The sequence below is a fragment of the Puma concolor genome, chromosome B3, assembly GCF_028749965.1.
Source record: "Puma concolor isolate L17-30 chromosome B3, mPumCon1.1.hap2, whole genome shotgun sequence".
In the NCBI taxonomy this organism is placed as follows: domain Eukaryota; kingdom Metazoa; phylum Chordata; class Mammalia; order Carnivora; family Felidae; genus Puma; species Puma concolor.
In genome coordinates this window covers 116,655,944-116,940,814 of record NC_141672.1, presented here as the reverse complement: position 1 = coordinate 116,940,814, position 284,871 = coordinate 116,655,944, and the positions used below count along the sequence as shown (strand labels likewise).

General features: G+C 42.6%; 3 protein-coding genes and 1 pseudogene across 4 annotated transcripts; 2 read left to right on the top strand and 2 right to left on the bottom strand.

Moving 5' to 3' along the window:
• Positions 1-19,360: 19,360 nt before the first annotated feature.
• On the bottom strand, positions 19,361-47,433 carry CD276 (CD276 molecule). 2 transcript variants are annotated; one of them, XM_086711184.1, is made up of 10 exons: positions 47,262-47,433; positions 33,729-33,867; positions 30,620-30,958; positions 30,101-30,415; positions 29,148-29,486; positions 28,645-28,941; positions 25,434-25,568; positions 24,485-24,526; positions 22,996-23,031; positions 19,361-20,887 (listed from the first exon to the last, which is right to left on the bottom strand). In XM_086711184.1, the coding sequence occupies exons 2-10, from the start codon at positions 33,811-33,813 to the stop codon at positions 20,865-20,867; spliced, it is 1,611 nt and encodes a 536-aa protein (XP_086567310.1). In that variant the 5' UTR covers positions 33,814-33,867; positions 47,262-47,433; the 3' UTR covers positions 19,361-20,864. The 2 variants fall into 2 exon arrangements, with proteins under 2 accessions (XP_086567310.1, XP_086567309.1); XM_086711183.1 differs by lacking the exon at positions 47,262-47,433 and adding an exon at positions 46,999-47,191.
• Positions 47,434-67,003: 19,570 nt separating this feature from the next.
• On the top strand, positions 67,004-67,542 carry LOC112855525 (zinc finger matrin-type protein 5 pseudogene; annotated as a pseudogene).
• Positions 67,543-91,630: 24,088 nt separating this feature from the next.
• NPTN (neuroplastin) lies at positions 91,631-166,187 on the top strand. The gene is made up of 10 exons (XM_086708552.1): positions 91,631-91,762; positions 92,106-92,505; positions 130,196-130,543; positions 135,414-135,585; positions 139,200-139,294; positions 151,487-151,620; positions 156,507-156,780; positions 163,683-163,704; positions 164,535-164,609; positions 165,159-166,187. Exons 1-9 carry the CDS (start codon positions 91,631-91,633, stop codon positions 164,593-164,595), a joined length of 1,638 nt encoding a protein of 545 aa, XP_086564678.1. The 3' UTR covers positions 164,596-164,609; positions 165,159-166,187.
• Positions 166,181-274,240, bottom strand: REC114 (REC114 meiotic recombination protein). Its single transcript, XM_025918484.2, has 6 exons — positions 274,081-274,240; positions 250,361-250,450; positions 182,972-183,055; positions 174,811-175,023; positions 169,247-169,336; positions 166,181-166,450 (listed from the first exon to the last, which is right to left on the bottom strand). The coding sequence occupies exons 1-6, from the start codon at positions 274,237-274,239 to the stop codon at positions 166,286-166,288; spliced, it is 801 nt and encodes a 266-aa protein (XP_025774269.1). The 5' UTR covers position 274,240; the 3' UTR covers positions 166,181-166,285.
• Between the last annotated feature and the right edge of the window lie 10,631 nt (positions 274,241-284,871).

Here is a 284,871-nt window from a genome sequence, read left to right as displayed (position 1 = left end):
GCCACTCCGATGCTAAGTGTGTTTTATAGTATTATCTCATGTAATCTTCGCAACAACCTCATGTGATAGGAACTGTTCCTTAGCCCCATTTTTCAGATGAAAAGGCTGAGGTTCAGGGATGTTAAGTCACTGGCCCGAGGTCACAGAGCCCGTGCCGCCCTGCCTCCCATGAGCGTGTGGTTCCCAGGCTATACCTGGCTTTGCTCTCTAGCAGCCGTGTGACCTTGGGCGAGCCCATTTGCCTCTCTGAGCCTCTCTACCTCATCTACAAAATGGGTCTAATAATCTTCACCTACCTCACCGGCTGCTGTGGGGCCTCAACAAGATGGGAAATGTGAAAGTCCTTGGGAAGCGCCATGGCACTGGATAGGCACTGTGGTCAGTGTGACCCCAAACTGGATTCCAGCGTTTTCCAAGGATGAGGAGCTTTGAGGGGGGTGTGGGAAAGAAGTCACAGTCACGGGAGCTGTCCGTGGGTCACTGCTCTGCTTCGTCCTCCACATCAGCACGATACACCGCCGTGCGCTCAGAACAGGGAGGTGTCGGGAGCGTCACTGTAAGGACATCAGTCCTCGTTGGGGGGGGGGGGGGGGCGGTCTGCTGCACGTTTCCATTAAAGCAGATTTACAGCCCACCGGGACCCATTGGAAGGGTCTCTGCTCCTCACAGGGGTACCTAGGAGGGCCTGACCAGCAGCCGGGTAGTACCATTGTCTCTGCCCGAGGGGAGACAGAGAGATTGTGCAGGCCACCTGGAGCGGAGGCCAGGGATGCTATCTGGACGGCCCATCCTGATACGGGCCGGGTCGAGGATGTGTGGGCTGCAGTGTGGGGATCGTGGACTGAGGTCAGAGTCCTAAAGAGCTAGCCACGGTGCGGCCTCCGGGGTGGAAATCCGGGGGTAAGGTGGGCCGTGCTACGTCTGCCCCGGGCCAGGCCTGAGAGCCAGGGGTCTGAGCCCTTCTGTCTCCGACAGTGCGGTGATAGGACGTGGCTGGGAGCACGAATGCCAGGGGCTGCCCTGAGGAAGGGGCCCGCTGGGTTCTGCCCTATGTGACCAGGAGGAGGGGGGGCAGTGAGGGAGTGCCCGGCACCCCTAGCTCTGAGGGGAGACATTCACTTCTTTTTATATATATATATGAAACCAACTTTATTGAGGTGTAATTTATCAGCTTTTTTGAGGTACCATAGCTATATATCCTTAACGTGTACAATTGGATGAATTTGAATGTACGTACACACCCGTGGACCCATTACCATAACCAAGGTGGTGAACATATTTATCACGGCAGAGTTTTTTTTTTTTTTAGTTTAAATCCAAGTTTGTTAACATATAGTGTAGTAATGATTTCAGGAATAGCGTTTAGTGGCTCATCGCTTCCATATAACACCCAGTGCTCATCCCAACCAGTGCCCTCCTGAATGCCCCACGCCCCTTTGGCCCGTCCCCCCACCCAACACCCCGCCAGCAACCTTCAGTTAGTTCTCTGTATTTAAGAGGGAAGACATCCATTTCTACCTCCTAGACTTGTCCTGCCTCTCCAATGGCAAGATTGTTTCTAGACTTACAGCCTCTCATCTTTACAACAGTCAGGGGAAAGAAACCTACAGAATGGTCCCCATTTCACTGAGGAAGAAACTGAGGCCCAGAGCCAGAGATCTCTGAGAGAGCCCTGGGTAAGGCTCTGTCCTCTCCCGGCAGTCCCCCCACACACACCCACTCTGGCTCTGTGGTCACATGTGGTCATGGCTGACATCTGTCGGCTGTTCCCTGGTCCACCACCTGGGTACTTGCCTCAAATGAGCCAAAGGGGCCAGCGGGTCCTGGAAGAGGGAAATGGGTATAGGTTCTGGACCAAAAAAGTAATGGACTCCTCTCGTAATTACACCACACCCAGTGTGGGCCTCCCTGACAGTGGCGCGGGATGCCCGTGGCTTGCTTACGACCTGAAACGCAGAGTGTGGCCACGCAGGGAAGGAGCTGGGGCCATCAGAGCTGTTGAACCATGGAATGCACCACTGCTGAGTAGTGAGCTCCCTGTCCCTCAGGCAGACACAGTCATCCCTGAGACCTTCCTCCAGACCTGCCTGCGCCTCCACAGACAGCCCCTCACTGCCCTTCACCCCCACCTCCAAACCTCTGCCAGGTCCTGGGTATCCTCACCCACCCTATCAGATCCTCCTGTTTCCAGAAAATCATTTCACTGACCAGCTACTGCGTGCTCAGGCTTGTGCTGAACCTTGCTGGGGCAGAGGGGGAGGGAGGTGGGCACTTGTGGCAGAGAGAGGTCATAACGTAATAAACAGCTCACGTTCACTGAGCATGTACTATGCACCGGGCAGTGTCCTAAGCATACACCTCCTCTCATTTATTCCCCACAGCAAATACGAGATCAGCAATTTTAGTCATGCCTGTTTTCCAGGTGAGGACAATGAGGCTCTGAGAAGCTAACTCGCCGAAGGGCACGGGGTGAGTCATGGCACCAGGATTTGACCCCAAATTCAATGAGCTGGCACTCAAACATCTGCTGTAGCCAAAATCGGTGGTGGAGCCATGGTCTCGTCTCTGAGGGTGAGGGAGGGGCCGGGGGTCTGAGAGTCAGGTGGCCCGGTGGGGATGGGGAGGTGTTGAGAGCAGGAAACCTGTGCACGACATCCAGTCTTTGGAGAGCTTGGCGATTGTTGACGCAAATGCCGTGGCCCTTGACAGAGCTTGGCACCCAATGGATTATGAGTCCGATAAATGTTTGTTCATTGAGTGAATGAGCCCCATTTGCAGAGGGGGCATCCACGTGGCTTCGTTCAATCAACTTTTATTGTAGACCTCGTGTGTGTCAGGTCTCACGCTGCTTATGCACGGTCACACCCGGCTCCCCTGTGAGGATCTGGTCTGGTATGGCTGGGGACTGGACAAAGTCAAAAAGGAAGGGAGGGAAATTTCCGTGCTGAGAATCCAGAGGCGACACTGGGTCCAGACTCTGGTCCCCGGGAGAGGAGCCAGGTGCTGAGGCAGGAGAACAGCTTGATGAGGAGACCACTCTTAAGGAGGTGGGCACATGGCAGTGTCCCTGGTGTCTGAGAATCAAGAGGCACCACTGTCTCCATTTTAAAGGCAATGGACAGATGATCTAGTCTGCACAAGTGATCTGATGGGACCACGGGCAGAAAGGACAGAAAATGATTCAGAGACCCAAGCGCCACCCCCCACCCTTGGAGGCAGAGCGAGGCCAAGTTGATAGAGGGGGAAATTGTGGGGAAGAAGCTGGGGTTTCAAGGCAGCCCCAGCCTTACCCGCCTCCCCCTCCTGAGTTCCCTTCCTCCCTGCCAACCCCTCCCTCTCCCATTGTCCAGCTGTGACTTGTGTAAGAAAACTGACGGTTATTGACTACCTCGTATACGCCAGGCACTATGCCGCCTCTTTGAACTAACGGTAAATGACAGGTTTAGTAATGCCCAGCACATAATAAGTTGCTCCATAATTATTTATCGAATAAATGAACGAAACGCAATCTTCATTTTATAGGTGAGGGTGCTAATGAATGAACAAGGAACGTGTTCCGAGTTGCACGGTCAAAAATTGGTGGAGCCGGGGATTTGACGTGGCTAGTATTATTTGCACGATATAAGAGCTACTGTTCACAGAGTATCTACCACGTGGTGTGCTAAACACCGTAAATTATCTCCCCTGCTCCATCGACAACACCCCTCCAGGTAACTGGAACTATCACCAGTTTACAAATGAGAAAACTGAGACCCAGAGAGGTATAGTATCCTGTCCCAGATAACCAGCTCCTAAGTACAGAAACGAGATGTGGATGGAGACGTCACACTTCCCCCGTGCTTCGGGGGGCCTGGAACCCCTGCAGGTTGAGACATTGCCAGAGCACAGATTCCCCCCCACCCCACCCCGCCCGGCACAACTCACCAGTGCTCACCAGAGCTCAGGCCCCGCCTCCTTCCGCTCAGCCCCCTCAGGCTTCTGGGAGCAGGAGGCAGGACTCCTAGAACTACCCCCACTTCCCTGTGGGTCTGGGGCACTGCCCCAGCAGAAAACAGCCCCAGGTCTAGAGTAACCTTTCCTCTTCTCATCTCTCCAGCAGAGCCTGGAAGACGAGACCCTCAGCCCTTTCTGGTCTGGGCTGAACTGGCATTTGTTAGGGGCTGGAGTATGTAGGAAAGGCTTCTGGGAGGAGGAGGGACTTGAAATGGAATGCATTTGCAATGGAGTAGAACTTGGGCAGCTGGAAGAGGGGGCAAGGGGCATTTGGGGCCGGGGAACTTTGCAAAGATGGCTGGGCGGTCATTCAGTGGACAGCAGAAAGAGGCCTCGCTACAGCACAGGGTACCAACCCTGGCACCATTTCAGAAAGATGGGAGCATCTGCTCAGAGCCACTGCATCCTCTGGACTGTGGGATAAGGAATCCGGCTTTCCCGTCTAGTCTGAGACTGGGAGAATAGATTTAAGAGAGCTGGGTAATGCATTACCCAGTAGAGGCTATCGTGATAGGGACCCACTTTAATGCACAGATAAGAACAGCACATGATTAGCGCATTGGTGAGTAAAATAGATATGCTAAAGCCCTTGAAAGTCATTGTGCCTTAACAGGTTAAACATCCCTCCTGCAGTGCATTTTCATTAAACCTTCCTCTCCCATCAGGACAGGGGTTGGGACACTGGGGCCACATTTGCTCCCTTCTACATGAACTAGCCGAGATCCTGATGAGACCTGACTCTGCCCACCTGCCTGCCCTGAAAACCAACTACACAGAGGAACATAGCCGCTGTCAACACCTACCTCTCCCGCTTTACCTATCCCCAGCCATGCCAACCAAGGAGACAGAGGTGGGTGACCTCAGGCCAATGCTGTCCACGCCCAGGCACAAAGCCTGACCGGATCTGACTCCCTGCCAGGAACACTCAAGCTCACACACCTGCCTGAGGCTCTCAGTTCCCCATTCAGGCTGCTCTCTCTCCTATCACTGCTGGAACGGGCAGAGGGCAGGAGCTCCCCGCCATGGGCAACCACACGGTGGTGGGACCCAGCAGGGCACGCTTCCTGTCACCTGCCATCTTAGAAGTGCCACGGAACTCCAGTCTCCAGGAACCAACTCACCTACCGTTTACTCTGCCCCACCTATCCTCCACCCTCAAGAAGGCAACACAGGGCAGGGATCACTACAGGCCACAGCGTGTAGAGGAACAGTGGCAAAAGGCCTGGGGACCCTGATTTTTGTGGGGATTCTCTATGGTCAGCAGTAGGGCCTTCCTAGGAGACTTCTGTAGGGATGGAGAATTTTCCCTGATCCAAGCAGTATACTGATTGTGGGAAGGGTTCCAAAGGAGGTTGTAATGCTATGTCTACTTTGGAGACGTAGCGAAGGGAAGAAGTTCACTGGTGGCCCGGGAGTGCAAGGGACAGAACAGAACTCTGGCACCTGCTCACAGATAGCATTCTGCTCATAGTACCATCTCCCTCCGCTTGGCCCCCAAGACTGACCACTTCCTCCGGGGACAATGTTGGGAGCAGGTGTATTTGCCCCAGAGACCCAGGGTAACAGTAGAGAGTTACCAAGAGACAAGAGAGGATGAGTCCCAGGCGAAGATGTTTGGGTACAGCCTGTGATTCCAGAGGCATGGGGCAGGGTGGAGGGGGAGGGGGGGGGGACAGAAGGTGCCTAGGAGAGGAGCCAGGAGCATGAGCTGAGAGATCAGCCTGGTGAGGAGACGGCTTTAGGACAAGGCCCGGGGGTACCCAGCCTGATACTCCTTCCCCAAGCGGTTCACTGCAGTGCCCCCAGTGCCCAAGAATGGGGCGTCATGCCTCTCAGCATTGACTTCACCCCAAATCTGGTGTAGGCAAGAGGAGGAGTCTTTCAGGGTGAGCCCTAGCCACGGAATACATTCTTGCCCACTCAGCAAATGGGTTCCTACCTTTCCCAAAAGGAAAGCCCCGTTCAGGCCCTTCCCTCTGGCTTCCTCATAGAAGGGTTTCTTGGGCTCAGGCTTTGGCGGGGAGCCGATCAGGGAAGCTGCAAGAGGTCCTCCTGCCCCAGAGGGAGCACTCTGAGAACTTCTCTAGCCCAGAGATCCCCGCCTCCAGCCAGTTTTCCTGGGCATCTCTCTTCCTCTCATGCAGAGGTTGCACATTGGTGGCCTGCACACCTGTTTTGCTCCCCACACGTTTTGTTTCGTTTTAAGTGGATTTTACATAAAAATCAGATTTCAGTTTTTTGGGGGAGAAAAATCCCCTCAATTTCGCCATTAAAAAATTGTCTTAAAAAAAGATCTGACATGGGGCGTCTGGGTGGCTCAGTCGGTTGAGCGTCCGACTTCGGCTCGGGTCATGATCTCGCGGTCTGTGGGTTCGAGCCCCGCATCGGGCTCTGTGCTGACAGCTCGGAGCCTGGAGCCTGTTTCAGATTCTGTGTCTCCCTCTTTCTCTGACCCTCCCCTGTTCATGCTCTCTCTGTCTCAAAAATAAATAAGTGTTAAAAAAAAAAAAAAAAGATCTGACAGTATTGGGCTGGTATCCCACATGGAAACAGCAGAAACGGAGCAGCCAGGACCCCCTCCAGGTGGGACGGGCGCTCACCAGTCCCCACAGAACCCCACCTCCGGGCTACCTCCCCTGGAGGCCCTCAGTCATTTGCCTTGGTCCCTTTAGGTATGCAAGTCTGATAACCCTGCTTGCTCCCACCTGCCCTCAGTTCCTTTTTTTTTTTTTTTTTTTTTTTAGTGTTTATTTATTTGTTTATTTATTTACTTAGAGCGAGAGAGAGCACACACAGGGAAAGGCAGAGAGAGAAGGTGAAACAAAATCCCACACAGGCCCGTACTGTCCAACAAGGGGCTCGATCTCCCGAACACTGAGATCATGACCTGAGCCAAAATCAAGAATAGGGCGCTCAACCGACTGAGCCCCCCGGGCGCCCCGATTTCATACTTCTTAATAAAGGAATCTTCAAATCGAATAGGTCTTGTAGCTGTTCCATCAATCCACTTGGAGCACCAGTTGCAAAGCTGCCCTACTCTGACTTGCAGCTTCCTGCCACCTCTGTGCCTCGCCGGTGGGCACCAGTGAGGGCTGGGCTGGGCTGGGCTGGGCTTGCCCTGCTTACCTGGTCTCCTCAGACCGCTTCTCACTAAGACCCCACCTGGGTGTGGCTGTGGCAGGGCCTGGGGTCTGAGCTCTCTCCGAGAGGCCCAGCAGAGGACACCCACTCCAGGTCGTCCCTCTGTGCTCCCCCAGCCCCACCCCTCCCCGGTTATCAGGGAGCTACGGGTTTGTAATGAGAGCTTCCTCCCTTATGGAAAAAGCAGCTTAGTGTTCTTAAAACTCACTTTGCTCTCTTCCCCCACCCCTTTCTGCTCCTTTTCCTCCTCGGTTCATCAGGTACAAAGCGAGCATTGTCCAGTCATCCTGCATGAGGAAGCTGACACTTCTCCACTTTTTAAAGACGTGAGCTTGAGGCCACAGACACAGCAATAGAGAACATCTGTATTGAATGAACCGTCCTCTCATCGGAGTGCCCCAGTGACCAGTGGCATGCCTAGGATAATTGGACGAGATAAGGACTCAGCGGCTGGACAGGCTTAGTCTACACTCGGAGTTAGGGCTCAGGAAAAGGCCAAGAATAGGACTCAGTCTAGTGTAAAGGTAGGGTTTAGTCTATGATCAGAGGCCAGGGTCAGGGTGTGACCAGGGTCAGGACTCAGTTTGTGATCAGGGTCCAGGGTCAGAATGTTACCAGGGTCCCAGGTCAGTGTGTGACTAGGGCCAGGGCTCAGTGTGTGACCAGAGTTGGGACTCAGTACATGACCAGGTCAGGACTCAGTCTGTTCTCTCTGACTCAGCTCCCCAATCTCTAGTATAAGCCACTCTTTACATACAAAATGCAAAATAGCTTGTCACCGTCCTGCTTTAAAAGCTCTTTTGAGGGGCACCTGAGTGGCTCAGTCTGTTAAGCATCTGACTCTTGATTTCGGCTCGGGTCATGATCTCACGGTTTGTGAGATCAAGTTCAACGTCGGGCTATGCACTGACAGTAAGGAGTCTGCTTGGGATTCTCTCTCTGCCTCTCTCCCCACCCCTACCCCGCTTGCATGTGCGTGCACACACGTGTGCGCTCTCTCTCTCTCTCTCTCTCTCTCTCTCAAAATAAATAAATAAATAAACTTTAAAAAAATTGTAAAGGGGTGCCTGGGTGGCTCAGTTGGTTAAGTGTCCAACTTCAGGTCATGATCTCACAGTTCGTGGCTTTGAGCCTCGCGTCGGGCTCACTTCTGTCAGTGTGGAGCCCATTTCGGATCCTCTGTCTCCCTCTCTCTCTGCCCCTCCCTCTCCCTCTCTTTCTCTCTCAAAACTAAATAAACATTTTTTTTAAATTAAAATAAAGTAAAAGCTCTTATGAAAAGAAGGAGGAAGAGAAAGAAAAGAAAGAAGAAAACTTCAGTGGTTCCTTGGTGGCCTTTAGGACTATAACGAGCATTACCCGGACTCAGCCGGTCTCAGCTTCCATTCAAGGCAACGAGCTGCTTTCAAGGCAACGAAACAGGCTTCAAGTGCCTGTTTCCCTCATGCCTTTGTGCTTTTCGGGACCGTTTCCCTCATGGACTGACCCCGCTTCTCCTCGGTCCTGTATAGCAGTTAGAACTCAGGCTCTGCAGTCAAGCAAAGCTGGGTTCAGACCCTGCCTTTGGCGCTTGCTTGCTGTGGGACTTTGGGCAAATAGCTTAGCTGCATGGGATTACAGAGGACAGTTAAACAACACCCGTGCGTGGGCCGGGGTGAGGCTTTCAGAGTACGCCCACAGACAGGTTTTAAGGCATATTACTCATTGTAATCATCCATTATTCCCCGCTGGCTGACATGTTTGATCAACACTCAGCATCCCATTCCTGCCCCCTCCTCGTGGCCTTGCTGGCCGTCTGTGACTGGAAAGCTAAAAACGACACTTCCCAGGCCCCCTTGCAGCTGAGACTCTGTGTGTGAGCTAGATTCCAGCAATTAGAGGCACTTTGGCAAGACTCGGAAGGCAGATTTGGAGGCTGTCGATGGCTGCTCTGGGCTGTTTTCGGCCAGCAGCCCAGTTGTGGAAACGCAGGAGCATTTCAGCATTGAATCTTCAAAGTCAAGGGTGCGGAAAGGCAGCAGCACGATCTCTGATCCCTGGGCCTGGTTATGGCAGCACCGAACCCACTGATTCCAATGATTCCTTCCCCCCTCCCCCTATTCTTTTGTCACCATAACTGATGACCACAATTTAGAGGCTTAACACAACACAGATTTACTCTCTAATGGCTTTGGAGGTTGGAAGTCCAAAATCAATCTCACTGAGCTAAACTCAAGGGCAGCAGTCCTGTGTTCCTTCTGGAGGCCCTAGTGGAGAATCCATTTCCTTGCCTTTTCCAATTTCTAGAGGCTATTTGCATTCCTTGGCTTATGGCCCCTTCTTCTGTCTTCAAGTCAGTTTCTGCTTTTGTCATCCCATCTCCTTTTTTGTTTTCTCCCTCTTCTGATTCTGCTTCCTGCCTCCTTATAAGAATCTTGTGATTATATTGGGCTCTCCTGGATAATCCAGGGTGCCCTTTCCATCTCAAGATTCTTCACTTAATAACAATCGGCAAGTCTCCCTTGTCATATAAAATAACATTCACAGCTTCCGGGAACCTGGTGGGATATTCAGCCCACCGCAATGCCTTTCTGACCGTGTCCCAGCTGGTTAGTTCTGTGGTGTTCTGGGAGGCATTCTTGGAGACCCAGCCTCAAGCCTGCTCCTTCAGCCCTTCCAACAATTTCGTAAACACCCAGGACCCTGCATTCAACCTCTTTCTGCTTAAAATCCAGTGCCTCTGTTTCCTGCACCCAACCATGACTAAAATTCCAAGTAACCTCCAAGGCTCAGTTCAAATGTCACCATCTTTGGGGAGCCTTCCCCAATTCTTCCAGGACTTCTTCCTCCTTCCTCTGGACCCCACAGCTCTTCCTACTTCAAGTTTGTATAAATGTTATCTCCCCTAGTGAATCATGGCCACTCCATCCAACCATAGCCTGGGATCTCACATAAAGGAAGGCTGCGCACAGAAATGAACCAGAAGCCACTGGCTGAGAGCCACTTCCTGAGCATCAGCCTTGGATGCGGATAGAGGCAGGCCTGCCCTGGGAAGGACAGGGATCAGCCAGGGTGGGGCCAGGCTGCCTGGACAGCCAGCAACGCAAGGGGGAAAGCCAGGGATGGGAACACGATCTCAACCCCACAAGCCCGTGAGGCTCAGAGGAAAAGCAAAAGGTATTTTCAGATATCGAAGAAGCAAATCGGTAGGTGGACACATGTGAAGCAGTACATTCTTCAGCTCAGAGCTGCTGCCCAGTCTGGGCCTTTGTGGCCCTGAGTCCAGAAATGCAGAAATGATGACATGGGACAGGAGGATAAGGCCTTGATACCCAGAAGAGTGTGGAGGGTCAAATCGAGGAAAGATACCAGTGAGCAGAGGACCCGTCTCCCTTCACTGGGGTGCAGAAGAAGCAACAGGCCAAATGATGTCCCCAGTCCACGGCAGGCCCTGACTCTACCTTGCCTGGGACGGGACAAGCAGTCTGTCCCCAGAAGCCAAAAGGGGACATCCGTGCCTGGGTGTAAATGGAGCAAGAAAATGGTCCTTAAAGTATCAAATCAAATTCTGTGTGCCAGCACAGATGAGGTAAGTATGACGATAGGGCAAGGGAGGAGGAACCACCACCTGCCAGAAAGCCACTTCCACTGGCAGGCAAGAACTAAAGAGCCTGAGCTGGAAAACCCAAAGTTTCTGCCCTGCGTGCGGCTGTTGTGTGCTGTGACATCGGGCAGCGCCTTCCCCTGCCCCCGCAGGGTCATGCATATCTATAGTGGGAGCTGTAGACTCTGTGCTGAAGGACTCTGTGAACAAGGAAAACCAGAAAGAGCTGTGCCAGGCAAGGGGTCAGGAAGGGCAGAGGGGTGGGAGATGCAGGCCCTGGGCCACGGCAGGAAAGAGGCTCCGGCCGGGCAGGGAGGCCTGGAAGGCCTGAGGTGTCGCTAATGAGGTCCCGACAGACGGAGCTGGGCGTGAGTGAGCTTAAGGAACCAGCCCTCCTCCATCCCGGCACTCAGCACACTTCAAATTAATAATTAAAATGCTTCCTGTCAGATTCCAGCCTGACACATAATTAGAGCAGCTCCAGGCTTTAGGCGATGGTGATGAAAACAGTTCTTGTTAGAAAGAGACTTTTCCGGGCATGAACAGGATAAGGATAGAACCCTTCTCTTCAAATTTCTCCATCAGGGCCTCCCCTCCATTCCAGACAGATATGGACAGAGGCTTTCCTTTTAGCTTGAGGACAGGTGGGGGCGTGGGGAGGGGCAATCCGTGTCTCCATCTGGCCCAGGGATTTGTACAAGAAGGTGAGCAGGTGGGGGCTCCTTGGGGTTTCGAAGGCCGGTCAGACAAATCTGGAGGCCAGCTGCCGAATCCCATCCCCAACATGAACACACAAAGTGTTGATATCATATCTTTTCCCCACAGGGCTGCTGGGAAGTCGCTGAGCTCAGCTACTTACTATTCAGGGGCCAAGGCGCCCCTGGCCCCACCCCACCAGCCCATGGCATCCATCATTTCCTTCTAGAGCACAGCCTTCCCCCACTCCTACCAACAAAGTGGGGCATAGAACCAAGAGTGCTAGCTTGTGGGCCAGCAAAGTGGGGCATAGAATCAAGAGTGCTAGCTTGTGGGCTTCTCAGACCCCCACGAGCAGAGGTCAGAGGTGCTGTCCGTGGTTCCAGAGAAACTCAGTTTTCAGGCTCCTCTCTTGTCAGTTCTCCCAAGAGCCTCTGCCAGTCTCCTCCCTCCCTTGAACCATGCCCCCAGGTGCCAGATGCCAGTCCCTGTGCCCTGTGAAACTGTCACAGCTCCACACCTGCCACCAGGCCAGGCCCCCCAAGAGAGGGAAGGGATCCCACTGCTTAGCTCATTGAAGGAGAACCCTTTACCTTGATGGGCCTGCCCTCGGGAGTTTGGGACTTGGAGCTCATGCCAAAGCTACCTATGAGCAAAAGAAAATCATTTTAAAGCAATGTTGTGCTACTTCATTGACGTTGCCTTCATAAATATTTCAAAGGTGTTTATTAGGAAAACTACAGGAGTGGAGAGGAGGCTGCTGAGGCCCGGCTGCTGAGAGATGCCCCGAAAGGTCTCAGCTACCACTGCCACCACCACCAGTGAAACATGTACTCCTTCTGAGGGGCTGGCCTGTGGGGGCTGCAAAGAGAAGGCCACTCTGTTGGGCAGCCGACCCCTTGCAGCAGGCAGCTGCTCAGAAACCATGCTCCTATCCTCAGATTGAACCCCATAGGGCTATATAACAGAGTCCTACGGACACAGCACTGAGCTGGGGGCAGGGGCCTCCTGGGTTTTCCTCTGAGCTTTGCTGCTAGTTGCTGGGCAATTGCTCCCCTCCTCTGAGCTCAACAGTACAATGGACAAAGGCTGAGGGTCCCTTCCTGGGCAGGCTGACATACCCAGATTGTGGATGCTGTCCTTTGCTCTCCTCCCCCAACACCCCCACCCCACCCTCGCCAGCCAAGGCCGAGTCGGACCAGGAGCGGCGGGGCCAGAGCAGGTGCACAGGGCCAGACTACCCCCCTTCCCCGGAGCAAGTCTCGGCTTGCCTCACCCCCCTCCAGGGGGCAGGGTCTGGGGAGGGGGTAAGAATGGTATCTACCTGCTACCCCACCATCCCTCTCGTGGGGGTGGACAGGAATGGAGGCACCATGGCTGCCTCCGATGCAACTCTCTCCTCAGAAAGAGCTTCTTTCTCTTCCCCAGGCCAAAGCCAACAAGCCAATTAAACCCCGAGAAAGCAGGATCGATCGGCAGGCCAAAGGATTACATTGATCCACAATACTGGTACCCAGGGGGCCGTGGCTGCTTCTCCCTTGCACCTGGGGCTCCTTCAACTGCCATCTTCCGCTGAGCAATGAGCAATCCTCCCCGCCCCTGTCTCCATCCTCCCCCACCCCACCCCCACCCTGTCTGACTGTCTGTCCCTTCTCTTTTGGTCTCAAGTCATAACTGTCTCCTTTATCGGCACTGAGCCTAATGCCATCGGCGCCGACTTCTCCTTTCACACTGTGTAAGTGCAGGTGAGGTGGCCCCGTGACGCCCCTGTCCTTTGGGTGATCTGTCCCCATCTCAGTCAACCAGGGAAGGAGGGTGTTCCTCTCCACCCCATTTTACAGATATAACCTACAAGGACACAGAGCATTTAGTACCCAGCTCCCCAAGGGTTAGCCGGTAGTGTTTTCTACACAGAACATGGGAGTGGGCGAAGGGAGCTTAGGGAACCTTCTCTGGTAAATAAAAAAAAAAAAAAAAAAAAAGAAAGAAAGAAGAAAATGACTTGCAATTACCATATCAATTGTTTCTGGGTAAATAGGTACTTCTAAGAGATTTTTAAAATAGATTATTCCCTTAAATAGGTTAAGCACCCTTTGGCAGCCTCATTTACATTACTCATTTGCTGGGAAATTCTTTTTTCAGGGACAGTGCAGAAGTAAACTTCAGCCTCAGTCCTTTCCCTTCGGAGACCGGATTAAGGTGGTCTGGGCGCTTCCTGGCCTGCAAAGCACAGGGTCTGCTCTGTGCCCAGGGCTGGGTGGGGGAATCCAGACCTGCTCTGGGGAGGAGGTAAACTCCCAGAGAATGGTGAAGGAGCCAGTGAAACACTGAGGTGCCGTCAGAGATGGGGAGGTGGGGGAGATCTGCATAGGAGGGAGGGGAGAGAGGGCAGATCCCCTGGGAATGGGGGCAGGGAGTGGGGATCTTGAGCAAACGCTCGTAAATAGGATTGAATGTGGTGCATGCAACTTCTGGCACTCTATCAATCATCTCTGTCCCCTTCTCCCTCATCACCCATCACCCATTCTGTCTTCCACACAGAGCAGAACGCACTCACTCCTCTCTCAGCACTGCAGAGGCCATTCCACAAATGCCCTGGGTCTGGAATCCCTGGCTGCCAGCATTCTCTTGTGCTGACCCAGATCCTCCCAGCTGCAGCGGGCCGGCGGACACCCAGAAGGGCAGCATGGATAGAGACGCCAAGGAAATCAGCACCCCAGCCATGTCACCCAGGCCCTTAGCATGGTCACCCAAGGAGGCTGAGCCCCATCTTGCCACCGGGGCCCCTTCGGGTTCCTGGAAGGTTCTCTGAAGGTGCCATCAGTGAGCACATGGACTTCAAAGCAATTACGCAAGCTATAGGGGAAAAAAAAAATCGTGCATTCATTCATTAGCAGCAAATTACACTTGATTATCTTAGCGAATAAGGCAAAATGTCAGGTCAGCGACTGGCAGAGACGCATGTTGGTCCTTCCTCCAGCACCCTAAGAATGGGGGTCACATTCTGCAGGAACCATTTTGGAGAGAATACCTAAAAATGAGAGCAGGAAAGGAGCAGAGTAGGGTGCAGACCAGGCCCCCCCGGAGAGCCCAATGGCCCAGGGAATTAGGGGACCAGGTAGGCAAACTCGGGAAGGACTGGAGGCCAGACACCCCACAAGAGGGTGGTGGGGGGCAGTGGTAGAGGAAGGATGTTAGATCTGGCTGGTCTGCAGTATAGCGGAGGCTTGGGATATCCTGGTGCAGAAGCAAGTCTGAGACATGAAGGGAAGGAAGCTGGAAGGGTACGAGGCTGCTTCCTTGAGCCTGGCACAGGCGCGCAGGGAGCGGGACAGATGGTCCTTCCCTCTGTGGAGAACGCGGTGCTCAAGGGAGGGAGGGAGCCAGAACCAGCCACGTGGCTGTGCACATCTGGAGGCCTGGGGGCGACCAGAGATGGGGGGTGGGGGGGAGAAAGGGAGGCAGTGGGAGGAGGAGAGGGGAGGGGCCCTGTTTCCTACACTGAAGGGTCTGAGCCATCATCCATGGCACCCCATCCTCCCTCATCCCCCCTCTCCCCCCAGAGCCTGGGTGCCTGGTCTGAGAGCAAGAACTCAGGATTCCTCCTCTCCCCTGGGCCCCACAACACAGGGCCCCCTTTCTTCATGCACATAGGAGCACAGATTCCCTCAACCTTCTTTGCACCTGTATTTTCTGCACCTCCTGTAGTGAGAAAAAATGCCCCATGGTCAGATACAGTGATCACTGAGAACAGTTGGCTTGTGTCAGGTGCCTTGTCTCAAAGGTCTCTGCCCTGGATTGTCCCTCTGAGCCCTGTTTTGCATTAACTTGTACGCTAGGCTAGAGCCTCTGGGTCACACATATCAAATATTTAGCAATGATCTCAACCAGTGGCATCAGAACTTCTAGGAATGGAGCCAAGGCAGCAGTCTCTTAAGTGATTCTAATGGGCAGCCAGGGTTCAGAACTACTGGACTAATGCAATCTGGAGTTGTATCACCAGGAGCATAGTGCTCAGGATCAAGGAGGTGAGAGAACGATCTATTATGAGCTGAAACATTATCAGGCCAGGGCCTCACTCTGAAAGGACAATGATGAAACATGGCCAGGGGAGGGCAGTGGGGGTGGAGAAATCATACCCGCCAAGGAAAGTTGAGGAGAAGAGGACGTTTTGCTGCTCAGACACTGGGGAAAGGCTGGGAACAAAGGTCGGAGACCCTCTGTCTCTGACGGCTGGGATGTATCTACCCCATGAGATCCTGTGTTTTTTGTGTTCTGATGAGCACCATCTCATTAGTGGCGAAATAGTCACCATAACTACCTGGAGGTAGAGGAGCCAAACGGCAGGTTATGAACATTCTCAGACACAAAGTGCAAAAGACTTAACTTGCCCTGAGGCATCCGCATCCGGTGAAGTGTTGATAAATACCCCCCTGTCCATTACCCAGGTGTTCTGGGTACAGGAGGTAGGAGGCAGCCTAGCCCGAGCACACACTCAGACCTCCACGCTGCTCCCACCCCATTCAGCAGGAGGCAGACACACTCACTTCCAGAACTGGAGTCCCAGAACCATGAAGACAGAGGCAGCGGGCTGCCACAAGGCAGATGCTGAAGGGGAAGGCGGTTGGTCCAAAGTGGGTTGGGGAGCAAGAGATGACCACAGACCCCCCACCTACTCCTGGGCGGGGCTCCATCCCTGAGGTTCCTTTAAGCCCATCTGGGAATTCCCAGCACCCTTCCTGCCCTATCTAGAATCCATTCTGCTAGTGGCCCTGAGTGCTCTTTGCCTGCTTATTCTTGCTGCCACAGGGACTGGTGGAACAGGCTGTCAAAACAATCAGCAACTATACCAACATTGAAAAGGCACAGGCCTGTGTCCCTGAGATCTCACTCCCCAGAAGTGCTCCCATACTACAGAAACCCAAGCACAAGTTTGTAGTATTTGTATCCAAACTACAGGAATGGGCAAAATATATTCTAGAACAGCAGTACTATGAGATACTTACGTACCCATTCAAAAAGAACGAGGGATGTCTTTGCAAGAAGCTAGACACAAAATAGTACGTGCTGTAGGATTCTATTCACATGAGGTTCAAGGACAAGCGAAATCAACCCATGGTGAAAGCAGCCCGAATAGCTGCAGTTGGGGCCATTGAGTGGGAAGGGGCACAAGGTAACTTTCTAGATTCTGAAAGTGTTTTATATCTGGATCTGGGTACCTTACCTGGGTAAATGTGGAAAAATCCATGGGGCCATACATTGAGGACCAGCATCTTTTAAACACTAGACGCACGTAACACCTCAATATAGAAAGTAAAGAAAAAGAAGAACTGTGTGGGAAAATGGGAATGAAAACAGAAAACACATAGCAGGACAATCCAGACGCTTTCGGTTGTAGAGAAGTGTTAGCCTAGGGAAAAGTCTAGAAGGATAGCAAGCTCTTAATAATGCTTCCCTCTGAGTGGGGGGACTGGAGGTGAAGACAACTCTACATTTCGTTTTTAAATAAGGAAATTTAACCAAGTAAATCTGAAGATCTCATTGGCTTTCTTAAATGATTTGGGCCCTCTAACCAATAGAGGGAAGCTCCCCGGAGTTGTACAAAATGGGGGGGTTTTTACAGGAGGGTGGGGCAAGGAAGTTTTTGGGAAAAGGATGTTCCAGGCAAGGCTGCTTTCCCCCACCCCAGTGCAGCACATTACTTCACGGCTCCTTTGGTTCCTGCTTCCCTGGGAAACCCCTGCCCTTGGAGGCCTGGGATTCTGCTACTTGGGGCAGACTTTGGCTTCATGTCTCAGTTTAAGACTTGGGCTTGGGGCCCCTGGGTGGCGCAGTCGGTTAAGCGTCCGACTTCAGCCAGGTCACGATCTCGCGGTCCGTGAGTTCGAGCCCCACGCCAGGCTCTGGGCTGATGGCTCGGAGCCTGGAGCCTGTTTCCGATTCTGTGTCTCCCTCTCTCTCTGCCCCTCCCCCATTCATGCTCTGTCTCTCTCTGTCCCAAAAATAAAAATAAAAACGTTGAAAAAAAAATTAAAAAAAAAAAAAGACTTGGGCTTTGCAGGAGGACCTGTGGACACTGCCCAGTTCGGAAGCTGCCAGGGTCTCTGCTCATTGGCCTGCATACTCAACGACGGCCTCCTGGGACAAGCCACGTCAGGTCCTCCCCGTGAACAGACCCCTGGAAGGCATGGCTCCTGCCTGTGAGCAGAAGCAGAATGCTCTGAAAGGGGAGACAATCAGGTAGAGAAAGGCAGGATGACTCAGGCCCCCCCCAGCCATGCTATTTTCACCGCCTACCCGGTCTCCTCTGAGTGATCAGATCCACTAAGTGGTCTTCACAGCCATGGTTACAAATGCTCCTGGAGGTGAATTCCGGTCACACCTCGAGCCAGGCAAATGAACCCTTGCTCTGTCCCCTCTTTAATATGGATGTGACACCTGCAGGCTACAGCTTGTCGCACTGTGAAAATCATTTCTCCATTAAAATGCAGAAGTTGGAGCTTTGCCCAGGAAGGCAGCTAAAAATACTGCTCTCTGGGGGCACTTGTCACACGGGACTTGGTGGCCACCTTCCTCACCCCTCAGCCCCCAGCAACGCCCCACCCCTGTTGGCTCCCTCCTGCAAGCACTTGATCCAGTGTCTGAGGCTTATCCTGCCCCTGTCAGAAAGGAAAAGCACTGGTTACCATGCCTATTTCACAGATGGGCAAACTGAGGTCACTGTGCCCCGTCTGCAAAATCGCCTAGGGAGTGAGAGCCTGCAGCCCTGGCCGCGGGGGAAGGAAAATAACCCCTCACATGCACCCAGCGCTTTATAGTGTGCCGTGTCTTCTCACCTGCTGTCTTGTCCTACTCTCAGAGAGATCCCATGAAACAACTACCATCGTCCCCGCCTTGCAGGTAGCATTTAGCCTAGTGAGGTGAGCAACACGTTTGAGGATGCAGGGGGTAATAAGGGGCAAAGGCAGAGCCCCGGTATGAGTCTTTTGATTCTAAAACATACCTGAGAACCAGCAGTGGGAGGTGCTCACCTCAAACGAGGTGACCGGTCTCAATGCTGGGGCCTCGGACTTTATAATAGGTGCCCTGGTTGGTGAAGAATGCCACATGCATTTCAGGGGAGGGCTCAGCACCCTACTTCATAGATAAGGAAATTGAGGTTCAGAGGTATGAAGGTCTTTGTCACAAGTCAGTAGTAGAGCTGGGAACAGAAGTCAAGTCCTGACCTCCAGCCCAGCTTCCTCCGGCTGCCCCAGGGGCTGTGGAGCTCTAAGAATGACTGGCTGGCCAGGTGCTCAGACCCTGTCACCCAGTGGCAGATGGGCACAGTACACCCTGCAGGGTCCCACATCCCAAAGGAACCCGGTCCTCTGGAAACCTGTTTGCTGCCTCTCTTCTCAGGCTTTGGAGGTGGAAGATGGAGAAATCCTCGGGCCTATTTTTCATACAAGAAAAGTAAGGTCCAGAGAAGGTAAATTTCCTGCTCAGAGTCACAGGGCAGAAGGAGGTCCCGGACCTGGATCTCTGATTCAAGTCTGGTGCCCATTCCACGGGGTCAGCCAACAACAGCAGGCAGAGCTCCTTCCCTGGCATCAGCTTCTTACCACATTTCAGCTTCCACATCTGTAAAATGGGGGCACTAGAAGTGGCCCTTAAGAAGCCCAAGAGCTGAGTCTTTGGAGACAAAGAAATTAGGTGATGCTTCCAGAAGTGGGAGGCGTCCCATACACTGACCGAAAGCTTGGTTTTCTGGACAGCAAATTTCACTTTACCAAGAAGGAAACTGAGGCCAGGGAGGGGCTGCATGGCCACAGAGATCCAGCGGTTTAAGGACGGTGAGAGGGAGGAGATACAGGCATCCCACTCTGGCCTCAAATGTCCGGGAGGGAATCCTTCCTGCCAAGTACTGTGCCCAACCTGCTTCCACACACTTCTCGGAGAAAAAGCTTTCTACAAAGCCATTTATTTTTCCCAAAATACACCCCCAGTTAACAAAATTCCTCAGAGTCCCACATTTAAATTAGACATGCCACCTCTTCCGTTCCTGGGGAAGGAAGAAATGTCAGCGGGAGGACATCAGAAGTTTTCCGGAGGCTGGAGGCCAGCAAAGGACAAGCCAGGAGATGTCTTCCCAGCCCCAGAATAGCACCGTGGTTGGGGCGGGGGGGGTGGGGGGGGGGAGAGGGGAAGAGCTGTGTCCCTGTGGCCCTCCTGCCCCATCCCCAGGCTTCACTTAGGCTTCTGCTCTTCGGGGTCCAGAGTGCCATGGCCACCTGCCCACCTGCTCACGCCTGGAAAGACTTTGGAAACCATCAGATTCTCAGGTCTAGCAAGAGGCTCTGCCCCTCTCTCCAGGTTTCTGCCCGCAGCCCCTGCTCTGGGTAAGGATTAGGGAGGGGGTGGGAGTGAGGTATCCAGGAAGCTGTGGGCACAGAAAAGGGGTACAGTAGAGAGCAGGGCAGGAGCCCCCGCACAAGCCGCAGGCTGTAGCAGGCGGTTGCAGGTTTCCTGACAGTTCCCAGCTGAAGGGCAAGCTCCTTAGAGAAGGGGCTTGTCCTCTCACGCTGGGTCCCAGGTACCTAACACAGTGCTGACACCCCACGGATGCTCAGTGACTGTTACTAGAATGGATGAACAAAAGGAAAGGAGCGGAAAACAGCGGGATAGAAGCTGACCCCCAGGGGGCCCACGCGGACACCCGGAGACCCAGTGTGACCAGCACATGCTTCCCGTGGAGGGGGAGCTCACGGGGCACAGCCCACGGCACCACGGAAGAGACTGGGCTAAGGGAGGTCCGAACGTGTCCCAGCACGTGACCCAGCACATGCGCCTGTGTGCCTCCACAGGCCCGGGGGAAGGGCGCTGTCTTCAGTCAGCGAGGGAGGGAAAGGCCGACGCTGGGGCCAGAGGAGGGGCGGGCAGGAGGGGAGCCGCCTCTGGACTCGAGGAGATGCTGAAGGCTCAGGGTCCCTGTCCGAGCAGACGGGCTTACAGGAGGGTGGAAGAAAAGGCTGAGAAATGATAACTAGTATATCAGGGCCCCTGGAGAACCAAGGCCGGGGGTGACTGTGTATCCTGTCTTTGGAGAAAGGAGGCAGAGCATCAGTCTGAATACTGAGTCCTTTGGAGACATAAAGGCAGCCAGATGGTCCGCGCGGCATATCCGTTGGAGAAATAAGGTGGCGGGGTGGTCTCTGTGTCATGTCCATAAGAAATAGGACAGTAGGATGATTTACGTATCATGTCACTGGAGAAATAAGGCAGCAGGATGACTTGGGAGTCACGTCCATCGGAGAAATAAGGCTGCAGGGTGGTCTCTCTGTCCTTTGGAGAGTGAGCAGGACCTGCCAGAGTGGGAGGCATCTGTCGGAGGCAGGGCTCACCCCGAGGCCCCAGTGCAGCCAGAGGTGGGAGCCCCCAGGCAGGGGCTGCAGCCCCCTGGTGCTCGCCGTCAGGCTATTTCTTGTCCATCATCTACATTTCACGATGGAAAGAAAAAGCAGGGGAAAAGGCATTAAATGCAGGAGTTCTGCTCTCGGGCCAGGCACACGGTCACACACTTTTGGGTGCGGAATGTGTCTGGCGGTGGCCACCGCAGTCTGACTAGCAGCTCCCTGTGTTACGCACTGCCCTGGAGGCCCAGACCGACCCCAACACGGGAGCTGAGCATCAGACGGACCATGAAGTGCCTGAAGGAGGCTGCCTAATCTTCCCCAGTCCACCCGCCCCACACCCTTCCCATCCACTGTCCCCTCTCCCTGGCACACGTGTCCCCTCCCACCACCACCTCCCTTTCTCTCCCCCTCCGTCATACCCTCCCCTCCACTAGCAAGAAATCCTTCCCAGCTCCCCCTCCCACACGGAGCTCCCCAAAAGCAGTGCTGTGGGGAACCTCCCTCCCTCTGGCTCTTGTCTCTACATGGGGGGCACCCAGTGGACTCACACCCTTGGCCTCGCCCCACTCCCCGACCTGAATGGGGAGCTTAGAAGGAGGACCAGGGCATGTGTGACCCTTCCGCTCCCACCCTTTGGGCTCCGTGTGTCCCAGGGAAGTAGTCTTCCCTTCCGGATACTGCCTCTGGGTTCACCCAGCGTGATCAGAGACTGGGGGGCCAGGCTGCCACACTCAGAGCAGGGCCGGGCCATTCTGCAGCTCTCTTCCGGAACAAGGCTGACATTTTCATCTCCAACTGCTCGATCCTTCTATGCCTCATTTGGTTCAGAACAACAGAGAGGCAGATCACTTATCTCCATCCTTCTGTACCTCAGCACAGGCCTCCATTACTGCCATGGAACATTCTACAGCATTTAAAAGATTTGCTTGACAGAGCACTTCTGCATTTGTCACCCTGTCTAATCCTATCACAACCATCTGTAAGTGAGGGGCTCATTCTGCAGATGAGGAAACTTCCTGGAAGGTCAGAGGCGGAGACTAGACCCAAGGTCTCCCCTCCCAACCCAGGGGCATCTACCTTCTGCACAAGGCTGCCTTCCTAAACACCTCTTACTGCCTTTCGTGCAAGTCTGAGTCTATGGCCCTCGTGTACATGTATTTTGTGCAGGTTTCGGAGGGCCCCATTGCCCCCTGCCTCTGGAAGTTTCCAGGGCCTATGTCCTTCCCCTCTCCCCTAAATGCAGGGGTGAGCCTCCAGGAGCTCAGTGGAAGTTTATTTCCTGACAGGGACACCAAGGAACCCTTAAGAAGATTTAAGTTTCCTTTAACTGTTAGCAGCCAACTTGGACTTTTAGGCGGAAGCCATTCAGATCTACAGCGATACTGCACCAAGGAACGTTCTGTTCACAAGACACACACACACAGATACACGGGTATCTCCACACAAACACACGTACTCAGATGTCGCTGTTGGTTACTTTCAGTAAGGATGAATCTCAAACTTACTTCTAACCAACCCATTCTCGATGTAACCGCTGATGCCGTATAATATGAATAACGATGATTGTTAACATTGATTAACCACCTACCATGTAACAGGAACATGGCTGCCTGGCTGAAAACCGTATTTCCTAGCCTCTCTTGCGCTAGGTAGGCGTCGTGTGACTAGGCTCTGATCGATGGATGTGAACCGGAGTAACAGGAGCTATTTCTAGTCAAGCCCTAGGGAAAAAACCTTCCTCCCTTTCCTCTTTCCCCTTCCGGAGGGGAGGGGCGCGGGGCCACAGGAGCTGGAGCAGCCTCGGAACCGGGGTGGAAACTCCGCGCAGAAGGAGGCAGACACCAATAAATGCAACCTGGCTCCAGGACATCAGTGGCCTTACGGTCACCTAATGCTTAGACTGTTACAGGAGAGAGAAATAAATTCGTGTCGTTGTGATGCCTCTGTCATATCTGCAACCTATTAGAGCAGCCAGGACCTCGGTTACTCTGCCTGCTGCCGTTGCACCAGCGGGGAGTCAAGGCTGCTCCCCCAGGGAGGGAGCCTCAGGTCACCAGGTGGTGAAAAGGTGATCACCACCCCCACCACCAACCCTCCCTCCTGGGGGAGGGAGGACCCTCCCCCAGCCTCCTACACACAGATGTGCAAACACACAGACGCATGTTCTCAAGCACCACGTGTCTTTACCTTCTTTGCTTTCCGAGTGTTTCAGAGGCCGCAGGGCTGCAAAAAAGGAAGGGGCACATGGTGAGGGGGAACCACGGGAAGGGGAGGGGGACGGGGTCCCGCAAGAGGGATGAGAGCCGGGGAAGAAGGCGGGCCTGGATGACTGGGAGAAGCTGGGAGGATGAGGGCCACATCCCAGCACCAGGGGAGGGTCTTAGGCCACTGTCCCGAGCCCTGGCTCTGCTCTGTAGCCTGTCACTCCTGTCTGGGCCTCCGTTTTCTCCATCTATACAATGGGAACAGCTACCCTGCCCTCCAGTGAGCTGGAGACGTGGAAGGACACCGAGTTTGCCCTGCAAATAAGGGCCAAGTAAGAAGCTACAGGAGGCTGCAGACGATCCCAGGTGGGCCTGGGGTCATGCAGACCTGACACTGAACAAATCTCTAGGCCACCCTCTTCTCCCCACCCCTCCCTCTCTCAACTACATCTGCCTCTGAGCAAGAAAAATGAGGCCTGATCCCAGGGCTGTCTCCACACCAAAGGCAGAAAATTAATTGGCATAATTTGCGGCAGTCCCCAGGTGTCCGTCTCCTGCTCTTCCTTCCTCGGGAGTGGGGAGGGGACCGGTGTCAACTGGCACCAGCCCAAATGATTCAGCGGGAACCTGCCTCTCCCAGCCAGGAGCCCCAGAAGGGAGGGCGGTGAGGCCTGCAGGGGCCACGAAACACCAGTGCCTGGGCACCGGCCCCAAGCTGGGCTCCAGGTCTGTGTCCCCAAAGCCCCATCCCCTTTGCAGACCACCTGTGTATCTGGTCACTTGAAAGAGCTTCAGAACAGCCCTCTGGTGCCATCAAGGCAGCGTCGGGATAACACTTTACAGATGGGAAACTGAAGCCCAGAGCAGCAAAGCACCTTGCCTGAAGTCGCACAGCCTCTAACCAGAATGGGACTGTCTTAAACTGTTTGCCGACTAACACGACTCCAAGATATCAAGAGCACTTACCAGGTAGCAGGTATGGCACTAGGCCCTTTACATACGTTATCTCATTTAATTATCCCACACAACCTATGAAGGGAGGCAGTCATTAGGAGGAAACCAAGACTCAGAGATGGAGAAACGGAGGCCCGGAGAAGCAAAGTGACTTGCTCAAGGCCACTCAGCCTACAGGCTGGAGCTGGAACTTCAACCCAGGATGCCCTTCTCTTGAGTCCTCACTCTGCTGCTAGGAAGCCACCAGACCCCACGGCGCAGGGTCACTCAGAGGGGACCTGGCCCTGGTAGAAAGGCAAGGCAGGCAGGAAAGATGCAGCAGCCCCTGGGAGGGAGTCTAGGGAAATCCAGATCCAGGCCTGACGCTAAGCAAAGACCAGACTCACCTGGGTAGGAGGCCACAGTCCACGAGACACTTCATCAAACCTCAAGTGAATGTGGCTCCTCCAGGTCCTAGAGTCCTCATCCTGTCCCTGTGTCCTCTCAGCCAATAAGGCCAGCTCTAAGCTCAGACTCACCTGTTTTGGATCCTTCTCCATCCCCGTCCTGGTCCTCGGCACCTGGAAGACAAGGACTCAGCGAACAAGAGACCTTCGCCACCCACTGTCACTACTGCACTTCCCCATCTGAGAGCGCCCACCACTCACCCAGCCAAGCACCTTCCTCTCACCCCTCCACCCACCCAGCCACCCACCCCATCACTCCCCCATCTGCTCACTCGCCAAGCCCGTCCACCACCAGCCTCCAACATAAGCACCACCCACCTGTCTGTCCCTCCTCCTCCACATCTGCACCCTCCCTCCCAATGCCCAGCCAGCTCCCACCTCTCACCGTCTACGTTCACGGTCGCCCCTGGAAGCCTGTGCGTACCCACGTGCCACCAGCCGGCACCAAAACCCCACTCACCGGTGTGTGCTCACCTCCCACCATGCACCCGAGTGGTCATACTTACCGGCCAAGCTCAAACCACCTATCTACCAATGCCAACTCACCACCTGCCGGTCACCAAAGTCAACCCACACTGACCCCAGCCTAGCTAACGGCAGCTGCTTCAGACTCTGCCTGCCAGGAGGGGGACACACCCTCGCACAGTGAGACCCGAAGCCATGCAGCATTCACGCACGTGTCACTAAACTTTCACGCTCTACACCCACACCGCCACTCGCAGACACGCTCATATGACCTCCACCCTCACCATCGCACTTGAGCCCCACAAGTCCCCACCACTCTCTTCCAGTCCCACTCACACCCACGCTCAGCCTGCCGTATTCCCACCCTGAGAGGCAGGCTTGCACCTGTTCACACACACAAGCCATATTCAGCCTCAAGGTCGCACGCGTGCAGTCCAACCCCATGGGCACACTCATGCTCATTCTGTCACTAGGAAGCAACCGGCTTGTTGATGTCACAGACACACCCACATGCCCAAAGACATGTGTGTGCATGCACACACTCTCTCTCGCTCACCTGCATTCTCCTCCTCACAGCTCTGCTTGATCTTTCTCCAGCACACGAAGGCCAGGGCCACCAGCAGGGCAACAAGGCAGACAGAGAGCCCCACGGTCACCCACAGGGCCTCGGGAGGGAATGTCATGGGCTGCCCTGGGAGGGGAAGTGGGGAGAATGGGAAGAGACGGTCATGCCCAGCACCCATGGCCCTGAGCACAGCACACCCCGGGGCCACAAGGTATGAAGGGAGCTCCCACCCTTGCTGGGCTCCAGCACTATGAAGAGACCTCATTTCAGTCCCCACGCCCCTTCCCCACACACTGAGACACATCCAAACCCTGACACAGCCATGGCTGGTGTGCAAATGCTTCAACCCCGGCAGGGTTGAAGAGTCTGAAGTTGATGATGCTCTAGAACCTTCTACGGCTCCCCACTGACACTTGAATAATGCTTCAACCTTCTGGAGGACCTCTATCACGTGGCTACCGCTTACCCTCCCCCAGCCTTCCTTTCCAATTCCACTCCAGGAACCTCTGCTCCAGCCGAGCTGGTGTCCTGACCATTCTCTGCACAGACAACTGGTTCCTTCCAGCCTCCACACCACTGCTGTCAGGTTCCCCTACCTTAAAAAGTGCTGCCAAACTCTCACCTAGTTTAGGATTCCCCTCCTCAGGAGGCCCTCCCTGACTGTTCCAACCCCACCTGGTGATACGCCCCATCCTACAGATCAGGAGTCGGCAAATCACGGTCTGCCAGCCAGATCTGGCCTGTGGTCTGTGTTTGTACAGGCTGTGGGCTAATAATAGTTTTTATATTTGCAAAGGGTTACAAAAAAAGAAACAGGAGGCGCAGAAGGGGAAGGAAAAGCAGCAGCAGCAGCAGCAACAGAGACTGTACGTGGCCCACAAAGCCTAAAATATTTACTATCCAGCCCTTTACAGAAAGTGTTGGGGGAGCCCTGCACATAGATGGGGGTGGGAACTGAGGGTGCCCAGTGAGGGTTCTGGGTTTACCCAAGAGGAGGAGACTTGCCAGGGGAATGTTTCTGGGAAGCGTGGGGGCCCTCCTGTGAGCTATCTCGCAGCAGAGGGAAGGGCTTGAGGCGCCCGCACCTGGGTCAGCCCCAGCAGCTGTTCTGAGCATGCCAGCCATCCGCCCAGGCCCTGGGCCCGTGCTGGGTCCTGGGCAGAAGCCTTGGGGACATCAAATCTAACAAAAGACAGAGCTGCTTTCCTCTGGTCTCTGGAGACCCGGAGCGCCCAGGGCATCGGCAGTCTTGGGGGGCCAGCTGGTTCTGCAGAAGTCACCGTCGTTGCAAAGAGCCGTGCCAGGAGGACCTTCAGCGAGCAGAGGCCCTGGCAGGGACACAGGCATGTGCAGATGTTCCCTTTGGCCGGCATGGCTGGCAGAGCTGACACTCAGGACATTGCAAGCAAAGGGACACATCACCCAGGAGAGCAGGAGAGGGCAGCAGCTGACATGCAGGGCCAGGAAGGCTAGTCCACGAAGCCTGGGAAGGAAACCCCTGGGGATCCTCAGCGGGGCTCCTGTAGCAAAGGAGGGCACAGAGCCACAGAAATACCAAGGAGGGGGGAGGACCCCTTTCTACGTTCACCCCCTGACTGGTGTCAGTGCCTAGAACACAGGTCAGACATGCCCTCACTCAAACCGTAAATAGCAGGGCTCAGACCTGGGTGTTGAGGTTCCATTTCCAGTGCTTGCTCCATAAAGCCCCCTCCATGCACAGCACATTCGACTTCACTAACCTCCAGCAGGTGTGGGAGAGACCAGGCTGGAGGACTGACAGCCTGAATCCCAGAATGTTTTACAAGGCACAAAGCTGCCTGAAGTGAATTACAGGCCAAGGGCTCCAAAGTAGGCCAGACCTGCTCTTACAAAACCAGGAGGCTGGGTGGTGGGGAGAAGAGAAAATTAGGCTGAGAGGCTAAAGGTTGGATTCTGGTCCTGGCTCATCTGCTCACCGAAGGATGCTGGAGTCAAGGGCCACAGACCCCATGGATGAGTTTAGAGGGGCCATGCACCCTCTAAACGTCAATGCAAACTATTGTGTTTATCATGTATCCAATTTTCAAAGAGGTGCCTGGCCCCCCCAAATAGAGCCACTTTGCCGGTCTGTAGACTTGGGAAAGTTCTCTCTCCTCGCTGGGCTTTGGTTTCCTCATCTCTGAAATAAAAGCACTCTCAATGTTACCTACTAAAGTTTAAAATAAAGGTTTTTTTCCCCCTCCTAGGTGGGCTAAGCATTCTCCCTACAGTTCCACTTACACCCATAGACTCTTTCTGCACAGCGTGGCAAATATCCAGTTCAACCCAGTGTGCCAATTATCACAAAGCCCACCAATCCTTCAAGACCCTCTCAACTCCTGCCTGTCCCTGGAGACCTCTCCTGACTGCTCCAGCCCATTCTGACTCCTGACTCCTTTCTCAGAAAGCTTCACTTTCTCCGTTGACCTCACTCTACCCGGTATTTCTTATCCTCTCTGGAAACACACCAGGCAAGGGAAAGTCATGGGAAGGGAAAAGAGGACAACTAGACAGACAGAACCTGCTATCCTGACACCAGAGTATGTGGGGAGGCCCCCCCTTCACACCCCGAGACACAAGGAGCACCCACTGATGTGGACACTACAGGAAGGGAGGGTGTTTGGGCTCGGACCCCAAACAAAACCCCAACCAGATAGAGGGAATCCCCAAGAGGGCGGCATCAATCTGGTGTTTGACCACATGGGGGCAGCAGAGATTTCCGCCCCACCCACAACTGCTGCCTGGGTTGAGAGCTCCCGTGTGCATGAGCTGCCACGGATGGGGTGTGGGGGACTGACCACCTGGACAGGCCCAGGTGTCCCTCAGGGCCTCAGATCACAGCAACACCTTCCCATCGCCCTGCCTCACTATGCCTTGTGTCTGCTCTGGGGCTCCCACTCACACCTCCAGATTCCAGGCAGCTACGCCCTCCCCCGTGTAAGAAGCACAAGTACCACCTAAGGCGTTCTTAGGAGGGCGAATATTACAAATGGCTTTTATCAGCTCGTTAAAGAAAGTCCCCTAAGGACTTCTTGGTGAAGAATTTGAGACAGCTGAAATGTACGAGAATGTTTTTAAAAAGGCTTCTGACCACCCAAACCTACCTAAATTGCAGCTCTCAATCTAGAAAAAAAGGCAGCGCCTTCCTCCGTCCTCCCCATCTGTTCATCTGCCCACTACCTACCTGTGATGGTGACGGAGCCATGAGCGTCCTGCTGCAGCACAGGGTTGCGCACCAGGCAGCTGTAGGTGCCATTGGCGCCCAGCACCACCCTCAGGACACTCCGCACGTCGAATAAGCCCTGCTCATTGGCCATCTGCGACGTGGTCACGTTGCCGGTCAGGGGCGCACCCTGCCCGTCCTGCCAGAACACCTCGGCCTCCGGATAGCCCCGGTAGCTGGAGCACGTGATGGTCACCATGTCCCCGGGCCGCAGGTCCTTGTTGGGCTCCAGGGTCATGCTGGGCTTCGAGTAAGGAGCTGGAGTGGGGCAGAGGGTAGAGCGCAGAGGTCGAGGTAAGGCAAGGATGGGGGTGGGGGTCCGCGGTGCAGGATAGGGCACCTGGAGGAACAGGGGTCATTAATGGGGCTTGAGTTATGCATGGGGTTCGTGATGGCACAAGAGGTAAGGGGCGGCGGGAAGTGAGGCGTGCATCCAGGGGAGGGCGCCCCCTCCCGGCGCTCACCCGCCACCTGCAGGCTGACTGCAGCGCTGCCGAAGTCCCGGATGCTCACAAAGCAGGTGAAGCTGCCCTCATCAGCTACCCGCACTCGCTGCAGCCTCAGGGACGCGTTGCCCTGCGCCAGCAGGTCGGGGAAGAGCGCGGTGCGGTTGGCATAGGCGCTGCCCTGGTCCCGGCCCTCGGAGAAGCTGTGCACCAGCTGTTTGGTGTCCGTCAGCTGCCAGATGAGGTTGAGCTGCGCCAGGCTGAAGCCGGGCTCGGGTGAGAAGGAGCAGCGCAGGGTGGCATCGGTGCCCACCAGGGCCACCACGGGGTCTTCGGGGACCTGGACCTCCACGGCGCCTGGGGGCGAGGTTGGGTAGGCGGTAAGGAGGGGCGGGGACAAGCCGGGGTACCAGCCCACAGCCTCACAGATCTCCTCCTCTATTAACTCCCAGTTCCTGGTCCATCTTCCCAGTTTCTTTCCAGACCCAAAAGCAGATTGAGTTTCCAGATTCCCAGACGTGGAGTCACCCTAATCTTATGACAAGAATCACAGCAGCTTGGCCTTGTCCTGATAATGCCTGTCCCCGGGGGCCAGTCCTAGGGCAGCATCCAACCCTAGCACAACCCCCCTCCCCTGAGATGGATCCGTTTCCCTCTCTTATCCGTACGCTCTCTGCTGAGATCTGAATGCTTCTCCATCCTTTCCAGAGGTTTCCTGAGCCTTGGAGTCAGGAAACCCGGAGAGCGGTAGAAGGCCTGTGGTCGTTGTCCTCACCCCCCACCACCAACGTGAGTTTCCCCACCTCCCCATCCTGTTTATCTTTCCTGTTATCATTACAAGAATGCCGCTGTTCTGGGAGACTGAAGACAGGGAGCGAGATTCAAATCCTGCAGCCCCTGCTGATAGGACCCAAACATCCCGCCCTCACTGGAGATTTAAGCAAACGAAACCCAAAACCAAAACCAAAAACCTGTGGGGCTTCTCTGGGGCGTGATGGTGACGGAGCCATGAGCGTCCTGCTGCAGCACAGGGTTGCGCACCAGGCAACTGTAGGTGCCATTGGCGCCCAGCACCACCCTCAGGACACTCCGCACGTCGAATAAGCCCTGCTCATTGGCCATCTGCGACGTGGTCACGTTGCCGGTCAGGGGCGCACCCTGCCCGTCCTGCCAGAACACCTCGGCCTCCGGATAGCCCCGGTAGCTGGAGCACGTGATGGTCACCATGTCCCCGGGCCGCAGGTCCTTGTTGGGCTCCAGGGTCATGCTGGGCTTCGAGTAAGGAGCTGGAGTGGGGCAGAAGGTAGAGGGCAGAGGTAGGTAAGGCAAGGATGGGGGTGGGGGTCCGCGGTGCAGGATAGGGCACCTGGAGGAACAGGGGTCATTAATGGGGCTTGAGTTATGCATGGGGTTCGTGATGGCACAAGAGGTAAGGGGCGGCGGGAAGTGAGGCGTGCATCCAGGGGAGGGCGCCCCCTCCCGGCGCTCACCCGCCACCTGCAGGCTGACTGCAGCGCTGCCGAAGTCCCGGATGCTCACAAAGCAGGTGAAGCTGCCCTCATCAGCTACCCGCACTCGCTGCAGCCTCAGGGACGCGTTGCCCTGCGCCAGCAGGTCGGGGAAGAGCGCGGTGCGGTTGGCATAGGCGCTGCCCTGGTCCCGGCCCTCGGAGAAGCTGTGCACCAGCTGTTTGGTGTCCGTCAGCTGCCAGATGAGGTTGAGCTGCGCCAGGCTGAAGCCGGGCTCGGGTGAGAAGGAGCAGCGCAGGGTGGCATCGGTGCCCACCAGGGCCACCACGGGGTCTTCGGGGACCTGGACCTCCAGTGCGCCTGGGGGCAGTGAGGAAAGGTGTGGACACTGGGAGCCTCCCTAGCTCTCCTGCAGCTTCCATGTTAACCCCAGGCCGGTCCAACCCTCCTTTAAGGCCTGAGACCCAAAGTAACTTTATTATCTGTGGTCCCCATTCAGTCAGCAAGACTATATAGTAAGCACCTACTATTTGTCAAACATAAGGGTTAGAAATGCAACAGAGAAGAAGACCAAGGTCACACCCTTACAGAGCTTACCTTTTAATGGGAGAGAGGGTCAAACTAAGACAAGTTCTCATTAGCCTGGGATTAGGAGTAGGAAAGCCGCAGGTCCTTGTTGCGCTCCTTGTTGGCTCATCCATACCCCGAAGGATTAGAGGTGGTAGCTTTTCAAAAATTTGACAGGTACTTTATACCTGTCTGAGCTAGCCGCATTTTCTCATAAGTATATATTATCTTTATTAATCAGAAAGGAGAGTGTATATCAAATGTTAATAGTGGTTTTCTCTCGGGCACCTGGGTGGCTCAGTCGGTTGAGTGTCTGACTTCAGCTCAGGTCATGATCTCGAGGTTTGTGGGTTCGAGCCCTGCCTTGGGCTCCGTGCTGACAGCTTGGAGCCTGGAGCCTGCTTCAGATTCTGAGTCTCCTTCTCTCTCCGCCCCTCCCCCACTTGTGCTTTGTCTCTCTCTGTCTCTCAAAAATAAATGTAAAGAAAAATTTTTAAATTTTTTTTTTCAACGTTTTATTTATTTGGGACAGAGAGAGACAGAGCATGAACGGGGGAGGGGCAGAGAGAGAGGGAGACACAGAATCAGAAACAGGCTCCAAGCTCTGAGCCATCAGCCCAGAGCCTGACGCGGGGCTCGAACTCACGGACCGTGAGATCGTGACCTGGCTGAAGTCGGACGCTTAACCGACTGCGCCACCCAGGCGCCCCAAGAAAAATTTTTAAGTAGTGGTTTTCTCTGGATGAGAAAGGATAACAAGTACTTTTTCATTGTTTTTTTTTTTTCCTAAAAAAACATGATTAGCTTTTATACTGGAAAGAAAGAATGCCCATACCTTTCGAGGTGGTGGTGAGTCACATTCTCACTAAAAGGATATTAAGTTGAGATTTAAAGGGAATGAAAAAGAGCTTGATATACAAAAAGCTAGTGTCAGGGCGCCTGGGTGACTCGGTCAATTGGGCATCCGACCCTTGAAGTCGGCTCAGGTCATGATCTCACGGTTCGTGGGTTCAAGCCCCAAGTCTGGCTCTGGGCTCACAGTGTGGAGCCTGCTTGGGATCTTCTGTTTCCCTCTCTCTCTGTCCTTCCCCTGCGCATGACCTCTCTCTCTCTCCCTCTCTCTCAAAAATAAATACATGAACATTTAAAAAAAAAAAAAAAAGAGCTATTGTAAGTGTGTTCCAGCCAGACAGAACAGTGGGTACGGAGGCTCTGAGGCAAGATTCAGCTCCCTATGTGAAAATATCAGGTAGCTGTCCGGTGTGGCAGGAGAGTCTGGATGGGAGAGCTTTGTAAGACCAGTAAAGAATTTAGGTTTGCTACATGTAATGGGAAGTCACGGGGTGGCAGGGAAGGTGTTAATCAGCATAATCTGGCTATAATAATGCTTACAACTCACTCTGGCTCCTCTGTCGAGAACGGACTATTTCAGTGGTCCTTGTAAGACGGACACCAGCGAAGCAGGCACGCTCAAAAAGTGTGAGGATCAAGGAGTCATGCCCCAAGGCTGACTGGGATATAGCACCCATTAAAGGTTTCTTGCATTTAGAAAAATAACACTTTACGGTTAGTATTTTTATTGCGAATTATACACAGGGCGAGGGGATCATAATCTTTGTAGTGTGTAGAGACCTCTCAAGGTCTTAACCTGGCCCTGGATCTCTTGCTGCAATCCCAGCCCCAGGCCAGCTCTCCAACTGGTGTCCCGTGGAAGGGGCATTTGGGGATGAAACCTGAGGAATCACCCAGATAAAGCTCTTTCTCTAAAGAAATCAGAGCAGCCGGGACCACAGAGTTGTTTCCTCTTTATGACCAGCAGGTGGCACGAGACACTCAGCTTTGTCTTCCCCTATGGCGGAAGGAGGCAGTCTCTCCCTGTGCCAGAGGCTAAGGATTTCAAATCTGAGGATGTGGTTATTAAAAGTAATGCCATTGTTGAATGCTGACTCTGTGCCAAGAGCCGTGTGGGAAGATTTACATCATTTATTCAACGTGGTGACTGAGCACCTACCGTGTGGCTGCACCAATCCCGGCCCTGGGGATAGACTTTGCTCTTTGAGCAGAGCAGGCAATAAGCAGGTAAACCTATAACATGTCAGGTGGAGGAAAAGGCTGGGAAGAAGCATGCCGCAGTTGAGGACAGGGAGAGATGATGTGCTATTTCACACAAGGTAGCCAAGAAAGCTTTGCAGAGGAGGTGACATAGGAGCAAAGACCTGAACAAAATAAAGGATCAAGTCGTGCAAATGTCTGGGGACAGAAAATTCCAGCCAGAGGGAACAGTACATGCAAAGGCCCTCAGGAGGGAACAAACACACACTGCGTGCTCAAGAAACACGTTAGTGCTCACATCACCGGTTTACAGAAAAGGAGACAGGCCAACAAATGCAAAGTAAGTTGCCCATTGAATCCCAGGGATGGAAAGGCGTGTGGCCAGGGCACAGGGGAGATTGGGAGGACGTTCGCCAAAACCCTCCCCATCCCTGCTAGACAGAGGCTTAGAAGAAGCCCTGGTGGGTGTGGGCACCCTCCCCCCATCCGGTCCCCACTCTGCTCCCCTCACCTGTGACGCAGACCCACAGCACTGCCAGGGCTGTGGCCAAACGCACACGCACACCCACACCCGCGCTGGCCCAGCGACACAGCATCTTCCTGAGAGGCAGCTGACAGCTGGGCTCTCCGTAGTGGAAGGCTGCCCCTGCCTGCGAGGAAGAGGAAGTGAGGTCTTTGTCTCCAACCAACGGTCCTCCCCCAGGCCCTCCCTCACCTCACGCCCCCTGGACCTGGAAGCTCCTGGAAGGCTTCGATTGCCCATTGGCAGGTCCTCCCTCCACACCCTACAAGGCTCCCCACTTGAGGGATTTTTTGAGAGATGCTGGCAAGAGGGCACTCACTGAGTCACTGGGGAGGCTAGACCAGGGTACATGGGGGCAGCTGGGACCCACCGTTTCAGAACTAAGATGTTGGTATGAACTATCAGGAAGACAGGCAAGGTGGCAAGTAGAGGCAAGGCTGGCCGGCCCAGGGCAAGAATGTGCACAAATCAGTTTGGCTCAGTTTGGCTCTAGACAACAGCTGGTGGGGAGAGTAAGGGCTGAGGCTGGAGCCAGACATAGAGATAAGCTGAAAGTTCTGAAATTTATCCTGAAGGCAACTGGGAGCCACGGAAGGTTCTGGAACAGGAGAAAGGATATGGTCAGAGCTGTGCTCCATAAAAATGACGCTGATAGCATGTACAGGATAAATGAGAAGAGATAAAGCAGGTCTGGGTGAAAACAACAGCAGTGGAGGACGTGGGGAGAGAGGAAGGGAGCCGGAAGGGAGCCGTCAGAGCGGCCACAGTTTTGAGCCCGGTGAGCAGGCGAGACGGTCGCTGAGACAGAACATGGAGGCATCCGCTGTATGGTGTGTGAAGTTAGCAATGTTTGTGCAGAAACTTCAGGGGAGAGTTCTAGGAGGCAGCTGGTGTAAGCACAGGGGGCCCAAGAGAGAGCATATTTGCTAGTTTGGCGCTCTTTACTGAGTTACTGAGACCAATCGGAAATGGAAGAGGCCAGGCCTGGGGTGGACCCCAGAGGCTGAAGTCAGGACTGAGTGCGAGGTATGTGTGTGGTCACAGGTGAGTCCTGAGCCAGAGACGCCCAGACCTCCCTGGGCCCAGCCGTGCTCCCAATCCTGGCTGCCCCCCACGGTGTCTGACTTGGGCAGGCCGTACCCACCTCTACCCTGTCCCATAGCTGCTGCCTGATTGTTCATGCCACGTCCTATGGAGCCACATAACGAGTGTGGATTCGGTCTATCCAACACTGTTCAACAGGAACACAAACGATTTCACATTCTCACGACCACCCAGGGAGAGGGGGGAGTTGACTCGGTCCCATTTTGCAAGAGAAAAAAATAAATAAATAAAGCCCATACAAGTGAGGGGACTTTGTTAGTGTGATATAATTTGCCAGTGAGCACAGATGAGGAGGGTCCGGGTGCCCAGCCTCCTGCCACACCTTTCTGCCTCTCCCAAGGAGCAAATCTCACCCACAGCTGTCAGCATCATGCGGTCACAAGGGACCTGGCCTCAGGCCTTCCAGTCCCAGCCAAGCACCTCCCCCCCCCACCCTTCCCCCCCAACACACACCAGGCAGCTGGGCTGAGGGAGTCCCTCAGCCAAACCGGGTGCATCCTGCCCCCCCCCCCCCCACCCCAGCTGTCCACAGCGGGGAAGCCCTGAGCAGCCACTTCCTTCCCAGACACTTCCGGTCCAAACCTGGCAGCCTCAAAGCCTCGCCGCCTGCTGAGTCAGCAGCCTTCTCGCTCATTCATAAAGGCACCCTTGGCGGGCACCACATCCTGCTGACAAGGGCAACCACTGGCCACAGGAAAAGCTAGCAGGCAGCGGCCTCCCGCACTGCTCCCCACCCCCACCCCCAAGGAAGAACCAGGGACTAAGGATTAAGAAGCTTCCAGATGCCAAGGCTCCCTTCCTCTCTTTTACCCCCAGACAAAACCAAGGCCTATCTGTTCTTCCCAGGCCAGCTCCCTCTCTGTTTATGCCTGCCACTCCCACCCTGACTCATGGGGTCAGCACTCCTCTGACCCACCTGTGCCCTTCCTCACTGGCCCTGCTATCTCTGCTCTGCCCCCACCAACCTCATTGTCTACGACGTCTGCTCTCAGGACCTAAGACAGGAATCTGCTCACATCCTTGCCCATGCTCAAGAACCTTTCATGGCTCCCCACTTACCACTGAAATAAAGCCACTTTGCTCTGCCTGGCACTCAACACCTTTCTTATGAAGTCTCCAGACATTAAGCCAGGGTCTCTTGGGAATGCCTGCCATTCCTGGGTAGGGGAGGTCAGGGAGCACCTCTTTCCTAATCAGACCTATCAGAGCTCTCCAAGGGCCAAGCTGTCCTTCACTCCAGAGGGAGAATGAGAGGCTTTCCAGGGGTGGGCATTGGGCTTGCCCACCTTGATTACCTGCCTAGATTCTGAGCCCAGGGAAGTTCCCACCCTCATGGTTTACCCTCGGGAAAAGCCTGACGACAGTCTAAAACCAAGATGACCTGAGAATTCCACAGCACCAAGAGCCTCCTACCCCAACAGCTGGGCCCCTAGGGGCTGAGGGCCTGAGGGAGAAATGCATCTCTGAGACAAGGTGCCACACAGGGAATGGGGGCTTGGCCTGGGAACAGAAAGCCAATCACCGCCCATTGGGAGAGACGGCTGCCCCTGTATCAGAGCCTCATGGAGACGCACAGATCGCATGCTGCATTTGCACAGCCCTGCCCACCTTCTCTACAAAGGGGAATTCTCATCCCCTGGCAGGACGGGCCCTGGAGTCAGCATGCGCCACCCCTCCCCATGAGTCACCAGCCAGCCCTCCCTCCTCCTCTTCCTTGATCCCAGTCTCAGCCCAGTGTGGGAACTCCAAGGAGCCCTGCCAGGAAAGAACACAGAGTGCCTTGGCTTTCCCGGAGAAGCAGGACTGAGGGGACCAGCCCACCCTTGGCCTGACAGTACAGCAAGTTCATCCAACCCCAGCAGAGGTGTGGCCACAGGGAATCTCCCAAGAGAGGACCCAAGATATGTCCCCATTAAGCCAAAACCAAAAACAAGATACCCCGAACCTAGGGATGCTCAAGAGGAACTCCTTGCCCCCACTATGACCACCCCATACTCTCTTAACCCCCTGCCTCCTCCCAATCTCTGCAGGGGCCACTTGGACAATGCTTCCCACCAAGAGGGCAAGAAGAGTCAAACCGCATAACTAGTGTCAATCTGTGCTAACCAGCATAGCACAGAGGCAGAGCGTCTGAAAACAGCAGTTTAGCACCTGGATCAAGCTATGCCTGAAGCACACCTAGACTGCCCAGATACTTGAGTCATTCTTTTTTTTTTTTTTTTTTTCACTCAAGCTACTTTCAGCTAAGTTTTTATTGTCTGCATTTGAAGGACTCCTTGAATATACATTCATTTGTATATTCAGTAGTGCATTTAACCACTCACTGAGTACCTGGTAGGCAGGCCTACCAGATCTGGGGACAGAGAGATGACTAAGCTGTGTCTGTCCTCAAGGAGCCTGCATTCCAATAGGGAAGTGCATGTAAATCACTGCACTTCAATATAGTATATTATTTAAGACACTGTAAGAACTACTTGGAAGCACCTCAGAGACATAATAACCCTAAAGGTGAGTCCTGAAAAATGACGAGCAGCCCCGCAGGTAGACAGGCTGGGAAGGGTAGCTCCTCCCCAGCCCCAAGTGACCTGTCCTCCTGGCACTGCCTATGTGCCCAGATCCCTTTGAAATAGTAGGAAATGGGTTCCAAGTTCGGCGTTCTGCTCTCAGCTCTGACACTGCTGTGCAGTTTTTAACAGATGACTTCCCTTGTCTAAATTCAGTATTCCTATGTATAAAAGAGATGCTTTGCTGGCACCGCCTGGGGGGCTCAGTTGGCAGAGCATCCAATTCTTGACTTCAGCTCAGGTCATGATCTCGCGGTTCGTGGGATTGAGCCCCATGTCGGGCTCTGCGAGGACAGCACAGAGCCTGCTTGGGATTCTCTCTCCCTCTCTCTATGCCCCTTACCACATGCATACCCTCTCTCTTCTCTCTCTCTCTTAAAAGGAATAAATAACCTTAAAAACAAAGTACGACAAATGCTTTGCTGGACCCTCGTGGAACTTGATCAGTACGTTAAACTTGCATGTACCGTATCCTTGAGGTATAGCCAGTTTAGTTAACTACCACGCAGGTCACATTGAAATGTACAAAATGACTGCAGTGGAAACCACCAGTTTCCCCCTATACCACTCTCCTTCTCTGTAGAATTTTGAATTAGGCACATGGCCACTCAGCTAAAGACTACAGAGCCCAGCCTGCCTTGCAGGGGAAACGTGTGTCCGTGTGACCATCTTCCGGCTAACAGGGTAAGAGAGGAACTGATGTGTGCAACGTCTGGGTCATACCCTTAAACAGGGGGCGCATACCCTCTCTTTTCTCCTCCCCTTTCCCACTAGCTGAAACAGCTGGGGTGGCCATCTGAGGCCACGCTGCCAAAGGCAACGCTCTGGAGGCTTCAGAACAGCAAGACGCAAGGCCCCCTGAGGGGCTGCAGTATCAGCCCTGGACATACCCGGACTGTCACATGGGTGAGAATAAGCATCTACTCTAGCGTCACTGTTATTTTGGGTCTTTCTTAACAGCATCTGAAGTGACTAATTTAAGGAGCCATCCCTCCCCTCCTTTCCATCCTTCTCTCCCAGCTCTTCCCACCCCATGAAAATTGCCACTGCTCAGAGCAGCAAAAGGAAACCACGTCTAAAATAGGTGTTTCAAAATACGAACTGGACACTGTGTCATTTCAGTCACTTAATGATGCCTGGGCCCAGCTCAGGAGATATTTCAAGGGTAGATGTGACCTGGCTTGGGGATTGTTTGTATGGGAAGGAGGGGCTGAAAGAGGCAAGGACATCCTGAAGGCTTGAACAAATGGGCACATGTGCGTACCCATCGTAAGATGGGGAGACCTGGAAATGAAGCATGTTTAAGAGGAAGCTTCCCACTGGGCTTGAGCTACAGGTCATCCGTGCCAAATGTCACATGGACTCCTGGACACACAGAGCTGGAACTCAGAACAGGACAGGGAGATACCCACGCGCTCATAGGGATGGGAGCCAAAGTTGGGATCGTTGAAGAAGATTTTGGAAAGAGAACAGGTCCCCCAACAAATTCTGGAGAAACTGCAGAAGTTAATGGTCAGGTATCAGAACAGGGAACCTCTCTCTGGCCACCCTCATGACCCATTTGCCCCCTCCAGTGATGGGCACCCACTACCTCCCAAAGAAGTCCGCTGGTTTGGGGGCAGCTGTCACTGGTAGAAAGCTCTGCCCTATCCTGAGCCCAAATCTGTCTCCCATACAGTCCTCCTTTGACCTTGTAGAACAAGTCTGCCTCCTCCCTGCAAGTTTTAGATCTTCTTCTCCCTTGACGAGCTCACACTGGGCAGCCATGCAATATTATTCACCAAGATGACCCAAAATAACAGAGGCCAAGTTGTGGCCAATGACCGGAAGCCATTTAGTCACATTGCTGCTGATTCTCATCTCTGCCATCCTCTTCTGACGGACTTGGGGAAGGGGTGGAACTTTATGGGATGTTTCATTCGGGTTCCCGTTACCTTTCAGCCAGCTAAGCTGAGTCCATCACTCCAACTGCCACGATCTTCTCTTTCAAATTGTGGCAAAATGTAAGGAACGTGAGGTTTACCAGTCTGACCATTTTGAATGTACAGTTCGGTGGTGTGAAATACAGTCACAGTGTTGTGTAACCATCGTGATCTTTTCAAGTACTGTTTTGACAGTTCCTGGTACGCAGAAAGCAATCGATAATTTTTTGGTGGATGAGAACAAGAAAAATGAACGTCACCCCCCCCCCCCAAAATTGCTCTCTTCTCCGTGCTTTTTTCCTCGTGTCATCAAGGTCCTCAGGAAGAGGACAGGAACAGGAAGACCCCGCAGCACTAGGTTCTGTCCCTGGATCAACGTCCATCCGCTATTCAGGGCTCTGAGATTAGGAGTCTTCCTACCCAGCTGCCCATCACATGTCCTATCCGCAAGGTGTCACTACTTCTGGCAAAGGACCGGTCAAATGCGGAGAACCAGGAAAAAAAAAAAAAAAGGCTCATTTGAAGAAGATGTACTCCTCTTCAAGTGCTCGATTAATGACTGGTTCCAGGATTTTGTCAGGGGTGAAGGACACGATCACCAATCTGTTGTTCCCATAATTGGCCTTCTCTCCCCTAAAACTGGCCATCTGCTCATCTCAGGCGTCCTGGCATTCACTTCTCCATTCATGCAACAAACATGAAGAAGTACTATGGGGGTGGAGGGTCCAGCAGTTCCCTGGAGGGGTGGGGAGGTTCCGAGGAGGAGACATTTCAGCAGTCTGGCAGCTTGAGCAAAGAGTGGGCCCCCACAGCACCCTCTGAGAAGACAGGGGCTCTGAGGAATGGCTGCCAGGAGATGGGGCAGGGGAGGTGGTCGGGGGGTGGTTAAGGATTGATTCTGTACGCTGTGGGAAACCGTAGAAGGCTATGACCCCCACCCCCTCTGTCTACTCCAGTTGTCCTGAAATCTCCCGGACAGCTACTCAGCTACCTTATCTCCAAGTTCACTCAGCACCAGGTCGGACAATCACAGGGGCCAGAAGATAAATCCATGTGAAGCAGATTATCACCTCCCCACCTGGCCTGAACACCTTCTTCACAGCTTCTGCAACTTCCTTCTTTGACAAAGAAACAAAATAGATACTGAGCAGACCTTCTCTGCCTTCAGTAGTCAGTCTTGATACTCTTTGTCACTTTCCTCCGCATCCTTCATTCTAGAGTGCTTCTCTCTTGTTCTACACTGGCTCCTTCTAATAACAAGGCTCCCCTGTCCTGCAGGAAACCTAGTCCATGTGGTGCTGGTGGGACTGACCCCCAGGGTGGGGCCTCAGCGGGTGTCCAGAACGGACTCATTGGAGAACCCTCAGTGATTGGCTCTGGAACAGGCCTATGAGCCAAACCACACCCCATCAGACTTCCCAGAGCTGTTCTGCTGGAGCTAGTGGAAAAGACTCTCTGTAAAGGTCCAGATAGTAAATATTTTAGGCTTTGCAGGCCATCTGATATCTGTCACAACTACTCAACTCTGCCATTGTACAGGGAAACAGTCATAGACAATGTATATATGAATGAGCAGAGCTGTGTTCCAACGGAACTTTATTTATGGACACCCAGATTTGAATTGCATGTAATTTTCATGAATCACATGATTTTTTTTTTTTCAACCATGACAAATGTAAAAACCATTCTTAGCTGTGGGCTATACAAAACAAGCAGCAGAAGATTTGGCCCACGGGCTGCAGTTTGTAGGAACTGGATTACAGATCCACTAGCTCCAGTCTCAAAGACGCCCAGCTAGCAGCAAAAATGGGAAACAGTGGGGAACTGGTACATTAATTATGGTGCATCTACGTAAGGGAATAGCACACAGCTTTTGAAAAGAATGTGTACTGATAAGGAAATAATTCCACGGCATATATCATGTCAATAAGGTATACTGTCAACTGTGTGATCTCATTTCTATATTAACAAATGGTCCCATGGTCGTCTCTCTCTGTGTCAATATCACCTATGTTTCAGTACAGGTCCTTCCTTCTCCAGCACTGAACCTCCTGGGGTTGGCTCCTAGGCCTTCTCCTCAAATCTCTCTACTATTTTTTCCTAGATGACTTCATCCACTCCCGTGGCTTTAAATATCATTTATATGCTGGCAACTTCCAGATTTTCTTCTCCAAGCCCACACCTCTCTCTCTGAGCTCCAACTGTCCCCTCAACATCTCTGTGCCAGTGACTCACCTTTAACCTGTCCCTCTTCAAACTGTTGATGTACCCCTCAAACCTGTTCCTCCCCAGCTCTTCCCACATGGGAAAGGCACCACTCTCCACTCTCTGCTCAAGCCAGAAACCTGAGTTTCTCTCACCTCGACAATCCATCACCAAGAACAACCATTCCTAACCCCAAAATATATTTTAGGGGTCGGCAAACTATGGCCTGAGCACCAGATCCAGCCCACTGCCTGGTTGGTCAGCTCACCAGTTAAGAAAGGGTTTACTTTCTTACGTGGTTGGAAATCAAAAGAATATCTCATGAGACACGGAAATCACACAAAATTCAAATTCCAGCGTCTGTAAATAAAGTTTCATTGGAACATAGCCACATTTCATTTACGTATTGTCTGTGGCTGCTTTTGCACTACAAACAGCAGAACAGAGTAGTTGCAATAGTCACAAAGCCTAAAATATTTACTTTCTGGCCCTTTGCAGAAAAAAAGTCTGCTGACTTTTCTGATAGTTTCACTCCTGTTTCTCTCCACCTGTGCGGTTCTCTCTGGTCTGCCAAGTCGTCATCATCTCTTGCCTGGATGACCACAAAAGCTTTTTCACTGGTCCCTCTACTTTCTCTCTCGTCTCCCCACCCAGTTGTATATTCCAGTCTTGACTCTGCACAGCAAACAGAATAACTGCTATAAAAACATAAATTGCATCAGGCCAACACGTTCAATATTTAATCAGCTCCTCCATGGCCCACAGAACCCTACCCGGTCCGGCCTTGCTCACCTCCCCAGCCTCACCTCCTCCCACCTGCCCCTCGCCACAGTGGCCTCTTCTACGCCCTATAACATGCATGACATAGGTAACATCTCTATCCTGAGAGTCACCTTGGCAGAAAAGCCAGGCAGAGATCTGCCACTCCAAGGAAATCCCTGTTACTCACTGCACAGCTTTCTTTTCCTCATGTCATACTAGAACCTCCCTGAGAAGAAACAGCATCTGCTCTATTGACTATTGTATCCTTAATTCTAGCAAAGTCCCGGCACATAATGAGTGCTCAGTGCCTTGTTGAATAAATGAAGGAGTGCGTGTGTGTTTAGATAGATAGTAAGAGATGGATGTTTGTATGTGGGAAAAGGGTCTGGAAGTGTGACAGTGAACCCAACTCCGGGGCATGGGAATGAGGGTAAGCGTCTATGTGCACTTCTTGATATACTTCTGTAACTTTGACAATGAGCATGTAATTCCTTTGCAATTAACAAAAAGAAAACAGCAACTTCAAAGATTTCTATAGATTTTAGACCAGGTTCCATCACTCACTTGCTAGGCTCCCTAGGGCAAACCCATGTCTCTCCAGGTCTTTATCTCCTCAGTCCTCAAAGGAAGGTCCCACCACCATCCCGTGCTATAAGCTTGATCACAGGTTGGGCTGCTGTAGTCAGAAGAGACTTCATGGAAGAAGTGAGCCCTGGTGTTTAAGGAGATGCCTCTGGAGTCAGAGATACAGGTTTAAATCCAGACTCCACTTCCTAGTCATGAGACTTTCAGAAGACATCCTCTCTGAGGCTCATTTATAAAATAAAGATTATAAATTACCTTCTAGGATGATTATAGGACAGCCTGCGAATGGCCCCCCTGTTGACCTTCCCTTTTCCTGATAACCTGAGTCAGTTTGGGCCTTTTGTGTTGTTAAATGGAATCGTGAGGCCACCTTGTCTGCCCCAGGATACAGTTTGGGCTTAGGAGCAGGCAGCTCCCGGTTCAAATTCTGACTCAAAAGTTTTGCTAAACACATGATCAAGTATAAATGACTTAACCTCTTTGAGACTTGGTTCCACATCTCTAAAACAGGAGTCACAATCCCTACCCCACAAGGGCTGCTATGAGAATAAAATAAGACAATATACAGAAAGGACTTGGGAAAGCACCCAGCACCTACAAACAGCAGTAATAATTGTTATTGCTGTCACGATTATTGCCATAGGCATAAGGATAAGGCCTCCTGGACCCCCCGCACTGAGCATCACCCCCGCTCCCCAGCCAGGAGCTCTCTGTTGGATTATACATCAGGTCCCTGAGACCATTACTCCTTCTATGACCCCCTTTCCACCAAGAATCCCACCTGCACCCCAGCTCCAAAGCAGCAGACTCACAATCTGGTCCCATCTCTGTGGCTCATCCCTAGCGGTTCTCTCCCCCTTCCTCCTCCCAAATACAAGATCGCAGCACCAAGCATCATGGGCTCCAGCCCCTACTGCCCCTGCTGCTACCATATCCCCCAGTACAGGGCACAAACTCCAGTATCCCCTGAGGGAAGGCCCAGTCCCTGGGAGGCCATGTTGACTTTAGGGCAACCTGGGAGCCCAGAGATAGTATTTCTTCCTACTCCCGGGATCCCAATAAAAAATGCTTCTCATTCCCCACTCCTAGTGGGTTTCCCTCTGATACTCTCCCTATGCCTCAGGAAGGTCAGATGCCCAAAGGAATTAGGGGCGTGGACGAGGCATCCGTTCTCTGGACCACAAAGAGAATGAGAGGGAGAGTGGGAGCAGCTGGCAGGGAACACGAGTCAGAACTGGAGAGTGGAGGAAGGGCTCTGGAGGCACGAGAGTGCTGAGGACTAGGCCTCTGGAGAAGCAAGCACTCTCAGCAATGGCCCCGGCTAGGATACCCAGGTCAGGCCTGCTCTCTCCCCAGCCTCCCGAATGAGTCCCCTCTGCCTTGCCGTCGGGACCTTTAGCACGTCTTGCCAGACTCCAGAAGCAGGGGTAAAGCCTTTCCCTGCCTCCAGAGTGGCAGAAAGAACCTGTTCTAGGGACAGACAGCATTGCAGCTCCAGCATTTGCTAGCTGTGTGTCCTTGGACATGTGACTTCCCCTCTCTGGGCCTTGGCTTGCCCATGTATACAATACAGCTAATGATACCCTACTCCACAGGACTGATGTGATTCAATGAGATGATATCTACTAAACATCCAGAACAAACCTCCCCCCACCCCAAACCTGAAAACTCCATGTTCCTATCTGGAACTTCATACTGCAGGGGTGGCAAAACCAGGATGCGGCAGCCAAGGGTTGCATAAAAGCACATGTGCCCTCTCCCAAATGTTTGATCCGCTTGAGACCAAAGGAAATTTCTCAAGGATCACATCCACCAGTTCCCACCCTCTTATTTGCCCTAAGCCCAGACTATGCTTCCCCATTTGCTAGTGAACCTTCCTGTCACTCCTGGCCTGGGGTGTGGAAAAAAGCAATGAGAAGTGGACACCTCCACCCAGAGGATAAGCTCATGGGCAGTGACATCATCCTGCCTGCCCTTCTTCCCCCTCCCTTGACCCCATGACTCAGGTCCACAGCCTCAGGTCCCATGTGGTCATAATCCTGGAGGCTGCTTGGATTTGGATCATTTTCTTCACATTTAAAACCCCACACGTCCAACCAAGAACCAGCCAGCAGCAGGCCAGAGACTTGTTCTATAACACTGTCTAAGAATCTCCTTGGGTGCTGTGGAATCACAGCTCTATGATCACCCTGACAATCGGACCCCAAACGGTACTGCCCACCTCACTGTCAAGGCCAAATCCTGCCCCAAAGAATGAAGATTTATAACTCCAGACAAGACAAGACTACAGGTGAAGGGTGGAGGAATTCTCCCAGGAAGGCTTCGAAGTCACCCTCACCAGAGTAAGGACACAGCCTCCTCAGAAGGGACAACATTTCCATAAATGTCCTTTCCACAAACATTCAAGCACCCAACCTGGCTGTCAGGCATCGGAGCATCTCCAACATTCAGCCAACCTGCCTCCATTGGGTACCTGGTCAGACTGCAGAGGGCCAGGAACAGGACAGAAAAACAGGTCCCCAAATCCCAGCACTCATGCCCACCATCAGGCTTGCATTAACACAGGCTTCTCACCTCTAACAAGCCAAGCCCCCCAATGGTCTGAGTTCTTGCAGCACAGGAGTCTGGAGTAAATTGGAACGCTCACTGAAGGCAAGCAGGAGAAACCACTACTGATGTCACTGAAGAGAGGAAGAACTCCAAACATCAGTCATGGGACCAATAAAAGCATTGCTGAGGCCACTTGGTGCAAAGCTCACTCCTTCAAAAGTCCCCTTGCCCTACAACCCCTTAGCTCAAAAACCCACGTTCACAGCCCTGACCCAAAGTCAAGAAGAAAAATTTCACTGATGCCAGACGTGTCCTAATGTCAGACTATGATGTATGTAATATGAGACAGAAAGGGTTCCGTGCGCTCGATAGTTAAACATAAGTGTTAGTGCTAAAGCTTGAGAACTCCAGATATCAGAGAAATATACTCACCCCAAAATATTCCCATCCCCAAATGAGCTGGAAATATGAGCCATCGCTCATAGCCTACAGCCCCAGAGCCCTCCACCCCTCCCTGCCACTCAGATGGGCCCAACCCATCAGACAAGTTTCAACTACAATTTCAAGTTCAGACTTTAATTTCCCTCAGCCCCCAAAACTACAAGGAAGGCTGCACAGCATCAGATTTCCTAGGGATTTCTGGGAGGCCAGAGGGAATGAGAGGAAGTCAAACTAAATGAATAACTCTCTTAAAGACAGTACAGCTTCATTACGTTCTAATACAGAAGCTAACTTCTAAAGACGTGCGTGTAAAAAAGGACCTGGGGCCTTAATTTAATGATGAAATTGACTCATTACAATTATCCACATCCAATTTGAAGGTAAATAGCTTTTCTCAATTAAGTCAAACAAACCCTTTCCCTCTTCCCCCAATGTTTTCTGCTTTACTATTTTGCCTAACGTTTTCTTTCCCTCAGCGATAGATCCATCCATATCTGAGTCATCTGTCACGCATTTCTCATTAGGGAAGGTCTGGCTTAGAAATAAATCCCCTTTTCTGGCGGTTCACTGCCTTAGGCCACCAAACCTGCCAACTCCCTCCCTAAACAGCAACCGAGGGCCTTGGAATCTCCTTGGGAGATTCAACCCCCTCTCCTCTAGTGTGTCCCCACCCCGGTCCCCACCTTCCCGCCACCGAGTTCCCCAGCTCCTCTCCGCCCCACCTCACCCACCATCTCCTGGACACTTCCCGAGCCCAAATTGCCCGCCCCATCCCTGCTCCCTCGTGTTCGCCTCCCACCCCAACACCTATTCAACCTTTCACCCTGGTCAGCTGTCCCTACCGGTTCTCGGAATCTGTCCCCCTTGCTCCCGCTGCTGCCCGTGAAAGTCCTCTACTCGGTCCTTCAGGGCCAAGCAGAGTGGGGCTCCCTTCTCCACCCCTCCCCTCCCCGGCAGCTCTCCCTCCTCGGGGATGGGACTCGGTGTTTTTTTCTACAGGCCCGGGAGACCCCGCTTCCCTCCTAACTCCGGCTGGCTTCCCTGAGCCTTCCAGAATCAACACAGTGACAGATCTGTCCCCACGCCCCTGCACGCCCAGGGCCTCCGGTAATCACAAGCACCCACCAGCCTCCTCCAGGGCCTCCCGGGTGAGGGCAGGTCCCTCAGTGCCCCAGCCCCCTCGGCGGCGAGGTTGGGGCGGGGTTGGATTCCGGCGGCCCCCGCGCGTCGGGGGCCCAGAGCCGGGCTGCGCCGCGGACCCGAGGAGATGGCCGGGTGCGGGCGCCCGGCGAGGGAGGGCACGGCACGCGGTTCGGCGGCCCCGCACCGCTCGGCCGCAGACAAAGGCCGCCCCCGCCCGCACGGGCCCGCGCCACGCAAGCACTCACCGCGCCGCGCCGGCTCTCGGGACGCGGGGACGCGGGGACGCGGGGTGCGGGGGGGGGGGGGGGACGCGGGAACGCGGCAGAGCGCTGTCGAGTATCCTCCGCCGCGAGGCCGGGCCGGAGCTCGGGGTCGGGGGCGGCCCCGCGAGGCCGAGGGGCGGGGCGGGCTGGAGGAAGCCGCGGGCCCGGAAAGGCAGCCCGGGTGTGCCCCAGAGGCGGGATTGGCCCCGCGGCGGCGGGCCGGCAGAGGCCTGAGCCCTGAGCCCGCCCGCTGGGCAGGGCATCGGCCCGGACCCCGCCCCAGACCCCAGTCCTTACCCTGGAGTCCGGCCAGGGGGCGCTGGTTTGATCGTGCCCATCCCCCCGCCCTGTTCCCACACTCCCAAGATCCAACGTGTACTTTCTGCGAGAGGGGACAGGTGACTGCCCGCTGACTACCCCCACCCTCCAGACTGCTGGCGGCAGAGCCAGAACCCGGATCCCGCTGGCCGACCCCAGCCCCGTGTTCTCCCTATGCCCCGGGTTGGTACTGCGGCCTGGAAAGGGTTAACTCGACTGCGAGGAATTAAGAGCTGCAGGGAGCTCTCTATAAATACAGTGTCGTGGGCGCCTGAGCCAACCGCAGGGTAATTTCCACTGGGCTGGTTTTCCTCTTTTCCTCCCTCCCACCCACAGCCACCCGACCAGCCCTGCCCCCAGCCCCAGGCCAGGCTCCAACAGGGGGAGCAGCTCTGACACCCCCACCCCCAACACTTTGCCTGGGCTCTGTCCTTACAGGACCCAGCTCCAGCGTGGGAGGAGATTGGGGGGGGGGAGGGGGGTCAGGCCCTTGCCTTGGCGCATCCTGTCCCTGCACCTGTTCTCTGACCTGTTCTTCATCAGTTACAGACGGTAACACCTACAGTGTAGCCAGGTTTCTTTGGGCCAGAGTCTAGTCTACTAGCTTTCCTTGCTGGGCCTCTTTAGATCCTCACAGCAGCCCCACCAGGGGTAGATAATATCATCCCCGTTTTACAGATGAGAAACCTGAGGCTGGATGAAAGGACTCTAAACTTGTGCTTTCGCCAGGCCCACCATCAAGTGGCAGCAGCAAAAGGGGAAAGGGCTCAGGAAATATAAATGAATACATACGTGTCTCTGTGTGTCAGCCAGTGTTTTAAGTTCATTTACCATTTTATCTCATTTACTCTTCACGACTCAGTGAGGTGCATACCGCCATTATTATCGTCATTGTTACAAATAAAGAAATTAAGACACAAACAGATTAATAACTTACTAGAGGATAAGACTGTTAAGTGGAAAAACAGGATTTGTCTCCTTAAGTTTAAGTGCTGAATGCAAACTTAATTCTGTGTGTGTGTGTGTCTGTGTGTGTGTGTCAGTGGTGCATAGATATGTGTGTTTGTGAGCAATTCTGTATTGGAGTCTATGTGCACTTGTGTTTCTTAATATAAACTTGATAGCCAGTGTGTCTGTGTAACTGCTTCTAGGAATGCCGGCAGAGAGCAGGCATTCAAGACCTGGCCATCTGGTCCAGGGTCCTTGGAGGTCATCAGCCTCCCCGCCAACCCATGCTGCTCCCCCTGCCCTGTCAGGGCATGTCCAGCCTGGGCCTGGCCTCGTAGATATCAGGATGAGCAGCCCCCACCAAGCCCCACAATTTGGGGAGAAACATCCAAGGAACAGGTGTTGTCCCTAGGCTGAGAGCCAGGATCCCTGCAGCAGGACCCTGGAGGTGGCATTTGAACGAATCTAGAAGGTACTCTCCTTCCCTCTACCAAGATTCAACCCTGTGCCTTGTGCCCTGCAGGGGCGACACAGGTCCTGTCCCAGAGAACTCATAATTTGCAGACATATGACTCAGCCATGATGGACAGTGAAGGAATAGCACAGGGCAATTTATATTGGCATGGAACAGGGGGGAGACTTTTACCTTAATTGTTTGAGAGTTCAGGTCAAATGGGAAGGAAATGAGTATTGCCTCTCATTACTGGAAGCAGTGGCTTGAGAGGATGCTGATCCCCCTGAAAGGGTAAACAGCTAGGGCAGGGAATAGACAGAGTGTCTGCAGGACAGGCTCAGCTGAGACTCAGACACCTGGCCTTGACACAAACAGCCAGAGTGACCATCCCAGTGTACAGCAATCTCCTCAGTGCAGAGAGAATGTTTATTCTATGCCTACTCAAAAATACATCATTTCCCAGACTCCCTTGCAGCTAGGAGTAGCCACGTGACCCATTGCGGCCAATGAGATGGAAGTGAAACTCACTGGTTGGGGCTTGGGGAAAAACTTGTTAAAGGAACAGGCTTCTACTATGGAAAACAGCATGGTGGTTCCTCAAGAAACTAAAAATAGAATCACTGTGGGATCCAACAATCTCACTTCTGGGTATAAACCCAAAAGAATTGAAAGCAAGGTCTCGAAGAGATATTTGTATAACCATAGCAGCATTATTCACAATAACCAGAAAGTAGAAACAACTCAAGTTGTTTGAGTGGATAAATGAATAAATGAGTGGATAAATAAAATGTGGCAATATGTATAATGGAAAATTATTCAGCCTTGGCAAGGAAGGAAATTCTGATACACACCACAATGTGGATGAACCTTGAGGGCATTATACTAAGCCAACTAAGCCAGTCACAAGAAGACAGGGGCACCGGGGTGGCTCCGTCAGCTAAGCTTCAGACTTTGGCTCAGGTAAACATCTCACAGTTTGTGGTTCAAGCCCCCCTTTGGGCTCTGTGCTGACAGCTCAGAGCCTGGAACCTGCTTTGGATTCTCTCTCTCTCTCTCTCTCTCTCTCTCTCTCTCTCTCTCTCTCCCTCTCTCTCTCTCTCTCTCTCTCTCTCTGCCCCTCCACTGTTTGTGTTCTCTCTCTTTCAAAAATAAATAAACAAAAAAGACAAATACTGTATGATTCCACTTACATGAAATACCCACCCAATGTAGTCAAATTCATAGAGACAGAGAGTAGAAGGGTGGCTGCCAAGAGCTGGGGGAGGAGGGGATGGGGAGTTACTGTTTAGTGAATACAGAGTTTCAGTTTTACAAGATGAAAAGAGTTCTGGAGATTAGTTGCACAATAATGTGAATGTACATTACACTACTGAACTGTGCACTTAGAAATGGTTAAGATGATAAGTTTTCTCTCCTGTATATTTTACCACAATTAAATATATATATTTTAAGTTTATTTTGAGAGAGAGAGCACGCATGTGCACAGGGGAGAAGCAGAGAGAGAGAGAGAGAGAGAGAGAGAGAGAGAGAGAGAGGAGAAAGAGAAGCCCAAGCAGGGCTCTTCACCGTCAACACAGAGCCTGACTCAGGGCTCCCTCTCATGAACCGTGAGGTCATGACCTAAGCCTAAATCAAGAGTTGAACACTTAACTGACTCGACTGAACCACCCAGGTGCCCTACAATTAATTTTTTTAATGTTTATTTATTAGAGATAGTGCGCGCGCCCATGAGTAGGGGAGGGGCAGAGAGAGAGAGGGAGAGAGAATCCCAAGTACATTCTGCACTATCAGCACACAGCCCGACGTAGGGCTCAAACCCATGAACCATGAGATCATGACATGAGCCTAAATCAAGACTGGGATGCCGAACCGACTGAGCCACACAGGCGCCCCCAACAATTAAGTATTTTAAAAAATAATAAAAAGGAGCAAGCTCAGCTGGCATGTGCGTCTGCCTTTTGCCTTGTGTTCTTCTTTTTCTTTGTGCCTAAAGTGCAGACACAAAACCATTTGTAAAGCAGCCATCTTGCAACTATGAGGACAAGAGCTAAGGGTGGCTGAGGAGAAAGCCAGAAAAAGTCTGGTTCCTGAAGGCATTGTGGAGCTGTCACCCCAGGCTGGATTGCCTCCAGCCTTTGGCCTGCCCCCATTGCTCATTCAGGATTGACGAGAGCGATGAATGGTGACCCTCAACAGTCCTGTCCTCCCCAGGCTTTCTGTAAGGACCATCATTCTGGTGAAGGGATGGGGTGATCTGACCCTCTTCTTACTTTCCTCAGAACAGAAATTCTGAGCTGCTGGTAAAATTCAGAGACAACTTCCTTTTGCCTCCTTTAACGTACAAAGGGACAAGAATTTTCCTCGTCTATTTCAATCCACTTTTAAATCAAGCAAACTGGATTCCTTAACCCAGCATTAATTAAGGTAGGGGCTTTTTGGCTCCTTGGAGCAGCCTAGCAGCCCATCTTTCAGAAAGCAGCTCAGGGACATTGGCACGCCTCACCTAAGAACAATACCCAGAACTATTCATTTCCATAAGAAAGAAAAATCCAGTCTAGGCAATGCTGGGGACTGAGGGCCCCATTGGGGCATTTTTTCAAAGTTCTCTGTGAAGCTTACCAGTATCTTGGCCTTGGCCTCCCCCTGCTCAGGCTGCACATTACCTCCAGAATTGTTTGCATTTTCAGGCCTCACGTCCCTGATGTTTTGGCAAAGGCTACCACCCTACCCAGCCCCACCCACTCATTTAGGGCTGAAAGGGCTGCCATCTGGAGCCAGCCAGCCAGCCAGCCAGCCCAGACTGTCTAAGGCAACCAGGTTTCCCCTAAATGACTGGATCCAGTATCGGGTTGAAGATGGTCACAGCTCTCCTGCTTTCTGCTCTCTTATTCCTGGCTCTTGAGTGTTGGAGTAGATTTCAGGTGTCTAGATCCAAATACTTCCAGCTGGAAGCATCTGGCCGGCAAAATAACAGGAGCAGCCTGCAAAAAGCATGGAACTGATCCTTCAAGATTATCCGCCCCCCCCCCCATCCAACATACACACCGCAAGATAACAGCACATCTTCTAACCAAGCTTGTGTAAGCAGCTTGTGCCCCCATCTGACCCGCGGTCCCCTCTTCTTTCCTGATCACCATCTCCAGTGTTTGTCCTCCTCCCCTAACCCTGGTGGAGCCATTCAGCCTCCTCCCCCTCTCCTCTTCCTTCTCCATCCCAGGCTTACAGCGCTCCCATTACCAGGAAACCATCTTGGAGCCTGTCCTGCTGCTGGAGGGTCGGGGAGGTTCTCTGAACGGCAGGGCTGGAATGGAGTTAAGAAACAAAGCAACGAGAGTAAAAGGGCACTGTGGTGCCAGGAGACGTTTTCCGTAACATTTGGGAGTTGTGTTTGTTGTTTTTTTTTTTTTTTTCTTCTGCAGGTTTTTTGTTTGTTTGTCTTTGTTTTTGAGAGAGAAAGAGAGAGAGAGAGCAGGGGAGGGGCAGAGAGAGAGAGGGAGAGAGAGAGTCCCAAGCAGGTTCTGCGCTGTCAGCACAGAGCCCCCATGTGACGTGCGGCTCAAACTCACGAACTGCAAGGGCATGACCTGAGCCCGAGCCAAGAGTTGGTTGCTCAACCGACTGAGCCACCCAGGCGCCCCCATCTGCCGGCTTTTCATGCCAATCCCTCATTTCTGAGGCAGGACGGCAGTCAAACCCAGCCCCTTTCTCTTGCTGGCTTCTCCCTCTCATCTGGAGATACGTGTTATGTGATGGAAGTGGCCCCTCTTGGACCATGCCTCGGCTGTGGCTGGGTGGCCACTCAGGTCACTGATCCTGGGGAAAAGCCCAGTCCGAGGCAAGCAGGCTGTATGAGCTGCAGTGTCCCCAGTCAGCCCTCAGACAGCGTCCCTCCCACCCAGCTTCTGCCACCAGAAGTGGGCTCTCTCCCCCTGGCCCAGTCCCCAAGGACACTCAACTTCATCAGATGTGGGGATGATTTCTTATTGGCCTAACTGCTTTTTCCACTTTTGTGGTTAGCAGTTGTTAATGAATACAATCTTGCGATTGTTTTCTTAAAACAGGATTTTCAGCACAATAACATATTTGGCATCTCTTCTTTCCTCGTTTCCCACGATGAGATCATCACAAATATAACTTCTAAAGAAATCTCTACAACCAGACTTTCAGAGGAAACCCGACACCTCCACAGACAAACCCATGCTGGGCCTTGGCTTTCCAAACCGGGCCTTTAGCCGCAGCACTGACTTTATCCACTCGGGAAGATGCGTGGCCACCTCTGAGGAATGACCCCAACCACCCCTGGGGGGGTCTCCACTCACCCTAGAAACTCCCTGGTCAGCCCTTCACCATTCTGTTGGGGGCAGCATTGCTGTCAAAATGTGGTCTCACTTTATCATCCTTCACACCCTCCGTGCCTCCGTAAATACTCGCACAGCTCAGTTCCCTCAGTGTCCCTCAGGGAAAAGGAGACTATCAGAGGTAGGCCTCTCAAGCTGGACAAATCCACTTAACTTCCCTCTGTCCTTCAAGAAGCACGTGCCCAGCTGCCCCGTGTTCTCTGCATGGCCCACGTAATTTCGATGAGACTTCCTCAAGGCCGGACCCCAGCTCATTCCCCTCCAGGCTCCTCAGCCAGGCTCCCCTCCCTTCTCATGTTGTAGTTGAAAGAAAGCTTGAACTCTGGAGCGAATGCCTTAACCCAGGCTAGGAGGAACAGGGTGCGGACGGGACAGTAGGCTGGAAACCAGGACACCAGGGCCCCCCTCCCAGCCCTGCTGAGGACTGTGACCAGGCTAAATGGGTTAGCTGTTCTGGGTCTCTGCCTCGTTTTCCTCTGAAAGGGTCTTGCCCAGTCCCCTCCAGGGTGTGCCGAGTCACCTGATCGTTTCTCACTGAGAGCACCTGAAGGATGTCCCCCGGGGACCCTGAAACCGGCAGGACTGATGAGACAGGCTAGCACTTGTCCAAGCCGTCTGCAAAGTCAGGAAGGGACTCACAGATGGCCTCCAGCTTCACCACGCTTTTGCAAGTTCTCCCCACTGTGGTTGACAACCGCGCTTGCTACACTGAGCCCCCTCCTGGTGATACGTCAAAATGCACGCGAAGGGGCATCCATCCTCCCTCCACCCTGGGTCTCCAAGGATGCTCCTCGATGCCAGCTTTGGGGTTGGAGGAGGAAGTGGGAGGGCTGGGGAGGAGGAAGCAGTGTGGGCTGGGGCTGTGAAGGTTGGGCAAGGGTACCAGGAGGAGATGGGCTTCTAGACGACTTTGAAGAATGGGAAGAATTTGACAAGTGAATAACACCAGGGGCTGTCCGGGTCTGGCACTGGTCTCCCACTGCACAGGGTGGGAAGACCCTGATCTGACTACCCCAGGGGTGTGCCTCATGGATCTGAGACCAAGAAAGGGGTCAGGTGGTGGAGGCAGAAGGGGAAAGCCACCCTTGAGGACAGCAGAGCTAGAAGAGGAGAAAGAACAACTGGGCCCACGTGCTCTGCCTGCCCCTGGTGCTGTGGGTGAGACTGGGTGCTCTACGGAGGCCGGCCCCCTCGTGTGTCCTCTCACCTACTTGAGGACATTACTCCAGCCACCCTCCCTCTCTCTTGCATCATCCGTCTTTTCACTCTCTCCCCTGATTTATTCACTCTCTTTCTTGAAGAACTTCTACTTCTTGAACATTCCCGTCCCTTGCTTTTCATCTCCCTTCACTGGTTGCTCCTTCTAATATCCTGGGCTGGGTCGTTCTCTTCCCCTTGACCCCTTCGTGATGGGGAACACCAGGACTTAGTACCCAGAACTCTTTTCTTCGGCTCTATGCCCACTCCCTTCATCCTCTCATCTTCCAATCGCTTTAAATATTATCTATGCGATGGTAACTCTCAAATTTAAATCCCTAGCTTGGAATGTGCCCTTGAATTCTGTGTATCTGTCTGCCTTCTCAACATCTCCACTTGTCTCCAATCAAGCTTATAATTTCTACTCACCCCCACCCTTCATTATGGAAATAAAATAAAATACCACCCCCCCCCCCCAAAAAAAAAAAACACCTTTTCTCCTGCAGCCTTCCCCATCTCAGGTAATGACAACTCTGTTCTTCCAGTAGCTCAGGCCAAAAGTCTTGCAGCCATCCTTGATTTTTCTTCCTTGCAAATCCCATACTGGCAATCCTACCGTATCTACTTTCGAAATACATTCAGAACCAGATGACCCCTTCCCATCTCTGCTGCTACCACCCTGGTGCAAGCCATCTTTGTCACGTGCAATAGCATCCTACTCGGTCTCTTTGCTTCCTGTTCTGTCTGTGGTTTACTTTCTACACAACAGCTAGATGGTCCTTTCAGATATGGGTAAATTTTGATTCCTCCCAGATTTCTCCAAGGTACGAGCTGAGTCCTTATGTTGGCTCACAAAGTCCTACGTGACCTGACCCTCTGCTCTTCGTATGATCCCATCTGCCACTCTCCGCCTTGCTTCCTCTCCATGCTCCCTTCCTTGTTGTTCTTTGAATACACCAGGCACATTTGCCTCAGGGCCTCTGCATTTGCTATTCCCCCTGACTGGGACACTCTTCCTCCAGGTGTCCATACAGCAACTTCCTTTACTTTTTTCCATATCTCTGTTCAGATGGTACCTTAACATGGCAGGCTTCCCTGACCACCCTATATAAAGTAATAGGCACCTAGCCCCCATCCCCAGTCATCTCCAACTCTTTTATTCTGCCTGATTTTCCCCCTTAAAACCTATTAACCTTCTGACTATGTTACTCGCTTATGCATTTATTTTCTGTATCCCTCCATGGAATATAATTTCCGTAAGAATCAGGACTTTCTTTTGTTCATGCTGTATATTCCACCTAGAATACTGCCTGGCACATAGTAGGTATTCAATCAAAGTCTGCCGAATAAGTGGATGGGTGAACGGAAGGACCAGTAGTTGAAGAGCACACAGATGAAATAAGGTTGCAGTGCTTTTTTTCAAGATATGAGAGACCTGAGCTTATGTGCTCATGGTAAGGTACCAAGAAAGAAAGAAGACAAGTTGCACAGGGAGAAGGGGTATGATATATGGTACATAAAGATTTCTGAGAAAGCAGAAAGGGACAGGATTCAGAGCCTGGGGGGAGGCATCCCTTCCTGGGGCTGGAGGGAAGGAGGCGACAATGGAGTAATAAGGATGAGAGATGGGAAATCAATGTGGCCCTCAGTTTTCTCCCACAGAACAGTTGCTGAGTGCTTGAGTGGCACAGGAAGCTGGGGGCATGGTGGTCGGGGCGAGAGCGTGTGGAATAACAAACTGAAATTTCCCACAGGCTCACAGTGCTTAGGACACAAAGTCCTGCTAGAGAAAGGGGGAGGTTGTCAAATATACAGCTCTCTCTTATGATATTTGCCAAATTTTGAAGCTGTGTTGGTTGGAGGCTAAAGAGCTAAGTTCAAACCTCTGAAAGGCATCAAGGAATTTCCCACGGTGTCTTATAGCCAAAGAGGTAGAAACTAACCAAACTATATCGTGATTGTCCCCTTACCTTATCTGCCTAATGAAATAAGGGTAAAACCTCTTGGGGGAAAATATCATCTTCTTCAGCTTCAATTCATGTATATACAATCTCCAGTGGACAATAAAGAATTATAAGGCATGTGAAAAGGCAGGAAAATGTGATCACACATCCTCAGGACAAAAAATAATAATAGGAGAAAAGATGTTCAGCGTCGCTCCTTATCAGGGAAATACAAATCAAAACCACACTCAGATATCACCTCACGCCAGTCAGAGTGGCCAAAATGAACAAATCAGGAGACTATAGATGCTGGAGAGGATGTGGAGAAACGGGAACCCTCTTGCACTGTTGGTGGGAATGCAAATTGGTGCAGCCGCTCTGGAAAGCAGTGTGGAGGTTCCTCAGAAAATTAAAAATAGACCTACCCTATGACCCAGCAATAGCACTGTTAGGAATTTATCCAAGGGACACAGGAGTACTGATGCATAGGGGCACTTGTACCCCAATGTTCATAGCAGCACTCTCAACAATAGCCAAATTATGGAAAGAGCCTAAATGTCCATCAACTGATGAATGGATAAAGAAATTGTGGTTTATATACACAATGGAGTACTACGTGGCAATGAGAAAAAATGAAATATGGCCTTTTGTAGCAACGTGGATGGAACTGGAGAGTGTGATGCTAAGTGAAATAAGCCATACAGAGAAAGACAGATACCATATGGTTTCACTCTTATGTGGATCCTGAGAAACTTAAGAGAAACCCATGGGGGAAGGGAACAAAAAAAAAAAAAAAAAAAAAGAGGTTAGAGTGGGAGAGAGCCAAAGCATAAGAGACTGTTGAGAACTGAGAACAAACTAAGGGTTGATGGGGGGTGGGAGGGAGGTGAGGGTGGGTGATGGGTACTGAGGAGGGCACCTTTTGGGATGAGCACTGGGTGTTGTATGGAAACCAATTTGACAATAAATTTCATATATAAAAAAAAAAAAATAAATAAAACTTCCATGACCCAAAAAAAAAAAAATAATAATAATAATAATAGGAGAAGATCTACAGATGACCCGGATTTTGTGGTTAGCAGACAAGAAACTTTTATTTTATTTTAATTTTATTTTATTTTATTTTATTTTATTTTATTTTATTTTATTTTATTTTATTTTATTTTATTTCATTTTATTTTATTTTATAGATAAGACATTTTAAATAACCATTACAAATATGTCAAAGAGGAAAATGGAAAGTTTGAAAAAAAATTGTTAAAAAAGAATACTTTCAATGGAGAATTGTAACCTATAAAAATATCAAGTGGACTTTCTGAAACTACAAAATATAATATCTGTAATTACAAATTCACTGGTTGGGTTTAACAGCAATAGACAGGTGTAGTGAACTCAAATATCAATATAAATTATCCAAACTGAAGCCCACAGAGAATGAAAAGAACAGAGCACAAGAGACATGTGGGACACAATCAAAAGCTCAAACATATGTGCAATTAGAATCTTAAAGGATAGAGAGAATGAAACAGAAGTAAAATTCAGGGGATGCCTGGGTGGGTCAGTCGGTTGAGCTTCCAACTCCTGATTTTGGCTCAGGTCATGATCCCAGGGTTGTGGGATTGAGCCCATGTCGGGCTCTGCACTGAGTGTGGAGCCTGCTTAAGATTCTCTTTTCCTTTCTCTGCTCCTCTCCTTTGCTCACGCTCTCTCTTTCACTAAACAAAGTTTTAAAAAAAAAGAAGTAAATTGGAAGATAGAAAGATCAAGAACTTTCCAAAACTGACAAAGGATATCAATGTACAGATTTAAGACACTTGTTGAAACCCAAGTAGAATAAATACCAAAAAAAAAAAAAAAAAAAAAAAAAAAAAGCCACATCTAAGCACTTAATGGTCAAATAGCTGAAAAGCAAAGCAAAGTAGCAAATCTTAAAAGCATCCAGAGAATGAAGCAACAGTAAGATTTGATAATTTTGCACCAAAACTATAGAAACTAGAAGGAAATGGAATGACAAGTTTAAGGGGCTAAAAGAAAAAAAAATACTGGAACCACAAAAGACCCCAAACAGCCAAAGCAATCCTAAAAAAGAAAAACAAAACTGGAGGCATCATGATTCCAGACTTCAAGCTATACTACAAAGCTGTAGTCATCAAGACAGTATGGTACTGGCACAAAAACAGACACATAGATCAATGGAACAGAATAGAAAATCCAGGACCCACAACTATACGGTCAACTAATCTTTGACAAAGCAGGAAAGAATATCCGATGGAGAAAAGATAGTCTCTTCAACAAATGGTGTTGGGAAAACCGGACAGAGACATGCAGAAGAATGAAAGTGGATCACTTTCTTACACCATACACAAAAATAAATTCAAAATGGATGAAAGACCTAAATGTGAGACAGGAAGCCATCAGAATCATAGAGAACACAGGCAGCAATCTCTTTGACCTTGGCCAGAGCAACTTCTTTTTTTTCAACATTTTTTTTTTTTTTTTTTTTTTTTTGGGACAGAGAGAGACAGAGCATGAACGGGCGAGGGGCAGCGAGAGAGGGAGACACAGAATGGGAAACAGGCTCCAGGCTCCGAGCCATCAGCCCCGAGCCTGACGCGGGGCTCGAACTCACGGACCGCGAGATCGTGACCTGGCTGAAGTCGGACGCTTAACCGACTGCGCCACCCAGGCGCCCCCAGAGCAACTTCTTACTAGACATGTCGCTGAAGGCAAGGGAAATGAAAACAAACATAAACTATTGGGACTTCATCAAGATAAAAAGCTTCTGCACAGCGAAGGAAACAATCAACAAAATGAAAAGGTAGCCTATAGAATGGGAGAGGATATGTGTAAACAACATATCTGATAAAGGGGATATCCAAACTCTATAAAGAACTTATCAAACTTGGGGCACCTGGGTGGCTCAGCTGGGTAAGCACCCAACTTCAGTTCAGGTCATGATCTTGCAGTCTGTGAGTTCGAGCCCCACATCGGGCTCTGTGCTGATGGCTCAGAGCCTGGAGCCTGCTTCCGATTCTGTGTCTTCCTCTCTCTCCCCCTCCTCCACTCATTCTCTCTCTCTCTCTCTCTCTCTCTCTCTCTCTCAAAAATAAATAAACATTAAAAGAATAAATTAGAAACATAACATTGATTCTGAAATTTATAGGGAAGACTAGTTCACAGATAATTAAGACAACTTTGAAGAAGAGCAAAGATTTTTCCTAATACATATTAACACAGTCTACAAAGCCATAGTACTAAAAATAACGTAGAACCAGAATTGAAACAAACAAGTAGGTCAATGGAACAAAAATAGATGTCATGAATTTGAAATTGGTGAAGATGGAATCATAAGTCAGAGGAGAAATAATGAATTTTATAGTTGATAATATTGAGAATATTGGCTTATTTTAAGGATTCAAATAAATTAGTTTTACATAACTCTTTAAAGAAGGGAACTCTAGATGCATTAAAAATCTAAATGTGGAAAGTATAAGATAGACATAATAGAAGAAAGTATATGATCACATCTTGTGACCTTATTTGTTCCATCAAATATTTCTGGTTTTCCTCCCAGATGCATGGTAGAATTACATTTTCCCGTTTCCTTAAAGTTAGGCATGGCCATTGTAGCTTGGTCAGTAGATGAAATTTCAGTGGAAGTGACAAGTATTGCTTCTAAGCAGAAGCTTAAGAATCATTGTGCAGTTTACCATATTTTCTTTCCCTTTGGCCTGATGACAAGCAATGTTAGAGATGGTAGTCACTCCATTAGCCTGCGTCTCTGAGTGGCTGTGATAAGTGGAGCCCCTGTTGACTTGCAGTGACCCAGAAATACTCCTTCGTGGTTTCAAGCCATTAAGATTTTGTGGTTGTCCATCACCAAGCTTAATTTAATCTATCCTATCTGATATAGAAAGGGGGTTCCACCATAACAACATAATCTAAAATATGTGGCGATGGCTTAGTACTGGTCACCGGGTGGCAAGGAACCTGTGAGCAGATGTTGGAGAGATAGCATTTTATGTTATGTAGTGGCAGAATATTGGATAAAACTGTCGTCTGCAATAACTTGGAAGGTAGGTCTTATACCTAATAAACTTTTAACCCTAGAGGGAAGGAAGAGAGTAGTGAGCATTAGTTTCTGTTGACTACATTGGAAATAAGCAGAAAGTTATTGGCACATTTCCAAGCAGGAATGGAAGGAGATTGAGAGGGACCAGAAAATTGGGGTCTTGCACAGTTGGAAGAGATAACTGTTTCTCAACTCTCACAAGTAAAAGGAAAAAATGCTAAGGGCTTGGAAGGACAAGGGTGATTAAAATCTCAGCCTCTTGGGGCGCCTGGGTGGCGCAGACGGTTAAGCGTCCGACTTCAGCCAGGTCACGATCTCGCGGTCCGTGAGTTCGAGCCCCGCGTCAGGCTCTGGGCTGATGGCTCAGAGCCTGGAGCCTGTTTCCGATTCTGTGTCTCCCTCTCTCTCTGCCCCTCCCCCGTTCATGCTCTGTCTCTCTCTGTCCCAAAAATAAATAAAACGTTGAAAAAAAAAAATCTCAGCCTCTTGATGGATCATGTCAAGTCTGTAACTGTTTTATCCATCGATAAAAACCTTTGAATGGATAAAGATGTCTCAGGGCGAGGGTTCAAGTAAAGGTGAGGTATCAGTAATTCCTTTAAATTTGACCAAATGGCTCTAAGAGACTAAACGTGCAGTTCTTCCACAACAGCCTGATAAACTCAATACCTTACCAGGCAATTACGTAAAAAGGAAAGGGTGGGGAATAGGGTGAGAAAGGAACCTAGCAAATCCAAGAAGTACATCTAGAAAATGGCTGTGGATGAGCTCTGTCACACAGAATCAATTAGAATAAAATAAATAAGAAGGCTACTAAGGTTTTAGGAAGCATTGTATGGCCAAAGAAATTACGAGCATAAATGTTCTGACTCTTTAAGCCTTAAAATGATGCTAGAGCCCCCACCATCAGTGGGCAGGAAATGTGCTAATGTCTATGTTAGATTAGGCCAAAGAGGATGGTGGGAAAAAAAGAAACTTCCACAAGGTACAGCCAAGGGTTATGGAGAACAAAGGACAGAGAAGCTACTCCCAGAGCAGGGAATTGGGGCTGAAGCAAGGAACATATGCATTCCTGGGATACAGAGTGTGGATGACTGGGTGGAATGTGAAAGAAACCAGAATACGCACCCCAAAATATGCCACTTTGGCATAAGGAATGTTTTGAGCTGAAGGCAATTGAGAAAAAGCAAATACAAGAAAATCTCCCTGTCCTTCTCCTATTTGCTTAAAAGTAGGACATAAGTTTTCCCTCTCTACCAGAAAAAATGAAAGTTAATCACCAGAGGTAACTTTAGACCCTATGAGCCTGGAATCTACATATGAACTTTACGAACTAGCCCCCATTAGTTTCCCATATATTTGCCTTCCCCCATTTGTCACCCTTGGAAGCCTAAAAATGTGTGGGGTGTTTTTGGTCCCATCATTTGTCTACAAATGCATTGTTCTTTGTTGAAGATGCTACATAAACCTGCATTGTAAGCCACCTCTTTGACTCTTTGACTTATTTTCCTGAGTTTCTCCCATGTGTATATGAAATATAAGTGTTAATAACCTTTTCTTTATTTTTCTCTTGTTAATCTGTCTTTTGTTATAGGGCCCCCCAGAGGGTAGAAAGAAAAAAATTTTCCTTCCCTCCAGATGTTTAGACAACTGCCTTAGGTAGGGAGGGAGTGTAGTTTTTATGAGTGGAAACAAACAAGTTGAATACTTTTTTTGACCAGAAGGACAGACCAGTGTTGTCATTAGGGACGTTCACTAAATATTTCCAGTCCTCCTCCTTCCAGACACATAGTACGCTTGTACTTTACCATACCCTTAAAGTTCAACATGGCCCTGTCACTAGCTACGGCAATGAAATGTAAGTAGAAATAAAGTGTGTCATTGCCAAATGGCAGCTCCAGAGTCAATACACGATTAACCAAGTTTTCTTTTCCTCTGGGATAATGATTGGCAATCTCTAAGATTATGGCTGCTCCACCATCCTGGGTCCCCTAGTGGCTGAGGACTAGAACCTCTCCGACCACTAACGAGAACAAGAAATAAACATTTCTTCTTATAAGCCAACAGTGTTTTGGGTTGTCTGCTAGAACAGCATAATCTAGTATATCTTGGCTAATATAACAGGTAATTTGCAGAAGGGGAAATCCAAATTGTTAACATGTAAATAGGAATAGATGCTCAAGAAATACACATTAAAGCAGCAATGAAATACTACTTCATGTCTATCAGATGGGCAAAAATTAGAAAGTAGAGGAATAGCAAATGTTGTTGAAATATATGGGGAAATAGAGATCCCTACCAAGTGCTTGTGGGAGTAGAGAGTTGGAGGTAACTGAGGTATCCAACACCAGAGAATAAATAAATGAATGCAGTGGAGGATTATAATGGAATATCAGGATGAATTCTGAAGCATTAACTTGATGTTTATAGGACATCACAGGTACATATTTAAAACACAACATTGAAGGGGCGCCTGGGTGGCTCAGTCGGTTAAGCGGCCGACTTCGGCTCAGGTCATGATCTCACAGTCCGTGAGTTCGAGCCCCGCGTCGGGCTCTGTGCTGACAGCTCAGAGCCTGGAGCCTGTTTCAGATTCTGTGTCTCCCTCTCTCTGACCCTCCCCCGTTCATGCTCTGTCTCTCTCTGTCTCAAAAATAAATAAATGTTAAAAAAAAAATTTTAAAACACAACATTGAAGAAAAGAAAACAAATCTCTTAGTACCATTTGTATCAGTTAAAAATGCAAACACGCATCGAGCAAAAATACATGCATCCTGTAAGAAAGGAGTTGAGATGGTGTGTGATGATGAAAAAAACAGTGATAGCAACAATGACGATGGAACAATGTACTAATGATAACTGATCACTATAAATTGAGGATTAATACCACCTAATGCACCAGAGGTCCACAAAAGCAAAGATCAATTAATGAAGATGGGCAGATGTCATTCATCTGATGGAGAAAGCAGAGTAGAGAAATCCACATCCTAAACAAACAAAAGTAGCAGAAATCTGAAACATAAGCTGGAGATGAGTTTTCTCAGAGCTTCAAGGAGTCAGCAAGGGCAGAGAGCACAAGTGGACCGTGGAGTAACTAATTAAAGGTCTGTCCTGGATCATCTGAGCTCCTCTGTCTATTTAGAGCAGCTGGCTGCAGCATTTGGCCCCAGGATAGACCCATGATTACCACTCTCTAATCAAATTGGAGAACCTGCCTAGTCAATTCTTGAGACCAGAGAATCAAATTAGGTCCGAGATAATTCTGTACGTTCACAATATACATGGAGGAAAAGAAGAAAGAAAATAAGGGAATGCAGCCCCCACCCATGATTGAAATGAAACACTCACCTCTAGATTAAAGCCTTCCATCTTGTTTTAACAACTGTGGTAGCTTATCTGACTGTTCTCAACCTAGAACCTTCTATCAATCCTGCAGTTAAGGAGTGAGCCCAGTTGTGGAAATGGAACTTCAATTGTTAAGATAATAAATATGAGCTATATATCAACATAGCCTTGCATTTTAAAAATGTAAATGGACAATTAAGAATCACTAGACATTAGGAAAACCAACAGCATGGAAGAGAAGAACTAAGAGGAACAAATAGGACATTCAACCCTGGAGGAAACAAAGTTAATTCAGGAAACAGAACATAAAAAAAAGTTTTTTAAGTGAATTCGAGTCCCTGCAGTTAATCAAAAGCAAACTGCATCTATAAGAATATGCTCTTATGGGGGCACCTAGGTGGCTTAATTGGTTAAGCATCTGACTCTTGATTTCAGATCAGGTCATGATCTCATGGTCATGAAATTAAGCCCTGCATTGGGCTCTGCGTGCTGAGCACGGAACCTGCTTAGGATTCTCTCTCTCCGCCCCCCCCCCCCTCCTCCCTTGCTCACACTCTCGCTCTCTCTCTCAAAATAAATAAATAAACATTTTTTTAAAAAAGAATATGCTCCTATGAATAGAAGAACAAAAGGAAATATTGACATTTATAAAGCCAATTGCTAAATAAGATTTAAAATTAAATATTAGAGGTCAATAATGTCTTTGGGCATGACTGAAGACCAATTCAAGGTGTGAATGATAAAGTCAAGGGCCTCTCTCAGGATGAAGACCATAAAAATAGAGATGCAGAATATTAGGGGGAAAAAAAGATATGGAAGGTAGATCTAGAACAATGTTGTCTAATAGAACTTTTTGTGATGATAAAAGTGTTCATTCTGTGCTGTCCAATATGATAGCCATCAGCCACATGATTATTGATTGACAAGTGGAAATGTGTCTAATTCCACTGAAGAATTGAATTTTTAGTTTATTTAATTTTAATCAATTAAAGTTTAAATTTAAATAGTCACGGGGTGTCTGGGTGCCTCAATCAATTAAGCATGCAACTTTGGCTCAGGTCATGATTTCACGGCTAGCGAGTTTGAGCTCTGCAATGGACTCTGTGCTGACAGCTCAGAGCCTGGAGCCTGTTCAGATTTTGTGTCTCCCTCTCTCTCTCTGCCCCTCCCCTGCTCACACCCTGTCTCTGTCTCTCTCTCAAAATTAAATAACATTAAAACAAAAAATAAATTAAAAAAAATTAGTGACTGGGTGACTCAGTCAGTTAAGCCTCCAACTTCAGCTCAGGTCCTGATCTCACAGTTTGTGAATTCAAGCCCCACATTGGGCTCTGTGCTGACAGCTCAGAGCCTGGAATCTGCTTTAGGTTCTGCGTCTCCCTCTCTCTCTGCCCTCCCCCTGCTCATACTTTGTCTCTCTTTCTCTCTCTCTCTTTCTCTCTCTCTCTCTCTCTCTCTCTGTCTCAAAAATAAATAAACATTAAATAATTAAATTTAAATAGTCCCCTGTGGCTTGTGGCTATCATATTGGACAGCACAAATAGAGAGGATCCACTGTATGCTTCCTAGGAATTCAGGAGAGACAGAAAAATAAATCCAGTCAATAAAAAATAGAAAAACTCATACAACTGAACAAAAACTAACAACCCACTTCAAAAATGGGCAAAAGACTTGAAAAGAACTTTCTGCAAAGATAATAAACAAATGGCCAATAAGCACAGGAAAAGACTTTCAATATCATTAGCCATTAGGGAAATGCAAATAAAAACACAGTGAGATACTTCTTCACAACCATTAGGATGGCTACAGTTAAAAACAAATAAACACACAAGCCCAGAAAATAACTGGTATTAGCGAGGATGTGGAGAAATTGGAACCCTTGTGCATTGCTGATAGGAATTCAAAATGGAACACCTGCTATAGAAAATGGTTTGTCAGTTTCTCAAAAGTTAAACAAAAATTACCTGATGGTTCAGGAATTCCACTTCTAGGTACATACCCAAAAGAATTGAAAGCAAGGACCGAAATAAATTCTCGCACATTAATCTTCATAGCAGCATTATTGACAATAGCCAAAAGGTAGAAATAATCCAAATACCCATCGACAGATGAATGGAAAACAAAATGTGGTGTACACATATAATGGAATACTATTCAGTCTTTAAAAAGAATGAAATTCTGATACAACATGTATGAACCTTGAAAACATTATGCTAAGTGAAAAAAAAAAACAGACACGAAAGGACAACTATTGTATGCTCCCACTTATATGCAGTACCCAGTAGAGGCAAATTCATAGAGACAGAAAGTAGCTTAGAGGTTAGCAGAGGCTTGGGAGTAGGAAGGAATGAGAAGTTACTATTTAATGGGCATTATGAAAATTAATAAAGGGAAACCACTAAAATGGAATCGGAAGGCTGGTAGGGGGAGCTCTCATGTCCTACCATTCATCATCAATTACAAATCCAAGAGGAAGAAATGGACTTTGCATCTCCGTACTCCTTTACTATCCAGGCAGGAGGGAAAAGGCTACCCTCCTCTCCCCCTAGCAACAGCCCAGCCAATGAGAGACAATTACTACTCAGCCAATGAGAAGCCACTATGCTTCCAAATCCTGGTTTACTTCACTGGACTTTTTGTTTATAACACCCCTCCCAACTTCTCCCTTTCCTCTATAAAAGAGCAGTTTCTCGCCTTTGTTCTCCAGACTTACCTATGGTTTTTGCTGTAGCTTGCGGGTCCCAGATTGCAAGTCTCTGCTATTCCGGAATAGACCCATTTTCGCTGGTCAAATGAACTGGCAGTTTTATTTTTAAGGTTAACTAACAGTACAGTTTATGTTCAGGATGGTGAAAAATTCCAGAAATAGATGGTGGTGATGGTTGCACAACATTGAATATTCTTAAATGCCACTGAATTGCATACTTAAAAATGGTTAAAATGGAAAATTTTACATTATGCATATTTTACCACAAGAGAACGCTTTAATAGAAAAACCGCAAATAAGGAAAAGAAAGGGGTTGAAATGAAAGCTAAAGAAGGTGGAAGGCACAGAAGGAGGAGGAGCTTAGAGCCCTTGGGCCCTGCAGAGCCAGGCCCCAGCAGCACCCGGCATAGGTGGCCATGGGGAAGCATTACTTCTGTGACTACGGCAACCACTCCTCCCAGGACAAGCTCCACACCCACAAGAAACACCTGAATGGGCTGCAGCCCCTCAAAGCCAAGAATGTCTGGTATGAGCTGTTCTAAGATGCGTCTGCCATCTTGTTAGATGAACAGAAGAAGCGGCCCCGCGGGAAGTTTCTACTGACAGGCCAGTGTGACTTTGGCTCCAAATGCAGATTTCCCCACACGTCACAGACAGACCCGCAGGGGCAGAGTATCCAGGTGGAGAAAGAGAGGTGGGCCAGGAAGTGGCCACTAAATGTCCTCAAGCTCCCTGAGGGCCGTCTAGAAGACTGGTTGGAAAAGAGCCAATCGGCTGAGCTCAGCCCCAAGCAGCAAGGACGAACCCATGAGAACCACCGTCTTCCACTATCCTGGAGGCTAGCCACCAGTCCAAGAGCTGTCTGCATTCCTGTGGGCAGCCCCACCCAGGGGGTGGTCCCTGAAGCCCAGAGTCCACTGAGACTGAGGGCTCCCTCCCCACCTGCCTCCCTCTTGTCAGCTTCTGGGTTAGTCACAATAAAGAGAAGGGCTTGTTCTGGGGACACCAAGGCCCCCTCCTGCTGCACCCCATGGAGCCTCTGAAACCATCAGCTTGGCTTGGCCTGACTGAGCCCCCACAGTCTCCCTACCAGGTGTAGCCCTGGTCCTAGCTCTGTTCCAGGCAGCTTCCCCCTCCCTCCCTCATGGGACATCTTGAGAAGATGGGTGAGAAAACTTTCTTCTGGATGTTTATAAAGAAAGTTTGTCAAGAAAAAGAAAGGAAAGAAAGAAAGAAAGAAAGAAAGAAAGAAAGAAAGAAAGAAAGAAAGAAAGAAAGAAAGAAAGAAAGAAAGAAAGAAAGAAAAAGAGATGAAGGAAGGAAGGAAGGAAGGAAGGAAGGAAGGAAGGAAGGAAAGGAAAGGAAAGGTGATTGTAGGGGTAATAAGAAATTAATAGATCCAATTTCTCATGAATAAATTTAAAAGAGTGGGTAAGATTCCCTAGTAAATACATATAGTACCAAAACTGGCTCAAGAAGAAAAGAAAAACTGGACAAATAGATAATAGTGAAAAAGAAGTCAAAGAGAGGTGCCTGGGTGGCTCAGTCGGTTGAGTGTCCAACTTCGGCTCAGGTCATCATCTTGCAGTTTATGAGTTCGGGCCCCTCGTTGGGCTCCATGCTGACAGCTCGGAGCCTGCAGCCTGCTTCGAGTTCTGTGTCTCCCTCTCTCTCTGTCCCTCCCCTGCTCATACTCTCTGTCTCTCAAAAATAAATAAATGTTAAAAAAAAAAAAAAGAAGTCAAAGAGCTACCTTCCCTTCTGTTGCCTTGCCTTTCCCCTCCAAATCCCAGGCCTGTAGGTTTATGTATGCAAGTACCTTAGAATTATCTGAGTACATTTTAAAATACATATATAGATTTCCTGGCTTCCCAGACTCAATGAACTAGAGTCTCCAAAGTTTGCCCTGACAATCTATTTTTTCCATTAAGATTTTGTTTTCAAATGTTATATATGGTGGTTGTGGAAAAAAAAAAAATCCAACAATAAAGACGTGCATAAAATAAAAATGAAGTCCCCCCATTTCTCTCCCACTCCTTCTGAGTTAACAAATGTTATCAATTTATGTATATTATTTCATATTTTTCTTGTATTGGTACAAAAATTAATGGAATCTATAAGGGGCGCCTGGGTGGCTCAGTCAGTTAAGTGTCCAACTTTGGCTTGGGTCATGATCTCACAGTTCATGGGTTTGAGCCCCGTGTCGGGCTCTGTGCTGACAGCTCAGAGCCTGGAGCCTTCTTCAGATTCTGTGTCTCCCTCTTTCTCTACCCCTCCCCGGCTCGCACTCTGTCTCTCTCTCTCTCAAAAATAAATAGTAAACATTAAAAAAGTTTTTTTTTTTTAAATATAGTCACAGTATATGCAGTAGTCCTTGGACCAATGTTTGGGTGAATTTAAATTAGCCCAAAGCGTGGGAAAACCTGGAATGTCAGCCAACCATTCTTTAAAACTACTGTAGCCCTGAACCCAAAACCAAGAAAGATCACATGGAGAAAAGAACAACTATCAGAACAACCTCATTTATGAACACAGATGGAAAATTAGAAATAAAATACTAGCAAAGATTGTGGTTAAGCACACACATCTGACTATTCTTTCTCCTAAAACTCCATTAACGTGATAGAGTAAAATAACCTAATACAGCAAAGAGAATGATGATGGACCATCACCAAGCAAGAGACTTCCTAAGCTTTCTGGAAAACAGTAAGTAGAGAGAATTGATGGATGAGACATGGAGTGAGCCCACTGTCCAGAATAAGTGAAGAAAGGGGCCTTTAGCTGAGGAGGGAGCTGGAATGCCCAGCAGAGCCCAAGAGTTGGTAGGGGAGGACAGTAGAGATACAAGGAGATCTAAAAGGAAGCTAAGTGGAAGTCTTTCTATAAACAACTTCCCAAGAGGCCATTCCTTGGACCATCCCGCCCCTGCTATCAGCACTCAGGCAGAGCTCACCAGAGAGGGTCAACCACAGAGAACAAAGGTTGCCAGGTGGGTAATAATCTCAGAATAGGTCTTCTCCTTTAAAAAAAAAAAAAGTTTATTTTGAGAGAGCGAGAGAGAGAGAGAGAGAGAGAGAGAGAGGGAAAGAGAGAGAGAGAGAATGTGCAGGGGGAAGGGGAAGGGAGAAAATCCCAAGCAGGCTCTGCACTGTCAACACAGAGCCCTACATGGGGCTCAAACTCAAGAACCATGAGATGATGACCTGAGCCAAATTCAAGAGTCCAGATGCTTAACCAACTGAACCACTCAGGTGCCCTAAGATTTTCTCCTTTTGAGGCGTCTCTTCCTTTCCCTCCCTCTAATTCTAAAAGTCAGCTCCAAGCCCTGTCTTGGCATAATAACAAACCTCTGGAGCCTCTGATCAGCTTTTCCCTTCAGAGAGATACTGAATGAGGAAACAGATCTAGACTTATACAGTACACAGGAAACCCATACCAGCTACACAGAAATACCAACATGGTTTTTCTCTCTTAAATATAGAAAAGCAAATATAGATCACCGCACACACAAATAGAAGAAAAAGATCAGGATTTTTAAAATCTGGCCTAAAAGGAATAAGGAATTCAGAAAACAGAAAACCTTTAAAAACTACCCATTCAGAGAGATTTTTAAAAGATAATATATCCATAAAAGAATTACAGATTGCTCTGATAACAATCACAGAATAAGAAATTGCTCTTAGAATTTTAAATATAATCGCTGAGGTTAGAAATATAATAGAAGAATTGGCGTATAAAGAAAATATCTTAGGACACAGAACAAAAAGCAAAAGGCCTGGGAAATATGAGAGAAAAAGGTAAGACAAAGAAAATTGATCCAGAAAGTCAAACATTCAGAAAGGGAGGAAAAAAACATGGAGGGTCAGAATTTATCCCAAGTAGTGAACAGACAGTAGTTTTCTAACTGAAAGATTCCAGCAAGTATTAAACATAATAAATGGAAAAGACCCACACCTCAACATACCCTTATAAATTTTGGAACACCAAAAATAAGTGCCGTTTCCAAAACTTCCAAAGAAAAACCCTTTTATTGAAGTATAGTTATCATACATGTTATGTCAATTTCAAGCACACGATATAATGACTAAATAGTTCTACACATCACTCAGTGTTCATCACAATAAGTGTAGTCACCTTCTGTCACCAACGTCATTACCATTGTTATTTGACTATTTTCTCTATGCTGTATTTTCATCTCTGTGACTTATTTATTTTGTAACAGGAAGTTTGTACCTCTTAATCCCCTTTTTGTACTGCACCCAACCTCTCACTCACCTCTTCAACAATTTATTCTCTGTATTTAGGAGTCTGGGGGTTTTTGTCCCTTTGTTCCTTCATTCTGTTTCTTAATTTCATATATGAATGAAACCATATGGTATTTGTTTTTCTCTGCTGACTTATTTCACTTAGCATAATACCCTTTAGGTCCAACCATGTTGCAAATGGCAAGATCTCTTTTTTTTATGGCTGAGTAATATTCCATTGTGTATATATACCACATCTGCTTTATCCGTTCATCTGTTGATGGACACTTGGGCTGCTTCCATATCTTGGCTATTGTAAATAATGTTGCAATGATGTGAGAGTGCATATATCCTTTTCAAATTACTATTTTAGTTTTCTTTGGGTAAATCATCAGTAGTGGAATTACTGAATCATATGGTATTTTTATTTTTCTCTTTTTGAAGAAACTCCATACTGTTTTCCATAGTTGTTGCACCAGTGTTCATTCCCACCAAGAGTGCACAAGGTTTCCTTTTTTCCACATCTACACCAACACTTGTTATTTCTTGGTTTCTTTTGGATCCTAGCCATACTGACAGGTGTAAGGTGATATCTTATTGTGGTTTTGATTCACATTCCCCTGATGATTAGAGATGTTGAGTATCTTTGCATTTGTCTGTTGGCCACCTGTATGTCTTCTTTGGAAAAAAATGCCCATTTTTAATCAGATTATTATTATTATTATTATTATTATTATTTGTTGTTGTTGTTGTTGAGTTGTGTAAGTTCTTTATATATTTTGGATACTAACCCCTTTCAGATACATCATTTGCAAATATCTTCTCCCATTCAGTAGGCTGCTTTTTTGTTTTGTTGATCATTTCCTTTGCTGTGCAAAAGCTTTTTATTTTAGTGTAGTCCTAATAGTTTAATTTTGCTTTTTTTCCCTTGCCTGAGGAGACATATCTAGCAAAATGTTTCTATGGCTGATGTCAAAGAAATTACTGCCTGTGTTTTCTTCTGGGAATTTTACAGTTTCAGGTCTCACATGTAGGTGCTTAATCTATTTTGAGTTTATTTTGTATATGGTGTAAAAAAGTGGTCCAGTTTCATTCTTTTCTTTTTTTTCTTTAAAAAAAAATTTTTTTTAATGTTTATTTTTATTTTTGAGACAGGGAGAGACAGCATGAACAGGGGAGGGTCAGAGAGAGAGGGAGACACAAAATCTGAAACAGGCTCCAGGCTCTGAGCTATCAGCACAGAGCCTGACGCGGGGCTTGAACTCGCGGACCACGAGATCATGACCTGAGCCGAAGTCGGATGCTTAACCGACTGAGGCACCCAGGCGCCCCAAGTTTTTTTTTAATTTTTTTTTAATGTTTATTTTTATTTTTGAGACAGGGAGAGACAGCACAGTTTCATTCTTTTCATGTAGCTGTCCAGTTTCCCAACACCATTTATTGAAGAGACTATCTTTTTCCCATTGCATATTCTTGTCTCCTTTGTCGTAGATGAATTGACTATAAAAGAGTGGGTGTATTTCTGGGTTCTCCATTCTGTTCCATTAATACCTATGTGTTTATTTTTGTGCCAGCACCATACTGTTTTGATTATGATACCTTTGTAGTATATCTTTAAAATCTGGGAGTGTGATACTTTCAGCTTTGTTCTTCATTCTCAAGATTACTTTGGGGTCTTTTAATTGTTTTATTTCTGTGAAAAATGCTGTTGGTATTTTGTTAGGGATCACATTAAATCTGTAGATTGCTTTGTGTAATATGGACATATTTGACAATATTAAAATTTTGACAATATTAATTCTTCTAATCCATGAGCATGGAATATCTTCTATTTGTGTCTTTGATTTCTTTCATCAGTGTTTTATAGTTTTCAGGTTTTTCACCCCTTTGGTTAAATTTATTCCTAGGTATTTTATTCTCCTTGATGCACTCATAAATTAGATTTTTTAAATTATTTATTTATCTAATTTAATTTATTTATTTGAGAGAGAGAGAGAGAGCACGCAAGCAGGGGAGAGGGAATAGGCTCCACACTCAGCATGGATCCCACAACCCTGGGATCATGACCCAAGCCAAAATCAAGAGTCAGATGCTCAACCAACTGAGCTACCCGGGTACCCCAGGATTTTTTTCTTAGTTTCTCTTTCTGCTACTTTATTATTAGTATATAGAGGTATATTAATTTTTTATGCTGTGACTTTTTTTTAATCAGTTCTAACAGTTTTTTGATGGAGTCTTTAGGGTTTTGTCTACATAGTATCTATATTTAGTATATTATCTATGTATAGTGTCATGTCATCTGCAATAGTGGGAGTTTTACCTCTTCCTTATCAATTTGAATGTCTTTTATTTCTTTTTCTTATCTGATTGCTGTGGCTAGGGCTTCCAGTACTATGTTGAATAAAAGTGATGAGAATGGACATCCTTGTCTTTTTCCTGATCTTAGAGAAAAAGCTCAGTTTTTTATTACTGGGTATGATGTTAGCTGTGGGCTTTTCATATTTCGCCTTTAATAGGTTGCAGTATATCCCTTCAAAACCCAATTTGTTGAGAGTTTTTATCATGAATGGACATTGTACTTTGTCAAATGCTTTTTCTGCATCTATTGAAATGATCTTTGTCCTTTCTCTTGTTAATATGATGTATCACATGGATTGATTTGTGAATGTTGAATCACCCTTGTATCTCTGGAATAAATCCACTTGATGGTGGCAAATGACTTTTTTAAACTGTATTGTTGAATTCAGTTTGCTAATATTTTGTTGAGGAATTTTGTATCTATGTTCATCAGAGATATTGGTCTGTAGTTATCTTTTTCTGTAGTGTCTTTGTCTGATTTTGGTATCAGAGTAATGCTGGTAAGTAAGGCCTCATAGAACAAATTTGGACCACAATTTTCCACCTGCCTGCAAGATGTTCACTTCAGACCTAAAGGCAATTTAGGACCACTGCTTTCCTTCCTTTTCTATTTTTTTTTTTTTTTTGGAATAGTTTGAGAAGAATAGGTATTATCCCTCTTTAAATGTTTGGTAGAATTCACTTGTGAATCCATCTGGTCCTGGACTTTTGTTGGGAGTTTTTTAAAAATTACTGATTCAATTTCATTATTAGGAATTAATCTGCTCAAATTTTCTATTTCTTCCTGATTAACTTTTTGTAGTTTATATGTTTCTGGGTATTTATCCATTTCTTCTAAGTTGTCCAACTTGTTGGTATGTAATTTTTCATAATATTCTCATAATCTTTTGTATTTCCATGGTATCAGTTGTTATTTACCCTCCTTCATTTATGATTTTATTTATTTGCATCCTCTAATTTTTATTTATTTATTTATTTATTTATTTATTTATTTATTGATTGATTGATTGATGTGTTTATTTTTGAAGGAGAGAGAGACAGAGCATGAGCAGGGAATGGGCAGAGAAAGAAGGAGACAGAATCTGAAGTAGGCTTCAGGCTCTGAGCTGTCAGCACAGAGCCCGACACAGGGCTCAAACCCATGAGCTGTGAGATTCTGACCTGAACCAAAGTCGGATGCTTAACTGATTGAGCCACTCAGGCACCCCTCGAATCCTCTATTTTTTTTCCTTGATGAGTCTGTCTAAAGATTTATCAATTTTGGTGATCTCTTCAAAGAACCTGGTTCTTTGAAAGAAAGAACCTGGTTTTAGTAGTCCTTTCTTGTTTTAGCTTCTGTTGCATTTATTTTTCTCTAATCTTTATTATTTCCTTTCTTCTATGGGCTTTGAATTTTATTTTTTCTTCATTTTCTTGTTCCTTAAGGAGTAAGGTCAGGTTGTTTATTTGAGATTTTTCTTTTTTCTTGAGGCACACTTGTGTTGCTATAAACTTCCCTCTTAGAACTGCTTTTACTGCATCCCAAAGATTTTGGACCATTGTGTTTTTTTGTTTTTGTTTTTGTTTTTAATTTTTTTTAATGTTTTTTAATTTATTTTTGAGACAGAGAGAGACAGAGCATGAACGGGGGAGGGTCAGAGAGAGAGGGAGACATAGAATCTGAAGCAGGCTCCAGGCTCTGAGCTGTCAGCACAGAGACCGACGCAGGGCTCAAACTCACGACCGTGAGATCATGACCTGAGCCGAAGTCAGACGCTCAATCGACTGAGCCACCCAGGTGCCCCATGGACCATTGTGTTTTTAATTTTCATTTGTCTCATGTATTTTTTAATTTCCTCTGTGATTTTTTTGGATAACCCATTCATTGTTTAGTAACCTGTTATTTAGCCTCAATGTATTTGTATTCTTTCTAGATTTTTTATTGTGATTGATTTCTAATTCTGTACATTGTGATTAGAAAAGATGCATGATATGACTTCAATATTCTTGAAATTTATTGATATTTATTTATTTTATTTGTGTGTGTATGTGTGTGTGTGTGTGTGGCCTAACATGTGATCTACTCTGGAGAATGTTCCATGTGCATTTGAAAAGAATATGTACTCCTCTGGTTATTGGAAGGAATGTTGTATATATATCTGTTAGGCCCATCTTGTCTCTATCCATTGTTGCAAGTAGGGTGTTAAATTTCCTATTATTACTGTATTATTTATTGTGTTGTTAACTTCTTTTAAGTCTTTTAATAGTTGCTTTATGTATTTAAGTACTCCCATGTTGAGTGCATAGATATTTACAATTGTTACATCCTTTGGATTATTACCTTAGTGTTATAGAGTGTCCTTGTTTCTTGCTATAATTTTTGCTTAAAGTGTACCTTATCTGATATAGTATTTCTTTTTTTTTTTAATGTTTATTTATTTTTGAGACAGAGAGAGACAAAGCATGAACGGGGGAGGGTCAGAGAGAGAGGAAGACACAGAATCCGAAACAGGCTCCAGGCTCTGAGCTGTCAGCACAGAGCCTGCCGCGGGGCTCCAACTCAGGGACTGCGAGATCATGACCTGAGCCGAAGTCGGATGCTCAACCGAGTGAGACACCCAGGCGCACCTCTGATATAGTATTTCTATCCCAGCTTTCTTTTTCTTCTATTTGTATGTTAAATGTTTTTCCATCCCTTCACTTTCAATATGCATGCCTTCAGGTCTGAAGTGAGCCTCTTATAGGCTGTATATGGATGGGTCTTGCTTTTTTATCCATTCAGTCACCCTATGGTTTTTTGATTGAAGCATTTAGTCCATTTGCATTTAAGAAATTATTGATTGGCATATACTTATTGCCATTTTGTTATTTGTTTTACAGTTCTTTCTTCTTCTGTTGTTCTCTTCCATTGTGGTTTGATGGCTTTCTATATTGTTATGCTTGTATTCCTTTCTTTGTGTGTGTGTATATCTATTACAGGTTTTTGATTCATACATTAAGTTCATATATAACAGCTTATGCTTATAGCCATCTAGTTGATGGTCACTTAAGGTTGAACATATTCTAAAGGCACTAGATTTTACTCCCCCCCACCACGTTTTATCTGTCTGATGTCATATTTTACATCCTTTTATTTTGTGAATCACTTGACTGATTTTTGTCAATGCAATTGATTTTACTGCTTTTGTGTTTTAACCTCCATACTGTTTTTTTGTTTGTTTGTTTGTATTTAAAATTTTTTATTTTAAAGAAAGAGAGAGAAAGAGAGTGTGTGAGCAGGGGAGAGGGGCAGAGAGAGAGATAGAGAGAACCTCAAGCAGGCTCCATTCTCAGTACGGAGCCCAACATGGGACTCGATCCCATGACCCAGGGATCATAACCTGAGCTGAAATCAAGAGTTGGACTCTCAACTGACTGAGCCACCCAGGTGCCGCTCCATACTGGTTTTATTATATGTTTGCATTTACCTGTGACATTTTTTTCCTTTCATAATTTCCTTACTTCTAGTTATGGCTTCCCCCCCCCCCCCCCCCACTCAAAGAATTCCTTTCAATGTTTCTTACAAGACTAGTTTACTAGTGGGGCACCTGGGTGGCTCAGTCGGTCAGGGGTCCGACTTTGGCTCAGGTCATAATTTCTCAGTTCAGGAGTTCAAGCCCCATGTCGGGCTCTGTGCCGACAGCTCAGAGCCTGGAGACTGCTTTGGATTCTGTGTCTCCCTCTCTCTCTCTGTCCCTCCCTCCCTGACTTGAGCTGTCTCTTTGTGTCAGAAATAAACATTAAAAAAAACCAACAAACTAGTTTGGTAGTGATAAACTCCTCTAACTTTTGTTTGTCTGGGAAACTCTTTATCTCTCCTATTCTAAATGATAACCTTGCCAGATAGAGTATTCTGCTTTTCTTTCTATCTTTTTTTTTTTTTTCTGGTTTTTCCTTTCAGCACTTTGAATATATCATGCCATTCCCTTCTGGCCTGCAAAATTTCTGCTGAAAAAAACAGCGGATAGCCTCTTATGGGGTTTTCCTTGTATGTAACTCTTTTCCTGCTTTTAAAATTCTCTTTTTTTTCACTACTTTTTGCCATTTGAATTATTGTATGACTTAATGTGGACCTCTTTGGGTTAATTTTGGTGGGAGCTCGCTGTACTTCCTGGATCTGGATGTCTGTTTCTTTTCCCAGATTAGAGAATTTTTTCAGTTGTTATTTCTTCAAACAAATTTTATGCCCCCTTTTCTCTCTGTTCTTCCTCTGGTATCCCTATAATGTGAATGCTATTGTGCTTGATAATGTTGCTGAGTTCTCTCTCTCTCTCTCTTTTTTTTTTTTTTTAATGTTTACTTATTTTTGAGACAGACAGAGACAGAGCATGAACGGGGGAGGGTCAGAGAGAGAGAGGGAGACACAGAATCCGAAACAGGCTCTAGGCTCTGAGCTGTCAGCACAGAGCCCGATGCAGGGTTTAAACTCACGAACCGCGAGATCATGACCTGAGCCGAAGTCGGACACTCAACCGACTGAGCCACCCAGGCGCCCCATGTTGCTGAGTTCTTGTAACCTATTCTTACTTCTTATTATTATTTTCCAAAGATTTTTTTTTTAATTTTTTTTTTTCAACATTTATTTATTTTTGGGACAGAGAGAGACAGAGCATGAACGGGGGAGGGGCAGAGAGAGAGGGAGACACAGAATCGGAAACAGGCTCCAGACTCTGAGCCATCAGCCCAGAGCCTGACGCGGGGCTCGAACTCACGGAGCGCGAGATCGTGACCTGGCTGAAGTCGGACGCTTAACCGACTGCGCCACCCAGGCGCCCCCAAAGATTTTTTTTTAAAAAAAGCCACTTACATTGGTGGAAAGTCAAGTTAATAGTGGACTTTGCATCAGTAACATTACACTCTAAAAGAAAATGAAGCGACGTTTCAATAGTTCTGAGGGAAAATTATTTTCAAGTTAGAACTGTATACTCACTCATACTGTGGAACTATCAGTCAAGTATGAAAACAAAATAAAGACATTTTAGATATGTAAAGACTAAGAACATTAACCTCGTATATACTTTTTAGGAGGTAGAATCTTGAGGATATAATGAAATAAAATGCAGGTAAAAACCATGGAAGAGGAAGATGTTGGATTCTTGATGTATTTTCTAAAAATACAACTAATGGCAGCTTAAATAAATATGGGGTTTTTTTCCACATAAAAAGTCTGGCGGGAGCATTTAATGGCTGCTTTAGGAGCTCCTGGGTGTCATTAGGTTCTACACTCCTTCTTTTTCAGTTCTACCAACTCTGACATTTGATCTTCATCTTCCCTGTAACAAGATGGCTGCAGTAACTCCAAACATCACATCTCCATTCCCATGGAGAAGAAGGAAGAAGCAAATGTAAAAGCCAAATCTATTCCCATCAAAAATATTTTCCTGAGGACCCACTCAGAAATTTTCATTTATATCTCATTAGCTAGAATTAAATGGATCATATGGCCAGCCACCCCTAGCTGAAAAAGAACCTAAAGAGAAAAAGCATTTTTTTTTTTAGGCTGGCTTAGAAAAGCATTTTTAAGGTATATTCCCCTTCCTTTCCTAAAGAAAAAAAAAAAGTGAGGTTCTCATACTAATAAAAAAAAAAAGGAGAAAAATTATTGGGCAGTCAGCCAACAATGCTTACCACATAAAACATAATTTTGGCTCTATAAAGCAAGAAGGGCTTAAGCAGTAAGGAAAAAGAAAATCCAGATGTAGTGATTCCAGAATTAGTTGATTCATTAACTCTGTGACACCACCTGGAGGCTAGATTCTTTTCGTATCTCTGCTCTGCCATTTCTTAGTGTTGGCTTCAGCTTCAAGCTGATAGCAAGATGGCTGTCACAATTTCAGTGTGAAATCTACATATGGCACGTCCAGAGGAAGAAAAAAGACTGTTTTCTGTATTTTTTCCCCTCAAAGAAACAAGAAAATCTTTCCCAGAAGCCCCTTCGCTAATTTATCCTCGTGTCTTATTAGCCACAATTGAGTCACATTTCTGAGCCAATCACTAGCAAAGTGAATGGGATCATCATTGTTGACCTAGACTAATCATCTCAGTGGAATGTGAATTGAGGAATCAAGCAGTGTTCACTACAATGCTTCCTATTGTGCTCACCAGGGGAAAGAAGTCTTACTAAGACCACATTGTTACAGATCTAGAAGCCAATCATTTCATATTAGGATAACATACCAGAAGGATCCAACAAGAATGTCTTTCAGAGGAAGCATAGAATAGATTTCAAGCAAAAGTAGTAGGAAAGAATCTGAAAGAGCTTAGTGGTATGGTCATATGAGTTTTCTCAACAACAGAGGAAGATAATTAGAAATTCTAGGGAAGAACGTGTACAAAAAAAGTCATCATTCAAATGGGAAGCAAAAGAGAACCCATTTGACCTGGGTCTCTTTCAAGTATCACAGGTTCATATCAGTGATCTTGTAAAGAAGGAAATGTAAGTTGATCACACAGCACAGGACTGCAATCACTGAAAGAAGGGAAACAAACGTGTGAGTCCTAAAATTGCCCCAGCTCGGGGCACCTGGGTGGCTCTGTGGGTTAACTGTCTGACTTTAGCTCAGGTCATGATCTCAGGGTTTATGAGTTCAAGCCCCACATCAGCCTTCACAGAGACCGCTTGAGATTCTTTTTCTTTCTCAAAATTTCTCAAACAGAATCAGTCTATCTAAGTTGAGGAGACAGAGATTGGAATTTGGAGAGACAGGTGGCTAGAATTTGTGAGGCACCATCTTGGAAGGGAGGCAGCTACACACACAGAAAGCTCTGGAGATCTGCAGAAGGATCCTAGAGACGAATCTTTGGCTGAATGATGATCTGAACATGTTTGTGGTGAAACTCCAGGAGGCTGGGGAAGGAACCACTAGAAAGCAGTAGGTCAAACAATTCCTGGAACTCATACTCAGTTGGGACTGGTTTTTGTCCCCAACAGCCAGAGTGAAGAGACTTTGTAATATATGGGACATCCTAAGAAGGGGGAACCCCAATACAGGGCCTAATTAAACCAAGAGATGTTGCTCTCATGTCATAACAACATGGAAAAGCAAGCCTCAAAATGATCAAACTGATCCACAATAACTTAACTGGATGCCAAAACAAAGCCCCACACTCTTTAAAGAAATACAGCAAGATGCGACATAAAACGAGGTAAATTTTACCATGTAGAGCATGCATAAAAAACCACCAGGCATGTATATAAGCAAGGAAAATATGGCACATAGCTAAGTGAAAAACTGATCAACAGAAACAAACCCAGAAGCAACAGAGTAGCTATTTTATATACACCCAAAATTGAAAGGAAAACATAAAAATAATGAGGAGACAAATTAAAGATATAAAAAGGCCCAAATGGAATTTTTAAAGATAAAAAACAATGATCTGAGGTGAAATTTATATAGGATTGGATTCAGAGCAGATTAAACCCTGCAGTGAAATAGAGACCAGTGAATGTAAAGACATGGCAAACAAAAACTCCAAAATGAAGCACACAGAGGAAAAAAAAAAAAGACTGAAAAAATTAGCAGAACTTAGTGATCCTATGAGATACTTAAAAAAAAATTTTTTTTAATGTTTATTTATTTTTGAGACAGAGAGAGACAGAGCATGAACGGGGGAGGGTCAGAGAGAGGGAGACACAGAATCTGAAACAGGCTCCAGGCTCTGAGCCATCAGCACAGAGCCCGACGTGGGGCTCGAACTCACGGACTGCGAGAACATGAGCTGAGCCGAAGTCGGCCGCTTAACCGACTGAGCCACCCAGGCGCCCCCCAAAAAAATTTTTTTTAACGTTTATTCATTTTTGAGAGACAGAATAGAGCGTGAGTGGGGGAGGGTCAGAGAGAGAGGGAGACACAGAATCCCAATCAGGCTCCAGGCTCCGAGCTGTCAGCACAGAGCCTGACTGGGGGCTCCAACCCACCGACCCCAGATGATGACCTGAGCCTAAGTCAGACACTCAACTGACTGAGCCACCCAGGCACTGACCCCACCCATGAGACACTTTTACGTGATTTAAAATAAGTATTATCTGAGTTGCAGAAGAGGAGGAGGACAGAAACATATTAGAAGAAATAATAGCTAAAAGTTTTCCAAATCCAATGAAATTCAATGAAAGTTATAAATCTACAGATCCAAGAAGCTCAATGAAGTCCAAGTAGATGAAACAGAAAGCAAAAAACTTCAAAATATATTATAATCAAATTTCTGGAAACACAGTGATAAAGAGAAAAATTTAATAGCTGCCAGAAAAAAAAAAAAGACACATGTGTTCAAAGGAACAAAGGCAAGAACTACAGTAGACCTCTGACCAGAAACTATGCAAACCAGAAGATATGCAATGGGATCTTTGAAGAATTGGGGGGAAAAATCATCTGTCAACTTGGAATTCTTTTTTTTTTTTAATGTTTATTTATTTTTGAGCGAGAGAGAGACAGAGAGAGAGGGAGCTCGTGTAAGCGGAGGAGGATCAGAGAGAGAGGGAGACACAGAATCCTAAGGAGACTCCAGGCTCTGAGCTGTCAGCACAGAGCCTGACGTGGGGCTCAAACTCCTGAACTGTGAGATCATGACCTGAGCTGAAGTCAGATGCTTAACTGACTGAGCCACTCAGATGCCCCTGGCTGGGTTTTAATCTATTTTATTACTATTTGTTTTCTATTTGACCCATTTTTTCCTTGTTAATTTTTTATCTTTCTTGCCTTCTTTTGGACTAATTGAATATATTTTAAGATTCCATTTTATTTTCACCATTTCTTATTAATTCTATCTCTTTTAGTTTTTACAAGTTGCTCTACTAAATCTTTAATGGATCACAGTTTTCCTCCAAACAATATTATATCACTTCATACAAAGTGTCAGAACCTTAAAACAGTATACTCTCCTTTCCCCACTCATGCCTTTTTTTTATTGTCATACATTTTACATTCTACATAATAAACCTCATAATACATTGCTATTATTTTTGTTTTAAAAAGTCAATTATCTTTCAAAATATTTTAAAATGAGGGGCACCTTGGTGCCTCAGTTGGTTAAGCCTCCAACTTCAGCTCAGGTCATGTTCTCGCCATTTGTGAGTTCAAGCCACATGTCGGGCTCTGTGCTGACAGCTCAGAGCCTGGAGCCTGCTTTAGATTCTGTGTCTCCCTCTCTCTCCACCCCTCCCTTGCTTGCACTCTGTCTCTCTCAAAAAATAAACATTAAAAAATAATTTTAATATTTTTAAATGAGGAAAAGTCTTTTATATTTACTTACATATTTATTCTTTCCAAATAACTTTCTCTATCTTATTTTTTTTTCTATCTTAAGTCTTAGAATAAATTTAAAGTAGTTGAGGCATTGTGATTTGGGGAAGGCTAGACATACAGATCAATGAAACAAAAGAAAGTCCAAAGATAGACCATACATATGTGGACAACTGATTCATAACAAAGGTGCCAAGGGAATTCAATGGGGTAGGACAGTATTTTCAACAAATGGTACTAAAAAAAAAAAAAAGATCTTGATCTTTACTTCATACTATATGGAAAAATTAACTCTGAATGGATCATAGACATAAATGTGAAAGCTGAAACTTAAGGCTTCCAGAATAAAATATAGGAGAAAATCTCTGTGACTTGGGGTAGGCAAAGATTTCTTAGATAGGGCACACGAACGTAAATGTTAAAAGAAAGCATTGATAAATAGATTTGATCATAATCAAAACTTCTTCTTTCAAAAGACACTACTTTGGAAATGAAAAAGCAGGGCACAGAATGGAAGAAAATATTTGTAAAACATATTTGGTATTTATATTTAGAATATATAAAAAATCTTACAACTCAATAGTGAGACAAACAGCCCAAATAAAATTGGGCAAAAGATGTTCATAGACATTTCACCAAAGAAGATACATGGATTGCCAATAAGTTCATAAAAAGATACCATTAATCATTAGAGAAATCCAAATTAAAATCACAATGGTATGCCTATTAGAATGACTAAAATTTAAAAAACTGACCTTGCCAAGGGTTGGTGTGGGAGAACTCAAAGCCTCAAACACTGCCAGGAATGTAATGGCATAACCCCCTTTGGAAAACAGTTTGGCAGTTTCTTAAAAGTTAATCGTACGCTACCATTTGATTCAGTCATTCCACACCTAGGTATTTACCTGAGAGAAATGAAAGCATGTGTCCGCACAAAGTCTTGTACAAGATTGCTCATGCAGCTTTATTTGTGACAGGCATTACCTAGAAACAACCCAAAGATCCATCAACAGGTGAATGGATAAAACAATTGTGACATATCCATGCAATGAAACACTCCTCACAGTAAAACAGATTAAACTATTGACACACACAGCGTGAACGAACCTGAAAGAAGCTGTCAAAGGTAATACATGTTATATGATTCCATTTATATAAAACTCTAGAAGAAGCAAACTTATAGTGACAGAGAGCAGATCGGTGGTTGCCCGGGGGTAGCTGGGGAGAAGTGGGGGGAGGGACTATAAAGGAAAAAGTGGAAACTTCTGGGAGTGAAATGAATGGTGATGATTTCACAGGTATATAAATATGTCGAAACTTATCAGACTGCACCCTTTAAATATGTGCAGTTCATTGTCTATTAATTATACCTCAATAAAACTGTTGATGACACTTATTGATTCTCTCCTTTGTGCTATTAACTGTGCCAGAACCCAAAGTAATGTCCCTCCTTGAGGAGCTCATAGTGAAGAGGGAACATTGCCCTTTCTTCCTTTCCTTTCCTTTCCTTTCCTTCCTTCCTTCCTTCCTTCCTTCCTTCCTTCCTTCCTTCCTTCCTTCCTTCCCTCCTTTCTTCCTTCCTTCCTTCCTTCCTTCCTTCCTTCCTTCCTTCCTTCCTTCCTTCCTTCCTTCCTTCCTTCCTTCCTTCTTCTTTCTTTCTTTCTTTCTTTCTTTCTTTCTTTCTTTCTTTCTTTCTTTCTTTCTTTCTTTCTTTCTTTCTTTCTTTCTTTCTTTCTTTCTTTCTTTCTTTCTTTCATCAGCTTCATCCTCCCTCTGCAGATTGGCTTCCTGAAAATGGCAGGACTCCTGGCCACTGACACCTCAGTTCTCACATCTCATAGCTTATATCCCTGAGCAGAGAGAGACTGGCCGGCTTTCCTAAATTATAATCCATAAATTTCCTAGGGCTTCTGGGTAGCCTGTCTGGAGTCTTGCCTCCTCCTTTGAATCAAACAGGGAAAAAGGGTCTTGCAAGAATGGAATGGTCCCATTAGACCCACGTGGATCAGAGCATTTCTCAGGAAAAAAAAAAGACACTGCAGTACAGCTTTAATCAGTCATTAACATGTAAACAACAGAAATGAGTTTCCCATCTGTGGGAAGATCAGGGACCTGGAGAACATCTTGAGCATTCTGGCACTAGCCACAGTTAGCAGAGTGCATCCCTTTAAAAACCAGAACCTGTTAACCCTCTTTAAAACCCCACATGGGCCAACTGGACTGATTTCTTTCTTTTTTTTTTTTTTTTTTTTTTGCCAGAAAATTATTTTCCTATGGACCTTCACAGATGAAAGTTATCATGTCAGGCTTATGGCTCTGTCAACTAAAGGAGGAAATACTTCTCTGCTGTGCCCTGTTTAGAGACAGGTCTCAAAGTGTGGTTTGCAAACCAAGAGCATTGGCATTACCTAGAAGCTTGTTAGAAATGCAAATTTTCAGCCTCCACCCCTACTGAATCAGAATTTCTAGGGGTAAATGTCACGAGGAAAACGGCTATTTTGAGTTTCATTTTATGGTATGACAACCCTGCTCACGACGAGTCTGGACATTTCGATAAGGAACCAAGGTTAGGATTTCCACCACAAGCTCCTGCTTTGCTCTTCCAGAGGCATCTTTTACACTAACCACACAGAGTGCGGCCTGCAAAAAGTTAGTGACCTCCACCCCAACCACCTTATAAATAATAGGGGTTTGCTGCCCTTCTCTCTTTTATTTTGCACGCTCCTGACTGAGACGGAGGACTGGCTCATTGCACACCTCCTCACCCCCATTTCTGGGATCTGTAAGTAATAAATCGTGTGACTTTATTTTCTTTGTGTGAGTGTATTAAAGTAGTGCCTTCAATCAAAATGACCCTTGGAGTTTTCACTTCCCCAAAGTGGGAGCCCAGCTGCTCAGGGTGGCTTGTGCCTCCTAATTCAGCAGATCATAATCTGTAGATTCTTAATTTAATACACCAGCTACAGGTCCCCCAATACAGTGGGGCCAATAAATCTGTTTTTGAACAGCCTTCTTTGTCATTCTGCTATGTGCCTAATTTTTTTAAAAAGATTGAATTTGAGCACTTGTTCTCAATTTTAGCTGCACATTGGAATCACCTTGGGAGTCTTAAAAATACACTGATGCTTGGGTCCTTCCTCCAGAGAGTCTGGTTTAATTGTTGTGGTCTAGGGATTGGGAATTTTTAAAGTTCCCAGGTGACCTAAAGTGCCTCCAAATTTGAGAAGCCGTGCATTACAGCACATTAGAATGCATTACATGGCCACACATGCTGGGCCCCACCCCAAATCAAACAAGCCTGAATCTCTGGGGCTGGGACTGGATATTAGCAAGTATATATCTATACATAGGCGTTGGGGTTTCTCCAGGCTCCTGTGATGATTCTAATGTGTGGTCAGGGCAGAGAACTACCTCATTATTGTAACACTCCTAACCTCCTGTTACTTGCTTTTCCCCATGGGCTCAGGAGTGAGTTTTCTGGTGGGTAAGCGTGGGAGAAGGATGTGAGCAAGCCTGGGACCTGCCACCCCCAGAGAGGTGTTTGTCTGTATCTCCATGGTGCCCCATGTTTTCCAGTGGCAGTGGGAGAATTGTGATTTTTTTCACATTGCTGGTGTCTCTGCCTGGATAGTCTGCCAAATTTAGGGGCAAAGTTTTAACAGGTGTGTTAGCAGGCTAATCCACGTTCTCCAACGTCACTTTGGAGATAAATATCCCCCTTATATAGGTGATGTTGGAGAATGTGGATTAGCCTGCTAGCCAAATAAGCTTGTTAACATTTTGCCCTGAATTAGGCCAAAGTTTTTTTTTTTTTTTTTTTTTGAGAGTGAGAGAGAAACACAGAGAGAGAGAGCGAGGGTGGGCAACCGAGCAAGGGGCAGAGAGAGAGGGAGAGAGAGAGTCCTACAAGGGTCAGAGGGAGAGAGAGAAAGAGGGAGGGAGAGGGAGAGAAGCGGGCCTCACTCAAGGCAGAGCTTGTGTTCACCCGGGATGGGGCTTGAGCTCAGCTGATTCAGGCTCCTGCTCACCTGAAGCAGGGCTCCAGCTCACCCGATGTGGGACTCCAACTCACGAACTGTGAGATCATGACCTGAGCTGAAGTCAGATGCTTAACTGACCGAGCCACTTAGGTGCTCTTGGCCGACTTAATCCAGTCAACATTTGACTCCTATGTCTTTCAATTGTTTCCAAATTTGAGCAGGAATTAAAAGAAGGTTCTGTATTGATTAGTCCCTAGAACCCCATCTGTAACACCAGGGAGAGCCTAACTTGGCTGTTGAGTTGCCCTGCCCCATCAGAGTGGAGATGGTACCCAAGGTACTTTCTGAAGAAATCATGGGCACACCAAACTCCTCACCAGGAGATGAGCCAATCTTATTCTAACCTCAGCAGATCTTGCCCAAAGACCTTGCTTTGTCATCAGAAAAGACTCAGGCTGTCTGAAGAGGGTCATTTTAGGAGACTGAGATTGTCTTTCTCAGGCTAGTGACTCAGCCACCCTAAGCACATTCCTTTTGGAGTACAAAGGACTTGGGTTCAGATTCTATTTGGTTTTATTACTTGCTAGCTGGGGACCTTGAACAAGATATTCTCCTTTTTGAGACTCAGTTATCTTGTGTATGAAATAGAGTTTTGATAACCAAGTGAAATAATGAGATAATGAATGTGAAAATGCTTTGTAATCTGTGAAAAGCTGTGAAATATAAGAGGTTGTTACAATGAGCTCATATTCTAGATGGGGAGATTAGATGTGGAGAGATGTATTAAATGAACCCATCATGTAAGACTTGATAAGAGTTTTCAATGGTAGAGATACCTTATAGGTTTCTGGAGGAGGGAAAATTGAGGGGTGGTCATCCAGCCTTGGAAATAACTAGAGTCTCCTTGTGCTGAGGGAAGACTGGACCCACCACACTGATCTCTGCCCTCTGTGCTTCATTCACTTTCCCCTTAGGGACAGCATACAAGGGCCTTAGGGGAGGACTCCTGCCCATTCATGTTCTAACCCAAGGAACAAATGGCCCTTCCCTTAATTCCCTGCAGCACAGTTGAGCCTGGAGAGGACAGCTAAACACTCTCTATGGAGAGATTTACTTTACTTCCAACCAAAGAGGCTCTGGACTAGGTTTTGTTAAAGGAGCCAAAATCTCAAATCCTTCACATGGTCCTCAAGGCCTTGCTGATCTGACCCCAGTGCCCTTCCTTCAACTTCAGCCTCTTTTTACACACCCTCCCCCCTTGCTCTCTGAGTTCCGGGCACACTGGGCTTCTCTCTAGCCCTTGCTCCCTCCCACTTGGGACCCTTCACACTTGGAAGTTACACCCACTTGGAACACACTTCTGCCTATGCTTGTCCCCTATATACCTGGTTAACTCTTTTTTTAAAAATTTTTCATGTTTATTTATTTTTGAGGGGGGGGCATGTGTGAGCAGGGGAGGGGCAGAGAGGGGGGGCACAGAATATGAAGCAGGCTCTGGGCTCTGAGCTGTCAGCACAGAGCCCAATGTGGGAGAGAGAGACAGAGGGAGAGAGAGAGAGAGAATCCCCTAAGCAGGCTCCACGCTCAGTGTGGAACCCGAGTTGGACCCAATCCCACGACCCTGGGACCACAACCTGAGATGAAATCAAAAGCCAAACACTCAAGCCACTGAGCCACCCAGAGGCCCCTTTGCACTAAGTAGGGATGATTTGAAGCTGATATCTGAAGGATAAGAAGCAGAAGAGGTAAAGAGGATGGGTGATAAGCATTCTGGGCAAAGATCACAGAACGTGCTGTGGCCCCAAGGTGGGAAGGAGCAGAGCAATCATAAAGAACTGAAAGGGAGTATGGTGTGGGGTGAGGCTTGTGAGGCAAGGGGTGGGAAGCACTGAACCATCCACCTGCGAGGGACCATGTGGCTCTGGGCAATGCACATACCAGCAGTGACCAGAGTGAACTAAACAAATGAATAAACAAAACAAAACCTGGTAATGTCCTGGGCTGCATAAAACCCCAGGAATTTCATATTACCCCAGGAAGTAGGGAGGGAAGTCCATAATAAGCAAAATGGAATTTCTTGTCATCTCAGCAGAAAGGTGCTCAGAATGGGTTAAATTTGATTTAGAGAAATGAAGAAATGCTCATTTCCTGCACATGACCATTTGATTGCAAATTCATGCTTTTCCACATAGGAAAGAGTAGGATTGCCGGGTGATGTCGAGTACCTATTTGAGGTTTGAGACCAGGAATTCAAAATGAGGCCATTGCAAAAATAAATAAATAAAATGAAGTCATTCAACCTGTTTGTGTGTTTTTTCTCTGGCGACATTCAGCTGCTCAGGTGCAGGTATGAAACCTCATCTCAGACTGTAGTGCTTATTTAGGTAGATTGTGTGGTTTTTCCAGGAAAGTATGTTGGAGGTTGAGGTGGGTAAGGAAATGACTGTAATGATGAATCATGGATTCTAAGCTGGATCAGGAAGGAAGTGAAGAATGGACAAGAATTGGTGGGATTAATGGATTAGAGGTCTCACTCAATGAGGTCGAAGAATTATGGCAAATGGGGTCCTGGCACACAGAACTTCAAAGGAGAGGAGGTGGCACATGGAGAGTGAGGTATTATATTTTCATATTTCAAAGATGGGGCCCTTTTTTGGGTGATTAAAGTGCCAAAGGTGTAAACCTGGAAAGAGTAGCTAAGTTGAGAGGGTTGTTAGAGGTGAGAAGGTCAAAGGGCTGAGAGGCCAGGATATTGACTAGAGCATCAACATGGATGTTGAACTCACCCATGGTGTTCAAGCATGGTGCTAGGAGTTGGAAGGGGCAGGGAAAAAGATTACGTGGGAGGGTCAGAAGGTGACAACAATCAAGATGGTCAGGGTGGTATATCTGAATGGAGAGAACTTAACAAATGAGCAGAGGTCTTTGCAGGAGGTGTGGGGGGAAACCATTAGGAAGTTTAAAGTCAACCCTAGCAACACTACTATATTTTACCGGCATCCTTCCTATGGCCAATGAACCACACCAAACCAAACCACCAGATATATTTCAACTGGGAATGCTTTATTACAGGTCTTGCCACCAGGAAGCACTGTCAATACTGGAAAGCAGACCTCCAAGCAGTCCCTGGAGGCCAGGAAAGTGTGTCTCAGCCTGAGCACTGAGGACCCCTAGGGCTCTTGTGAGATATTGCAAGGAGCTCAGCCATCCTTCCCCACAGCTGCGCTTACCTGTAGGGAGATTTTAAGCATTAAGTAAATCTTAAAAACAACAACAACAACAAAAACCCCAAACAAATTCCTAAATTCCTTTTACTTCCTTTACTGAACTATTGGAAGGCTTTGGCTATCATTTATTTTTCCAATAAAAGAGATGTCAAAGCACGGCTACTATCAGGTAGGGTTTTACATTTTCTCCTGAGTGAAAGGAGTCCTCATAACTGCAGGTTTTGAGGGTTGATGGTAACACCGTACTTAATTTTTTTGTAAGTAGCATGATTTAGTGGGAAGAGTACAGGGCTGGAATTATAATTGTAGCAGCAGCAGCAGCACCAACAATAGTATTTATTATCATTATAATCAACATTTGAGTGTTTACATGCACCAGAAACTGATGTAAACATTGTATATAAATTGATAATTTATTCCTCCTATAATTTTATGAGGTAGGTGCTATCATTAGCCCCATTTGGTAGACGAGTAGGGAGAGATTAAGTCACTGGCCCAAGGCCACACAGCTAATAGGGGTGGTGGGGGTAGTGGGATGGACTTGAATTTCATTGTTCCCCTAACCAGAATAGTCCAGATTATGCAGTAGGAGTAAACGCCTCTGAATCTCAGTAGCTTAACTCAAAAGACGCTACCTGTTTTGTGTAGGTTGGCAGGAGGCCTGGGCTTATTGTGCTAATTTAGGGACCCAGGCTGACATAAGCTTCATTTTGACACATGCTTCCACCATCACAGATGGCCACACAAAGAGAAGAGTATGCTATAGTGTCTGCAACTGAAATGATGTGCTTCTACTTGAAAATGGTATGTGTCATTTCTCATATTTTGCTAGCCAAAGCAAGTCATGTGCCACTCCCAACTTGGAGGGGCAAGGAGATGCACTCTTGCCATGAGCCCAGAAGGAGTCAAACAAGCTGTTTGGTATTAATGATTACCACTAACACTCAGGCCCTGGGCAGGTCATGCCTTTCTTGGCCTCAGTTTCCCTACCCACAAAACGAGCACAATCATTTTGTAAGGATCCCTTGTTATGAGGCTCCCTAATTAAATGGGGGATGTTGCTTATGGTTATGATGAGGCAAAACAGTTGCATCCCATTGAAGCTTCCATTAGCTGACAATCTTTGCCTCACCACAGGCAGCCCTGTAGCCCTGCATATGGAGCTCTCTGCAGAATAGCCTTTATCCAAGGATACATGCCAACCTTTTGGTCATTTACCCACCTAATGTCTCAGAGAATATTTTCATTTCCATCATCAACATGGCCATAGTTGTAGTCCCAGTGTTTGCTTGAAAATTCAGTCTGGAACCACCAGCTGTCCAGTTCATATTGAAAGCCTGAGACTGCTTTGGCTTGAGAGTGTGAGGGTCTTGGTGAGTGATCCTTCTTCCAGGTTCCCCAAGCTCTATCTTTGAATCAAGTCAGATCACCAGGACTGTTTACTTGGCTTCAAACAATTTCACCCCAGGGACACTCCCCAGGATGTCTGCTCTGAGTCAGGGATGAGCTAAGCTACAGAAACTCCTTTGTTAGCCAAGGATTGTCGGTGCTAAGAGCAGTACAAAAAAACACCCTTAAAAAGTGCATTTCTCAATTCTATACAAACCATGGTGATCACACTGCCAGAGCACTTCGTTGGCTCCTTCCCTATGGGTCGTTCTGCTATGCAACCACTTGTCGTCCTCTTCCTCACTCCCCTGATAGACTAGGTGGTGAACTTCCTGAAAATGGGGACTATCTTTTCATCTGGGTTTCATTGCATATGCAAAAACCTGATACCCAGCGGGTACTCAATAAATGTTCGCTGCATAAAATGCTTCTGAAGATTCTTCATGCAAGTTAATATATGATGACTTCCTTGTAGAATTTAGTGTCTATGGATGCGCTATTAGGCTAGTTGAACTTCAGGCCCAGAGATTCTATGAAACCAAAATAAGGTCAAAATGGGGGAGGAGGAGGAGGAGAAGCGCAGAAAAGGAGGACATTTCAAGCGGCGGGAGCACGAGAGGCAGGAAAGACAAGGTAGTATCGGGCACCGGGAAGACATCACTATGCCTGGAAAATTAAAACATAAGGTGAAGGAGGGAGGTTGGAGCCAGATGCCTGTAGGGGTCTAAGGTCAACGACCAGAAAGAAGAAATAACAGGACTTGGACTGGAGACAATGAGAGGAAGGCGTAAAAAAGGCGGTGGTGCATCAAATTCTGCGGCCAAGAGCTCCAAGAAATGAAAAGCAGGATGAGAGGGGGAAATATATTGTGTCCCCAAAGCTTCCTCTTATTTATGGGCGCTCCCGTTTCACAGAAGGTAAGCTGCAAGCACACTACTCGGTTCCTCAGGGCCAAGGGAGTGGAGGAGCCCCGCCTCTCTCCGTCACGTGGCCAGAAGCGCCGTTGGCACGTGACCCATCCCGCTCTAGGCCAATCAGCCTCCGCAGGGGCGGGACGCAGAGTGTGAGGGGCGGCAGCAACACAGCCGAGGCCGCTTCTTCTCGCGAGCCTTGCCGCCGTTGCTCCTTAGCCGCCCACGGCCCGGAGTGAAGATCTCGCGAGGCTTGGGCGCTGCGGCGGTAGGAGGAGGACGGAGAAGGACGGAGTCTAGCTGTTGCTGCCTCCCTCGCTCACTCCTTCGCGCACTCGCCCGCCCCCTCCCTCCCTCCCCTCCCTTCCCCGGCCCCGGCTCCGGCCCCGGCCCCGGCCCATTCGCTGTTCGGTCTTCCGCAGGGAGGATGTCGGGCTCGTCGCTGCCCAGCGCCCTGGCCCTCTCTCTGTTGCTGGTCTCCGGCTCCCTGCTCCCAGGGCCAGGCGCCGCTCAGAACGGTAAGTGGGGCGCCGGGGGCGGGCCGGGCGGGGGCTGAGAGACGCCGGCGACCCGAGCAGGCCGTCCCGGGCCCGAGGAGGTGCCGGAGCAAGGGGAAGAGGGCCGGTCGAATCTGAGGGGCTGCGGACCCGAGAGGAGATGCCGGTCTGGAGTTCCAAGAGGCGCGGGTGTGAGAACCGAGGCGCCGGTCCGAGAGGTGGGGGCGTCCGTTAGGAGCCTGAGGTGTTGCAGACTTAGAGGCTCCGCATCTTGGGGCTCGTCGCTCCGAGTCAGGGAGGGGACACCCAGGAAGCCGACGTGAGGAGCTGGAGTAGCGGGGGCGGATGGGGAGGGGGCGCAGCTTTTAAAGAAGGAGGTGGAGAACAGGTATTTGTGGTTAAGGCGACGAGAGTGGTGTCAGGCTGCCCAAGAGAGCGGGGGTCCCGGGCACTGGGGTCATCTGGGATTCTACCGGAGCCCCGCGAGACCGGCGACATCCTTAAAAAAATAAGGGAGACTTTGGAGGGGGGAGGGGAGTCCTGAAGAATACTGAGCAGAGTACTAGAGCCCCAAGGAGGGGCAAAGACTCGGGGAACCTTGGATAAGGAGGTGGAGGGAAGGTAGGTGGAATGCTAAGGTAGTGGGTTGACTGCAGTAAGGGATCTGGAAAGAGAAGCAGCTGGGGCTCTCAACGAGATGGGGGAAGAGGGTTGGGTTTGCTAAGGAGGGTGGAGTGTTGGGCATTCTGGGGTAGTGGTTGGGAGAGCAAAAAGGAGTGTCTAAATAAGGAGAGGAAAAATGAGCAGAGGATGGGGAGAAAGGGTTGAAACTGAGGCAGGGGGAATATTTATTAGGGCAGTAAAGGTGCCTGGGTAGAGAGATGGGGGTGAGGCGAAGGCAGAAAATAAGGGAAGGGAGTAAAATACAGGAAGCCGGGGGTGTAATGTTGGTGTGCAGTGTGGAGGATATATTAGGGATGGGAGGAGCGGAGTTGTGGCGAGTGCTGGAGGATACTGGTTAGGCCTTTGGGAAGGCAGGGACACGTAACTGGAACTGCCCTGGTGGGACTGAATCCGCCTGAAGACCAGGCGATGGAGGAAGTGGGTTTTTAAGATCTAAAAGTTTCGAGGAAGAGCAGACATTATTTCTGAGGAACATACAAGTAGTTCCTGAGATGCGTGCAGGGGATGGTGGAAACAGAATTCGGTTTTAAGCTGAAGCTCTTCAGAGAAGATGGAGAGAAATCGTGAGGAATCCCCGTGATGGGGGATCTGGACAGAGAATTCTGACTGGTGAGGACATGTGTTGCATTTCAGCTGCTGAATTGATCTTTCACCGGTGAAAAGTACTGTGAACTAGTTTCTGCTCTTGTGGAAACAGCCTTTAAAGTATTTTTATAGGGAAGAATTTATGAGAAGTCAGTACTAGAGAGTGAACTATAAATTACTTTTGCTAATTCCTCAGTGTCTTCATTATGCTAGAACAATTTAAAATTACTCTTGTTAGAATAGTTGAGATGTAATGGTTTTCAATTTTTTTAAATGAAAATGAAAAAAAAATTGGCTCATTTAAAAAAAAAAAAGAGCCAGTGGAGTTAAGCATTCTAAGGAGAGTCTGGGCTTAAATGCTGAAGATTACAGTGAAAATGCATCAATAAAGGATTGAAAACCCATTATCCGTTAAATGTAAGTGTTGTAACAGATTGCACTAATCAAATCTTATGTATGCTTCACTGCCTTGAATTATCACTGCAGGGGTCAGCGAGGAAATATTCTTCTGTCTCTAGCATTGAACATGTGAAGTCTGTTGGGTAGTTTTCGATTTCCTCCAAAGCATGAGGCCGCTATGGAAGTCTGATTTGTGTCATCAGTTTTTAGTCTGTGTTAACAATGTGCCTTAAAGGAGCCTAATACTAGTTTCACCTTACCTATTTGATGTGTGGAAACAGCATGGTTTCATTTGGCACAATAGGTGACAGATTGTTGATCTTAACGTGTTTAATCTCTGTGCTGTGGCTTGGCTTCTTTCAATGATTTATAATACGGTGAAATTGTAGTTTCTTAGCAACTAAAGCAAGGTTTTTGGATAGGCCTACCAAAGACTCAACTGGCTATTCTCAGCAATGTGTTCTAAATACAGCATAGTGCAGCTTTTCCTTGAAATGAGCTTGAATTCAGTCATATGACATGACTGGTGAAGTGGAGCTGAGCTTGTTCCTGACCCAAATGAATGTAAATTTAAAAGAAAAAAATGGCTGTTTTTTTGAGTTTGAGTCCATATAGGTAAGGATGCCCTTTTATAGTTTTCTATAACATGTCTATAGCATGTCTATAGCATGAATAAGATTCATGCTTTCAACTGGTAATAGCCCTACAATAGTCTGACCTCTTGTTATGGAGTTTATGTTTTCTAACATAGTGCATCAGAAATGGATACCATGCTCTGTATGATATCAAAATGTTAGATTATTTATTTAAAATGATGACTTAGGGAAAAAAACACCTAAGTGTTTCTGGATTAAGTATGTGGTAGTTTAGACTGAGTATAAATGTTTTTCAAAAAGTCTCTTTCATTATCCCGAAAATGAAAAATTTGGACCCTCAAGGTCTCTTACTTCTCACCTCTGTGACCCATTACCATAGAGACTCAAGGCTTTCATTCAGGTAGACTTTGTTTCTCATCCAAATATTTAGACTTGGTAGGACCACAGTTTAAATTAAAATCCTTAGTTATGGTGTTGGTTTTTTTGTATGTATCAAGAAAGTTGTAATTCATTTTAAAGGAAGAAACTTGTTTTAAAGGTGGGGAATGGGCTAAATGGGTGATGGGTATTAAGGAGGGCGCTTGTAATGAGCACTGGTTGTTTTAAGTAAGTGAGGAATCATATATGTTAGCTAACTAGAATTTAAATAAAAACGTGAAAAAAAATTAAATTCCTCAAAAAAAGTAACCTTTTTGATAAGACATTCAAGAACTTTAGACTTTAAAATTAAAATTGAATGAGCGTAAGCCAAGCGTTATTATATGGTGATCAAGAACACAGACTTTGGATCCTGATAGACTTGTGTTTGAGTCCAGCCCTTTTAGCTAAGTGATTTTGAATAAAGTGCTTAATACTTCCAAATATCAGTTTTATCATCTGTAATTTGGAATTTATAATAATGCCAGTCTCCTAGGGAATGATGCAAAGATTAAATGAGGTAATGGCCATAAAGTACTTAGATTTCTACCTGGCATATAGATAGTGAGTTTTAATAGAGTGAATTTTTACTATATGTAATATATGTTACTATATGTGCCATATGCTATATTATGTAGTATAACAGTACTATATGTACTAAGTGCTCACTATAGTGTTAGCTGTTACTGTTATCCTTTAAAAAGTAGCATTATTATTTTTCTTCATGTATATGTTGAACCACTTGTTAGTTAATACTGTTCACTATCGGGGCGCCTGGGTGGCGCAGTCGGTTAAGCGTCCGACTTCAGCCAGGTCACAATCTCGCGGTCCAGGAGTTCGAGCCCCGCGTCAGGCTCTGGGCTGATGGCTCAGAGCCTGGAGCCTGTTTCCGATTCTGTGTCTCCCTCTCTCTCTGCCCCTCCCCCGTTCATGCTCTGTCTCTCTCTGTCCCAAAAATAAATAAAAATGTGGAAAAAAAAATATTAAAAAAAAATACTGTTCACTATCTTGAATAAAGTAAAGTAGGCCATTTTGAAGGCCCTCAACGGAGAGATTTGCGCTTGAGCTTATATAACTTAAAGTGACCAGCTGCGCTGCCTCTGCAGTTGCAAATTCTGGTGAGGAAGTTTGTATTTCCATTTCATTGTCAGGGAGATTTCATGGCTTTTTCTTTCAGTGAACAAAATATCTTTTCATATGGGCTGGATAGAATCTAGAAGTTTTTCATAGAATCCCATTGTGAAAAAGAAGTTGAATGTAGTGCCTGGCACACAGTAGGAGTGTTGGAGATGTTAACTGATGAAAGAATGTGGAATGGAGTGTAACAATGTAATATACTCATACTGAAAATATAAAATTGGATAATTAACACTGCTCAGTGGGAGAAAATAAGGAGCCTAATGAATTTTATTGTTATTTTTTTTTAAACTTTTTAAATGTTTATTTACTTTTGAGAGAGAGAGAGAGAGACAGAGCATGAATGGGGGAGGGGAAGAGAGACAGGGAGACACAGAATCTGAAGCAGGCTCCAGCCTCTGTGCTGTCAGCACAGAGCCCGATGCGGGGCTCAAACTCGCAGACCATGAGATCATGACCTGAGCCGAAGTCAGATGCTCAACTGACTGAACCACCCAGGCGCCCCATGAATTTTATTATTAATGAGCTCAACTTTTTTTTTTTTTTAAATTTTTTTTTTCAACGTTTATTTATTTTTGGGACAGAGAGAGACAGAGCATGAACGGGGGAGGGGCAGAGAGAGAGGGAGACACAGAATCGGAAACAGGCTCCAGGCTCTGAGCCATCAGCCCAGAGCCTGACGCGGGGCTCGAACTCACGGACCGCGAGATCATGACCTGGCTGAAGTCGGACGCTTAACCGACTGCGCCACCCAGGCGCCCCTAATGAGCTCAACTTTAAGAAACTATTTTGCTTGGGTGATACTGGGTAGTTGTGAACATTGTGATTTGTAGCAATGCCAGTATTTGAAATAGATGATTCACAAATCTTTTTGTTTTCTGTCAAGTGCTGTTTGCTTCAATGGTTTGGCAGTTTTCTCTCCAAGTACATTTTTAGACATATATTCACTATTGATTGTGCATCTCTTCTTTGGGTGAACTTAAATGAGCTACAGAAGACAGATGTACCTAGAGCAGCTGTGGCACAAAAGACATGCCAGATGTCAAGCAACACATCTTAACATAATTAATCCAAATAAGATTTTAAATGACCAGAAGAAATAGTTTGCTTTGCAATAAAGCATTTCCTGAAGAGATTATAAGCCTCTAGTCTCTTTTTTTTTTTTTAATTTTTTTTTTCAACGTTTATTTATTTTTGGGACAGAGAGAGACAGAGCATGAACGGGGGAGGGGCAGAGAGAGAGGGAGACACAGAATCGGAAACAGGCTCCAGGCTCTGAGCCATCAGCCCAGAGCCTGACGCGGGGCTTGAACTCCTGGACCGCGAGATCGTGACCTGGCTGAAGTCGGACGCTTAACCGACTGCGCCACCCAGGCGGCCCAAGCCTCTAGTCTCTTAGGCAACTGACAGAAGTGTCACTGCTGATATCACGGAGCACTGAGGCAAGAGAAATTGGTCCTGGGTCTGGGGTGGAAAGGCCCTGTTACTACTGTCAGGATTGGTCCTGTGCTCTTAAGTTTTTGTTTTTCAACGTTACTAGATTCAAATTGGAAAGAGATGCAGATGGGGTTTTTGTGTTGTGAGACTTAATAGAGCTGACCTGCTAATACTCCCAAGGTTTAAAACAACAAAAGGAAATAAAAGTCTTTAAATATAAATGTGCTCCATAGTCCAAACATTGGCCAAAAATTAAGATCGAAGATCGTTACACGCCTGACTTTGAGTTATACAAATTTTCATGAGGAATTAGACTGTTATGTCTTGAAGGAATCCCGTTCTTTTTCTAAATACAATTTTGATATGAAATGTTTTCTCTAGTGGAGCATATTTTTAGACATTAGTAAAAGGCAAAATGTTACTGTATTGTCTTTTTCTTTTTTAAAATAAAAGTTAATTGTTTAACTGGGTCTGCAAAGATGAACAGATGTGGTCAAATAAGTGCTGTGACAATTTGAACACTTTCTCATTTACTTAGTTTGAGCTACTTTTTCAAAGTAAGGTATATGTAAAATCTGATACTTGCTGGATCTATGTAAAGGGTTTTGTTGGCAAGACAATTTGGGAAGGTAACGAGTAGCTAATAATCTATACAAATGTGAAGTATGTAAAAACACAATGAATGACTATGTTGGATAAAATACAGGAGATGTTCAATAAAACTTTGGGTAAAATTGTGCAAAGAAGTTTTGGAAGAGGTGAATTCTGTAAATTTTCTACATCTGTTCAGTTTGGTTACAGTGAGCACAGTCTGGACAGGATCAGACATAGAGAATGACGTTGTAAGAGAAAGGGAAAGGCTGCAGAAGTACAAGGAGAAAAGTAAGATGTAAGACTGAGGAATAAATATTCATTTGAGAAGCATCTGGAAAAATAGAATCTGTCAGAAAGAATAGATAGAGCAGGAACTTCTAAAGTAAACTCACACATCAACAACAACAAAAAATGACGCGGAACTCCTGGGTGGCTCAGTCAGTTGAGCGTCCTGACTTCGTTCGGCTCAGGTCATGATCTTCCTGTCTGTGAGGTCGGGCTCTGTGCTGACAGCTCGGAACCTGGAGCCTTGTTTGGATTCTGTGTCTCTCCCTCTCTCTCTGCTTCTCCCCCGCGCGCTCTCTCTCTCTCTCTCTCTCTCTCTTTCTCTCTTTCTCTCTTTCTCTCTCTCTCTCTCTCTCTCTCTCTCTCTCTCTCTCTCTCTTTCTCTCCCCCCCCTTCTAAATTAACATTAAAAAAATTTTTTTTTTAAATGATGCAGGGCGCCTGGGTGTCTCAGTAGGTGGCCTCCTACTTCGCCTCAGGTCATGATTTCATGGTTTACAGGTTTGAGCCTGGCATAGGGCTCTGTGCTGACAGCTCAGAGCCTAGAGCCTGCTACAGATCTGTCTCTCTCTCTCTCTCTCTCTCTCTCTGCCCCTCCTCCCTCACGCTCTGTCTTTCTCTCCTTCAAAAGTAAACATCAAAAAAAAATTTTTTTTAAAAATGGTGCGAAATTGGGGCGCCTGGGTGGCGCAGTCGGTTAAGCGTCCGACTTCAGCCAGGTCACGATCTCGCGGTCCGTGAGTTCGAGCCCCGCGTCAGGCTCTGGGCTGATGGCTCAGAGCCTGGAGCCTGTTTCCGATTCTGTGTCTCCCTCTCTCTCTGCCCCTCCCCCGTTCATGCTCTGTCTCTCTCTGTCCCAAAAATAAATAAACGTTGAAAAAAAAAAAAATTAAAAAAAAAAAAATGGTGCGAAATCACCTCCTGTGACTTTCAGTGTTCCTCTTTAAATAAAACATTATTGTATTGTTTTACATGAATTGTTAAAACTACCATTGATGATGTGAAGTTTTTTTTTTTTTTTAAGTTTTTTATTAGAGAGACAGTGTGTGAAAGGGGAAGGGGCACTCTGAGAGAGAGGGAGACACAGAATCAGAAGCGGGCTTCAGGCTCTGAGCTGTCAGCACAGAGCCTGACGCAGGGCTCGAACTCACAGATGGTGAGATCATGGCCTGAGCCGAAGTCAGATGCTCAACCTACTGAGCCACCCAGGTGCCCCTGATGACATGGAGTTTAATTTTAAGCACCTTAGATAATGCATTTTTAAACTTGTTTGTGAGGTTATATAATATATAATACATGCTTCTCACTGAGTTTAAGGTGACATTGCAGCGATCTTACGAAAAAACATTATTTCTAGGTAAAACATTATCTGTTTTTCAAGAATTTATTCAGTTTAGGAGGAGTCCAGATTTGTACCTATCTAATTCTAATTTACTGTGTTACCTAAAACTGAAAGTAGTTCTAACTTTTGTCTGTTTTTATGTACATACAAAGATATACATTTGTTAATCAAACCTAATTAACTTGAGGTTAATTTTACCTAATTGCTCATAACTTTTTTTTGTTTTCATTGCTCATAACTTTTAATTGGTCTATCTGTGTAGAAATGGGGTTTAAAGAATTTCTTAAGTATTTGCATACAGTAAATTAGTGGGAGACATATTTGATGTTCCTCACCCACTTGTTGGTTTTTTTGTTTCTTATTTTTGTTATGTTTCGGATTTTAAAAACCCAGTCCTATCTCTTCATTAAAACAGATTGTGGTCAGTTTTGATGGAAACAATCTTGTGTACTAAAAAGTTGTGAATGGTATTTTGCATCTCTGAAAACAATTATGGAATGTTTTAAGACTGGCTTTCTTTCCAGATAATCTTAATTACTAGAAGCTTATGGTGTGTTTTATGGTATTTTCCAGAAGTATATCAGTTTAGATATGCTTTGCTTCGTTCTGTTTTAGCTTGGTTTATATTGTTGTTACACCCAAGTATCGCTTCAAAGTGACTAGACAGTGAAATATAAATGAGACAATGTGAAATCACTCTGAAAGTGTCAGGGTTCTATATATTATGTAAGATTCTATTATCAGAAAACATTAAGTTCCAAAATGTACCAGTAGTTTAAATCATATTCAAATGTATACTCACATTCTAAAAGTGATTAAATATAAAATACTGTACAAGACAAAAGGTCAAGTCCTTTTCTGATAGAATATTAACAAGGCGAAATGTTCCTTATGCAGTATGATACAGTAAAAAGAAGAGTGTACTTGTGTATATAAATTGTTAGGACATTGATTCTTCTTTTCTTCCTGATACAGCATTTGAAAACCACTTTGACTAGATGATTTCTAAATTCCCTTCCAGTTCTAAAATTACACAGTTCTATTGACCTTATAACTTAGAGGCCCGAGGGAGAGAATACTTTATTTTAATAAGTTTTTAGAAACTTACTTTTTGGAAATAAGAAAAATTGACTTTGAGGCATATACTGCTTTGAAATCCCAACTGCCTGTAAACCTACTTCAGACAATGTTTGTAGTTTTTGTTTTAAGGAAGGCAGAATGGTGTAATAGAGATCTTATATTAAACTCACTGGGAAAATTGCCAGTGTGAGTTAAACATTTTAAGAAATGAAAATCACTGCCAGGTAGGTAGATATTTTGTGTTCTTTCTGTTGGTTGAAAAGTAGTTGACTGGGGCGCCAGGGTGGCTCAGTAGGTTAAGCATCAGACTTAGGCTCAGGTCGTGATCTCGCTGTCCATGGGTTCAAGCCCTGCGTCAGGCTCTGTGCTGACAGCTTAGAATCTGGAGCCTGCTTTGGATTCTGTGTCTCCCTCTCTTTCACCCCCTGTCCTCCAACCTCCTAACCCCCCGCCCCCTCCCCCACTCATGCTCTGTTTCTCTCTCAAAAAATAAACTTAAAAAAATAAAAAAGAAAGAAAAGTAGTTGGCTATTGTGGAGGCCATGAAGAGAAAATGAGGCACACTAAATAATTGTGTTCTCCTTTGAGCAGGTTTGTTTTCTATTTATGACTTCATTTCTCCTGTCTTAGTTTTTTTTTTTTTTTTTTTAGATCTCTAACCCTTTCCATTATAGTTGAACAAGACAATCGAACTATTACTGGAATTAAATCTGAGGAAGTTCCTAGAGAGATAGTCCTTAGAAACACTGTGTTGAAGAGTCTCAAATTTTTTTAATGTTTATTTATTTTGGGGGGGGGGCAGAGCATGAGCAGGGGAGGGGCAGAGAGAGAGGGAGACAGAACCTGAAGCAGGCTCCAGGCTCTGAGCTGTCAGCACAGCCCAACGTGGGGCTCAGACTCATAGACCATGAGTTCATGATCTGAGCCGAAGTCAGACGCTTAGCCGACTGAGCCACCAGGCACCCCTCAAAAGTCTCAATTTATATGTTTATTCATTATACTTCTTTGTATTTGTTAGGTATATCCATTTCCTTGCTTTTTTAAAAATGTTTTTGTTAGAATTTCAAACATACAGAGCGAGTAATGTAATAATCTCCCATATACTTATCTAGTTTCAAGTGTTATCAACTACATCCTTGCTGCTTATTAATTTTAAAATAACCTGATAATTAACATTACAAATTAAATTTTCTAGTTGCTGAAATACACTTAGTAGACATTAGCTTATATTATTAGTAAAATAGAAACAATTTGGTTCACATTTAATTATGTTGAAATGATTCTAAAAATATAAAAGCTCTTTAGAAAAAGACTTTCACACTTTAGTCTGTGACCCAGATGGAGATATAGATTTTATTTGTGACTAACTAGATGCATAAATATGTAACATTTTGTACAGCAATGTCTGCACTTTGTAATGTATATGAAGAAAACTATTGTGACCTGGCTAGATCCTTAGTTCGTTAATGGATGGTGAGACTCCTGTTTGAAAAACAGCCTTTTCTAGTATGGAGTAGTTTTCGGTTGTTTTGTTTTTATTTGTTATATGCCATGTTAGTCTGGAACAATCTGATGATTTTTATAAACATAGTAAAGATTTTCACAACATATCTGTCAGTAGTATCAACATGTACTGTTACTGGTCACTATTAAAGAGGAAAATACAGCATTGTTGAATTAATACATTAGCCATTACTTGTATAATATTGGTTTTTGTTTTCCCTATTTGGATTTGGGACATAGAGGAAGCTACAGTAATTTGAATATCATAAGCAAAACATAAGTTTTGTAGTATGTTTAGTTGTCCTTTTAAATTAGAACTTACGTTCGTTATTCTGTAGCCCCTGCCTTCGAATTATTGGTTGAGTACAGGGCTGGTGGCTCTACCTGTTTACTCAGAGCTAAATGCTTACTCTGATGCTGTTGTCTGAGGCACTTTGCTGGTGAGTCCAGAATGACTTGAGCACTGGCCAGAGGAAGGGAGGGAAAAAGAAAGAAGCATCACAGAAGAATCATTAGCCTTTCATGTTTAAGATCCTAGAGTTGGCAAGTTTGTTTTCTCATTTTTAGACATTGCTTAGAGGAAAAAAAGGCAACAATATGTCCTTTGTTCTGTTTTGGCAACTATTGGAATACTCTGTTTCTCCCTCCCTTCCTCCCTTCCTTCCTTCCTTCCAAAGACCTTATTTTTAAAGTAATCTCTACACCCAACTTGGGGCTTGAACTCAACAACCCTGAGATCAAGAATCATAGGCTCTACTGATGGAGCCAGAGGCACCATGAAATACTTCTCAGTCCATAGATTGAAGGAATATGTTACATTTAACTTAGGATTTTTCATTTTTAATTTAAGTTTAGCAGGTTGGAAACCATTGTGGAACAACTGGAAAAAATGGCATAGTAGCTTCAGCATTGAAATTGTATTTGTTAATGTTGAACATCAAATCATTCACCAAGGAAGATGAAATAAATGGTCTTAATGCAAACCAGGAAACTGCTACCTGGGAAAAAGCAGCTATAAAGAGGTTTCAGATAACTTGCTGGGAGCTGTCATTGAATTACCCTTAGACAAGTAACCTAGTGATCACATATCAAAATTATGGAACTTCTAACAGTATTACTGTTTTCTTACTAGGATAGAACTTCAAATAATTATGAACACTTTCTATCCACGTTTAAGATGAAATGCAGATAATTCTACATTTTTTTATAAGTTTTTTTTTAACGTTTATTTATTTTTGAGACAGAGAGAGACAGAGCATGAACGGGGGAGGGTCAGAGAGAGGGAGACACAGAATCTGAAACAGGCTCCAGGCTCCGAGCTGTCAGCACAGAGCCCGATGCGGGGCTCGAACTCACGGACCGCGAGATCATGACCTGAGCCGAAGTTGGCCGCTTAACCGACTGAGCCACGCAGGCGCCCCCAGATAATTCTACATTGATGGTAGCATAAGACTTAGGAAAAAATCCTGAGGGATCTAAATTTAGGAAAAGGGAGCACTAGGGGGGATATGATTATCTATTAATACCTTCAAGGTAGCAGTGTAAATGAAGTAAGGGAATTAGGCAGTCTCCAAAGATGGATGGGCTGTATGAAAAGAGCGGTGGCCTAGAGCAGGAGGAAGAAAAGTATAGGTTTAGTATTAAGATTTTAATGAAACTAGCAGAAGAATAGTTATTTGCACTTACTCATTGTCAGAGCCATTATAAGTAGGACAAAGAGCTGATTGGGAGGGACCTCATAAAACAAAAGGGAGGATCTCTTTCTGTTATATCTAGTACTTAGAAGCTCAATAATAGAAGAAAAAACCTTTATGGAAATGAATATAAAATGAAATGGGATGTCCAGAAGTTTGTAAGGGTCAGAATTAGTTTGTTTCCAACACTAAAGTTCTGTGATTATGAATTCAAGAAAAATGGTAGATTAATTTTGAAATCCACTAAAGTAGCTTTTTTTTTTTTTAAGGTAGCTTTTTAATACATTAAAAAAATCTTTCAGGGAGAGGGAGAGAGAGAGAGAGAAAGAAAGAATCCCAAGCAGGCTCCACGCTCAGCTCAGAGCCCAGTGAAGGCTCAATCCCATGACCCTGGGACTGACCTAAGCCAAAATCAAGAGTTAGCAGCGATCAAAAAGACTGAAATCTTGCCATTTGCGACAATGTGCATGGAACTAGAGTGTATCATGCTAAATGAAATAAATCAGAGAAAGAAAAAAACATTTCACTCGTGGAAATTTAAGAAAACAGATGAACACAGGTGAAGGGAAGTAAAAATAAGATAAAAACAGAGGCAGACAAACCATTAGAGATTCTTAAATACAGAGAACAAAGTGTGGGTTGCTGGTGGGGTGTTTGTTGAGTAGGGGGATGGGCTAAAGGGGCTTGGGGCATTCAGGAGGGCACTTGTTGGGATGAGCACTGGATGTTACATGGAAGTGATTAATCACTAAATTCTTTTCCTGAAATCATTATTACACTATATGTTAACTAACTTGGATTTAAATTTTAAAAAAAGGAGAAAAGGAGGAAAAGGGGAAAAAAATCAAGAGTCAGATGCTCAATCGACTAAGCCTCCCAGGTACCTCTAAAGTAGCTTTTAGGATCTACCTGTAACGCTGAAAATGGGATTCTCTTCATTATAACCTTCATAAACAACTTTTTTTGTTTAGTTATCAAAAACCTATAAAATGAAACTTTTACAGTTTGTTTTACACTTGGAAGCATAAGCTTCAGAAGAGTTCATTCACTAGACTGCGTGGAACCTAGTAAAAGTTTAACCTTTGGCTCTTAGAAATTAGGCTTTGTCTTTTATATGGTAAATGTCAGCTATTAAGAAAGACTTATCAACAGAAAAGAGCACTTACAGACTCTCCTTAGGACTCATTGGTCAAAGTTCTGCTGCATAGAAGCCTTCCCTTGTTCTTTGAGTGGGAGCTGGTGCTGTAATACTTTGGTAGAGGTGGGAGCTCACTTTAATTAGCTCAGAGTGTAGGGTTGCCAGATAAAATGCAAGATGTCAGTTATATTTGAATTTCAGATAAACAATGAGAAATTTTTATTTGTTATTGTTTTGTTAAATAGTAGAAGAATGTCTTTTTCCACCCCCATTTTGGTTTTCCATTTAGAACTTAAGGACAAAGAGTCTTGTAATTTGGTGAGTTTGAAATCTTTTTTTTTTTTAAAGTTTATTTATTTTGAAAGAGAGAGAGAGAGAGAGAGAGAGCGAGCGCGCGCGCGCGCACATGCAGTGGAGGAGCAGAGAGGGAGAGAGAATCCCAAGCAGGGGATTTGATGTGGGGCTCAAACTCATGAACTGTGAGGCTGTAAGCTGAGCAGCAACCAAGAGAGTTGTGTGCTTAACCGACTGAGCCACCCAGGGGCCCCCAAAACAAATCTTTTTAAAGTAGATTTAATATGACCCAAATTGTTTTATATTGCAAATTGTGTATGAGAAAATAGGGTAGTTTTTTTGTTTTTTTTTTTTTTTTGGTCCCATCACATTTCTATATATGTTCTTCAGTTCTGTTATATTTGATAGAATATGTTTTTTATTGTCTAAAAATTGAAGCTATTTTCAGGAAGGATGTGAGCAGAAGGTCTCAAGTTAGATTTTTTAGCAATTCTTCTCTTCTTACCTAAAAATATTTTAAAATTTAGGGCACTATTGCCTGAGGGTATATGACAGAGATGATTCTGGGGTTATTAGTTCAAAGATTGTCCTTCAGATTTTTACTCAGGGGCTTGGAATGTATTTGCATTATTGGTGTGGAAGAAGAGTATAAATGAAGATATGACACACCCTTTTCCTCCTAGTGGGTTCAGAATAATTTTTGCTTGCTGAATTATAGCCACCTGATGTAAAGAGTCAGAAAGTAGATGTTAGCTCTGCAGTCTAGGGATATGATTTCTTTACAGTTAAATTTTATTTTATTTATCTATTTTAAAAAAATGTTTATTTTTGAGAGAGTGAGTGAGCGAGAGTGCACAAACAGGGGAGGAGCAGAGAGAGAGAGAGAGAGAGAGGGAGAGAGATACATAGAATCCGAAGCAGGCTCCAGGCTCTAAGCATTTGGCACAGAGCCTGACACAGGGCTCAAACCCATGAACCGTGAGATCATGACCTGAGCTGAAGTCGGATGCCTAACTGAGCCACCCAGGCACGCCTACAGTTAAATTTTAATACTAAGAAAAATCATGGTTTTGTGAACTTTAATTATAAGGTCTTTGACCAGAGGTGTGTCACTATGTATTAATAGTTCAGTATAAGAGATTTTACTTTCTGTCCTTTTGATGTGGGCTGGGGTGAGGTGGCTATAAAAATAACAAGAATTGAACAATGTCAGAGGTTCCAGGGTGAATGATATAAAGTAGCATAAAACATAATCATAATTATACTTATGCATTTATTTGAAATATATTTAATGCAGTCTTAAGAAGTGTTAAAAATAATTCATGGTTTTTATGAAACTAGAAAATTGATATAGTTTAAATTTGGTGCCTAAATTCACTTGGAGACCATATTACAGGATAAACTGATAGATTCTTTCCTCCCTGTGAATGTAAAATGTAAATAAAAACTATGTTCAAAATGTTATTTTTGTGGGACATTGTGGCTAAGTAGAAAAAGCACTGCATTTGGCAGTAGACTTGAATTCCTATTTCCATTTTAGTTGCTATGGTTTCTATTTTTTAAGTTGGTATAATACTTAATCTATAGGATTTTCATTAGATTAAATGATGTGCAGGAAACTGCTTTATAGACTGCTATATTGTAAAGCGGCATGCATGTGTAGTATTCAGTTGTATAGGACCTTGTCCTTTATAAGAGTATTTACCCTTATAGGTTAACTGCAACCCTGGTGGTTCATAGGAAATTGAAGAGGAAAATAAAGTACTAATGAGAAGGGCAAGATTAATTCAAGGTTGGTTTTTCTGACAAATGATGACTATATTTTAGAATATGCATTTTATTTTATTTGAATGTGCGTTTTATTTGTTTGTTTCTTATTTATTAGAGAGAGAGCATGTGCACTTGTGAACAGGGGAGGGGCAGAGGGAGAGAGAAAATCCCAAGCAGGCTCCACGATGTAGGGCTTGATCCTTCCACCCTGGGATCATGACCTAAGCTGAAATCAAGAGTCGACGCTCAACTGACTGAGCTACCCAGGTGCCCCTAGAATGTGCATTTTAGTTGGTTGTCAGCAGACTAGCCTTTTGACTGAATCATCCCCCCTCTGCTAGGGAAGGCTGATACTAAAATTTTATAGTCTTTGAAGTGTGCTTCCCTGTACTGCTGTCATCTCATGTTAAATCTGGTTACAGGGACACCCTGTTATGCCTCATCCCTATTCATTCCTTCCCCTAGATAGATGACAGAAAGTAAAGTATATTTTGTGTCCTCATTTTTAACACATTTTCGTAACTCTCCTTTGCTATCCTCCATGAACTTCATAGATGTTTTAAGCTTCCTACACATTAAGAAAAAAAATATGTAATTCCATAAATGTAATGTAAAGGAGAATATAACTTAAAATACTTATTTCAGTCTGAATGTTCAGGCATGGCTGCATAGGAAGGCAGTGAGGTAGCCTGCCATTTATATTCTTATGTAGAAAAACCAAGAATGTGATAGCTCCAAATGCAGGCTGATATAGTCCTGCTTTGTAAAGGTGATTCAGATACCACAGGTGGCATTGGTATTGACAGTGTCATTTTCTGAGAAAGTGAACAAGTTTTGGTGAAGTTTCAAATGAAACAAAGTCCAGTTTATCCTCACTTTATGTAGTAATTGCATTCCTGGAAGATTGAATGATGATTAAAGTCATGTAAATATTGTTTTTTACTTTGTGTTATATTTAAAACAGAGTTTCTAGGCTCAGAGCAAGGTTTTCATCTTGAATGTCATTTGAAAGTTGTGTAGGGAGAGGGGGACAACTCTTTGTTGTGCAAGACATTCCTACTTTGCGGGATATTGAGGATCCCTGGACTTGGCCTACTAGAGGCTAGTAGTACCATCTCAATCATGTATCAATCAAAAATACACCCACAGATTTCCAAAATGCTCCATAAAAGGCAGAGCAATCTCTATTGAAAATATCTCCATGATTCCCTCCACTTGTAAATATCCTCTGCTAGAGGATTATAGTACCTAGTCCCCAGGACAACCGTTGGTCAAAGCCACACTGTTCTAGGAATGGAAAGGCAAGGAGAGCAGCTGTTTACTTGTTTTTATTCATTTTGTTAACATGCATTAAATTTTTTTTTAATGTTTATTCATTTTTGAGAGAGAGACACAGTGCAAGTAGGGGAGGGGCCGAGAGAGAAGGCGACACAGAATCCAAAGCAGGCTGGAGGCTCTGAGCCGTCAGCACAGAAACCGAGCAGGGCTCCAACCCATGAACCATGAGATCATGACCTGAGCCAAAGTCTGATGCTTAACCAACTAAGTCACCCCAGGCGCCCCTCTTTTTGTTAATATGCGTGAAAGCAGGGGTTGCAAATTCAGTTATTGCAGGAGCGAGGCAAGTACTGCTTGCTAAACTGCATTACATGCTTGGACTGAAAACACTGCAAGTTGGACCTCTAAAAATACTGTACTGGTCAAATAAAACTGTCGCTGGACCCCGTTTTGCATGCCCTTTACCAAAGGATTATTATGAGTTTTGAAGCCTGAGACATTGGATTGGAGTCCTGATTTTTGGCAGTTCTCTTAATCCCCGTTTCCTTATCTGTTAACTAGGAATAACAGACACCTCATACACACAGTGGTGGTTAGGATGAGATTGCGTATGTAAATCACTTAGCATGATACTTGACACAAGATATGTGTTGGATAACCTTTTCTGTCACTAATACCATTTCAGTTATCTTGGTTTACTTTTTAATCTCAAAGCTAGCTGTGTTTTATAGTGAAATGATTATGAAATTTGAAATCTCTAATATAGGGATATTAGTCCCTTATTTTTAATAAAAACAAGGAAGTAATTAAAATGAAAGTTTTCGGCTAACACACAACCTATCAACCATTTAAGGTATTTGGAGCTTGATGCTTATAACCCTAAACATTGCTAATTCCAAACTATTTCGGTAGATCAGTGACTTTTGGTTAGCTTTCAATTTTAACTTAGCAATTATGTTTATTTAGCAGTGCTATTTAATTTTGAAGTAACGATATTGCTAATACTACAACACTTTATTGCACCTTCAAAATTAGATTATGCCATAGTAGTGACATATTTTTATAGTTGTTGCTTGAGTGAGAAATTTAGCAACATAATTTTCACTAGGAAACTCACATGTATGACTTTCTTCCAGTTGTGCATTGAATGCTTTAAAGGTTCTACATTTTCTTTGTTCTTGTAAAATGCTTTAAAAGCATGTAGATCTTGCTGTACATCTTGTTTTCATACTTTAGCAGCAGGAAGTTTTTTTTCTTTTTAACTTTAGGCATTAAGACATACCTAAATGATTAAGGCAATACAAGAAATGTGTGCTTTATTCCTTTATTTCCATCTTCAGAATTCTGTTGTTCATCTTTGTTTTCCTCCACAATATGGTTGAGTCATTTTTAAGAGCTCTGTGCTTTTTATATATGTATATATATATATGTATATGTATGTATATATACATGTATATATGTATACACACGTGTGTGTATGTATATACATATATGTGTGTATATACATATATGTGTAAGACCAAGAAATATATATAAAATATATGTATATATAGTATACATACAGTATACATATAATTTTTTAAAGTCCTCTTTTTTTCTTATTTGGAATGAAAAAGGCCCTCTCAGTGGGCCAATTTCAGGTATCAAGAATTCAGTCATCAATGTAATTCCCTTCAGTGACAATGAGTAACAACAGATGTTGCTTTTTTTCCTATTTTTTTTTTTCTATCTTAATTTTAGTTCTTACCCATACCTATCTGGTCTTGTCCATTCTGGTGTCTTCCATTGTTTCTAGGCAAACATTTGGCACTTTTAAATTCTTTGTTCTGTTTTATTTGAATATCTTTGAGGCAGAGGGGTGGCACATTCAATTATACTTGTCATATGCAAAGTTTAGTTTAATTGACTCATGTTTTTGAGCCGGAGTGTTTGCATATTGTGACTTCTGGGTATTTTCGCTTTTCCTAATAGCTGTTTAATGATTTTCTTTATGTGATGGAGATTTTTCTAACATGCTCTTAAAATCTTTTAATTCCCACAGGGTTATAATGTCCATATTTTCCAGAAACTGCTCAGCTAGTCTTCGAGGACTAGCACAAAGGAAGTTAATTCCTTATAGAAGTGAGGACATAAAGAGAAAGAATTCCAGGCAGGTGGCTAGTAATGAATATTGATTATGAACTATGAAGTGCTTACCGTGGGCTGGCAAATTTTAGTGCTTCCCTGCAAAGCTACCACTTACTGTGAAGTGCACATGAAACATTCTGAAATGTCTGCCTATAGAGCATATAATTTGCTATCCTTTGGCAGGCAGACATTAAAATTCAATTATGGGATGGGGGTGGTGCTAGGGGTAATCAGATTTTACAGCTGTAGGATGAAAGGGCAAACTTTGATGTTCACTAAAGACAAAAGACACTAGAGTATATGGAGTAGTAATTCTTACTTTAGAGACAACACTAAACTATAGTGAAAATTGAGAAATTACCAGTAGAAGTATGAGATGGCTAGCATTTGTATTTATTTCAGTAACAGGTATGTATATTTTAGCAGCTTTAAAGTCAGAATGGGAAAGAAACAATGGGAATGTGTTTTCAGTAGCGTCTTAGAGTATCACTTTACCATTCTGCAACAGTATCCATTTGTCACTGAAACAGCTCAAGAATTGTATCAAGTCTTAAACTCTCAAAATACACCACTGGAAAAACTTAACAGGCCCAGTAGTAACTAGGAGAGCCTGAGGTAACCAGATACATAAAACTTGTCAGCTATCTCTACCTAAAATATAATGAAGTTTTCACTGGGTTGAATTTTCAAAGAATGGAAATAATTTACTACAGGAGGGAATATTAGCAGACAGGGAGGATAAACCTTCCTGCCTTGGATACTAGTTAACCATTTTGATGTGGAGTTATTTCATTTAAGTTTTTGAAAAAAGGGGATAGTTACTGGATCAAAAAATTATGAAGGGGCTTGCTTACATGGTAATTTCAAATAATACCCAGGTGTATAAGGTAAAATATTAAAGTTCCTCCTTTTACGCCTTGATTCCCACTCTCCAGGAACAAGCACTGTTAGTAGTCTGTTGGGTATCCTTACAAAGCTTGGTCTATGTAGACATAATTTATAGACTGTAAAGCTCTAGTAGTATTAATTATGATATAATTTATCTTGGTATTTATAGCCTTCCTTTATTGACTATGGTAATTGGAATGACAGATATTTTTATTTATTAAGTGTATGGAGCCTTTAGAATACATCTGTTGTTACTCATTGTCACTGAAGGGAATTACATTGATGATGACTGAATTCTTGATACCTGAAACTGGCCCACTGAGAGGGCCTTTTTCATTTCAAATAGGGAGAACTTTATTAAATGGAAAAGAACAATATATTTATTTTTATCTTGGGGCATATTTTTTTTTTGGCTGAAATCTTGAATGTTCATGCATTTAATATCTTAGCCATGTGGATAATTCCTGGGACAATTCTGCTAGTTTTTAGTGAAAGCATTCTGGATACAATTTTGCTGTCCCTTTTCAAGAGAAGCGGCAATATTTTGCTGGTGTTTGGGAGACTAAGTAAGTAATATAACCTCATTGTGGTGGTGGAGGGGTACTACTTAATCTTGGAGGTATGAGATACTGAAGACCTGAAACAAGATGATTAGAGTACAAATAAATAATTATGAAAGGAGAGAACAGAGTTGAATTGTTGCCTGAATTTTGGGATTTCCTGAGGAATCAAGGAGGGAGCAGATTGTAGTGGATAAAATATTAGTGAATAGGATTCAGAAGATTTGGATTCTAGTAAGGGTGCTGCACTTGAATTAGAGCCTCTTTGGACCATGGTATATGTTAAGTTGTAGATTGGGGCAAGAATTAGATTTAAGTTTTCAACTTTTTAAAAATGTTTGTTTGTTTTGTGAGAGAAGGAGAGAGCCTGTGCATGAGATGAGGAGGGGCAGAGAGAGAGAGAGGGAGAGAGGGAGAGAGGAAGAGAGAGAGAATCCCAAGCAGGCTCTGCTCTGTCAGCAGGGAGCCTGACACGGGACTCAATCTCACGAATCGCAAGATCATGACCTGAGCCAAAATCAAGTGTCAGACGCTCAACTGACTGAGCCACCCAAGTGCCCCTAAGTTTTCAACTTTTAGCAGCTGAAAAAAAAAATTTTTTTTTTTTTCATTTAAAAATCAAGTAGAATCTCAAGTAGAGTTGTTTAGGGGGAGAGGGAGATTCCTAATTGTTCCCCAGAATCCTTAGGGTTGGAGGAGCAGAATTTTAAAATTGATGAAATGGGTGACCTCTTTGTAGACCTACTACTGAAGTTTTTGCACAAGGATGTATCTTACCTTTGGTTCATGATCTACTTGCTCAGTCTTATAGCTGCCTGGGAGAGGTCCTGTAGATACTTGGCAAAGTCAGTGATTAAAGTATTTATACTAATAGATTTGTTTGTGGTTGACATAAGACCAAAGGAAATGATGATCTCTTTAAGGCAGAATCTATAAAATAGCACAAAGATAGTCATCCTGTGCAAAATGTTAAAATAATTGTTAAAATAATTTTTATTGCAAGATTTGTCAGACTCTTTGTGAGAAAGACCTGCTTGTCATATGCATTGAGTTTTGAAATCCAAGAATATGCACAAGATAGGAGAGTGCAGAGCCACGCTGTTAAGTCCCTGCCTGGAAAAGGATTCAAAGTGCCGTTCGTTTTCATCCCTCCGTGGGAAGAATATCTTCAGGGTATGTGTGGTTTTAGAACCACCTTGGCAATCTGCCAATAAGAACTAGAAATCTACCACTAAGTACCAGTTTACTAGTTAGGAACACCAGCTTAAAACAATATGTCACAGTTGGGAATGCCAAAGACCTTTTAAATTCATAGGCATACGTAGAATTTTTGTATAGGTAACTTAGATAATTGGGGATAGATGTATACTGAAAAAGGCCTGAACTGGTAATATTGATGAAAAAGAAGTAGAACACACTGTGCAATAGTCATTCTGAGATAAGATGTTTTTGGTTTACATAATGCATATAGGATATTATTTAGTCTGGTTATCTATAATAAAGTATTGCTGTCAGTGAGGCAGAACAGTGTAGTGTTTTGAACTCCAGAATCATAACTGCCAGCATCTGCATCCTGCCTCTGCACATCTGTAGAATGGCAATGACAACCTCAAGGAATAGGCTGTATTTTAATGTAATGAGATTGTATAATATACACTTCACTATGCTTGACATATATAAGTGATCAGTAAAGGTTGGGTGCTGTTATAATAAATTTGTTTTCAGAGACATTCAGTTAACTGTTACTATCTTTTTAGAATTTTTAAATTATTATTATTTTTTAATTTTTTTAACGTTTATTTATTTTTGAGACAGAGAGACAGAGCATGAATGGGGGAAGGTCAAAGAGAGAGGGAGACACAGAAGCTGAAACAGGCTCCAGGCTCTGAGCTGTCAGCACAGAGCCTGACATGGGGCTTGAACTCACGGACTGTGAGATCATGACCTGAACCAAAGTCGGACACTCAACCGGCTGAGCCACCCAGGTGCCCCTAATTATTATTATTTTTAATTATTTTTAATGTTTATTTTTGAGAGACAGAGACAGAGCACGAGCAGGAGAGGGCAGAGAGAGAGGGAAACACAGAATCCGAAGCAGGCTCCAGGCTCTGAGTGGTCAGCACAGAGCCTGATGCGGGGCTCGAACCCACGGACCATGAGATCATGACCTAAGCCACCCAGATGTCCCTAGAAATTTTTTTTTTTTAAAGAATAGTTAGAAAATGTCCTGCTTTCTGCCCTTTCCTCCATAGATGACTTTCTTAAAGATTATCTTTCCAAAGAAGAAATTTCTAGGCTGTTTGTTTTTGACTCCAGGAGGTTTACAGGTAAATCTGAATTTCCTTCTCTTCTGGGATGGATGATGGGCAAACATCATTACCTAATTTGGAAAAGAATGGGAAAGCTGAATTCCAACTGTAAAGTAAAATATCAAAAGTCTATTTAAGTTCAAATTTTGGGGGTGCCTGGGTGGCTCAGTCGGTTAACCATCTGACTTCAGCTCAGGTCATGATCTCACAGTTTGTGAGTTCGAGGCCTGTGTTGGGCTCTGTGCTGACAGTTTAGAGACTGGAGCTTGCTTTGGATTATCTGTCTCCTTCTCCCTGCCCCTCCCCTGCTTGTGCTGTCTCTCAAAATAATAAATAAATGTTAAAAAAATTTTTTTAACTCAGTTTTTATTCCCTTGCTTGTTAGGATTAATGGATATGGATGCATGGCAAGAAAACAGTCGTTAGGGATCCCCCCCCCCTTTTTTTCTTTTTAATGACAGTAACTTCTAGGGGCATCTGTGGTAAATTCAAACATACCATAGTCGAGTTTTCTAGAATTTATGATTCTGTCAATACTCAGAAATATGACTGATAACTGTGAAAAACTCCACTAATTTAAGAAATATGGTTTCATTTATTGTACTACTCATTAACATACTAATTACTAGTACACTATTAAGTTTTTAATAGGTTGAAATTTGACAAAAGCGTTTTACCCTTAATCCTCTGTTAATGAGAATTGTATTTCTCACCATTCTTTTAACAGGTGTTATTGACTATAATATGTGCAGCAAGCCATTGTGGGGATACAAAATTATAGACCTGTTCTGGTTTTCAAATAATTCATAATCTGTTAAAATATACTCTCAAGCACAGTATTGCTTTATGCATCTTCATGGATTCAGAGAATACTGTATTTCAATTTATTGACCATTAATAATATGCAGATTTACAGAATATTAGCTGTTATATTAGAAAAGACTTTACAAATCATCCATTCCAATCTTATGATTATATACACAAGTGAACTGAGGTTTCAGATGAAACATCTATATTCTCAAATGGAACGATTTCTTTACATTATAACTTTTCTTAGTCACAATTTAAATTGGTATGTCTAGCATTTTATTACTGTGAAATTGGTATTCATTTCTGAAACAGTATCAGAAAGCACCTAATAATACATTTGAAAGAGTCAGTGCTAGCCTACATAATCTTGGCCTATTTTGTACCAGGGTTTCTAATTTTACTAGATAAGATAGTACTCTCAGACTACCAAGTAGGGAACTACCTTTTGCAGATATTAGAGTTCATTGATCTTTGTATACTGTCATTTGAAACCAAGGCAGTAGAGCTTGGATATATATGCATACTTTATATGGTTAGTAGGGAAATTATCTTAGCCAAGGGTGGTAGAGCTACCAAATAATATTGAATGTAGAGGAATAGGGTTGAGGACTTACCAGTTTTGATTGGGGGGCGGGGTGGGAATCCAGGAATTTGGAGGTGCTTTGTAGGACTAGATATACTTAAATTTGAGACATCGTTGTTTTAACAGTCAAAGGGGTTCTTGGAAAATTATTGCTTAGAGTTCTTGGGAAAAGTTTGTAAATCACAAATACACTGTATTTAGAATTGAAAGTTAATTGACCTGGAGTTTTAATCTATATAGCTCCATTCTGATTGCTTGATTTTACACTGTACAACCTCCAGGTTCCCCATTAGTGGGGTAACCATAATTCTCTGTTGGTGACTATTGCCCCATCACAATTATTCATAGCATCCCTTTCACTCTTAAAAGTGTCCTGGTTTAGGGGCGCCTGGGTGGCTCAGTTGGTAAAGTGTCTGACTTTGGCTCAGGTCATGATCTCATGGTTTGTGAGTTTGAACCCTGTGTCGGCGTCTGTGCTGACAGCTTGGAGCCAGGAGCCTGCTTCGGATTCTGTGTCTCCCTCTCTCTCTGTGCCCCTCCCCCACTCATGTTCATTCTCAAGAATAAATAAACATTAAAAAAAATTTTTTTTAAAGTGTCCTGGTTTAGATAATAAATTATGTGGTTGCCTTGCTCATGAGCATGATATCTGCCTTGTGTACTTTAATATGATGAAGGTGTATGAAATGTCTTATTTTGGGTAATAGGTTTTTTCCCTAAGCTGAGAGATTTCTGTTTAGTGGAGTTAGGAGGTCATTGATAAAGACAGTCTTGTGGAAGTCTGGGTGATCTCAAGGCTGACGATTTATAGACTAGAAAAGAGCCCTATGTGTTTGTGCTTGCATCAGAAACACAAGACTGGTGGATATTACTTAGCTTATCTGGGTTAAACTGAATTTTCATTGCTCAGAGATAATTTTGCATTTATGTCTGATTTTTATTTTTATTAAAAAAGTTTTTTTTAATGTTTATTTTTGAGAGAGAGAGAGAGCATGAGTAGGAGGGGAGAGAGAGAGGGAGACAGAATCTGAAGCAGGCTCTGGCTCTGAGCTGTCAGCACAGAGCCCAAACTGCCAGATCGTGACCTGAGCCACAGTTGGACACTTAACTGACTGAGCCACCCAGGTGCCCGTTATGCGTCATTTAAAAAAAATTTATCTGAAATCAGGTACTCAATCCCAAGGGCAAATAAATCTTAGTACGTGGTTATAAGTATTTTTCAGTTAGTTTATTTAATTATTTTTAATGGACTTTAGTTTTTGGAGCAGTTTAGGTTCACAGCAAAATTGAGCAAAAAGGTACAGAGAAATACCATATATCCCCTGCCCTTACCCACACCTATAGCCTTCTCCACTAATACCCCATTCCTATCAGAGTGGTGCATTTGTGGCAATTTGTGAACCCACATCGATACCACATTATCACTCAAAGTCCATAGTTTACATTAGAGTTCATTCTCAGTGTTGTCCATTCTAGGAGTTTTGAGACATGAAATGACCTGTATCCGCTATTATAGTATCATAGAAAATAGTTTCACAGTCCTGAAAGTCCTCTGTGTTCCACCTGTTCATTTTCCCCTCGTCCCTTAGCCCCTGGCAACCACTGATCTTTTTACTGTCTCCATAGTTTTGCCTTTTTTTAGAGTGACATATAGTTGGAATCATACAGTATATAACCTTTTCAGATTGGCTTTTTCACTTCGTAATATGCAGTTAAGTTTCCTCCATGTCTTTTCATGGCTTGATAGCTCATTTCTTTTTAGCACTGAATAATATTTCATTGTCTGGAGTATATTTAATTTTAAGAAAGTGTTCTTGATAGTCTCTTTATAAGTAGGCTTACTAAATTCCACAAGTAGGATCTTAATTCTTTTAACAGCAGATTGAATGTATGTTATATTCCCATTTAGTGGGGGTGAAATTGTTTATTTGCTTTAAGCATGATTTTCCCTGCTTAAAACTTTCTTCATATTATATGCCCCTTTTGGGGATGCAAGTGAAATTTCAGGAGTGAACTATAATTATGTCAGTTGTTGAGAATTTGGAGAGAAATACAGATCTCCATGAAGTGTGTAATACCAAATATTCCTTAGTCTCTGTTGTGTAATCTCACCATATAATTTTGCCACTGTCATGACTTAAGTAGTAGGAAAGTTTGCAATTTCAGTAAAATAGGTGAAGGAGTCAAATTTGTCTCATTTCATAACTCATTTTTAAAAATTCAAAATAAGACACAACATAGTTTTATTGAATATCCTCAGTTTTTTAAAGTTGAGAGACCATTGGAGCCTAGATTGGGGAAGGAAATTGCCCGTTTCATGCCATTGTTGAAGTGGAGAATCTGTCGTGGTCATTTGCCTGTGTGTTACTGTCTTTATTTTCCAAATTCATATCTGGTTAGTCTTTATAGAAATATTGAAGAGGACCAGAAGGTGAGAAAAAGAACATAAACATTGCAGCACTTCATGAAAATAGGAGCTACATTCCTGTTTTTTTCTCCCCCCTCTAGATTCATTTGGTATGTGGCATATTGATTGGTTTTGTTTTCAGTACTTTACTGTGGAGTGCATGCAGGGTGAGAGTTAGTCTAATCTTGGGCTTCAGGCTGAGATTCCATACATTTTCCTTTTTAAAAGTTGAGAAAATTTGGTTGGGATTAAGTATTAGCTTTATCCCAAGAAAAATTGTTTCTCAAGATAATCTTTGGAACCAAATGGGTGCTGTTTTTATGAAAGGTTAAGGATTCTTTATAAAGGTGAATAAATAGCATTAGGCACTGTACTCAAGGAAAGTCTAGTGTTGCTTTGGGAGCTTCTGGCATGGATCCTGTGCCTTGTATCCGAGTCATTAATAGCAACAACATGAGAAGACCCTTCTTTTACATCTTCCAAAGCAGAATAATACATTATTTACCTGATGTTATTAGAAGTGTTGTCCAGATAAAGGAAGGGAATTAATTCCTATTTTGGTATATTTTATCCTAGCAAAAGTGCATTGCATTCAGTGGTGAATCATTTGGAAAGAAGTGTAATTATGTAGAAAGTTCCATTCTCAGTTCCTTTTTCATCCTCCCTGAGTGATCTCATCTCCTCCCTTGGCTTCAACTTCCATCTAAGCTGATAATTCCCAAGTGCGTATTTCCAGCCTCCACCTCTCTCCTGAATAACAGATCCATATTTTTAACTACATCTGAACATCTCACTCACCAGCATAGCTTATCCTGTATGTGTCTCCAAAGCCAACTCTTGGTTCGTCTTCCTTTATTCCATTTACAGTATCACTCTCCACCCGGCGGTCAACAATTTCAGTTGACTCATTCCCTTAAACATTTGTCACATCCATCACCTTTTCACCATTTCTACAGCTACTCTTAATTAGTTCAGACTCATTTTTCATTTGGATTATTGAAGGAGTTTCCTAGCTCCTTTTTTTTCTGATCTATCCTTCATACTGCCACCAGATTGGTGACACTGCTTGTTCTGTGGAAAGAAGCCCAGGCCTTAGCCTGCAGGATGCTTGTCATTCTCCCTCAATTGTGAGGTCTTGAGGTACAGACTATCTTATTTTTTCTGAGCAGCATGAGTACTTAACAGGTGCTTGGCATGTAAAAGCACTCAAAGTTGAATTTTTTCAGCTGAACCTAGAACACTTCTGCCACTTCTTGACCTTGTGCTTGCAACTGTTTCCTCTTGCCTAGAGCAAACCATCTCTCCTTTCTACACAGCTGATAAGGCTAGACTTTGACATGCATACATTTTCTGTGCATGTATCAGCCCTGTCCTACAGCAAAATTAGTTATTTCTTGTATGTTCCTGTTGTCTTTTGTACATCTGTTATAGAAGTAACTGTTATCAGTTTACTGTATTTTGATTATATTTCTGTGTCATGTCTTCAAGGTTGAGCTCTCTTTAGGAACAAAGTTCATTTACATTTTTTTTAAACAAACTTTATTTTAATTACTCCTCTGTACAGTCTTTAGTAAATAGGCCCTCAAAAAATGGCAAATTGAATTAAAAGCATGCTCACAGTTTATAGATGGAGAAATTGAGCAAAGACAAGATACAAGTCATGAAGTTATGAGGAGTATATGTGCTGCCAAAGCGAGCACAAGTTGTAGTGAGTGATACAGTTTTTTAGCAACCATTTTTGCCATATTCGCTTTGTTGGTTATGAATCAGACTCAGCTTCTAGGAGAGTATTATATATGGTTTCAGAAACATCTGTGTGGCTCCTATGCCCTTATTTCCCTTCTCTTTGAAAAAGCTGATGAGTTTAGCAGTTTCAACTAAGACATTAGTTGTCAAAGTATGTTCTGTGGACAAGCAACATCAGTGTCCCCTGAGACCTTGTTAGAAATGCACATGCCCGGCCCTACTTTCGGACCTATTGACTCAGAATCTTGGTATGGGGCATAGCAGTCTGTGTTTTAACAGATAATTCTGATACATAATAAGGTTTAAGAATAGCTGCTCTAGGATTCTGCCATCTAAGAAAAGTTTTGCTTTAGACATATAATAACAAAGTTTCCAGTGTGGTTTCCACTATATGCTATTTATGCTTTGGAAATAACTCATCAGAAAAGAAGACTGGGACTATATTACCTAACATTCTGGGATGTGATTCAAAGATTAAATTTCCCTATGTGCAAAGTATTTGACTCTGGTTTCTGGGAATGGCTGTTTAAAAGAAAGCCGGTTTTCTACCTCTTTCAGATAAAATCTCTTCTAGATTATATCCAGAATATCAGCTTGCACTGCTATGTCCTTTGTCATTCTTATGGGGGATATATGATGATGAAAGAATGAGATGAATTGTATTATGTTTAACATTTACATCCTGATTGTTGGATGTTGACAGGGACAGAAAGTGAGTTTGATATTAAAAGTTACAGTGAATTTATAGGCAAGTAAATTTCACAGAAAAAGTAATTGGTGGAGGTTAGCTTTTCATTAGTAATTACCCATGGCTTTTGAGAATCACTTATTTAACTGGAATATTCAACCTTTCTAGCATATTGTTTTCATTTTGCCTTTAATAAATCCTCACTGGAGGGCCAACTGAGGCATACTTTCTTAAAATGCTCTGTAACTGTTCTCTCCACCACAGAAGAAATTGTTTTTGACCTCAAAGTTCCATTTGGGTATAGTTCTAGATTGGTCCATAGCTGTTTTTTGAGGGGGGTGGGCATAGCTATTTTTGACAATCTATTGGAATAAGAGAACTTTTATGAGCATTTACTTAAATATATAAGGGTTTCACCGTTTGAAATCAGACCTTTCAGTAATATCGCCCTTTGACATACAGCTGATTTATGTGCATTTGTCTATTTCTTTGGATGAGATAGCCTTGGTTTTTAATGGCTAGCGAAACTAGCTTTTTTCCCTTTGTGTACTAGCAGCTTGAGTACTATTTGTGGAGTAAAGTAGATTTCCTAAAGTTTCCTAAAAAGACTAGCTTGACAGCAGTTTGTGGCTATGATGTTTCTTCCTTGGATGCACCCTTAGTTTTTAAAAACCTTTTGCTATCACAGACAAATGGGACCTGATCAGTTATACTTAGCCTCTCTTTGTTCAAGATTAAAATGCCTGTTTCCTTCTTGGACTGAGGACTAAACGTTAGTCTCAAGGAGTGTCTTCAATAATGAAGCTCTTTATTTGAGGTCTGTAAAAGACTTAAGTGGCTAGGATTTTCTAATAAGTAACATATAAGCAGAGCTTTGAATCTGCTAGAGCCCCTTTTGAGGATATTCATGGTCATAGGCTAGTATCTGTGAAGAGATGCAAGAAGGGACCAGAATTTTAAATTTTATCATTAATTGCTGGCAACCCTACCTTATTTAATGTCATTTTCTACTTGAACATGTTTAAATTCTGTGGGTTTTCAATGCTTTTATTCTTTTGGAAAATTGAAAAATTAAGAAAAACCATAGGAGTAGATAATACCTGTCCCCCATGGGTGAGTCTTAGAACACCCAAGACTGGTTTAAGTCATCCTTTGTTACAGACTAAAATGCTTGCATAAAATGACCATCTATGTTATTATATTTATAGCCATATAGGTTACAAAGTAATTTTACAGACCATTGTTTATGTGAATTTTGCCATGACTTTATGAAGAAGGTAGGGATTATTATCCCCAGTTTTCAGATGAGGAGATTAAAACTGAAGAAATTGAAGAATCCAACCCAGATGTAAACCATGCCTCATTTCCCTATAAGGTGAGCAGCTCTCTCAGCTTCATAGACCTTTATCTGACCTCGTTCAGTAGCAGTACAGTTCAGACACAGATGTCCAATCTGGTGTCTGGGACACCCCTGTATTAATGGCAGAATTTTGTTTCAGTGTATTTTCTGGGATGAGAGAAACCCATGCCTTTTAACATACTTAGAACCTCTTTTTTTTGGGGGGGAGGGGGTCACTGATTTTTAGATCCAGGAATCTAGGTAGATCATGTTTTTTTTTAGCTTGTCAGTGGGAATTGACAGTAGGACTGAATGAAATTCCTTGTTGAAGATCAGTCATATCAGATGCTTATCCCTTTACTGTCCTACAATAGCATTTGGATAGAGCTTTACAGTTTACAAGGCTCTTCCATATGAACTACATGACTTTCACAACTACCCTATAAAGAAGGTGGCAGCATTTCTGTTTGAAGAAACTGCTCAGCTTTAAGAGAATTTAAGGTGTGGAGGTATGGGCTCAAAAGCTGACACTCTTACACTGAGATTAAGCTTAATCTGACATGGTCCAAAATCCCATAACTACCATTTAATCTTACATTTTGTGAATTTACAGTTTGGCCTGACCAGTGTTCAGTATCTTTCCATATATCATTACTAAACAGTTTGATTCATACTTGGTAGGTTTAGTCTTTACTTTTTTTTTTTTTTTTTTTAAGGAGAATCTTATACTGCCTCTTTTTATTGTCATTACCCTTGGACTTCCTACATTGTTCATAATATCACAGATTTAATGGTTTATAACTCTAGGAAATTTGCAAATTGCTGGAGTCTGCACTGCTGTTACGACTCTCCCTATTCTAGTTTGCTCTAAGAGTAGGAAGGGATGAAGAATTCCCTCCTTTTTCATTGCCTCCTGCAATCAGTATTTCCATTCTGGTTCTAATTTTAAAGGTTAATTTTTATTTCTTGAAGAAGTTCGTTCTAAGTTAGAACTCATTTTGAGGGGCACCTGGGTGGCTCAATTGCTTTAGTGTTGACTATTGATTTCAGCTCAGGTCATGATCTCATGGTTTGTGGGATTGGCCCAAGTCAGGGTCTGTGCACGCGCTCTCTCTCTCTCTCTCTCTCTCTCTCTCTCTTTCTCTCAATAAATAAAACATTAAAAAGAAGAAGAAGAACAACAACAACTCATTTTGGATGTAACGTTTCTCCACTGTTGTGGAGCAGTGCTGAAGGCTATTGCATGTGGCCTGTTCAGCATTATTTCTGTGGAGACCTATAATACTAGCTAACAGAATTGAGTACTTTCTGTGTGCCAAGCACTGTTGTAAACTGTGTTATTTCATTTAATCCTTGCAACAACACTGTCAGGTTGCTACTATTATTAGTCTCTTTCTACAGATTAGGGAGAAGTTTGGAGAGGTTAGGTCACTTGCCTGAGGTCATATAGTTAGTGATTGCACCTCCAGGCAATCTGGTTTTAGAGTTTGCTGCTTTTAAATTTTTTTTTTTCAACGTTTTTTATTTATTTTTTGGGACAGAGAGAGACAGAGCATGAACGGGGGAGGGGCAGAGAGAGAGAGAGGGAGACACAGAATCGGAAACAGGCTCCAGTCTCCGAGCCATCAGCCCAGAGCCTGACGCGGGGCTCGAACTCACGGACCGCGAGATCGTGACCTGGCTGAAGTCGGACGCTTAACCGACTGCGCCACCCAGGTGCCCCTAGAGTTTGCTGCTTTTAATCACCAAACTAGATAGTCTCCTTTGAACTAGATATCCCTGTTTCTTCAAAGCAGAAGGCTGGCTAAAATGCTGAGCAGATTTCTTTAGCCTTTTGGAGGTATACTTTCTGAATAAAGGGTGGGCCATGGCTTAGAAATTAGTGATGGTGACAACCCTAAACCTTTGTCATGTTTGCTTGGTAGAGATAGCTGTGAAAGCTTTGTAATTGCTGCCTTCTCTACCGACAGATCAGACTAATCCATGAGATCAGACCCAGATACTTCCTTCCTGCTGCAAAAAATGAGGTTATCCTGTTTTCATTCACTCCCAGGGCCTCAAGCCTGCCTTACCCTTTATGGTCACACACAGAATAAGTGCCTATGGATTTATGAACTGCCTTTTTTTGTTAAGGAATAGTGATAATAATTTTTAAGTTAACAGTGAGGATAGGTGAGATGTGTACAGCCTGTGTATACAGCCGTACAGCCTGTGTATACAGCCTTACAGCTGTTCACGGTCATTTAAGCAGATTTGAAATACTGTGCATATAACCACAGTTAGAGATCAGCTTGTCTTGCTCAGTTTTTCTTCTTTTTGAGGTACATATTATAGTGTGCTTGGGGTGGTGGGCGGGAGGGACAGAAATGCTCTCTTGTCCTTGGCTGTCACTTTCTCTTTATTTAAATATTTTTTAAAAGATTTGTTTATTTTTGAGACAGAGACAGAGCATGAGCAGGGAAGGGGCAGAGAGAGAGAGAGAGACAGACAGACAGACACAGGGAGACTCAGATTCTGAAGCAGGCTCCAGGCTCTGAGCTGTCAGCACAGAGCCTGATGCACGGCTCCAACCCACGGACCATGAGATCCTGACCTGAGCTTAACCCACTGAGCCACCCACAGGGAATTAGTAAACTGGGGCTTGAAGGGAACAGCTGTTTAAAAAGTAAATAAAAGGTGATAAAAGCAGGCAATGGTCACCTGAGAGAGAGGGAGGGAAGTTAGTCTCCTTACCTGTTCAGCAGTTGCCCTGGAGGTAAGTAAGAATTTTAGCTGTAAAAGTCAGTGATGGTCTCTCTTGTGTGGGGCTAGGCTAGTTTTTTTGCTTCCTTAGGGCATATATAAAAGCAGTTTTCTTGGGATTGGGCTCAACTTGCTCTTCTGTGTTCCCTTTTTCTTCTCACCCGCTGCTACATATCTACACATCCAGTTTTTCCTGCCAGAGAGCTCCTCCTTTTCTCCGGCTGCTAGCCCCAGCTGTCATCTTCGCCTCCCATCCCCCATCCCTAGTTATGCAATTTTACATTACGCTTTTCCCGGTTTTACTGTCTCTATTTTTTATACTGTGCTTGCTGCTTGCCTCCATCCCCAGCTTCTAGTCCCTCCCTTCCCCCAAACCAGTGACCACCTTTCAGCTTCCCTCTTTATCATTGTTGAACTTAATGTATTTTATTAGTACTTTCTCAAACCTGTTTGAGGTCTGAGCCCAGTTACGTATTACATTGGATAGAGATGATGGTGGGGAAGGGGTAGGAAGTTGTTTTTCTGAAATTCAGGCTTTTCCCAAAATACTGGATGGGCTTTGAGCTGGAGATCAAACAGATGCTTCTATTGGCCTCCCAACTTTAGGCAGTTGTGTGCACTTACGTTGAGAGCAGATACTTGATTGAAAGCCCTTGATAATGAAAGGCAGGGCAGTGAGTCAGGGTCTGAGCTGTCTGCCGCCTCCTCCTCCTCCTGCTGCTGCTGCTGCTGCTGCTGCTGCTGCTGCAAGCTAGTTCTCTTCTGAATTGGAGCTAATTTTGGATGGATAATGAGGTAGATGGTGGCTAATAACTTTCCTTTGCTAATTGTGATTTCACGATACTGTGTAAAGATGGTTTTTTTTGTTTGTTTTTTGTTTTTGGTTTTTTCTTTTCCTTGCTGCTAGGAGGAGAAATAGATCTGTTTTCATGATTTTTGATGCATGTTGAGCTATCAAGAATCCTGTGCTTGGGTTTGTTTAGAGGCACTACAGTTTAATGGAAAGAACCATAGTCTAAGAGCTGAAGACCTGTGTTCTGATCCCATCTCCATTCAGGATTAGCTACCCAGGCAATCTTGGGCAAGTCATGAACCTGTCCTTGTGCCTGTCCCATCTATGAACCTTGTCAAACTATGTGAATGAAATGAGATGTGATATATGTGGAAGCACTTTGTAAACTGTTAAGTTTTATAAAAATTTCAGGTGCTGCCCTTTGTTAATTTGCCCACTGACCACAATACCAGAGAAATGCATCTAATGTCTTTTAAATTTTTTTAAATGTTTATTTGTTTTTGAGAGAGAGGCAGAGTGCAATTGGGGAGGGGCAGAGAGAGAGGGAGACATAGAATCCAAAGCAGGCTCCAGGCTCTGAGATGTCAGCACAGAGCCTGATGTGGGGCTCAAACTCATGAAGTATGAGATCATGACCTGAGCCGAAGTTGGATGCTTAACCTACTGAGCCACCCAGGCGCCCACATCTAATGTCTTCCCTCCTATGAAGCCAGCCTTCTCAGGAGCAGGGTGATGAAATCATTAGAATTAGGGGGGGGTGGGGAATCTTGCCTCTGGAACCATCTTTTCTTTTATTTTCTCACCACAACCCCCACAACACACACATGCCTTCCTCCCCCCCCCCCCCCCCCCAGTTGCTTGGGAAACTCTTTGATCCTGTGTTTCACTATGTTCATTCTTTACTAGGATTATAATTTGAAGGAGTTAGTGATCATAGTGTGCTGCACATTCCAGTGGACACGTCCTTGCTTTTTGTAGTCAGAAATTATTAATTAGTTATATTTAAGCGGTGACACAAAATATGTTTAACTTTTAAATAGCTACAGAAAACTTTTTCTATTGTAGTAAGGGACATTGACTGCAGTTGTGGAAAGCGTTAGGAGGCCGTGCTTTGTCTTTGGACACACCTGGATTCCAGATCAGACTTTTGCACTATTAACTTGTGACTCTGGGCAAAGTACTTAACTTTTTTAGGCCTTAGTTTCCATCTTTAAGGGCATTCTAATAGCACCTATCTTATAGGGCTGTTGTAGGATTAAATGAGATAATATAAAGTGCTTACCACATTGTCCAACACATAACAAACACATACTTAGGAAGTGTTAACTGTTGATGTACATGTCTAATAATAATAGCTTTCAAAGAATACGTAAATAGATGTCTGTTGTTAGTGTTTTAAGGGATTTTAACTCTTGTTTTTAGATAAGTTTTTTTTTTAAATATACATCATAACATTTACTAATTCAAAGAACATTTATTTTTTACTTACTCCCATTTTCCTGTATTCAGATAGAAAATTTAACTAAATCAGATCAGCATTCTTTCCTCCTTAGGAAGTGACTCTTGCCCAGGGGTGGTGGTGTCAGGTTGAAAGACTTGGTTGATTCTGTGCAATGAAAATTGTGTTCAGGCTGTTTCTTGGCTACCTTTGAATTGTGTGGTGTTGGGATTTGAGATTACATTGGGATTGGATGGGTTCTTGGGGTTCTTTACATACTTGCAGGCATTCCCTTCACATTAGCATGGTCACTAGATTGATAAAGAGGTTTAAATGTCAGCCCGCATTTCAGAAGGGGAAAAAAAATACAAAAACCCACTAACAGATTTCTAGAGCATAATCAAGTTGATGGTCCCTGACTTACTGTGGTTCAATTTAAAGTTTTTCAATTTTATGATGGTGCAAAAATGATAATGTATTCAGTAGACACCATATTTTGAATTTTGATCTTTTCCTAGGCAGTGATCTGTACATTTCTCCGTCACAGTGCTGGGCAGTGGCAGCAAGCTGTAGCTCCCAGACAGCCATGCTACCATGAGGGTAAACAACCGATAAACTTAAAACTGTTCTGGACTCATACAGCCATTCTGTTTTTCATTCTCAGTACAACATTCAACAAATTATGTTAGATATTCGACACTTTCTTGTAAAGTAGGCAGGCTTGTGTTATATGGTTTTGCTCAACTGTATGTAGGCTAATGTAGGTGTTCTGAGCATGTTTAAGGTAGGCTAGGCTAAGCTATGCTATGATGTTCAATAGGTTAGGTGTATTAAATGCATTTTTTACTTAAAATTTCAACTTACAATGGGTTTATTAGGATGTAACACCATCACTAAGTCGAGGATGATTTGTGCATAATCAGTGTTTGAGAGGGCATAAACTCTCCCAGTTCACAGAGAATGTGAGAATAAGAGCACTCGTAATTTCCACTTAATGATCGAGAGTGTGATTAAAATAGAGTACTCCTCTTTACTGCTCCGTAGGGGTTTACTGATAATCAGTTTTCCATGGTGGTTAAACCAATAGTAAAATGAATGGAACCAGCTTCCTTTAGCTAGCCTTCTATATTAGTTGGCATCGACTTTGACAGGTTGGCAGGTGGCAGGTTTTGAGATTAAGACATTAGTCCTTTATTACCACTTTACCTGGAAGTGAGCTCAGGTTTTCATTGCTGGGGGTTGGTGTTTCCTTTCTCAAATTCCGAAACTTCCTTTGCATCTGACAATGACATCTTTTTGGCTTCTTGGAGCCTCTGGTAGATAGTTCCTTACAAGGAACTGACACAATTTGAATGGGTAGTTTAGAATAGTATTTGCAAGGTAGAACATTTAGTCTAAGGCTGTTAGTTACTGGATTCCTATCCTCCCCACATTTTGTATGTTTTATGAATTGAAAGGCTAGTTTGAATTTGGAGGTCTTGACCTCTATTGAATAAGTATACTACTTCTCTTAGGGTTCTGAGGTCCATAAGGTGGAGTTTATCTACAAAGGCAAATACTTCTATGGATATAAACAGAAAATTTTCCACTTAGCAACCTCCATTTTCAGGCAGCTCCATTATGTCCTTGGCTTCTGGACTGTAGGAAAACTGTTCCATTTAATTCATACTTTCCCTCTGAAATGTATTTAATCTGATGTGGGTAGATCCCCCCCCACTCCCTGCAGAGGGACCAGCTTGGTCCCAGGAGAAATTGCCCAGCCACTGAGAGTACCTCTTGTAGCTTCTTGCCCTGTATCCTAGAATCCTGCCTGAAATGGTAGAAATGCTGCTGGACCCTGGGTGGAGTAAAGGGGTGAGAGAGAGTATGCTTGCACTGTGATTTAATTTACTATGGACCCCACTCCAAGTTCTTCAAATAAGCTTGGGTTTTCTACTCTGTCTCTGCCATTGCCACCTTGTCTTATGGGAGTGTAACCTAAAGCAAATTCTGGACAAGTGGAAATAGGCATCAACTTTAGTTCCTGGGAAATGCCTGGCAATGATGTTGAGGCCTAGCCTTCACCATAGAATTTAATTCATCATTATACATTTCTTATTCTTTATGAGCTGGACTCTGGGGGCTAGGCTACTGAACTATGTAGACAGAGACTGTCAAGTACCATAGTTATTTTGAAGACTCACTTTTCGGGAGAGTTTTCTAGTTGTATGAACTCACAGAATTGTGGAAGGTATAGTCTCTGCATTGGCAATGAGTTGGGTTGATGCTACTGTTGGTTCCACTCCTGAGCTGACACCCATCGTAATTCTCACTCTGAAGTGTACAGACTGTCTTATTTACCTGTGCCTGAATGTCTGCATTCGGGTAGAGGCTACCTAATCACAGACCGCTGGGTTGTTTGTTTGCCACAGGCCCAGGGAAGAATAGGATGTGGGGGAAGTCTGTGCTGAACTCAGGATGGAATCCTGTATGAGAGAGAATTATGCTACCTTTTTGGTTGAAATTTGGACCCTGATTCCCAAGAGAAGGTGTCATTAGGTCAGTTAATATTTCTTGTTGAGGCCCACAAAAGACATTGCATCTCAGACAAAGTATTCCCCCATCCAAAAGAGAGATCCTGACTTGGCATATAGAACTACTGCCACTTGTGTTTATCTTTCATCACTTGCCTGAATTTGAAAAGGTAATGGTTTGTGCTCTAAGGAAAGATACTCTTCCCTGAGACCTGAGGCTTTCTCATTCCTACCAACTGGGCCCATTGCTAAAATGCTTTCCAGTGGGCTTGCTTCTGCCTGGCTAGCACCTGGGCTGCCCCAGCTTGTAATTAGCCTGCCTTTGCTTCATAAGCTTCCCAGGGTGGTTCTTCTTCTAAAAGCTTGTATGAAATGCTATTTACTGTCTCTTTATATCTTTATAGTTTAAAAATGAATCCTTTTTGTTCTTTGCAACTCATTTGCTTTTTTCTTTTCTTTAAATTACTATTAACACCTGTTGATTCTTTTTTTTCTGCTTGGCCTGTCACTGCATTCCTGCTCCCCCTCCCTCTAGCTGGGTTTGTCAAGTCGCCCATGTCAGAAACTAAGCTCACTGGGGACGCCTTTGAGCTGTACTGTGACGTGGTCGGGAGCCCCACGCCAGAGATCCAGTGGTGGTACGCAGAAGTCAACCGGGCAGAGTCTTTCAGACAGCTGTGGGACGGTGCTCGGAAGCGCCGTGTCACCGTAAACACCGCCTACGGGTCAAACGGCGTGAGTGTGCTGAGAATAACCCGGCTCACCTTGGAGGACTCTGGGACTTACGAGTGCAGGGCCAGCAACGACCCCAAGAGGAATGACTTGAGGCAAAATCCCTCCATAACATGGATTCGAGCCCAGGCCACCATAAGCGTCCTTCAGAGTGAGTCCAGCACCCTACAGTAGTAGTACTGTAGTCATTAGAGGTGGCCCAATGACCCTTCCCTTCTGCTTCCTTTCCCTCTTCCCCAGTATGATCGCTCACCCCACCCCTTGTCTTCGTTTTTTCAAACCCACGACCCTTCTGGTTGTAGTGTATAAAAACATCTGTGGCAACTTTTTTTTTCTTTGCCGTCCTTTCTACCTCCCTCATCCCCCAACCCTTCTCTGTGTCTTTCTCCTCAGGAACAAAGAATTTGGGGAAATCCGTGCCTGTCCAAAATCATCTGCATTGGGAAGAGGTGGGGAGGGAGAACTGGGGAGGCTCAGAAAACCACCTAAAACTCACAAGACCAGGCAGTTAAACCAGGGTAGTAGTGTTGAATTGTTTCTTTCCCTCCCCTTTAATTTTGTAGTAGGTTTCCTGCTATCCTTTTGCTGATTTATTCTCTGGTGCCTTTTTATTTTTGTTTCTCTCCACAGTCTAACTACTTTTTATTTCTTCTGTTCATCTGTTTGAAGCTCTCTGAATAGCTGCCTTCACCTCTATGATTTTAAGTTTGTGTCTGCCCAGCTTCTTCCCTCACTGTGACTTGGTGTCATCCTGTTCTGTGATGGGAATGTCGCCATAGGTGCGGTGTGATGGTGTGTTTTGGTTGTTGGGTGGCATGTAAGCTTGGATATTTCCATAGTTCCAGCTCTTTTTCTTTTCTAAAACAGTGGCACGTGCTTCTCTGATAACAGCCCTGCACTACAGCAGCACACTCCTTACTGGTTCTGCCCATCCAGTCTCCTGTTCTTTTAAAAGCAGTAGTCTGAGATTTCCTCCATGTGTCTTGCTGTTAGGCACCAGGTGACACAAGCTGCAAAGTATTTTTTTTTTAAACCCCATCATGCTGTTTCAGAGTCAGAGTTGCATCTGCTTCCTGTTCACAGATAGTTTGACTCTGATGACTGACTGTTGGCACAGTGCTCCTCTTCCCAGAAGCTGGCAACCCTAGAAATAGTTTGGAAGCCATTCACACTGGCCTTTTCTTGTGTTTTGAAAAAAGAAGAAACTAACGTCCAACTAAGTGATGAGGGAAAGCTAAGCGGCTGGCTTAGAATTCTTCTCTTCATCTGTTGTGTCAGCTATAAGTAAGACATTAGACACAGGGACTTTTGTGGCCACCTCTCTTTCTAGCAAGTGTCTTGCTACTTGTATAGAGGCAAGGAGAGGGAGGGAAAAGCCACCACAGAGCCAGTGCTCCTGGCCAGGAAGAGTTCTAGCCCCACATCTGACCCGATTGTAATTGAGGGAGCATACTCTACTTAATGGAATGATCCTCTGGAGTTTTCACCTTCTCTTTTAAGAACTCAGACCTGTAGCCAGTTCTGGCTTAAAGAACTGATTGATTTAGAAAGAGTAAGTAAAAATAGTAAGAACACATTCATGAGGAATTTGGTAGTAACACAGGGATTAATAGGATATGGGCCCTGAATATCTATGTACTTAATATGGAAGATAGCAAGTTAGTTGTCTGTCCTTCATAGTTCCTTAGAAGATGCTTATGGAGAGAAGAGGCCTTTGGGAAGAGGTAGGAGAGGCTGCTGCAGCTGGCACTGTTCAATCAGAGAACCTGCTTCTGGAAAGGGGAAAAGAAAACCTTGTCTATGTGAAAATGGGGAATATTAACCCAGCGATTTTCCTTTTATTTAACAATTTTTCCCTTGCACGCTTCCTTCTCCTGCCCCCCTGCTCCTTTCCTTATAAAAGCAGAATTACCCAAATGGCCACAAAGACCTGCAGAAGTTTGTAGGCATGGACTGGGCTGGGCATTTGGTATTTGTACTTCCAGGAGCTTGACTCAAGTAGACTCATAGTTAAGAGGTCATGTCTTGGGGCTAGAAGAAGATGAGTCTTTGGGGTACTTACTACCAATCCTGAGAATACATAACATTTCTCCAGTTTACTTGGAAATAAACTTCCTAACTTAGAAGTGTCTGCATGTGGTTGAACCAAACCCTGGTTCAGTCTCATCCCAGACTTCCCCATCAATCAGTTAATTCTAGTTAACTGTTTTAGAGAGCCAAGCTGCTGATGCTACTTTTAAAAAACACCCTGAATTCACTCTAATTGGATTTTATGATCTTAGCATCCCAAGGACATTTGCCTCCAGGAGGAGGTTGAAGTCTTCTAAAATGACTCCTTGACAATATTTCCCCCCAGAACTCCTTGAGTAAAGTAAGACAGGATGAGAAATATGCCCAGTTTTTAGGGTATCTCCCTGGCCATAGCATGTTCTACACATGTGTGACGGTGAGGGTAGGGGTCTCCCATCCACTGCTTCTCTGTAGGAGTCAGTGGCAGGCAAAAATTTTGGGGCTTCTCCTAAATGTTCATCTCTCTTGGACTTTCATGGGCATTGCTGGGCCACAGAAACAAAAGCTCCACCTTCATCCTGGTGCAGAATGCAGATGTGGCACCATGGCCAAGGAGCTTGGGTTAGCACTGGTTTCCATATACAGCGATCATTGGAGGGAGGTACCACACCCCACAACCTTCCTATGGTGCAGAATCATATTTAAACCTATTTAAATTATCCACTTGCTCCCAGCCGACTCTCTCCTGGATCTTTAACACTTAAGGGGAAAAGTGCTTTCCTTTGCCTTCCAAGAATTCTTGGCAGAAAGTCTACCAGGTTGCTCTCATCAACTTCTTAATCTCCCTGAGCTGCAGTGGGCATTTGCATCGTCACAGGTAAGAGTAGCATTTATTTTGGCCTCCTTGTGTTTAAACATCTAGAAGCTCTTGGCCTCATTCTCAGAGTTTGCCCTTTCTCAGTGCAGTCTGAGAAGAAGAACCAGAAGGAGAGTCCCAAATGGGACAGGAAATAAAATTGGATAATAAAAATTTAGTAAAAACCTAAAAGTGTGTTTGGGTTTTAATGTTGCCTTTATATTTTTAATTTCTGTGGAGTACTGGTTCTCTCTCTTTTTTTTTTTTGTTTTTGTTTTTGCTTGGTTTTGATTTTTCTTGGAATTGTGGTGCTTTCTGCTGATGGTGTGTGTGCGCCTTCCGTTGCAGGGTTTGCAGCCGTTCTGCTCAACTTAAAGGCCCAGGGATTTGGCTTCTGTCCAGTGTGTTTTGGAAACCATGGGACACCACTGCGCTAACGTGTTTACATGCATCTGCTTCTGTCTTAGTGGCTGCTATGCCTCCATTATCTGTACATAGAGACCCTGTTTGATGTCACCAGTAAGGATCAGAGCTGAATGGAAGATAACCATTATCCTTTTGCCAGAGTCAGAAAATAGTGAGAGGCAATTTAATTGAAGAAACTTGAGGATTTGCTTTATTTGCCACAGTGTTCTTTGATACGAGTCTACAGTCAGAAATGTTGCATTGATTAGGAGGTCCTTGGGCATTATGTTTTTCAAGTGTCCCATGACTGCTCCATACTATCCTCCTCCCTGCACAGTGAACAAGGTTTAGTTCCAGTGAAGGGAGAGAGTTCTGTCCTCAAGAGTTAAGAGTCAGCACTATACTGCGTAAAATGGTGTTAGGTTGCTGCTACAGAGTTGCCAGGGGCAGGGAAATGGGAAGCTAGTCAAGAATTTCTGAGAAAAAGTGGAAAAGGATAAAAGAGGAAGAAATACCTCTAATGGTGGATGGGAAAAGTTTAGACTTTACCTGAAAATGTTTAAGTGTGGGAAAAGATTAGAGATAAGTAACAACAACAAAAAGACGGCAAACAAACATCTTGACTTTCATATAGTGGTGGAATTCAAAGGGCTTTAAGGATGAACTTCCAGGAATGACAGAGTGTGCCTTACAGAATTTCTGCTCAATGTGTTCTAATATTTGGGTCAAATAGGTTATTTTTGTAGATTCTAAACTAATGACCCCAGGTTATCTAAGCCCAGGATAGAACCAGAAGATGAAGTATGTAACTTGCTGTAGGGTGGAAAGTGTGTGGGGGGATTTGGGGCCGGGAAAGGGAGGCAGAGGTAGAGAATTCAGTCAAATGTGTGTTCTAGGCCCAGCTTTGCCACTAATAATAATTATGGCCTTGCACAAGCCATTTTCTGTCGCTAGCTCTTCAAGAGTGGGGTTTAGTGAACTCTAAGGGCCTCTCAGCTCTAAAATGTTTACAGCCCATGATACCAACACATACTGCATTCTAGTTATATTATCTCCACAGTGGAATGTGTTTTAAACGGGAATTCTGAAAAGGTTTTGTTTTGGGAATAAATATGGGCTGGAGAGAAGAACTGTGATGATTCCTTAAGAATTTTCCCGTGGCATATTTTGGAAAATACAATAGACTTCTGGCAGGAAATTTGCTTTTAAGGATCTACACTTTTTCTGCATAATTAATGGCCATGGCTGATTTGCCATAGGTTTATCAGAATTAAATGTGGGAAAAGCCATACATGTATTATCTAATTACAGAAATTACTGTTCCAAGGCCTAGTGACTCCATAGGGAGTTTATTAGTTATATAAATGATACTGCCTTTGTCTTCAGAACTGCAAGGTGGAGCCTGGTTTTCTAATTGAAGCTGAATTGGTTGGTGGTTCTTATATCATAAAACCGTGGTGTTAAAAGTGTAAGTGGATTGTTGCCAGTATAAGTACCCATAATACTCCCATTCTTTTCACGTCTAGGCCAACTGGTCTTCAGGCTGTTGTCTGCGCTAGTGGTCATTTGCTTATAATCATTGTTTTTCCTTTCTTGACTTCCTCCAAACTGGTAAAGTGAAATTCCTCATGTGGTCCTGTCTGCCCTCCCTCTTCTTCTAGTCTCCCCATCCTACCCCATCCAATTCTCAGGCCAGGGCTACAGAGAACAGAAGGCTGTGGCTCCCTATCACTGTGCACTCTTATTACAGAGCCACGGATTGTCACCAGTGAAGAGGTCATTCTTCGAGACAGCCCTGTTCTTCCCGTCACTCTGCAGTGTAACCTCACTTCCAGCTCTCACACCCTTACATACAGCTACTGGACAAAGAATGGGGTAGAGCTGACTGCCACTCGCAAGAATGCCAGCAACATGGAATACAGGTGAGAGGGACTAACATCTCCTAGGAAGATGGGAGGGAGCAGTGAACTTACTATGGACATTCATAATCCATAATTATGTTACGTAGGAGACACATAAGATATATATGGTCCTTCTCTGGAGAGTCTAATCCAGTGTGTTGGGTGAGGCCCAGGAACCTATTAAAGATTTCCGACGGAGTCCAATGAATAGCTAGGCTTGAGAGCTCTAGGTGTTCCTCTCATTATGATAATAGAGAAACGGAGGGCATAAGGTGTGATTTGCTCAGGGTAACCATGCTAGTCAGTAGGAAAGTCAGAACTTGAATGCAGGTCCCTTGACTTAATTCAGTGCTTTGAGGAATCAGATTGAAATCTGCTTTAGGACTCTTAGAGCAAGAACACCGTAAATGATCTTTCGCCATTGGGTAGAATTCCTAGTGAGTTACCTTTTAGGAGTGATTAATATGACCATAATCAGATCAAGACCGGTGGATATAGGGCTCTTTAGTGATCTGGAATAAGTTTAGTAGCCTGTAAACATCCTTTGATGAAAGGGGGGATATTTGCTGGCTGAAGTTAACCTGGCACCCAAACATTTGGTGCTTTTTTGTAATATCTAGAACACATGGCACCTCACCTTTCAGAATAGTTTTTGTTTAAAACCTAATCCCGAAAAGGATCGGCTAATCCTGTTTGGCAGGATTATGCAGTGAGAAGAAAGAGTGCACTGGAGTGAGATCAGGAAGACTTGTGTACCCAGTAGTAGCAAGGACATTCTGCAGTATTTTGCAAAATTGAGATCTTTTCATACCCCTTATTTATTGACCCACGTTAATTTCTGGATCTTCCTCCTTTTCTCAAGTGAGGAAGCTAAAACTCCAAGAGTAATGACTGTTTTCCAGGCCAAATACTGTATCTAGTAAATTACAGAAGCAAGGGTTGGTTCCAGGTCTTCTGACTTTCTAGAATCTAGGTCATTTTTTTTCCCCCTGCCATTTTAGTGGCAAGCTAATCTGTCTCGACTGTAGTTTCTTCTCATATTAAATTGGAAATATAGCCTCAGCTGTATTCTCATAGTTTGGAAAACGTTAATCAAATAGAAGTGTTTGGTGGAATGAAAGGCATATATATATTCCTGGTCTGTTTCTTAGTTTTACAAGTTTGTATTTTTTAACAACTCTTTCAAGGTACCAGACATGGGTCTTGTATTATGTTACCCATATAGATTTGAACTGTAACTATAAATTTGAGCCTGACTTTATAAAATGCTGCTCCTCCTGCTCCTCCTCCCCTTACTCCTCCTTCTCCTTCTTGCTCCTCCTCCTCCCCCTTGCTCCTCCTCCCCTTCTTCCCCTTCCTCTTTCTCCTCCTCCTCCTCTTCTTCCTCTTTTTTCTTCTTCCTCTTAGTTTATTTGAAGCTCTCCAGGAGTGTTCTGCATTGTCCGTTTTTCAAGGAATCTGTGTTCTCCCACATTTTGTGGAAAAAAAAAACACACAAAAAAAAACAGCTGATGAGCCCTTGAGCCACCTGTTAGTTTGGTCAGCCATGGAGCCAGTCTCAGACCCTGCTCCTGCTCAGCTGTAGGGGACGTTTTCCATTTGCGTTGTTTCCCAGTAGCTAGTTGACGGGAATGTTGTAGGGAGATTTTGAGCCCATAGGCATGGGCTCAAGCTTGGGAGTCATCTTTCTAAGTCTTTTCAAGGAACTTAGAGTCAGTCTGAGCTCTGAAGATATAGCTGCTGCTCTTTCTCCAAACTCTGGAACATTTGCTAAGAGCAGCTGACTTGTGTCTGTTTTCCAGTTGGGAGGATATTGGTTTAAGAAGAGCCACTTGTATGAGGTTTAGAAGACTCTTGGCAGTTCCTCTTAGAATATTAGGTTGCCATGGGTATGCTGAGACAGTCCTGGGGATAGGCTGTGTGTCTCTCCTCATCCGTGGTCTAGTAACCCGTGTTTCTTTTTTGCGATTGAACAGTAAGGTGGATAAATATGTTCGGCCACTCAGTGGTCAAGGTTTCTCTGAGTTTTTCTCAGGCATTAACTAGTGCAGTGGAGCTTTGACCATTGCAAGTTCTCTGTTTTAACCACTGAGTAAAAGAGCAGGATCCGTATAATGGTTATCAGATGTGGATTTCTCTGTTTTCGGTAATTACACACCAGCCTTTCTGCATATGTTTGGGGGTGTGTGTAGGCCATAGTGTGCTGAGCTGGTGTGAAGTTGGTCATTAGGGGCAAGACAGCTTGTTAAGGATCACCTTGTGAATTCAGAGGAAGTGCTGTTCTGGCCATACACACTTCCTACAGTCCTCCTTGTCCCTCTACTTACCTTGGTTGGGATCTCTGCACAGCTATGCATTCTGAGTTTACATTCACTCCATCATTTACTCGTTTATTTATTCATCCCCCTGCTACATTCCAGCGAGGCCATGAGCTGGGTGTAGATCTGTTCACAAAATAAACAGTGCCTGTCCACATAGAACTTGGTCTGTTGGGAAACTAGACATTCATCAAACAATTGCATAAACATATAATTACATGTTGTGGTGAATGCTTGTGAAGAATGGCATTGTAGTATTAGAGATTAATATCATGGAGGGGATGTCACTTAGATTGGGGGGTAGGAAGAAGTGATGTGAGCCGAGACTGATGCAAAAGTAGGCTAAGATTGATGGGAAGACTATTCTCTATAAAGGAACATCTCATGTCAAGGCTTTTTTTCTTTTTAACTTTTTTTTTTTAATGTTTATTATTTTTGAGAGAGAGAGTGAGCAAGCAGGGAAGGGGCAGAGAGAGAGGGAGACACAGAATCAGAAGCAGGCTCCAGGCTCTGAGCTGTCAGCACAGAGCCTGATGCGGGGCTCGAACTCACAGACCACAAGATCATGACTTGAGCTGTAGTCGGCCGCCCAACCGACTGAGCCACCCAGGCGCCCCTTGTGTCAAGGTTTTGAGATAAGAACGAGTGTGACACGTTGAAAAACTGAAAAGAGCCCAGCAGGGCTAGAAAGTGGCTGAGGTGAGGGTACGACAGATTATGCAGTGCTGTGGATGGAGTTTTAGCTGCACTTAAGCATTAAAAGTGTATTTGCCTCTCTGCGGTCGGTGCTGTGATGGCGGATTTTTTTTTTTTTTTTTTTTTAAACTATCCCTTGGGTCCTGTTGGTGAGTAGACTTATTGAAAGGCATGCTACTGAAATACAGGGTGGGAAGAACAAGATGAGAAGAACAAGGGTCTTTAGGGAAACACAGAAAAAGGTTTGCTTTTTTCTGCTCTTATTTATTTGACTAGAACCACAAGGTGAGCAAAAAGTTTTTGGTGATGGCTCCATCCTCTATATCTAAATATAGTCCATAGTATTTTGTACAGCCCTCTATTTTGATTACTTGTTTAAGGTTAGAGACCATGTATCATTCTATCTTTGTATTCTATCTTACTCCCAGTAAGGAGTAAAGCATTAATGTTTCATGGAGGGAGGCTTTTGCTTTTTTTTAGTTAGGAGGAGGGGAGTTGCATTCAGGGACACAGTTTGGAGAGGAGAGTCCCTGGTTACCCTCTTGATTCTTCTTTTGTTGTATATTTTGTTGTATATTTGTTCCCAGCTTCCTTACTTGATTTTTTTTCTCATCTCTGCAGGATCAATAAGCCGAGAGCTGAGGATTCAGGCGAATACCACTGTGTATATCACTTTGTCAGTGCTCCTAAAGCAAATGCCACCATTGAAGTGAAAGGTACAACCCAACAGAGGCTGCAGTGTGAGCCTCTCCCTCTCCTTCTGAGACACTACCTTGTTCTGGACTCCCAGTCTTCAAGCTGTTCTTATTCCCATTATGGGAGGCAATATAACATTATGGTAGGACTACACGCTCAGGAGTTCAGCTGCCCAAGTTTAAATCCAAACCCCATCATCTGTTAGCTGTGTGACTATGGCAAGTTATTAGATTCTTTGTGCTCCTGTTTCCTCATTTGCAAAATCTACCTTGTGGGGTTGTAAGGAGGAATAAATAAGTTAATGTAGTAGTTTGAACCATATGAAATTGCTGTTTCTGTCTGGTAAAAGTTTGAATGTTGGCAGCTTCGTATGGTTCAACCTATGTAAATGTTTTCGAGCAAATAGTGCCATACAAATATTATTACACAGATCTCCAATGGGCCAGAAGGATTTGGCAAAGTACAGTGTGCAGAGTGAACATAAACTATTTGTGGATAATTCATTAGAATTTTTTTTTTTTTCAACGTTTATTTATTTTTGGGACAGAGAGAGACAGAGCATGAACGGGGGAGGGGCAGAGAGAGAGGGAGACACAGAATCGGAAACAGGCTCCAGGCTCTGAGCCATCAGCCCAGAGCCTGACGCGGGGCTCGAACTCCCGGACCGCGAGATTGTGACCTGGCTGAAGTCGGACGCTTAACCGACTGCGCCACCCAGGCGCCCCTAGAATTTTTTTTAGTGTTTGTTTTATTTTTGAGAGAGAACAAGCGGGGGAGGGGCAGAGAGAAGGGGACAGAGGATCTGAAGTGGGCTTTGCGCCGACAGTAGCAAGCCGTGAGATCATGACCTGAGCTGAAGTTTGTTGCCACCCAAGTGCCCCATTCATTAGAATTTTAATAGAAACTCTGGGTGCATGGCATCTTAAAGATGCAGCTGTAGCTAAAAGTTCCCAAAAGGGCCAAGAAAACTGTAAAAGTTGAAGCTACTTAACATAACATCATGAATCCCAGCTTTCCTGTGTTATTTCAAAGAAGCAGCTGAGACCCAGAAAAGTACAGCCATGAACTCTGGCTCACAGAGTGGTTTGTGGCAGAGCTAGCATTAGAACCCAGATCTTGATTCTCAATCCCATGTTTTTCCATTTTATAAAATGACCAGGGGGAGGTGGGGTTGCTGTTTGAGGTCAGACTGAAGAAATGAGGGTTTCTAAATTTTTTTCATGTTTAAAAAAACATTTTTTTAAATCTTTTTATTTATTTTTGAGACAGAGCATGAGCAGGGGAAGGGCAGAGAGAGGGGGAAAACACAGAATCTGAAGCAGGCTCCAGGCTCTGAGCTGTCAGCACAGAGTCCGACGCGGGGCTTGAACTCACAAGCTATGAGATCATGACCTGAGCTGAAGTCAGACGCTCAACCGACTGAGCCACCCAGGCGCCCCAGATTTTTTTCAGTCTTTATTTTGCTCAGGAAGGATACGGATTTGTTCTTCAAATCCTTGGGTGATCCTTAGCAGCTGGAAGGATAAATTTAGTAAATGGGAAGGTCCTATAATAGCAAGTATCAGATCTTTCTTAAAATATTTTGAAGACTAGAAATTCAGATTAAAGAAAGGCTTAGATTCCAAGTTTCAGTGATCTGTTATTAAATGAAAGTAGTGTCTTGGTGACCCAGCCCTAATTTGTAAGTTGACGTAAGGACAGCCAGTGTCTCTTCCAGCTGCCACGTTGAATTCTAAATGCCTGAAAGGGTTTAGTCATGATGGCCTGGTAATAGTCCACACCAGCCAGAGAATGTGGGCTTTGATTAATTCAGGGCTTTTCTTGGAGGGATCTGGATTTATTTCTGTTTTTGAAGGATGGCACATTTGTTCAACATGAGGATGAAGGTGTGAGAAGTCGCCTTTTCTCTAAGCCTGCCATGTATTTTTCCTCACCTGGGTGAGCTGGCCTGCATGGGGAGATGTTTTACTCCTCCATGAGAGACCAGAGGCCCTGCAGCATTCCAGGCTGAGCCTTTGGCACAGCGTCCAAGTATGGAGGTAGCAGGATGGGCGAGGGAGGGAAAGTTGTGTGTGTAGTTAGCCACCCTCCCCAAACCTAAAGAGTGGTTACATGCAGTTCCTAGTCCTGGCTTCCCTGTGATAGTGCTGATTGGGCTCTAATGATTTCTAGCAGAACTTTCAGGAGTAGAGACAGAAGAGGTTTCCCATTGGCTTGGCTGCTTGAGAGGTGGGCTTCAGTGGCCCCTGAGGCAGCATCTTTCCTCACATTGTCTTTAGCAGATAGGAGGTGGTGGGCTGGGGGGCAGAGAATGGGAGGCTGCAAGCAGGAGTGATTTCAGAGGAAGTTAAAACATTCCATGGCATCTTATCGTGACTGCGCGAGATGTGTGCTGTTGCATTTTACTGACAACAGCTCTGCGAGGAAGATTGGGCAGGTGGTGCTATCCTGGTTTTAAAGGAGTAGACCTTAAGAAAATTCTCTTTCATAGAATCCTAAGCATATGCTGTGATTAGCTTGGACAGATATGTTAGTCTCTCAAGAAAATTCACAGGGAATTCCAGTCTTTCTCCTTTCTGTCCCCTAATACCTGGATAGAAGACAGGTGAACATTTAATGTCTTACAGGTGATCCTTAGTTTAGTATGGAAAAGACTGAACATTTGAGTTTTTCTGTTTAGCTTCAAAAAGATTTGCTATAGGCCCAGGATCATATTCTTTAAAAAAAAAATTTTTTTTAATGTTTGTTTATTTTTGAGAGAGAGACAGACAGTGCAAGTAGGGGAGGAGCAGAGAGAGAGGGAGACACAGAATCAGAAGCAGGTTCCAGGCTCTGAGCTGTCAGCACGGAGCCTGATGTGGGGCTCGAACCCATGAACTGTAAGATCATGACCTGAGCCAAAGTTGGATGCTTAACCGACTGAGCCACCTAGGCACCCCTAAAGTTTATTTATTTATTTTCGAGAGAGAGAGAAAGAGAGTGAGTGGGGGAGGGGCAAAGAGAAGGGGGAGAGAGAGAGAATCCCCAGTAGACTCTGCACTGTCAGCACAAAGTCCGACTCGGGCCTGAATTCACGACTCATGAAGTAATGACCTGAGCTGAAATCCAGAGTCAGACACTTAATTGACTAAGCCACCCCAGGTGGCTAAGCCACCCTGGGGGTGCCCCAGGATCATATTCTAAGCTAGGTGGTTGTGGTTGCCAACCCAATGCCTTGCATTGAGAGAGAGAGAGAGAAGGAGCCAAGGTGGGAGGGAGAGGGAAAGAGAGAGAGAGGTTGATTGATTCCCAAAGCATTTTCATATAAACTCTGGTTTTATTTCCTTGGTGCCTCTATGGTGGGTAAGAGACAGTTACCTTTTTATAGCTATAAAGACTTGAAAAATCTGAGTAATACAGGTAAGAGGTGGTTGTACTCAAGAGAGATTTAAGGAACATGAGTGACCTCTGTTGAAAGGAGTCTCTTGAGCGTCTTCTTTGTGGTTTAACTAACTCGGCGTGTGAGGGTAATAGAATTTACACCAGACAGATCTCTTCAGCACCTGTTCTGCACTCAGTGCTTTTCTTCCCCATTTGGCTTTTATTGCATTTCAGCACCTCCTCCCTGGGGTGTTGTTTGGGCTCAGCACTGTGGGGAGTGAAGGGTTTATACTAGGCCAGAACTGGGCACTGTGCAGCAGATCAGCACATCTTGAGTTACTTGTGGTGTGCAAGAGAAAAGAAGGCTGCAGGAATCCGAGGGAGGGGTGTGTGTCCTGGAACAGACCTGAGGTGGCAGTGTTTTCCACCTTAGTCTGTCAAGAAAGGAATTTTGAGGATGGTAATATCTACGTGTAGTAGGGAAGGCCCTGCGTCTGAAGTAGGGTTTTTTTCTTTCACTTTTTTTTTTCCTTAAAGGCCAAGAATGAGGCACAGTGTAAACAGGAAGATACTGTTACTGTTTAGGATTACATTTCTTAGGTATCTAGCAGGTGACCTGAGCAGATGCTGGAGGTGAAAGATGGAGCAGGGCTGGCCAGGGGAGAGGAAACAGCAATGACTAGACCTTAGTGGGACCTCTGTCCCATAGCCCAGCCTCTCTGGGGATCCACTTAGATAACTCTGGGGAGGCATCTCTTTCCCCAACTTTTTGACTTTTCAAGGCTTATGTCTTCCAGAGAGTCCACAGCTCATTACAGAGCATTTGTGAATGGATAAGTATTGAACTTTCTATTCCTGTAATTCTTTAACCTTTCTAACTCTTACTGTCTCCCTCTTCCCCTTTCTTCCTTTTCTAAAATTAAAAAAATGTGCTCATAAAAAACCACATAAAAATGTCTGAAATCTGCAAAAAGGAAGAAATCCCTCTCATGACTCCTAAACCCCATCCTCATCGCTCAGTTATTTTGATTAATCCAAGAAACAAGGAAATGCAATTTTATTCAGTTTTTAGAAAAAGATTTTGGTGGTCATCCTATCCTCTGCAACAAACATGCTACTGCCTCTTGTGAAAGGTACATCCCAGCCCTACGAAGGTCTGGGTCTAGGGTCTCATCAGGCTCATTATCTCTTCCTGCTCACTGGGCACTGTGGGTGAGTTTCAGGCTTCTGGGGGGTACCAGAGCTAAGACTGATCTTGTTTTTCCCTCCATACTTCTTAGTTTTTTTTGTATTTTAATATTATGACTAAATGTTAGGATCTCTTTAAGGGACCTTGTCTGGCATCCCTGTTTCCTCCTCTGTTGTGTGGCCTTACAAATGATATATTACAGTTCAGACTGGCCGAGATGGACCTCATGGTGATGACGCCGAATATCATTAAGAGTAATAATACATATCTCTCATCTGTATGGCCCTTTGGCATGCAGATTGTTCTCATGGTTATTTATTTGTTTGATAGGCAGCTAGTTTGGTAGGTGAGGACGCTTAGAGGTTGTGACATCCTTAGGTCAGAGCTGATGGCAAAGCTGGTTCTGACTCAGAATTGCCCATACTTGAAAAGTCTTCGAGAGCAAAATAATAATAATACCTTGAAGCTTCTAGAACACTTTGAGCATCAACTTCAGCCCAGATAACCATACCTATACTTTTCATGGTGCTACCCTGACCTTCATTAATAAGAATAAGAATGGCTAACATTGCACATTAACTGTATGCCAGGCGCCATTCTGGGTGCACTGCTGTTTCTGTCCTCCCAGTAGTCTTCACAACTTTTGGATGGAAATGCTGTTGTTATTCCTACATTCCAGGGGAGAAAATGGAGACTCAAAGGAATTAGATGACTTAACTGGTGTGGCAGGTAAAGAGTGGAACGTGGGTTCTCACCTGTGCTCCTGAACACTAAGCCATGTTACTGTGTGCAGCATATAACAGTTAGAAGGCCTTGGACTGAGAGTTAGAGGAATCGGATTCTGATCCTGCCCTGCCATTAAACTTGCTGTGGCCCTAACCGTTTGCTCTCTTACCTTGGGCCTCAGCTTCCACAAGCATGGGATGAAGCAGGATGAGATAGATGGTCTTGGAGGTCCTGTAAGGCTCCAGCAGTCTGTAGTTCCCTTATATGGATACAAATGAGAGGTTGGGTTATTAAAGGAAAATGATCTCTAAGCTTCTTTTCCTCATGGTAGCGGCTGTGTCACCTTCTCAACTTTGTGAATGTCACCTCAGTGTTCCCCATACTTCCACTCATCTTCTTGTCTTAGGGGACACTCCTTCTTACAGTCGCCTTGTCTCAAACACTGGTGCGAGGAAGGGTATGAAAGCAGTGGTTCTCAAACTTGATTTAATGTGTAGGCAATGTGGTCTGACATCAGGCTTTATTAAGAGCATTCCGGGTGATTATAGCATATAGCCGAGGTTAGAATCATGGTCTTAGAGGAGACTTCAGTTACTACCCACTCAGTGCTCTCTCCTGCAGGAAAGGGAAAAGCCTCATCTGCTGAAGGCAGCACAAGTCCCACAAGTCCCTGCTTTAATCTTTACAGTTGATGATGAATCTACTCTGTGTAGAGAAGGCTTATTGAGCCACAAGCCAGCATCCTTGCTTCCATCCTGACCAGTCTCGTATTGCTTCTTGGGCTTAGCCCTTGGCTTAACATGTTTTTTTGTTTATTTTTTGTTTTTTAATGTTTATTTTTGAAAGAGAGGGAGACACAGAATCTGAAGCAGTCTCCAGGCTCTGAGCTGTCAGCACAGAGCCGGATGCGGGGCTCAAACCCATGAACCCTGAAATCATGACCTGAGCCGAAGTCGGACACTTAACCGACTGAGCCACCCAGGTGCCCCAACAGTAAATCTTGCTGTTATCTCTGCCTTCTTCAGCCAAGCCTCTTAATTTTGCCTATAGCAAGATGAGGTGTCTTTGGGATCTGATAGGCTACATAAAGGTAGCAATGAGATCATCATATGGAATAGTATGTTTACTTAGAAACAGGCTACTCATTGACACCTTTAAGGATAGAGTTTCTTTGAAAACGAGTTGTGAAGTTATGAATTTGCTTTGAAAAGTGAGCACCAAAGAAGCAGTCCATGTAAGAAACTCCATACCATGACCCCTTTCTCGGCTCTGTCGTGCTTAACTGTATTTAACATCAGCTTCAGGTGAACATAACTCCATTGCCTAAGTGGACACTTTCTACAGCCACCAGTCTGACAGAGAAGCTGGACGCTCTGCTCTGAGTGTAGGCTGGTCAGGCAACAGAAGGTATTGAGGAGCATGAGGTTGTTCTCACCCACAGACCCAGATAATGAAATCGGGTTGGGTGTTGATGGGGAACTAAGACTCTTTTGGAGCCCCTGTATTGCCATTCATTAGGATACTGGAAGGATATCTATCCATTATCTAATTTCATTAGAGTATGTGACTAATGAAGGGAGAGAGCCAGTTAATTCCCAAGTGGGTCTGTGAGCTCTTTAAAAGTCTCTCTCTTCCTCCTTGCCTCCCTGAGAGGGCAAAGGGAAGTAAGGTATTTGTGTCAGACTCCTCAGACCTACCTTCAGACCAGCAGATCCTGGTTAAGCAGTTCCTTATTAAGTGGCAAGCCCACAGAAGATAAGGCACGTTAACTAATATAAATAAATAGGCCATTAATAAAAATTTGTCCAGTATCTGACCCGATTAAACCTTACTGGAGTTACAAGCACAAGTCCTGTTTGTGTCGGCAAACAGAGAACATAATAATCAGCATCTCTTTGATTTCTTAGAACTCAAAGGCCAGAGTCTAAGCCTAGCCTTTCCTTTCCCTGACTACTGATAGGTCAATTTAAATGTTTATTTTTGACCCCGAGCTCTAGTTGTTACAGAGATATAACTTAATCCTCACAAGACCTCCGTGAGGTATGTGAATATTACTATTTTACAAAAGTGAGTAATGAAACTTAAATGACTTAAAGGACTTTAAATGATCCGCCTTAGGTTACTGTTGGTGAGTAGTAGTCTCATTAGAGCCTAAATTCCTCTGACTTAAAGTCCAAAGCTTTTTTACTTATGTTATAGTGTATGGAGTAGTTAAACTGTGACAGGTAAATCAGTCCACTACAGATCTGGAATGTTCCAGTACCTCTACAAGCAAAGATAACATTTGGACAGTTTGTTATGCATGTTGTAAAGCATACTGTATATTTTTATTTTTATGGACTCTGTTCTAGTTTGGTTTATTTCCCTTCTGTATGTAAAGTTCAAAAAGCATAGCCTCTGGGATCAACACTGAATTTGTTTCTAGCTTCACTGTTAACTAGCAGTGTAATTTTAGATGTTAAATAACTTTTCCAAACTTGAGTTTTCTTTTATGTAAATGGGGTAATATTTTCTTTCTTCATTGGGTCGTTAAATGACCCCCAAACTTAGTGGCTTAAAACAAGAAACTCTTACTACCTCATAGTTTCTGTGAGTCAGGAATTAGGGAGCAGATTAGTGGGGGTGACTGCAAGCAGCAGTCTTCTGAAAGCTCGACTGGCACTGGAGGATCTGTGTCCTCAGTGGCCGCCTCACATGGCTGCTGTTGGTCAATTCCTCACTGTGTGGGCCTTTTCCACAGGCTGTTTTGAGTGGCCTTCCAGTATGACAGCTAACCTGCCCCAGATTGTGTGAGCGAGAGAGAGCAAGGAGAAAGCCACACTGGCTTTGTGAACTATCCAAAGTTGCATACCTTTATTTCTGCTTTACTTCATTCATGAGAATTGTGCCACTAAGTCCAGCCCACGCTCAAGGGGAGGGAGCTATTACACTTTACCTTTTGAAGGGAAGAACATCAAAGAATTTGGAGACTATTTAAAAACCACCATGGGTGGACGCTGAGCCCTAAGGGCCCCTCTGCTCTCTGACCAGTGCTTTACATGTGCTCTGAGAGCCTGGTTTCATTTCTTGCTTTGGTTCCTCTGTCTTGTTTAGCTGGTAGGACAGGAACAGGCTTGCTTTCTTTTTGTCCCCCTCCCCAACATTTTTTTTTTTTTTTTTTGACTATGGTTGACATAAAATGTTACATTAGCTTCAGGTATACAACTTTGTGATTTGACAAGTTTGTGCATCATGCTATGTTCACAAGTGTGGCTACCAACTGAGGAACGTGATTTTTGATTGAGCAGTTACCATAAAGGAAAGAGAGAAGTGAAAAAACTTTTCATTGACCCAGAGGCTAAAGTGATAGTTGTTATAATCACTCCCTTAAGGATAGAGTGATGTGGCTTAATTTTCTCTCTGCTCATAATACTAGTGACACTCCCACCATCCTAAGGGTGAATAATCAGGGCTTCACTCAGTATTCTTTGCTAAGCTGAGGAGAAAGCAACAGATCTAACCATTGAAAACTCTTCCCTGTAGGTTTATTCTATGTAAATATGACCAATGAAGTGTGATGGGGTAGCTAAGTTCCTAGATAATCTCTGTGCATAGTAGCCTTTAAGGCCATGTTCACATCTATAAATAGAAGCCACTGTAGAACACCAAGGTAGATGAATGAAAAGGAGAAGTAGTGTTCTCCTAAACACCAAGGTAGGAGTGAAGACCATCCCCATCTCTCTCCTCAGGTCTTGGCCTTCTAGTCTGCATCCTTTCAGAATATTGACTTTTTTTTTCTTTTCAGATTTTTATGTAAATTCTAGTTAACATACAGTGCAATATTGATTTCAGGAGTAGAACTCCGTGATTCATCACTTATATACAACACTCAGTGCTCATAATATTCCAGTGCGTGCGTGCGTGTGTGTGTGTGTGTGTGTCTGTGTGTGTCTGTGTGTGTGTAAATATCATGTCTTCTATATCCATTCATCAATTGATGGACACTTGGGCTCTCTCCATGGTTTGGCTATTGTTGATAATGCTGCAGTAAACATCAGGGTGCATGTACCCCTTAGAACCTGTATCTTTTTATCCTTTGGGTAAATACCTGGTAGTGCAATTGCTGGACCATAGGATAGTTCTATTTTTAACTTTTTGAGGAACCTCCATACTGTGCTCCAGAGTGGCTGCACCAGTTTGCACAGAATAGTGACTTTCTTGGAGGCCATGGTGCCATAAACCAGATCGACTTTTAGCCTTCTGGGTGGTTCTAATGTGTAACCTTGAGATGAGTCCCCAAGGTAAAAGCTGATGGTACTGAATTCACAGTACTATTGGAATTAGTTAGTTAACTGGGCTAGAGTGGGTATTCTCTGTGGGGCAAAGGAAAATGGAAAAATATGTCACACATAAGCTGATTTCTAAAATTTATATCTTCACCCTAGACTACTCCTCTGGGCTTCAGACTTGATACTCAGCTGTCTACTTGACACCTTCACTTGGAGGTTAAAGACGTATCTTAAGCTTAACATGTCCTCAACTTTGAACTCCTGGTTTTTACCACAGCCATTGCTCCATTCCTAAACAAAAACAAAACAAAAGCAAGCCAACAAAAAACTACCTGGTTCTTCTGTAGTCTTATCTTAGTAACTGGCAACTCCATTCTTATAATTCTTCAAGCCAGAAACCTTTGAGTCATCCTTGACTTTCTTCCTCACATCCCACATCCATTCCATTAGCAAATACCTTAACTCAACCTATAAAATGTATCGGAATCTCTTTCACTGCTACCGCCCTCATCCAAACCACCCTCTCCTTTGCCTGGATTACTCTAATAGCTACCTTAAATAAATGGTCTTGATTCCACATAGTCATCTACATAGTAGCCAGAGGAAGCCTGTTAAACATGCAGATCATTTTATACCTATGTTTGATATTTACCAGTGGCTTCCCAGCTGACTCAGAGTAAATGCCAAAGTCCTTTCAGTGGCCTGCAAAGTCCTATTCAATCTGGGCTCCGTTCACTCTGATTTCATCTCCTGCCATCTTTGCCTTGCTTACTGTGTTTCAGCCAAACTCCTCCATGCCGTTCCTTGTACATAACAAGTGCACCTGTGCCTCAAGGCTTTTTGTCTTTTATTTGGAGTGTTCTTCCCACAGATACAGGAGTGTGCTCCTCCCTTAGTGTTCTTCATGACTGTGCTAAAATGCACCTCAGTAGATAGACCTTCCCCCACTAGTCATTGATGTATCTGGCATGTGGTGGGTGCTCAACAAATCTTTGTCGGATGAATGAAATACAACTAGAAGCGAAATGTGGTAGTCCTGCTTGCTGTGTCTCCCCATGATGGTGTTTTACTTAGTGTATTGCCATGGAGCTTGCTCCTTGGAGGACTTAAGATGTTCTTCACTCTTTACTGACTGAAGAAAGCTCTGAGAAAGGGGGAGCAGGGGGAGCAGTAGGTCTGAGCAGTAACCAAGTGGCTTTGGGAGAAATCTGGTGACATGGCAGTAAGATGGAGCCAGCCTGGCCCACTCCCTTCTGCAGTGAGGAAGTCTACCTGGAAAAACAAAAAGGCATTTCCTTTAAAACCTCCTCTTTAGATAGAAAACACCACACACTGTGTAGTGCTGAGCAGGTTTCAGTTTGGCTGGCAGTGGTGATAGAGACAGCTTGGAACCTCATTCATTCCATTTCTGTCCAGGTGCCTCTGGAGGTGGCCTTGGAAGCACAGTCTGAGAAGTAGCAGAACTTTGGATTTGTTTTAAGCCAAGAAAAAACAGGCTGTTTTGAGGGGGAACATGGGATAAGCCCATGATATAATACAATTGTACAGGCTTTTATAGTTGCAAAGTGAGTGTTTTAAATCTTTCCTACCCAAGGCCCCTGGATGTAGGCAGGGGCTAGGATTATCTCCATTTGATAATGGGTGTAGAAATGAAGCACAGAATAATTAAAGAACTAGCAAAACTTGAATTTGGACCAGACCTGTTGATTCTCTTTCCTGTCTTGGCCAACTACGTGACATCTGGCCTACTTTGAGTTTTATTGCTTTCACATTACTTACTGTAACTGGTGAGGTATGGTAGAAAATATTGTCAAGATCAAAGGAGGCTAAATTCAAAGAATTAGCCCCCATCTCAGGCTTCCTGGATCCTTGAAACTTATCTAATTTTTAAACCACAGGTGCTGTCTATTTCTTCCTAAGTGATCCCTTAAAGCAGAGAAGACCAGCAGCGTCTAACATGTCTAGAAATTCCCCCAAGATTGGGTTTATTGAGATTACTGCAAATCAGGTGTACAGGTCAGATTCTTAAACTGTTAATAAAATCTCTTGGGACACTGGTTGAATTTCCTGTTTATTCCTTTCTTGTGAAGACCAGTTTGCTGGATTCCCTCTTTCCTGGAAGAGCCTTGCCCATTGATAGTCATCAGATAGCTTCTCCAGGCATTCATTATTTTTATATAGCTTGCAATCTTTGACTTGATTTTAAATGTTTGACCTTAGAGATCTCTCATTTCCTTAAGGGAATATATGACATTTGATATAATCCATAATTGTTATTAGTTCAGGCATGAAAAAACCATGACTGGAAGAGGAGATGATAATAGCTTCTGTTTGCATTTTTTTTTTTTTTTTTTAAAGGATGTCTTAATTTAGGGCAGTTGAGCCTATGCCTCCTCTTCCAGGAGGTTAGAGAGCCACCTGTATTAATAGCAGAACTTCACATATAGCAATCCTGGTATCTGCTTTGGCTGCTTTGGTGGGTGGGAGGTAGGGCATGGTTTGATTCCATTGCTCTGTTCTGACCTGAAATGCATGTTATCAAAGATAAATATGAGGATGGGCCTAAAGATTGGCTATCTTAGAAGCAAGGCTCTGAGTCAGTAGGTGGGGCCTTTGTATCCTCTTCAGAATAGCTTCCCGTGATAACTGTTCAACACTCTTTCTCACAGCTGCTCCTGACATCACTGGCCACAAACGGAGCGAGAACAAGAATGAAGGGCAAGATGCCATGATGTATTGCAAATCAGTTGGCTACCCGCACCCAGAGTGGATCTGGCGCAAGAAGGAGAATGGTATGCCCATGGTGAGTAGGAGGCAGCCCTGATTCTCTATACCTGGGTCTCTGTGGTTGCTGGAGTTTCTCCTGGGGAGGTCCAGACATCTGGACCAGTTTCTGCAACCCCTGCCATAATGGCATGGCCCCGGTTACCCTTCCTAGGCATGAATGTTATGAATCTGGAGGTCACTGACAGTCTCTGTCCAGCACTGGAATCCCTACGTGATCTGTTAGAGCTGTTTATCTATTAAGCGATTTGACTGGTTTGCCTTCAAGACAAGAAACTGAAAGAGCTAATCCCAATCTTAAACTTTTTTTTATTATTCTAGCGCATCTGTTCTTGGTGTAGTCTTAACATACCTTTCTTGTTTTTTGGAAAGACAAGGCAATGAGGGCAATTACTAGTATATGCCTGGGACACAGAAAGTACTGATTAGGAATTGGGGCAACATGATGAGCCTCAGGAGCAGCCTTAGACATTGGAAATCTGACAGTATCTGCTCCAGAAAAGGTCAAAGAAGACATCTTTTTCAATCTGTGGGATGATTCTTGATGGTGTTGGGGGAGTCAAATATTTGTTAGATTCTCATTCTCTCTCTGATTTCGTGACATTTGGCCAGTCTCTTTTTCTGTGAGAGGGTGTCATACATTCCTCCTCTCCCGAGGCCTTGCATGTCCAGCACTGTACTTTTCAGGCATCCTCTTTGTCAATATCAGAATCAGAAGGGACCCTGGAGATAATCTAATCTGCTTCTTCAGAAAGGTTGCATTGTTAACCAAGGTAAATTAGTGACAAAACCAAGGAAGGGTCAAATCCATTTTTTTTTAATTTCAAGTCCATAATTCTTCCCACTCTAGGATCTCTCAATAATGATATGTCAAGTGGTGGTAAGGACTCTGACATTAACAATGATGACTAGATTTCAGAAACCCACTAATAAGGGGTCGTGATGAGGAAGGGAGAGGTTATTTTCAGAGCAGGCCCTGAAAAGTCAACAAAATATTTAATTCTCTAAAGTGCTGGCAAGCAAATGCCCATTTCTCTCCTGGTATCTGGGTAGGAGAGCCCTTGAGCTTTTGCCAAAGCAGATTGGGATTCCTCAGTGGATATTTTCATCTCCTCTTCTTCTCATGCCCATGAATTCATTTTTTGTTTGTTTGTTTTATTTATTTATTTTTTTTTTGAGAGACAGAGTGTGAGCAGGGGAGGGGCAGAAAGAGAGAGACAGAATCTGAAGTGGGCTCCAGGCTCTGAGCTGTCAGCACAGAGCCTGACACGGGGCTCAAACTCATGAACCACGAAATGAAGTCATACACTTAACCTCCTGAACAACCCAGATGCCCCTCATGCCCATGAACTCTTAATTATCTGTTACATTGTGAAGAACCTTTGAAATAAATTACTACTTCTTGTTGCTTTCAAGCTGTGAATTGTTTGGGAAATAGAAAACTTTTAATGAAAGAGGGGTAGGGAAAAGAAAAGCAATTTCTAGGTTGATGCCTTTGAAAACCAGTTTGTCGAACAGTCTGAACTTGGTTGAGGGCGAAGATGAAATGCTTTCAGTTTTTTTCTAGACACTAATTTCAGTACAGATCCCTTTTCTAGACAGATCCCATAACTTTGTTGGACCTCTTTGTTTTTAAAGAATTTAGTCCAGCCCAATCCAAAATTCCAGTTTTCTCTCTCATCCCCTTTCCCTAGGCTGCAAGGGGAGCAGAGGATTGTCTTCATTCTGTCTTCTGGGTTTTTCTTCTGTATGGAGTGGGAAAGAGGACAAGTATGGCTCATCTGACTTATCCTATAGCCCACTGCTTCTTGGCTGCTCCTTCTGTGGCCTCTGCGTGGCAGGTGTCCAGATCTGAATCTTGTAAGAACTTGTGTTGGTTCTTATAGGACCAGTTCTCAGATATTAGCGGTCTACTCTAACCGAAATCTCTGTTTCTTGCTTAGCTCCGGCCACAGATGATTTTTACTGCTGGGGTCTTCTCACCCAGAAGGCAACCAACCCTGTCAGGGAAACGTGAACATCATGGCTCTTCAAATCCTGGGAGTATAGGCCACTCTGCCTTCAGATCTCCAAATAGCCCTTTCCAAGATTGAGAGGCATACGGCACATCAGCCGGTCTCCTGCCTAAACAAATACCCACTGGAAAAAGATAGTTTCTTCTTGGCACCCCCAGCCTGAGTGATTCTCTTGGTGCCTGTTCCACTCAGCTGCAGGGTGGGAAGCTGCATGCAATGCCAAGTATAACTCTCTTCCTGTCACCTCTAATCCTGTCTTCTCTTTTATAGATTGGCTAGGGTTGATGTGGTCATGTGAGGGGTAAGGTAGCTTGATGGACTCCCTTGTAGTAAGCCCTAGCAGGACTATTTGCCCCCTGATTTGTTTGAATCTTTTTTTTTTTTTTTTTAAAGAGATAGGTACTTTTTTTTTTTCAAAGTAAATCATAATTTCTGACCATAAATGTAAAAATTACAGTCGTGTTAAATACAAAGTTTTAAGTATCCTCCTTAAAAGGCAGATTTAAGAAACAAAAATATGTTGTTTAAGATAATCTGCATATAACAAAATAATATAAAAGTGTTAAAACGAAAATGACCCAAAAATGGATAAACGTTGAAAAAAAAAAATTAAAAAAAAACAACGAAAATGATGGACAAAGATATAGTGAAATTCTATAAATAGAAAGAACAAGTGGAAATCTTAACATCACAGAAAGTGAAATTCAAATAAAAAACATTAAACCAGGGTGCCTGGTGGCTCAGTTAAGTGTCCAACTTCACCTCAGGTCATGATCATGAGTTTGAATCCAGCATCGGGCTCTCTGCTGTCGACGGAGAGCCTACTTCACATACTCTGTCTCTCTCTGCCCCTCTTCCCCCCGCTTTCCTGCCCCCCCCATACTCTGTCTCTTTCTCTCTCAAAAATAATAACTAATAAAAAGTAATACCTTAAAAGGGTTAAACCAAGAGTTCCTTTTTATCATGATAAGAGGATTAATCCATAATAAAGACAAAGCTATCATGATCTTTTCACACTACATAGTACAGTTCCAAAATGAATGAATTAAAAATTGGAAATACAAGGAAATGTAGCCAGAAGCACAATTATATGGTGGCATACTTACATATATTATTTTTAGTCTTTGACAGGTGAGATGAAAAATCAACACTATAGAAGGTTTGAATATCTAATGACTAAGGTGACACAGTCTTGATACTGAAACCTAAGTATCAATCACTATCAGTCATAAATGTATGTGAACACTTCCTAAGTGCAAGTTAATGGTGTTTGAATCCTTTTTTAAAAAAAAAAAGTACACATTTTTATTATTGAAGTATAGTTGACATATAATGTTAGTTTCAGGTATACAGCATAGTGATTTGACAGTTCTGTACATAATGCAGCACTCACCACGATTAGCGTAGTCACCATCTGTTACCTTACACGTCATTACAGTATTATCGACTCTATTCCCTATGCTGTGCTTTCATCCAAGAATATAGGGTACTTTTGATGCTTCTCCTTAGTCATCAATTCTGTAGCAACAGGACAAGTCTCCACTCAGTATCTTATTATGCATTGATTGAAAAGGTTAAAAGTTTCTTGCATAAAATGGTATTCAGAAAATACTTAGTGAAGGCCTGTGGATCAAAGAAGACAATAATCATTTCTGATTATAAGTGAAAAACATGGAATTAGTGAGCCGGTAGAGCAGGGGTGTGGGGGGGGTGAGAGAAGTTGGCAGCTTTCCAAGTCCTCGAGTCGAAGCTTCATGGGATAACTTGTTTTGAAGGCTGAGTTTGCCATTTCAGGCATACCCACACTCAACTGCAGACACGATTGTATGCTATAGCTAGACATCATTCTGGGGATTATCTTCCCCTTTCCTCTCTACTATTTCTGATTACACTTTAGTTGCATAACAACTGGCACATGAGTCCATTTTCCTGCTACCCCAGGGGATCAGTGCTATAAGCCTGCTGGATCCCAGCTCCACCTAGAGCCCTGCTTGTGCACTCTCACCTCCGCCTTCCCACATGGGCCTGGAGTACTCCCGTCCTACTTAGCACCTCTCCTCCCCACAATCTAGTGCAAAAGCTGGCTCTTGTCAAGCTTTCCCTGACTGTTTCTGGCACTGGCCACTCACTCTGTCCCACAGTATTTGGTACATGCCCTCCATTGGGGCTTCTCGTCGCATTCCTATGACCATCCCTTTTGAGGTTCCCTCTTGAGGTCAGTCTCCTTGTTCGTTTTTGTATCATACTTTTCCCTATTTCACCTTCCCCTTGGTAGGATATAAGACATGTAGCATACATTAGTAAATAGTTGATTGATTGAATAAACTTTGCTTTAACCCTGTAATTCTGAAAGGAAAGGGCAGTTATGAATTTCTCTAGTCTTGACTAGGAGCAAGTTCTTAGCATTGTTTTTGGAGGAAGTTTAAGGAGACTTCCCAGAATTCACCAAGCACGAAGTAGATGTCCTGACTCTGAAGTCATCAGACAGGCCTGAGGTTAGCATATATGCCTGACCGTGGAGGTCACACCCCTCCTTCTCAATTCTCCTTTGTGTTATGGTTTCTTACCATATGGTATTTGAAGTAGCATTTTCTAGATTGAGTAGGTCTTCCAGTCACTTCATAGAAGTTGGAGAAGTCTGGAGGACCAACAGTGGGGGAGGCCTTAACCTGGCTCTACCAGAAGTTTACTAATGTGTTGTTGTTGTTGATATTGAAAGGAAGTTAATAATGAAGGGCTCACAAGTTACCTGGACAAAGATGGTCCTAGACACTGCTCCCTCATCCCAGCCAATGATCTTGCTAAGAATGGAGAACAGTGCCACCTTATCTTGGACACGAACTCAACTACTCTGACCTCTGTGTGTTCTCCCTTTCTCTACCCTGAGCAGGACATTGTCAATACCTCTGGCCGCTTCTTCATCATCAACAAGGAAAATTATACTGAGCTGAACATCGTGAATCTCCAGATCGCGGAAGACCCTGGCGAGTATGAATGTAATGCTACCAACTCCATTGGCTCTGCCTCCGTTGTCACCATCCTCAGGGTACGGAGCCACCTGGCCCCACTCTGGCCTTTTTTGGGAATTCTGGCTGAAATCATCATCTTGGTGGTGATCATTGTTGTGTATGAGAAGAGGAAGAGGCCAGATGAAGTTCCTGATGGTAAGAGCATCCCTACAAAATAGCTATAATGTTGGGGTTGGTTCCTTGGGATGGTTTCCAAGCACCCAAAGAGGACTACAAGTATGTTGGGGTTCAGTCCCAAAAGGAGAGAAGGAAAATTCTCATACTGGTTCCTTAATCCCTACCCCTAAGATTAGCCACCTAGAGCTATAATTATTAGCTCTGTCCCTCCATTTGGGTGTTCTCCAAGCCCCAGTCCCATCTGCCCTTCAGGCCCCATGTGGGGAGCGGGCAGCTGTCAGTCTCTTTGTTCAGCTCTGTCCTCCTTCAATACAGATCATCAGGCAGATTGAGCTTGAGGAGAATCCAAGTCAAGCCTAGAAGCCACCCCAAGATCGCAGGCCACCTGGCCTTTCAGGCAGATTTAAGGTATCTAATTGGTTGTCACATGGTTGCCTCGTGTAGCCCCTGTAGGTAACTGCCCCAGTCCAGTCAAACTGTTCTTGAGAAAAGCCATTGGAACAAGCCAGCCTTTGGTTCCCTTGGTTGGTCCCTTTGATAGGTTTTCAAGGTTCTTGGTGAAGCAGGCACCTAGCATTTGGCTTTTCTGTCTCACAGACAAAATGGTGGAGTCTGATCCATCCACACCCCCACTTTTAAGGCAGAGATAGCTAAGCAGTAACACCTGGCACCCAGGCCCCAGGGTGGCACCCGCAGGCTGGTGGAGTGCCAGAGATGGGAGTGGATAGAGCGGCACTAGGACTACAGTGAATTATTAAGCTTTGGAAAGAACATGGATCTTAGATTTGGGGACATGCTTACAATCAGGAAGGTCCTAGGAAATCTTTGTTTTTTTTTTTTTTGTTTGTTTGTTTTTTTTTTTTTTGGTGTTCCATTTGTAACCCTGGGATTCCAGTCAGGGGACAGCTCCTGCTGGAGACTTGTATCAGTAGCTCCTTCAGCTTTCTGACTAGCTCCCCACCCTCCTGTCCTGTCACGTCATCAGCAAATGAATCGGCCAGCCAGAGATTACCCCCACTTGTCCATCACTGACTAGATGAGAAGGGTGTGTGCCCAAGTTCAGTGGAGGCGGGCCTTGGGTGATGGTGGGGTTGTCAACTCTGGTGTGACTGTTCTGGGCCTGTGCTTGTGCACTGTGGTCCTGTGCCTTGCCCCACAGAGTTGTCCTTGTCCCTGTGGCTGACCAGCAGGACTGCAGCCCCAACCATGTGTGTTTGTGGAGAATTGCTAAGGGGGGTCTGCTGCTCCCTCAGAAGTCATGCAGCCCTGAAGGCATGCTGGTGGCTTCAGCCTGTTTGGAAGGCCATGTTTGAGAACAGCAGCCTCTTCCCCTCTTTTTGTTTCTTCTCAGCACCTCCAAATCTCTGCCTGCACTGAGTAGAGGGGAGTATTCTAGGGAGGCTGGCAAAAAGATTTGTCGCTGACACTAACAACGCATGTAGGGAGCCCTGGCAGAACCCCTCCCGGTGTACATCCAGCAGTGAGCTAGACAGAGGAGTGAGGCGGACGCCAGCTGGAAGTCGATGGGCCTGTGTGAATAAATGAGCTGATTCCCTGCAACAGAAGTGTGCCCCCGGGATTTTTACATTCCTTCTCCTAGGTGCACAGAACTGCTGTTCTACGAGGTGAACTGCATTCTTGGGATTTTTCACATATGCATAATGCTTTTTTCTCTAGATTTTTCTCTTTCCTGCTACAAATTAGGACTCCCAAGCAAGGCAGAATACCTGTATTTAGGCCTGAGAGTAAAGGGAAGTTGTCTGTATTTCTAGCACAGCTCTTTAGAAGCAGTTATGCCTCAGTCCTGCAAAGGGCTTTTCATCCCCTCAGAATGCTTTTGCTTTGCTAAATTTCACCTTGCTCAGCCTTCCCTTTGGAAAGGTGGAGAAGCAAAAAGTCAGGTAGGAAAGGGCAAAGATGGGCTTCCGGACCTGATTTTTTATTTTACGATGATGAGGCTGGGTGCTGCTCTCTTGGCAGAGTGATATGTTGGCTTAGCTGGTCTCCATCAGAGGTTCCTGTCTTCCTCGTAGGAAGCCACTTTGTTTACCAGGTTGCTCTCCCAGCGTGTCTGGAAGACATTTGGGTTAGATTTGAGAAGTGGTTAGTATTGGTTCTGACAAGTGCAGACACCTGCCCGGGGAAGTGGCTATCTTAAAAGAGCTAGAGCTCCATGGCTACTGAACTCAAGTGGTGGCCAGTTGAGTAGAGGAGACCTCTGTGGCCAGTAAATCTTCTGAACAGCTTCCTGAAGGGAAGGTACTTCTTTTAAGCTAAATCATTATAGACAGTGGAAGAATCCTACATAAAAGACGTGGGTAAGTGCAAAGTAAAATCTCTTTGCTCTGATCTCCTGGAAGAAATGTAATGCAAGCAGTGTTTACTTTTTTTGTTCTTGAGTTGGGGCAGCAGACCTGGGATGCTGGAATTATTGCGGTGTTGCCTCCTCTCTGCTCCCTTCCCGACAGCCAGCGCGGCCCAGGCTCCATTCTCCATCTCCACTTCCCTGCCTTGCTCTGGCATTTCCATCCCAGAGTTTTCTCCTTTGTTTGCCTCCTCCTCTCAAACCCCTCCCTGCTCCTATGCCCCTTTATCTCTTGTCCTCCTGGAATTAATCATTAAAGAAAAAAAAAGTTGATTGTTCCTCAGTGAGTTTTCCTTATGCTGTGGCTTTTTTTCCAGCCAGTTTCCCCTCAACTCCCATGCATCCCTCATATGCTTTCTCCCCACCTACCCTGTCCCCAGGTCTACATATAGAGAGATGCAGGCACTCCTTTGTGGAATGAATGAAGAGGTACCTTGTATCTGATACGAATTGGGAGTTTTAGAGGTGATGGATTTTTATCAGCCAGCCATCTGTGGCTCTGTTGACTTATTTGTGCCACTGTGAAAATGGATTTTTTAATATGCCTGACATGCTTTCTCTGCCAAAATAGGTACTTTTTATTATCAAGGTAGACCTAGGATTTATTTTTGACTTACTGAACTTTTTCTTATATGAAAAAATTTCATATAAAACTCCTAATACTCATATTCGGGTAGTCTGTGAGTTCTTGGTAACTCAGCCCCTGACCAGAAAAGCACTAAGTGAACAGTTTAAAACTACACACCTGCACAAATTTGAACTTAGAGAGTTTACTCCAAGTACGCTTCACCAGAATAGCAAAGATTGCTTTAGATTTCTCACATAGAAAATGCTTAGGGTTAAGGGTTAGCTACTTCCAGTAGGGGGAGGGGGAGAAAAGGCCTCTGTGTCTTAGTCTACTGGCATCTACTCAGAACATTTTTAAGCAGAACTCACACTAAGTCCCTTTTAGCCCCTGCTGTGGTCTCTTTGAGGATCGGTGCCCAGTAGATTGGTTGTCTTCTAGATAGATGGTCTGCATCTCACCTTTTACCTTCAGTGTTTTCAGGAACAGATGAGTCATGGAGACAAACAAGGGCTTCGTTTTTTCAGCTTACTCATCACTTGACTACATTCTCTGAAAATATTACATGATAATTTTCTAAAAAGAGTGGGTCCAGCCAGCATCCCCCTAGCCTTCCATCCATCCTACAGCTCACATGCCTGGAGCAGACCTTCTGTGCTGGTTCTCTGCTGAGTGAAGCAGAGGGGTTGGTGTGTGCTTCCAAGTTCCCCCCTCCCCGCTCACCTGGGGAGATGAGGCGGGAACCTGCCTCATGGTTGGTGCCTTCAGTTCTACTGGACGTTTTAGTGACCGCAGGTGAAAACAGTAGGAGCTGATTTAAGAAAAGCAGTGGTGGCATCAAAAAGAGTTTTCTGTTTTCACGTTAGGGAGATAATTTTTATAAGCAGTTCAAAGGGACTCTTCTAAGTTACTGATGGAGATCTGAGGTTTTGGGGGGACCATTTTTAGTGGCTCTGATGCATTCGAACTCTTTTAGACACTCTACGATTAAGAGGTATTCTGACATCCGAAAAATCTATCAGTTGGGAATATGAAGCTTTACAACAGACCAGGAATGTTGGTAAAGAAATGTGATCTTTAAAATGACATGCAAAACACACCTTTCATTGTCTCTTAACTAGGGGTCCTCTGAGTCCGTTACCTTATGGAGAAAATACAATAGGACCAAATATGAAAGGAAACTGGAAGTAACTGTTAATCAGTCTCTGGTTTAATGCTAATCTGCTGAGATGAGGCAAAATGTAAGCAGGTTTAGAAACTATAAAAGCCCATCCTCCGTGAGATGAAGGCAGTGAACAAGGAGCTTTGACCAGACAGGCCCCTCTTGGTCATTCTGACTGGAAAGCCATCTTTTTGGAGGTGCTACCATGTCAGGTAACCCGTTCTTTAGCGGGCATCGCAGAGCACTCTTCCTGATGACACGGCCATGTGATCTAGGGGAGTGAGGGCCGGAGTACGTCTGTTGGGAAGACAGCAGTTCCACCAGGAACTTCACTCTCCTGAGGTGGATTCCGGAAGCATCTTGTTTCCCTTCTCCCCAGTCCTCTTCCTCTCATCTAGCCAGTGGTTGTGAGTAATGCCTAGGTGAAGAGAGGAGCCCTTGTTTAAGCAGCTGCCTTTTGGCCTGAGGGTTTGGGGTATGTTGATATTTGTCGGTTACTATGACTTCTTTTTTTTCCCCCCTCAATTGCATCAAACCCTTAAAACATGGTGGTAAGTGAGCGATATGCATGCTTTTGGAGTTTGTTTAATCTCCGCTTCAGTCTATACGATGCACAGTTCATGATGTTAACACTTTTCTTCAAGTTTACTTCATTCACTTTCACAACTAATTTGGATTTCAGTTTGCTGTTCAATTCTCATTTACTTTTTGATTTTCGTACCTTTTTTTCTGTAGTTCTGTTCTTTCCCTCTCTCCTGGTTTCCCTGTTAGGGTCAGGTTGTTTATTGTCTGACCTGTAAAGGGAGAGTGGTGCTGCGGATAGTGGCTCAGTCCAGGACAGTAGGACACACGAGGCTCTTTTCTCGATTCCTTGTAAATGTGCAGGTGGATGTGGGGAGAGAGATGAAGTGAGGCTTAGACACTAGCGTGAATAGCACCCGCTCCCACTTGCAGGCATGGCAGCTGCACCGGAGCCGCTGTTGCTAAAACCCCAACGTGCGGCCCTTTGCACGTTACCGGCTTGTCAGGCTGGAAGACGACCCCACTGGGCGGACAGCAGGGCGTAACCCCCCACCAAAAGAAAAGCTTGCGTGTAAAGTGCTCGGGTCGGTGCTGACAGCGTCATGCTTTGAGAAGAGTAGCTTGGCTATCGCGATGTCCCCCCTCCCCTGCTTTTCCTTTCCACATTGGGAGTAGGTTGGTGGTGGTCTTGTCAGTTATCTTTAGAATTTTGTGTTTTCCGGTACACAGCCAGAGCACTAAAACTATCCTAAGTTTGCTCCTGTGTCTTTTCCTTTAAGTCCCTGAAGTGCTTAGTTCCTAGCATGTAGCTGAGCTGGCTTGGCCTGGATGCTGAGAGCAGTCGGGTGTTGTGGTGAGGGTAGATTTAGGCCGGGCTCGTGTGTCTCAGTCCTGATATGTCTTCGTATATCTTCACTGCATACACAGCACACTGATGTCTCGGGTGTCCTCGACTCTTAGTTTGTTCTTTGTACCTGTTCAATAGTGGACTGTTAGTAGTAGAATCCTGTTGGACACTGGTGTGTCGCCAGCCTGTTGTTTGGCTGAGAAGTCATTGGTTTGTGGTTAGTTCGTTCGTTTGTTTTTTTTTTTTTAATCTTTTTTTGCTCCAGTCACTGTGTGTGCTGGCGGTGGCTTTGCCTTTCCGTTGCCTCGAAGGACCAGGTGGAGCAATGTCTCCCTGTGACAGACATTACTCCTGACGTGTGCGCCTGCAGATGCCTACACTGAGACTGTAATCTCCATAACTGCTTCATGTGCACCAAGCCCCCTTGTGGAATCCTGCTGAGAGTTTTTCTAGAAGCCTTCAGCTAAACCAAACTGTTCAGAATCATTTAGTCTACCTGACTGGTATAAAACAGAAAAACTAAGAGCACTTGCTTGTTCCCTCCCCATGTACATATATCCCTGCTTAAAGGGGACCAAGTTGCCCTTAGTTGAAACAGGAAAGAAAAACTTATAAATCAGAATAATGAAATACCAATTTAAGAAGGCTTCTAAACTCAGATGATGTAAGCTTTTTGGTTTAAAAAAAACAAAACAAAACAAAAACTATCTCATGGCTCATCTGGATTCGGGTTCTGGTTTTGGCCAGGGCTCGAGTTGAGCCTGTCTTTTCTGTCAGAAGTCTGAAGTCTTTTCTAGAGGGATGTCACCACTATTCAGCTCTCCCTGATGTGTCACAGAACGTCTTCTGGTTATGTATGCACTTGTGCTGGCATAGCCCAGCTGGGCTGACCCAGTATTAGGTTGAACTGTTGTGGCTTCCTCTCCCTCAATCTCATTCGCCAGACTAAAGACTCTCCTAAAGATTACAAAACAGCAAGAACACTGTCTTTTGGGGAAGTGAGGATGTGTGGCTAAATGTATAGAACACACACATCCGTCCACACTGCAGGATTGAGCCATGCATTCACCACAAGAAAACAAACAGCAGGATTTTACAACTGAAATGTTGGTTTGTGTTCTCATTTCTCTAAGAGTGAACCACTGGAACTTGGGGACAAGATGAGTATAATATCGCAGCCTGTCTGTCCGCTACAGTTGCAGTTTTTCATGACAAGCATTCCCAGTGTCAACTAAAACCATTGAAACAACATACCCGCCATTAAAAACTCGAATCTAGAAGTAATAACTCCATGAGTGTTTTGCACCTCCAGATGGAATGGCCTTGAATAAATGCTATGAATAGCCATGTTTGCCACTTGCCGTTTGCTCTTGTGTTAATTCTTAACGTAGAGTCTCACGATTTTCTCCTTTCTCCTCCTGTCTCTCAATGGATTATTAAAAAACGGAATACCTTACAGACGATGAACCAGCTGGGCCAATGTGAGTACTTTGTTGGACATTGATTCCGTAGTTTATTTTGTATTTGCAGTTTAATTGAATGGAGTGAGTAGCTAAGGTGGTGGGGAGCCAGTGGGTGGAAATGAGTGTTGTAGTGTAGACTCCCTAGCTACACAGACATGGAGCTGACAGCCATTTGATTCCCAGGACAGGCTGTGCAGTTTTGTTTTCCGTAACAACACAAGGTGGAACGCCATGCAAAAAACCGTTTAAAATTTTGCACGTCCTATATACTTGAATTGATAGTGTGGAGGAAATAACAAGTGTATCGGAGACTGCCAGTTTTGTGAACGTTAATTTCAAGCTGGACTGTAGCATGGAGAAGCTGTCTGGCTTCATTAACAATTGTGTGTAGCCAAGACAGATGGTACTGCAAATTTTCAGTCGGTCCAGGAGAAGCGGAGTCTCCTAGAGTTGGGGACTAAGGGGTGAGAGCCCCAAATTGGCCAAGTGCCAGAGGGCACACCACTGCCCGCCTGTGTGTGATTATCTTTTATCATTCGAGAAGAGACTGTGGTGTTCAGTAGAGAAGAAACCACTGTCCATACACCGTTAGAATAATTAGATTATAGTTTGTAAATCGGATGGAAAGTTACCTGTATATTGTCTGCCTTGGGAGTCAAAAGGATTAACTGATGGTGTGTGTGTATGCACTTTACACAAAGAATATTTTTATTGACTAATGTTGTGCAGTAAAATTTCTTACTATACCAGGGATGGTAGTAAGTGAAAGAATCCCTGTATTTCCATGTGTTATAATTTCAAGAGTTGCCACTGACTTTAACTCTTATAATGCAATTTTTCCTCCAAAGGAAAACCAACTCTACCAACAATCACAAAGATAAAAACTTGCGCCAGAGAAACACAAATTAAATACTGCTTATAATGTAAGTATGGCCTTCCTTAGAAATTTTAAAAATTATATGCAAACGAACGTTGCCTCTGTTGACCTTGTTGCACATTCTTTGGTAGTTGGTAGCATGTTGTAGGATCTTCTAGTTCATTTCAGAGCTGTTGATATGATGGAACAAGTTGTTTGCCCTCCGTCCAGTGCAGCAGCCGGAAAGGAACATTTTTCAGCTGTGTTGTTCCACATATTTATATAAGTGCCGTTTCAGAATACGTATGGTGTTTCAAAATGCATCCTTTGCACCACTATTTAACTGTTTTTTTAAAAAAGAGGTAAAAATTGTCACCTTGGGTGGATTATTCCCAGAGGCCAGTTAATTCCACTTTGCTTGTGAGGGCAAGGCAAGAATGGTGGCCGGGCATAGCTGGGCCAGAGTGCCTTCCATGCCGGCACATGGAGATCAGAGTTTCACACCACATCCCTGCGCATGCTGTCTGAACCAAAGCTTTGTTGTATGTAGGATTTGGTGTAGTCTTCAGGGACAGTGCATATTCCCTTTTAATTTCCAAATACTTTTTCTTCACAGATCTTTAGGTTCCTGAAACTGGTGGCAACATGATCTGCTAAATTTTCTGCTTGGACCTCTTTGGTTCTCTCCCCTTTTAAGTGAGCAGCACCACAAATGACTGTCTAAAGCATGCCTTATTTAGCCTTTCCTGTAAGGGTGATCTAGTCAGGTACATTTTAAACAATGCTTCAGTGTAGAAGGTGTAAACTATTTGGGGCTTGATGTGCTGTGAATGTTGCTTTTTTTTCCCCCCTTTGTTAAAATATTTAAGTAGAAGTGAAAAGGTCCTCTGAGGATCGGATCATGCATGCGCCATTTTTTACTTAATGCAGCTGTTAAATTGGCAAAGCTCTAAAATGCACTGCTGCCATCTAGTGATAACATTTTTGTAAAGTACAGCAAAACCTACAGATATATACAGTATATAAATATATATATATATATATTTATATTTTTGGGGGTGGGAGAAATCCAAAATAAAATAAATGCTTGTTTCATTTTTTTAGCTGCTGATATTCATTCCTTACTGTATGTTGTCAGATGAGGAGATTGTGCAGTTCTGGTACATAAATATGAGTAATATAAACTGAAATCTATAATTTTAAGGGCTTAACCTATGACTTTGATAAAAAGCTGGAACACTCCACTGAATGGATATATTGAATTGCAGTATATATGTATGATTGCTTTTTAAGTGATTATTTTTTCTTCTGTTAAATCATGTAAATTCTTAAATCCTTTTGCACTGATGTGTTGAACCTTATTGTACATTCAATTAAGGCAAACTTTTATAATTTACCTTTTGTTTTCAATGACCTTGAAATGTTATAGCATGGTATTCTATGCAACTAGTTATCCTCTGGGGTTGACACTGTATTTTTCACATTGATTTAAAACAGTTGAGTGTAGATTTTCTCACCCGGCAGGGTTCTCATGCGGTGTGTAACCGTAGATGCATGTACTTGTGTTCTGTGTAAGTGTTGAAGTGCAATGATGTATAAAAAAGTGGATTCACTGTTTTTAAAAATAAAACATTGATAAAAGGTGCTTGGAATAATACTCTTTATTCTTGTATCTAATCTTAGGAGGAAGCACTTTTTCAGTGAACTTTTTCAAGTTCCTTAGTGCTGTATGTACGTGGAGTGTTAATTTCTCAACCCTGTCAGCTTTTTAAGTTCCTTTTCCACCTCTTCCACAAATGCGGGGAAATTCTGATCCATGAGGCACAAGCGTAGAAAGGGGCGTAAGTCTTCCGTGTCCCACGCAGATTGTTCATAGACCGGGGACAGCTCCTCTGACACCAGGAGAGACTAGGGGGATTCCAGAAGAGTAGTTTATTAGTGATTATAGCCAAAAGCAATGGCTTGAAATAACAGAACACAGAAAAACTTTGCTTTTAGGAAATATCAGGGAAACACCAAAAATTAGTGTTTATTACCTTTACGGGGTTCCTATATATAATGCCTCTAACTACACATAGGAAGTGAGATAAACTTGTATCCTTAAGCATGTCAAATTAATGAAATGATTTACAAAGGTAAGGTCCTGCTTTAATGAAGAATACTGTGTTAACATTTTGTGGGTAAGAAAGTTGTCAGTGAATGAAATGCACTAGCTTAGTTCATCTTTCTCACCTCCCAGATGAATGGGTGTGAGCCGTTCACCTTGTGGAAGGCGGGTTCTGAATGTAATAAAGAGAGGTCACAAACTCACTGTCCAGAGGAGATAATTAGCTCACTCATGTCTCTTTCCAGTCCTGTCCACGAAGTTTGGCAGGGAGAGGCATGTAACTATCACCACAGAGAAGACACGGACATTACCATACCTCTCCACCTCCCGCCGAAAATTTCTTCATGCTGCCTACACTCTTATGTCAAACAACCCCTGGCAAGCAACCGCTGATCTGTTCTCCATTACTCTGTAGCTTTACCTTTTCCAGAATGTCATAAATGGAAGTTCTATAATGTCAAGCATTTTTTCACATGCTTATTTGCCACCTGTATGACTTCTTTGGTAACTTGCAGTGTTTTAAACCAGCTGAGGGGCGCCTGGGTGGCTCAGTCAGTTAAGTGTCCCAACTCTTGATTTCAGCTCAGGTCATGATCTCATGGTTTGTGGGATTAAAACCTGAGTCAGGCTCTGTGCTGACAGTGTGGAACCTGCTTGGAATTCTGTCTCTCCCTCTCTCTGCCCCTTCCCCTCCCCCGCTCAGTTGTCTCTCTCAAAATAAAAAAAAATAATAACCAGCTGAGTAAGTTGCCCAGATTTAGATATCAGAGTTCAAATGAAAGTCTGACTGTGCTTGGCAATTTGGAAGATACGGTGACAGCAGATCCACAGTCTACTGTGATACGATGGGTTCCAGCCCTGATGTCTTACATCTGTGTTTGCTGCTTTGACTCAGTCGCCATATTTACTCTTCACACTCCATCTACTAGGTAGGTGGTTTTATGCCCTTTCTATGGATGGCATGGTTTGGTGTGTTTTGGTGTGCACAATTGATATTTCTCTAGAAACTGTAATAGAAATTTAATAAATTCAAACTAGCCTCTCAGAAGAATGTGAAAGTAACATGGAGCCCTGTTCTCCAGTGAGAGCCACTGTTAGCAGGTCAGTGTATCTCTTTCCAGACCTATTTTGTGTGTTTGTGTTTCTATAAAAACTAAACTATCCATGTTGTTTTTAACCTTTTAAAAAACTTAATGTATTACAAATATCTTTCCACGTCAACAGATAGGGATATATATCACTTTTATTGACTGTATTTTTATCCCATTTGTGGTTATACCACACTTAAAACCACTTAGTATCCTACTAGTGCACATTTATGTTGTTGCCAGTTTTGTTACTATCAACAACACTGAAGAGCATCCTTATGTGTATGTTTGTGTAGCTGAAATGGAATTCTAGGTAATAAGATACAACATTAAATTGGTTCCTAAAATGTTTTATGCACTTATTCATGCATAACTTGTTCATGCAACAACTTGTCCAGAAGGTTAGAGCAAATGAGAAACCTATCTGAGCCGCCCGCCTGGTGCATGGTTCATACGTGGTTCTCCACTATGTAAATACGCTGGGCTACGGTCCACCTTCTGCCGCATCTGATCTTTCCTGAATAACGATATCATACCCTGCCTTGTTTCCATGTTTTCCTCAGCCACTCATTCAATTAACCTCTAACCACAATGCAAATACGAGGCTACAAACTAGGGCACTGTGGAGTTTGTCCTGCTGCTGGACAAAGAGGCTTTTAATTTTTTTTTGTTGTGGTTGCTAAGTTATTAAAAGAAATAGATGTGAATTCTTATTTAATCGTCTTAAATTTTTAATTGTAGGACTGTCTATTTATTTTGAGTGGTAAGCCAGATGGAGGAAACACCCATATTTTCCGTTTTATACTACTGTTAGCACAGTTCAATAAATACATTAAAAAGAAAACTCATCCTTAAATACTGATTTCCATGCAGAACTGTGTGGAAAGCACAAGCTGTTGGCCGGAGAGCTGCTGTTGAGCGCAGCAGGGAACACAGTGAGGAGGAGACAGGCCTCCAGGAGCTCCCAGCAGAGCAGGGCATCAAGCAACCCTGAATTTGAATGAATAGGTTTTGTGGGATGCTTTGGTAACAGCAAGCTGCAAGGGGAGGGGAATGTCTGAAAGCAAGTCTGTGGGAACAAGGCTGAATCCTCCCAGGTTTCTGGACATCCTCAGCTCTTAGCACCGGAAATTTGCTGCTACAGAGACCATCACTGAGCTGGCTCCAAATTCATATTGATACCTGTCTTAGGATAGTTCTCAATCTCATTTTCGAAATTAAATGGAAGTTCTTCCCTTTATTTCTCTTTGGGAGCATGGCAATTAAATTCTTTATGTCACACACTGAAAAGCTAACAGCGCCCCCGCCCCCTCCTCGGAGGGCCGCTCTTCAGTGGCGCCACCGCACCCGACGGCACAGGTAGGCGGAAGCGGCCCTGTCTGTCTCTACTGTCCTCTCTCTGCTCGCACTTCACGTCACTATTCCACAGAGGGGTGAACAGAAGGATACAAATTCCTCAGGATCACTGTTTCTCATGACCAAGGAAGACAACAGGGAAATAGGCCCTACCTGAGCCAACCAACTCACTGAGGTCCTTCCTCCTGAAGTCCCTGTGCCGGCCGGTCCATGCTGCTGCTGCTTCTCTGGCTTCTGGTGTGACTGCAATTAGGAGATGAGCTGAACGTAATCAGAAATGCCACTGGCCATCATAGGACTGGCAACACACATACTTGTGTGAAAAGAAAATACCAGTGTCAGTAAAGGCATAAAGTCATTATCAGTGGACTCTGTCCTGGTTTAAGCTGGGCTGTCCCTTGATTTACTACAGGAGGGGGTTACGGACAGAGTTTCTGTCTGAGGTTCCTGCCCTGCACCTGGTGTTCCTCGGTGTCTCACCGGCTGTCCAACCCCATCATGTTCTCCTGTCTTCAGAGGCCCAGCCCAGGACCATGTGCTGGTGCTGGAGGGCAGTGGACACTGTCCAGATTCCGATAATGATTTTGTTTTTAAAGTTTATTTATTTTGAGAGAGCAGGAGAGAGCGCGTGGGGGAGGGGCAGAGAGAAAAAATCCCAAGCAGGCTCCGTGCTGACAGCACGGAGCCCGATGTGGGGCTCGAACTCACAAACTGCCAAGATCATGACCTGAGCTGAAACCAAGAATTGGGACGCTCAACCAACTGAGCTCAACCAACTAGGCGCCCCTGATTTGTTACTTTCTGAGAGTTACAACTCAAGTAATAAATGGTCACGACAGAAAAGCAAAGCAGGGGAAGAAATAAACCCTATGATTTCAAGATAACCATATGCTTTTAATAAAACTTAAAAAAAAATCTCATTTTAGACATTCCAAGGGAATGAGTTCTTCTGTTAGTAAAATACCGAGATATCTTCATTCAACAGTGTTAGTGCCTACCACGGAAGGGGGCCACGGAGAACAAGGTAGTGGTCCAGCCCTCAAGAACCCACAGCCAAGTGAGAACCTAAAAAGTAGAACAGTGATTAGCATGCAACCTAAGAGGTGTTAGAATGAAGGCAGGTATAAGACTTCAAGCTTACAGTGGAGGGGGTGAGCCATAGTAGGTGGTACACTAAGCATGAAGTGTAGGAATGCTTCAGAATCTATTTCGAAAGAATCTACAATGTGAGGGGGTTTTCTTGGATAGAGCGCAGGCAAAAGCACAGTGTAGGAGGTGGCCTGGAGGCCTAAAAGGCCTCCGAAGGCCGCCTCTACTTAAGAGCACAGTTTCCGAAACCCCACCACCCCTCCTTCCTAGCCACGTGTCTGCAGCTCTGGCTAGGTTTTGGATACCTGGGGCTATTGCACACAGGTGCGCCCGTCCCACATACAAGCTGGTGGCATAGAGAGAGAAACAGGCTCTCCCTAGAAGATGCCTCTAACAGCATCACGTCACGGCTGGCAGAAGTCAGAGTGTCCAAATTTTGTCTCCTCTTACGTGAAGCTGACTATTGCTAGTAGTGGGTATTAACAGAAAAGTAATAGGTATTAACACTAGGTACTAACAGAAAAGCGGATCTGGAAGCATCAAAAACGGGAGGGAGACAGGAAGGAAAGAACAAAAAGAAAACTAGTCAGGAATACTAAAAATGAGCAAAAACATAAGGGACTCTAGTGAATCAGGAGTCCTTAGGCAAACCCCCTTTCTCTGTTCAGTTTCCTCATCTGTAAAAATAAAAGACTCCAGTGCCTGGCATTTCTTCTAGCTCTGACTTTTGATGCTTTCCTAGAGTACCAGTTCACGTCACACATGTTCTTCAAACACGGGGCAGACAACAACCCAACATCATGTTGCACAAACGCTGGAGAGTAGCCAAGTGTGATGGAACCACCTGAGGTGAGTAGGCGGCTCCGGGATCAGACCGTCCTCCACCCAAGTGCACAGACAAGGAAGGTGCTGTGCACACAGTAACTGGAGCCTCCTGGCTGCTTTCTTCTTTTGGACTTCTTGTATCAACAACGGACAGTTCAGCTGGGAACTGCCATTCGCCTTCCTGTCTTTCCTTTCCCCCTTCTTCGGGGTGGGCTGGGCTGCCTTAGAAGCCCTCAGGTTGAGAAGCCTTGGTTAGGCCACAGTTGGTAAAATTACAAGGCTGAGGAAGAATAAAAACCAAATGTTCTGAGAAATGACTGAAGAACGTGAAATGAAAAGACAGGAAATTATCTCTACCTGCAAAGAAGAGAACTATTTCAGATAAGAAGGTATATATAAGGCATTGGGGAAATGACACCTGAGTCCAGGAGGGCAGCAAGAGGACTAGGACTTGGCTACAGCTTGCAACGCTCAAGATGGATTCTGAGAAAGGGAACGTGATACCAAATTTGCACAGGAGCAGCTACGACAAACCTGGGAATGTTTTGCCATTAGGAAGACTAGAATGTTCTAGGCAGTATTTCACAATGTCTACACTCTGGCAAATTAACCTAGTGGCTTTACCTTGTCTTCTGCTCTGCAGCTATAGACGTTCCATCTTACGGTCCCCTTGCCTTGGGAGTTCTGACCCTTGCTTACTGACCAGCGCGCTAACGTGTTCACTTGCAAGGGAACACAGATCTGGGAGGGTAACGGTACTGGCAATAATAGTAATAATGAATAATGTTATTTAGATGTTTGCCAGGCATTGTACTATGTCTGTATATACAGCATTTCCGTCTTGCCATGTTACAGATGAGGTTCAGGGGCTCACGAAATCACGCGGCCACTAGCAGGGCCAGGATTCAAACCTAGATCCATTTTGATTCTGAAGCCTGTGGTCTTTGCACAGCACTGCATAACCCCCAACTGCAGATCGTCAAAGTCCCTGAATACAGCATCGAGGAAAGATGTGAAAAATTTCTAGTCACTCTGGGGATATTTCTACCTGGGTATTGGGGGCCAGCCTTTGAAATCAGAGCTAGAACTTCCATTTGTTGCTGTAGCTCAGAACCCTCAGTCTGCATCTGCTCCTACATGCTACAGCCTCAATTTATCTTCTTATATTTAGATAAGTGTGTAGCCTGGTTAGGCTCCAGCCTGGCGTGTCTTCATTGCCTTTATAAGGCATTCCAGACGTACTTCCCAAATTCTAGCACCCTATTCAGTTCCTGTCCCACTCCACGCACTGGGTACCGTAATCTGAATCTAATAACGATCGATGAAACCTACAAAAGAAGACATTCTACTTAGGGGGCAAAGGATCATAAACTAATAGAGTACCTTGTAATAAACCACTCCATCCCATTTGCAGGGAAGGGATTCTTAATATAGCAGGAGCTGATGTGGCAAAATGAAACCAGATCCAGGGTTTGTAAGAAATGGAGCTTTAGCATGAAGAAATCTTCACAAAGATCAGACAAACAAATGGAGGGAAAGAATTCTAGAAATCTTATTTGGCAAACTGAACACATTCAAGAGGAAATCATACAGCACTTGTTGAAAGAAAAAGACCTTATGATAAATAATGTAAATTTATGTTCCCCCTAGATAAATTATGAACCACAAGAAACTTGGTGATAAAACAGCAACAATGAATGGTCTTGCTCCATTGAGTTTAAGGGCCCTTATAGGATGAAAGGCTAGAAAGCCAGGTTTGGAAAATCATTTCTCAAAGTAGAATATAAAAAACCCAACTTGAAACTAGAATTTCATCTCAAAAGCAGAGGCAAATGCCTATGCTAACAGCATTTGGGATTAGGCCAAAGAAGCATGAGAATATGTACTTCCTGGAGAAATTCTGTAACAGTGCTTCTCAAACTTAGGATCACAAGCTCCTTCTATGATCTGACAAACTATTGAGGCCCTCGGACAGCGGCTTTTTAGGCTATATCTAATATTTACATGTTAAAAGTGAAAGCAAAAATTAAAAATATTCATTTAAAAGTGAACCCAATATATGTTATTTAAAATGTTTATGAAAAGTAACTCTATTTCCTAAAATAAAGATGTCATGATTTTGCAAATCTCTGGAATGTCTAGCTTAATGGAAGACGGCTTGACTCTCCTATCTACTGCATTCAGTCTGTTGCTTTGGATGAGGTACATGAAGAAAGTCTGGCTTCACATAGATACATAGATGGAAAAGGCAGAAGTATCTTACAGTAGCCTTTTCGGATAATTGTGGATAGATATTCTTTGATAGAACACCAAAACTCAACAATTGACTGGTTTTTAAAAGTTAGCTGTATACATGGAATCTGAAATCATAGCAATTAACTTGTTACACTCTGTTATATTAAAACCACTGGTCTGTTTTGCACTTTGAATGGATCTTTTATCCGTGCATGATTTTGTAGCATCATTGGATTGGTCATTTGGAAAATACTGATTCGCTGGACTATACAGATCTTCCAAAATGTTGAAACATCTTGTCACGTAATTATATCCAAAGAAAAACACTCATGTTCGTTAAAAGCACTATCAGAATAGTCTTCTGAGTTAGGGAGCTGTGGAGGTCAAGTGGCAGATACATACACGTTTTCCAAGAGTCCAATTTTTCCTTGACAAGCTTACTTCATCATTGTCGATAAATACTATTAGTTGTTTTCCTGAAATGATAGGCTCCCTTCATTTGAGAAAGTGTCCACTGAATGCCCAAGTATGAATAACCCTAGTTTATCTTGTTCTTTCAAGTACTAACGGTGTTCCGTGAAGAAGGCCGGTTCAGCGCCCAGCACAGGCCCTCAGGCACTTCCCTTCCAAACAGCCACCGTGCCTCCCAGGGCACAGCAGCTCTGCCTGTGTTCTTACTGTGAGTGATTGGTGAAGATTGATCACCACCTGCACAGTTTGAGGCCACTACCTTGATGGGTACCAAGGTGACAGCAGCTTTGCTCACAATTCTTTTGTCAGATTAATGCAAATACTGACAAAGTGAAAAGGGCAAATAACGTCTCAGTATTATAAAAATAATGGTGACTTTATGGACCCCTTGAGAAAGGTCTCAGGAAAGGGTCCACAGACCATACTTTGAGAACCACTGTCTATGACGACACCCAGAATGCAGCCGGGACACCTGGCTAATCTGATGTCTAGGATTATAGGTAGCTACAATGAGGATCAATCTTCAATCTAAACAAGTCAGTCAACATTACGGGGGCATCTGGGTGGCTCAGTCAGGTGTCCAACTCTTGATTTCGACTCAGGTCATGATCTCATGGTTTGGGAGTTTGAGCCCCACATTGGGCTCACTGATGGCGTGAGGCCTGCTTGCGATCTTCTCTCTGCTGCTCATGTGCGCCCTCTCTCTCAAAATAAACAAACTTAAAAATATTTTTAAAAATACGTCACTCGGGGTGCCTCGGTGGCTCAGTCGGTTGAGCGTCCGACCTCGGCTCAGGTCGTGATCTCCCGGTTCAGGAGTTCGAGCCCCGCGTCAGGTTCTGTGCTGACAGCTCAGAGCCTGGAGCCTGTTTGAGATTCTGTGTCTCCCTCTCTCTCTTCCCTGTACCCACTTGTGCTCTGTCTCTCTCAAAAATGAATAAACATTAAAAAAAATTTTTTTTTTAAATATGTCACTCAACATTAGGTATCTTTTAACCTACAAACCGGATAGATTCAACACATTCCACTGTGATTTCGTCCCCATAAAGCAATACTTTGCCAGGTTTCTCATGCAGCCAACACACTGGCCTACTTACCCGGTGCTGTGGTGGGATGTGCTGTGCACAATCCTTCCCTTGGCTTTCACCTGCCCCCAGCAGGCCAGCACTTGGCCTGAGTTCCTGGCTGACTCTGTCAGGCTCCTGGACGGTCACATACTGGGCCAGCTTCTGCACGCAGCTGCAGCAGCTTTCCAGCGCCTGCTCCTTGGACCCTCCACTAAACTGCACCCGGAACATGCGGCTCTTGTTCTGTTGGACAGATGCAGAGTTCCCCCTAGAAGCCCTCACTTTTATTTACTGTGGGCACCTCTAGGGAGTGCTTCCCTTTGCGGGGAGCGGTAACTCTAGATTGTTAATGTGGATAGAGAAAAGGCGGTAATTTCTTTTCTTCCCCCTTTGGGGAGCTGCTCATACTAAATTTGTTTCCTTCAGGGAATTGACATCAGCAAAAATGGAAAAGCCCGTATCATACAGACCAGGAAAGTCACTACTGACTACAGTAAAATACCAGTGTTTTGTCTTACTCGGAATAAAGATTTCATAGCTTCTAATTCCTTAGGTGAAAAATCAGTGCTAGCTCAACAAAATTTTTCTAAACCTAAGTATATAAAAGAGCAAACTGGGTACATGGTACTCTAAACAAACCAGCGAAGTTGACAAACGAGACTGGGGAACAGGGGACAGGCAGATGCTAAGAGCTAACGAAGCTCCTATTAGCAATCTGTAGTGCCCTTTATTCTTAAAGAAGCCAGACTACCACACAAATTGCCTTTTGCCTTTAATTTACTGTATGAGTTCCATCCCTTGGCAAATAAGCAAATGTGGGAGAGATGCAGTTAGAATTGTAAAAAATTTGGCAACTACATCATACTTACTGGCTTGTAAGTTTAAAACTAGAACTAAATTGTAACAGTAACAATGATAAATCCAGTATTTTAGTAGCAATAGTTTCCTGTTTTTCTAGTCTAATATTCCATCTAGTTTAGAGGAGTCGATATATACCAAACAGATGGTATGTATCGTGTGCCTTTGTTCAGTTTCTTCTGTAAAGAAATCCAGATGCTAACTCAGCACAGTGACATTTATTAAACACATAAATCACTCTGCTAACAGGAAAATGTTTCTAGCTAGAGTTCACAAAATCCTGTAAGTTCCCACAGATAAAAATTCCTTGGTTTGCCTAGTTCCAATTTGCACTGTTTACATTTTTAGATAAAGCCATTAGGCAAAGCCACATATTTAAGTTAGAGAAAACTCTGAGCATGGCTAAGTGATGGTAAGGTGTCATGTTTAGAAGAACAGACCCTGCCCCCCTCCTTACTGCCACTGTTGGGTGATCTTATCTTTTAATTCGTTTCATCTTTTTCCTAAGTATAAAATAATCCATTATCATCCCCTACAACAATGAATATATATAATGTATAAAACATTAATATATTATATATATATATATATATATATATATATATATATATATATGGTAGACTATACTACTGTTTAGTAACCTGATTTTTTTATTTAATAAGAAGTATAAAATAGAAGTATAGTTCATTGCTCTCAATGGCTGAAGAGTATTCCTTTATTTAACTGGCCCCTACCAACATTTATCTATAGCCTTTTCCCTATTGTAAGCCACAAAGCTTTGGTAGGCATTCTTATACATACATCTGTGCATAAATGCCTAAAAGCAGATTTGCCTGGTCAAAAGGTCTTGGGTATTTTGGTAGTGCCAAACTGCTGTGGGCGGGATAGTATCAATTTATTCCCACTAAGAGTCTCTCCAACACTGGAGATTCTTATTCTTTTAAATTAAAAAAAATTTTTTTAAGTTTATTTTTGAGAGAGAGCACAGGCAAATGTGCACACATGCATGGAGCAGGGGCAGAGACAGGGAGACAGAGGTTCCAAAGCAGGCTCCCCCTGACAGCACAGAGCCCAATGTGGGGCTCAAACTCATGAACCAGGAGATCATGACCTGAGCTGAAGTCGGACACTTAACCAACTGAGCCATCCCAGGAGCCCCTCTTTTAAATGTTTTTAAATCTACTAGGGTAACATAGATTTTTATTGCAGAATTTCATTTCTTTGATTACAAATAAGGTTGAATATTTTTCTTCTGCATATTGGTCATCTGTATCTCTTCTGTATTGCCTATTCATTTCCTTAGCCATTTTGCTCTTGGATGAATAAATCCCCAGACTCTCAAGAGTAACTGAAAGCTGATTTTTCCCTGAGGAAGGGAAAAGAACTGATAAGAGAACTATACGTTTCATTTTTGGTAACTCTATGCATCGTTTTTTATAAAACTGACCTGATTTCCTGTTTACAATTAATTGGCTGTTTCCAATTTATTTACACTACTTTAAACTCTATATGAAGACATCTATATGAAATACCTTTTTTAGGGGTGCCTCGGTGGCTCAGTTGGTTGAGTATCTGACTTCAGCTCAGGTCATGATCTGACGGTTCATGGGTTCAAGCCCCACATCGGGCTCTGTGCTGACAGCTCAGAGCCTGGAGCCTGCTTTGGATTCTGTGTCTCTCTCTTTCTCTGCCCCTTCCCCTGCTTGTGCTCTGTCTCTCTCTCAAAAATAAATAAACATTAAACAAAATTTTTAAAAAGTAATTAAAAAAGAAATACCTTTTTTATATGAAATACCTTTATATTAGATATTTCCATGCTGATTTTGTAATTAACCTTTTGAAAAGTAATCACATTAAAAATTGTACCTCTTAGCTGGATGAAAAGCTGTATACAGAAACAGATGAGTATTAAGTGTATTGTCAGGGCAAAAATCTCAGACCAATCATGTAAGCCTAGAGGTGTCTGTATGTGAATGTGCATAAGAAGGAGTCTGGACAGTTAGGGTTTCTTTAGAATGTAGTTCCCAGAATGACAGGGTAGGCTATATGTTCAATAGCCTAACTGAAGCCTGGCTCCGTGTTTGCTTCTGTAAAATTCTCAGGTACAATTTGAGCTTTATCATCTGAAGCCAGAAATATCACCTCAATGCATGTGGACCCAAGATAAAACTAAGGTACATCAAGAAAAATGTGACAGTGAGTTACATCACCATCCCACATCCTCAGTGCCGTGGGGCACAATGGAAAACTGTCACTGGGTTAACAAAAAGGACTCCTAGGTTGAAAATCTTAATCAGATTTATTCTTATGCCATAATTAAGTGAGAAAGGGCTTCTTGTGGTGAAATGAAAAGTTTTCAAGTATGTATCAACAGCCATGAACTGGCCTAAATATAGTCTATCGTCTAAGGAGATTAACTCAAAATTACTGTATTTTAGGTGATGGCGTAATGTTAGATTGTTCTCTCCTATTTTAGAACACTTAATTTCAAGTTATTACAACAAACAGAAAATTCTCTTCACACAGACGCCTTGAGGAAACAAAAGTTAAGGATAAGGGCTTGCCTCTTGACACTTCTCTTCATGTACTCACATGAAAGTCAGGCTCCAGCTTCTGGAAGGCATTGGCCCAGTAAATTCTGACTCTTGGGCATGAACAGCATCTCCTTTTGGAGATTCTTAAGCCTCAGGCTCTACAGCTGATGTTATATGGTGCCAGCATACGTGGAAGACAGGCACCTGGTTAACACCACGTGGGAGGAGAACCACAGAGATACAAGTCCTCACCAGCTTGCCGGGTTTTCCTGCTGGTTTTAGATTCAATGCTCAGATCTATATAGTCTCCCATCACTAGGACCCCAACCAAAGCAGTTTTCCCCACCACTGGTAGAGAATTCCTCTACCATAGAAAAGGAGGGAGAGGGGAGTACAGAAAAAGGACTTAATGAGAGAAGGGGCTTCAACACTTTTCTTTGATCCTTTACTCTGAAACCAAGAGGCGTTACTCAAAGCCTAGGCTAGACAAAATCATGAGAACATTCTTCAGTGAGTTACTGGGGGCAAAGAGGAGAGTGGTTTATGTTTATTCCTTTAAACCAAAGTCCCTTTAGGTAGGTAATTACATGTTGACCCTTTGCCGGTTGGCCTGGACCATTTTGATCAGAATTACTAACAAAAAAAAAGGAAGCCCAACTTACAAGTAGGCAGAACTTATATAATCTACTTACTTCAGCCAGAGGGAAAAGAAGTAACTTTTATTATCCACAGAATTTAAGCTATACTAAATTGCTGATAACAGAATAAAAATTTTATTTCAAAATACTTCTTCCATTTATCAACTTAAACACTGGTGTTTGTTACATAATACTTGGTTAATTAAAAGTTATCCAAGGCAAGGAACACCAAAGATATCCTTTTCCAGGTAAGGCAAAAATAAGAATCTGTTGGTTCAATATTAATATATCAAGTCAATACATCATAGAAAGGAAAAAGAAAGACATGATCTTGGTAAGGTGTCAAAAAGCTTTTGATAAAATTTAATATGTAATCCTGAGAAAAGTATTGATAGATAAACTATAACTGAAAGAATTATTTCCCTTAAATGGTAAAGAATATCCATCCAGTCAACAGCTAGAAATGTTCTTAACATCTAAACACTTCTTCCCATTCAGGTCAGGAAGATGTCAAAGATGATGCTATAACCATAAAATTAATGTTCTGAAGGGTCTAGATAATTCAGTAAGGTGAGAAAAGTAATAAATATAAACTACTGGAAATAACTATAATTGTCATTGTAGATTATAAAATCACTTTCCTAGAAATTAAAACAAGTAACAAATTATCAGTTAATAAAAGTTTAGTAAGGAAGCTAAATTTCAATTCAGAAAAAATCTAATAATAAGCAGCTAGAAATAACTTCGGGGTAAAGAATATCATTCCCAGTAACAGTAAGCAAAACTATGTAGCAATATTTCTAAAAACTACATATATGGCATATATACAAATACATATAACTACACAAATTACATAAACATATTTCTACATAGCATGTAATCTATACATGTATATAACATGTAATCTCTATACATATTCTGTCTAAATACTTTGAAGAGGAAAGTAAGTCAAAACTAGCCAGTAAGTGATTCAAAGAAGAAATATAGATGGCTAACAAAGACACAAAAAATGTTCACTCTCATTTGTTATCAAAGAAATGCAAATTAAAGGAAGATGTTCATTTTTGCCAATCAGATTGGAAGCTAGCTTTTTAAAAAGTTATTTTTAATATTTTTAATGTTTATTTATTTTAGAGAAAGCAGAAGTGTGCATGAGCAGGGGAGGGGCAGAGAGAGAGGGAGACAGAGAATCTCAAGCGGGCTCCATGCTGTCAGCACAGAGCCTGATGTGGGGCTTGGACTCAAGAACTGTGAAATCATGACCTGAGCCAAAATCAAGAGTCAGACGTTTAACCGAGCCACCCAGACGCCCCAATAGTTATTTACTTTGGGGAGAGAGAGTGTGTGACTGGGCGGGTGTGGAGTGAGTAGGGAAGAGCAGAGAGAGAAGGAGAGAGAATCCCAAGCAGGCTCCACGCTCTCAGCATGGAGTCTGACATAGGGCTTGATCTCATGAACCATGAGATCATGAACTGCGCCAAAATTTAAATGATACGCCCTATTAGAATTTGGATAAATGAGCATTCTCACATACCACTAGTTCTGTAGAAACAGAAACAACCTACAGAGAGGGCAAATGTACAAGATAAATATATATTCTAGGCTTCTGTCTCGAGAGCCCTACAAATAAATCCTTATGAAAATCAAAACATTTTTATAATAGTGGAAACGGGATTAGTTAACTGAATTATGTTGCATCCAAACAATAAAATGCTAGGTAGCCACAAACAATCACATTTTCAAAGACTAAGAAATGACTTGGTATAATATTCCTGACATAATGTTACATGACAAGAGGGCAGGATACAAAGTACTCTGTATACTACAATCCCAAGTTTATAAATTATCTATACAGCAGACACAGGGTTCATTGCCATGAGCTGATACATACAAGAGGCTGGAAAAGCCAAGCACTCATTTTGCTCATATTAGCAGATTGGAATTGGCCACATTACATTGTCTGGTCCATGAGACATAAGTAGACATATTCTAGGGGTTGTGCAAGGTGGAAGCCTCATAGAAAGTTTATGCTTTCCTTATGAAAGGGACAGATGAAGCTGGTTTTCCTTCAATAGACATTCAATAGAGCTATAGCAACCATTTTGCAAATGTGAGGGAGAGGCCAAGGAATTGCTAAGATGTTGACCTTGGCACTGTGAAATTGCTGAGCCAAAGCTACCACCTCCCTATTTCTGTTATTTAGTGAAAAAAAAAAATACACCCCTAATTTTGGGGGCCACTATGTCTGGATTTTTCTGTCATGTGCATCTGGATGCTATCTTGACATAATATACCTGCCACATAGCAACTTTAAAATGTTAATAATGATTATTTTTCAGTGGTCAAATTATGGTTGGTTTTTATTTTACTCTTTATAGTTAAAAATTGTAATAGTATATATCAGGAAAAAATTAGAACTCACATATCAGACATATGGCACGGTGTAACTTTTAGAAAGACATATACAGTTGACTCTTGCAATGTGGGAGTGAGGAGTGCTGAAATTCCAAGTAGAACTTGTGACTCCCCCAGAACTTAGCTACTAATAGCCTACTATTAACAGGAAGCTTACTGATAACATAAACAGTCAATTAACACATTTTATATGTTACATGTGTATACACTGTATTCTTAGAATGAAGTAAGCTAGAGAAAAGAAACTGTTAAGAAAATCATAAGGAAAATACACTTATAGTGCCGTACGGTATTTATCAGAAAAAAAAAATCCACGAGTTCAAACCTGCGAGTTCAAACTCATGTTGTTCTGGCATGACAGTCCCAGGCTGGGAGTCAGAAGATAAGTCGGTGGCCCAGTTCTCTGACAGCCAGTTACAACCTTGACTATTGGCATAAGTTGAATTCTGTGCCCTCATACATAAATGAAAAGAGGGGCTCTTGAGTATGCGCTCCAGACCCCTTTGGCAATCTGGTGAAGCCAGTGAATTGCTTCTCAAAACAATGTGTACGTGTGTGTTTTAATAAAGTTTATTTATTTATTTTGAGAGAGCAGAGCCTGTCATTGCAGCCCAGTGTAGGGCTTGAACCCACAAAGTGTGAGATCAAGACCTGAGCCGAAACCAAGAGTCAGACACTCAACTGACTGAGCCACCCAGCTCTCCCCACCCCAGCAACCCCCCCTCGCCCCTGGTCAAAACAATGTTTTTAATCACATAAAATACATTAGATTATAAAGGAAACCAATTATACTGAAGTAGTTTACTACAATATTAAAACACTAATTTGTGAATTAACAATACATATGCTTAACACATGACTAAAAAGCTCTAGCAGAGGGACTAATCACCACCATAATTCTGAGGCAGTGATGAGCCTGACACTGAACATACCTGTGATGCGGCATGAAAGTAGCTGATTTCTACTGGGGCAAAGGTCTAATACGACTGGGCTCTGATGCCTACATTCATAGCTGAAGGAAATGATACATCTCAGTTAGGTGTCAGTGAATATCTACGCAGTTCATGGTCTCCTGAATTCTTTAAGGACCCTTTGGAGGGTCTGTGAACCCCAGGCTAAGACCCTTCTATTAAGTGCTCTATTAGATGCTCTTCCAACTCTCAGTCTATGAGCCCATGAAAAATTAAGAGCTTTCACCTAAATTTCAATATTATCTACTGGGTGAATGTTAACAGACTGTTTTTTTTTTTTTACAGTTATTTCTGAAAGAAAATAATCCAGGTGATTAGTCTGTATTGTATGTTTCTCTGATGAGGATCATTCTTTATGTTTAATGCAGCTAGGAAGCAAGTAAAAGGGAAATTTTTGAATATTGAAAAGGGAAAATGAAAAGACACAGTAAAGCATTCGAAAATAGTAAGACAAACAATGATGTACCCCACATCCTCGCAGTTTGTGCCTGGGGACTGGAGAATGGTTGCACGGCTCTGTCAGACAGGCGTCGACAGATCAATCAAAGCCCTGGCTCTTCAGAAACACCCTCTTCCTAACTAGGCTTCTGCCTCTCTACACACCTTGTTTCATGTTATGTTCCCAATACAAACCTTTCTTAAACATACATATTCTTCCCAGTACCATTTCCCCTGCAAACAGAAGCTCCCGCACTCACTCCACCCCCATGCATAGTTAGAAGATGACAAGGGTACGATCATTTGCTTAAAAATAGTTGGCTACACAGTATCTTGCCTTTATCGTTGTTCCAAACAACAGACAATCCATGCGTCTCACAATCTTCAACCAGTTCTTGCTACCAATGAGTGAAAACCCTTCCTGAAACAAAATAATTAAGCACAATTAGCTGTAAGAAGCAAAAAGGGACATGGAGAATAGCTATGGTGCAGCTGCTTCCCACTGGAAAGTTGTAGACTGATTCTTAGATTAAGCAGAGTAGAAATGACTCAACATCACCCGTTGCCAAGGATGACCATTCCAGTAAGCCCTAAGGCTCTTCCTGCCTGATCAACAGTAACAGTCTCAGCTTTGCTTAAACTTTTCATACTGAAAATCAATAAAATATTAAAGATAGTTAATGTCCATAGTCATATTTGCTATAAAATACATTTCTAGGATTTGCCAATATGTTGGTAATTCGATACATCCTTGTAAGTAAAGGATTTCCATTATAAGAATTTATTAACTTATCTGACACGTCTAACTACACAGAGTTCTCTTCATGAGAATCTCATTTTCCGATTCCTACAAATGGAAAAATTGAAGCAACTTGTTTTTGGATGCTGAATGTCTAGTTCTTCATTTCAATCTGAAAGAAGAAAAGGCAAAGAGGGCAGTAGAGGGCACACTAGTCTCAAAAGAGAGATGGCAGTGAGATCTTTATGGTAGAAAGATGAACTTTTTCTGCAGCTTATTAACAGCAAACAATTGATTATTTAACCATTATGGTCACTCATAAGCTCCAATTATGTCAGTGGATTTCCTCAGTTAAAAAGCCTGTCAAGTTAGAATGTGTTAAGCTCCACTAATACTAATCCAGGGAACTGAAAATCTAGCAGTATACAAATCCTGCCTACACTGCCTGTCTACCTTGTAGTGTTAATCCACCAGAGCCAGGGAAGACTGCTGGAAGAATCTGAGAAAACTCCTACTTTTAGAAAACAAAAGAAAATGTCCCTTATAAATAATGAACCCTCATAGAGTCTCTCTTCCTAAATCTGTATCTGGTGGAACCACAACTTCCAGAGAAATGGAGAGCCCGGGAAAACTGTGTGTTAATTCCTTGGCATTTTCATTTGAAAAAGAAAAAAAAAAAAACAAACATGCTGATTCTGAGAGTTTCATCATTAGTTAGTAGCTTTTATTTTTTTAGTGAAAAAAGGCAAACCATCTGTGATTTCTTAAAACTCAGAATTAGCAAAAAGAAATGTGTTCACTATCAGATCCTAAACATGTAGATACTGTAGTGTAAAACAGCAGTATACGAAGACCCTGGCACTCACACACATTGTTGGTGGAAAGTGCAAACTGGTACAACTCTTATGGAGGATGATTTGGCAATATCAGGATTACCAACACAGTACTCTCTAACCCAGCGACTCCAATCCTGGGAATTCATTTCACAGATCAATCTGCACACATGGGAAGTGATGCATGGACAAGGTTAAGCATTTCTGCATTTCTAACAGTAAAAGACTGGAAGCAATTCAAGTATACATCAACAGTGGGCTGGTTCAATATGGTACTCTACAACAAAATACTATACAACTGTACAAAAATAATGCTCTATATCAGTGCTGTTCAGTAGAAATATAATTTGAGCCACATATGTAATTTTACATTTTCTAATAGTCACATTTTATAAGAAGTTGGTAAAATTTTAATATTTTAATTAACTTAATATGTCAAAACGTGTCAACATGTAAACATTGTAAAACATTACGGCAGTGTAAAAAAAATTAAGTCTCTGAAACCCAGTGTGTTTTACACTTAACACCACATCTTAATTTGGATACTGCATTTTTGATGGCTGAAGTGAAAGGTCATTCTACCAAAATAATGTTTAATGGGAAAATAATTTATACTGCTTCCATTTTAAAATCTAAATTTAAATTTAAATTCTGGTTTTCATTTCACATTTCGAGTGCTCATTAGCCACTTACGGCCAGTCTGTTGCTGCCTTCTCAGACAGTGTAGTTCTACGATACGTACTAATCTCTAAGGTATATTGTTCAGCAAAAAGCAAGTGACAGAACAGTGTCCACAATATAGTACATTTTGATAAGAAAAGGAGGAAACATACAAAGTATATTCTTATTATTTGCTTATATTTACATTAAAAAGAAACTGGAAGGATTAGTATAGACTAAGAAAAAAGCTATCTGTACAGAGTGGGAGTAAACAGTGCAGATGGGGGCAGGGGTTGGAATAAGATTTTTTACTCTATGTCTTTTTTTGAAAAAATATTTATATTTTGGGAAAGTGCAAGTGGTGGAGGGGCAGAGAGAATGGGACAGAGGCTCTGAAGCAGGTTCTGTGCTGACAGGCTGACAGCAGTGAGCCCGATATGGGGCTCAAACTCACAAACTGTGAGTTCATGACCTTAAGCCAAAGTTGGGCGCTCAACTGACTGAGCCACCCAGGTGCCCCTACTCTATGTCTTTTTATATTGCTTTGTGTTTTGAACTACATAAGCCTGTTAAGCATTTATGTGGGAATATCTGTGAAAACAAGGACACCCATTCCAATACGGCAAATACTCAAGGCTTGAGAGGTAGAAGACCTAAAGAAATGATAAATCCATGGGAACTCTGTACGATTTTTATAACTTTTCTGTAAATCCCAAACTATTCTAGAATAAAAAGCTGATTAAAAAAAAAAAAAAGAAAGAAATGAACAGCTCTTGGCCCTGCCCTTATCTCACCTGTTCCTGTCTCTAGTGCAGTTTGGGCTCTAAGGGACATCTTCACTGGACTGCTCCACAGATCTCTCCACGTAAGCTTGTCCAGCTGGATCTCGACAGTTGTCCTCTGCACACATTGCCATTCCTACACGGTGTTGCCTTAGAAAATGGCATCATGCACACCTGCCTGTCACCCAAACGATCACTGGGCATCATGCTTGACTCCTCCTTTCCTCACTCCTCCCTCAACACCAAGAAGTCCTCCAAGATCCTACCCCCAAACAGCTTCCTCACCCACCATTCTCCCTACGTACACTGCCACTGCTGCAGCAGGCCACCACCAATTGTCCCCAGAATTGCCACACGATCCTTGGATCTGGTCCCCTGGTCCTCTAGAAATTAGGTCCAGGCCTAGTTTCTCCATCTATTTGTGCTACTGCCAGAATAGTAATTTGTAAAACAAGCATCAGATGAAGTCATTCCCTTTCGATGCCACCGCCTCATCATCCCCTCCCTCACCGCTTCCAAGAAGCACCTGCCAGATAGAGTTCAAATTCCTCAGTGCATGTAAATTTCTAACATTTGGCTTCTGCCTTTCATGTGTGATTATTTCCTTCAATTCTCTTCTAAACGCTGTACCGGGGCCCATACAAAGCTCCCTGAAGTTCTGCAAATGCGCCATGCTCCTCACACCTGGATTTTGTTGTACAGCTCTCTTCTGAAACGGCTTCCTTTTTCATTGATTTTTGAAAACGCAGCTTTATCTCCACAATTCCCCGAGACTAAGCTGGCTGACCTCAGAATTCTGTGCTCTCAAAGGATCTTGTACTTACCGCATAAGTGGTTACATTTCATAGACTGAGGAGGAATCTCTGAGCAGGCAAGGCAGGTTCTAGAATGTGTCTCATTACCCCCTTGAGATCCCAGCAACTAGCACAATGTTTAGCAAATGCTACTGCATCCACCCCAGTGGCCGCTCCACTTAGGCCTCTGTGCAGTGGCCATGTGGGGAAAAGTGGTGTCTCCTCCCTGACAGTGTCTCTCATTCGAGCCATGTTAGAACCCTTCATAAAACCTGTCCAAACCATTTGCTTTGAACTTTGTATATGTCTTCTCTCTGCCTCTCCCCCTGATGTTTTTTCTAATTAACCTCCAATCATTATTCATTTCATCCCTAACCTCACTTGGGTCACGCTGTTAGACTTTCTCATAGCACACACAGCACTGATCACAGTTGGTGTGTCTGTAGTGATTATTTGCTTTATGTCTATTTTTTCCCTCATTGTAAGCCCCATGCAGGCAGGGGCTATATTTGTTTTTTGCTCACTACTGGATATATACCACCCATAATAGTGTTTGACACTGGAAGATGCTTCAGCGAGTTTTCAGTGAATGAAAGAATGAAGCTCTTTCTTAAAATTAACAGAATATTTCATGCCAGTATTTCTTGGGAACAATGAAGCCCATACATTTATTACCTGTCCAATGATGCAAAACATCTTACTTTTATTTGACTCATACCAATCTTGTTGAAGATTCAAAAAGTGCTTTTTCATCCTAATGTTTTGGGCTTTAATAAAGAAGCCTGTGTACCTAACCACCTGCCATTCATATATTCCTAGATTTTAATAATGCATCTCCCTGTCTCTGAAAATCCACCTCTTTGAATCTCCTTTAAGGCTTATCCACCTGATAAATTCAGTTTAGGTCAACTGATAGCTCCTGTATGCAGCCTCTCCTGACTTTCTCAGATAGTTAAGTAAACCTGCTCTGTGCACCTATAGCACACTGTACCAGCTGCTACTAAAGACTCACCATCACTGAGCTCTACTACGGCTGACTACTGTGCTATAGGTTAAAAAGACACAGAAGCTGCCTAAGGGCAGGGGAGAATGCATCAGAATCACCCAGGGAGCTGCTCCTCCTGGTGCTCAGGATACTGTTCCATCACCTGGTCAAAAACCACTGCCATAAGAAGCCACTGCTACCTGATGAGAGTCTGCCATATCCCTTTGAAGTGCTGGGTGGTGGAAAATGGTTAGGAATTAATAGCATAGGGTATGAGGGGGAAAAAGAGAGGAGTACTCTAGGAAATGCAAAATTTACCACCGTCGAAAGAATAGAGCCAAAACTAAGAAGTCATGTCTAAGATAGAGGCATGCAGAAGCTAAAGGGAATAAGACTTTGAAATAGAGAATGATCGGCAGTGTCAGGTGATGCACAGGGATGGAGTGAAAATAAGGGCTATGAAGTCTGCACTGAATTCAGCAGGTGGGACTAGATGCTACTAGGTCTGTGTATGTGTCACTCTACCTCACTCTCCTTCTAGATCCCACTTTATTGCAAACTCCATGAGACCAAGAATTGTTTCATTCATCTTTGTATCTTGCATGTCTATTGAATTAAAAAAGAGTGCCAATCTCTGGCCCCCTCACCCCTGCCATGTCCTCTGATCATCCTGTAGCCTATTCCCTCCTGCTGTCCAGCTCCAGCACAGTCTCTCTGCAGTGGCACAAAGCCACATGATTCCAAGGGGCACCATACCACACTTTTGTATATATAAACAGAACCGCAAACTTTGATTTTCAAGTATTATAAATTACAAAGTTCATTTCTAGATTTTAGTTGTCCACCTTCTCCTTGGCCTCCATTACCATAAATAATTAACAGTTACCAGAAAGGAAGCCAATCAAAAGAAAGTAAAAAGGAACTAATTAATGGAGAGGCCAGAGGTAGACAATGTGATATCCAAGAATGATGGCGGGGGGGGGGGGGGGGGGGCGGAGAGGGTGGGAACCTACACCTTCACCCTGACTAAACTGTTTCCCTTGCTGTTGATTCTATTACTGAACTAGTTTCGTTAGGGGTTCAGACTCCTCTCAGGTCTGAGCAGGCAAGCCATGAGGGCATCATGGGGGTTGTCGCATTTAGCTAAGTAAATTAGCTTTCAAACCATGCCAGATATGATCATAAGTGCTGTGAAGGAACAGCATTTTACTTTTATGGAAGTAACAATTAAAAAATGCTCACACCTGCTACAAATACTCTGATTCAGAGGAAAACAGCAGAGGAGAATATGGTTACAAAAATAACTCGATGACTAACCATTAGACAACCTACCTAGTCCTTAACCCCAGAACACCCAAAGGGCTTCTTGATGAATGTGAGGTGTTTAGGTGCCAGGTGATGTATTTAAAAACTAGATCCTGTCTTAAATTTCAGAGTTGTGTTTCTGACTCACTTTGCCTGGAGCTCAAGGTCTGTGAGGTTCACGTTACATTGAAGATAGGAAAAAAATATCCATGATACAAGAGCCGCTACAAAATATGAAGATGACAATGTGCACAGAGAAGAAAGCAAGAAAAAGAACTGGGATCTTTAAAAATTAATTTTTCGGGGGGCGCCTGGGTGTCTCAGTCGGTTAAGTGTCCGACTTCAGCTTAGGTCACGATCTCGCGGTCCGCGGGTTCGAGCCCCGCGTCAGGCTCTGGGCTGATGGCTCAGAGCCTGGAGCCTGCTTCCGATTCTGTGTCTCCCTCTCTCTCTGCCCCTCCCCCGTTCATGCTCTGTCTCTGTCTCAAAAATAAACGTTAAAAAAAATTTTTTTTTTTTAAATTAATTTTTCAGGACGCCTGGGTGGCTCAGTCAGTTAAGCATCTGACTTTGGCTCAGGTCATGATCTCACGGTCTGTGAGTTCGAGCCCCGCATCAGGCTCTGTGCTGACAGCTCAGAGCCTGGGGCCTGCTTCGGATTCTGTGTCTCCCTCTCTCTCTGCCCCTCCCTTGCTCATGCTCTGCCTCTCTCTGCCTCAAAAATAAATAAAAACATTAAAAAAATTTTTTAAATAAAAATTAATTTTTCAATAATCATAACCAATTACTTATTAAGCTAATAAAAGGGAAAAGATAAAAAACATCTGGTTTGAGGATTACAATTTTAAATTATTTTTTAATTTGGGGCACCTGGGAGGCTCAGTCGGTTAAGCATCTGACTTCAGCTCAGGTCATGATCTCCCAGTCCATGAGTTCGAGCCTGCTGACAGCTCAGAGCCTGGAGCCTGCTTCAGAGTCTGTGTCTCCCTCTCTCTCTGCCCCTCACCCCACTCACGCTCTCTCTCTCTCTCAAAAATAAACAAACATTAAAAAATAATTTTTAATTCAAGTATAATTAACATACCATGTTACATTGGTTTCAGGTATACAATATGATTCAACAATTCTGTACATTACTCAGCGACTATCAAGATGAGTGTACTCTTAATCCTCTTCAACTATTTGCATCCCCCCATCTCCCCGTTGGCAGCCATCTGCTTGTTCTCCGTATTTAACAGTCTGTGTTTTTGTCTTTTCTTTCTTTGTTCATTAGTTTGTTTCTTAAATTTCACATGAGTGAAATCATTTGGTTTTTGTCTTTGTCTTATTTCACTCAGCATAATACTCTGCAGGTCCATCCATGTTGTTGCAAACAGGAAGATCTTATTCTTTTATGTGGCTGAGAAATATACCATTGTGTATATATATACCACTTCTTTTTTTTTAAAATTTTTTTTTTCAACGTTTATTTATTTTTGGGACAGAGAGAGACAGAGCATGAACGGGGGAGGGGCAGAGAGAGAGGGAGACACAGAATCGGAAACAGGCTCCAGGCTCTGAGCCATCAGCCCAGAGCCCGACGCGGGGCTCGAACTCACGGACCGCGAGATCGTGACCTGGCTGAAGTCGGAAGCTTAACCGACTGCGCCACCCAGGCGCCCCTATATATCACTTCTTTATCCACTCACTTATTGATGGACACTTGGGCTGCTTCCATAACTTGGCTATTGTAAAGCCACAATAAACATAGGGGTGCACATATCCCTTCAAATTACTGTTTTCATATTCTTTGGGTAAATACGCAGTAGAGGAATTACTGGGTCTTATATTAATTTTTAATTTTTTGAGAAATCTCCATACTGTTTTTCACAGTGGCTGCACCAGTTTGCATTCCCACCAACACTGAACCAGGGTTCCTTTTTGTCCATATCCTTTTTTGTTTTTCTTTTGTTTTTGATTTTAGCTATTCTGATAGGTGTGCGGTGATACTTCACTGTAGTTTTGATTTGCATTTCCCTAATGATGAGTAATGGTGAGCATCTTTTCATGTGTCTGTTGGCCATCTGTGTCTTCTTTGGAAAAATGTCTGTTCCTGCCTTCTACCCATTTTTAAATTGGATTATTTGGGGGGGGGTGGTTTGGTGTTGAGCTGTACACGTTCCTTATACATTTTGGATTCTAACCTCTTATCAGATATGTCTTTGCAAATATCTTCTCCTATTCCATAGGTTGCCTTTTAGTTTTGTTGACTGTTTTCTTTGCTGTGCAGAAGCTTTTTGTTCTGATGTAGTCCCAATAGTTTCATTTTGCTTTTGTTTCTCTGGCCAAAGGAGGCACATGCAGAAAAATGTTGTTATGGCCAATGTCAGATAAATTATTGCCTTTTCTCTCTTCTAGGATTTTTATGGTTTCAGGTCTCTCATTTAGGTCTTTAATCCATTTTGAGTTTATTTTTCTGTATGGTATAAGAAAGTGGTCCAGTTACACTCTTTTGCATGTAGCTGTCTACTTTTCCCAGCACCATTTATTGAAGCTGATTTTTTTTCCCAATGCATATTCTTGCCTCCTTTGTCCTAGATTAACTGACCATAAAAGCGTGGGTTTATTTTTGGGCTTTCTATTCTGTTCCAATGATCTATGTGTCTATTTTTGTGCCAGTACTATACTATTTTGATTACTATAGCTTTGTACTATACCATGAAATCTGGGATTGTGATACCTCCAGCTTTGTCCTTGTTCAAGATTGCTTTGGTTATTCAAGGCCTTTTGTGGTTCCATACAAATTAGGATTACTTCCTAGTTACGTGAAAAATGCTGTTGGTATTTTGATAGAGATTGCATTAAATCTGTAGATTGCTTTGACATTTTAACAGTATTTGTTCTCCGAATCCATGAGCATGGAATGTCTTCCCGTTTGTCTGTGTCATCTTCAGTATCTTTCATCAATGTTTTATAGTTTTCAGAGTACAAGTCTTTCACCTCCTTGGTTAAAGTTTATTCCTGGGTAGTTTATTATTTTTGGTGCAATTATAAATGAGATTGTTTTCTTAGTTTCTCTTTCTGCTGTTTCATTATTAGTGTCTAGAAATACAATGGATTTATGTATATTAATTTTGTATCCTGCATCCTTACTGAGTTCATTTATCAGTTCTAGTAGGTTTTTTGGAGGAGTCTTTAGGGTTATCTATCTATCTATCTATCTATCTATCTATCTATCTATCTATCTATCTATCGTGTCATGTCATCTGCAAATAGTGATAAATTTACTTCATCCTTACCAATGTGGATGCTTTTTATTGCTTTTTCTTGTCTGACTGCTGTGGCTAGGACTTCCAGTACTATGTTGAATAAAAATATTGACAGTGGGCATCCTTGTCTTCTTGTTCCTAACCTTAGGGGCAAAGCTCTCAGTTTTTCACCATTGAGTATGATGTTAATTGTAGGTTTTTCATAGATGGCCTTTATTATGTGGAGGTATGTTCCCTCTAAACCTACTTTGTTGAGAGCTTTTATCATGAATGGATGTTGTACTTTGTCAAATGCTTTTTCTGAATCTGCTGAAATGATCTGAAACGATATGGCTTTTATCCTCTTATTAATATGATGTATCATGTTGATTGATTTGTGAATACTGAACCACTCTTGAATCCTGGGAATAAATCCCACTTGACTGCGGCAAATAATTTTTTTTTAATGTACTGTTGGGTTCAGTTTCCTAATATTTTGTTGAGGATTTTTGCATCCATGTTCATCAGAGATATTGGCCTGTACTTCATTTTCAGCAGTGTCTTTATCTGGTTTTGGTATCAGGGTAATGCTGGCCTCACAGAATGGCCTTTGTCTTATATTTTTTGGAATAGTTTGAGAAGAATAGGTATTATCTCCTCTTTAAATGTTTGGTAGAATTCACCTGTGAAGCCATCTGGTCTTGGACTTTGGTCTGTTGGGAGTTTTTGGTTACTGATTCAATTTCATTGCTGGTAACTGGTGTGTTCAAATTTTCTATTCCTTCCTGATTCAATTTTGGAAGGTTATATGTTTCTAGGTATTTATCCATTTCTTCTAGGCTGTCCGATCTGTTGACATATAATTTCTCATAATATTCTCATAATCCTTTGTATTTCTGTGGTGTTAGTTGTTATTTCTTCTCATTCCTTTCTGATATTGACTCCTCTTTTTCTTTTTAATGACTGGCTAAAGGTTTATCAATTTTGTTGCTTTTTCAAAGAATCAGCTCCTGGTCTACTGTTCCTACTTTTTGTCTACTCTTTTTTTATTTCCTTCCTTCTACTGGTTTTGGGTTTTGTTTTTTCTAGCTTCTTTAGGTGTAAGGTTAGGTTATTAAAGATTTTTCTTGCTTTTTGAGGTAGGCCTATATTGCTATAAACTTCCCTCTTAGAACCACTTTTACTGCATCCCAAAGATTTTGGACCATTGTGTTTTAATTTTCACTTGTCTCCATGTACTTTTTGATTTCCTCTTTGATTTCTTGGTTGACCCATTTATTATTTTACAGCATGTTACTTAACCCCACTGTATTTATGTTCTTTCATATTTTTTTCTTGTGGTTTATTTCTAGTTTCATAGTGTTGTGGTTAGAAAAGATGCATAATATGACTTCAATCTTTTTGAATTTGTTGAGTCTTGTTTTGTGGCCTAATAGTTAATTTATTCTGGAGAATTCTCCACATGCACTTGAAAAGAATGTGTATTCCACTGTTTTAGGACAGAATATTCTAAATATATCTTAGAACTATCTGGTCCAGGGGCGCCTGGGTGGCGCAGTCGGTTGAGCGTCCGACTTCAGCCAGGTCACGATCTCGCGGTCCGTGAGTTCGAGCCCCGCGTCAGGCTCTGGGCTGATGGCTCAGAGCCTGGAGCCTGTTTCCGATTCTGTGTCTCCCTCTCTCTCTGCCCCTCCCCCGTTCATGCTCTGTCTCTCTCTGTCCCAAAAATAAATAAATGTTGAAAAAAAAAAATTTAAGAACTATCTGGTCCAATGTGTCATTCAAAACCACCGTTCCCTTGTTGATTTTCTATTTGGATGATCTGTCCATTGATGTGAGGTGTTAGTGTCCCTTACTATTACTGTATTACTATTGATTGCTTCCTTTATGTTTATGTATGTGGCTTTTTCCCATGTTGGGTGCATAATTGTTTACAATTACTATATCATGTTGAATTGTTCCCTTTATGATTATGCAGTGTCCTTGTCTCTTATTACAGTCCTTATTTTAAAGTCTATTTTGTCTGATATAAGTACTGCTACCCTGGTTTCTCTTCACTTACATTTGCATGATAAATGCCTTTCTATCACTTCACTTTCAGTCTGCAAGTGTATTTTAGGTCTCAAATGAGTCTGTTGTAGGTAGCATATAGATGGATCTTCCTTTTTTATCTATTCCGTTACACTGTATCTTTTGATTGGAGCATTTAGTCCATTTAAACTCAAAGTAATTATTGATAGGGATACCTGGGTGGCTCAGTTGGTTAAATGTCCGACTTAGGCTCAGGTTATGAACTCATGGCTAGTGAGTTTGAGGCCCCACATCGGGTTCTGTGCTGACAGCCTGGAACCTGCTTCAGATTCTATCTCCATCTCTCTCTGCCCCTCCCTTACTCACACTATCTCTCTCTCAAAAATAAACATTAAAAAATTAAATCAAAGTAATTATTGATACATACATACTTATTGCCATTTTGTTATTTGTTCTGTAGTTGTTTTGTAATTTTTCTCTACTCCTTTCTTCTCTTGTTCTCTTTCACAGTTTTGCTGCCTTTCTTTAGTGATATATGTAGATTCCTTTCTAATTTTTGCCTGCTATTGGTTTTCGATTTGTGTTTACCATTAGGTTTACATCTTATGCAAACAGGAGTCTATATTAAGTTGATGGTTGCTTAAGTTTGAACCCACTGTAAAAGTCTTGAATTTTTACTCCTCTTCCTACTGCCTCCACATTTTAGGTATATGGTGTCATACTTCATGTCCTTTTATTTTGTGAATCCCCTAATTTTTATTGACATATTTAATTTTACTCGTTTTGTGCTTCCTACCTTTCTGACTCCTAATTATGGTCTTTCCTTTCCACTCAAAGAATCCCTTTTAACATATCTTGTAAGACTGGTTTAGTGGTGATGAATTCCTTCAATTTTGTTTGGGAAACTCTTGATCTCTCCTAGTCTAAAAGATAGCCTTGCTGGATAGATTCTTCGTTGCAGGATTTTTTTTTTTCTTTCTTTCAGTACTTTGAATAGATCATGCCACTCCCTTCTGGCCTGCAAAGTTTCTGTTGAAAAATCAGCCGATAGTCTTATGGGGCTTCCCTTGTATGTAACTGTTATCTTTTGCTGCTTTTAAAATTCTCTCTTTATCATTACTTTTTGCCATTTTAATTACTATGTGTCTTGTTGTGGACTTCTTTGGGTTGATTTTGTTAGGGTATCTCTGTTTCTCCTGGATCTGGATATCGGTTTCCTTCCCCAGACTTGAGAAATTTTCTTCAAATAAATTTTCTGCTCCATTTTCTCTCTTCTCCTTCTGGGATCCCTATAATAAGAATGTTATTATGCTTGATGGTGTCAGAGTTCCCTTAATATATTCTCATTTTTTATTACCCTTTTTTCTTTCTCTTGTTCAACTTGATTGCTTTCCATTACTGTGTCCTCCAGATTGCAGATCTGTTCTGCTTCCTCTAGTCTACTATTTATTCCATCTAGTGTAGTTTTAATTTCAGTTACTGAGTTCTGCATCTCTGATTCTTTGTTATGTTTTCTGTTTTTTTGTTGAGGGTCTCATTGAGGTCTTCCACTCTTTTCTTAAGTCCATTGAGTATCTTTATGACCATTACTTTAAATTCTCTATCAAGCATACTACTTATCTCCATTTTGTTTAACACTCTTGCTGTGATTTAAAAAAAATTTTCTTTAATGTTCATTTATTTCTGAGAGACAGAGAGAAACAGAGCATGAGCAGGGAAGGGGCAGAGAGGGAGGGAGACACAGAATCCAAAGCAGGCTCCAGGCTCTGAGCTGTCAGCACAAAGCCCAATGCGGGGCTCGAACTCACAAACTGCAAGATCATGACCTGAGCTGAAGTCAGACGCTTAACCAACTGAGCCACCCAGGTGCCCCAATCTCTTGCTGTGATTTTTGTTCTGTTCTTTCATTTGGGACATATTTCTCTGCCTCCTCATTTTGCCTAACTCTCTGTCTGTTTCTATGTGTTAGGAAAGTCAGCTATGTCTTCAGCTCTTGAAAGCAGTGGCATTGGGGGCCTGGCTGGCTTAGCTGGTGAAGCATGTGACTCTTGATCTCAGGGTTGTGAATTTAAGCTCCATACTGAGTGTGGAATTACTTAAAAATAAAATCTTAAAAAAAGAAGTAAGTAGTAGCTTTATGAAGAAGTCCTGTAGTGCCCTGCAGTGCAATGTTTCTTGTTCACCAGAAACTGGCACTGTAGGGGTGTCTCCTATATGTGCTGCATGTGTGTCCTACTGTTGTGGCTAAGCCACTTTTGCTTTTAGTCCAGTTGTCTTCAGTGGCTCTCTCTGCCTGTGTGGGGAGGGTTTGATCCCTGTGTTGTCAGTGGGCCAGTATGGGAGCACCTGGGGCTTGAGTTGGATCAGACCAGGCATCTTTCAGAGCTGTGGTCACAGTGAACTTCAGGCCACTCTTCCTGTGTTGTGCCCCAGGAAGCTTTCATTGATGGGCAGGGCCTATGGTCAGACCAGATGTCTTCCCAGCACACTGCTGGGGCTATGAACTGGTATATGTGGTTATCTTCCTCTCTCTCCAGGGTAGGCATCATTTTGGAGTGGTACTGGCCCTGTCAGGGCTGCTTATACTCTGCTCCACTTGTGGCATCACTTTGAACTTCTGCTGAGGGTGGGTTGGAGGCCCACAAAACATGGGGACAGGGTACACAGTGTTAGCAAAGTTTGCGCAGGTCGGCTATGAGAGGGGACCTGTAGCTGCTTTGGAGAACTGCTGAGGATGGGTTGGGGGGGGGGCAGGCCTGCAGAAGAGCAAGGGGACAGGGCATGCTATTAACAAACTATGTGGAGAGTGTTCATGCTACACTGGTCCCTTCATGTGTCCATGTATCTAGGCTGGGATGAATAGGAGGGAAATGGCACCATTAGCTCTTGCTCTTAGAAAAGTCTCCTAAACGTCTCTGTCCCTCCAACACGTTTTGAGATTGGTAAATAAATTTCCCTCCCATTTTACATCCCACCCAGGTGTTCTTCAAACTGCTGCTTCTATGCTATATTTCAGTGGAACTGTTTGTTGTGCTCTTTAAGGGTGAGGACTCAGTTTCCTAATGCCCTCTGAGTCTCCCAAGGTCCATCCTTGGGATTTTTTTTTTTTTTTTTTGGTGTCTTTAAAAAAATTTTTTTTAACAATTTTTTAATTTATTTATTTTGAGAGAGGCAGAAAGAGAGAGAACAAGCAGGGAGGGGCAGAAAGAGACAGAGAATCCCAAGCAGGCTCCACATTGCCAGCAAGGAACCTGACACGGGACTTGAACTCACAAACTATGAGGTCATGACCTAAGCCTAAATCAAGAGTCAGATGCTCAGCTGAATGAGCCACCAGGCACCCCTCGCTTATTTTTAAAGTTCTAGGTGTTAAGCTCCATTGACTGTCAGAACTCACAAAATTAAGCCCCTCTGGATGTCAAAGCCAAATGTTATGGAAATTCATCTTCTCAGCACAGGTCCCTATCTATGCCCAGGGTGCCTGGTGTGGGGTCTGCTCCTCTCCCCTCTCTGTGCCAACAGCATCCCTCCCTCCCGCAGATAGTCTCACAGGTTAGTTTGGTTCCCAACTGTGTCTCCACCCTTCCTATCCTTTATGATGTGGCCTCTCTTCTCTACATTTAGCTATGGAGAATCTATTCTGCCAGACTTTGGGTCATTTTCTGGGTTGTTTACACCAATGTGGGTGTTATCTAGGCATTTCCATGGGACAAGGTGAGCTTAGGACCCTCCTACCCTGCCCTACATCTACTCCTGTAAGTCCCTCTATCTTCATTTGAGGAACCTCCATACTGTTTTCTATAATGCGTGCACCAATTTGCATTCCTTGATGATTAGATTTTTAACTTACATTTGAATGTGGATGTTTCCCCTACATTCAGAAATATACAATATTGTGCCTACAGAAGAAATAATTGTCTTATTTGGAAGGAACTACTCCACACTTAGCATGAAGATAAACAAACCATATCATGTCTCAGACTGAGACAGTTCAAATGAACATGCCCATTCTGTAACTTACTTTGAAGTTATATTTTTCCTGATTTATAAGAGCTATAAACAGTTTGCTTTCATACTGAAACACAGGCTGTTTGGAAGGCATATAGCAAATAAAAACTAATGAATAATGTCAATAAAATAGGAGTTACTATATTTTGAAATCTTTAACATCTAGAAATCAAATATGCTATGAAGTGTCACATTTGTTCCAAAAATGTTAATGAAAAATCTATTATGTGCCAGGTCCTATGATTAGCACTAGGCATCAAAGTCAAATAACACATGACCCCTGCCCTCAGCGACTCATAGGGAAATCAAACAATCATTTAACAGTAACAATCAATGTGGTAAATCCCATGTTTCTGCAGAAGCACAGAAAAGAGGCATTAGATTACAAGGCCCAGAGGATATGGCCCTTGAATCAATTTTTTAAAAACTTCTATTTTGAAATAACTGATTTATTTTTAAGTCTGTAACGTGGATTTTCAGACATTCACAACACTAAACAGTAAAATAGTATAATGAACCATCATGCACTCATCTTTCAGTCTCAACAATTTTCATAACATGGCCAATCTTTTACACCCACACCCAATAACTCCCACTCCTCAGATTATTTTGAATCAATTCCAGATATTCTGTAATATTCTGTAAATATTTCAGAATATACCTCTAAAAGCTAAGGACTCTTCCTAAAACATAACCACAAAATGGTTATCATAATTTTAAAAATGAACAATTCCTTAATATCAAATATATTTGTCAATGTTCACATTTCTCTATTTTTTTTTTTTTACAAGACTATTTTTAAGTAAACTCTACATTCAACATGAGGCTCAAACTCACAACCCCACTATCAAGAGTCGCATGCTGAGCCAGCCAGCCATCCTGATTTTTTTTGATTAGGGATCCAAATAAGATTCATATCTTGTGGTAACTGGTACATTTCTTAAGTGTCTTTCAAACTGTTGGTTCTTCCTTTTATCTCTTTTGTTCCCTTACATTTTTTTTGTTGAAGAAACTGGGTCATTAGTCCTCTAGATCAGGGATCAGTAATTTTTTTTCTGTGAAGGGCCAGTGAGGAAATATTTTAGGCTTTGTAGGCTTTATAGTCTCTGTTGCAGTTACAACTCTACCACTGTAGCATGAACGTGGCCACAGACAACACATAAACAAATGAACATGGCTGTGTTCCAACAAAACTTTATTTGTGGACACTGAACTTTGAATTTTATTTAATTTTCACATTTCATGATTTTTTTCAACCATTTAAAAATGTAAAAACTATTCCTACTTCATAAGCCATGCAAAAACAGGCAATGGGACAGATCTGTCCCATGGGCCAAAGTTTGCCAAATCCTACTCTAGAGTTGTCCTCACTAAATTTTGCTGTTGTATCCCTATGGTGTCTTTTAATACATGATTGTGATTTAATACGTGATTGTAATATGTAATTGTGATTGGTAAACTGGTGGACCAGTAAGCTTGAGCAGATTCAGTTTGGATTTTTTTTTCTTCAGATTTTGTGAGACTACCTCCTAGATGGCCATGTGTGATTCTGTAGGAATGTCTTCTCTTCCTTTTTGTGAATTAGCAGCCATTGACCATCCCTGCCCAGACCCACTAATTTCATCAGTGGTTGCAAAGTGATGTGTTAGTTTTCCATTCATTCTTCACTCATTTATGAACTGAAGTACATCAGCAAAGAGAAACTTTGCCTAATCAACTACTTTGTCACTCTAGGTAAAAACAGAAAAGGCAGGATAAATGCTTGCTTCTTTCATTTGTCAGCTTTCAAAATAATGAGATGGTTCCTTGGTATACTCCAATAATAACAATGAGGGGATTTTTTTTTTAAGTATCATTTGAAACTCATAAATTCAAATATATTTGCTGTTTCAATTCACTGAACATGTATCATAAGCTAGGCTGCCTCCCTGTTTCCTCCTGCACTGATGGTGATATCACACAGATCTTCAGCTGTCAGTGATTTAGCCTCCCCCATTCATATTTGGAGGGTCAAAGAAACGCCTAGTCACCTAGTTTTGTTGTAGATGTTATCCATGGGTCTTCGGCTTTGTAGTCTTATTTGATCTATTTTTATGGGATGATTTGAGGAGATTCAAAAGCTAGGATGCAATTTCTGGCCAAGAAAGAGTAAGAGGGTCAAAAATTATACTCCTGCCATAAACAACTAGAAAACAGGACAAACTATTAGAAACAGCTATTTTCAGACAATGGGAAGTAGGTAGTACAGGACTGTGATACTTCATAATTGGATAACAAATGAACTAAGCTCTAAGCAAATGGAGGGATATACATGTTCACAGACTGGATTATGATATTATTAAGATTCAATTCTCTCCTAGTTGATATATAGATATAGTGAAATCCCAATTAAAATCTTGCAGAAATTTTTAGAAATTAATAAACAGATTCTAAAATTCATACAGAAATGCAAAGGACCTAGCCTAGCTAAAACAAGCTTGAAAACAGACCAAGTTGGAAGACTTACACCACCATCTTCAAGAGTATTATAAAACTAGAGTAATAAACACAACAAGATTTTGGCATAAGATTAAGAATATAGATCCTTGTCACAGAATAGAGTCCAGAAACAGACCCTTACATGCACAGGCAATTGATTTCAATAAAAGTGCCACAGTAACTCACTGAAGAAAGTACTGGGACTACAAAATTACTTATTTTGGGAGAAAAATAAACCTTGACTCTTACCCTCATTCTATACACAAAAATTAACTGAAAATAAGTCATAAGCCTAAACACACTAGCTAAAACTATAAAACTTCTAAAATAAAATACAGGAAAGAATCTTTGCAACCCTGGGGTAGGCAAAGAGTTCTTACACAGGACACAAAAAGTACAAGCCATAGAAGAAACAATAGTTCATAAATTAGAATTCATGAAAATTTTAAATCTTTAGCTCTTTGAAAGACAATGTTAAGAAAATTAAAAAGTAAGCCATAAACTGGGAGAAAATATTCACAATACACATATCTGAGAAAGGACTTAAATCCAGAATATATAAAGGGAGGGGAGACTGCCTTTTGAAGAACAAGTTATTGGGTAAAGAAGCAGGTGGTGCAACATGCACGAAGGCAGAGAATCAAGAAATAACAGGGCATGATTCAGAAAGTGCACACTGTTCCATAAATGGTGGGAGGAATTTGTGCATACGTGGCAATGCAAGGAGAGGAGGCTGCAGACAGAGGTAGGTTCTTTGAAAAGGGCCTTTTACGCTAAGCTTAAAGGTTTGTATGTATCAAAATGATCATACAGTTTTTCTATTTTCTGTCAATGTGGTAAAATACATTGATTTTTAAATATTAAACTACCCTTGCATACTTGATACAAACCTACTTTGCTGTAACACACTATCTTTTTTTATGTATACAATCTGCTAATATTGTGTTAAAGACTTTTACGCCATAAATAAGGTCACTAAGAGACTGGCCTGCAATTTTCCTTCCTTGCAAATTATTCTATAACTTCCTTCTTACAAGAAGAGGTAGGTATTACTCCCTCCTTTTCTGCTTTCTGGAAGAGTTTTGCAAGACTGGTGTTTCTTCCTTAAATATCTGAAAGAATTCACCAGATAAGTTATACAGCTTGAGGTTTTCTTTGTGGGAAGGTTTAAATAATGGAATCAGTTTACTTAATAGACATTGTATTATGCAGATTTTCTATTCATTCTTCTGTTAGCTTTGGTAAGTTGTATTTTTTCAAGAAACTTGTGCATTTTATCCAAACAATCAAATGGCATGAAATAAAGATATTAAAAATATATCCTCTTTTACCTCTTTAATGTCTGTAGACTCTACAGTGATATACCTCTTTTCATTCCTAATGTTATTTTCTCTATTTCTAAAAATTTGAGTATAGTTGACACAAAATGTTACATTAATTTCAAGTGTACAACGACTCTCTACTTAACGCTTTCCTCACTGCAAGTGGAGCAACCCTCCGTCACCATACGACACTATTACGATACCATTGACTATATTCCCCATGCTGTACCTTTTATTCCTGTGACTTATTCATTCCATAGCTAGTAGCCGGTATGTCCCACTCCTCTTCACCCATTTTGCCCATCCTCCCACAACCTCCCCCCGCAACAATCAGTTTGCTCTCTGTTAAACTATAGGTCTGATTCTGCTTTTTGTTTGTTTATTCATTTGTTCTATATTTTTAGATTCCACATATAAGTGAAATCATATATTTGTCTTTCTCTTTCTGACTTATTTTACTTAGCATAATACCCTCTAGGTCCATACCTGTTGTCACAAATGGTAGCATCTCATCCTTTTTTGTGGCTTAGTAGTAAAAGATGACACAGACAAATGGAAAGATATCCCATGCTCATGGATTGGAAAAATAATGTTAAAATGTCGATACCACCCAAAGCAATCTATATATTCAATACAACCCCTATGAAAATACCAACAGCATTTTTCACAAAACTATAAAAACTAATAATTAAATATGTATGAAACAACAAAAGGCCCTGAATAGCCAAAGAAAACTTGAGAATAAAGAACAAAGCTGGAGGTATCACAATCTCAGACTTCAAGATATACTACAAAGCTATAGTAATCAAGAGTATGGTACTGGCACAAAAATAGACACACAGGTCAACAGAACAGAATAGAGAGCCCCAAAATAAGCCCATGTTTATATGGTCAACTAATCTACTAAAAAGGAGGTAAGAATATACAGTGGGAAAAAGAGAGTATCTTCAATAAATGGTGCTGGGCATGAGTGAAAAGAGGAATCATACCCTTTGAATCAACTGGAATCCTATACTTCACATCAGGATTGAATAGATACCACTGCAAAATGTTTATGAGGGGTTGAATACTGTGAAATGTACTAAGTAAAATATACATCTAAAGAATACATTAAATAGATAGATAGACAGATAGTGTTGGGGGGAAACTGGAAAGCTATATACCAAAGGATGAAACTAGAGGTTCTGGTCAATGATGGCAATATAGGAAGATCCTAAACTCACATCTGGCACAGACACACCAAATCGATACCTATTTATAGAGTAATTCCTCTTGAAGAAGAACTGAGGGCTGACTCAACAGTTTCCGCACAACCAAAGAGAGACCACATGGAGAAGAGGAAGAGATGGAGATGTGGTAACAAAGGAACCCCCACCCCAAATGCTGCAAACTGCAACGGGGAGGGACAGCACTGAAAAGCCATAAGCAGATTTTCCTGCCTTGGGGCACAGAAAAAGAGCCACAATTTAAAAGAACAACTAGAATATAAAAGATCCAGCCCTAGAACTCTGCCAAACAGCTAAAGAGCTGCTGACACTCTCCAAGTTGGAGGGGCTGGTGAGCACCATGGTTTACTCACCCCTCTGCAACTTGAGGGCGTGGACAGGAGCAAGGTCCAGATCTAATGCCCCAGGACCCTAGCCCACACAGGCTCCAGCTATCCCATCAAGGCAGCCCCAGTGCAACACATCAGGACACCCCTGGCCAGCACTCACAGTTCCAGCCAATGTCAAGGTGACACAGGCACAAACTCCAACACTCCAGACCCATACCACGTCAGCTCCAGACAGCTTGCTGGGGCATCCCTGGAGCAGAGGACTCCGGGACCCCCTGGCTCACACTTACTTTAGCTCCATGCACTCTGTCAGGGTGCCCTCTGTGCAGAATGCTCTGAGAACCTTCAGCCTGTGCCTGTATTGGTTTCATCCACCCTGCCAGGATAGCCCCTTTGTGGAGGGCCCAGGAACCCCTGGTCAGCTTCCCCACCAGGGCATCTCCTGCACAAAGCACCCCAGGACACCCCAGCCCATGCAGGTCTCAGCTTTAATTGCCCCACCAGGGCACCCCCTGCACTGAGAACCCTGAACATTTCAACTTGCACCCATTTCAGCTTCAGCTGTCCTCCCAGGGTACCCTCTGTAGGAAGAGCTCCAGGACCACACTAGTCCATACCTACTTCAACTACAGCTGTCCTGTGAGGGCAATCCCAGTGTGGAGCACCCTGAGATCTCTGCAGTCACCCTGCCTTGGCTCCAGCTGTCCTTTCAGGTCACTCTCTATGTGGAGAACCCCAGGATACTCTAGCTTACCTATTTTGGGTTCAGCTGTGCTCAAAGAACCCCAGGACCACCCCAGCCCACACCCACTTCATCTCTGGCCATCTCACTAGGGTGGCCCAGCATGGAGTGACCCAGAACCCCCGGTCCACACCAGACACAGCTCCAGCCAACCAGCCAAAGTCACCAGGCACACAGTCTACATGGAGAATCACCATACACAAGACCATTCCTTCAAGTTTAGAAGTAGCTGTTTTCCTTAATTTATAGAAACAAAAACAAAGTTAAACAAAACGGGGAGACAGAAGAATATGCCCCATGTGACAGAATAAGACAAAACTCCAGAAAAATAACTAAATGAAACAGAGATAGGCAATATGTCTGATAAACAGTTTAGCAATCATAAAGATGCTCACAACACTGCAGAGAAGAGTAAACTCATTAAGAACTTCAACAAAGATATACAAAATATTAAAAGAACCAATCAGCTGAAAAATACAATAACTGAAATGAAAAATCCAGTAGCAGGAATCAACAGATTAGTGGATATAGAAGAACAGATTAGCAATCTGGAAGAAAAGGCAATGGAAAGAATCTAAGCTAAACAGCAAAAAAAGATCATTTTTAAAAATGAGGATAGCTGGGATGCCTGCGTGGCTCAGTCAGTTGAGTGTCTGATTTTGGCTCAGGTCATGATCTTGTGGTTCATGGGTTTGAGCCCTGCATCAGGCTCCGTGCTGGTAGTATGGAGCCTGCTTGCGATTCTCTCTCTCTCTCTCTCTCTCTCTCTCTCTCAAAATAAATAAAACGAACTTTAAAAATGAGGATAGCAAAGGGATCCTTTGGATAACATCAAGTGAACAAACATTTGCATTAAATGGGTCCCAGAAGGAGAAGAGGGACAGAAAAGGGCAGAAAACTTATTTGAAGAAATGATAGCTAAAAATTTCCCTAACCAAGTGAAGAAAGCAGACATCAAGATTCAGGAATCACAGAGAGTTCCAAACAAGATGAACCCAAGGAGGTCTCCACCACAACACATGCAAATCAAAGTGTCAAAAGTTGAAGGTAAAGAGAGAACTTTAGAGGCACCTGGGTGGCTAAGTTGGTTAAGCAACTCTTGGTCTCAGCTCAGGTCATGATCTCATGGTTCATGAGTTCAAGTCCTGCACTGGGCTCCCCTGAAAATAAATAAATAAATTTAAAAAATAAAAATTAAAACTTTTAAAAATTATTTATTAAATATTTTTATTTTTTGAGAGAACAGAGTATAAGCAGGGGAGGGGCAGAGAGAGAGGGACAAAGGATCCGAGGCAGGCTCTGTGCTGACATGCTGACAGCAGTGAGCCTGATGTGGGGCTTGAACTCACTAACCGTGAGATCATGACCTGAGCCAAAGTCAAATGCTCAACTGACTGAGCCACCTAGGTGCCCCAAAACAGTTTTTTTAAAAAAAGAATTTTAAGCAACAAACAAAACATTAAGTACAAAGGAAATACCACAAAGTTATCAGTTGATTTTTCTGCAGAAACACTGCAGGCCAGAAAGGAGTTGGCATGATATACTTAAAGATCTGAAAAGAAAAAACCAAAACCAAGAATATCTGGTGAAGTTATCATTCAGAATGGAAGGACACATAAAGAGTCTCCCAGACAAAAGTTAAGAGGAGTTCATCACCACTAAATGGGCCTTGCCAGAAAAGCTAAAGGGACTTCTTTAAATGGAAAAGAAAAGGCCATAATTAAAAGAAAATTATGAATAAAAAGATGTAAAATATGACAACATATACAAATACATGAAGGAGGAAGTAAAAAAGAAGTCCTTTAAGAGTGTGTTCAAACTTAAATGACTATCAACTTAATATAAACTGCTATCTACTTAGGATCCTACATATGAAACTCATGGTAACCACAAACCCAAAACCTAATACATACACAAAAAATGAAGAGAAAGAAAGCCAAGCATAACACTACAGAATGTCATCAATCATAAGACAAGACAGCAAGAGATGAAGAACAGAGAACTACAAAAACAATCAGAAAACAATTAACAAAATGGTGGTAAGTACATACCTATCAGTAATTACTTTAAATGTAAATGGTCTGAATAATTAAAAGACACAGGGTGACTGAATGGATTTTAAAAAAAACAAACAAAAAAAAACCCCGCCAAGACTTAATCTATATGCTGCACACAAGAGACTCACTTCAGACCTAAAGATACATACAAGGGGTGCTTGGCTGGCTCAGTTGGTAGAGCATGCAACCCCCTTTATTTTTAAAAATGTTTTAACATGTATTTATTATTGAGAGACAGACACAGAATGTGAGCAGGGGAGGGGCAAAGAGAGGGGGAGACCCAGAATCTGAAGCAGGCTCCAGGCTCTGAGCTGTCAGCACAGAGCCTGATGCGGGGCTCAAACTCACAAACCATGAGATCATGACCTGAGCTGAAGTTGGACGCTTAACCAACTGAGCCACCCAGGCACCCCAAGAGCGTGCAACTCTTGATCTCAAGGTTACGAGTTCAAGCCCCACAGTGGGCATGGAGCCTACTTAAAAAAATAATAAAGACACATACAAACTAAAAGTGAAAGTATGGAAAAAGACACACCATGCAAATAACAGAAACAAAAAATAAAAACTACTGACCAATATCCCCAATGAACACAGATGCAAAAATCCTCAAATCCTCAATATTAGCAAACTACATTAAAAGGATCATTCACCACAATCAAGTGGGAGTTATTCTGGGGATATAAAGATGGTTCAGTATTTGCAAATCAATCAACATAATATACCACACTAACATAACAAAAAAGAAAAATCATATGATCATCTCAATAGACGCAGAGAAAGTATTTCACAAAATGCAACATCCATTCATGATGAAAACTCTCAATAGTGGTTTAAAGGGAACATACCGCAACATGATAAAGGCCATATATGACAAACTCACAGCTAACATCAATCATATTCAATGGTGAAAAGATGAAAGCTTTTCCTCTAAGATAAGGAATAAGACAAGGAGGCCCACTCTTGCCACTTTTATTCAACATAGTACTAGAAGTCCTAGTCACAGCAATCAGACAAGAAAAAAAAAAGGCATCCAAATTGGCAAGAAAAAAGTAAACCATCAGTATTTGCAGATGATATAATACTATACACAGAAAACCCTAAAGACTCTACCAAAAAATTATTGGAAATAATAAATGAATTCAGTAAAACTGCAAGATACAAAATCAAAATACATAGAAGTCAGTTGCACTTCTATACACTAATAATGAAGTAGCAGAAAGAGAAGTTAAGAAAACAATCCCATTTGCAATTGTACCCAAAACAATAAAATACCTAGGAATAAACTTAACCAAGGAGGTGAAAGACCTGTACTCTGAAAACTATAAAACAAGAATGAAAAAAATTAAAGAAGACACAAACAGATGGAATGATATACCATGTTCATGGATCAGAAGAATTAATATTGTTTAAATTGCCATACTACCGAAAGCAATCTATCGATTCAATGCAATCTCCATCAAAATACCAACAGTATTGGGGCGCCTGGGTGGCGCAGTCGGTTAAGCGTCCGACTTCAGCCAGGTCAAGATCTCGCGGTCCGGGAGTTCGAGCCCCGCGTCAGGCTCTGGGCTGATGGCTCGGAGCCTGGAGCCTGTTTCTGATTCTGTGTCTCCCTCTCTCTCTGCCCCTCCCCCGTTCATGCTCTGTCTCTCTCTGTCCCAAAAATAAATAAACGTTGAAAAAAAAATTAAAAAAAAAAAATACCAACAGTACTTTTCACAGAACTAGAACAAATAATCCTAAAATTGTATGTAACCACAAAAGACCTCAAATAGCCAAAGCAATCTTCAGAAAGAACAAAGCCAGAGGTATCACCAGCCCAGACTTCAAAACATACTACAAAGTTGTAGTCCTCAAAATAGTATGGTACCGACACAAAAACATACACACAGATCAATGAAACAGAATAGGGTGCCCAAAAATAAACCCACGTTTTTAAAGTCAATTAATCTATGATCAAAGGAGGCAAGACTATGCCACGGGGAAAGGACAGTCTTCAATAAATGGTGCTGGAAAAACTGGGCAGCTACATGAACAAGAATGAAGCTAGACTACTTTCTTACACCATATACAAAAATAAACTCAAAATGGATTAAAGACCTAAACGTGAGACCAGAAACCACAAAACTCCTAAAAGAAAACATAGGTGGTAACCTCTTGGACGTCAGCCTTGGAAATATTTTTCCAGACCTGACTTCCCAAGCAAGGGAATCAAGCATAAATAATTGGGACTATGTCAAACTTTTTCTATCAACAAAACAAAAAGGCAACCTATAGAATGAGAGAAGATATTTTAATCTGATATATCCAATAAGGGGTTAACCTCCAAAATATATAAAGAACTTACACAACTCAACACCAAAACCCAAATAATCCAATTAAAAAATGGGCAGAGGACCTAAATAGACATTTTTCCAAAGAAGATGGACAATAGATACATGAAAAGATGTTCAGCATCACTCATCATCAGGGAAATGCAAATCAAAACCACAATGAGATATCACCTCACATCTGTTAGACTGGCTGGAATAAAAGTACAAGAAATAACAAGTGTTGGCAAAGATGTGGCAAAAAGGAACCCTTGTGCATGTTTGGTGGGGATTCTAATCCAATATAGCCACTGTGGAAAACAGTATGGAAGTTCCTAAAAAAATTAAACAGACCTACCATGTGATCCAGTAATTATAATTACCCAAAGAAAACAAAAATGCTAATTCAAAAAGATACATTCACTTCTATATTTATTGCAGTATTATTTACAATATCTAAGTTGTGAAAGAAACCTAAATGTCCATCAATAGATGAATGGAGAGAGATGTGGTAAATATACATAATGGTATATTACACAGCCATAAAAAAGAATGAGATCTTCCCATGTGTAACAACAGGGATGGAACACAGGATATTATACTAAGTGAAATTAGACACAGAAAGATGAATACCATATGATTTCACTTATATGTGGACTCTAAACCAACAAACAGAAACAGACCTATAGGTGCTAAGAACAAACTAGTGGTTGCAACAGGGGAGGAGTTTGGGGGGTATGAGCAAAATAGGTGAAGAGGATTAAGAGGTACAAATTTCCAATTATAAAATAAATAAGTCACAGAAATGAAAAGCACGGCATAGGAAATATAGTCAATGATATTGTAGTAACTTCGTATGGTGATAGATGGTAACTACACTTATTGTGGTGAGCATTTTGTAATATATATAATTGTTGAATCACTATGTTGTACATCTGATACTAACAAAATATTGTATATCAACTCTACTTCAATTTTATTTTTTTTAATTTATTTTAGAGAGAGAGAGAGACAGACCCTGGGATCATGACCCAAGCTAAAATCAAGAGTCAGTGGCTCAATTGACTAAGCCACCCAGGTGCCCCCAATTTAAAAAACTAATATTCAGGGGTGCCTGGATGGCTCAGTCAGGTAAGTGTCCAACTTCAGCTCCGGTCATGATCTCATGGTGCCTGGGTTCAAGCCCTGTGTCAGGCTCGAAGCCTGGAACTTGCTTCACATTCTGTGTCTCACTCTCTCTCTGCCCTTCCCCCACTCATGCTCTGTCTCTCAAAAACAAACATTAAAAAAATATTTAAAAACTAATCATATTCAATAGGCACTTATGTTTTTTGAATGAATGAAAAATGTCCAATGGCATAAAAAGTGTGCACTTCTCAAACAAATATAATGAAAAATTACAAATTCCTAGACACTAGATTAAAAGTACTCTTTTAAAAGGTAGTTACTGATAACACATAATACAGGTGGACTATTTAAAAGAAGATTGGGGAAAAGTACATTAAATTATGGATCAGACAAATCTACCAATTCCACTGCAAGTAGCACCACATATTTCAGAGTCATATCCAGGCAAAATGAAGCAGGGGTGGCAGTGATGGTGGTGCTAGGGGACAGCTTTTGATATGTTCAACCCCTAAGATCCCCTTGCCTTTGGCTAGGTGCATCAGTCCTTATTTCAAAATGTAGTAAGTTAGTCCTTAAGGAACATCTGTAATTTGTTGATTCATCAATGTGTTTTTAAAAATTTTTTTAATTAGGATAAAAATATGTATCATAAAATTTATCATCTTAACTATTTTTAAGTGCACAGTCCAGTGGTATTCAATACATTCAACATTGCTGTCCAACAGATCTCCAGAACTTTTATATCTCGCAAAACTGAAACTCTGAACCCATCAAACAACAATTTCTCATTCTCCCTCACCCAGCCCTTGGTAACCACCATTCTATTTTGTCTCTATAAATTTGACTATTCTAGGTACCTCACATAAGTGGAGTCATGTAAGTTAACTTTTTCTGACTGGTTTATTTCTCCTAGCATAATGTCCTCAAGATTCATTCATGTTGTAGTTTATATCAGAATTTTCTTCCTTTTTAGGGATGAGTAACATTCCACTGTATGTATATACCCCATTTTATCCATTCATTTGTCAATGGACAGTCAGGTTGCTTCCATCTTTTGCTCACTGTGAATCATGGTGGTATGAACATGGTGTACAAATATCTGTTCGAGACCCTACTTTCAATTCTTTTGGCTATATACCCAGAAGTGGGATTTCTAGATCATATGGTAGGTCTATTAATTTTTTGAGGAATCATGATATTGTTTTCCATAGCAGTTAACACCATTTTATAATCAGCGCACCAACAGTGCACATGGGTTTCAATTTCTCCACATCCTCATCAACATCTGTTATTTTCTGTTTGTGGTGTTGTTGTTTTATAGTAGCCATCCGGGTGTGAGGTGGTATCTCAGTGTGGTTTTGATATGCATTTCTCTAGTAATTAGTGATGGTGAGCATCTTTTCATGTGTTTGTTGATCTCAATGTGTCTTTAAGATTAGTTATGATTCAGCTCCCCAAACACAGGAGCACACGCAGCAAGATAATTTCAACATTTCTCTAGCCATAAGAATCAAATCCAGGGGCTCTTTCTGTAAGTTACAATAACACATAGACCCAATCATCCTTTCAGCCAAAAGATTACTCACTTCTCCCTTATTCACAGCCCATGTGATTCAGATTAGACTACTTCCTTACCTGGCCCAGCTCCAGGGCTGAGCAGGTGACTCAGGCCTGGCCTGGCAGCATATCTGATTGCTTCTGACCAAAGTGACTTGTTTATGAATAAGCACATGATACAAACTCGTACAATCCAAGCAAATCCTGAGATTTTTGCTAGAACTGGAAAGGAGGAACACTCTTTCCATTAGGATTGGAAGGATAAGAAAAGCCCAAAGTTACCAGGGACCACCAGAAGAGATCTTTCCTTAAAGAAAAGCAGAGCTGAGAGAGACAGAAATAGAAAGACATAGTTAATGATATCGTTTGAGCCCCTGGATTCAATTGTGCCAGAGGCCACTCCTATCTGGACATTTCAATGCCCTAAGGCAAAAAGTTATTTTGTTTAAAGGAAACTGAGTTGGGTTTCTGTTATTTGCAACCCAAAGAATTTAATTAATATCCAGCTTAAAGCAAACATAATTCACTTTTTAAAATGGTTTATTTATTTTTGAGAGAGACAGAGTGTGAGAGGGGGAGGGACAGAGCAAGAAGGAGACACAGAATCTGAAGCAGGCTCCATGCTCTGAGCTGTCAGCACAGAGCCTGATGTGGGGCTTGAACTCACAAACTATGAGATCATGACCGGAGATGAAGTCGGAAGCTTAACCAACTGAGCCACTCAGGCGCCCCCAAACATAATTCACTTTTTAACAGTTTAAATATGTATCCAAATTTCCCTGTCCAATTGCCATAACATTTTCAAAACCCCACATCCTCTCATTTAACAATACACTAATTAACACATTGATTTTATCTTGCTCTTGCTCAATGTCTTATCAGTATTCACCACAGCTGACCACTTTTTCCTTTTTGAAACATGTCTGCTTGGCTTGTATGATCCCACACTCTTTAGTTTTCCTCCTACCCCTGACAGCTCCTTCTCTGCTTCCTTTGCTAGTTTATTCTTCTTAACTTCCCCCTCCCCTTGTTTATTTTGTTACCCTCTCCCGAGGCAATCTTCACTACATCCACAGTCTCAATTACTGTTTAAATACCTCTGATTCCTGAATCAGATCTCTAGTGCAGACCACTCTGAGACCTTACAGAACAAGGAGATTAGTTGTTGAACAGTAAATGAGGATGTGTGGAACTGACATCTCTGCTGGAGTATCTCAAAGTCACCACACATTCAAATTGTCCCAAACCAGGGCCGCAGTCCCCCCCCCCCCCCCCCCCCACACACACACACATACTGCCAGGGCCTGGCTCTTCTCTAGAGTTCCATAACCACAATGAATGAGGCTACCTCCAGTTGAGTTGCATAAGCTAGAGACCTAGAATGTTTCTTTTACAACTCTCTCCCCATCACCACCATTTCCAAATCACCACTACTCTCTGATTTTTAGCTTTTAAATATCTCTTCAATTAACCCATTTCTCTCCATCCTAGTATAAGCTACATCTTCTTTCTTGACTTACTAAAATAGCCTCCTAAAGTAGGCTTCTTGTAACCTTCTGTCCACTCCCTTCTCTACACTACTGTGAGAGATGTCATTTTAATCTAAAAGCATACTGGCCCTGTCACTCCTCTGCTTAGAATCCTTCAATAGCATCCTACTTCTCTAAGGATTAAAAAAAAAAATTTTTTTTTTTCATATGCTCTGCAAAGGAGTAAGTGGAAAGGGTGAAATATGCAAACATTTGCATATCTACTTGGTAAACAGAAGATCCTGAAGATCATAAACTGCCAAGAAATCTTAAGAACCGTTTAGGACCTGAAACACCTCAAGACCAAAAGTCTAAAAGCACAGAAGAAGCCTCTGTTCTGGTAAAGATCTCTTCAAGACCCTCCTGGCCTTCCCCATTATGGATGTCAGGAGTAACAGAATCTCCTGTGCTCTCTCCGGGGCACCTGGGTGGCTCAGTCAGTTGAGTGTCCAGCTTCAGCTCAGGTCATAATCTCACAGTTTGAGTTTGAGCCCCGCCTCAGGCTCTGTGCTGACAGCTCAGAGCCTGGAGCCTGTTTCGGATTCTGTGTCTCCCTCTCTCTCTGCTCCTTCCCCGCTCATGCTCTCTCTCTCAAAAATAAATAAACATTAAAAAAAAAAAAAAGACACACTCTCTAACCTCAAAGAACTTGCAAAAGTAGAGACAGAAAACATCATCAACACATAACCTAGTAATTATGGTGGAGATGAGATAAGAACCACAAGGTCAGGTGCCACAAACACACAGAAATGGTGCTTACCTTGATTTTAGGTGCTTAGGAATGACTTCCTAAGAGGTTATAACTCAGCTTCATTCTGATTACTACTGAGATTGAACACAGTTCTGTATGTTTATTTATTCATTCTGTTTTCCTTTTTCACTATTCATGTGTGCTTGCTTACTTCTATCTATAACAGTCTTGTTTTTGTTAACTTGCATGAGCTCATTGTTATCATAAAAAATATTGTCAATTTGTTCTCTAAATATTGTTCTTAGACTTTTATACACATGTGTATATATACATATAGATATAGTATCGAATATGCAATGGAAAAATACCAAAGGATAAAGATTTGAAAGTAAGGAGTAATTCCTCCTCTCATCTCTGTCCTTCAGCCATCCAGTCCCCTACCCGGCATAAACACTGAAACTAAGTTCTCATAAAGCCTCTAGATATACTCTATGCACATGCATATACAAGCAGATATCACATGATATACATTTATCTAAGTTATATACACACATAGTTTCCATTTCCAGAGACATGGATATTCTGTATTTCTCTTTATAGCCTTGACCTATTTTTGAGTTATAGTTTTATTAATTAAATTGTAGATATTCTTCACTATCTAAGAAATGAACACTTTGTCTTGAGTTGAATGTTTTTGTCATTTTTATTTAAAAAAACCTTTGTTTATGGTATTTTCTCCATGTGTAAGTACTGATTCTTTTTATTAGCAAACGTTATCAACTTTTATAAATTCTGGGTTTTTATATCTTAATTAGAAAGACCTTCCTCACTCCATTTAAAAATTTTTCTAGTTTGTGGCACCTGGGTGGCTCAGTCAGTTAAGTGTCCAACTCTTGGTTTCAGCTCAGGTCACAATCTCAGTTTTTGAGTTCAAGTCCCATGTTGGGCTCTGCACTGACAGTACAGAGCCTGCTTGGGATTCTCTCTCTCCCTCTCTCTCTCTGCCCCTCCCCCACCTGCGCGCGCACGCGCGCACGTGCTCTCTCTCTCTCTCTCTCTCAAAATAAAGAAACTTTAAATAAATAGATTTTTTTTTAGTTTATTTTATGCCCAATAAAATCCATAAAACCAAAGTTTTCCACTTCTATGTAGTCAGCATCTCTTGATATTTTCCTTGGTGATTTTGAAAAGCCTTTCAAAGGTAAGAGAGTTATGGAGTTAGTACACAAATCTGTGTTAAGTACCTTCTTTCAGACCTATATTTTTGATCTTCCAAGGGACCTCTAAGTTTGATGTGGTCATTGGCTTCTCAGGCATGTAAGACAGGATTTATAAAACTCACTCATTAATTTACATTTATCGCCCCAAAATTTATAATTGTAACAGTGATTCTACATTGACAGAATTTAGTTTTTATAAAGAAATATTTATAGCTGAATTAAACTATAATCCTTATCGAACCAACATTGTTCACAGTTAATGTCAATTTCTTATCGAATTCCAGAATTATTAAATATAGCACTTCTGCTCGCATTCATTTCTAGTGGCACTTCAGTCATGTTATATCAGCACTACAGGCATCTTTTTAAACTTTAATTTTTAGATTTCACAAGTAGTAGTAATTATAACAGTGCAATGAACCAGCTGAGCTAGGTATAATGCCACCTCTTGCTATTTCAGTACAACTCAGACAATACTGACTGACATTAAAAATACGATCAAGACAAAATGGAGCAGCTTTTTTAAAAACAGAAGGGTCACAATTCAGTTCTCACTATCTTCCGTTATTAGAAAATATGTGTGATAAAAGGCCAAAGGCAAAACATAAAGCTTTTAGCCTCTAAGAAATAGCAAAGCTTTCCTTACTTTTAATTTATGAAGCCTACTATAAGTTTTCTGCATAAAAGGACAAAATTAATATGAAAACATGTTTACAAAAAGGAAAAAAAAGCAGCGGAGTGTTAATTCTGTCAGTTCAGAAAGGATGTGCTCGGCACAAACCACATTTCTCAGGCATGTTCTCCTCAAATGTTCTATCTGTAGCAATAAAAAGAAAGCCTTTTCAAATTAAAAGTACATTACAGAGCAACAATAAGCAGGGAATTTTCTATGAACTATTACCAGGTTAAGAAGGACTAGAGCTGAATGTTGGGTAAGAAAAGGCCCTATTTAGTGCAAAGGACCTCACTGGGCACCTCGGTGGTTGAATCAGTCAAGCATCTGACTCTTGGTTTCAGCTTAGGTCATGATCTCACAGTTTGTGGGTTTGAGCCCTGAGTCAGCATCAGCGCTGACAGGGCAGAGCCTGCTTGGGATTCTCTCTCTCCCTCTCTCTACCCCTCTCCCACCTCTCTCTCTCTCATTAATTAATTAATTACCACTAATAAAAGGCTCCCAATTAGCCTGCCCCAAAGAGATGGTCAGAAAATTTATATACATAGCAATGGGACAAAAAACTATTTTCCTAAGAATCTTTGTGGATTTAGCAAATATGAGACAAACAGGTTGAGTACACATGGTAGGAACTGAACAGTAACACACATGTATTTAACTGATAAACTTACACTGCCAAATGTCCAACCAAATTGGGGAGAAGTTTACAAACTTTGATACGTGAAGAATACCACAAACATGGTGAATGTAAGATCATTCATAAACATTTATAGGGCTCCTATTACACTGCAGGGGCTATGCAAGGTAAAGAGGATTAACAGATAAATAAGGCATGGAGAGAGCTCACAAGCTAACGAGGAAGATAAACACGTAGAAGTGTTCTAGGGAGAGAACGAGAAAACAAAGTCATTCCAGGAAGTGAGGACAGCAAATACAAATGTACAGAGGAGTGGAGGAAATACGATATGAACAAGGAACACAATTTAATTTAGTTTGATTAGAGAATAGGATGCAATTTTATTCTTGTAGAAATTTAGGCAACCCAAGGTCCAGGGTTTCTTAAACTGGATTAGAACAGAATCTAATGACATGTCTAACAAAATCCACAAAATCGCTAACTCAAGATTTTCATGCAGCACATAATATGTATGTAATCAATGCTTTAATAAATAACAGAAAGATTAAACAGCTCAACCCAACTTGTAAAATCAGTTGATTGTTCCTCCCTGTCCTCCTCCCTCAAGAATATTCCTAAGGAAGAATTAAAAATGATCCATATCCACTGGTGGGGCACCTGGATGTCTCAGTCGGTTAAGCGTCTGATTCTAGGACAGGTCATGATTTCACGGTTCATGGGTTCAAACCGTGCGTCGAGCTCTGTGCTGACAGCTCAGAGCCTGGAGCCTGCTTCGGATTCTGTGTCTCCCTCTCTCTCTCTGCTCTTCCCCCACTCACACTCTGTCTCTCCCTCTCTCTCTCAAAAATAAACATTAAAAAAATTTTTTTTAAATGATTCATATCCAAACCTGAAGGGGAGGCAAAGCCAAAGAGCATAAATCTTGAGTATCTGAAGAAACTCAAGAGGAGGGGAAACAACTGCTGGTTGTGGGCAGGAGGAAAGGCTAGGATTCTTTTGGCCAAACAGGACCAGGGCCCAGGAAGGGAACCAATATCAGCAGGCAGCCCAGTGACAAACTGTAGGCTGCATTCCAAACCAGCAAGAAAAGGACAGTGTTAGAACAATTAGTTATCCACACAGAAAAATATTGGGTTCCTTTATCACACTAAACACAAAGATAAATTCCAGGAGGAATAGAGACATAAATGCAAAAAACAAATATAAAAATATTTCTATGGAAGAATTTCTGAAACAAGATATAAAAACCATAAAACACAAAGAAATAGATTGATAAACCCATCTACATAGCAGGTCCATCTATTCAATTTTCTTTTCAATTTTTATTAAACATATTTTTCTTTAATTTTTTTTACTATATTCTTTACTTTTGTGTAAATTTTTTCAAATTCTATTTTACTTCCATCATTTTATTTTAGTCTACTGCAGTGTATTCACTTTTTCAAATTTTCAAACAATTTCCTTTTTCTTTTTCCTCTTGTTTTTCTTTTTCTTGAATGCAGAAAGAGAAAAACTTCATTTTTAGTTTCAATTTCTATTAAAAATATTTTTATTTAATTTTTTACACTTTTTGCTTTTATGTAAATTTTTTCAAATTCTATTTTACTTCCATCATTTTATTTTAGTCTACTACGGTGTATTCACTTTTTCAAATTTTCAAATGATTTCCTTTTTTTCTTTTTTCTCTTTTTCATTTTTCTTTTTCTTGAATACAGAAAGAGAAAAAATTCATTTTTATTTTTAATTTTTATTAAAAACATTTTTAATTTTTTTCTACTATTTCTTTACTTTTGTGTAAATTTTTTCAAATTCTATTTTACTCCCATCATTTCATTTTAGTCTACTTCAGTGTATTCATTTCTTCAAATTCTCAGATGATTTCCTTTTTCTTTTCCCCCCCTTTTTTTCTCTAATCTGTCAAACCACTTTCAACCCCCAGACCAAAACACACCTAGGATCTAGCATCATGTATTCAATTTTTTTGTGTTTTTAATTTTTTAATTTTAACATTTTTGTTTTTAATTTTTTAATTTTAACATTTTTTATTTTAATTTTTTAATTTTAATTTTTCTACCTCACTAATTCCTTTTCTCCCTTCAAAATGACAAAATGAAGGAATTCACCCCAAAAGAAAGAGCATGAAGAAACGACAGCCAGGGATTTAACCAACACAGATACAAGCAAGATGTCTGAACCAGAATTTAGAATCACAATAATTAGAATACTAGCTGGAGTCGAATCCAGGGATTAGAATCCCTTTCTGCAGAGGTAAAAAAAAGTAAAAACTAGTCATAATGAAATTAAAAATGCTATAACTGAGCTGCAATCACAGATGGATGCTGCAGTGGCAAGGATGGGTGAGGCAGAACTGAGAAGCAGCGATATAGAGGACAAACTTATACAGAATAATGAAGCAGAAAAAAAAGGAGATGAAGGCAAAAAAGCATGATTTAAGAATTAGAGAAATCAGTGACTCATTAAAAAGGAACAACATCAGAATCATAGGGGTCCCAAAAGAGGAAGAGAGAAAAACAGGGGTAGGAGGGTTATGTGAGCAAATCATAGCGGAAAACTTTCCTAACGTGGGGGAAAGAAACAGACATCAAAATCCAGCAAGCACAGAGGACCCCCATTAGATTCAACAAAAACCGACCATCAACAAGGCATATCATAGTCAAATTCACAAAATACTCAGGCAAGGAGAGAATCATGAAAGCAGCAAGGGATAAACCCACCTACATAAATATTAGAAACTTATGTACAGCAAAAGTCAACACGAACTAATTAGAAAAAGTCAACAAAAGACTGGGAAAAGATATCTGCAACTCACATACTAGTTGATGGCAAGGGACAAGTATCCAGAATACATAAAAGTTGATTAGTAAAAGTCACACAAACTAGTAGGAAAACAGGCATGGGGAGAAAAAAATCCAATCCATACATAAGGAACCTCAGTTGCCACTATGAAATGATGCTAAAGCTCATTATAATCAGGAAAAATAAAATTTAAAAACACGAAATCTTATTTCCTATCCACCAAATTAGCAACTTTAAAAATTTTTTATTATAATAGGGCATTTTAAGCATATATGAAAATAGAGTAGTAAAATGACATCCATACACCCATCCCCCCAATCCAACAACCATTTGTTCATAGTCAATCTTATTTCATCTATACCTCAAATGCCAGTTAATTTTTTTTAATGTTTATTTATTTTTGACAGACAGAGACAGAGCACAAGTGGGGAAGGGGCAGAGAGAGAGAGACACAGAACCCAAAGCAAGGCTCCAGGCTCCAAGCTGGCAGCACAAAGTGCGACGTGGGGCTCGAACCTACAAACTGCGAGATCATGACCTGAGCCAAAGTTGGATGTTTAACCAACTGAGCCACCCAGGGGCCCCAAATGCCAGTTAATTTTGAAGCAAATTCCAGGCATTGCAGCATTTTTTTTTCCTGTAAATATTTTAGCTATGTCTTTAAAAAATGGGAAAATTTTTAGTTAGATTTATTGAGGTATAATTTACATACAGTAAAATCCACCCTTTTTGGTATACAGTTCTGTGGATTTAATGACCATAGTTGTGTACCCACCATTATCAAAATAAATAAGATTTTCATCATCCCCCAAAATTGTCTGCTGCCTGTCTGTAGTCAACCCTGACTCCAATACCCAGCCTTTGGCAACCACTCCTTTTTTTCACCTCTATAGTCTTCCCTTTTCCAGAATGTCAGGTAAATGGAATGATAAGGCATATACTCTTTTTAGTCGACTTCTTTCACTTGCAAAATACATTTAAGATTCGTCCATATTGTTGCATATATCGGTAGTCAGGTATTTGTACTGCTGTTCACCAATGTATATGTTCACCAATTGGAAGATTTGGGGTCTTCCAGTTTGGGGTGATAATGCATAAAGCTGCTACAAGCATTTGTGAACCAATTTTCATGTGAAAATAGGTTTTCATTTCACTTTAGTAAATATCTAAGAGCCTCTCCTGCTGGGCCATGTGATAAGCATGTATTTAACTTTACAAGAAACCACCAAACTCTTTGCCCCTGTGACTGTATTATTTTGCATTCCCAACAGCAAAGCGTGAAAACTGCATCTTTGCAAACAATATTTTAGTTCTTATTTGTTTAGTCTTGGCCATTCTAATAGATATGTAGTGGTATCTCCTTGTGGTTTTAATTTGCATTTCTTTAATCTATGTAATCAATTCAGTAAGAATTGACACAAACAGAAAAATATTAAAGACTGGTTAAAGCCAAGTGGTAGATACAATGGTTTTTTCCCATGTTTTTCTGTTTGAATATTCTCATAAAAACGTATCTTTAAATAGCCTCCACATCTTCCTTTATGATTTCTTATAAATGGCCAAAACAAAATTATTTAATTTCAGTATCAATACATGTCTTGAAGAGATCATCCTTTTTGCAAATAACAGTTACAAGTAGTTTTTTGGGGGAGGCAATGGTATTCCAAACAATAGGCTGAAATTTCATTTTAAAAAATCAATGCAAAATTTAACCTTTTATACCCTGACAAATTTTAGTAGCAAACTTCCTTAAATGTAATCTAATCTTCCTTACTTAGTGTGACAGATAATGTTACTGTGGAAATTTAGTCTTCAGCTTGATATTTTATTTTCATTATTTTTTTCTTAAAGTTTATTATTTAATAGGCATGGAGAACACAAAGTATACAAGTGTCACATTCCAGATAAAACAAAATTACTTTCTCTCCTTGCTAAGATCATTCTTGGAATTGTACTTTTCACAATAGAACTCTCTTAAGTCCTGAGCATAAAGAATATGCTTTTAATAAAATTCATCCCACAAGAAAATGAATTCTGTTCCTGAAGGGTATATATATGTAAGTATTTACTACTCCAGTCATTGCACTGCATCCTTCACACCTGCTCTGATTAGCTGATGAAACATTTATTCTGAAAAATAAAACACAAAATCAGCTTGCTTAGAAGTGAATTGATTCTGTCCTTCCTCAAGAATAAAACTGGCCAAACAGGCACATGAAAAGATGTTCAACGCCGCTCCTTATCAGGGAAATACAAATCAAAACCACACTCAGATATCACCTAATGCCAGTCAGAGTGGCCAAAATGAACAAATCAGGAGACTATAGATGCTGGAGAGGATGTGGAGAAACGGGAACCCTCTTGCACTGTTGGTGGGAATGCAAATTGGTGCAGCTGCTCTGGAAAGCAGTGTGGAGGTTCCTCAGAAAATTAAAAATAGACCTACCCTATGACCCAGCAATAGCACTGCTAGGAATTTACCCAAGGGATACAGGAGTACTGATGCATAGGGGCACTTGTACCCCAATGTTTATAGCAGCACTCTCAACAATAGCCAAATTATGCAAAGAGCCTAAATGTCCATCAACTGATGAATGGATAAAGAAATTGTGGTTTATATACACAATGGAATACTACGTGGCAATGAGAAAGAATGAAATATGGCCTTTTGTAGCAACGTGGATGGAACTGGAGAGTGTGATGTTAAGTGAAATAAGCCATACAGAGAAAGACAGATACCATATGGTTTCACTCTTATGTGGATCTTGAGAAACTTAACAGAAACCCATGGGGGAGGGGAAGGAAAAAAAAAAAAAAAAGAGGTTAGAGTGGGAGAGAGCCAAAGCATAAGAGACTGTTAAAAACTGAGAACAAACTGAGGGTTGATGGGGGGTGGGAGGGAGGGGAGGGTGGGTGATGGGTATTGAGGGGGGCACCTTTTGGGATGAGCACTGGGTGTTGTATGGAAATCAATTTGACAATAAATTTCATATATTGAAAAAAAAAAAAAGAATAAAACTGGCCAAGACTCACAGCATAAACTCTCACTATTTAATTTGGACCCTCCCATATATTTTCTTCCAAGAAAGGAAAATGGCAAGCAATAATTTCATCTTGCCTTAAATTCTACTATACACTACATATATAAAGTTGTGTCTTTCAGACTTCAATTAACATTTATTCAACTAGACTGAATATTGCATCTTCAGGGATATGCAATAAGAAATATTCCTGTAGTGGTGCACCTGGGTGGCTCAGTTGGTTGAGTGTCCCATTTCAGCTCAGGTCATGATCTCATGGTTCGTGAGTTAAGCCCCAGGTCGGGTTTTGTGTTGACAGCATGGAGCCTTCCTGCTTTGGATTCTCTGTCTCCCTTTCTGTCCCTCCTCTGCTCACATGTGTGCACTCTCTCTTTCTCTTAAAGATAAATATTTTTAAAAACCATTAAAAAGTATTCTTAGTAAAACCAACGTTTTGGTGTCTTTTTTTATGCCAAGTATCATACACCATTTACATGGACACTCTCACCTAGGTACTGAAAATGGTTTCATGAACATGCCTTATATACTCACATAATCTGTGTTGGTGAGTGTATCACTGCCTCCCCAAACTACAACTCCTGTTAAATGGATAGTAAGTCCAATGACTCACTCCCTCCCTCAACCCAAAAGGCCAGGGTGGGACCTGACACAGAGTAGGCCCATCTTCAGGCTGGTCTGCATTCTAGGAACAGAGGTGCTAAGGATGAACAGGAGGGAAGGACAAGTGTTATTATTCAGAAGAGGAAGCAGGGAGTCTGAAGCAGCTCCCAGTTTTCCAATTGGAGTCACCAAAAAAATGGTGGTACCAGCAAGAAAAAAATAATGGAAGAGAGCAAGTTGGTTTTTTTTCTTTTTTTTTAAATTGAGGGAGGATTTACCTTAAGCAAAGCACAGAAGTTTACAGCTTGATACATTTTATACACATATATAGCTAACCATCATCCAGATCAGGATAGAACATACCAAGGACCTAGAATTTCCCTTCACATATGATCTCTCGAGGTTAGCAATGCCCCCACCTCACCTGCTGCCAAAGGTAACCACTATTCTTGCTTCTATCACCATAGCTTAGTTTTGTTTTTCCTTTAATATATGTACTCTTTTGTATCTGGTTTCTTTGGGGGAAAAAGTTTTTGGTTTTTTTTTTTTTTTTCAATGTATGTATTTCTGGGAAGCAGGGGAGAATGGGGTAATGGCAAGCAGGGGAAAGATATGCGATTGGTTTATTACTTTTCATATTTATTAAATACCTATTATGTATCAGTCTCTACATTAGGCACATAAAACACCAGGCAAAAGGAACTGGGTACCTACTCTTTTAAAAAAAAAATTTTTTTTTAATGTTTGTTTAATTTTGAGAGAGAGAGAGAGAGAGAGACAGAGCATGAGTGGGGGAGGGGCAGAGAGAAGGGAGATACAGAATCTGAAGCCGGCTCCACACTCTAAGCTGTCAGCACAGAGCCAAACTCAGGGCTCAAACTCATGAACAGTGAGATCATGACCTGAGCCGAAGTTGGACACTTGACTGACTGAGCCACCCAGGTGCCCCTACTTGGTACCTACTCGTCAGGGACTTACAATCTAGAGGGGGAGACAGGTAAATGAGTAATTATATCAACTTATAAGCATTCTAAGGAGAACACAGGGAAGAAATGGCTCACTTTGCCTAAAAAGGTTACAGAAGACTCCAATAAAGACTGAGTTGGAGGGGCTCCTGGGTGGCTCAGTTAGTTAAGCATTTGACTAGGGCTCAGGTCATGATCTCGTGGTTCACGGGTTTGAGCCCTGCATCAGGCTCTGTGCTAACAGCTCAGAGCCTGGAGCCTGCTTTGTGGATTCTGTCTCCCTCACTCTCTGTCTCTCCCCTGCTTATACTCTGTCTTTCTCTCTCAAAAGTAAATTAAAAAGAAAACGTTAAAAAAATTTAAGACTGAGTTGGAAAAATAGAACAAGTTGAAAGATTTTCTAACTGTTGATTATCTGCACATGAATGATAGATGTGTGGGGGGTCATTACAGTATTTTCTCTAGTGTATGTTTGACAATATCTATAATAAAGTTTAAATTGTCCTGAAGCACAAATAGGAGTTAATCAGTAAGATGAGACAAAAGCATGCTAGCTAGACAAATATTTTTAAAAAAAAATTTTAATGTTTATTTTTGAGAGAGACAGAGACAGAACATGAACAGGGGAGGGGCAGAGAGAGAGGGAGACCACAGAATCTGAAGCAGCCTCCAGGTTCTGAGCTGTAGCACCGAGCCTGACGTGGTGCTCAAATCCACAAACTGTGAAATCATGACCTCACTGAGCCACCCAGGTGCCCCAAGCAAGAGAAATATGAAAAGCAAAGGTGAGAAGGAAAACTACAGAGTTTTCAGAGAGTGACAAGTCGTTTGGGGAAGTGTAGGTGTTAAGGTAGGAGAGACAGGCAGATCATTAAGGTCCTTGTATTTCATGCTTTATTCTAAGGCAACTAGGAGCTACTAAAGCAACCATAAGCAAGAGAATGATCTGATTACACCTATATTTAAATTTTTTTTAATCTTTATTTATTTTTGAGAGAGAGACAGAGTGTGAGCAGGGGAGGAGCAGAGAGAGAGGGAGACACAGAAACCGAAGCAGGCTCCAGGCCCTCAGCTGTCAAGCACAGAGCCCAACGCAGGGCTCAAACCCACAAACTGTGAGATCATGACCCAAGCCAAAGTCAGATGCTCAACCAACTGAGCCACCCAGGTGCCCCTCTTCAGACCTAAAGATGCACACATAGTGAAAGTGAAGGGATGGAAAAAACACCATGTAAATGGAAGAAGAGGGAAAAAAAAAAAGCCAGGGTAGCAATACTTCTATCAGGCAAAATAGACTTTAACACAAAGACTGTAGCAGGAGACAAAGAAGGGCACTACATAATGATAAAAGAATCAATCCAACAAGAGGATGTGACACCTGGAACTATCTATGCAACCAACACAGAAGCACCTAAATATCTAAAGCAAATATTAACAAACATAAAGAGAGAAACTGATGGCAATACAACAATAGTAGGGGATTTTAACACCTCACTTAAATCAATGGATAGATCCTCAGACAGAAAATCAAACAATGGCTTTGAACAACACATTAGACCAGATGGACCTATTAGATATACACAGAATAGTCCATCCAAAACCAGCAGAATGCACATTCTTTACAAGTACACATGGAAGGTTCTCCAGGATAGATCACATGTTAGGCCATTTACTGATGAACGGAGAAAGATGTGGTACATATACATGATGGAATCTCAGTCATAAAAAAGAATGAGATCTTGCCATTTGTGACAATACGGATGGACCTAGATGCTATTATGCTAAGTGAAATATGTCAAACTGAGACAAATACTGTGTAATTTCACTTATAAGTGGAATCTGAGAAACAAAACAACAACAACAGAACAAACAGAACAACAACAAAACATTCTTAAATGCAGAGAACTGTTGGCTGCCAGACGGGAAGTGGGTGGGAGGATGGGTGAAATAGATAAAGGGGATTAAGATCTATAAACTTCCACTTACAAAATAAATAAGTCAAGGGGCACTTAGGTGGTTCAGCTGGTTAAGTGTCCAACTCTTGATTTCGGCTCAGGTCATGATCTCACAGTTTGTGAGTTCGAGCCCCACGTCAGGCTCTGCACTAGCAGTGTAGAGCCTGCTCTCTCCCCATGTGCTCGTGCTCACTCTCTCGCTCTCTCAAAAGTAAATAAACATTTTTTTTATGTTTATTTTATTTTTTGAGAGAGAGAGACAGAGCACGAGTGTGGGAGGGGCAGAGAGAGAGGGAGACACAGAATCTGAAGCAGGCTCCGGGCTCCGAGCTGTCAGCACAGGGCTCGAACCCATGAACCGTGAAATCATGACCTGAGCCAAAGTCAGATGTTTAACCGACTGAGCCACCTAGGTGCCCTGGGTAGTAAATAAACATTTTAAAAAATAAATCTCAAAGATGAAAAGTACAGCATAGGGAATACAGTCAATGATACTGCTGTATGATGGCAGATGGTGACCACACTTACTGTGGTAGCCATACCATAATGTACAGAATTGTAGAATCAGCTGTATACTGTATACCTGCAACTAATATGGCATTGTATGTTAATTATACTTCAATTAAAACATTTTTTAATTAGCTTTTTGTTCTTTGTATACAAACCTAAAAGATTTAGCACAAAAGGTTGCATTAGATAGCAAATGATACAAACTGAATTCTGGTGAATATTTAGTTTTTCTATTTAAAAATTCTCCACACAGCCTTACAGAAATTAAACATATTTTTCCATAATACTTTAGCCCTCATAATAGGTTTCAGTTCGACAAAACAAAAGGAATCAAACTAATTGACTTAGAAGTACTAACACCTTGATGCGCCTGGGTCAGTAAGTTAAGCATCCGACTTCGGCTCAGGTCATGATCTCACAGCTTGTGGGTTTGCACCCCATGTAGGGCTCTGTGCTGACAGCTCAGAGACTGGAGCCTGCTTCAGATTCGGTCTTTCCCTCTTTCTCTGTACTTCCCCTGTTCGCACTCTCTCTCTCTCTAAATTAAATATATAAACATTAAAAAAAATTAAAAGAAGTACTAACACCTTGGCAGGAGTTCCTTGAGAGTGTCCAATGTCCTCACGGTCAGCTGGAGAATCTTAGCTACTTGGCAGACCAAGTCAGAACAGCAGTGACAAGGAGGAGAGTTCAGCTGAGTGCCATTGTGCAAACAAGTCAACAGCTGAAAACCAACAAAAAAAGATGAAATTCCAAGCTAAAAGCAAAAGCTAAGCCAAACCCAAAGTTTGAGGTTCATTGCATTTATTGTTGATTTTGAGGTCTCTGGACTTTATAAAACATCCATCCCTGAAATAACTGGCAAAAAAACATTAACCTTTGATGGCTTCAGTACCTCATGTTAGCTTTTATAAACATACAGAATGATGAGGCAAGTCTATTTCTAATGTTTTACTGCAGAAGAGAACAAAAAAGATGCCAAATGAAATGTCCTCCATCCATTAATATAATTATTTACTGTGACTGTTCTTTATTTCATTCTGGTTTCATGCCTTTATCTGGCCACATTCTTTAACATGAAATAGAAAAAAACATACTGTGATGTAAAGTCTTCTGTCTCCTCAGTTACAATGCTGAACACAGTGGAATCTCATCTATTCTTCCTTGACTATTTGCAGTTCAAGTACTGCTATTTCCACTCCCCGTCCCCATCACTAGTAACTGCTGAAGTCAGGAAATCTCATTAGAATTTGCCACCTCACCGTGCTCAGGCAGGTCGACCTACTTAGCAGCTTAGTCTACTATTTTTTGCCTGATTGTGGTGACACGAAGAAATAAAACTTTCATCCCCAAAGACAAAAAAAGAGAGCTCTTAAGTCGCAAATTTAATGTTCGATGTATCTTCCAAATATCTAAAGCAAAGAGGATAGAGGAACAAATCATCCTGGGCAGGGCATATAGGTATTGATTCAGAAACTTAATAAGAGGAAGACACATCAAGTACTTCTGCACACAGTATTGTCATAGGTACCAAGAAAGACTCACAAAGCAAATTGGAAAAAAAAAAAAAAGCCAAAAGCAATAACATCCATGGTACCTTATGGTCTTGTGTGTTTCACACACCCTTAATAAAGTACACCAGAGATAACGTTTCCAAACCAGACAACGGTTTAAGATATAAGAAAAAATTATGTTATTTTTATATTTAATCTGGCAACCTATTTTGCTACACAAAACAAAGGAGTTTTCAAAATTAATAGTCAAAGAAATACATTTACTATTGCATAATATTCTAGGGCATTCAGAAAATATTTATTGCACACAGCAGAATGTGAGAATGTGTGCTGCCTCTGTATATCTATGATTTACTTCTGTCTTTCTTCAGACTCTTATCTCCATATAGCTATTTCTCTCCACCTTCATTCGTTTAGACTTGGTCCTCCCTGTGGCGAAAGAGACTTGAGGACCGAGTCTAAAAGAATGAACTCTCAAGTCTGCCCCTGAAAACAGCCTTTGTTCTCTGAATAGCCATAGGCATTTAACAACAAAATAGTAACAATGTTACCATTTGTATCACATTTTAGCGCTTCCAAATCTATTTTATATACAGTAGAGCAGATATTATTTCCATTTTACTGAATACACTGGAGGGTGAGAATAGTTGAATATTTTGCCTGAAACCAAATTTCATGGTACACAGGAAAGTTAAGAACCCTGATATTCTTAAAAAAAAAAAAAAAAAGGTGCTAGTGGCAAAATTAATAATAGTTGTGAATGATAATCTACAGAATATCCATGAGTCCGTACCAATATAACCAACTAAATGAATAAATAAACAAATAAGGGGAAAGGGACACCCCTTCCAATGAATAAATGTGGACAAAATAACAGAAACAGAAAACCACCATTCGGCAAACACTAGAGTAGTAACTGCTGCTGGCAAGAGTCATCAGTGGATGGTAAAATTAATGGACCAGACTATAATGAGAAACAGGAAACTTGTATACCTCAGAGTATCTCCCCACAAGATACACATTACAAGGGGGAAAACAGTAAGTTTACAATGGAGTAAGTTGGCAGATACTACCTTAAGCAAGTGGCCCTCACCAGCAATGAGACCTAGCAATATCAGGTACCTCCTGAGATGGTGAATTGAGAAGGGCCAAACACTTCTTTTAGTACATTCTACAAAATAACTGGCCAGTACTCTTTTTTTTTTTTTTTTTTTTTAATTTTTTTTCAACGTTTATTTATTTTTGGGACAGAGAGAGACAGAGCATGAACAGGGGAGGGGCAGAGAGAGAGAGGGAGACACAGAATCGGAAACAGGCTCCAGGCTCTGAGCCATCAGCCCAGAGCCCGACGCGGGGCTCGAACTCACGGACCGCGAGATCGTGACCTGGCTGAAGTCGGACGCTTAACCGACTGCGCCACCCAGGCGCCCCTGGCCAGTACTCTTAAAGTATCAAAGACATGCACAACAAAACAAAGACTGAGGAGGTGTCCCAGATTGAAAGAGCTCAAGGAGAAATGACAACCAAGCACAGCGTGGGATCCTAAGTTAGACCAGTGGAACTGGTAAAATAGGCAGATTAGTCGATAGCATTGTGTCAAAATGAATTTCCTGGTTTTGAGCATTGTTCTCTGCTACATGTGAACATTTGGAGAAGCTGAGTGAAAGGTATGTGGGAATTCCTTGCATTATTTTTGCAACCTTTTGGTTTAGGTCTGAAATTATTTCCAAATAACCAGTTAAAAAAAAAAAAAGTTATTGGTGCTTATAATCTAAACCGTATCAGTTGGAGTTGCATTTTCTTTGTTTCAAGTGTGTATAAATTTTGTCTCCTAAGTAAGCTCCACTGAAGAACTAAACATTCTCAAGTATTAAATTATTTTAAATTTATTTTTAAAAAGAAGAGTTTAAGTAGTAATGGCCAAAGTAAAATCTGTTCTTTTCCTCTTCGTTAATGATTAGCAACACAAAAAAAAGACTTTTCTCCAATAATAGTAAAAGATTTACTATTTTAAAACAACCCAAGGAAAGCTGATCCAATTGAAACCTGTGTAGGCTTGAATACTGCAGGGAAAAAAATCTTATACCAAAGATGTATTTTAAGAAAGACTCTAAATTCTATAACTTCTTAACCAGAGAAGGTATCTAGAAGCCTGGCTGAGTCCTGTGATTAAACTCATGCCACATCCTTTGATAAGACAGTGAAGAGGAATATAAATTAACCAAGAATTAATTTGTTGCAGTAAAAAAAATATGAAAAGAATTTTTTTTTAAAGATTTGCCCTGTAAAAAATTTTAAGACTATGGTATTCACAATATTTTGTTTGAGTATACCACAGAAACTGGTGAGCTCTATATTGATATATACACTTTCAACATATGAAATAAGAACCAACCAGAATTCAGCCCCAAAGAGCCACTTTTTCTTCCAAACTATAATCTGGTAAAGTAAATGGGAGCTTTAAAAACAAAGACACAATCCACAAAATCTGGCAAATATATTTGACTCCAAGATGTGTGGACATGAAAAGGAATGGGGGGAAGCACTTGGGTTTCAAGTGTCCAAATTTCTCTTTGTGTGTAGCTGATACCCCTTCAAAAGCATCATTCCAAAGTTATGACTCACTTTAGAGAAAAGAGAAAAAGCAACGATCAGTATTACGGGCTGTACATGCTTATGAGTTTTCATACTAAATACAAAATAGAAGCTTTTTTACAAATTACTGTCATGAATTAGTCCTTTAAGAAGGACAAGAAATACACAGAAAAGCCCCAGTAAAATCCAACATAACAAAAGTATAATTATAGTTTTAAAAGCAAAGCAGGCTAGATAAGCCCTTAAATTTCCTATCAGAGGCATTACCTTATCAGTGAAGCTAGATATATACACTCACTCACCACAAAACACTTAGTATAACAAAGTAACTCAGGCTTAGGTCAAAGATCACCTATTTAGAGTGCCTCATCTGTCTGATCCAGTATAGTCTGTTAAGTACTTTCAAGTACAGAAATGTTCTTGATTTATATTTGGATATTCCAGTCCACTAATAGAAGATCACCCAATTACTAATACAGACTCATCTGAGATACAATGAACAACCAAGCCTCACAGAAAATTGCAAAACTTTAATTCTATGTTTGTTACTCTATGGTGTTACTCTATTCCATTTTGGTGGAATAAAATATTTTAGTGGGAAAAAATCATAAAAATTACCTGAAAGGTTTTTATACTCCCAGTTATGAGAACATCTTGAATAGTGGCATTAAACTCATCACCTTCATCTCATCACAATTAAAATGCCAAAACAAATCTAAAATAAGAGAGAACTATACCAATGTTAGAAACTAGGAATGGATGAGATTCATAGGACAAAACTGAAGAATTTCTGCAAGACATGGAAAGATAAATCTGGGACGGAAAAAAGATATTAAGAGTCGACTAGTGACTTATCTTCCTGAGAAAGGGGAGCTGTGAGTCAGAGAGAAAGTAGAGGAGATACTGGCAAAAATACCATTAATAAGAAGGGCAAGAGCTAGGGAACAGGTACACCATGGGAAAAAAATAAGAAACCTTTCATGTGAAATCTGTTCCACTGGCCAAAAGTGCTGGAAACAACTGTACCCCAGGATATGCACTGCAGTATACCAAACAATGTTTTAGGAAATCTAGCAATTTCTCCCAGAAACAGTGGGCAGATCTACTAGGAAGGTGGATGAAAGATTACAGTTGTATAATAATTTTTGTTGGCCTTGCGGCTAGCAAAAGCTAGCCTCGTAGCTTCTGAATGAGTTTAATTCCTCATAGAAGAAATTGGAGACAACACTCCTTGCTAGGACAGGCTCCCAATCTACTCCTCTTAGGCTTCTGGGTAGATGAACAGAAACATAAATTTCTATCAACCAGGTCACTTATGTAATAATTGAAAGGAAAATCTATTAGTATCCAAGGACAGTGAGGTTGTTGCAAATGAATCCACCCACAAGCCCTAGATGAGACTTCTCCAAGCATAAGGATTAATAAAACAGAAAAAAGGAGGAGAAAGAGGAAGAGAAGGAAGAAGAGGAAAAAGAGGAGAAAGAGGATGGGAAGAGGTAAACAGAGAGAGGAGGAGAAAAAAAACACATGCTGGGTCTATGAAATTGTTCTGTAGCAAAAAAGGAAAAAAGTCAAATATAACACTCAAGATACAGACAAGGGCATACAGTTTTGAAAAAACCCTGGAAACAGAAATTTTAATTAATATTGCATTTTATGAAATTTAATAAAAACTTAAAAAACAGGTTCTTTGAAACCAGAGCTATCAGATCAGATATTGTATACCAGACTGAAGTCTGGCTAAGAGTCAATAGAAATAAGTAGGGAGAGGAAGGAAGGAAGGAAGGAAGGAAGGAAGGAAGGAAGGAAGGAAGGAAGGAAGGAAGAAAAGAGGAAGGAAGAAAAGAAAGAAAGATTGATTAAGAAAAGAGTAAGACAACTAAGAGATGTAACAGAATAAAAAGGTGTTAACAGGATGGGGCGACTGGGTGGCTCAGTTGTTTGTGTCTAACTTCAGCTCAGGTCATCATCTTGAGATTCATCAGTTTGAGCTCTGCCTCTGGCTCTGTGCTGACAGCTCAGAGCCTGGAGCCTGCTTTGGAATCTGTGACTCCCTCTCTCTCTGCCCCTGCCCCTCCCCCACTCGTGTGCACGCTCTCTCTCGCGCGCGCGCGCTCTCTCTCTCTCTCTCTCTCTCTCAAAAAATAAACATTAAAAAAAATTTAGGGGCACCTGGGTGGCTCAGTCGGTTGAGCATCCGACTTCAGCTTAGGCCATGATCTCGCGGTTCATGAGTTCGAGCCCCGCATGAGGCTCTGTGCGCACAAGCTCAGAGCCGGGAGCCTGCTTCGGGTTCTGTGTCTCCCTTTCTCTTTGCCCTCCCCTGCTCGTGCTCTGTCTCTCTCACCCTCAAAAATAAAAATAAAATTTTTAATTTTAAAAAAATGTTAACAGAAGAATAATAAGTGTAATAGCAGAAGTAAAAACTACATCAATGATAATCGAATAGAAAAATGAGCAGAAGATTTCAACATATACTTCACAGAAGGGGATATCCAGATTGCCAATAAATATAAGAAGAAGGACACAATTTCATTAGTAAGTAGAAAAATATAAATTAAAATCACGAGATCACCACACACCTACCAAAATTGCCAAAATAAAAAGAAAATACCAAGTGTTGTCAAAAATGTGAAGCACTCTCACACATTATTAATGACAGTAAAAATTGAACATAATCACACTGGGAACTCTTGGGCGGTATCTACAAAAGCTGAACATAGGCATATCCCTGAGTGTGTCTAGGGATTAGTAGCAACAGCATCACCTTGGAGTTTGTTAGAAATGCAAAATCTTAGCAGTGCCTGGGTGGCTCAGTTGGTTGAGCGTCCAAGTCTTGATTTTGGCTCAGGTCATGATCCTGGGGTTCACGGGATCCAGCCCCGTGTCAGGCTCTGCAATGAGCGTGGAGCCTGCCTGCAATTCTCTCTTTTCCCTTCTGTCCCTCTCCCCCATTCTAAGATAAATTTTTTTAATTTTTTAAATTTATTTGTGTTTTTTCTTTTCTTTTTTTTTATTTTAAGGGGGGGCCACCTGGATGGCTCAGTCAGCTAAGTGTCCAACTCTTGATTTTGGCTCTGGTCATTATCTCAAGGTTGTAAGATCAAGCCCCACATTGGCTCTGTACTAAGCACAGAGCCTGCTTAAGTAAGATTCTCTTTCCCTCTCTCTCTAAAATAAATAAATTCTTTACAAAACAAAACAAAACAAAAAAGAAATGCAAAATCTTAGGCCACACCAAAAACCTGCTGATTCACAACAGGTATTTTATTAAGAGCCAAAGCACATTAAAGTTGCAGAACTGCTGGGGCGCCTGGGTGGCTCAGTCAATTGGGCGTCTGACTTTGGCTCAGGTCATGATCTTGCGGTTTGTGAGTTTGAGCCCCACATCGGGCTCTGTGCTGACAGCTCAGAGCCTGAAGCCTGCTTCAGATTCTGTGTCTCCTCCTCTCTCTGCCCCTCCCATGCTCATGTTCTGTCTCTCTCTGTCTCTCAATAATAAATAAACATTAAAAAAAAATTTAAGTGCAGAGCTGCTGTCCCATCTCACCTACCTACATGCCCAACAAAAGTATATACAAGTGTTCACTGAAAGATACGTACTAGAATATTCACAGCAGCATTATTTCTAATAGCTAAATATTGGAAGTTAACCAAATACCCATAAACAATTCAATGGATAAGTAAATTGTGATACATTCACAAAGTGAGAATGGATAATTTATATTTGCATACAACAATATGGATAAGTCTCATGAATATGATAGTGAGTGAAAGAATCCAGGTATAGAAGAGACCAGGTATTTACTCATTTTATATAAAATATAAAAACAGGCAAAACTCATCTATACTGTTGGAAGTCAGAATGGTGGTTAGCCTTTAGGAGGGTGGTAATATACAATAATGACTGGAGGAGAACATGAGAGGTTTCTGGGGTGATCAAAATGTTCTCTTTTTTCTCTTTCTTAGGTACAAATTTCCAGCTGTAAGATAAGTCAGAGGATGTAACGTATAGCATGGGGACTACTGTCAATAATACTGTACTGCATATTTGAAAGTTGCTAAAAGAGTAGATCTTAAAAGTTCTTATCACAAGAAAAAAAATCTTTGTAACTATGTATGGTGATGAATGTTAACTGGACTTATTTGGGGGGACTATTTCAAAATATATACAAACACTGAATCATTTTATCATATGCTTGAAACTAACATAGTATTATATGTCAATTATACTTCAAAAAACGTTCTGTTTCTTAATCTGGACAATAAGTGTATGAAAGATGTGCATCAATAGTCATTCAGGAAATGGGAATTAAGCTACAATGACATGCCATTACACAGACACTAGAATCGCTATTATAAAAAGCGACACTATCAAGTGTTAACAAGAGTGTAGAGCAACATGGACTAACAAACAGAGCTGGTGGGAAAGCAAAAATCATAGGATTACTTTGAAATCAGTACAGTAGTTTCTTATAAAGTTAAATATTCATTTACCATGTGACCCAGCAATTCTACTCCTAGGTATTACTTAAGACACATTAAAACATCAGTCCATACAAACACTTGTATACAAATAAATGTTCATAGTTGCTTTAGTCATAATTGACCCAAACTGGAAATAACCAAATATCCATCAACAGATGATGGATAAACAAATTGCAGTACACTCATAAAATGAAATTCTAACCAGGAATAAAAGAGCACATGATACACACAACAACAGGGACCAGTCTTGAAAACATTATTCTGTGTAAGAGAAACCAGACAAGAAAGAGTACATAGTATACAATTCCATTTATACCAATTGTTAGCAAAGGCAAAACTAATCTGCAGCGACAGCAGGGCAGAAAGAAAGTGGTTGCCTGGGGATGGAGATGGGTGGCCATGAAGGAATTTGGGGGGATAAAAGTTCCATATCATGCTTGTGATGATGCTTTATATGGCTGTATATATACATTTATCAAAAATCCACGCACTCAATGAGTATATTTTATTTTATGTAAGTTATACTCCAATTAAAATCATTTTCAAAAAAGCTAATGGAAAATCAAGAAAAAAAGATTTCAGGCATCTGGATGACTCAGTTGGTTAAGCATCTGACTTCAGCTCAGGTCATGATCTCATGGTTTGTGAGTTCGAGCCCCATATTTGGCTCTGTGCTGACAGTGTGGAACTGCTTGGGATTCTCTCTCTCCCTCTCTCTGCCCCTCCATGACTCATGCACACACGCACTCTCTCTCTCAAAACAAATAAACTTAAAAAAAAAAAAAAGAAAAAAGATTTCACCATACATTCAAAGATTTAATATTCTTACTCTAGAAAGATAATGCCAATAATACCAACAACAAAACTCCAGTTTCCCAACAGAAAATGTGAAAGACACCGTGGGTTTCCAGAATGCTGAAAAGCTTGCAGAAACCCCTGAGCACTGACAGCTTTCCATCTTTTTTTTTCTTAATGTTTATTTATTTTTGAGAGAAAGAGAGTGTGAGCAGGAGAGAGGCAGAGAGAGAGAGAGAGAGGGAGACACAGAATCCGAAGCAGACTCCAGGCTCTGAGCTGTCAGCAGAGAGCCTGACACGGGGCTTGAACCCACGAGTGGCCAGATCATGACCTAAGCTGAAGTAGGACGCTTCAACGACTGAGCCACCCAGGCACCCCTGACAGTTTTCCTTCCATCTTAAAAAAGATACAGATGTGAATCTAATACTTGCCAACATTTCCTTAATCAGAAGCTGACTGATTCATTTTTCTGGAATGGTAACATAAGTCTCACATATAAAAGGCTATGGATTAGCAAAAAGTGAGTTTTTCTAGAGCCTGGCAAAAACCAGGGTCATCAGACAAGAAAGTGAGGGAGACTCTGCTGACATTCACTGTATCTACTGCAGTCAGGTGTGGTCACCTGACTTCTAATAATATTCCCATTGCCAATTAAGCAAGGAACTTGAACTCCATTGTGCATGAGTGTGCCTTCTCCTTCCACCCACCTGAAATTGGCAAGTGAGACTGGCACAGACACACCACCATCCTTGTTAAACAAGTCTGGAAAGAGTGTTGGGAAGACAAGAGAGGAAAGTGACGACTGAGGAAGTCTGGGCAGAGATGAGAGAAATTACAGCAGCTATGAGAGTTGTTTTTTCTGGAGTAGTCATGAGTGGAGTTCCCAGGCTGTTCTCTTACTTATTGACAAGTTGAGCCCAATGGATAATTTAAAGAGGAAAGGCGAGACAGTCTAATGTGTAAGTCACAGATAGCTCACTAATGAAGGTGGTGGGAATGATTACAGTTCCCCAAAGGCAGCACAGGGAGATAGGGGAGGCATGATGGAGGGTGCCCTGCACATGCCTTTTAGATGAGTAGTCAGTAACTTTTCAGGACAGTACCGCATAGGCGCTGAAGTTTATTTAGAAGTGGGAAGTATAAAAATAGAGCAGCGGAATGCTTTAACTCTTGCTAACCCAATTCTCTCTGGAGGGGAGATAAAAGACAAAAAAACAATGATACAGTTGATGCCAGTGGTCTCAAATGTGGGAAGGGGGGTGATAATAAAGTTACAAAAGCTCTGTTGTCCTTGATCCTTCTTGAAAAGATGGCCAAAGACTGGTTCTAATTTAAAGAATTTAACTGTGTGAACAATAACCTGATTTTAAAACTCTCTGATGAGTCTTTCCTCTCAGAAGATTATTAAGTTCAGACTGAGACTTAAACAAATATTTCTTAAACTGGGTTAGAAGTAGTGTTTGAAGTTTCCAGAGTTCATGTAAATAGGAATTTAACATTTCTACTGGTAAACAGACAATTTCTTTTTGAAGAATATTTGGGCTGAGTGTGAAAAGTTAAAAGGAAAACAGAACAAAAACTATGAATGCCATCACTTCCAGGATGACCCATGTTCCCCAAGAAGACAGAATTTATATTGTCTCAAGACCATTTAACTCCTGTGTTTCAGACATAGTTTTATTTAGGTGAAGACACTTGTTCTGGATCAGAACCAAGTGAGATAAAAAGGAGTGGCTGGAAATAAAGGCTAAAGTCTTAGGAAGTAATTTCCCCCATTTGGATATCTTTAGAATTTTGGTTTCTGCAACTTCTAGCTTGAGAAGGGAGATGCTGATAAAAGGTGGATCTTTATAGATCTACAATTATATACAGAATATGTTTTTAATTTTAGAAAAATATCTCATCTACGGCCATACCACCCTGAACGCGCCCGATCTTGTCTGATCTCGGAAGCTAAGCAGGGTCGGGCCTGGTTAGTACTTGGATGGGAGAAAAATATCTCAAAAGGAGTTATGAATTCTAGATTTTTTTAATATATGAAATTTGTTGTCAAATTGGTTTCCATACAACACCCAGTGCTCATCCCAAAAGATGCCCTCTTCAATGCCCATCACCTACCCTCCCACCCCCCATCAACCCTCAGTTTGTTCTCAGTTTTTAAGAGTCTCTTATGCTTTGGCTCTCTCCCACTCTAACCTCTTTTTTTTTTTTTTTTCCTTCCCCTCCCCCATGGGTTTCTGTTAAGTTTCTCAGGATCCACATAAGAGTGAAAACATATGGTATCTATCTTTCTCTGTATGGCTTATTTCACTTAGCATCACACTCTCCAGTTCCATCCACGTTGCTACAAAGAGCCATATTTCATTCTTTCTCATTGCCACGTAGTACTCCATTGTGTATATAAACCACAATTTCTTTATCCATTCATCAGTTGATGGACATTTAGGCTTTCTCCACAATTTGGCTATTGTTGAGAGTGCTGCTATAAACATTGGGGTACAAGGAATTCTAGATTTTTTTAAAAGGGTTTGAGAAAGAGAAAACAGATGACATCTCACTGAAGGATAAATTCACTCTGACCTGGAGCTCCAGCACCAAGAGGGCAGGAGCCAAGCGGGACTGAGCAGAGGCAGGGGCAATCTTGCACTTAATGGTGACTGGGTGAGGGTCAGCAGGGTGCAGAATGATGTGCCCCAGAAAGGCCATTATTCCATGTCTTCCTCCTAAAGAAGACTCATAGTGCTCAGCCTATACTTACCCAAGCTGAAAGAAGAAACAAGGGAGAAAAAGAAAATCACATAGACCTAGTAAAAAAGAAGCTGCATTCATCAGCTGCTGTGTGTGTGTGTGTGTGTGTGTGTGTGTGTGTTAAATGTGATAATATACTTCAGTAACAACAACAACAAACTCTCAATCCTACAACAACAAAAAACCCCAATCAACAACAGCCAAACTATGGAGAGAGCCCAAATGTTCTCTGACTGATGAACAGGTAAAGATATGGTGTGCGTGTGTGTGTGTGTGTGTGTGTGTGTGTGTGTGTGTGTGTGTGTATTACTCAGCCAGGAAAAAAAAATGAAATCTTGTCATCTGCAACAACGTGGATGGAGCTAGAATGTATTATGCTAAGTGAAATAAGTCAATCAGAGAAAGACAAATTCATATGATTTCACTCATATGTGAAATTTAAGAAACGAGAGATGAACACGTGGGAAAGGGGGGAAGAGAACAAAGGGAAACAAACCACAAGAGACTCTTAACAACAGAGAATAAACTAAGGGTTGATAGAGGAGGTGGATGGGGGATGGGCTAGATTGGTGATGGGTATTAAGGAGGGCACTAGTTGCGATGAGCACTGGGTACTGTATGTAAGTGATGAATTACTGAATTCTACTTCTGAAACCAGTACACAATACACTGTATATTAACTAAAATTTAAATTAAAAACAGAAATATAAAAAAAAATCAGAAAATATGCAAAGACTTGAACAGATATTTCTCCCAAGATGATCTACAAATTGTCAAAATGCACATGAAAAGACATTGAACATCACTAATAATTAGTGAACACAAATCAAACCACACTGAGATACTACCTCACTCCTATTAGGATGAGGTAGTCAAAAAAGCAAACAAGCAAGCAAACAAGAAAGAGAAAAGAAAAAAGAAATAGAAGGTAAAATAACAACAGAAAAGATCAATGAAACTATGAGCTGGTTCTTTGAAAAGATATACAACATTGATAAACATTTAGCTAGACTCAAGGACTCAAATAAATAAAATCAGAAATAAAAGGGGCGCCTGGGTGGCTTAGTCGGTTAAGCAGCCGACTTCGGCTTAGGTCATGATCTCGTGGTGAGTTCGAGCCCCGCATTGGGCCCTGTGCTGATAGCTCAGAGCCTGGAGCCTGTTTCAGATTCTGTGTCTCCCTCTCTCTGACCCTCCCCCGTTCATGCTCTGTCTCTCTCTGTCTCAAAAATAAATAAACATTAAAAAAAAAAAAAGAAATAAAAGAGGAGACTTTATGACTGATACCACAGAAATTCAAAGAATCATGAGACTACTGTGAACAATATGCCACCAAATTTGACACCTAGAAAAAATGGATAAATTCTTAGGAACATACAACCTACCAAGACTGAATCATGAAGAAATAGAAAACCTGAATAGATCAAGGGTGCCTGCGTGGCTCAGTCAGTTAAGCATCGACTTCGGCTCAGGTCATGATCTCACAGTTCATGAGTTGGAGCCCCACATCAGGTTCTGTGCTGACAACTCAGAGCCTGGAGCCTGCATCGGATTCTGTGTCTCACTCTCTCTCTGCCCCTCCCCAGCTCATGCTCTATCTCTCAAAAATAAATAAACGTTAAAAAAATTTTTTTAAAGGAAACCTGAACAGGGGCGCCTGGGTGGCTCAGTTGGTTGAGCGTCTGACTTCGGCTCAGGACATGATCTCACAGTCTGTGAGTTCGAGCCCCACGTCGGGCTCTGTGCTGACAGCTCGGAGCTTGGAGCCTGCTTTGGATTCTGTGTCTCCCTCTCTCTCTGACCCTCCCCCATTCATGCTCTGCCTCTCTCGGTCTCAAAAATAAACAAACATTAGAAAAAAATTAAAAAAAAAAAAAGAAAAAGAAAACCTGAACAGATCAACTACTAGTAAAGAGATTGGATCAATAATCAAAACCTCTCAAAAGACAATAGTCCAGGACCAGGATGCTCCACTGGTGAATTCTACCAAACATTCAATTAATACCAAACCTTCTCAAAGTCTTTAAAAAATAAAATAAAATAAAAAACAGAAGAAGAGGGAATGCTTCCGAACTCCTTTTACAAGACCAGCATTATTACCCTGATTCCAAAACCAGACAAGGACACCAAAAGAAAAAAAAAAAAAAAATCATGGGCCAATAACATATCTATGAGGAAAATAGATGCAAAAATCCTCAATAAAATATTTGCAAACCAAATACAACACATTAAAAGGATCATACACCATGCAAATCAAAACCACAGTGAAATATCACCTTAGTACTTGTTAAAATGGCTATTATCAAAAAGATAAGAAATTACAAGTGTTGGCAACAATACAGAGAAAAGGGGACCTCTGTGTACTGCTGGTGGGGATGTAAACTGATGCAGTCACTATGGAAAACACTGGAGGTTCCTCAAAAAATTAAAACTAGAACTATCATATGATCCAGCAATATTACCTCTGGTTATTTTATCTGAAGAAAATGAAAAGCAAGTATTAAATATGCTTTATTAAATAAAGAAAATGAAAGTGCATGTTCACTGCATCATTATTTACAATAGCCAAGCCATGGAAACAACCTAAGTGTCCATTCAGTGGATGAATGGATAAAGAAAATGTTACACACACACACACACACACACACACACACACACACACACACACACAAACCAGGCTGTTAGTCAGACATAAAAAAGAATCCTGTCATTTGAGATAACATGGATATACCCGAGAGTATTATATTAAGTGAAATAAGTGACAGAGAAAGACAAATATCCTATGACCTCATTTATATGTGGAATCTAAAAACAAAAACAAAAACAAGCTCACAGATACAGCAAAGAGATTGGTGGCTGCCAGGAGTGGATACTGGTGGGGGGCAGGGGAGGAATAAGAAAAGGGAGTCAAAAGGTACAAACTCCCAGTTGTAAAATAAGTAAGTCGTGGAGATGTAATGTACACCATGGTGACTATAGTTAATAATAGTGTTGCATATTAAATAGTTGCTAAGAGAATAAATCTTATTAAAGTTCTCATCACAAGAAAAAGTTTTGTAACTATATAAGGTGACAGATGTTAAACCAGATGGTTGTAGTGATCATTTAACAGTGTATACACATATCAAATAATTACATTATACACCTGAAACTAAATAATGGTATGTCAATGATGCCTCAACTAAAGAAACAACAACAACAAAATAACAAGTGTTGGCACAGATTGGAACCTTTGTGCAGTGTTAGTGGGAGCTTCAAATACTGTATCCACTGTGGGAAAAGGGTATGGCAGTTCTTTTCTTAAGACAGAATTATAATAGGATCCAATAATCCCACTTCTGGGTATATACCCCCCAAAATTGAAAGCAGAGTCTCACAGAGATATCTGTACACCCATGTTCATAGCAGTATTAGTTACAGTAGGCAAAGGTAGAAAGAACCTGTGTCTACTGACAGATAAATAGAAAAACAAAATGTAGTATACACATAAAATGGAGTATTATTCAGCTTTAAAAAGGAGGGATAGGCTCCTGGGTGGCTCGGTTGGTTGAGCGTCCAACTCCTGATTTCAGCTCAGATCGTGAGTTCAAGCCCCATGTTGGGCTCCACACTGGGCGTGGAGCCTACTCAAAAAATATTAATAAAAAACAATGAAATAAAAAGGAAGAAAATTCTGATACATGTTTCAGCTGGATAAAGCTTGAGGCCATTCTGCTAAGTGAAATAAGCCAGTCACAAAAAGACAAATACTGTATGATCCCACTTATATGAGGTGCCTAGATTAGTTACCATTCACAGAGATAGAAAGTAGAATGATTGTTGCCAGGTGCTAGACTAGAAGTAGGGAGCTACTGTTTAATGGGTACAGAGTTTCAGTTTTGCAAATGAAAAGACTTCTGGAGATGGACAGTAGTCCTAGCTGCACAATCATGTGAATGCACTTAATACCAGCAGACAATACACTTAAATGGTTAAAATGGCACGTTTTATGTTATGTGCATTTTACAATTATATAAAAACAAATTTTAAAAGCCCAAAATAGCCAAAGGAGAATCTGTTCAAAATGCCAAGACTGGAAAGGGGAAACCTGTTGAGCTCAAGTCCAAGGCAGAATGAGGATGGCGCCAAGGTCTCCCTGTCTTCTTGCCATACTAACCCTCCTTAAGAAGTAACAATAGAACGGCCCAGTGGTAGGTGTGCATAGTGCCTTCCAAAAGTGAATCATCACCCGAGTGCAAGTGCTAACTGAACGAGCTAAACGAAAATCCATTGTACTACTGGACACCAAGTTACATTTAATCTGAAACATTAAGTTCCCATGGACCTCAATAGGAAATGACAATCTGAGAACCAAGAAATTTAAGGGAAATGAAGTTTAAATAGGGGCCAGGTCCAAGCAGAAAGTCCAAAGCCTTGTTGACCTGTCTGGATTTCTACAAAAACATATCTAGTGGGAGCTGTCACTGAGCCCTAGCCATCAGTTTCTCTGAAATAAATGACTTTTTTAGAGGTATGTGCAGCTTCCACAAAGATTTGATAGTACAAATATAGCACAATTTAATCTATGCCAACAATTGGATTTTCTTACTAAAACAGAAGTGGCTAAAACTTTTCATAGCTGTTATGTCCCTACTTTTTAGGGGAAAAATTCTAAAAATATATCACAACCCAGATTAGCATGAGGGGGGAGGGTGTATAAATATAATACCAATATAAAATTGTAATTAAAATGTTTTATAATTCCAATGTGTTTGCTCTTCTATACTTTGGTTCTTGTAGAACCCCAGAAATACTGTCAAAAAAATAGTATGAACTGACAAAAATTGTTGTTTAATTTAGGTGGTACATTTTTTAATATGCATTCTTATTTTTAATCACTTAGACATGTATATTATTTTAAAAAGCAAATACTTCTATGATAAAGGAAGATTCAATAAGAAACTAGATATCTTTAAAAATGTATTACATCAACAGAACTAAAAAAATAAAGACAATCCATCTCAGTAGATGCAGAAAAAGCATTCAACAAAATTCAACTCCTATTAATGATTAAAACTCTCAGCAAACTAGAATGGAAGGGAACTTCCTCAGTCTGATAAAGGGTATCTACGAAAACCTCAGTGCTAACATTATACTTATTGGTGAATGGACTGAATGCTTTCCCCTAAGATCAGGAACAGGCAAGGATGTCAACTTTCACCATTTCTATTCAACACTGTAAAGGATGTCCTACCCAGTGTCACCTGGGGGAAAAGAAAGGAGGGAGGCAAGGGAGAGTAGTTGGATTAGAAAGAAGAATGGAAAACTGTATTGACAACAGATCATCTATGTGGAAAATTCTACAAAAACATCCACAAAAAAGCTATGGAACTAATGAGTTTAGCAACATAACAGGATACAAAGTCAAAAATCAGTTGTGTTTCTACACACTAGCAACAAACTATTAGACACTGAGATTCATAAAATTATATTTATAATAACATAAAAACTATGAAGTATTTATGGATAAAGTTAGTTAAATATGTGTAAGACCTACTGTGAAAACTTCAAAACACTGCTGAGGAAAAGTATATATAACAAATGGAATAATGAATATAAATAATCATAACATGTTCACTCACTATGAAGATGTCAGTTCTCCCCAAAATGATTTATAAAATCAAAGCATCACAGTGAAAACCCCAGCAGGGTTTTTTGATAGGAAAGCTGATTCTAAAATTTATATGGAAATGCAAATGACCTAAAATAGCCAGAACAACTTTGAAGAACAAATTTGGAGGAATTATACTCCCAGCTTCAAAAATTACAACAAAGTTAAAGTAATCAAGACAGTCTCTTCCCGGAAGAAAGGATAGACATATAGATCAATAGAAAAGAGAGTCCAGAAACATGCCCACACATACATCACTAATTGATTTTCATAAAGGTACCAAGGTAATTCAATGAGCAAAGGCTAGTCTTTCAACAAATGGTGCTGGAACATCTGCTATCTACTTGCAAAAAAATTAATCCAGACCCTTAATTCTCACCATACATTAAAAATTAACTCAATGGGGGGCGCCTGGGTGGCGCAGTCGGTTAAGCGTCCGACTTCAGCCAGGTCACGATCTCGCGGTCCGTGAGTTCGAGCCCCGCGTCAGGTTCTGGGCTGATGGCTCAGAGCCTGGAGCCTGTTTCCGATTCTGTGTCTCCCTCTCTCTCTGCCCCTCCCCCGTTCATGCTCTGTCTCTCTCTGTCCCAAAAATAAGTAAATGTTGAAAAAAAATTTAAAAAAAAAAATTTAACTCAATGGTTCCAGAAGTAGATTCCCTAAGATCCATGATCATATTTCACAATATAGTAATTTTTCTCAATACCCATTGCTTTAATTAAGGGGAAGAAGGAGCCCTAATAAATATTAGTGTCATCAACTAATACTAAAAATTCATAATGGACCATAAGCCTAAATGTAAGAGCTAAAACTTTAACATTTCCAGAAGAAAACACAGAAAATTTTTATTGCAATCGTGGCAAATTGACAAATATTTCTAAAACAGCATAAAAAAGCATAAGCCATAGGGGCATCTGGGTGGTTCAGTTGGTTAAGCATCCAACTGTTAGTTTTGGCTCAGGTCATGATCTCACAGTTCGAGAGATCGAACCCTCCATCAGGCTCTGCACAGACAGTACAAAACCTGCTTGGGATTCTATCTCTCCTCCTCCCCTGCATGAGCACGAGCATGAGTGTGCTCGCTCTCTCTCTCTCTCTCTCAAAAATAAAAAGCATGAGCCATAAAGTAAAGAAAAAAGGACTTCATCAAAATTTTAGGCTTCTGCTCATCAAAAAACTGTTAAGAAATAAAAAGGTAAGCCACAGAAATATATTTGCAGAACATATTTCTGATAAAAGAGCTGTAATCAGAATAAGAACTCCTTTAATTCAAACATAAAAAGACAACTGAATTAAAAATGGTTAAAAGATATAAAAAGGCACTATACCAATAAGACATACAAATGGCAAATATAGGCATACATCATTTTATTGCACTTCACTTTTGTGCAATACTTAACCTCTGTGCTTCACATACACTGTGTTTTTATACCAAATGGAAGGTTTGTGGCAAGCCTGTGCAAAGCCACGTATATTGGTGCCATTTTTCCAACAGCATTTGCTCACTTCATGTCTTTGTGTCATGTTTTGGTAATTCTCACAATATTTCACATTATTTAATTATTATTATATTTGTTAGGGTGATCTGTGATCAGTTATCTTTGATATTACTATTATAATTGTTCTGGGGAGTCATGAGCCACACCCATCTAAGACAGCAAACTTAATAAATGTTGTGTGTGTTCTGACTGCTCTGTTGACCAGCCATTTCCCCATCTCTCTCCCTCTCCTTGGGCCTCTCAATTCCCTGAGACACAACAATACTGAAATTAGGCCAAGTAATAACCCCACAGTGAAATGGCTTCTAAGTGTTCAAGTGAAATAAAGAGTCACACGTCTCTTGCTTTGAATCAAAAGCTAGAAATGATTAAGCTTAGTGAGGAAGGCATGTTGAAAGCTGGAACAGGTCGAAAGCTAGGCCACTTGTACCAAACATGAGGTGCAAGCAAATGGTGCCAAACAAGTTAGCCAAGTTGTGAATGCAAAGGAAAAGTTCTTGAAGGAAATTACCAGTGCTACTCCAGTGAACACATGAATGATTCAAAAGTGAAACAGTCTTCTTGCTGATATAGAGAAAGTTTTAACGGTCTGGACAGAAGATCAAACCAACCACAACATTCCCTTAAGCCAAAGCCTAATCCAGAAAAAGGCCCTAACTCTTTTCAATTCTATGAAGGCTGAGAGAGGTGAGGAAGCTGCAGAAGAAAAGTTTGAAGGCAGCACAGGTTGGTTCAGGAGGTGTAAGGAAAGCATAACATAAAAGTGCAAGGTGAAGCAGCAAGTTATCCAGAAGATCCTGCTCAGATAATGAAGGTGGCTATACTAAACAAAAGATTTTCAGTTGTAGGTGAAACAGCCTTATATTGGAAGAAGATGCTGTCTCAGACTTTCACAGCTAAAGAGAAGTCAATACCAGGCCTCAAGGCTTCAAAGGACAGGCTGGCTCTCCTGTTAAGAGCTAATGCAGCTGGTGACTTGAAGTTGAAGCCAATGCTCATTTACCATTCCAAAAATCCCAGGGCCTTCCGAATTATGGCAAATCTACTTTGCCTGTGTTCTATAAATACAACATTACCTGGATGATAGCGTACCTGTTTACAGCACGGTTTACTGAACATTTGAAACCCACTGTTGAGACCTTCTGCTCGGAGAAAGATTCCTTTCGAAATTATGACTACACATTGACAATGCACCCGGTCACCCAAAAGCTCTGATGAATATGTATGACAAGATTAATGTTGTTTTCATGTCTGCAAATGTAACAGTCATTTTGCAGCCTGTGGATCAACGAGTCATTTTGACTTTCAAGTTTTATTTAAGAACTATGCTTTGTAAGGTGATAGCTGCTGTAGAGGGTCTTATGATGGATCTGGACAAAGTAAATTGAAAACCTTCTGGAAAGAATTAACCATTCTAGATGCCATTCAGAACATTCCTGATTCAAGGGAAGAGGTCAAAATATCAACATGAACAGGAGTTTAGAAGTGGATTCCAACCCTCATGGAGTACTTTGAGGGGTTCAGGACTTGAGTGGAGGAAGAAACTCCACATGTGGTGGAAACAGCAAGAGAACTAGAAGTGGAACCTGAAGACAGGATTGAATTACTGCAATATCACGACAGGACTTTAACAGATAAGTAGCTGTTTCTTATGGGTGAGCAAAGAAGGTGGCTTCTTGAGATGGAAACTGCTCCTGGTGAAGATGCTGTGAAGACTGTTGAAACGACAACAAAGGATTTAGAATATGACAGAAGCTTAGCTGATAAAGCAGCAGCAGGATTTGAGAGTATCAGCTCCAATTTTGAAAGGAGTTCTGTAGGGAAAATGCTATCAAACAGCATTGCACGCTACTGGGAATCATTTGTGAAAGGAAGAGTCAATCAATACAGCAAAGTTCACTGTTGTCTTATTTTAAGAAATTGCCACAGCCACCCCAATCTTCAGCACCCACCACCCTGATCAGTCAGCAGCTATCACCATCAAGGCAAGACCCTCCACCAGCAAGAAGATTATGGCTTACCAAAAACTTAGATGGTAGTTAGCATTTTTCAGTCATACAGTATTTTTTATTTAAGGTATGTACACTATTTTTTAAATTTTTAAATGTTTATTTATCTACTTAGACAGAGACAGAGACGGAGAGAGAGAGGAGAGAGGGAGGTAGAGAGAGAATCCCAAGCAGGCTCTGCACTGTCAGTGCAAAGCCCAATGTGGGGCTCAATCTCACAAACTATGAGATCATGACCTGAGACAAAATTCAGAGCTGGATGCTTAGCCTACTGAGCCACCCAGGCATCCATGTACACTGTTGTTTTTTTTTTCAAACACAGTGCTATGGCACACTTAACAGACTACAGTGTAATGTAAACCTAACATATATACACTGGGAAATAAAAAAAATTCATTTGATTCACTTCATTGTACTCGTTTTATTGCAGTGGTTCAGTACTTAACCTGCAGTATCTCCAAGGTACACCTGTCAACACATAAAAAGTTGTTCAATGTCATTAGTTATTAAGGGAATGCAAATTAAAACCACCATGAGATGCCACCAGACACCCATTAAAATAAACTTAAGACTGACAATACCAAGTGTTAGTGGGACATGGAACAACTGGAACCTCCATACATTGTTTGTGCGAATGCCACTTTGAAAAACAGCTGTGCAGCATTTTATAAACACAGATGTACTACATGACCCTGCGGCAGTTCCTTTCTTGGGAATTTATCAAAGAAAAATTAAAACACGTTTGTTCATACAAAGATACAAAGGCTTGTACACAAATGGCTATACCAGCATCATTCATATTAACAAAATGGAAACAACCCAAATGTTTATCAAAAGGTGAATGGATATAAGCAAATGAGGTTTATATAAAGTAAATGCTATTCAGTAATGAAAAGGAGTGAACAATATGGATGAATCTCAAAAGCATTATGCTAAGTGGAAAAAGGCAGACACAAAAGACTACATATTATCAGATTTCATTTACATGAAATTTTACAGAAGGCAAAACAGTAGGTACAGAGAGCAGGATCTGAGGGTAGAAGGGTAGATTCCCCCCCTCAGAGGGGACTGACTACAACAGGGCACACAGAAACTTTTAGAGTTATTTGGGATGTTCTACATCACAACTGTGATGGTGGTTACACAACTATATTCATTTCCCAAAACACATCAAATTGAACACTGAAAATTAGTGATTTTATGTAAATTATACCCCAATAAAACAGTTTCAAAAAGTGCTTAACAGGGGTACGTGGGTGGCTCAGCCAGTTAAGCATCTGGCTTCAGCTCAGGTCATGATCTCATGGTCTGTGGGTTTGAGCCCCGCGTTGGGCTCTGTGCTGGGAGCCTGGAGCCTGCTTTGGATTCTGTGTCTCCTCTCTGTGCCCCTCTCCCACTCGTGCTCTGTCTCTCTCTCTCTCGAAAATAAATAAACATTAAAAAAAGTAAAACAAAGCATTTAATAAAGATTTAAAAAAAATTTTTAATGTTTATTTTTGAGAGAGAGACAGAGTGCAAGCAGAGGAGGGCAGAGAGAGAGGGAGACACATAATCTGAAACAGGCTCCAGGCTCTGAGCTTCAGTGCAGAGCCCAACGCAGGGCTCAAACTCACAAACTGTGATATCATGACCTGAGCCAAAGTTGGAGGCTAACCAACTGAATCACCCAGGCATTGCAAGACTTTTAAAAAGTATTATCCAATAGGGGTGCCTGGCTGACTCAGTCAGTAGAACATGTGACTCTTGATCTCAGGATCATGAGTTCAAGCCCCATACCGGGAATGAAGCCTACCTAGAATTTTTTAAGTATTATCCAATATATAAGGTATATATGTACAGGCAACATGCAACAAACTGTGGAGTTACCATTGTATTTCTCAGTAGTGGTTCTTTGGAATTTGATAACCTTAGTTTTACAACTGCATTGCAAAAATCGTTTCATGTATGATACAAAGAGACCTCTATCAGTTTGTAACAACATTTACCACTGGTACAAACAGATGGAGCAGACAAAGCACAGGATGTCCTCCTATGTCTCAGGAAGCCAAACTGCCTTACTGTCATCATTCAGTGAAGTCTCACAATATTCATAGAGGAAAACTTAGCTGTGTACCAGGCATCCCCCTGTCCACCATCTGGAATATTCTTCATTCAAAGCTAAAGAAGACATCTTTTCTTCTGCAAATGATTCAAGCCCTAACAGTGGTAAATAAAGCAAAAATGATACCATTGCTGCAGTTTTAAAAATCAGGAGGAACACAAAAAGGACTTTGCAGGTCACTTCACATTCAAGGATAAGGCTATACACCACGTAAGTGGAGAGACAGATCATCACAATATACGACTGTGGGATGCTGCCATCCTAATAAAATAGAATGTATAAGGGATCCACCAAAAATTCGTATCTTTTAACTATATTTGACCTATTTGTTTATTATTTGACCTATTTGTTTATGATGTTTCTCCCCACTAAAATGATGACACTCCATGATGATAGGGATTTCTGTCTTTGTTTACTGCTGTATCCCTAGCACCTAGAACAATGCCTACTATGTAATAATTGCTCAATAAATACCCGTTAAGTGAATAAGTTATGCCTATGTTGATATTCAGTAAATATCTGTACAAATTTATTATGTCTATGTAGATATTATTCCCAGGTAAATGATGTAATAACCTTCCTTTATATTTCCTTTCTTTTACAATTCTTTGACTAGAAGTTGTCTTGTTTCTTCATTTTGTTTCTAAATACCAATTCAGACAAACTTTCAAGCAAAAATGAATGTTATTTTTTCTCCTTTATTTCTTCATTTCAAAAATTTCCTACAATACATGTGTATGTTCAGAATAAAGAACAAATGCACCTTTATAAAATTACTTTTATAGAGGGCTATGTAAGTTAATAATAGCCTGTTTCAAGTTTTCTATTTCCTCAAATCTATCCCTCTGCATATGTTCTTTACCTTCTTTGAAAAACCCTCCACACATTTCTCTATAAATTTAGCCGGTCTCAACCCAATTTCCCCAGTTAAGAATCCTTTATAATACTGGTTAATCTCAATCCTTTGATCCACTTTGATTCCCAAAACAGAACCCTAAACCTCTTCAGTATATATCTGTATTACCTACTGCTAAAGAACATTCAATAAATGCTTAATTTGTTGAACCTGATGAATTTCTGTGAGACTGAAGAAGCATGAGAATACAAACATTAATGTAAAGCTACAAATATAAAGAAATATATTTGCATATTAAACTATATGCATAAAACCTACCAGCAGTGTGGGTCCTTGGGAAATGAAGAAATGACCTGATATAACGATGGTGAGAACAAGATACCCAGATTCTTCACTGGAGTCAAAAACCTTGAAAAAGAAAAAGTGAAAGAAATGTGCATAAGACAATACACTTCTGAAATACCAATAAATGTATAATATCTTCTCACACTGAGCTTCCTACTCCGAACATTTCTTTTCCTTCTGTTTAATCTGTAGGGGCGCCTGGGTGGTTGAGTCTGTTAAGCTCTAACTTTGGTTCAGGTCATGATCCCGTGGTTCATGACTTTGAGCCCTGCATTGGAGTTTGTGCTGACAGCTCGGAGCCTGGAGCCTGCTTCAGATTCTGTGTCTCCCTCTCTCTGCCCCTCCCCCACTCGCGCTCGCTCTCTCTCTCTCTCTCTCTCTTTAAAAAAAATAAACATTAAAAAAATTTACAGATCTGTAATCATTTACTTATCATTTCAAATTTCTCCTCTATAGGGGCTAACAGTCAGCTTTTAAAAAATATAACTAAAACATATATTTTGAAATGAAAAGAATACTAGATTAAAAATAAGGAGATGTGGGCCCTAAGCCAACCACTTTTCAGTATCATTTTAATTAGTCATTAATTATCTTTGAGCCTCAATTTCCTTTCTGTAAAATGGGGATAATGCCCTACAGTGTTGCTATGAGACTTCAGAGTCCTCCTTTCATCAGCCATACAATCCATTTTTATAATCCCTCAAAACCTGGTGTTTTTCCTTGCATGAACTTTAATTTGTCCATGTCACTCTTAAAATATGGTGCCCAAAACTGACCATAATACGCTTGGTGTGGTCTAACTATCTCCTATTTTTTGCACTAATGCAGCCTATAATCACATTAACCTTTTGAGGGGGTAGTCCCATTTAAAGAATGATCTGATATCAGCAAAACTTCCTGAAACTTCATCACTTATACTGGTAAATCAGACTTTCATTTTCATCTGAACCTAAATGTAAGACCTTGCATTTATTCTCATTATATTTTATCTTGTTAAATTTGGTCCATAGTTTTCTAGGGAGTTGAGGCAATGAAATCAAAATGTCAAGGAGGACATGACTGACAGATACAGACTAGTAGAATTTGGGTCTTAAGCGGCTACCCTGTATAGGTGGTTTTCATACACTGTAAGGTAAACAAACTTGTAGAAATAATAAGATGAAATTATAGATTCACCTCAATGCTCAAAGCTCAAAACAATTAACACATACCTAACTCAAGTATATCTTTATGAGGTTACTACATTCTATTGAGAAATAATGTTCTTATAGTTTCATATGTGGGGTTTACAGCTTTAATGCTATATTTAAACTTAAGATTTCCTACTGAGTTTCCTCTAATTCACTTTAAATTCCAACCTTAAAAAAACTTGAAGGATTTTTAGATGTCAAGGAAGGTATGCTAAAATCTAAACTTCAGTGGCTGTTATTCTGCCTCTTTTCTAGTATTAAGAATTCAGCTATTTGTATGATACTCTTCCTGCCACAGTTTAAATAGATTATCTTTTATGCTTCATGGCCACTTAAAACCACAAGGATAACTAGGAGTCAAGAGGAGCTTTCAAAACTAGAGCCTGGTCAACAAATTCTTTAGGAGGCAATATGTTAACATGATAGTTTATTTTTTTTAGAAATGTAATAGACACCCTGAAAATACCCCCCAAAGTGTCCAACACTTAAATGTACAACTCAGTGAATAATGATAACGTCAACATATAATAATTACCACCCAGGTGAAGAAACAGAACATTGCCAGCCTTCCAGAAGGTACCCTAGTGCTGTCTCCCAATCACTACCTGCTCCTTCCTCCCCCTAACACAGCTTGATTTCTAACACCATAGTTTAGCTTTATTTATAAGAATAGAATCATATAGAAAGAATTACGTCTGGCTTCATCAGTGTTGTTGCATGTACCCAGTTCATTCATTTTCATTACTGTACAATACCATTCTATGACTACACCACAATTTATTTTTTCATTCTCTTGTTGATCAATATTGTTTTCCAGTTTAGGTCTACCACTAACAATGCTGTTATGAACATTTTTATATATGTCTTTTGTTAGGCAGGAACACTCACTATGGAGACCCCAATTCTTTCCCAATTATTTTATAAGTTTTTCAAGTAGTGACTAATGACTTCCAAGAGAATCCCAGTAGACTTCTCCCCTGGGCTCCAAATTGTTACATCTAATTGCCCACTCATTATTTCCACTTAAAGGTCCAACAGTCATTGCAAAATTAACAGCTCCTAATTCCAAGTCCAAACCCTCCACTCATTCATTTATTCATTGAATATTTACAAAGTGTCGAGCAAGTGACATCTGTTGCCTATCACCAGGAGTAGAAATCCAACCATTTCTGCCCACTGCATTTTGGTACTGGAGTCACTATGGAAAACACAACACAGTCAAGTACTGGATGGAACAGCACTTTACTCACATACAGAATAAATAGAGCAAGATGAGCATGAGTAGTGGGGGTCAGTTCCCCCTGGCGGGGGAGAGAGAGCAGGTCCCTCTCAGCAGCCACACAGAGCAGTTGGCCTGTTCTCAGCCCTCTGGTGCTGCAGCAGAAGGATGCCATTCCCTCCCCCAAAGGGACAGATACAGCAGTAGGGTTGGCTGGGTGCCATTTAATACTTAAGCAGAACAAAGGAGCATGGGCTATGAGGACTCTCCCTTGGTAAAGGAAGTGTTCCAGGCTTCAGACCCATTCTTATGGTCTTGGTCGAAAGGGGCTGAAAGACTACATGCACAAAAGACTGCCTTCCCAACACAAAACGCATACCACATACCAGGCTGTTGTAGGTATCTGACTCCCACAGTTTCACATCAAAGAATATAATTCTTAGGTAAATGGTGGAATCATTCTTAAATCCTCTCCTTTCCTCATATCCAAATCAATCCATCAGCATATCCTTCATGTCTATCTTCAAAATATTCAGCATCCAATCACTTCTCACGGGTCTGGTCTGAGTTACCATCTCCAGTTGTATTAACATAATAACCTTAATGGCTTTCCCTTTGTGTTCTTGCTCCCTCTCCCCACACAATTTATTCTCAATAAAGTAAGCAGAGTGATTTTTTTTTTTTTTTTAGAGTTTATTTATTTTGAGAGAGTGGGAGGGAAATTGTGACCAGGGAAGGGCAGAGAGAGAGGGAGGCTCCATGCTATCAGCACAGAGCCCGACAAGCAGCTTGATCCTGTGAACTGTGAGATCATGACCTGAGCTGAAATCAAGAGTCAGACACTTAACTAACTGAACCACCCAGGAGCCCCCTCCAGAGTAATCTTTTAAAACCTAAGTTAGATCATGTTATTTCCAGCTCAAAGCCCTGCAGTAGCCCTGCATCTCATTCAGAAACTCATGCAAAGTATTCTACAACCCAGCCCCTACTGCCCCTTTGCTCTCATCACCCTTGGGCACTCTGCTCCATCCACACTGGCCTCCTTGCTGCTCTTTGAACCTACTAGGAAAATTCGTGATTATAAATCTCAGGGCTTTTTCAGTCCTGTTCTATCTAAAATTCTCTTATATTCACATAACTCACTCCTTCATCTTCTTCAAGTCTTTGCTTAAATGTCACCTTTTCAGGTAATACCTTTCCTGACCATCCTACTGAAAACTGCCACCAATTCCTCTCATTGCCCAAACCAGATGGCTCCTATACCTTTTTCCAGCTTTGCTTTCCTCCATAGTTCTTTCCACTTTTGTTACTTTATATTTACTTGTTATCTACCTATTTTCTTTAAAATGTAATTGATAAATGGGATTATAAACAATACTCAATCTGAAAGTCAGAATAAGAATAAAAAGGGAACAAAGAACAGATGGGACAAGCACAAAACAAATACCAAGATTATACACTTATACCCACCCTATCAATGACCGATCACATTAAGTGTAAATGGCTTAAATACCCGAATAAAAGACAATCTAACAGGACAAAAAGGTATGACTATACCCTGTCTATAAGAAATGCATTTTATTTTATTTATATTTTAATGTTTATTCATTTTTGAGAGAGACAGAGTGTGAGCAGAGGAGGGGCAGAGAGAGAGGGAGACATAGAACCTGAAGCAGGCCCCAGGCTCTGAGCTGTCAGCACAGAGCCTAATGGATGCTCAAACTCACAAATTGTGAGATCATGACCAGAGCCAGAGTCGGAGGCTCAACCAACTGAGCCACCCAGACACCCTGAAATGCATTTTATTTTTTAAAACGTGTATTTAGTTTTGGATACAACAATACATTAAAAAAATTATTCACCACGACCAACTGGGATTTATACCTGGGATGCAGGCCCAGTTCAATATCCACAAAACAATCAATGTGATTCATCACATCAATAAAAGAAAGGACAAGAACCACATGATCCTCTCAACAGATGCAGAGAAAGCATTTGATAAAATACAGCATCCTTTCTTGATAAAAACTCTTAAGAAAGTAGGGATAGAAGGATCATACCTCAAGATCATAAAAGCCACATATGAAAGACCCATTGCTAATATCATCCTCAATGGGGAAAAACTGAGAGCTTTCCCCCGAAGGTCAGGGACAAGACAAGGATGACCACTTTTGCCACTGTTATTCAACATAGCATTAGAAGTCTTAGCCTCAGCAATCAGACAACACAAAGAAATAAAAGACATCCAAATCGGCCAGGAGGAGGTCAAACTTTCACTCTCTGCAGATGACAGGATACTCTATATGGAAAATCCAAAAGATTCCACCAAAAAACTACTAGAACTGATCCATTAATTCAGCAAAGTGGCAAGACATAAAATCAATGCACAGAAATCGGTTGCATTTCTATACACCAACAATGAAGCAACAGAAAGAGAAATCAAGGAGTTGATCCCATTTACAATTGCACCAAAAACCTTAAAATACCTAGGAATAAATCTAACCAAAGAGGTGAAAAATCTATACACTGAAAACTATAGAAAGCTTATGAAAGAAATTGAAGAAGACACAAAAAAAGGAAAAATATTCCACGTTCCTGGGTAGGAAGAACAAATATTGTTAAGACATCAATACTACCCAAAGCAATCTACATATTCAATGCAATACGTATCAAAATAACACTAGCATTCTTCACAGAGCTAGAACAAACAATCCTAAAATTTGTATGGAACCACAAAAGACCCCGAATAGCCAAAGCAATCTTGAAAAAGAAAACCAAAGCAGGAAGCATCACAATCCCAGACTTCAAGCTGTATTACAAAGCTGTAATCATCAAGACAGTATGGTACTGGCACAAGAACAGACACTCGATCAACGTGACAGAATAGAGAACTCAGAAATGGACCCACAAACGTATGGCCAACTAACCTTTGACAAAGCAGGAAAAAATATCCAATGGAACAAAGACAGTCTCTTCAGCAAGTGGTGCTGGGAAAACTGGACAGTGACATGCAGAAAAATGAACCTGGGCCACTTTCTTACACCATACACACAAAAAAATTCAAAATGGATGAAAGACCTAAATGTAAGACAGGAAGCCATCAAAATCCTCGAGGAGAAAGCAGGCAAAAATCTCTTTGACCTTGGCTACAGCAACTTGTTACTCAACATGTCCCTGGAGGCAAGAGAAACAAAAGCAAAAATGAACTACTGGGACCTCATCAAAATAAAAAGCTTCTGCACAGCGAAGGAAACAATTAGCAAAACCAATAAGCCAACCAATAATGGAATGGGAGAAGATATTTGCAAATGACATATCAGATAAAGGGTTAGTATCCAAAACTCTATAAAGAACTTATCAAACTCAATACCCAAAAAACAAATAATCCAGTGAAGAAATGAGCAAAAGACATGAATAGACACTTCTCCAAAGAAGACATCCAGATGGCCAACCAAAACATGAAAAAATGCTCAACATTACTCATCATCAGGGAAAAACAAATCAAAACCACAATGAGGTACTACCTTATACCTGCCAGAATGGTTAACATTAACAACTCAGGCAACAACAGATGTTGGCGAGGATGAGGAGAAAGAGGATCTCTTTTGCACTGCTGGTAGGAATGCAAGCTGGTGCAGCCACTCTGGAAAATAGTATGGAGGTTCCTCAAAAAATTAAAAATAGAACCACCCTACAACCCAGCAATTGCACTAATAGGTATTTATCCAAGGGATACAGGTATGCTGTTTCTAAGGGGCCCATGCACCCCAATGCTTATAGCAGCACTATCAATAGCCAAACTATGGAAAGAGCCCAAATGTCCATCAATGGATGAATGGATAAAGAAGACGTGGTATATATACATATATGTATATACAATGGAGTACCACTCAGCAATCAAAAAAAAGAATGAAATCTTGCCATTTGCAACTACGTGGATGGAACTAGAGGGTATTATGCTAAGCGAAATTAGTCAGAGAAAGACAAATATCACATGACTTCACTCATATGAGGACTTTAAGATACAAAACAGATGAACACAAGGGAAGGGAAACAAAAATAATATAAAAACAGGGAGGGGGACAAAAACATAAAAGACTCTTAAATATGGAGAGCAAACAGAGGGTTGCTGGAGGGGTTGTGGGCAGGGGGATGGGCTAAATGGGCAAGGGGCATTAAGGAATCTACTCCTGAAATCATTGTTGCACTATATGCTAACTTGGATGTAAGTTAAAATAAAAAATTAAATAAAAAATTAAATGAAGAAAAAAACCAGAATGAGAAAAATAAATAAAAGAAGAATCTAAAATTTCAAGAAAAAGTGTTTATATTTTTGAGAGAGAGAGAGAGAGAGACAGAAAGACAGACAGAGCACGAGCAGGGGAGGGGTAGAGAGAGAGGGAGACATAGAATCCGAAGTAGGCTCCAGGCTCTGAGCTGTCAGCACAGATCCCAATGAAGGGCTCGAACCCACGAAATAGGAGATCATGACTTGAGCCGAAGTTGGACGCTTAACCGACTGAGCCACCCAGGCACCCCACATTTTAAATATAAAAACATGAACAGGTTAAAAACAAAAGAGTGGGGAAAATATAATATCATGCGAATACTAGTCAAAAGAAAATTGAAGTATCTATATTAACCTTAGGCAAGAGTGTCAAAAAGTATAGAGAAGGTCATTTCATTTTTATTGATAAAGGAGTAGGTTAATCAAGAGACATAATTATCCTAAACATTTGTGTCTCCAATAACAAAGCTTAAAAATACATGATGCAATAATTGATAGAACTGTAGGGGGATACAGACAAATCCACAATTACATTCAGAGATGTCAATACCCCTCTCTCAAAAATTGATAGAACAAGTACATAGAAAATCAGCAAATGTATATAGTAGACTTGAACAACACTATCATCCAACATAACCCAATTGATATTTATAGAATACTTCACCCAATACCAGCAAAAATACACATTCTTCTCAAGTGTACAGAAAGCATTTACCAAGACAGACAAAATTCTGGGCCATAAAACAAGTCTTGGTGAATTTATAAGTATGTTCTCTGAGCACAATTAAACTAGAAATCAATAACAGAAAAATCTCTGAAAAAAATCCCAAAATATTTTGAAACTACGTAGTATATTTCTAAATAACGCATGAGCAAATAAGAAATTAAAAGGGAAATTAGGAAGTATTTTGAAATGAATGTAATTCACCATTTTAACAAACTCAAAAAGAAAAACCATATGATCGGGGCGCCTGGGTGGCTCAGTCGGTTAAGCGTCCGACTTCAGCTCAGGTCACGATCTCGCAGTCTGTGAGTTCGAGCCCCGCGTCGGGCTCTGGGCTGATGGCACAGAGCCTGGAGCCTGCTTCCGATTCTGTGTCTCCCTCTCTCTCTGACCCTCCCCCATTCATGCTCTGTCTCTGTCTCAAAAATAAATAAAAACGTTAAAAAAAAAAATTGTAAAAAAAAAAAAACAAAAAAAAACAAACCATATGATCACCTCAATAATGACAGAATACAGAAAAGGCATCTGACAAAATCTAACATCCATTCCTGATTTAAAAACTCAGCAAACCAGGTATAGAAGGAATTTCCTAGAGCTGACAAAGTGCATCTATGAAAAACCTACAGTTAACATCGTACTTAAGAGTGAAAGACTAAAGGCTTTCTCTCTAAGATAAAGAACAAGACAAACAACATTAGCTCTCACTACTCCTATTCAACACTGTCCTGGAGGTTCTAACAATTGCAATCAGGCAAGAAAAAGAAATAAAACACCCAGACTGTAAAGAAAGAAGTAAAACTGTCTTAATTCACAAACAACAGGATCACTTATGTAGAAAGTCCAATTGATTTTCCTAGAATAAATGAATTCTAGAAAGGTTACAGGATACAAGAGCAATAAAGGAAAACTAAATGTATACAAACTAGTAAAGAACAATTAGAACTTGAAATTTTAGGGGCACTTGTGTGGCTCAGTCAGTTAAGTGCCCAGCTCTTGATTTTGGCTCAGGTCATGATCTCACGGTTCATGGATTTGAGCCCCATGCTAGACTCCATGCTGACAGCATGGAGCCTACTTGGGATGTTCTCTTTGCCCCTCCTGCACATGCGCACACACACTCTCTCTCTCAAAATAAATAAACTGTAACAAAAAAGGATTTGAAATTTTAAAAATATCAACATTTATCACAGCATCAAAAATATGAAATACTTAGGGATAAATATGAGGAAAAGTGAAAGACCTGCACACTGAAAATTGACAGAAATTTAAGAACATGTAAATCTATGGAGTGAGACATTTTGTTCACGGATAGGAACATCTAGTATTGGTACAATGCTGAGGCAGGCAGAATAATGGCCCCTCAAAGATTTCCATGTCTTAATCTCTAGAACCTATGATTATGCTTTCTTATGTGGCAAAGGAGACTCCGCAGAGGCAATTCAAGTTAAGGATCTTGAGATGAGAGAGCGCCTGGATTGTCCAGGGGGGCCCAATATAATCACAAGAGTTCTTATAAAGGAAAGAGGAGGCAGAAGAGTCAGAGAAGGAAATGTGATTGATGGCTTTGGAAGATGGAAGGTAGTACAAGGCAAGGAATTCAGGTAGCCACTAGAGGCTGGAACAGGAAAGAAAAAGATTCTCCCCTAGAGCCTCCAGAAAGAATGCAGCCTGCCGACACCTTGATTTTAGCCCCATAAGACCTATTTTGACCACGAGAACTATAAAAGAATAAGTTTGAGTTATCATAAGCCACTAAGTTTGTGGCAATTTTTTATAGCAGTAATAAAAATTCTAAACTCTTCTGTAGAGATTAAAAACACCATATATCAAGCATTTCACTAGGTTAACATTAACAAAGTACTATCCACTATACACCAATTTCTTTTATAACTATTTAGGAAAGAAAAAAAAAAAAAACATGGCAAGGAATGTCCCTGACCTTGAGCTTCATTCATTCATTTGTTCATTCAACAAATATTTATTGACCACCTACTAGATGTCAAGCGTGTTTTTTTTTTTTTTTTTTTGAAAGATGTGATACATCACTGAACAAAATATTAGTTGGCCTCATGGAGCTAATGTGGGATGGGATGCTGGGCAAGGGTAGAGACTACAATAAACAAGTATAATTAGTGGCACTCTAAGGGTGGGATGTTGAGAGCAGTCAATCCTGGTTCAGGCAATAAGGGAATGCTTTGTCAAGAATTTATAAACAATAGTCAAACTGACTAACAAGCACTCTGCTTTTTACTACCACCACATGCCCACAATTCTAATCAATGTCACTGAGAAAATACCCTCTGAAAAGAGTCTTTTGTTGGTCTTAGTTCCAAACAACTGCTACAATTACTGCTTAGTTTAAATAACACATATGTAAGCTTCAAATTATCATATTGTTATTCTTTAATAAACTTGGTCTTTTACGCATCCATTTGGAAAACTCCCAGTTATAACGTTGGCCCACTTAAATGCAGACTTAACCACATACATTTGTTTCAAGAATAGCTCACAAAGATTTGAAATACTTCAAGCTTGTTTAATGCAAAGTTCTTGTCTCCAACTCTTTCTTAGGATGCAGTTTACTTCAAACCTGTGGTACTATGTCCTTCTGCATTTAAACTAGATTCAAAATAAACAATGATAGCACACTGATTGTAAAGACAAAAAAAACGGATTTAAGTTACTCAAAATCTGGGACCTCTTGGTATTTAGATTTGTGTTTAATTATAAGTGCAACTGACAAGATGGAACATTTTGTTGAAGTGTAAATTTTAGCTCACACTAAAAGTATTTTACTAAATTTTAATAATAACTTTAACATTTTAAATTATTAAATGTTTCCAAACTAAAGAACAAAAAGGAGAACAAAACAGCAATTTTATCATTAGTTGCTTAGATTGTACCATTGGAGATTCAGGTTTTTTAATCATTTGTTAGTTTGTGGGTGATTAATTACATAAAGTATCAGCCTCTAACAAAAGAATCAAAGTTCAGTTAACAAGATGTAAAAACAATTAGCTAAGGAGTTATGCTTTTTTCCTGTCTTATACTATAATGTGTATTTCCCTTTTTTCATTGATTTTACTGCCATGAGTATAATAATGAAGCTCAATAGAAAAATTTACTATCTACAAAATAAATGAACAATTTCATTTGTGAAAATTTTATGAAAATAATGTCATCATTTAGGGGAGTGGAGTGTTAAAAAATTATCCACTCCAGGGGCACCTGGGTGGCTCAGTCTGTTAAGCATCCGACTTCAGCTCAGGTCATGATCCCATGGTTCATGGGTTTGAGCCCCGCATCGGGCTCTGGGCTGACAGCTCAGAGCCGGGAACCTGCTTCAGATTCTGTGTCTTCTTCTCTCTCTACCCCCTCTCCCACTTGTGCTCTGTCCTCTCTCAAAAATAAATAAACATTTAAAAAAAAAGTTATCCACTCCAAGGGCGCCTGGGTGGTTCAGTCAGTTAAGCGTCTAACTTCAGCTCAGGTCATGATCTCGTGGTTCATGAGTTTAAGCCCCACCTCAGGCTCTGTGATGACAGCTCAGAGCCTGGAGTCTGCTTCAGATTCTGTGTCTCCCTCTCTATCTGCCCCTCCCCTGCTCGTGCTCAGTGTCTGTCTGTCTGTCTCTCTCCCTCTCTCTCTCAAAAATAAATAAAAAATGTTAAAAAAAAATTATCCACTCTGGGTGTCAAATGCTCTAGGCACATCACTTAACATAATAAATAAATAAATATATCAGAAAGTGCTAGGAGGTAGGGAAATAGTAAAGCAGGGTCAAGAGAATAGGAGTGTAAAGACAGGGCATGAAAGTTGCAATATAAATATGTGGTCACAGTAAGCATCATGAGAAGGTGAGGCTTGAGCAAAGACTTGAAGGCATGAGAGGGTTACACAAATATCTGGGTATATAATACTATTTTTCAAATATTTGTTGCAATCCTTCATCTAAAAGATCTTAAAAGTATGCTCATACATTCTGAAATTGTCTAATTAGAAGTTTCTAAGGAGTTAGGAAAAATGGTAGCTTGCATCCTTACAGTCTTTCCTTCCCAAATCCAAACCAAATACCAATTACCTTTCCTTGAGCAGGTATTAATTTTTTTAACGTTTATTTATTATTGAGAAACAGAGAGAGAAAGACAAAGCATGAGCAGAGGAGGGGCAGACAGAGGAAGAGCAACAGAATCCAAAGCAGGCTCCAGGCTCTGCCCGGCTCAGGGCTCAAACCCACAAACCACGAGATCATGACCTGAGCCAAAATCAGACACTTAACTAACTGAGCCACCCAGGCACCCCACCTTGAGCAGTTATTAAAAATCAGCATCCAGGGGTGCCTGGGTGGCTCAGTTGGTTAAGCATCCAACTCTTCTTGGTTTTGGCTAGGGTCATGATCTCATTGTTGGTGAGTCTGAACTCCACATCAGGCTCCATGCTGACAGTACAGAACCTGCTTGGGATATTCTCTCTCCCCTCTCCCCTCCCCCACTCACATGTGTGTGCATACACTCTCTGTCTCTCTCAAAATAAGTAAATAAACATTTTTAAAGAAAGAAAGAAAGAAAGAAAGAAAGAAAGAAAGAAAGAAAGAAAGAAAGAAAAGAAGGAAGGAAGGAAAGAAGGAAGGAAAAAGAAAGAAAAAGAAAGAAAGAAAAGTCAGCATCCAGGGGCACCTGGGTGGCTCAGTCAGTTAAGTGTCGGATTGTCGGGACTCTTGATTTCAGCTCGGGTCACAATCTCATGATTTGTGAGATCCAGCCTGTGTCTGGCTCTGTACCAATAGCACAGAGCCTGCTTGAGATGCTCTCTCCTTCTCCTTCTCTCTGCCCCTCCCCTGCTCATTTGCATGTGCACATGTGTGCACACTTTCTCTCTCTCTCTAAAAAAAAAAATAAATAAAACAAAAACTGGTCCCTTATCTTTTATTTTTTAAAAAAAAATTTTTTTTTAACGTTTATTTATTTTTGAGACAGAGAGAGACAGAGAATGAACAGGGGAGGGGCAGAGAGAGAGGGAGACACAGAATCTGAAACAGGCTCTAGGCTCTGAGCTGTCAGCACAGAGCCCGACGCAGGGCTTGAACTCACGGACCATGAGATCATGACCTGAGCCAAAGTCGGATGCTTAACCGACCAAGCCACCCAGGCGCCCCTGGTCCCTTATCTTTTAGAGGTAATTGAAATAATCGATGAAATGGTATGCTGTCTGAGATTTCCTTCAAAATAACACAATGGACACAGGATATAGATGAAACCAATTGGTCATGAGTTGATAACCATTGAAGCTGGTGATACATACATGTGAGTTTACTATACTCTTTTATCTATCTTTGATTATGTTTGAATTTCTTTATAACAAAAAGTTTTATAAAAGCCTTCCATTTTCTTTGTTGAATAGGTAGAATTATGGTTAAGGAAAGCATTTAGCTTACTACAAAGCACAGGAATACTACATGCAGTGTCCTAACTCTACAAATTCCAAATATCATAATGCCTAGTATAATCCAGGCATCTGAGAAAAGAAATTACTTATTTCTGGTTCTTGGGAAATATTTTTAATGAATGATGATTTAGCATTTTACTGAAATGTTCACATTAGCACAATATGGAAAGCTCAAAGAAAAATGTTATCTCTAATGACCAAGTCATCAGAGAAAAAGACATTAATTTTAATTTGTCAGAGAGAACATTTATCCTGTTCACATCTTCTCTTCTTTTTAGTTTCTAACCTAAATGTGGCTTAAGATTTAGGTCATCAAGGGGCGCCTGGGTGGCGCAGTCGGTTAAGCGTCCGACTTCAGCCAGGTCACGATCTCGCGGTCCGTGAGTTCGAGCCCCGCGTCGGGCTCTGGGCTGATGGCTCAGAGCCTGGAGCCTGTTTCCGATTCTGTGTCTCCCTCTCTCTCTGCCCCTCCCCCGTTCATGCTCTGTCTCTCTCTGTCGCAAAAATAAATAAACGTTGAAAAAAAAAAAATTTAAAAAAAAAGATTTAGGTCATCAAAAAAAGTATGCACGGTATTGGCACAAAAACAGACACATAGACCAATGGAACAGAATGGAGAACCTAGAAATAAACCCATGCATATACAGTCAAGTAATATTTGACAAGGGATCCAAGAATACTCAATGGAGAAAAGACAGTTTCTTCAATAAACGGTGCTGGGAAAACTGGATATTCACATGCAAAAAAAATGAAACTAGTACCCCATCTTGCATCACTCACAAAAATTAACTCAAAAGGGATTGAAAACTTAACTGTAGGACCTGAAACCATAAAACTTCTAGAAGAAAACACAGGGAAACAGCTCTTTGACACTGGTCTAGGTAATGATTTTTTTGGATATGACAACTAAAGCACAAGAAACAAAAGCAAAAATAAACAAGTAGACTACATCAAACTAACAAGTTTCTGCATAAAAAAAGAAACGATTAACAAAATGAAAAGACAACCGGGGCGCCTGGGTGGCGCAGTCGGTTAAGCGTCCGACTTCAGCCAGGTCACGATCTCGCGGTCCGTGAGTTCGAGCCCCGCGTCGGGCTCTGGGCTGATGGCTCAGAGCCTGGAGCCTGTTTCCGATTCTGTGTCTCCCTCTCTCTCTGCCCTTCCCCCGTTCATGCTCTGTCTCTCTCTGTCCCAAAAATAAATAAACGTTGAAAAAAAAATTTTTTTAAAAAAAAGAAAAGACAACCAATGGATAAGGCAAAATATTTGCAAACCACATATCTAACAAAGGGTTAACATCCAAAATATACAAGCAGCTCATATAACTCAATAGCAAAAAAGCACATAATCCAATTTTTAAATGCGCAAAGGACCTGAAAAGACATTTTCCTAAAGATGTTCAAAAGGTACATGATATCGGGCTCAATATCACTAACCATCAGGGAAATATAAATCAAAACCACAATATGTTATCACCTCAGATGTGTTAGAATGGCTATTATAAAAAAGACATGAGATAACAAGTGCTGGCAAGGATATGGAAAAAAGGAAACCCTTGTACACTGTTGGTGGGAATGTAAATTCATATAACTATGAAGGAGAACAGTATAGAGGTTCCTCAAAAAAAAAAAAAAAACACATTAAAAGAACTACCACATCATCTAGCAAATCCACTTCTGGGTATATATCTGAAGAAAATGAAATCACTACCTTAAGGAGATATCTGCACCTCCATGTTTACTGCACCATTATTTACAATAGCCAAGACATGAAAACAATCTAAGGGTCAAGAGACAGATAAAAGGATAAAGATAATTTGAGACTTATACATACACAATGAAGTATTATTCAGCCATGAAAAAGAAGGAAATCCTGCCATTTGAAACAATATGGATGAAATTTGAGGGCATTATGCTAAGTAAAATAAGCCAGACACAGAAGGATAAATACTGCATGACCTTACCTACATGTGAAATCTAAAAAAAAAAGCCAAACTCATAGAAACAGAAAACAGATTGGTGGAGAATAGAGGCGGGCAAAATAGGTGAAAGTGGTCAAAAGGTACAGGCTTCCACTTATAAGTTCTGGGGATACAATATACAACGTGATGACTATAGCTAACAACACTGGATTATATATTTGAAAACTGCTGGGGGTAGATCTTAAAACTTCTCATCACAAGGAAAAAAATGTATAACTATGTAAGGTTACAGATGTTAACTAAACTTACTGTGGTAATCATTTCACAATATTTACATATTTCAAATCATTATGTTGTGTATCAAAAACTTAACGTTATATGTCAATTATATCTCAATAAAACTGTGGGGGGAGGTTTACATCAACCTGACCTCTGTCTATTGTGGTGTTTTGACATCAATACAATAGGATGCACTAAGATATAGAGCCTATCTATTACAAGCTCGTTTTTCAGGCACAGTTTATACATTGGTTAAATCGGATACATGCATATTTTTATATTCTATATTTTATATGCATGTATTTGTGCAAGACTGCACTATAACACTAAAGTTAAAAAGAAAACAGTTAAAAGAAATATATGAAAATATAGAAAAATATTTCAAATATACTTAGATGAAAGGTTAAAACAGCATTACTCTTCAGATGTGACAAATTATGTACTTGATTAAGGGTTGTTTTTTTTTTTTTTCCTGATTTTGAGGCCCCTCAGAAAGTGTCACAGTTGTATATATTGGCCCTAAGGAATTTATGCATTACAAAATATGAAAAACATGCAAAACTGCTAAGTAGGCTATCAGCTGCTTCCCTCTTGGTAGCTAAAGTGCCTCATAAATTATTTCAACAAACTAGTAGAGTATATATGCTAATAAAAGTGATCCTGCTACATACCCATTACCAAACTATAAAATTCAGTGTTTTTGCTGTTTCATAGAAATGCTAAGTGTTAATAGTAACAATTACAACAGCATAACACCCAGAGCAAAAACAAACAAACAAACAAGTAATGATACATACCTATTGCCACACAGCAATTATGCACTAAATAACAGGGTTGTTTTTTTTTTTTTTTGGTTATTGCTATTGTTATTAGAAAATGCCTTTGAGTTCCAACCAGGGAACCTAGGAATAAGCCTTCATTTTTTAGCAGTCTCCAGATTCAGAAGAGAAGAGTGTGTGGCAGACTTCTAGCTATTCTCTAATATCCATTTTCCTTTCTACATGGTAATAGAACTGCTGGGTTTTAGCTGGACACATGATCTTGTGGAATACAGACTACATATGCCAGCTGCCCATGCAGTTACGATGGCCTCAGGTCCAAGTCCTGGCCACTGTGCTGTAGGAGGTAGTATCATGTGGCAGCTTATGGGAAATCTTCCTTAAGAGACAGCATGTGTATAGGGGCGCCTGGGTGGTGCAGTCGGTTAAGCGTCCGACTTCAGCCAGGTCACGATCTCGCGGTCCGTGAGTTCGAGCCCCGCGTCAGGCTCTGGGCTGATGGCTCAGAGCCTGGAGCCTGTTTCCGATTCTGTGTCTCCCTCTCTCTCTGCCCCTCCCCCGTTCATGCTCTGTCTCTCTCTGTCCCAAAAATAAATAAATGTTGAAAAAAAAAATTAAAAAAAAAAATTTTTTTTTAAATAAAAAAAAAGAGACAGCATGTATATATCCTTTAACTTCTTGATCCCTTTCTCCACCAAGCTGTCTGGAGTATCAATTCTATCTTGGACTATTTGACCATGGCCACATGGGGCAGAGGAACAAAACAGGCTCCTCAGTTCCTAACACTGTGGAGTGTCATACCAGCCCTGAACTTTTATGTGGAGAATAATAAACTTTCATCTCATTTAATCCACTGTTATTTTATATTTTGTTACTCAGAGTCAATATCAATTCTAATTAATACAAAACATAACTGTTAACTCTTTAAAAAAAGCAAGCTGCATGAAAGAATAATAACTCTCAATGATATTCCTACTTCTACATTAAGAGAAAATACCAATGTAGGAAGCAGCAGTGTACAACAGAATGAGGACTGGCTTGTATTAAGACTTGAGTTTTAGAACGAATTCTTCTACTTCCTACGTAAAACCTCTGGCAAGCCATTTAACCTGGGCAGGCCTCAACTTCTTCTATAAAATGGTAGTAAGACAGATCTAAAAAGTTGTGAGAATTGGAAGAGGTTTACGAAAATACTCTACAAATTGTAAACAGCTATATAGTATCAATTACTTTGTCAGTTATTCCTTCTTCCCCACCCTTCCTTCAGAATTGGAGCATGAGAATGGATTGCAGTACATAAACATAACCTGAAGCATCACCCCCAGAGACTGGTTCGTTAGGTCTAGCACAGGAACCACAAAACTGCATTTTCAGCACGTACCCCAAGACACTGTTGAAAGCAATGTGCCCGTTACACCTTGAGAAACACTGCTCTATGATCAGGCGCTACCCATCCTTGTTATCCTGTGCTTGATGCTCTGTTATTTTAAGAGCGTGAAGAGGGGCGCCTGGGTGGCTTAGTCTGTTAAGCATCTGACTTCAACTTCGGATCAGGTCATATCTCACAGCTCATGGGTTCGGGCCCCACTCAGGCTCTCTGCTGTCTGTGTTGGGGCCTGCTTTAGATCTTCCGTCTCCCTCTCTCTCTGTCCCTCCCCCACTGGCATGTACTCTCTCTCTCAAAAATAAATAAACACTAAAAAAAAAAAAAAAAGATCATGATGAAACATAAGGACAGCTCCATAGCCTCTCCAGTGCCTCACTAAATGCTAAGTATCCAGTAGATAATTTAATAATATTTTGTTGAATTGATGAACTGACGTGGAGAATGACAAAGTGGAACCAAATCAAATGACCCACAATTTCTGGCCAACAAAATAACAGGGACCGAATTTACCTTCCTGCCTGAAACAACTAAAAAAAACAGGGCAAATTAGAGGACACAACAGTTTTCAAGACACTGGATATTAGGTAATAAAAAACATGATTCCTGAGAAATAACAGGAAACAAAGGGGAGCCTTACAACTGCCTGGAGAAAGTTTCCAGGCCAAAGTAGAAAGATGAGGAGCCCAGGCAGAACCAGGTGAGGTGTTCCTGAGTTGAGGGAATAGAGCTGTGAGTGCAGGAAGGACAGTGTGGCTACAGTTCACAGGACAGAATACCAGAGAAAGAACTCCCAATGCCTGCAGAGACTCAACTCTTCAGCATGTATGTGTGTGTGTGAGGCTGGGCAAAAAAACACCTGAAAGGATTTAAGAGAACAATCCAGAGACCTCACATAGGGCAGGGGATAGTGCCTGTTCTCATCAGCTCAGGTGAAAACCCTCATAATTTCTCATTGGGTAGGATAGTCCGAAGAGTTTTGCCTCAGGTGTGAGGAAAAAATTAGCCCTAGATCAAATGCTGCTCTGGTCCCACCTGACAAAGCTTTAAAGCAAGACCTGAAAGGATCAAACTGTTTCCAGATAACTTATCCCAGAAAAGTCAAGAATATTTATAGGAATACAAAAATATCCTGCATCCAACAGGGTAAAATTCACAACATCAAGCATCCAATCAAAAATTACCAGTCATGTAAAGAAGAACTACTACTTTGCTATTTTAAAAATAGTTTTCTTGGGGTTTTACTGAATCTTAAATTTTCCTTAAAAAAAAAAAAAACTGTCATTTTTATCATTTTCACCCTGTGTGTTAATCTCAAAAATCCCTCATCTACATAATTGAACTGTTATTCCCCATATGAAATATTAACTCTTCAAAGACAAACAGCATAGTGGTTAAAAGCACAAGCTTTGGAGGCAGAAAAACCAGACTCTGAATAAACTCTTATCTCTGTTCCTGGGCAAGCCACTGAACCTCTCTGAATTTTGGCTTACTTATCTATAAAATGGTATGATAATATTTGCTTCATAGGGCTTCTATAAGAAATATACCAAAGTAAACACTGAATAAACAGTAGCTATCATGTCATAATTATCACATCATCATAAGGAAAATTTAGAAAAATTAGCATACAAACATTTACTGAGGAACTATCACATGCTAGTTAGTATCTAGGCACTAGGAATACAATGGAAAAAAAAAAAAAGGCCACTATAGAGAGGACCCGAAGTATATTTTATGTTGAATCCGCATTTCGTAGTTCATCTCAAGTACAAACTTCATATTCTGTTTCTTAATTTCTAAGTAGGGCAATTATTTTAAGTTCCTCCTATAAAAATTAAAGGTTGATTTTTTTTCCCTTTGAAAGGGAAAAAAATAAGAAATTGTCAGGTTCAACCAATTAGGGCATGTCTAAGAAATCCTGAAATCTGAAAAACGTGATAAAACTTTAATTTAAAAGGAACCTACAATTAACACCACCTTTCAAAATTATTCTGAAATTAGTATAACAAATTATATTCAGATGTAAAATACACAAAATAGACCAATCTGTTATTGTGATAATCTTTTCAGAAAGGTTTGGGCTAACAAATGTAAGGATTTAAAATCAAGTTCAATGGGGCGCCTGGGTGGCTTGGTTGGTTGAGTGTCTGACTTCGGCTCAGGTCATGATCTCACAGTCCGTGAGTTCGAGCCCCGCGTTGGGCTCTGTGCTGACAGCTCAGAGCCTGGAGCCTGTTTCAGATTCTGTGTCTCCCTCTCTCTCTGCCCCTCCCCTGTTCATTCTCTGTCTCTCTCTGTCTCAAAAATAAATAAACGTTAAAAAAAATTTTTTTTTTAATTTTAAAAATAAAAAAATAAAATAAAATCAAGTTCAAGTTTGTATTTCATTTGCTCATTCCACTTAAATGACAGATGGCTTAAATATTAACCCTATTAACAAAACATCTGCACTTTCATTACGAATCTACTTGCCTTACTTCATAACTCCATAAATTCATTTTATTAATTTTACTGTATGGTTGCCCATTTCATTCAAGGTCTTCTAAACCCTTGCCTCTCCAAGTGTGGTTCTATAACCAGAGCATCAGCATCACCTGGAAACTTGTTAGAACTACAGAATTTTATTCTGCATACCAGACCTACTGAGTCAAATGTGCATTAAAAAAGAATCCCCAAGTGAGTTCTTTTTTTTTTTTTTAATGTTTATTTATTTTTGAGAGACAGAGAGAGAGCACGAGTGGGGAAGGAGCAGAGACAGAAGGAGATACAGAATCCAAACCAGGCTCCAGGCTCTTAGCTGTCAGCACAGAGCCCGATATGGGGCTGGAATCCATGAACCCTGAATGACCTGAAGTTGGATGCTTAACCGACTGAGCCACCTAGGCACCCCCTCCCCCAAGTGATTTTATGCACAATGAAACCTGAATAGCAAAGTTTTAAATTCTTGATCTTTTTCCATACTTTTTTTTTTTTTAACAGTATTACAAAAAGTTTATTTGCTTCCAAACACTGATTGACTTATCTCCAGATAGTAACTCTTCATCAAGAATAATTCAATTCAGGGGCGCCTGGATGGCTCAGTCGGTTGAGCGACTGACTCTTGGTTTCAGCTCAGGTCATGATCTCACGGTCTGGTTTGTGAGTTCGAGCCGCATGGGGCTCTGTGCTGACAGTGCAGAGCCTGCTTGGGATTCTCTCTCTCCCCCTTCTCTGCCCTGCCCACCCTCAAAATTTAAAAAAAAAATTTTTTTTTAAAGAATATTTAATTCAGACAAATAAATCCAATTGATATACATATATTAGATGTTCTCTATATAATATTTATGTCTCAGACTTGACCTCCCCTCTCAACCATGATTTCAAGTCTTAGAAGACTTGCTGTACTATCCATATTTTCTCAAGTCAACATTTTTGTGAGCATTAGCATGTGGCCACTGTGACAAAATCTTCTGTGTAATTAAACAACTATATAGAACAATACCAGATCAGTTCCCCCCATAATTTCAGAAAAAAATGAAAAATTCAAAATAATTTCAACCAAGGTTGAACTTGAAAGTTCCCTAGGGGGGGAAAAAAAAGAAAGTTCCCTAGGGAAAAGACGACCAGAATGATTCTATCCTCCACAATAATATATTTTTATGCTTTACCTAACACATATTTTTTACTGCAGGTACCACATAGTTTTAAAATAAGAAATTCACATGGGACTTAGTACAGTTCTTTAGATGGCTCATCTTTTATTATTACTATTACACAATAGTCACAGTGCACATAAAATAGAACAAATCTTGTTTTCTCTTTCGCTTTTCCAAAAAGAAAAATGACAGACCTAGGCTGAAACTGATCACAGCAGGTAGGATGCTTCAGCACAGATTCAAAGGAAGGTACAAATGTTCAGTTTTCAAAAGCACTGCAAAAGCCAACTTCATCTCTTGTCACTGGAGCTGTGGCTTTATGCCAAACATTTGAGAACTGTTGAAAAGTGCCATTCCTCATAAGCAATTATGAAGAGCTTTGCAAAAAGAAGGGGAAAAATAACTGCAATAACAATGAACTCCTTACAATAGCCAAATGTCCATGGCCTCTGGGCTGCAGAATAAGAATCCAAGAGTTACCCATGTACATCTGAGCCAACGCACCCAACACGGATGCCTTGGGAGAAAGAGTTTGAAGGGGTGTTTAGAGAAGGTGTGAAGGAATGTTATGGGCAATCTCAGAAATTAAATATGTCCTCAAACATGCCCAGGTTTTTTATAAGACACAATTATAGATCAGTCATCCTTCTATTTAACTTTACTCATGCCTTTTTGCATTTGCAGACTATATAATTTTCCAGAATATAGACAGCATTCTACAAGAGTACAACTAAGTATTGAACTCCCTTTTTATGGCCCTAGATATATTGATTTCAAGCTTTAAGTAGTGTCCCTAGCTATAATATTCAAAAATTTGGCGAACAATTCATTATGCCCCATCTCTACTCTCATCCACAGCCAAGTCTCTCAGAAGAATGATCTAGGAATGTTAGCTCCATTCCCTCACCTACCTGTCACTCTTCAACCCACTGCATCTGGTTTGCACCACTTCACCCCACTGAAACTTCTCTTAGTAAAGACCATAAGGACCTTCATGTTGCTAAATCCAACAGACATCCCTTTGTTATCATTTTTCTCTACTTTGCAGCATCATTCAACAAAGTTCACTGTTCTCTCCCTCTTAAAACAACTTTCTGTAGCTTTGATAGACCTGCTTTCTCCTGGGTGCCTCCCAACCCCCTGTCCCTTGTCAGTCTTCTTTAGGGACTCTGTCTACTCTACCTGACCTACAAATGTTGGACTATCTTGGGACTTGGTCCTGGAATTTCATGTAATCTCGTAACTATAAATACCATCTTCATGCTGTTGACCCACCTTCAGCCTGATAACATATTTACATCTCCAACCCAGATCTTTCTTCTACACCAGTGTACCCAACTACCGACTCAACATCTCCATATGAATGTTTCATAAACACATTTAAACTCAATACATCCAAAACTGAAGCCTTGGATGTTTCTCTCACTGTTCCTCCTCCAATGTTCTCGATTCCTTTACCATTTACCCAGTTGCTCCTGCTAGAAGCCCAGAAGTCCTTTACTCTCACCACTCCTACCCAATCAAGCTCCAAATCCTATCATTTTGGCCTCCAAAATATAGTTTCAATATGCCATTTCCCCAACCTCACTGTCATCCTCTCCAACACCCCCTCCCACTCTAGTCATCATCACCTGCCTGCTGCAATGGCATTCTAAGTGATCTTCCTGAATCTACTCCTATTCCCCTTCAATTCTGTCTTCAGACTTCGGCCAATGATCTTTCAAATATGAAGATTCTCCTACTTAAAACCCTTCAGTGGCTTCCAGCTTGTTTTAGGATGATGTTCACAAGGCACCTGTATACCTCTCCAGACAATCTCGCCTCATGCTATCATTCCCTTTGTCCTCTAAATACCAGCCTTATTCTTTTCTCCATACATTATACATGCAGAGGTTTTCCAGGTGTAGGGCCTTTGCATTTGCTGCAAACTCTACCTGAAATATCTGTTCTTTTACTCTTTTCCTACCCGTTGCTACCCAAATCACACTACCATACACATGCACAGGCACGATCCAAAACTTCAGGGTCCACAACTAAGTCAAACCAGATCGAAAGGAACTGAATGATTAGCAACGCTTGGCGTTAAAATATACCAAACATACCACCACCACAACAGAAAATAATAATAGCAAACCCTTCTATAAATGTATAACGCACTGATTTAAGTAATGTATATATGTTGACTTATTCATTGCTCACAACAGCCTTATGAAGTGGTTACTATTACTATCTCTATCTTAAGGTAAGTTAAATAAGGTACAGAGGGGATCCATAACTTAACCAAGGTCACAGAAATTCAGTGGCAAAGCAAGGATTGAAATTTAGTCCTTCTTCTGTGGGAGTGCCTGACTGCCTGTAGCGTGACAACTTGGTTACGGACTATTCAACCATTGCTTCCACATAAGGGGTATGGAACCGGTCTAATAATTACAAAGTTATTTGGATAAATACTGTGTCCTCCGCTAGACTGGAAACATAAATGAGGGTAGGGGCCATTTCGATCTTGTTCACTGATGATATATTCCCATCACCCTGAATAAAATCTAACACATAATTGACGCTCAGTAAATAATCTATATTAAATATATGATTACTCCCTTGCATAATTATTTTGAGACTGTATTGGGTCCAAACATGAGATATTACATAGATTTTTTTTTTTGTTAGCTGTAGCCATTCCTGTCAGTCCCGCGGTGTTCCCTCCTCCTGCCTGCATGGCATTCGAGGACTGAATCCTGCGTGGCATCTGGCCACGGTCTACCCTCCCTCCCCCACCTACCCCACAGGAGTGAGCGCCTCGCGGCTTTTCCCTCCCTCAGGCCTCACCTTCCATGTGAGGGAAGAGGCTGTCCCCGGGCCCTGACCAGGACCAGGAGGCTCTCCGGTGCCTGAGGGCATGAAGCGTCCATACCGCTGCAGAGGCCATTGGGTGGCACCTCCTCCCGGGAACGCGAGGCCTGCAGGCTCTTTTCCCGCCTCCGCCATGTTCAGCTTCCCGACGTGCACTGCAGGCGGGCACCTGCCAATCTGCGCAGCCAACCAATCAGGAAGCGAGACGGCCCAAAGCCCACCTCCCCCACTAGTGGAAGCCAATGGACGGGCCCGAAGACTCCTGCATGCTTCTGAGGCTGTGGGCACCTGAACTCTTGTGACCTTCTCCTCTTCCTTGGCAAAGTGGAGAGAGTAACTTCCACCTTGAGGAGGGGCTGGGACTCTAGGAGATAGTAGTTGGCCTCTCCTCTACATCCTTGAGGCCCTCACCTTCCCTCAGGCCGCCCGTGTCACGGTCCAGCCCCTCAGACTGGGACATTTCCGAAAGCTGGCGGACTCCCTGTAACTACGCGCTGAGACTAGGCCCGCTGACTGAGGCTGCGTGGACAAGTATATTTCCCTTACTCACAGCAGCCTTTCAGATGACAGTGCCCCTGCCCACCCCAAACCCATCACAACACAGCATCAATTCCACCTGCCGTTCAGGAAGTAAGGCTATTTTCTCCTCGTTCTGTGGACATACTCCCTCCAGACCCTTAAGTTCTCTCCAAAAGAGAGAAGCAAATAGGTAGCATGCTGCAGGCAATAAAAGATGTGCCTCAATCAAACAGCAGGTGCAACTAAATGACAGGTCTGGGTGATATAGAGTCGTTGACAAAGCACTTCTACATCTGTTATTTCATTTGCCCTCCCAACAACCTTGTGAATTAAGCAAAAAAGAGATTATTGCCCCCCATTGAATAGATGGGAGGCAAAATAAGGCCCTGAGGGTCAAAGCGATTTGCCCAGGGTTACACAACCAGAGCAAAACTGTCGTCTCCACAATCTCTCCCAAGTGTCCACCCCACTTGCCAAGATTTTAGGTAGTCACCGAGTCTGTGTCAAGTCAGAAGCAGAGTATACAGAGGATGGAGACTATGTTAACCAAACCCATAAAATAGAGTTATAATGCAAATAATTTTTTAACATTTATTTATATTTAAGAGAGAGAGAGGGGCGCCTGGGTGGCGCAGTCGGTTAAGCGTCCGACTTCAGCCAGGTCACGATCTCGCGGTCCGTGGGTTCAAGCCCCGCGTCAGGCTCTGGGCTGATGGCTCAGAGCCTGGAGCCTGTTTCCGATTCTGTGTCTCCCTCTCTCTCTGCCCCTCCCCCGTTCATGCTCTGTCTCTCTCTGTCCCAAAAATAAACAAACGTTAAAAAAAAAAAAATTAAGAGAGAGAGAGAGAGAGAGAGAGAGAGAGAGAGCAAGCGGGGGAGGGGCAGAAAGCCAGAGACAGAATCTGAAGCAGGCTCCAGGCTCTGAGTTGTCAGCACAGAGCCTGGTATGATGCTTTAATCTACAAACCCCGAGACAATGACCTGAGCCGAAGTCAGTCGCTCAGCCAACTGAGCCACCCAGGTGCCCGGTGCAAGTAATTTTTTTAATGTTTATTTATTTTTGAGAGAGAGAGACACACACACACACACACACACAAAATCTGAAGCAGTCTCCAGGCTCCAAACTGTCAGCACAGAGCCTGATGTTGGACTCGAACTCACAAACGGTGAGAGATCATGACCTGAGCTGAGGTCGGACACTCAACAGACTGAGCCACCCAGGTGCCCCACATATAATTTTTAAAACTGAATGTCAAAGGGTAGTAAGTGGATAGACAATGGTTGGAGAGGTGGTAACTTATTCATCCTTCAAAGCACCGATTAAATACCCACAGTGTGTCTAGTCACCCTTTGTTTACAGAAATGGTTAAGGCATGCATCTAGCCTTCTAGGACCTCAGCATCTTATAAGAAAGGTGAGAGGTACCCATGATACCTGATAGCTACTGCCACGTGAAAGGTACAAACCATGTTCTCTAAGGATTCAGAGGAAGAATGGCAGTGGCATTTCAGTGTGAACTTGAAGGGTGAGAAATTTTCCCAAGGGAAGACAGAAGAAACTGGAGGGCAAGTTGAGGAGCAAAGTTTCAGGGGTGAAGATAGTGACATAACCAGCTAGAGCGCAAGGTGTTTTAAGGAAGATGAAGCCACAAAGTTGAGTTGGGCCAAAGAGCACTGAACAGCAGCTTAGGAGAGTGAATTTTACTTGGTAGGTGATAAGCAGCTTGGAGCGTGTGTGTAGGGGAGTGACACTGTTATAATGGTGGTCTAAGGCAGGCTAATTTTTGGGGGGCATACAGAATAAATTGCATTCAAGGCAAAGGATATATGTTACTTATCTTTCCATTAGCCAGTAGAGCTTGAAAGGGTCAGATTTCAGAAACTGTTTCTGAAGGTCCTCAAATGACACAGCACTACTGCATTTAATGTAGTAGTGAATAGTTAGAAATTTGGTTGGAATCCCAGTTCCACCACTTGCCAGCTGTGTGACCTTGGGGAAGTCACTTAACCTCTCTGTAAAATAGGGTTAGCAAATACAGGGCCACAGGAAGGATAAAATAAGATCCTATGAGGGAAAATACTTGGTAAGTTACAAAGCAGTACACATGTTGGTGCTTTCTATTTGCAGGGTTAAAGTGACTTTCTGTGGGCTCCCTGTAGGCAGGAGGATGAGAATGGGAGCCTGACATTCGGTCTCAGAGGCACTCACCTTCCAGGTCCAGGGCTGTGGATGCTGTCAGACACCCTTCACAGGAGCAGATGGTGCTCACAGTTGGGACCCTGTCAGTGCCCAAGGACACCCAGGGCCCTGCTGGGTTCCCACCTGCAAGCTCCCTTCCTAGACAATGCACCTGTGCTTGAGCTTCTGGGGCCACCAGTGTCTGCCAAGAACAGATCATGTCTGCAAAGGGAGATATGAGAAAGCCACACCACAATGCACAGAGGCTCTTAAAAACTTATGATATTAACAAATGCGACTCGAGCATTCAAAAGGTCCCAGATGCTGTGCTAGGTGCTGGGGATACAGTAGAGAACAAACCGGGTATGGCTTCTACCCTCCTGAAGCTTACAGTCTAGCAAGAGGGTGGAGGGAGTTGGGGAGGGGGTGCAGAACACTGAGCAAATTACTCCTTATTTTTAATGGTCATTGTATTTTCTTTCTTAAAGATAGATCTATAATATTTATTGAGGTACAATTTTATACAATGAAAGCACAGAGCTTACATGTTCAATTAAGGAAGTTTGGGCACCTACACTCGTATAATCGCCATCCAAAAAAAAGATATAAAACATTTCCAAAAGCCCCAAGTTCTCTTAGGAGTGCCTTGTTCTTGTCAATCTCCAACTCCCAAGAGCAACTGTTGGTCTGTTTTTTATCACTAAGGCTTGGCTTTCCTTTTCCTGGACTTAATATACATGAAATCATACAGAATGTACCCTTTTATATGTGCTTCCTTTGGTCAGCATAAATTTGTCTTTTACCTTCATCCTGTGTTGTTATGTGTATCAGTAATCCATTCCTTTTTAGTGCTAAATAGCATTCTATTGTATGATTGTGTTGTAATTTGTTCTTCACCTGTTGATGGTCATTTGGGTTGTTTTTGGTGCTCTTTTATTTTTTATTATTATTTTTTAACATTTATTTATTTTTGAGAGACAGAGTGAGACAGAGCACGAGTGGGGGAGGGGCAGAGAGAGGGGGGCGTACCCAGAATCCAAAGCAGGCTCCAGGCTCTGGCTGTGAGCACAGAGCCCGACGTGGGGCTAGAACTCGTGGATCACGAGATCATGACCTGAGCCGAAGTCGGCCGCTTAACCGACTGAGCCACCCAGGTGCCCCGTTTTTGGTGTTTTTTTAAAGCTGTTAGGAATATTTTTTGTACCAGTCTTTTTCGGAGATATGTGCTGCCACTTATATTCAATATATGCCTAGGAGTGAAATTGCTGTATTCTAGGGAGATGTATTTTTATCATATACAAAACTGCCAATGAGGGGCGGCCTGGGTGGCTCAGTCAGTTAAGAGTCTGACTCTTGATTTCGGCTCAGGTCATGATTTCACAGTTTCTGAGATCCAGCCGTACATCCAGCTCTGCTGACAGTGCAGAGCCTGCTTGGGATTCTCTCTCCCTCTCTCTCTGCCCCTTCCTCACTCACTCTCTCTCTCTCAAATAATAAATAAGCTAAAAAAAAACTGCCAAAGAGTTTGTGACAGGGGTGCTTATACAATTCACACTCCTTAATAGCAAAATATGAGAGGTCCAGTTGTCCTCGCTGACCTTTGCTATGTCAAGTCCTTTTAGTTCAGCAACTCTAGTGGATATATAGTGACGTCTCATTGTAGTTTTAATTTGCATCTCCCTGATGATAAATAATATTCAGCCCATTTCCAATGGCTTACTGGCCATTTGCATATCTTATTTTATGAAGTGTCTGTTCAAATCATTTGCCGTTATTCATTTGTAAGAGTTCTTTACATAGTCTGGATATAAGTCTTTTGTCGGATATATGTGTTGAAAATATTTTTCCCGTGCTGTGATTTGTCTTTTCATGTTCTTCATAATGTTTTTCAAAGAGCAGAATTATTTAATTCTGAATGGAAACAATTTATTAATCTTTCAGGTGCTTTTTTTTCTTTAGTGCTTTGTGTGTCCTAAGAAATCTTTGCATACCCTAAGGTTGTTCACATGCTTTCCTATGTTTTCTTCTAGAAATTTTATGGTTCCAACTTTTACATCTAGGCATATGGCCCTAAATTGTTTGGAGGAAATGAAGTAGGACTTAAGGTTGGTTTTTTTTTTAATGCAGATATGCAATTAATGTTAGATAGGAACAACCTTTTACCAAGGACTGTTGGAAATTGGCATATAAATACCCCAATCTCTTCACTCCTCAGGTGGGATAACTTTGAGATTTGTGTAATACCCTGTTTCCCAGAGTTCACTCATGGGATTAGGCTCCAGTTACCCAAGCTGTAACTTTCTTCATAATGTTTCTGTTTTTGGCTAGCTTCCCTTCCCGGTCTCCCTCTCCTGTCTTTCTCCCCAACCACTGTTTCCTGGAATTGCCTCTCAGATAAATTACTTTCAGGAATCTTTGTCCCAAGGTCTGCTTCTGAGGGAACCCAAACTAAGACAGTGACAAACAAGACAGACAGGTCCCCCGCCTTCATGTATTGTCTACAATATAGTTGCATACAAGAAGATAGTACAGGAGGCAGTAAGAGGAGAAAGAAGTCACTCTCATATCCAAAGCAGACCCGCCAATGTCAAGCTGACCACCAGTAACAGAACAACAGCATTTGTGGTCAGGACTAATGAATGACAGGTGACTATGAGTTAGCACCTCTCCCTCCCTTTTCAGAGGCTATTACCAGTTTTTTACAAAAATGAAATAAAAACCAAAAACCTAGCACCTAAAGTAAAAAAAAAAAAGTTTATTTACTTCATTGAACATTTTTTATCCCAAATCCTTTTACTGTTCAACTCCATTTTGCAGGTAGTAAGAATGACAGAGAAATATTGGCTGCATTAGCAGTCAGCATCATTGTTGGAGCAGGCTGTAGGGCTGGCTTCAGAATTCTAGTACATCCCTCTCAAAGCAGACCAGGGACCCCAAAGGAAATGAAGCAAAGGAAATGGTGGCTTCAGCCTCCTTGGGTCTATCTCCTGGATGATAGAGAAATAAGCACCTTTATTCTGCCTGCCATGTCCCTTTACAACAGCTCTGGGAACCACACAGAGTGATTGAGAACTGCAGGGCACTGTCGATGGCTGTGGGGTTTCCCAGAAAAGCCATGATGTTAGACCTGGGGATGCTATGTAAGAAGGGCATGTTTCCATGGAACTCTACACTCACTGCTAGAAAGCAATTATTTTCAAGTGTCTACTCTGTATCTTTCACATGCAAAAACTAACTGCTCCATTTGAGATAACTGAAGAGATTTCAGTGTGACTAGACACAGACAATCCCAACCTGTCCAGAGGCTGCTGAGCATTTGCAACAACACGAAGAGAGATTAATAGTGACTTTATCCACTTATTAAAAGCAAAGAGAGGGTGCCTGGGTGGCTCAGTCGGTTAAGCATCCAACTTCAGCTTAGCTCATGATGTCACCCGGTCCGTAAGTTTGAACCCCGCGTAGGGTTCTGTACTGACAGCTTGGAGCCTGGAGCCTGCTTCGGATTCTGTGTCTCCCTCTCTCTCTGTGCCTTCCCCACTCTCATTTTGTCTCTCTCAAAAATAAACAAATATTTTTTAAAAAGCACAGAGAATAGTAGGGTAGTCAAAAATGTTTACCAGCTGGTAAATTTGGGGGTACATTTTACAAAGCTGGGTTAGAGTCAGAAATAGGAACTTGGAGCAAATCCTCAAGAAAGACTAATGAACTCATACCTCGAAGAGAGGGATTATATTTTACTTATGTCAGAATCAAGAGTTTCTGGCACATGGTAGATTCTTAAATTTTTTTTATGAAAGGATTGCAAATTTTTAAAAAATGTTTTTTATTTATTTTTGAGAGAGCGAGAGCAGGGAGAGGGGCAGAGAGGAAGACAGAGGATCTGAAGCGGGCTCTGTGCTAACAGTAGCAAGCCCCTGTGGGGCTCAAACTCACAAACCTAACCATGAGATCATGACCTGAGCCAAAGTTGAAGCTCAAGTAACTGAGCCACCCAGGCGCCCCAAGGATTGCAAATTCTAATATGAGAGAGTGAGAGGGATCGTTTAAAAGTCACTTTGAGGCTATAAAGGGCAAACACGAGGGAAATGGTTAATGACTTTTCCCCACCCGTATCTCCGCATGAGCTGGAACAAGAAGAAACATCTTTGGCCATGTCATAAAGAAAATTGTAGCCAAAGCCAAGGAAGACATTTTTATATCTCAAAATCTTAATCGGATAGCTGGTATCGTCAGGAAATGTGTAACCCCGAAGCCCACAAATATGGAGTCAAATATAGGAGCAGAGACAGAATGCGCCCCTTGAAGTCTCTTCCAATCTGATACATTGTTTATTCACCATTTGTTGCCTAAGCCAGGAGAAGTCGTTTAAACCCACTCTGTAGAGTGAGGCTGCAATATTTGCAATTTACATCCCAGAGGACAGATGAGAGCATCATAGTAAAAAACGCTTTGTGCTGAAGGGTGACTCAGCAGAAGCATCTCTGCACTTAGTTGTTGGGAATATTTTGAGTAATTGAGCCTGCAGCCATTGGGACTGCACCTCCAGCAGATGCTAGGTGAGGACTGGGGACTGGCGGAGACTGGGAGGACAAAGTTGTAGCCACCCCCTCAGCCCCCACCCCCCACCCCCCACTCCCCTGGGGAATGGTCAGGGCTGTTTGCCCTGTTTCCTCACACAAAAGGCTTCAGCGCGTGCCCCACAATGTGTTTTCCGAATGAAAATCCTTTCTCCAGGGGGGATAACTCTAACAATAAACTGAGAGACCTAGAGGAAGAGTGAATTTTTTTTCTCGGTGGTCACAAGAGCTGAACTAATTTGTTCCTTCATTTATTCAGCAAGTATTTGTTGGGTTTACTCTGTGCCAGACACCAAGCAAGGTGACAGAGAAACAATTTGAATAGGACACACTCCCCTCCTGCCAGTGCTTATGGTCTGGTGGTGGGACAGACACAAAGACAAACAACTTGCAATATAATGTGAGAAAGATGCTCACTGAAGGTGCGAGAAAGAGAAAGGGTGACACTGTCCAACAGGAGCAGTTAGGAAAGTGGGCAGTAAGGTGTCTTGTGCTAAAATTCACATTTAACCATTTTATTTATTTTCTTAAAAGTTTCTTTTATTCTGAGAGAGAGCGAGTATGAGCAGAGGAGGGGCAGAGAGAGAGGGAGAGAGAGAGAATCCCAAGCAGACTCCGTGCTATTAGCACGGAGCCCAACCTGCAGGCCTCCAACTCACAAACTGTGAGCCAAAACCAAGAATCAGATGCTTAACCATCGGAGCCACCCAGGCGCCCCTATGAGTTTGACCCTTTTAAAGCACACAATTCAGCAGCATTTAGCACATTTACAATGTTGTGCAACAACCACCACTGTCTAGTTCTGGAACATCTTCATTACCCAGGAGGAAATCCCATACCTCTTAGTAGTCACTTCCCATTTCCCCCTCCCCCATATCCTAGAAACCACCAATCTGCTTTCTGTCTCAATGGATTTGCCTGTTGTGGATATTTCATATAAATAGAATAATACAATGTTTGGCCTTTCCCGTTTGGCTTTTTAATCAGCATAATGTTTTCAAGATTCATCCACGTTATGGCATATAGTGGTACTTCACTCTTTTTAATTTTTTTAAATGTTTATTTTATTTTTTTTTTAATTTTTTTTTTTTTCAACGTTTATTTATTTTTGGGACAGAGAGAGACAGAGCATGAACGGGGGAGGGGCAGAGAGAGAGGAAGACACAGAATCGGAAACAGGCTCCAGGCTCTGAGCCATCAGCCCAGAGCCTGACGCGGGGCTCGAACTCACGGACCGCGAGATCGTGACCTGGCTGAAGTCGGACGCTTAACCGACTGCGCCACCCAGGCGCCCCTTAAATGTTTATTTTTGAGAGAGAGACAGTGTGAGCAGGGGAGGGGCAGAGAGAGAGAGGGAGACACAGAATCTGAAACAGGTTCCAGACTCTGAGCTGTCAGCACAGAGCCCGATGTGGGGCTCGAACTCATGGACTACGAGATCATGACCTAAGCCAAAGTCGGACGTTTAACCGACTGAGCCACCCAGGTGCCCTGGTACTTCACTCTTTTTGATGGTTGGGTGATATTATATTGTATAGATATATATCATTTTGTTTACCCCTCATTGGCTGATGGACATTTGGGTTGTTTCCACCTGGATGAGGACTCCTGAACAGTGCTTTATTTATTTCAGAATAAAAGAATAAAAATGCTCTGCTGATAAAAACAAAGCAATACAGACTTCCAGAGAGCATGGTAAAGTTCAGTCCTCAACAACTTCTCACACCTCCAGACACAGCAGTGACAGGTCAAATATAAGAAGAGACAGCCAAAAAGAGATAGCTGAGATGAAAGACAAGGTAGGCATCTCTGGGACCAGAAATCCACAAAGGTGAGCAAAGATGAAGCCAGGGCCTGCTGGGCTCCAGCTCTGGACCCAGACAATGGTGGTGGGAGACTGATTCCAGCAGAGAAGCAGGAATGAAACAGCTCCACACAAGGCACAGCATAGAGTCAGGCACCCTGCATGCAGCTAGGGGCTGGAGTGGGGAGCCCCTCCTTTGAAGGGGGTCCAGAATGCTGCCATTCTGCTGCTCAATGTAACTATTTTCAGGAAAATCAGGACCTACAGAGGCAGATGGACGGACACAGCGTCATAAGCAGGACCTGAGCCAAGGCTCCTGCAGGCTCTGAGACTGGATGTCCCCAATGTTGCTGCAGAGAAGGTATGCAGAGACACGCCTGTAAGACTGGACTGGGGCCTGGGGAGGTTCAGGGAAAGCACCAGTACACCTGCTACACTACTAGAAAGTAAGGGAGAGATGAAGAAGCAGGAAGCTTCCCACTGAAAATGAACTTGAAAATCAAAAATCCAAAACTCACGAGGAAATACAATTCTAGGAAAGCCAACCAAAGCAACAATAAGAATATAAACTCACTTCTGACAAAGCTAATTATACAGAACAGACTAATAAAAATGCTTTAAGATGAGCAATATTAATACAACCTGAAACAACATGGATAAATAATGTAATATTGAACAAAAAAAGCCAGACACAAGAGGACACAACTCATGCTTACAATGATTTGAAAAAATAGGTAAACTACACTATGATGTTAGAAGTCAGGACAGTGGTTACTTTTGGAAAAGAGCCCAAAGACAAGCTACAAATGTTATGTTTCTTGACTTGGGTACTTGCTACATGGATGCCTTTACTTTGTGAAAAGTCATTGTGTTATACATAGGGTCAATCTTCATTATTTGCAGATTTTGTATTTGTGAATTTGCCTACTCACAAAAATTTATTTGTAACCCCCAAATCAACACATGTACCCTTTGTGGTCATTCGCAGATATAAGCAGTAAGGGGGACATTTTGAGTTATCAGATGTTTATGATCCCATCTGAGGTCAAACTCAAGGTAACATTCTGCCTTCTTATTTCAATCTTCATACTGTAAACAATTATCCTTTTTGTAGTCTGCCTAGTGCCATGTATTTTGCATTTTTTGTGCCTTTTGTGCTTTTTTTTAAGCTGTCTAAAATGCTGGCTAGTCTTCCTAAGCTCAAGAAGCTGTGATATGCCTTATGTAGAAAATACGTGTGTTAGATAAATTTCCCTCAGACCTGAGTTATAGTGCTGTTGGCCATGAATTTTGTGTTAATGAGTCAACAATATATATTAAATAAGGGATCATCAAGCAGAAACACACACTGAGCAAAGTTGTGTGTTGATTGGTTTATGAAATGTTTCCAGAGGTTCTCACGAGCCTAACCCTGTATTTTCCCTATGAACAATGGTTTGGTATTCACTAATTTAATATTCAATGTAAGCAATAAATACATTTTTAAATCTTTAAACAATTTTAATGTTTATTTTTGAGAGGGGGGGGAGGGGCAGAGAGAGAGGGAGACACAGAATCTGAAGCAGGCTCCGGGTTCTGAGCTGTCAGCACAGAGCCCGATGCAGGGCTCGAACTCATGATCTGAGAGATCATGACCTGAGCTGAAGTCAGATGCTTAACCTGCTGAGCCACCCAGGCGCCCTAACATTT

What these genes read in the sequence shown, in the direction of transcription:
- CD276 (XM_086711184.1), bottom strand. Translation starts at nt 33,813, where the DNA reads ATGCTGTGTCGCTGGGCCAGCGCGGGTGTGGGTGTGCGTGTGCGTTTG. An exon ending in GCCCCAGAGAAGCCCCACAG is followed by an intron (nt 29,487 to 30,100) that starts GTTTTTGGTTTT and finishes CCTCGCCCCCAG; the next exon opens with GCGCCGTGGAGGTCCAGGTC. An exon ending in CTGTGAGGAGGAGAATGCAG is followed by an intron (nt 24,527 to 25,433) that starts GTGAGCGAGAGA and finishes CTTGTCTTCCAG; the next exon opens with GTGCCGAGGACCAGGACGGG.
- NPTN (XM_086708552.1), top strand. Translation starts at nt 91,631, where the DNA reads ATGGGGGAGGAGGAGGAGGAGAAGCGCAGAAAAGGAGGACATTTCAAG. An exon ending in CTGGAAAATTAAAACATAAG is followed by an intron (nt 91,763 to 92,105) that starts GTGAAGGAGGGA and finishes ATCCCGCTCTAG; the next exon opens with GCCAATCAGCCTCCGCAGGG. An exon ending in AGGAGAATGGTATGCCCATG is followed by an intron (nt 151,621 to 156,506) that starts GTGAGTAGGAGG and finishes TACCCTGAGCAG; the next exon opens with GACATTGTCAATACCTCTGG.
- REC114 (XM_025918484.2), bottom strand. Translation starts at nt 274,239, where the DNA reads ATGGCGGAGGCGGGAAAAGAGCCTGCAGGCCTCGCGTTCCCGGGAGGA. An exon ending in CCTCTTCCCTCACATGGAAG is followed by an intron (nt 250,451 to 274,080) that starts GTGAGGCCTGAG and finishes TTCTTTTTCAAG; the next exon opens with GTTTTTGACTCCAGTGAAGA. An exon ending in ACATCCCACCACAGCACCGG is followed by an intron (nt 169,337 to 174,810) that starts GTAAGTAGGCCA and finishes TCCTAATTGCAG; the next exon opens with TCACACCAGAAGCCAGAGAA.